This window comes from Homo sapiens, chromosome 11 (assembly GCF_000001405.40).
Source record: "Homo sapiens chromosome 11, GRCh38.p14 Primary Assembly".
In the NCBI taxonomy this organism is placed as follows: domain Eukaryota; kingdom Metazoa; phylum Chordata; class Mammalia; order Primates; family Hominidae; genus Homo; species Homo sapiens.
In genome coordinates, this window is record NC_000011.10 from 5,317,034 (window position 1) to 5,559,048 (window position 242,015).

General features: G+C 39.5%; 11 protein-coding genes and 9 pseudogenes across 16 annotated transcripts, besides 4 other annotated features; 8 read left to right on the forward strand and 12 right to left on the reverse strand.

Annotated features, from left to right (window-relative positions):
• Positions 1–6,325: 6,325 nt before the first annotated feature.
• Positions 6,326–7,264, reverse strand: OR51B2 (olfactory receptor family 51 subfamily B member 2). Its single transcript, NM_033180.5, has one exon. The coding sequence runs from the start codon at positions 7,262–7,264 to the stop codon at positions 6,326–6,328; it is 939 nt and encodes a 312-aa protein (NP_149420.4).
• OR51B8P (olfactory receptor family 51 subfamily B member 8 pseudogene) lies at positions 13,555–14,312 on the reverse strand (annotated as a pseudogene).
• OR51B5 (olfactory receptor family 51 subfamily B member 5) lies at positions 23,285–188,619 on the reverse strand. Of its 3 annotated transcripts, none has more exons than NR_038321.2 (5): positions 188,536–188,619; positions 29,843–29,877; positions 29,229–29,320; positions 28,740–28,866; positions 23,285–24,329 (listed from the first exon to the last, which is right to left on the reverse strand). NR_038321.2 is itself a non-coding variant. In NM_001005567.3 (5 exons), the coding sequence occupies exon 5, from the start codon at positions 26,489–26,491 to the stop codon at positions 25,553–25,555; it is 939 nt and encodes a 312-aa protein (NP_001005567.2). In that variant the 5' UTR covers positions 26,492–26,596; positions 28,740–28,866; positions 29,229–29,320; positions 29,843–29,877; positions 188,536–188,619; the 3' UTR covers positions 25,481–25,552. The 3 variants fall into 3 exon arrangements, 2 of the variants coding, with proteins under 2 accessions (NP_001005567.2, NP_001382181.1); NM_001005567.3 differs by lacking the exon at positions 23,285–24,329 and adding an exon at positions 25,481–26,596; NM_001395252.1 differs by lacking the exons at positions 23,285–24,329; positions 28,740–28,866; positions 29,229–29,320; positions 29,843–29,877; positions 188,536–188,619 and adding an exon at positions 25,553–26,491.
• OR51B6 (olfactory receptor family 51 subfamily B member 6) lies at positions 34,475–35,413 on the forward strand. The gene has a single exon (NM_001004750.1). The coding sequence runs from the start codon at positions 34,475–34,477 to the stop codon at positions 35,411–35,413; it is 939 nt and encodes a 312-aa protein (NP_001004750.1).
• On the forward strand, positions 37,659–38,588 carry LOC100418885 (amphiphysin pseudogene; annotated as a pseudogene).
• TMEM258P1 (TMEM258 pseudogene 1) lies at positions 45,542–45,933 on the forward strand (annotated as a pseudogene).
• Positions 59,147–60,346: a DNaseI hypersensitive site, noted in NCBI's record as "HS-107; observed in MEL cells carrying human chromosome 11; the nucleotide coordinates are approximate for this feature". NCBI's record gives the evidence for it as "EXISTENCE:in vivo cleavage assay evidence [ECO:0001075][PMID:12861010]".
• Positions 63,507–63,987: a DNaseI hypersensitive site, noted in NCBI's record as "HS-111; the nucleotide coordinates are approximate for this feature". NCBI's record gives the evidence for it as "COORDINATES:sequence alignment evidence [ECO:0000200][PMID:19958188, PMID:17654503]" and "EXISTENCE:in vivo cleavage assay evidence [ECO:0001075][PMID:12861010]".
• Positions 66,779–76,230, forward strand: OR51M1 (olfactory receptor family 51 subfamily M member 1). Its single transcript, NM_001004756.3, has 3 exons — positions 66,779–66,884; positions 68,320–68,425; positions 72,351–76,230. Exon 3 carries the CDS (start codon positions 72,366–72,368, stop codon positions 73,344–73,346), a length of 981 nt encoding a protein of 326 aa, NP_001004756.2. The 5' UTR covers positions 66,779–66,884; positions 68,320–68,425; positions 72,351–72,365; the 3' UTR covers positions 73,347–76,230.
• Positions 85,564–86,514, forward strand: OR51J1 (olfactory receptor family 51 subfamily J member 1; annotated as a pseudogene).
• Positions 105,078–106,173, forward strand: OR51Q1 (olfactory receptor family 51 subfamily Q member 1). Its single transcript, NM_001004757.2, has one exon. It carries the CDS (start codon positions 105,168–105,170, stop codon positions 106,119–106,121), a length of 954 nt encoding a protein of 317 aa, NP_001004757.1. The 5' UTR covers positions 105,078–105,167; the 3' UTR covers positions 106,122–106,173.
• On the reverse strand, positions 113,623–114,569 carry OR51K1P (olfactory receptor family 51 subfamily K member 1 pseudogene; annotated as a pseudogene).
• On the reverse strand, positions 123,537–124,481 carry OR51I1 (olfactory receptor family 51 subfamily I member 1). Its single transcript, NM_001005288.3, has one exon. It carries the CDS (start codon positions 124,479–124,481, stop codon positions 123,537–123,539), a length of 945 nt encoding a protein of 314 aa, NP_001005288.1.
• Positions 132,290–139,485, forward strand: OR51I2 (olfactory receptor family 51 subfamily I member 2). Its single transcript, NM_001004754.3, has 2 exons — positions 132,290–132,331; positions 136,226–139,485. The coding sequence occupies exon 2, from the start codon at positions 136,456–136,458 to the stop codon at positions 137,392–137,394; it is 939 nt and encodes a 312-aa protein (NP_001004754.1). The 5' UTR covers positions 132,290–132,331; positions 136,226–136,455; the 3' UTR covers positions 137,395–139,485.
• Positions 135,399–135,972: an enhancer, noted in NCBI's record as "NANOG hESC enhancer chr11:5473662-5474235 (GRCh37/hg19 assembly coordinates)". NCBI's record gives its function as "activates a minimal SCP1, AML or CMV promoter by ChIP-STARR-seq in naive H9 embryonic stem cells {active_cell/tissue: H9 hESC(naive)}" and the evidence as "EXISTENCE:reporter gene assay evidence [ECO:0000049][PMID:30033119]".
• OR51A10P (olfactory receptor family 51 subfamily A member 10 pseudogene) lies at positions 151,471–152,326 on the reverse strand (annotated as a pseudogene).
• Positions 171,652–172,716, forward strand: OR52D1 (olfactory receptor family 52 subfamily D member 1). The gene has a single exon (NM_001005163.2). The coding sequence runs from the start codon at positions 171,674–171,676 to the stop codon at positions 172,628–172,630; it is 957 nt and encodes a 318-aa protein (NP_001005163.1). The 5' UTR covers positions 171,652–171,673; the 3' UTR covers positions 172,631–172,716.
• A 1,647-nt stretch (positions 188,620–190,266) lies between the features above and the next one.
• On the reverse strand, positions 190,267–192,924 carry UBQLN3 (ubiquilin 3). Of its 3 annotated transcripts, XM_011520145.3 has the most exons (3): positions 192,841–192,924; positions 191,586–192,561; positions 190,267–191,126 (listed from the first exon to the last, which is right to left on the reverse strand). In XM_011520145.3, the coding sequence occupies exons 2-3, from the start codon at positions 192,523–192,525 to the stop codon at positions 190,558–190,560; spliced, it is 1,509 nt and encodes a 502-aa protein (XP_011518447.1). In that variant the 5' UTR covers positions 192,526–192,561; positions 192,841–192,924; the 3' UTR covers positions 190,267–190,557. The 3 variants fall into 3 exon arrangements, with proteins under 3 accessions (XP_011518447.1, NP_059509.1, NP_001334025.1); NM_017481.4 differs by having other exon boundaries at positions 190,267–192,561; NM_001347096.2 differs by having other exon boundaries at positions 190,267–192,594.
• A 4,435-nt stretch (positions 192,925–197,359) lies between these two features.
• UBQLNL (ubiquilin like) lies at positions 197,360–199,666 on the reverse strand. Its single transcript, NM_145053.5, has one exon. The coding sequence runs from the start codon at positions 199,406–199,408 to the stop codon at positions 197,981–197,983; it is 1,428 nt and encodes a 475-aa protein (NP_659490.4). The 5' UTR covers positions 199,409–199,666; the 3' UTR covers positions 197,360–197,980.
• A 1,610-nt stretch (positions 199,667–201,276) lies between these two features.
• OLFM5P (olfactomedin family member 5, pseudogene) lies at positions 201,277–204,752 on the reverse strand (annotated as a pseudogene). Its single transcript, NR_133006.1, has 3 exons — positions 204,588–204,752; positions 203,719–203,878; positions 201,277–202,113 (listed from the first exon to the last, which is right to left on the reverse strand). The product of NR_133006.1 is annotated as an olfactomedin family member 5, pseudogene (transcript).
• On the reverse strand, positions 210,190–211,093 carry OR52V1P (olfactory receptor family 52 subfamily V member 1 pseudogene; annotated as a pseudogene).
• OR52H1 (olfactory receptor family 52 subfamily H member 1) lies at positions 227,528–231,507 on the reverse strand. Its single transcript, NM_001005289.5, has 2 exons — positions 231,419–231,507; positions 227,528–228,502 (listed from the first exon to the last, which is right to left on the reverse strand). Exon 2 carries the CDS (start codon positions 228,470–228,472, stop codon positions 227,528–227,530), a length of 945 nt encoding a protein of 314 aa, NP_001005289.2. The 5' UTR covers positions 228,473–228,502; positions 231,419–231,507.
• OR52H2P (olfactory receptor family 52 subfamily H member 2 pseudogene) lies at positions 234,632–235,563 on the reverse strand (annotated as a pseudogene).
• Positions 239,426–239,990: an enhancer, noted in NCBI's record as "OCT4-NANOG hESC enhancer chr11:5577689-5578253 (GRCh37/hg19 assembly coordinates)". NCBI's record gives its function as "activates a minimal SCP1, AML or CMV promoter by ChIP-STARR-seq in primed H9 embryonic stem cells {active_cell/tissue: H9 hESC(primed)}" and the evidence as "EXISTENCE:reporter gene assay evidence [ECO:0000049][PMID:30033119]".

The window sequence follows — 242,015 nt, forward strand, 5'->3', positions numbered from 1 at the left end:
AATGGATCTATTAATAGCCAAGTAAATGAAGGGCCTATTATATTTTGTCTTAAAATAACTTTGTTTATATAAAAATCACTGCCCATTTCATACCAGGTTCAGGATAGACTTGTTTTTATTTATTTGTTTTTTCTTTTAAATTTTCAACATTTACTTTAGATACAGTGGGTACTTGTGCAGGTTTTTTACATGGATATATTGCATGCAGTGGTGAGCATACTATCCAATAGATTTTTTAACCCTCTCCCGCATCTCTCCCTGCCCCTTGTAGTAGTTTCAAGTGGCTATTGTTCCCATGTTTATATCCACGTGTACTCAATGTTTAGCTTCCACTTATAAATGAGAATATATGGTATTTGCTTTTGTGTTCTTGCGTTAATTTGCTTAGGATTATAGCCTCCAGCTCCACCCATGTTGCTGAAAAGGACATGATTTCATTTGTTCTTATTGCCACATAGTGGTGGTGTATATGTACCACAGTTTCTTTATCCCGTCCGCCTTTGATAGACACCTAGGCCAGTTATTTGTATTTGCTATTCTAAACAGCATTACAGTGAACATGCAAGTGCATGTGTCTAGTTGGTCTAATGCTCTGTTTTCCTATGGATATATACCCAGTAGCGGGATTGCTGTGTCAAATTGTAGCTCTGCTTAAAGTTCTTTGAAGACTCTCCAAACTGTTTTCTGCAGTGGTTGAACTAATTTACATCCCCATCATCATTGTATAAGTGTTCCCTTTTCTCCATAGCCTCATGAGAATCTGTTTTTTGGCTTTTTAAAAATAGCTATTCTGACTGGTATGAGATAGTATCTCTTGTGGTTTTGATTTGCATTTCTCTCATTAGTGATGATGATCATTTTTGTATATATTTGTTGGCTGCCTGTATGTCTTCTCTTGAGAAGAGTCTGTTCGTGGATTTTGCCCATTTTTAAATGGAATTGTTTGCTTTTTGCTTGCTGATATGTTCGAATTCCTTATAGATTCTGAATATTAGACCTTTTCCAGATGCACAGTTTGTGAATAGTTTCTCCTATCCTGTAGATTGTCAGTTTACTCTGTTGATAGTTTCTTCTGCTGCACAGAAGCTCTTTTTATTATTATTATTATACTTTAAGTTCTAGGGTACATGTGCGCAACGTGCAGGTTTGTTACATATGTATACATGTGCCATGTTGGTGTGCTGCACCCATTAACTCATCATTTACATTAGGTATATCTCCTAATGCTATCCCTCTCCACCCCCCACCCCCACCCCACAACAGGCCCTGGTGTGTGATGTTCCCCTTCCTCTGTCCAAGTGTTCTCATTGTTCAATTCCCACCTATAAGTGAGAACATGTGGTATTTGGTTTTTTGTCCTTGTGATAGTTTGCTGAGAATGATGGTTTCCAGCTTCATCCATGTCCCTACAAAGGACATGAACTCATCATTTTTTATGGCTGCATAGTATTCCATGGTGTATATGTGCCACATTTTCTTAATCCATTCTATCATTGTTGGACATTTGGGTTGGTTCCAAGTCTTTGTTATTGTGAATAGTGAAGCTCTTTAGTTTAATTAGGTTCCACTTGTGAATTTTTCTTTGCATTGCAATTGCTTTTGGGGGCTTAGCCAAAAATGCACTGCCAGTGCAGGTAAGATTTGAGATCTTACATTTAAGTTTTGAATTCATTTTCAGTTGATTTCTCTAAATGGTGTAAGGTAAGGGTCTAGTTTCATTCTTCTGCATATGGCTAGCCACGTATTCCAGCACAGTTTATTGGATAGGTAGTCCTTTTCCCGCTGCTTGTTTTTGTCAGTGTTGTTGAAGATCAGATGGTTGTAACTATGTAGCTTTATTTTTGAGTTTTCTATTGTGTTTCCTTAGTCAATGTGTCTATTTTTGTAACAATATCATGCTGTTTGGGGTACTGTGGCCTTATAATGTAGTTTCTTTCCTTTCTTCCCTCTCTTTCTTTCTTTTCTTTCTTTTTTTATTTTTTCAGAGTTTCACTCTGTCACCCAGGCTGGAGTGCAGTGGTGCGATCTTGGCTCACTGCACCGTCTGCCTCCAGAGTTCAAGCAATTCTCCTGCCTCAGCCTTCCGAGTAGCTGGGATTACAGCCCCCACCACCACAGCCGGCTAATTTTGTATTTTTAGTAGAGACAGTGTTTCACCATGTTGACCAGGCTGGTCTTGAACTCCTGACCTCAGGTGATACACCCACCTCAGCCCCCTAAAGTGCTAGAGTTACAGGCGTGAGCCACCGTGCCTGGCCTGTAGTTTCAAGTCAGGTGGTGTGGTGCTTCCAATTTTGTTCTTTCTGCTTAAGATTGCTTTGCCTGTTCAGGCTCTTTTTGGTTCCATATGAATTTTAAACTAGTTTTTCTAATACTGTGAAGAATGACATTGGTAATTGGATAGAAATTGCAATGAATGTCTAAATTGCTTTGAGCAGTATGGCCATTTAAATTCATATTGATTCTTCCAATCCATGAGCCTGGAAAGCTTTTATTTATTTATTTGTGTTGTTTCTGATTTCTTTCAGCAGTGTTTTGTAGTTCTCCTTGTAGAGATCTTTCACCTCCCACAAACCATATGATCATCTCAATAGACTGAGAAAAACCTTTCAATAAAATTCAACATCCCTTCATGATAAAAACCTCCAACAGACTAGGCATCAAAGGAACATACCTCAAAAGAATAAAAGCCACGTATGAAAAACCCATAACCAAAACCATACTGAATGGGCAAAAGCTGGAACTATTCTCCTCGAAAACTGCAACAAGACAAGGATTCCCATTCTCACCACTCCTAGTGAACATAAAATTGGAAGTCCTAACCAGGGCAATCAGGCGAGAGAAAGAAAGAAATGGCATCAAAATAGGACAATAAGCCAAACTATCTCTCTTTGCTGATGATATGACTCTATACTTAGAAAATCCTACAGATTCTTCCAAAAGGCTGCTAGAACTGATAAACAATTTTAGCAAGGTTTCAGGATACAAAATCACATACAAAAATCAGTAGCATTTCCATACACCAATAAGGCCCAGGCTGAGAGTCAAATCGAGAACACAATCCCATTAAGAACAGCCACAAAGAAAATGAAATACCTAGGACTTGTTCTTTTTATTGAAATTTAAAACCCAAGCAGGCACTAGAAAGAAAATATTTACCATGAATTCATACAACACTATCATTACTACGTGAATATTAGTGTGCTATGAGAGACACATCAAATAAATTTCTGGGATCAGGGAACATTTTCCAGAAGAAATGCTACTTAAGCTGAGAATTAAATGCTACTATATTAGTAGTGTAGTAGTATTTGGTGGGGTAGTGCAATCATTGCGTACAGGTGAAAAGAACAAACACAAAACGAAACAAGTAAACAAATTAAAGTTTGTAAAATGTACATTGGTAATGGGGCAAGATTAAATACTATAAATTCAAATAAAAATAATTTTATTCAAAATATACATTAAGGAAGTATAATATCTCTTGAACAACAATACATGAAAAAAAGCTTGAGAGAAAATGAATCTGTAGTAGTAGCAGGTTCTGATCACAATATATCTTGCAAATCATGTAAAACATTTTGACATTACCATAAGGGAATGAATATAAAACAAGAGGTATGATGAGTACTTATAATCAAGTAGTTATTGTTTAAAGTTACTATGGCTACAGTATGAGAAACATGTTGGAAAAGGGGGAGAACAGGTAAAAGAAGTATCAGGATATGACAATACACGTGTCAAATTGTGTTGGTGTGGTTTTGACTAGTTGTTATCAGTAGCATTAGAAAGGCTTGAATAGAAGAGAGATTCTATGACTTAGAATAGAACTGAGTGATTGAAGGTAGTAGATTAAAGAGAAAGAAGCGTAAGTAATGCCACCTGAATTTCTGAGTTTTGCTGAATGGAGAGTAGTTCCATTGACTTCCATAGTTATCACAAGAAGATAATGACTTTATTCACTAATCAACAGTTATTTATTGATTGGTCATTGTACATTAATGAGTGTTTTACATGCTGACTTTGTAGAAAAGATGAAGAGAATCAGTTTCAATGAAGTGCTTTGCACAAAGGATACCCTGGAGAAAATTACTCATATCATTTTCTTTTCTAACAGTTTCATTAACATATAGGTAAAGACAGGATATCATAATTGACATAGTACAGTGTCATTAATAGGTTAATCAGGTCATGTGGTAAAGTGGGAAGGCTGAATAAGGATATTATTTTGTTTTTAGAGAATTTAAAGGAAGCTGTCCTCCTTATTAAAAATATGACAGAAGAGTGATAGCTGGTTTGGTTTAATGAAGTATTGGCTTGTGCCCTCAGAAGGGACTGTGTATCTTTTATCATGAAAGTTGATATTTCAGAGCACTAATAACTTAGTTTCCTTCTATGTAAAAGATGAAAAGTCTCAATGAAATAAAATGCTAGTGGATTCAGATCACCCTCTTAGAATCAATTTGAAAAATATTTTCTTTAAACAACCATGAAGGCACCAAGAACAGAGAATTCAACGTCTAAACCAGTTTAAGGACAACGTCATTAATAATAAACATATTTCCCAATAATTTGGGCTTCTTTCATCTTGGAAACAACACTGCTTATCCAAAGTAAGCACCTCCTTATACCTATTCAGTGAGGCTGCAATATTGCCATATCCTCAACCCACCATATACACAAAAGGCATGCCAGTGATGCTGCTCCATCATGGTTTGAAACTTCCTTATTTCTCACACATGTGGCAGGTAATTAAACTATGGCTTGAAGTCCTGGCCTTGGCCAGTTAAACTAAGAGTCCTTCCATCAAATGTATCACTGTAAAACAGATAGCCTATCCTCAAAATTTAGATATCAGATGGGGATATAATATCGCAGTAACTTGTGATTACCACAGCAACTTGTGATGTCCCACAGCTTCTGTTCTACAAAGATGGGAAACAAAGGCAGGCTTTCCTCAGCTACAAGAGGTTCTGCATCAAGATAGCAAATCAAGATGGGAATTATCCGAAATGAGATTTTTCCATTAAGATGCCTAGATGTATTATAGACCTCATGGTCACATATAAGGAACAGAGAAAGTCTTTGGTAGATAACTGACTTTTAGGATTTGAGTTTATATTCAGCATCAATAACTTGAACATTATACTCTGAGATAGGTTTTCCCCTTTTGAAATTTGTGGATGAAAATCCTGTTTCACAATTAAATCAGTCTAAAAGAAGCTTTTAGTACACAGTCACACAAAAACTCCTCCCACCACAATTTTTTAGTCATTGGATGAATTGAAATCCATTTCTCTCAACATTGTTGGTCTTCCTAATATAGAGAGTTTACAGTAGATGTCAGAGAAAGTATTTATGGCAAAAGAATCACCATTTCTAATTTTTCCCTCTGAACATATATAAAGTATATATAACTTGTGAAGTAATGATGTCTCATATTTTTCATTCTAGAATGGCTATATTTTCTATTTTTGAATAGAGCCTTGACCCTTCCTATTATTAGGCCAAGGGAAAAGTATGTTAAAATCATCTGAAGAGCAAACATACTCTTAAAAACTCACTTTTTACTTTTTTACGAGCTGACAAGAAGCTTGTCTAGGTTTTTCCTTCTAAGATTTTTTTGGGCAAAAGAATATTTATAGAAGAATGAGGTAAAGAAATACACTTTTATAAAATCCAGACATCCTGCAAGGAATGTATTGAAAATTAAAAAGCTCTTATTGAAATACTCTGTAAGTGACTTACGACTGTATTTAGAAAATATTAAATGCAAATCATGGCCCTAGAGAGTACCCTAACTCAGGGTAGAGGACAGTTAAAAGATAACCAACACTTACTTATTTAAAAGTAAATTTAAAATGTTAGTTTCTTATCACTATATTTGCCATGAGAATAATGAAAATTTTAAATAAGAATTTATTTCTAGAGAATGATGATCAACTTTTTTTTTTACACTTGTGTGCATTAGCCTATGCAAACACATAAACATGTATGCACAAATGTGCACACTGAGGCAAAAGTTTTTCATAGAGATTATATGTTCTGCCTTTTCCTCAAATTTCACTGAGGTGGCTAATTTCAGGTGCATTTGAAAGAAGAATTTAAATATAGACTTTTTCAGTTCCATATGGTCTATTCAGTGTTCTGTCACCAGACTTCTCCTAAGATATGCCCCCAACCCTATGGTAAAGTACTTAAGTCCTTGTGAGTGACAACATTGTCTTCCAGTATACCCTTGCTCTTTGCTAAGAAAGAACTCCAGGCTTTCATTTTTCATTCTGGCTTCATTTTTATGTCTGTGTCTGATTCTCCAGATCCGAGTTTAACTACTAAACCTATGTTTAGATAAAAGGCGGATAATGCCATATTGTATTTGCTTGGTTTTGATGCTGTAGATGACAGGGTTCATTAAAGGAGGAAAGAGGAAGTAGATGTAACTCATGATAATGTGGACAACCTCTGGCACATTCTTCCCAAATCTGTAAATGAATGTCAAACCCATCACTGTAACATAGAAGATAAGAACACAACTAATGTGGGAGATACAGGTATTGAGGGCTTTGGCTCTCTCTTCACCAGAAGCAATGCCTATGACAGTATTAAGAATTAGAATATAGGAGAAGAGGATGATCAGACAGTCTAGGAAGATTGTTAAAGAGATCAAAATTACAGGGTAAAGTCTATTGAAAGTTATGTCAGCACAAGCCAGTCTCATGATTTCTTGGTGGAGGCAGAAAGCACGTGTGATAACATGAGATTTGCAATATGAAAATGAAAAAAGACGCAAAATTACAGGCAGGATGGATACAAAACCCCTTAGAAACACTCCCACTCCTAACGCTATGACTCTAGTATTGGTGAGAATGGAAGCATATCTCAAAGGATTGCGGATGGCAATGAAACAATCATATGCCATTGCCAGGAGGGAACCTGATTCCACAACAGAAAGGGAGTGAATAAAGTAAGCCTGTAGGAAGCAGCCCACACTGCTAATCTCCCTGTGATTCACCCATAGGATGCCCATTACAGTAGGCATCGTGGTCAATGTCACCATGAGGTCTGTGCCTGCCAGCATGGTGAGGAAGTAGTACATGGGCTCATGAAGACTGTGGTCATGCTTGATGAGGTAGAGGAGCATGCCATTGCCCAGAAGGATGCACACATAAACAGCAAAGAAGGGGATGGAGATCCAGTGATGAGCTGCCTCCAGCCCTGGAAAGCCAGTCAGCAAAAAAGGGGCTGCAGTAATATTGGGCCACATAGTGTATCCACCGGTAAAGATCAGATTTCTTGAAACCTTGAAACCAGGAGCCTCCAATCTTCCTGCTTGGAGATGATTAACTGGTGTGATAAATTTGACTCTGCAACTATTTTCCTGAAGAAGAATAGCATGTACAGACTATGGTTTTTTCCCTAATTAGAAAAAATACTGAGTTAATGGTTCGATTTTTCTCAAATTCAAAAATTTTTCATTAATTTTAAATATATTATCCGCAACTATTTTGAGGGTACTTATAAATATTTGCAACAACAGTGATAACAAAAACACATAACATAAATATACATAAATGGATAATAATCTGGCTTAGTTGTCTTCTTGCTGTGATTACTGACCATTTGGAAATGATTGTTGTAATTTTACATTTCACGATTATGATGAAGACAGTTTTTTCAGTTAATGCAGTTTTTCTCATTTTTTTTGGAAATTGAATGTCAGTGTTTTATGCACTATAGCGTGCATCACCATCACTACCAATGAACGGCTTTGTCACTCTAACAGTTACTTGAGCTTGGCCACCAGAGTTGTGGATCACAGACTAGACGCAGCTAACAAGCAGCGGGCTTGTTAGGCATGCAGCCTCAGATTCTGCCCCTTCCAACATTCTGAATCAAATTCGCTTTTTTCAGGTCCTCAGGTGATTCCAGTGCAAAACAATGTCTGGGCATCACTGCTATAAGCATTTCATACCTAATCCATCTTTCGAGATAGAAACCTTTTAATGCTTCCATCCAGTTGATTTTCTCATTTTCTCCAAATATCTTCATACAATTATCTTTTTTATGTTTCTTTCACCATTTACTGGCTTTCTTTCTGCCACTTGCCCTTTCCAACATTATTTCCCATAATTAAATACTTAGCTGGTTTTCTGTCCTTCTTACCTCTCTCTGCTTTTCCATCAACTCCAAACTCCTGAGGAACTGTTGCAGTTCTGTAACAGGTAAAATTATAATGTTTCCACAGCCTAAGGATGCCAGCCATCACTACTGTTTCTGTTTTCTTGGTTGCCACGATCCAAGAGGGGTATGGGAGAAAGAAGAAGCTTATTACCAGCTCTGCTGCAGTCTTATTTAACGAGAAATTCAGAATCCTGGAGGCAAGTCTTTAGCACCTAGCAGTTTTCTTCATAAAATGGCCTCAGTATCAAAAATAAATCAGAATCAGAAGAAATCACAAAGCATTTCATATTGTATAAGGAAATGTTCTGATGCTACCTCTGTATCAGCTCCTGTGAGTCAGGATTACTAACTTACTGAGATTGAAATCACCAACACTAGGGAATCCCTAAAATTAAATCACATTGAATTCATATAGAAGACTGAATTATAATTATTACACAAATGTTGTTCTACCTTCGAAAGATCCTTCATGCTTAAAAACACAGATTGAGGAATAAGAGGATGTACGGAATGAGGTATAGGAGGAAGAGAATGGCAGATTAGAGAAAGGACAAATTGGTGACACATATTCTGAAGGGTAAACATAGAAGAAAGTCACATTAAAATTTTTTTTAATTAAAGTTTTAAAAAATTTTAAAAATAAAAAATTTTTAAAAAGAAAGCCATAAAATCTGGGATTCCTTTAAAAAAAATTGTGTAAGGATCAAACTAGATTTCCAGAGCACAAGTACTTTTTAAAATGTTTGTGAGCTTTTCCTTAAAAAACAATAACGTCTTTAGAGAAATTGGCCATAAAACACTTGAAACCAAAAAAGAAAGTTTTTTATTATATTTATGAGCAGAAAAAAATGTTTACAGTCATATCTCCCTCCATCTCTAAGCTTGGGTCATTAAAAGTAAGACAGGGAAGGTTATGGTACCTCAAAGAAAATGAAAGGTAAATCATGTCTGAGATTTTGGGAATAAAAAGAAACACAAAAGAAGCCTGCCCAACACTGGGAAGCCGTTGATATTTACCCAGAGGCAGGCGTGTGGGGATTCTAGGAGAGCTAGATACTGTCATCAAACTGAGGCCCACTATAAGCAGTGTCACCAGAGATGAAGCCATACTGTATGCATGCTCCCAAGGCTGCACTATGTGGCAAAATTCCATTCAGATGGCTTAGCTATTAACAAGTGTTAAGAAAATTATACTAGAAGCACAAGAACTAGTTTTTCTGGATAAAGGTGGAGCAGCTATGGCTGTGAAATTGATAGGCAGCTCTCAACTCAGAACATAAATGTTTAGTGATTTCCTAAGGATCTGGGGTCCTGACTTGATGTGTGATGATTTTTCCTTGAACTGATATATCATATATGAAGATATAAGCAACCTGTAGGAGCTCCATTCACCAATACCATCTGGGACAAGTTGGAAAATGACTATTTTGAGTCAGCACAGAATTGGTGAGCACATGCCACACAACTGCACTGTGTTTAGTTCTAAATAACCATGTAATAAGCACAGTCTGCTCTTAAGAAGCTCTCAATATGGCCTATGAGTTTATAATAGTGCTTAATATTCTCCCTTCAATTTTATGCAGAATATTGCCCTTGAATGTCTCAACAGGATCCATAATGCTGAAAACTTGAGAAAAATCATAGATCTAAGCCCTGCTTCATTCTAGCTTCATTCTAGATGTTCTATTGACCTGAATTTCACATGATGATATATTTCTAGATGAATAAGATTCCTATACTTGTAGCAACACTCTCACCAAGATGCATAAATACATACAGGTCCATGGAAAAAAGTTGTCATGCTCACTTTGAGAACATAATTTGAATGTTACCAGATACAAGGGAGTAAAGGAGACAGAGGGAACTTTGTAGTATGAAGAAGGAACAGACAGGAAAGATCTGTTAGCCTCAAGAAAATGTAGTAAATAGTGAATCTATTATACAGTCTACATAAACAAGTGAAAGAGGAAAAAATATGATTCCTCCTTTCCCTCATCTTCTCATTTCCTACTCTGCCCTCCTTCTGAGTTGGATGGAAGATGTGTCCCCGCACCTTCCTAAGGAGATGGGCCCTGTCTCTAGAATTTTTCTAGTGAGTCCCACTGACTACTCATGCCATCTCTTAGAGCAGTTCTTCAAACAAACACACAGACACACATGCATGTGTGTGTTTCAAGGGGTGTTGTTTGGATCTTATAAATTAAATTGTTATATGTTAAAATGGTGACTTTTCTTTCTATAAATTTCAGGATCTTAGCAGAGTGCAGAAGCTCAGCCTGTTTAGGTTCAGAACTCCGTGCTCTCACGCATTGTCTTTAATCTTCAAAAAAGTGAGTCCTCCATTTGGCCCCAGTCCTGAGGGCCTGACAGTTGGGACTACCCAACTCTCAGATTTCTATTGTCCACAAGTTAAATTCCTCCTGCCTTCTCCAACCCAGTCCAATATATTATCATCTGCCATCAATATGATTTCATTTTCAATCCAATTTGCTTTCTTAGATCTTAATTTGGCTGCCCTTTTCTAAGCCTTTCAACTCGATTCAGAATTTTTTGTCTACTCTTCAGAGAAAAACTATCAACAAAAAATCCTCTGAACAGGAAAGTTATCAATAAAAAATAAACGTAAAATAAGCCCTTTCTGGATAAACAAAAACTGAGTTGATTTCAACTAAGTTGAAACCAAATGACCAAAGATGATCATTTGAATCTACATAAAATGACAAAAGCACCAGTAAAGATAGTCATGTCATTATAGAAGACATTATGCATACATATTCCTTTCTGCTTCTTATTTTCAAAAATGAATGTATTACAATAAAAAATAGAATTGCATTGCTGGAACTATTACAAATATAAATGTAATATATTTACCAATAACTGAACAAAGGAGGTGAGTGATAACAAAGCTGTTTTGGAATGAAGAAATATTCTCTGAAAAAAAAGCTATAAACATCTACATAGAAAAATGAGTAAGAATGCACAATGACACATGCAGTTCTGAGCATTAACAATTATACTTATGCCAATCCAAGGGTCCCAGATTAGAAAACCTAAATCTATCACAGTTCCTTAAATACTCTTTCAAAAAAGAAAAAAAAAAATCTGTGCTGTAGGATATCCCACCTCAGCTGTGATCTTTACCTCTAGGCAGACCTCTGGAAAACCTTCTTATATGCTTTCCTTGAGTGCATCTCACATCAGAAGAGAGAGGAATCATTCCATATTCAAGTTCCTGGCACTCACCCACTCACAGTATTGTGGCTAAAATAGGAACCTATTCCTGTCCTCTTTGAGGACTCAGTTCAGATCATTCACTCACAGACCTCTCATGAGGCCTCATTTTAAAGCTTATGCATGTGGAAATCACCTCCCCTGAGTTTCATCTTTCTAGCATCTCAGGAGACCCCTTGATCTCCCTTCCCTCTCTTCTCTGTTCGGGAGGAACAGGGCCCCACAACTGATGTCCTCGGGATTTTCAGGTGTTTCCTGAAGAATGGGGTGAGGAAAATTTGAAATTCAAAAACCAGCTGATGTAAGATAGGGATACCAGGGCTTGGTTATGTGACCCAAGGAGGCTCAGCATCATAACTTAGTTTATTTGAAAGGGTTAGGGGATATCGGTTGTCTTCAGGGATCATATGTACCTCTACGGGTCCTAGAGCTTATGAATTCCAATTGCGTTTTTGTCTTTCCTGTTACTTTGGTAAAATTTGTTCTTATCTACTGGAACTTCAATGGATCTGTTAATAGTCATGCAGATTCATGACATTCAGCTTTTTTTTTTTTTTTTTTTTTTTTTTTTAGATAGAGTCTCACTCTGTCGCCAGGCTGGAGTGCAGTAGCACAATCTCAGCTCACTGCAAACTCCACCTCCCAGGTTCAAGTGATTCTCCTGCCACAGCCTCCTGAGAAGCTGGGACTACAGTAGCGCGTCACCACACCCAGCTAATTTTTGTATTTTTAGTAGACACGGGGTTTCACCATATTGGCCAGGATGGTCTCGATCTCTTGACCTCGTGATCCACCCTCCTTGGCCTCCCAAAGTGCTGGGATTGCAGGTGTGAGTCACTGCGCCCGGCTGACATTCAGCTTTTTATCTTAAAATTATATTACTTGTAGCTCATTGCCCTTTTTTTTTTTTTTTGCCAGATACACAATGAGGAGCATAGTCTTTATTCACAGAATGTAAATAGTGTGTAATATAAAGAAAATAGTTACCACAAATTTTCATAGCACTATCATTACTGCATAGATGGTAGCATGCTAAAGGGAGCCCACAGAAAGCATCTTTGGGGCAGGGGAAAATTTCTCAAAAGAAATATTATTTAAGCTAATAATTGAAAAACAAGGAAGGTAACAAATATAGTGTTTGTATAAGTGGGGTACAGTTTATAAAGGAAGAAAAAATACACAGGCTATGGGGAAAGAGAAAATATGACAAACTCAAATCAAGAGAATTCTAGCAGAGCCAGAATAACAAAACATGTGAGAAAATTGAACACAAAGAGAATCTGTGGTAGCCTGTTGGTTTTTGTTAATCCAAAATAATGTATTTTTATTATTATTATTATTATACTTTAAGTTTTAGGGTACATGTGCACAATGTGCAGGTTTGTTACATATGTATACATGTGCCATGTTGGTGTGCTGCACCCATTAACTTGTCACTTAGCATTAGGTATATCTCCTAATGCTCTCTCTCCCCCTTCCCCCCACCTCACAACAGTCCCCGGAGTGTGTTGTTCCCCTTCCTGTGTCCATGTGTTCTCATTGTTCAATTCCCACCTATGAGTGAGAACATGCAGTGCTTGGTTTTTTGTCCTTGCGATAGTTTGCTGAGAATGATGGTTTCCAGTTTCATCCATGTCCCTACAAATGACATGAACTCTTCATTTTTTATGGCTGCATAGTATTCCATGGTGTATATGTGCCACATTTTCTTAATTCAGTCTATCATTGTTGGACATTTGGGTTGGTTCCAAGTCTTTGCTATTGTGAATAGTGCCACAGTAAACATACGTGTGCATGTGTCTTTATAGCAGCATGATTTATAATCCGTTGGGTATATACCCAGTAATGGGATGGCTGGGTCAAATGGTATTTCTAGTTCTAGATCCCTGAGGAATCGCCACACTGACTTCCACAATGGTTGAACTAGTTTACAGTCCCACCAAGAGTGTAAAAGTGTTCCTATTTCTCCACATCCTCTCCAGCACCTGTTGTTCCCTGACTTTTTAATGATTGCCATTCTAACTGGTGTGAGATGGTATCTCTTTGTGGTTTTGATTTGCATTGTGACGTGTTAGTTTTAAAGTATGTGTGAAATAATTTTTATTCTTAACATTTTTTTGATGAAGCACAGTGTCTGAAAGGGTGGTAGCCCAATCAAGTGACATTAAAAACCAGAACACAGCTAATGTGAGAAATACAAGTATTTAGGGCCTTAGTCTGCTCCTTGTCTGAGGCAATTCCCATGACCTTCTTAAGGATCAGAATGTAAGAGATAAGGATAAGCACAAAGTCCAAGAAACCAGTTGATGAGACCAGGACTATAGGATAAAGTCTATTAAAGGTGATGTCTGCACAGGCCAGTTTGATCACATCTGGTGCAGGCAGAAAGCATGGGAGAGGACATGGGATTGACAGTAGGGGAATCCAGAGAGGGTGATGATTATGGGCACAATTAGCATAACAAATCCCCTCATTTGAACCCCCAGATCTATCTTCACCACCTTAGCATTGGTGAGAATGGAGGTGTATCTCAGGGGATTATGGATGCCAATAAAACAGTCATGGGCCATGATGAGCAACACTCTGGACTCCACGATAGAGAGGGAGTGGATTAGATAGGCCTGGAGGAAGCAGGCTCCATGGCTCATTTTCCTGTGATCTAGCCAGAGAACACCAAGGACAGTGGACATTGTTGTCAAAGTTACACCAAGGTCTATGGCTGCCAGTATAGTCAGAGAGTAGTACACGGGCTCATGAAGAGTGCAGTCTTCTCTGATAAAGAGGAGGAGGCTGCCATTGCCAAGGACTGTAGAGACATAGATGATAAAGAAGGAGATAGAACTCCAAGGATGAAATCTCTCCAGACCTGGAAAGCCAGTGAGGAGAAAAGGGGCAGCAGTAATGGTGGGTGACATGGTGGATACCTGAGGAGAAACAAACAAACAAAACAGCTCTCTAGACCAGCACTATGTGGTGGAAATATAATTAGAGCTAAATATGTGATGTTAAATGTTCTGGTAGTCACATTAAAAGGAGTAAAAAGAAAAGTGGTAAAATTAATATTAGTATGTCTTATTTAAGCTACTATATCAAAAATATTATCATTTTAATAGATAATCAGCATAAAAATCATATATGAGATAGTTCCCACGATTTTTTTTTGGTACAAATTCTTCAAAATCGAGTGTTTACACTTACAGAAAATTCTGACTCAAGCTAACCAGATGCTACTGTTTTGGACAGCACAGCTCTAGACTATACGACTTCATCCTCAGTTTCGACTCCAGCTGCTTTCTACCACCCTTTCAGACATTGTGCTTCATCAAAAAAATGTTAAGAATAAAAATTATTTCACACATACTTTAAAACTAACACATATATTGGAAAAGAAAGTCTCCTCTCTCACTAGCTATTTTTTAAATGGTGTGATAGGCATAATTTTAAAAACCTTTCTACCACAAGATTTCCTATCCTAATTTCTAGGACTGTGAATATGATACAATATCATGCTTGGGGTTATACAGATGTAATTAAAGTTGCTGATCTATTGACTTTGAGTTAATTGAAAAGGAAATTACTCAGGGGAACCTAGTCTAATTCCATGAGCCCCTAAAAGCAGAGTTTTCACCAAGTAGTAGGAGAATAGGAAGCCAGACATATTCAAAATTTGAGAAAGGTTCATGGGTCAGTTGCTGGTTTGAAATATAAGGAGGTCACAAAAGAAGGAATGCAAGAAGCCCCTAGGTACAGAACGGGCATCCTAGCTAACAGCCTGCAAACAAACAAACAAAAAACAAAAACAAAAACAAACAGGGACTTCAGAGTTCAGCAGTAGGAAACTGAACTCTGACAGCCGGGTGCAATGGCTCATTCAAGCCTGTAATCCCAGCACTTTGGGAGGCCAAGGCGGGCGGATCACCTGAGGTCAGGAGTTCCAGACCAGCCTGGCCAACATGGTGAAATTCCATCCCTACCAAAAAATATAAAAATTAGCCAGGTGTGGTTGCAGTTGCCTGTAGTTCCAGCTACTTGGGAAACTGAGGCAGGAGAATTGCTTGAACCCGGGAGGCACAGGTTGCAGGGAGCAAGAGATTGTGCCACTGCACTCCAGGCTGGGTGACAGAGCGAGACTCCATCTCAAAAAAAAAAAAAAAAAAAAGAAAAAAAAAGAAACTGAGCTCTGACTACAATCTGAATGAACGTGGAAGCGAATTCTTCCCCAGAGCCTTTGGATAAGAGCCCAGCCCTCCCGATATTTTGAATTTGACCTTATGATACCCTAAGCAGAGAACTCAGTTAAGCCTATGAGAGTGCAGACCTATAGAAATGTGATATAATAAACTAATAATGTTTGAAGCAGCTCAAGTTGCAGTAATTTATGTATAACAATAGAAAACTAATGCAAAGTATTACTATTATCCATATTTTATTAAGAGTTTATAGAGTTCTATAATAAACTAATATTTACAGGGTTTATGTAAATTATTGTATCATTTATCTATTATCACAGAATTGTCACATCACAAAGCCCTGTATAGCATCAGTGGCTGACAACATTAAACATTTATTTTTCACTCTAATGCATGGTTCAACTTATTTAGGCTGGGCTTGGCTGGGCAGCACTGATCATTTCTGCACCATCTGCTCAGGTACATAGGGTGCAGCTGTACGTCATCCCTATCCTATTGTTTTCCTGTGTCGTTCTTCCTATATCCATCACCCTTTTGTTGTATCTATTTCTATATTGTCTCTTATTTTGCCCTCTCTAACTAAACCCCAGATGTCTCTTTTGCATCACCCAGACTTTAGCATAAAACTTAGCACAAAATTTTTACTGTTTACATTCTTTTACTAGTCTCTCAGACCTAGTGGCTCTAACTCATTGTAGTAAAAAACACGGTTCTACTCCCACTCCAACACTAACATTGCTTACTTTACTAAGTGTTGTATTAACACACCAATGGCCCTGGAAGCAATGACAGAGTTTGACATATTGATTGTAAGGTTATTTATAAAATTTTAATTACTTTATGATTAACACATTGATCACTAACTGACTGGTATGCTGATTGTTAAACTGACTTAGGTAAGAACAGTGACTTCAAAATATTACTAATATACTAATTGGCTAATATATAAGCTGAAAATGTGGGAGCTACAAAGTAGAGGAGGAAGAAGGCAGAAAGGGAACATAGGTGGATGTAAGATAGAGAAAACTGAGCCTAGAGAACTGCATCAAGAGGAGGAGGAGAGGTAGTATAGAGACCTACAGGTGTCATGGTGACCCCACCCTGCACATTCACTCCCAGAGTCAGTCTCTTTCCTCTCCTGCCTCTTCCAAAGAAAATTTCTATTGTAGGAAAAGTGTTCTTAATAGCGCTGAGCTAACAAGAACTTCTAGATATCAACTCAGAACTCTTAATTATTCATGTAAGCACCCATCACATAAAACTACTGTTTTTATTTCAGAGTTAACATTTGCTAGGAAGTTGAACTTTTATGTTGGAGGTTGATACACCCGGCAGAATCTGTAGATACAGATATCTTGCCTCTTTTCTCTATTTACCCTCTTGCAACAACTATGTGGTGGAAGAGAATCCAAGAAGATTAGTCTTTATTTTCCTCTCAATTACCTTCATTCCATTCTCCCATAGTCACTAGAGCCTGACCTGGGGTATCAGAAATTAAGGGGAGAGGTAATTGCTGAGTCCTGGTGTAGAAATTGGTTTAAATGGTATCTCTGAAGACTGCTAACAGGGTTAATTTGTGAGGTTATTTGTATTCAAAATTGTTCCCCAGTATCTGTCTTGATGCTGGATAATTAGGCTACTGGGATATTTTTTTTCAAGCCTCCTTTGGAGAAGGAAGTGGGCTCCAGAACTGTGTTCTTAAAGCCCCATATTTTCTTTGCAAAAAGAAAACAGAATTGTAGCTTCATCCAGCACATGGAAGTCATGCTATCTAACTACCTTTGCCTTGTATGATTCCCCACCTCAAAAAGAAGATACCGTGAAGCCTACTTTTGTTATTCCTTAACCCTGTAGCCAATAAGCTCACTCAACTTAGACAAAGCTTAATAATCCCTCACACTTAATCTTTTCTTGGTTTCAAATAAGATTGTTTGTTATATATACTCACAAATGAGTGCTGCTGATAAGTTCTTTCAAACAGTAAGCTTGTTTTCTGTCTCTTGGTAAGTCTTGCCCAAGAATCAGAGTTACTGCTTCTGGAGCAATATAAATCAAGTTTAAAAAATTTTATTTAAGTGTCCTGTAGTAATGTTAAAAAGGGGACATGGTGGAGGTATTCTTTAATCCCTGGCTTTGTCTGACAATTTGTACTTGAATACAATCATCTCATAGTCTGTCAGAGAAATAAGGATCTGAGAATTTCTATTGTCTCATCAGTCTTAAATCCTAAATTTATCCTGGAACTTAGCCCAACTATGAGATTTTAAAATGAGTATGGGTGCAATGTGGTGAACCATGAGGGTCACATTTTGGTGCCTGACATTTCACATCAGTTAAGTTCCTCCTGAACTGCATTCTGCTCATAGGTCTTCCTAAATGTAAGCAGAATAGTAGTAGGAAATCATGATTAAAAGTCAGTCTCTGGAAATGGCTTAAGTCTGAAAATTTGTGTGTCCTCTTTGTACTAAGTTAAAATTTAGGTCTGGATTGATTTAGGGGAGCCATGCTTTGAACTTAAAATGAGGTGAGGTAGTAAGACCCTGAGATAACTGATTTAATTTCAGGCTGCCCTCCCATTTCATTAGTAGGTATATTGACCCTCTCACTGGCAGTACACGAATCTTCTGCCCCATAAATATGACTCTATTCCTGGAAACATCACTTATCTTAGAACAGATATAAAGTAATTTCCTGCAGACTGCCCCAGAGTTGGGATAAAATCTCATGTGAAGTGACACTGTTGGTGGAGGATAAGCCTCCAGAGAATGGGAACAACTATTATCAGCCAACACTCAAAGTCACCAAGCTTAGGGGCACTGGGAGGAAGTAGGCAGGGCACCCAAAATATCTTCTATTTCCTTAAATAGCCATTGATGTGTCTCTCATTCATGTATTTTCTAAGACCTTGTTCATTCTTTTCATATTTCCTGCTGTATTGCCTGTGAAGTAAAGTATCATGTCACAGCAGCATAATCTCAGATTGGGAAGGACCTCCATCTCCTGTAATAAAAGCCTTCTTTGATGCAGTGTTTCCTGACAAGGGTCATCCGCTGAGTGCCTGTCTCTTTCTAAATCACATAACACAATATTTATTAGAATATCTGTGCTGAAAATACTCAGGCAGCCACATTATTAGAAATTACCTAACTTTTTAAAATGAAAATATTTTTCTGGTCTTCCTATTCCTTGGCTCTTGGTCTGAGCTCTGGCATCACAGTCTATATCTAACTGCTGCCTTATATTACATATGGCATATAGGAAGGCAACATTCAAGTATAATAAGCTTATATCGCTAACGATTCAGGAAGGTCTCTATCCTAGGATTTTTGCTGTTTGTTGAGTAAGTCTGTGCTGACAATACCAGCTTCTTTTTTTTTTTTTTCTGTGTAGTTTGATTCTATTATCTGTCAGCCTTCTGGATTCCACAATTATCTCCGAAGATTCCATCCTTTAACTCATCCTCTACAGGCTCTGATGGTTAATTTTATATGCCAATTTGACTGGGCCATGGGGTGCCCAAATATTTGTCAAACATTATTCTAGATGTTTTTGTGAGGGTGTTTTTAGGCAAGATTAACATTTAAATCGGTAGACCAAGTAGAGCAGATGGTCCTTCCTATTGCAGGCGGCTTCCTCCAATCAGTTGAAAACCTGAATAGAACAAAAAGTCTGACCCTTCCCCAAATCAGAGAGAATTATTCCTTATTGATGGCCTTCAAACTGGAATCTAGACCTTTTTTTCTGCCTTTAGATTGAACTGAAACATCAAAACTTCCTGGGTCTGAAGCCTGATGGCTTTTGGGTTGCAAGTACACCATCAATCCTCCTGTTTCCCAGGCCTTCAGACTTGGACTGGGACTAAACTACCAGGCTCTCTTGAGTTTTCAACTTGATGACTCACTCTGCATATCTTGGGACTTGCCTTCCTCCATAATCACATCTGCTATTTCCTTATATTAGGTTGGTGCAACAGTAATTGCAGTTTTTGCCATTATTTTTTTTTAATGCAGTGAATTACATTTATTAATTTCCATATTTTTATGTACATTCAATTTTTTTAATTTTTAAGTTCTGAGGTACATGTGCAGGATGTGCAGGTTTATTACATACGTAAATGTGTGCAATGGTGGTTTGCTGTACCTATCAACCCATCACCTAGGTGTTAAGCCCAGCATGCATTAGCTATTTTTTCTAATGCTCCCCTTCACCACACCCCATGCCCTGACAGGCTCCAGTGTGTGTTCTTCCCCTCACTGTTTCCATGTGTTCTCATTCTCATTGTTCAGCTCCCACTTCTAAGTGAGAACATGTGGTGTTTGGTTTTCTGTTCCTGCATTAGTTTACTGAAGATAATGGCTTTCGGCTCCATCCATGTCCCAGCAAAGGGCATGATCTCATCCCTTTTTATGGTTAGATAGTATTTCATGGTTTATATGTACCACATTTTTTAAATTGTCTATCATTGATGGCCATTTGGGTTGATTCTATGTCTTTGCTATTGTGAATAGTGCTACAATGAACATACATGTGCATGTATCTTAGTAATAGAATGATTTATACTCCTTTAGGTATATACCCAGTAATGGGATTGTGAGGTCAAATGGTATTTCTGGTTCTAAATCTTTGAGGAATTGCCACACTGTCTTCCACAATGGTTGAATTAGTTTACAGTCCCACCAACAGTGTAAAAGTGTTCCTATTTCTCTGCAACCTTGCTAGCATCTGTTGTTTCTTGACTTTAAAAACCACCATTCTGACTGGTGTCAGATGGTATTTCATTGTGGTTTTGATTTGCATTTCTCTAATGATCAGTGACATTGAGACTTTTTTCGTATGTTTCTTAGCCACATAAATGTCTTCTTTTGAGAAGTGTCTGTTCATGTCCTTTGCCCACTTTTTAATGGGGTTGTTTGTGTGTTTCTTTTGTAAATATGTCTAAGTTCCTCATAGATTCTGGATATTAGACCTTTGTCAGATGGGTAGATTGCAGAAATTTTCTCCCATTCTGTAGGTTGCCTGTTCGCTCTGATGATAGTTTATTTTGCTGTTTAGAAGCTCTGTATTTAATTGTATTTTTCTTTATTTTGAGATGAAGTCTCACTCTTTCACCCATGCTAGAGTGCAGTGGTGCGATCTCAGCTCACTGCAACCTCTGCCTCCTGGGTTCAAGCAATTCTCCTGCCTCAGCCTCCTGAGTAGCTGAGATTACAGGTACGCACCACCATACCCAGCACATTTTTTGTATTTTTAGTAGAGATGGAGTTTCACCATGTTGGCCAGGCTGCTCTTATACTCCCCACCTCAAGTGATCCACCCACCTTGGCCTCCCAAAGTGCTGGGATTACAGGCGTGAGCCACCATGCCCGATCTCTTTAGTTTAATTAGATCTCATTTGACAGTGTTTGCTTTTGTTGCAATTGTTTTTGACATTTTCATCATGAAATCTTTGCCTGTGTCTATGTCCGGAATGGTATTGCCTAGGTTTTCTTCTAAAGTTTTTATAGTTTTGGGTTTTACACTTAAGTCTTTAATGCATCTTGAGTTAATTTATGTATAAGATGTAAGGAAGGGGTCCAGTTTCAATTTTCTGCATATGGCTAGCCAGTTCTCCCAGCACAATTTATAAAATAGGGAATCCCTTCCCCATTACTTGTTTTTACCAGGTTTGTTGAAGATCAGATTGTTTCAGATGCGCGGTCTTACTTCTGAGTTCTCCATTCTGTTCCATTAGTCAGTGTGTCTGTTTGGTATCAGTACCATGCTGTTTCAGTTAGTTACTGTCACCTTGTAGTATAATTTGAAGTTGGGTAAATCCTGTTGATTCTATTTTTCTGGAGAACCATGACTAACATAGGGCCATCTATTTTTGAGGCACTTTGTGACTAATCACTGTCATCTGTCAGTTTGGTGGCATGTACTTGAAATCTAGGGACATAAACTCCTAAATTTCCCATAAAATAAATTTTGTCTATGAGTTTATTAATAACAATGACTGTGTCTAAGGATTTAGGCTATAAAATCAAAAACAGATTTACATTCTTTAATTGGACATGGAGACCTCTGGGTCCTTAATCATTTCTAATCATCCTTGCTGCCCAATTTAATACTCATATAATCTAGTAAGTATCTTTAAATATATCACCTTTCATTTACCCTATAAAAATCTGCATCTCTGGTGAAGGAACCCAGCAATTATTTGTTAATGAGAGGAATAAAGTTCATCTTCCCCTTATCTAGTATAAATTCATTTTATATGGGAGGAAAAGTGATCTGTAAACTCATTAGACCATACATATTTTTTCAGTGTGTCTCTAAGATTCTTCCACGTCTTCTTAATCATTTCTAAGATTGGCTTAGTCTACAGAAATGCACACTTAGCCTTTCATTTCCTGACTCAAATTAAATATTCTTATGGTATGTTATCCCTTCAAGCCCATACTACACAAGTATATTATTATTTGAAAAAGAAAGGATGGTATTTGGCAAGGGCTTTTTTTAATGTATATTCTTTTACACCTTAGATTTCCCATAACTACATGGTACTTATTTATCTTAATAGGCACCATGAAATTTATTCCTCATGAGGTCCTTCTCTATATAAGTTATATTCTTCTTTCAGTCTTGAATGATGAAAAGCTGAATTACAGGCTTCACCTGCTGTAAGAAGGTGGTTCACCAGTTTGTTAGTCCACTGGACCACTCTGAATTCTACTCTTCTTATGAATACAAATTCATGTGCAGTGTTTCCTAGGAGATAGTGTTATAAATAGGCTTCTTTTCCTAACTAACTTTTATTTTAGGTTCAGGAGTACAAGAGCAGGTCTGTTACATATTTAAACTTGTGTCACGAGGGTTTGTTGTACAGATTATGTCATCACTCACTCAGGTATTAAGCCTAGTACCCTTTTGTTACTTTTCCTGATCCTCTCCCTCCTTTCACCCTCCATCCTCCAATAGGCCCCAGTGTGTGATGTTCCCCTCCATGTGTCCATGTGTTCTCATCATTTAGCTCCCACTCATAAGTGAGAACACGTGGTATTTGGTTTTCTGTTCCTGTATTAATTTGCTAAGGCTTCTAATAGTACATAGCATTTTACCACAGGAAGACTTGTAGGAGATCACAGAAAGTTCTAAATTTTATGATAATACTAACATACTGTGTTTATGTTGATTGTTACAATGGGTTTTGAATAGAAAAACATGTCTGAGTGGATTTCCACCATGTAGCCTTCTGTATAACTAAGTTTGAGATAATTATTTAGTCTTCCCCCCACCTCCGATGTCCTGTGTCTGTATTCATCCTACAGCATCTTCTCAGTGAATTTAGTTTCACACTTACTTTCAAGTCAGAAATGAACTTCTTAAACAAGGGAAATAACTTCATAAATCATTCACCAAATGGTCAACTTTCCTGCCATTTTTAGGTTCCATTTCCTGTATTTTAGAAAAAGAGGCAGCTCTTCTACCTAACAGTATTTTCCAGTTTTAAATATTAGTTAGAGAAGATTCACATATCTATAACTGAGATGATATAATTATTAATAGCCTTTGGTTATAAGTGAAACTCAACTGAAACTAGGCTGAACAAAACAAATTACAAGAAGAGGAGTTTATTAGGCTGTGGAATCAAAAAAAAGATTCAAACTGTCCTCCTTGTCACTGAGTCTCAGGAAAACATGGAATCAGAGATTTGAAGATTCTTTTTATTTATTATCATTTCTTTATCTATAATTTACTCTAAATATTTATTATAGTTTGAAGTCACTTGCCTGATGAAAAACATTGTCATTAACAATTCTAAGCATTGCATTTTAGTAATTCTACAACAAAAGCATTACTCTTTTTTTTTTTGCAATGTCATATTGAAAAATTCTTTTTAAAAAAGTTCTTCTACTGCGGTTAGGAGTTTGGAGATACAATGCAAAATATCAGTTTTCATAGGGAACAATATTTTTGGAGTAGAAGGAGGAGAAATTTTCAGAAAAAGAAAGTAGGTACTACAAGCATGACGGAATACAAGGCAAAAAGTAGAAGCCACTAAGGATAGTCTACTGTAGTGGAGTACCATTCACACTGGCCTTATAGTTAGAAGATATAAATTTGAATCATGACTATACCAATTAAAAATGTTATGCCCTTGGAGGGAATATTTAACTTTTTTATATTAAATTTCCCCATCAAGAAAACAGTGATAATATCTACCCCACAATATTTTTATGAATAAAATAAGTTGTGGATGTAGTAGAGCATAATTAAGGGACACATGTTTGGTTTTATGAATGATTGAAAACAGGACAAAAACCTACCATCACATATATGCACTCACACTCACAATTTAGTATTCAGACTGTGTTGCTCAGGTGACATGGCGTGACAAGGATAAAAAACATGATAAAGCTGATTTTTTTATATGTTCAGTTCTTTCACAATTACATCTCTTAATGAAACAGAATATAAATAAGGATTGCAGTTTTTCTTAAGTTGGACTCTCTATGAGCAATACCTGAGATAGGGATTCAAATGTGTGCAATTTATTAATGAATGCTCTCAGGAGACAGGGAGCAAGTAAAAGCAGTGTGGACAGGGGAAGGAGGTAAGCAAGTGCATACTGAAGCTGGAGCTTAGCTTCAGAAGGCAAGAGGGTCAGTATTTGCCTATGGCCTGCTACCTAAGGAGCAGGGGCCATTTTCTTCATAAGACATTTCCTGCTGAGTTGAGAACAACAACCTGCAGAAAGCAGAAACATGAACAATGAGCAGCCAACATTCACAGGTGCACAATTCTGTAAAATGATCGGGGTAAAACACCAAAGACATAAACAATATCTTCTATATAGTCCCCTCTCTTGTCTCACTGAAGTATTATTTTTGCTCTGATTAAAGTATAATTAAGACATAACCTCCCTCTTTTTAGGATATTTTAAATTGAGTTATGGGTCCCTTCCTAACTCATCAGACAATTTTAATCAAATGAGAATGACATTGTTGTATTCTTTGGGAAATTTACACTTATTACATGGAATCAGAATGTATGTACAGAAAGCAATCATTCTTCAAAAAAATGCAGAAACCTATTTTTTTTTGTTCCTTCAGACCTTTTTCATAGCAAAAGGAGGGTGAAGGAACTGTCTCTTCCACTAATTTGGACTAGTCAGCCAGCGTAGATATCTGAGGATGGCCTCAACATTGGAGCTAGCAACTAGGGTAGTAGAATAAGAATGAGAGCAAGATAGAAGGAGGTACTGACTGTGTCTACGTCCTCTCATTTATCCGTGATTCCTCTTCTCACATTTTTTTGTTACAAGTTTGTCAGAAGGTACTGCCTTGGGGAATAAATATGAGTTTATGGTTTTTGAGACAAATTCATTATAATTTGATGGAGGGAGGAGGAACCAACTAGACTGTTGAGATGATAAGTAATTAGGTCACTGATCAAAGAAGATTATATTCTTTTTTGCAGGAAAATTCCTGGACTTCAGTGACCAAATTTATAGGTTCCCATTGTTTGTATGGACACCTGCAGAGAAATTCATAAGAGTTGGAAATTAGATTTGACATAGTAAACCAAACTCTATTCCATTTCACTCGAACCAACTAATAATTTTATATTTTTATGATTCTGTTCCTATCTGCTAACTTTATACCATGAAATAAACATATGTTAGTTACATTATAGACATACCAATAGATGCCTAAGGTATTGTTATCACAATAATTTAGTGGAAAGCTTAGAGAAATATTCCGTTTACAGGAATGCAACAAAAATTTGTACAAACTACATTTAGCTAAAGAGTTGGGCTTAAAGAGATACCTTAGGGAAACTTGAAGCTGTATTTTAACACCTATTTTACCAAGTCATATGAGCATGCATGCTAGATATGAGACTTCTTTGCTCTCCTGCTAAATATTAGAGTTTTTACATTCTGTGAGAGTGACTGTGATGATTGGAGATCAGGTTCCAATTCTATGGGTAGTAAAAAGGTGAAGAATGGCATTCTGAATCTGCTTGGTCTTGACACTATATGTTATAGGATTCATTAGTGGAGGGAACAGAAAATAGGCATAGCTCATAATGAGGTGAACAATATGTGGAACCTGCTTTCCAAAACGATGAATCAGAGACAATCCAATCACTGTGACATAAAAAACCAGGACACAGCAGATATGGGAGACACAGGTAATGAGAGCCTTGGCCCTCTCCTCTCTGGAGGCAATGCTCAGGACAGTCTTGAGTATCAACACATAGGAGATGAAGATAATCAGATAATCCAGCACAAATATAAAGACTACAAGCACAGCTGGGTACAGTCGGTTGAAGGTGGTATCAGCACAGGCGAGTTTAATGACATCCTGGTGAAGGCAGAATGCATGTGAAAGAACATGGGAGTGACAATACAGAAAAAAATAGAGGGGCCTGATTGGGGGAACAACGGATACAAATCCCCTCATCAGAACTCCCAGCCCAATCTTCACTACTCGAGTATTAGTAAGTACAGAGGTATATCTAAGAGGGTTGCAGATGGCAATAAAACGGTCATAGGCCATGGCAAGCAGAATGCCAGACTCGAGAAAGGAAAGTGAGTGTATAAAGTAGGCCTGGGAAAAGCAGGCCGCACTTCCAATCTCCCTGTGATCCAGCCAGAGGACTCCCAGCACCGTGGGCATTGTGGTCAGGGCCAGCCCCAGGTCTGTGGCAGCCAGCATGGCCAGAAAGAAGTACATGGGCTCATGAAGATTGTGATCTTCCTTAATGAGAAGAAGGAGGGTGCCATTGCCAAAAAGGATGGATATATACATGAACAAGAAAAATACGGAAATCCAGTGATGAGCTTCCTCCAAGCCTGGAAAACCAGTCAATAGGAAGGGATGGGAGCTGCCGCTGGACGACATCCTGGGTTTATATAGAAGAAATGTCTTTCTGTTTCTGTTATTACCACAGTGCACAGTTCTACCTTCAAGGTATCACTTCGACTATATCATTCTCAGAATTTTTTCCTAAAGATAATAATGACATCAATATAAGTGATTGTTTCTCAAAATACATTCTCAGGGTTACTCATACTATTTGTATTCTTAACTGCACATTCCAGGATCTATCTCCTACCTACGTAATCAAATTCTTGGAGTTTCAACTGTTTATATGCATTTAAGCATTCTCTTCAGAAAAAAAATTATGTAAACTACAACTTCTAAACTGTTACCCTTAACTATGCAGATTTTAAAGAATTCGTATTCTATGGGGCATTCAAGGGGATTTCCAGAAAGCTAACACTAATTTTTTTCTGGTCTACCACCTAAACCTGTAATTGCCTTCACAGTAGTGATCCCTAATCCACATTTTCCTGCATGTAAAGACTTACCTGAATTATCAGCTAAAGTCTCAACAGCCTAAGAAAGAAAAGTGTGGGAAGAGAAACTCTGCCACTACCACTGTAGCTAAGGAGCAGTCAGATTGAGAAAGAGACACTTGGCCTCCAGATTTCATGGACTAGTGATGGGGAACAGACATTCACGATTAGTGTGAATTACCCTCTTGTAGAATCCTTCAGTACTACTCACTACTTGTGACAATAGCTCAGTCTAATTATAAGTTAGACTTTGGGGCTGGAATAAATGATTAGGCCAGCCAAAGACATCACTTATAATAGTGTATCTCCTTCAGTTTAAACATCTTACTGTTTCTTATTTACAAGTAGTGTCTTTTTCTTTTTAAATTATTTTTCTATAGGCCTACTGAAGTAATTCCCTAGAATCTGACCTCTCTCATTTCAAGTTCTCCATTTATATTTAAACATCCATCTTCCTGGTTTCCTTCCCTTTATCCCCAGCCATAGGCTTCTGAATCTGTTCTCCCCAATACTGAGTGAGAGCTATTTCCCTGCTTAAACGTGGTGCTGTCTTTTACTGAAGAGAAGAGATTAGTCCTTTGAGAAGGTTTTAATATTCCTTCTGCCACTAGACTAGGGGCTTCTTGCATATAGACATGGTGTTTATTTGCTTTGCTCAACACCTTGCAAAGTATCTAACATGTGACTGATAAACATTTCTTAGTTCACCTAATATTTGTGAACACGCATCATGTGACAGCCATGATATTTAAAGCTCTCTGGAATTAAATGGTAATAAGACAAAGTCCCTAATCTTATAAACCATAAATTAAGTTGAAAAATAAATAAGACAATTTTAAACAAATATAAATGCAAGTTTAACATAAAACAGTACTACTTGATGTAGATTAATTGGATGGTATTGTATACAAGATAGTATAGCAGTTTGAGGGGCCTAGAACTGCACCTATGAGGAGGTCCCATTTGAACTGAGACCTCAATACAAAAGAAAACCTGACCGTATACAGACCTAGAGGAAAACTGTTCCAGAGGGAAAATCAGCATGACTGGCATTTGATAAGAAAACAGGAGAGGGACAATAGATGATGTCAAAGAAGCAGGTAGTAATCAAGTGTCATAGGGCCTTACAGACCACCACGGAATTTTTGTTTTGTTTTGTTTTCTTCTTACTATAAATGTAGTAAAGACATTAGGACACTTTGAAAATCACAATGGAAAATAGTGTGGTGATATATTCTGATTTGTATTTTTAAATTACTCACTTAGACTGCTATGTGAAGAAGACTAAGCAAGAGACAAGAAAAGAGATGAGTTAGAAAGCTATTTTAAAAATCCATATGAAGAGTCATGGTGACCTTGACTAGGAGAGAAGCAGGGGAAATGAAAAAAAGAGAAAAATAGAAAAACTTAAACAGAGACAGATGCATTTTTGAAGTAGTGCCAAGATTTGCTGATATATTAAAAATGGGAGTGAGGGAAAAATCAAATGAGGTTTCCCCTAGATTTCTGTTTGAACAAATGAAAGAATGGTGAAGCCATTTACTCAAAATGGAAGTCTGAGGGGGATACATATTCACTTGTGAGGAAATCAAGAGTCATTAGTAAATATAGCTGAATTAGAGCAAATGCATCCCTTGCTTTTTTTTCTTGTCACATGCCAGAACAACTTCTTGAAGTTGTTTTTATCCTAAGTTAAAAAGATGGTCGTATCCAAATATACCCCTTCAGAGTTACTTTGTCAGTGTAAGGCACTACCCTAAAGATGCCACCAAAGGAAACGATCCTCTTACCTTCCACCCATAGAGATGAGATCTAACTGTAATAGTTTCAGTGAAGAGATGCCAGACAACTGGGCGTGAGGCAACAACTCAGCACTTTGAAAGAATCATTTTTCAGCATCCATATTCTGTCCTAGGACTGAGAGACATAAACCAGAATTCAGTGCCTACTGAACATACAATGAGTGATGTATATTCTTCAGTTACTAGACGCAAAGATAATCCAGCTTAGCTCCTCCCCTTCTGTGTTCTATGTACTTCATTTCTCTGTCAACACTCTTACTTCTCTGACGTTTCAGCAATAATCTCCTTTAACCTAATCTTTCACTGTATCTCAACTTTGTGAAAAATTCCTTCTTATCAGAGAATATGCAGCACAAGTGATGAATCACTACAGGGAAAGCTAACCAAACTGTAAGGCAATGATTGTATTTTGCCAATAATAACCTGCAACTTAAAGTTTCCTCCTTCTCCATTCCCAAGAATTCCATGCAGACATACCTGGTAATGCAGCTATAATAGTGATCTATGGAATCACTCTACTTTGTTTTGTGAAAATTCTTGTGTCCTCAGCTAGTCGTGGCTCTTGGTTTCTGAGAAGAAAGACAATGAGAGAAGAGATAAAAGCTGAGGAAAAAAAATATAGGGAAGGAAAGAGATCATAAAGACTGAGGATAGAAGCAAGAAGATTCTATAATGGAACACCTAGAAAATCAGATAAACTTCTAACATTTACAGCCATAATTTTTCTCTGCTTTGTTTAAAAAGTAAAATGTAGTAGAATAAGAGGTGCCTTCCTGTTCATCTTTTAGAAAGGAAAGAAGACATATGAGAGGGTCAATCATATTCACATCACTGAGTACAGAAGGTCTTAGGTAGTTGGTTGGTAGCACTTGGAATTGCTTTTGAAGTTCTATCAACTTCAGACTGAAATCTGTGCACACATCCAAAGCTGTGGACTATTGAGATCCTTCACTTCTTCTCCGTATCTTTCTCTGGAGAGCTTATAGAGGAGTCTCCTAGTACACTCTTTATATATCTAGGAGTATTTCACCATACTCCCAGGTACCATAACTTGTTTGATGGTGAGGAAGAGCAGGGTTCTTGTGTCTTACCTAAAGACTTAGATCATGTTGTTCCTTCTCAACATCTGTGAAGAGAAGCAGTCACTGTGGTTATTAATAAAGATAGCACCTTCCCAGATGTCTCCCTTTTATAGCCAACTTGGATCTTAAGAAATATTTACTCTGTATTAACTCCTCCTTAGAGGGAGCTGGAACACTTAATTAGTCCCCCCAAGCTTTTAAATAATCTTTCTTTTTTCAAATAAGTTACTGGCTGAATCAAGCCACTGGTAGGACCTTTATGTGTGGGGAATCAGACAGCCTGTCTTCATAGCCCCAGCAGACTCTGGTATCACCTCTGGGAGGTAATTTATTCCCTACATTTACTTCAACAGTCAAATCTTTCCCAGTTTATCTCAAGAGAAAGCCTATATATCTTCTTGGCCTATGTAACCTGAATTTCTACTATATTTCCTGCTTGGTTTAGATCAGAGAAAGCTTGAAAGCAGAGAGCTAGATAGACTAGAGTCAATATAATAAAATTCAGGCAGCCTTCTCTAGTACCCAACGTGAACGCACATTCTGCAGTTATCACTAACTATTCCCTTCTTGAGTTTAGCCTACCAGAAGTTTTCTCTTTTCCAGGGGATGCAGCAGGCATACTCATCACATGGTGCTTCAGCCAAGCACACCACATCACTTTGTGATGGCAATTATTATATGCGTTTTACAGTAAGGACTATGAAATGCAATGAGATAAAATAATTCCAAAGTAGCACAGCAAGAGCCAAAGCCACAATGTAGACAAAATATTCAACCTCCAACAGAGGAAAACCTCCAGTAAAAGCCAGGACAGAGACAGAGATCTTGAGTTGTGCTGTTCAAAGCCCAATACCCACAAGGCTGAGGGCACAAATAATAGAGAAAAAGATGGAAGGAAGGAGGTAGGGAGAGAGGGAAGAGAGGAGGGAGCAGAAGAGGGAGGGAGGGAAGAACAATAATTATCTAAATCAGGAATGGTCTCTGGGGAGGAGCTTCTAAAATAAATGTTCCTACCAGCCAGGCTCATGTGCAGATTCTGAAAAGATGATGCCCAAATCTTTCATACGGCTAAAGATGTGAGATACATGACTATGGAACTGAAGAATGGAAGGGAACAAAGTTTCAGGTCAGTGAGGGTATTTAATGAATCTCCTCTGTAAGATCTCATTGCAGGAACCAAGGCAAAAAAAAAACAGAGAGATCGAAGCTGATTTCTTAGCAAGAGAAAAGTAATAGTGTTGTCTGCTAAGAGTAGATATATGTAGTAGGCATGGGTCCTAAAGACTCCCTGACATCTCTAAAACTTGGTTTCTTTGAGAGTTACCTCTTCAAATATAAAAAAGTGAAGGATAGATTCTGGAACACATAAGGCAAACAATTCTACGAACAAACCAGAGCATGGGTGTTGACTCAGGCATGAATTATGGGGTTGTAGTAATTTCTCTCCACCTGACTGATTCTTTAATCTCTCTGGCTTCCATTCTAACCCTGAGAGTCCCCCTGCCCCCAACCCCATGTCTTTTACCTTAGAAGTCCAGATAAGTGCCAAATATAGAATCAACTCTTCCAAATTCTTGAGGAGGTATACCTCTGTAATCATCAGAGGTTCAAATACTTTCTAGAAAAAAAGTCACTATCTGACCATATGACTAATAAACCAATTCAAAATTAAGCTTGGACGGAGCTTGGGTTATGTGTGCCTCTGGATCAGGGGTACAGATTCACATAGCCTGTGTGACTTTAGCACCTGGAAAGGTTTATATTGTGTAACAGGCATCCACTACTCTTCCATCTTCTTTTGCCTGCTTTCTTCTAGCCGCCCTGGCAGCTGATTAGATAGTACCCACCCAGACGGAGGGTGGGTGGGTCTGCCTCTCCCAGTCTACTGACTCAAATGTTAATCTCCTTTGGCAACACCCTTACAGCACACCCAGGAACAATACTTTGCATCCTTCAATCCAATCAAGTTTGCACTCAATATTAACCATCACAGAAAGGATAATAGCCAAAGGTAAGGGGGTAAAAAAAGGATGGAGATACTAAGTGCTTGAGACAGAAAAGAGTGTCAGGAAAAGTGAAGGAAAAAAGCCAAAGGGAAGGTGAGAGAATATATGAAAGTTAACATCTGAATGGGCTCCTGCTGAGGTGTCTGCATAGAGCCATCAGTTTATGCGGCAGAGTTTGAGACTTTGAGAATTAGTTTCTCATTAATAAAAACTCAAGTCTATTCTATGACAGAGACCCTGGAAGAGGGTGAATGGCTGCAGGGATGAGGCAAAGGTTTTAGATTTTTATCCCCTCTGAAACTCACAGATCATCTCATATACCACAAAAGCAACTGAGTGAATCAAGTGAAAGCACTCAGTTTTCAATATGAAAACAGACAAGACAAACAGCTATTTTAAGGATTCTTCCCAAAAAATGAGGTGTATATAATGCCCCAGTCCAATACTTGACACACGGTAGAAATTCAACAATTATTTGTTCCATACATTTGTTTCTCAGCTTTATTTTCCCTATCTGGTATTCCTACTCCTGTTTTTTTTTAATTTATCAATTATATGTTTATTTAGTAGTAATATAACACAATTAACTAGATTAATGTTCTGTATTATCTTTTCCCTCCCAGCTTTATTTAGGTATATTTAAAATTTGCTAAGAAAGCAGACCTCACATATTTTTACTACCAAAAAAATTAAAGTTATTATGTGAGGTGATAGATATATTAATTAGTTTGATTATGGTAATCATTTAACAATGAATACCTATAATAAAACAATAAGTTATATACCTATGTACAATTTTTATTTGCCATACTGCTTCTTTAATCCTGCATAAGCTGAGTATTGTCTGAACCTCTCACTGGCAGGCAGATTGAGCAATAATACCTCCTTTTCTCACTTTTTGAGGACAGAGTTGCTTTCCCCTCTACTTCCCTCAGTCCCAATGCCCCAGGCTCAACGTTACTTTTAGCTATGTCAGAAGTTCCCACATTGGCTCATCAATCTTTTCTCCTTTCCCTTTCCCACCCAGACATATCACATTTTATCTGCTGATTAGAGAAACTATAGTTTAATATCTTTATTTAAAGTCAAACACAGGCTCCTAAAAACCCCATCATCATCTTATATCTGTTCCCAAGGCTTCCACAGAAAAAAAGGAAATCATTTGACACACCTCTGGGTGAATAATCCTGACATGTACTCACTAGAGAAAGAGAAAGGAGGTACTTCTCTGAAACAATAACAAAAACACAAAAATAAAAAAATTATCCACTCTTTACAAAACATTTCCCCTTACTTTGTGTCAAGAGAATGACTGAGAAGACAGAAATCACTAGTAGTCTTTACAGGTTATGTAACCAAATCTCAAGATTAAATTACTTTCCCAAGATCATTATTGTTAGAAAGAGCAGAGCTGAAACTTCAACAAATTCTTCTGAAAATGAAAGTCCAGTAATCTTGGATGCATTCTTTTCATGGACAGAAAGAGGTCTTGTAAATCGTGCATAAATTTACATCAATATGCTCTTTCAATAGTATATGAGATGTATAGTCCAAACCAACCATAAGAGAAGGTGGGCCTATTTTCTCTGGCTCATGCCACCAACACACAATTTATGTATTCTCAGAGGTTGGCTGCCTGCACCAGCTGAAATCTTAGAATTCTAATGAGTCACAGAGCCTTCTCACTTTTGTCAAATCCCATCAGATTCCATAGTTTTAAAAAAAAAATTCTCCTTGATCTTGCCTAAATTACCAATTTTTATTTTTGCATCACCAAGTAGGTGATATGCAACAGTAGTTTGGTGCTATTATCAATTAGTGCCTTCAAAAGCTTATCATCAAATCCACATTTTACTGTTTATTCTTCAATTTATATTATGAAAATTTGAATTCTTTGAAGCAGTGTATCAATAACTAGGGTTATAAAGCTGGGCAACTTAGAGTTCTATGTGCTTTGGAAACACACACAGGTAAGTCACTCTTACGTCATTTTCTAACTACCCAAAAGTCTCTGGAGCTTCATCAATTGAATTTTCCCTCCAGGAATATTGAAGAAAAGTCAATCTCTGAAATTTACTATTTTATTGTATTTGCTCATATATTTCTTACTTGTGTATTTGTTTTTCCATATAATCTTTATATCTGCTTTTCCAATAGTGCTTAGAACCATTTTTCTACTGATCTTTTAGGTCTCACATAGCCTGGGAAACCTTTACATCCACCCTATAATACCACCAGTCAGGATGAAGAGCACCATGAAAAGTGACCTATAAGTTTCAGGCCATTACAGCACTATTCAAATATAGTGATTTCTTCTTTCATTTTGTTTTTATTTTCTGGGTTATATGATTTACAATGAATTCAACAATGTTTATTCTGCATGAATAGCTGTATCCCCAACGTAGTATCCAATAATCTTACATAGAGTAAACCCTAAATAATATCTTCTTTATACATTCTATTTTCCCATACCTAGGATCTCCCAGGAATGACTAAATTATCATCCTTGCTGTCACTGAAAGTCAGGACTGGTGAACATCTTATGAACAGGTAGAATTCTCAAGGAGCAACTTTTATACAACTGATTACTATTGCTTTACCTGGAGTAAATATTTGCCTCTTTGCAAAGCTGGCAATGGGGCTCAATAAGTCTGCTTCCACCTTCCAGCTTACTGGCTTCCCAGGCATGGAGAAGGCACATCACTGGATATTCATCCCATTATTGGCAGCCTACATCTCCATACTTCTTGGCAATGGCACTCTTCTCTTTCTCATCAGGAATGATCATAACCTCCATGAGCCCATGTACTATTTCTTAGCTATGTTGGCAGCTACAGACCTCGGAGTGACATTGACCACAATGCCCACAGTGCTAGGTGTTCTGTGGTTAGATCACAGGGAGATTGGCCATGGAGCCTGCTTCTCTCAGGCCTATTTTATCCATACTCTTTCTGTCATGGAGTCAGGTGTCTTGCTTGCCATGGCTTATGACTGTTTCATTACCATCCGCAGCCCCTTAAGATATACCTCTATCCTGACCAACACCCAGGTAATGAAGATTGGTGTGCGGGTATTGACAAGGGCTGGTCTGTCCATTATGCCAATAGTTGTTCGCCTACACTGGTTTCCCTACTGTCGATCCCATGTACTCTCCCATGCTTTCTGTCTACACCAAGATGTCATCAAGCTAGCCTGTGCTGACATCACCTTCAACCGTCTCTATCCAGTTGTAGTTTTATTTGCAATGGTCTTGTTGGACTTTCTCATCATCTTTTTCTCCTACATTTTGATTCTCAAGACTGTCATGGGCATTGGTTCTGGAGGAGAAAGGGCCAAGGCCCTCAACACATGTGTCTCTCATATCTGCTGCATCCTGGTCTTCTATGTCACTGTAGTTTGTCTGACATTTATTCATAGGTTTGGAAAGCATGTTCCTCATGTCGTTCACATCACAATGAGCTACATCCACTTCCTTTTCCCACCTTTTATGAACCCATTTATCTATAGCATTAAAACTAAGCAGATTCAGAGTGGCATACTTCGTTTATTCTCTCTGCCTCACTCTAGAGCATGACATTGTTTCACTGGTCTCTGAGGAATAATTCAGGGGACCTGGACAGGATGACAATGTTGCCAGCATAAGTAACTAGGGAAAGTCATTTCAATGAGAACTAATCAATCCCTGAGCATTTCAGTGGAAATCAGTCAATCCCTCTGCTACTTAGAACATTATTTTACCCTGCCTGTCTATTGCTGATTTGTATAAGATATATGTACAACACTAAGTACATATCTCAGTGCTCAACTGATATTGTTTTCTCAGGTAATTTAACTCACATTGTTTGATTAGCTTATGGCTGGCACCATACACATACATACATACTTACACACATACATATACACACACAGATACATACCCATACACTATTATATATATTTAATATATATAATACACACTATTATATATACTTAATATATAATAGTGTGTGTATGTATCTGTGTGTGTTTATATATATTATATAAATAATATATATATATGAACCAATTATATATATAATTCTTGGGTCTATGATTTGGGTCACCGGCATTTCAGTCAATGCCCATTGCTCTCCATATGGCTTGCATATATTAGTCCTGTTATACATAGGAATAAGGCATTTTTGGCTTCAGACATACATCCAGTTCTCTTGCATATATGGAGCTGGCTGCTGTTTCTAGAAAATTGCACGTGAAGAAATGAGACTTTCTTCAATGAGAGTAAGCCATTTCCCTCAATTACTTTCTTCAATGAGGGTAAACCATTTCCCTCAATTCAAAATGATGAGTCTAGGGAAAGTATCTCTATGAGAAATGTGTTCAGTTAAAACTTTGGTTAACATTTATCAAATAATATTGATAATAATTTGAAAACAGAGATATAATTTCTAATTCAGATGACCATTGTCTTGATAGTTAATTCCAGTTACTACTGAACAGAGAGATGCATTTTCATAAAGTGGTATGAGAGGTCTGGTTTAGGGGAACATCAGAGATAAGACTAGATAGGGGTGTCTGGCATGTGCAAAATAGCAGAGTTGAAAAACAAACAGTTGGTCATATGTGGAGAGTGGGGAGGAAGGGAGAGGATGGAGGCAATGCTCATAACTAGAAGATAAAATGGCCTTTTCTGGCTCCAAATACTTTTGATTCTTTTCAGAGTCTAGGCATGAGAAGAGGGGGTTTGTGGTCCTATGGCCAGGTGAAGAGCCAGTATCCATGACTCAAATGATAAGTTTTAAATTAATTTTAAAAGAAAGATATTCTTTTGACCAAAATACAGGGTATGATGTGCTTGGACTACACAAGGGGCCACCCAGTGACCAGTCAGCTGGATGCCCCTCATCTCTGGCCTCTGTCATACTGACACTCAGTGATCTATGGCTGCCCACCTACTCTTCATCACAGAAAGGTGGGGATTTTTTAGGATTCTTGGGATGTATAAATAACACAGAGAAAACAAAAATAAAATAATACCTTCACAATAGTTTCCAGGCTAGTAAATGATCTTTATCTGATTAGACCAAAAGATTTTGTTTGTTTTACTCAACTTGGCTGTGTGTGAAATTTGCCTTTCTCTTTTGTAGCTTCTTGACTGTGTGCTCGAGGATGGTAAATATAACATAGTTCTTATTCCCTACTGTATTACAGAACTTCTCACATAGACCATTTTTAACAAAATATAATTTTTCATTAAAATGAATAAATAAAATTTAAAGTGACCCATGTCTTTCTGTGTGTCTGCTAGTTCTTCTGTCTGTTACTGCTCTCTGTATTGTCTTCCAAGATATGGGCAATGTATACTTAATCCTGTTCTTTCTTCCCTTGGGCTTTTGGGAATGAATTCAGGGGGATCTAAGCCACATCAAAGAAAATCTTTCTTGACTCACCCTCTAGGTCCAGTGATCCTGAAACCTGCCATAGCAGGCTAGTATAAAGATAACTAGGATAACAATACATTTTATAAATTCTGTAAATGGACACATTTGACTGACAACCCTGAGTTTCTCTCCTCCCTTTCTGTTCTTCCTTATACTGAAGAGATGTGATGAAGAGACAAGATAAAAAGTCCAAGAGAGGTGAAAGACTGGGACTTGCAGTTCTCTTTGTGGAGTCCCGTGAAACAGAGCAGAGCTCTGGGCTCCCGATGGTCCCTGAACAACATATCAACAGTAGGGTCGAAGACCTCACCCCTCCTCATGATCCTCCCCACTTCCTCCCGCCCCTCCACGCCACCAGCCACACTGAGCGCTCAGCTCCTCCCAGGTCCTGGACCTGCAGCCCTGGCCAACATCAAGAGGGCATCTTTGCCAAGAATGCCTGGAAGAGACTCAGCCACTCACAGGAAAACGTCCTCCAGAAGCCAGGGAAAGCTGCTGAGACAAAAGACAAACAGTTTGAAGAATATGTCCAGAACTTCAAGCCACAAGAAGCAGAGGGTACCAGACCTGAGAGAACTCTGAGGATGTTTAGAAGCAATCAAAGGCATTCAAGAGACCTTGACGAAGCTGAGTCACTGTGTGAAGTCTGTGCGCTGGATTGGTCTGGGCAGGAAGGTGTGAAAATGGTTGGTGAGAAAGGTGATGTGCTCTGGGAGGATATCCACAAAAAACTCATGGATGCATCCTTGCTAACACTGGAAAACTACCTGGACCAATTTCCTGACTTGAAGAATCACATCACCAAGTGCAGCAGGAAGCTTACGGACTATGACAGTGCCTGCCCACCTCCATCGGGCTCAACAGAGCTTCAGGAGGAAGGATAGGAGCCTCTGTCTAAGGCAGAAGTAGAATTTCAGAAAGCATAGAGAAAGTTTGAAGAGTTTAATGGTGACTTACAAGAAAAGTTACCATTATTATAGTCAAGACGAATTGGATTTTATATTAATACTTTCAAAAACATCTCCAGCCTTGAAGCTAAGTTTCATAAGGAAACTGTGGTGCTTTGGTACAAACAGTATGAAGTGATGATGAAACTGGGTGACCAGTATGCTGACAAGGCCTTCAACATTCAAAGAGCAACACCCACTGATTTGGGTCCTCTCCACATTGCAAAGATGTCCTCATGGCCTAGGGAGCTTTCATTCCACCCCAGCCCAACAACTAGTTCAAGTGAAACACTAGCACCTGCTTCTCCTATGCCAGCATGACCTGAGTCACTCTTGCAGTCCTGTATCTGTCTAAAGTCACTTGACAAAGGAACTGCAGCAGGAAAAATATCATCTTCACAGACTGTCCTAAAGTAAGATAGGTGATGTGTACTGTATCCACAAATCATCTGTAAAAGTTATGTTTTCAGTGGTGTGTCATTTCAAATAAACCTTGGGAAATTTCTAACAATTACCTTTAAAAATTAAAAAAAAAAAAAAGAGTAGGGTCAAGGGGTATAGGGTAGCAAAATTTTCTTAAAGGATCAATGTAATGCCCTGCTCTGATTCCTGTAGTGACATAGGCGTCAATATACAGACAAGGTCCTGGAAGTTCTTTTAAAAATCTGCTGCAAGCTGAGGGTCCTGTTAGAAGGAAAACTAACAAACAGAAAGGACATCCACACCAAAAACCCATCTGTACGTCACCATCATCAAAGACCAAAGGTAGATAAAACCACAAAGATGGGGAAAAACAGAGCAGAAAAACTGGAAACTCTAAAAATCAGAGTGCCTCTCCTCCTCCAAAGGAATGCAGCTCCTCACCAGCAACGGTACAAAGCTGGACAGAGAATGACTTTGACAAGTTGAGAGAAGAAGGCTTCAGACGATCAAACTACTCCGAGCTAAAGGAGGAAGCTCGAACCCATGGCAAAAAAGTTAAAAACCTTGAAAATAAATTAGACTAATGGCTAACTAGAATAACCAATACAGAGAAGTCCTTAAAGGACCTGATGGAGCTGAAAACCAAGGCATGAGAACTACATGATGAATGCACAAGACTCAGTAGCTGATTCGATCAACTGGAAGAAAGGGTATCAGTGATGGAAGATCAAATGAATGAAATGAAGCAAGAAGAGAAGTTTAGAGAAAAAAGAATAAAAAGAAATGAACAAAGCCTCCAAGAAATATGGGACTATGTGAAAAGACCAAATCTATATCTGATTGGTGTACCTGAAAGTGACGGGCAGAATGGAACCAAGTTGGAAAACACTCTGCAGGATATTATCCAGGAGAACTTCCCCAATCTAGCAAGGCAGGTCAACATTCAAATTCAGGAAATACAGAGAACGCCACAAAGATACTCCTTGAGAAGAGCAACTACAAGGCACATAATTGTCAGATTCACCAAAGTTGAAATGAAGGGAAAAATGTTAAGGGTAGCCAGAGAGAAAGGTCGGGTTACCCACAAAGGGAAGCCCATCAGAATAACAGCAGATCTCTCAGCAGAAACTCTACAAGCCAGAAGAGAGTGGGGGCCAATATTCAACATCCTTAAAGGAAAGAATTTTCAACACAGAATTTCATATCCAGCCAAACTAAGCTTCATAAGTGAAGGAGAAATAAAATACTTTACAGACAAGCAAATGCTGAGAGATTTTGTCATCACCAGGCCTGACCTAAAAGAGCTCCTGAAGGAAGCACTAAATATGGAAAGGCACAACCGGTACCAGCCACTGCAAAAACATGCCAAATTGTAAAGACCATTGAGGCTAGGAAGAAACTGCATCAACTAATGAGCAAAATAACCAGCTAACATCATAATGACAGGATCAAATTCACACATAACAATATTAACCTTAATGTAAATGGGCTAAATGCTCCAGTAAAAAGACACAGACGGGCAAATTAGATAAAGAGTCAAGACCCATCAGTGTGCTGTATTCAGGAAACCCATCTCATGTGCACACACACACATAGGCTCAAAATAAAGGGATGGAGGAAGATCTACCAAGAAAATGGAAAACAAAAAAAGGCAGGGGTTGCAATCCTCATCTCTGATAAAACAGGCTTTAAACCAACAAAGATCAAAAGAGACAAAGAAGGCCATTACATAATGGTAAAGGGATCAATTCAACAAGAAGAGCTAACTATCCTAAACATATATGCACCCAATACAGGAACACCCAGGTTCATAAAGCAAGTCCTTAGAGACCTACAAAGAGACTTAGACTCTCACACAATAACAATGGGAGACTTTAACACCCCACTGTCAACATTAGACAGATCAACATTAGACAGATCAACGAGACAGAAAGTTAACAAGGATATCCAGGAATTGAACTCAGCTCTGCACCAAGCGGACCTAATAGACATCTACAGAACTCTCCACCCCAAATCAACAGAATATACATTCTTTTCAGCACCACACCACACCTATTCCAAAATTGACCACATAGTTGGAAGTAAAGCACTCCTCAGCAAATGTAAAAGAACAGAAATTATAACAAACTGTCTCTCAGACCACAGTGCAATCAAACTAGAACTCAGGATTAAGAAACTCACTCAAAACCGCTCAACTACATGGAAACCGAACAAATTGCTCCTGAATGACTACTGGGTTCATAACAAAATGAAGGCAGAAATAAAAATGTTCTTTGGAACCAAAGAGAACAAAGACACAACATACCAGAATCTCTGGGACACATTCAAAGCAGTGTGTAGAGGGAAATTTATAGCACTAAACGCCCAGAAGAGAAAGCAGGAAAGATCTAAAATTGACACCCTAACATCACAATTAAAAGAACTAGAGAAGCAAGAGCAAACACATTCAAATGCTAGCAGAAGGCAAGAAATAACTAAAATCAGAGCAGAACTGAAGGAAATAGAGACACAAAAAAACCCTTCAAAAAATCAATGAATCCAGAAGCTGGTTTTTCAAAAAGATCAACAAAATTGATAGACTGCTAGCAAGACTAATAAAGAAGAAAAGAGAGAAGAATCAAATAGATGCAATAAAAAATGATAAAGGGTATATCACCACCGATCCCACAGAAATACAAACCACCATCAGAGAATACTATAAACACCTCTACACAAATAAACTAGAAAATCTAGAAGAAATGGATAAATTCCTTGACACATACACCCTCCCAAGACTAAACCAGGAAGAAGTTGAATCTCTGAATAGACCAATAACAGGATCTGAAATTGAGGCAATAATTAATAGCTTACCAACCAAAAACAGTCCAGGACCAGATGGAGTCACAGCCAAATTCTACCAGAGGTACAAGGAGGAGCTGGTACCATTCCCTCTGAAACTATTCGAATCAATAGTAAAAGAGGGAATCCTCCCTAACTCATTTTATGAGGCCAGCATCATCCTGATACCAAAGCCGGGCAGAGACACAACAAAAAAAGAGAATTTTAGACCAATATCCCTGATGGACATCGATGCAAAAAACCTCAATAAAATACTGGCAAAGCAAATCCAGCAGCACATCCAAAAGCTTATCCACCATGATCAAGTGGGCTTCATCCCTGGGATGCAAGGCTGGTTCAACATATGCAAATCAATAAATGTAATCCAGCATATAAACAGAACCAAAGACAAAAACCACATGATTATCTCAATAGATGCAGAAAAGGCCTTTGACAAAATTCAACAACCCTTCATGCTAAAAACTCTCAATAAATTAGGTATTGATGGGACGTATCTCAAAATAATAAGAGCCATCTATGACAAACCCACAGCCAATATCATACTGAATGGACAAAAACTGGAAGCATTCCCTTTGAAAACTGGCACAAGACAGGGATGCCCTCTCTCACTACTCCTATTCAACATAGTGTTGGAATTTCTGGCCAGGGCAATTAGGCAGGAGAAGGAAAAAAAGGTATTCAATTAGGAAAAGAGGAAGTCAAATTGTCCCTGTTTGCAGATGACACGATTGTATATCTAGAAAACCCCACTGTCTCAGCCCAAAATGTCCTTAAACTGATAGGCAACTTCAGCAAAGTCTCAGGATACAAAATCAATGTGCAAAAATCACAAGCATTCTTATACACCAATAACAGACAAACAGAGAGCCAAATCATGAGGGAACTCCCATTCACAATTGCTTCAAAGAGAATAAAATACCTAGGAATCCAACTTACAAGAGAGGTGAAGGACCTCTTCAAGGAGAACTACAAACCACTGCTGAATGAAATAAAAGAAGATACAAACAAATGGAAGAACATTCCATGCTCATGGGTAGGAAGAATCAATATCATGAAAATGGCCATACAGCCCAAGGTAATTTATAGATTCAATGCCATCCCCATCAAGCTACCAATGACTTTCTTCACAGAATTGGAAAAAACTACTTTAAAGTTCATATGGAACCAAAAAAGAGCCCACATTGACATGCCAATCCTAAGCCAAAAGAACAAAGCTGGAGGCATCACGCTACCTGACTTCAAACTATACTACAAGGCTACAGTAACCAAAACAGCATGGTACTGGTACCAAAACAGAGATATAGACCAATGGAACAGAACAGAGGCCTCAGAAATAATGCCGCATGTCTACAACCATCTGATCTTTGACAAACCTGACAAAAAAAACAAATGGGGAAAGGATTCCCTATTTAATAAATGGTGCTGGGAAAACTGGCTAACCATACGCAGAAAGCTGAAACTGGATCCCTTTCTTACACCTTATACAAAAATTAATTCAAGATGGATTACAGACTTAAATGTTAGACTGAAAACCATAAAAACTCTGGAAGAAAACCTAGGCAATACCATTCAGGACATAGGCATGGGCAAGGACTTCATGTCTAAAACACCAAAAGCAATGGCAACAAAAGCCAAAATGGACAAATGGGATCTAATTAAACTAAAGAGCTTCTGCACAGCAAAAGAAACTACCATCAGAGTGAACAGGCAACATACAGAATGGGAGAAAATTTTTGCAATCTACTCATCCGACAAAGGGCTAATATCCAGAATCTATGATGAACTCAAACAAATTTACAAGAAAAAAACAACCCCATCAAAAAGTGGGCAAAGGATATGAACAGACACTTCTCAAAAGAAGACATTTATGCAGTCAACAGACACATGAAAAAATGCTCATCATCACTGGCCATCAGAGAAATACAAATCAAAACCACAGTGAGATACCATCTCACACCAGTTAGAATGGCGATCATTAAAAAGTCAGGAAACAACAGGTGCTGGAGAGGATGTGAAGAAGTAGGAACACTTTTACACTGTTGGTGAGACTGTAAACTAGTTCAACCATTGTGGAAGTCAGTGTGGCGATTCCTCAGGGATCTAGAACTAGAAATACCATTTGACCCAGCCATCCCATTACTGGGTACATACTCAAAGGATTATAAATCATGCTGCTATAAAGACACATGCACATGTATGTTTATTGTGGCACTATTCACAATAGCAAAGACTTGGAACCAACCCAAATGTCCAACAATGATAGACTGGATTAAGAAAACGTGGCACATATACACCATGGAATACTATGCAGCCATAAAAAATGAAGAGTTCATGTCCTTTGTAGGGACATGGATGAAGCTGGAAACCATCATTCTCAGCAAACTATCGCAAGGACAAAAACCAAACACTGCATGTTCTCACTCATAGGTGGGAATTGAACAATGAGAACACATGGACACAGGAAGGGGAACATCACACACCAGGGCCTGCAGTGGGGTGGGGGTCGGGGGGAGGGATAGCATTAGGAGATATACCTAATGCTAAGTGACGAGTTAATGGGTGCAGCACACCAACATGGCACATGTATACATATGTAACAAACCTGCACGTTGTGCAAATGTACCCTAAAACTTAAAGTATAATAATAAAAGAAAGAAAGAAAGAAATCTGCTGCAAAAAGGCCATCCTCCCTACATTTTCTTTTCTACCCCTATGTGATGCTTAAAATAAATCTTATTTCTGGAGATGTGGCTAATTCCCTAACCTAGATGCAGGAAGAAACCTTAGCGACTCCTGTTCCAAAGTTCTAAATCCCTCAGGCTGGGAGAATAAAGAAGGAGGGAGGAGAGAGGAGTGGGCCGTAGGGAGGAGTTTCTGAAACTAATTTTCTTTGCAGCTTGGCTTCTGAGTATAGTCTAAAAAGTTGGTGTTGGATCCAATATCTTGACCAGGCTTAGGGGTTCATAGTCACATCTGTGGCAACAATGAACAGACTTATGAACAGGTCGGTAAAGAACTCCAGTGTGTCTTGGCCTAGAGGCTCCGCATAGGAATGAGCAGTAGACGGTTGGCTTATCAGAGATTGCAGAGAGGGAAATGCAGTAATGTATCAGTCAAGATGTGATGGGGTATAAGAATCTATCATCCCAAAGACTCCCTAAAATCTTTAGAACTTGGCTTCTGAATAATCTCTTTTGCAAATTCCTAGAAGAGGGAAAATCCTAGATCTCCTTTTTCATTCCCTAGCAGAGTGATCTAGTTAGGAAAAAATCAAGTTGAAAATCCACGGGAATACAGAATGATATCTCTGGTGTAGTTCCAGACTCTGGTTTGGATTATCTATTTCCTTTGTTGCTCTCTTCGGGCTGCATAAACCAGCTTCCTCTTTGCCTCTATGTGTTCTACCAAGTACTTACTCCCAAAAAAGATGAAGTTAGAGTGAGGATAGGGGACACTGTAATGACAAGGGTATAGACTAACAGAAAGAAAAACTTACCAAATAGATTAGTGTCAGATTGAGTAAAGCAAACTTTGACATGAGGCACAATGCTTTAAATTGCTGCATATTCCCAGAAATGAGCCTAGTATCCATCAGAAAATGTATGCAAATCCTTATAAACCAAAGTCAGAGAGAGCTTGTTGGTTCACTTCATTCCATGCTGAGCTATCAGCACTGCAGATTTTGAAGATCTCAACCACACCCAGATAGAGAGTGATAGTGGATCCCGTGTTTCTGTCGGGGGATGGGAGTAGATAAGGAAAAGTGTTTACTATTTTTACCAGCAGGGGAAACTACCCAGATGAAAATGGTGCTGGATGCTTTGGGCAAAAAGCCATTCAGAGCCATAATCAACTACGAAGATGGTCAGGAATTTAGTGTATTTGTAGATCAGATGATCAGTCTATGGCTTTGGAAAATTGTGAACATTAGTTGTTGAGCCTTATAATGAGAATGTGATGATTAAATCAGGTCTACTGGATACTATGAATCAGAATAGATAACATTGTTAGATATAATTACCTAGTCAGAGAGCAGAGATGAAGTCAGGAAAGCAAAAGATAAGAAATAACAGAAGTCTTCTGGTGGCAGAGTGGTGGCTTAGCCTGCTGGGGCAAAATGGAGCTCAAGGCCATGAGCAGATACAACAGCCCGGTCAACCCAGCTGTCTTCCCCCATCTGATTGTAGAGCTTTTGGCCATCGACATGTTCTTCACCACCTGGTTCTTTGTTTACGAGGTCACCTCTACCAAGTACACTTGTGATATCTATAAAGAGTATCTCCTTGGTGGCCTCACTCTTCATGGGCTTTGAAGTCCTCTTCCTGATGCTCTGGGTTGGCATCTACATGTGAGTGCCCAAGAGTAACAACCAGGTGGCTTCACTGAATCCCTGCTTTTGTAAATTAAGTTTTCTTTCTATTGCTGGAAGTGTCCCGCCTGTTGCTTATAATAAATGCAGATGTATGGCATTAAAAAAAAAAAAGAAATAATAGAAGTTAGGCAGGGATTGGGGCATGAAGGTTGAAAACAAGGAAAAGGAGCCCAAGGAAATGCAAGTGTTGTAAAATGTGCTAAGTAGATGTCTGAGTGGCATTCCTCCATGAGAGAAAGCTTAAGGGAAGAAAGAGACCCTGAGTGTCTTCAAAACTCAAAGTTTTACGAACAGAATGATTAGTCTGGAGAAATCATTTTTCATCAATACAGGATCTCAAGTGTTTCCCCACAACGAACCCAACCCCTCACACACACACACACACACACACACACACACACACACACACACACACACCGGTGAGTGGACAGACATCGTTTTTCAAGTCATGATGCAGCAGTATTGGAATTACAGTTTTTTTTGGTTTTTGTTTTTTTTTACTTCAAGCTATGGTGTTGAGTACATGATCCTAATCACCAATTAATTGTTCCTTTAAGCCCTTAACCTCTTGACACACATACACACACACTCTCTCTCTCACACAAAAGCGCCACACACACAATCATAAACACACATCACCACCACTCAGCTCCATGAGGTACACTCACTACTTTTATTAAACCAAGCACAGATACCAAGTTTTTGAGTGTGAATGCAGAAAGAAGATATATTGAGGTAGATTTTTCTCATAGATACTACTAAGATTATATTGTCTGGAATCTTATGTGACACAGAAAAAGAACAACTCTGCCATTTGGCCATTTGCTTGTGTTTGGACTTGTGAAGGTCTTTCCATCATTCTGTTATTGGAAAGCGGGAAAGTAGCATTTTCATGAGGATTCTATTAAAAACTAGGGACCATATGCAATACATCCAGACTATATTTAGTGTACAATAGAAAGCAATTACCATAGCAATTATGTTCCCTAGCTGTCTTCTCTCTTTGCAAACCCCAGCCCCCACTCAGCATGACATGGCAGGTATAAAAATAGGCAACTCAGACCCATTTCTGTAAAGGAGGAGAAGCTTGTGTTAGGAATGGAAGAATGCCTGGGCTGGAGAACAGGGCTTCACAACAGTGTAGTGATAGATTCACCCACATATTATGTGATGTGGACCTCTGAGCCAGGTACTATCTCATTCTCCATGGTTGCAATAAGGTCGATTATAGATTCAATAAAGGAAGAGGTATCTCAACACTAAAGAAAGAGTAAAATTTTCAGGGTTCAACAAGCGACCACCTAAGGGCAAAATATTTTCCTAAATTTTGACAAACTTTAAGTTCAAAAAGCTCATCTAGCTATGACAAAGTTTGACATAGTTAGATGAGCTTTTGATCTGTGCACTTTCCCTCGACCTTGACCACCAATCTTGACTTCACAAAACCATTGGAATTTGGGGTGATATGGAGGCAAGCCAAATGCAGAAACAGGAGGTCATGGTAAGGCTATGATGCAGTTTAGGAGCTATGTGATGTGTCATTTCTGTGACAGGATATGAGAGCTGCACATCTTTCTGTTTAGAAATTCCTGCCATATTTGTAATTCTCAATGGTCAGTCTCCTTGCTGGACTATAAATTCAACTACATGCCAGCTTTAAGCACAGTGCTTTGAAGAGAGTAGGAGCTTAAAAAATATTCTGTATTAAATGAAAAAATAAACTAAGCGTGAGAGGTATTTATGTGTCTCTCTCTTCCTCTTCTCACTCCATCCTCATGTGCATCTCTGAATATCTCTGATTTTGTGCACTCTAAGGCAGCCCTCTAAGCTGTTTGCCCATCCAGCATATGACAGAAGACTCTTCAAAGTGAATGATCAAAGTCCCTTGTTTACAGGGTCCCCCCACCCTCTTCCTTCCTGAGCATGTGTTCTGGATATGCTGAAGCCAACCTCACAGGACTTTGTTACCTTTCCTAAGTTTCTATTGGTGAATTTCCATTTAATATAGTTTTATTAAATGATTTTAGTAAATAATTTTTAATCATTGTAGCTTCTATGGTGGATACACAAGGAGAAGCAGAGAGAGAGGGAAAAAAATGAAGTAACAGAAGGCTACAAGGGGATTTCTCAAGTAACTGCTTCTTCTTGTCATTCTTGTCACAGCAATGAATCTTGGGCAAATAAGGGACACTCAATAAAACCAAATGTGTCAATAATCATGCTTGTAATAACCTTGAATTCAAGTGGTAGCTTATCACAACTGCTAAATAACTTTTCTTCTTTGTCTGGTGAGTTCTGTAGACATTTAGAGTGTAGGGCTGGCAACTGTGTTTAAAATAAGTTGTCTATTATATCAGGACTCCATGGAAACATCTAGTGAACCAGAAGGGCTGGTGGTGAGAACAGTGTTATTAGAATACCACTGGTGTTTGCCAGCTGTGGAAAACATGGGTATAGAGCATACACTGATGCCAAAGGCAAACCAATGCATGGCTGGTCCCGGCATGGCAACAAGTAACCAAATATGGGATGAGAGACAAGATCAAGCATACTGTAGAAATCGCTGTGGAGAGATGCATTTAGATGAAAAGGTAACCCAATTCTGGTCTGCCAGTCAGCAACCATTTTCCTGTCTATGCACAGGATAGGATATGGCTGTACTACCTCGAAGTTTTTTCACAAAGCATATTGATACACAAAAACATTATCGAGATGCACATGACATCGGTTTGCCATGACAGGGCTCTTGGTGTGAATCTGACTACTGTCTTAACACACCTCCAAATGTGTTGAGGCCCTAATGAGAAACATCCCTGATTTTATTCAACCCAAACTGATACATTTAAATTGTCCTGTAATTATTTAAAAAATAGATATAAGCTTTTGAGGGCAGATATTATAATCCAGGCATCACCTCCATTACCCACATTGTCTAGCACATTATAGATGCTTAGTATGTGCTGGCTTGATGACAGGATGAAGTTTAAGTTGCTAACCATTCTTAGAGGAACTCTGCTTACCTCTTGGGTTCTGAAGGGTCTGACTGACCAGAGAGGCATGAAGGGGGCAGGCTCAGCATGATCACCAGCACTGAGAACCACACAAACTGAAGAACTGCTAGGTGCTGGCTAGTGGGAGACTTAAGACCAACCAACCACCCTATGGAGCAGCCAGGTAATCAGCATGTTTGGGGGCTGTTAATGGAAGAGTTGCTGAGGGGTATGCTTACTTGTCCAGTTGTGTGTGACTTAGAGGTGAACCCAGTGGGCAAAATAAGAAACAGTATGTGAAGAGGATAGAGCAAGCCTTAAGTAGGAAGTTAAGGATGAGGGAAACAGGAAGGAAAATCAGTAGGAAAGTATAGAAGACAAAGGAGAAAGGGCCAGAGAAACAGAAGGAAGAATCTGAAAAGGAGCTCAAGGGAAGGTTCCTCTGTGGGTAGCCTGTTAAAGAAAAGGCTACATTACAGACTCATGCCTGTAATCCCAGCACTTTGGGTGGCTGAGGCAGGAGGATCACCTGAGGGCAAGAGTTCGAGACCAGCCTGACCAACATGGTGAAACCCTGTCTCTAATAAAAATACAAAAAAATTAGCAGGGCCTGGTGGCAGATGCCTGTAATTGCAGCTACACAGGAGGCTGAGGTAGGAGAATCGCTTGAACCTGGGAGGCGGAGGTTGCAGTGAGCCGAGATCGCGCCATTGCACTCCAGCAGCCTGGAAGGCAAAAGCAAGATGAGAAAGAAATAGAGAAAGAGAGAGAGGTAGGGAGGGAGGAAGGAAGGGAAGGAAAGGAAGGAAGAGAAGAAGAAGAAGAAGGAGAAGGAGAAGAAAAAGTAGAGGAGGAGGAAAGGAAAGGAAAGAAGGAAGGAAGGAAATCAGGGTATTCACTTGAGATTCAAAGTCTTTAGAATAAAAATTAAAATTTGGGAAAATAAGTTTGTATTGATGACTAATTCCAATCCCAAGCACGGGTCTCTGTGCAATGCAGGACTGGGAAGGTTTAGGCAGGGGTGCTATCTGATTCATGAGACAACAGGCACAAAGTTTTAGTCCCTGCCTGGACTTGGTGTCATCTCTTGAGCACATGCCTAATGGTCTCCTAACATTCCCCTCCCAAAGTTTGAAAATGCTTCCACCTCCCGCTGCAGTCCATGAACCAGGATAAAATTCTCTAGCAGCAGAGACCAAAGACATTCTCTCAAGTCTCAGGAATGTGGTTCTGAAGGAAGAGAAGCTCTGCCACACATACACATGCCACCTTGCAAAGCCACTTAGTGACACAGAGTTTTAGTTATTTCATTGTGAACTGGAATAAAATCATTTTGAAAGGAGATTTTTGAAGTTAAAAGCATTGCCAGAAAGGAGTCACAATCCAGACCCTAAGAGAGGGTTCTTGGATTTCGTGCCCAAGAAAGAATTTGGGGCAAATCCATACAGAAAAGTGAAAGCAAGTTAATTAAGAAAGTAAAGGAGTAAAATAATGGCTACCCTATAGGCAGAACAGTCCTGAGGACTGCTGGTTGCCCATTTTTATGGTTATTTATTGATGATATGCTAAACAAGGGGTGGATTATTCATGCCTCCCCTTTTCAGACCGCTTAGCGTAACTTCCTGATGTTGCCATGGCATTTCTAAACAGTCATAGTGCTGGTGGGAGAGTAGCAGTGAGGACTACCAGAGGTCACTCTCATCACAATCTTGGTTTGGTGGGTTTCAGCCAGCTTCTTTACTGCAAACTGTTTTTTCAGCAAGGTCTTTATGACCTGTATCTTGTGCCAACCTCTTATCTCATCCTGTGACTGAGAATGCCTAACTTTCTGGGAATACAGCCCAGTAGGTCTCAGCCTTATTGTACCCAGCTCCTATTTAAGATGGAGTTGCTCTGGTTCAAATGCCTCTGACAAAAGGAACAAAAATGTTGTTTCTGGTATGCTAGCACCCAGAATAGAGGCACTTGCACAATATATGCATTCAAAAATGTATTTTTTTTCACTTGTGCTTTCTGCCTATATCTATTTTTATGTCCTCATGCTTAAATCTTGACCAAGGCTATGCATTTTCCTATCCTTACTCAGCAGTTTGTGAGGAATCAGACATTCTTCAAAGTTTCACTTCTACCAGAGTAGAGCTACTTCTCTTCTAATTATATCTTACACCCCACAACTAACCCAAGCTTCACTTGGTTCTTTGCTCCTATGGAGACCCAGGCTCACTCAGAACTCTCTTTCTTTGTTTTTTCCTCTGCCATTCAGATTTGTTGCATCTTCAACCAATAACTTAACTATGAACCAGCATGAAAAATCCTGTTAAGTGTTCTGTAGGCTTCTTGAAACCTATTGTTTCATGCTTCTTCATACAGTCTTATGCAGTAGTTTTGGGAATTAAACAGTTTGGTTTACAATCCCACCTTCCACTTATTGGCTGCGTACCCTATAGCAAAGCAATTTATCTTTCTGTGTTTTGGTCCACTCATCTTTAAGTGGGGATACCAATAGTACCCACATGGTTGAATTATTTTAATGATTAAATACATTAATATGTCTAACGTGTTCAATAGTGCCTGGTCCATTGTAAGTATTATAGAAATCATTGCTATTATTACTATAATCATCATTGAAAATTTTGTGAAAATGAGACAATTTGACCTTTGGGCTGAGAAGATACTCTGTCTAGCTCTGACAAAGAAAATAAAAACCTTTAAAAAGCTCTCTCACAATCGTAATACTTGAAGTTACACAAGATATTCTAACATAAAGACTTTGTGTTTTATTCTCACATGCATCCTGTGAGAAAGCAGAGCATAGTAGAGGTTTCAGTTTTATCTGTCAAGAGCAAAATTTGAGGTTTCTAAACATTGAGTTACTCAAAATATTATGCTTTAAAACTGAAGGAAGCAAAACCTCAGCATAGGCCTTCTGAAAGCTTACGATGGCTTTTCTTTTTTTCCCCCAGGGCAAAGTGTTCTTAGGAGCAAGATGTTGGAATTTACACCATTCTTATGTGGATTAAGAGAGGTTTCCTTCTGAGGATGTTGGAAGCCTCTGTTCAGGAACTTTTTCTTTCCGGATCATGCTTACAGATCTGATTACACCCAAGAAGCCTAAATTGTGTGTCAGCCAACTAGATGTGGACAAGATAGTTTTTAGCCTCCTTCTGGGACTAGATATTCATTCACCAAGATGAGTGCCTTTGAAGCAGAATCTGTGATAGGGTGGTTGGGCCACCTAGAGACATATGGCCATGACTAGAATCTAAGGTTAGACATACAGAAAGGATGAAGTCTTTAAAAATAGGCATTCATTCATTTATTCATCCATTCACACATATAACCTGAGTCCCTACTGATTTTCTAGTACTGTACTGAATGAGGCCAACATGATAGAAGAAGATATGTATGCCCATGTGTGTGGGGTAGTAGAAACAAAGTCACGGCTTAACAAATATTAATTAAAGTTATTATTACTAGTTAGTGGAATACTATTAACAATAATATTTTAGCAGCCACTATTTGCAAAATATAACACTTTTAGGAGAATTACATCTATTATACCTCAGTAAAACTCTATGAAACAGACTTTTTATATATTTTTTCTGGATAAAAAATAAAATCTGATAATTTGAGACATTTAAAAAAGTATACAACTAGTAAGTAGTTGTATTTTTAAAATTTTCCATTCACTATCCTAAATATGTCTATGATATAATTTAAAAAATTATATATACTCCATGTATATTAAATATAAAGTAAAGACCTTTTATCCTTACCTTTCTATCCTCCCTGGAGATAATTTCCCTTTATAATCTGCCATACATTTCTCTGCAACTTTTCTACACATTTATATATACATATATGAACATACTCAAATAAATAGTCCTATTGGCTGGTAGCAAGGGCTATGTGTAGCACTGTTATTTCCATGATGCCACACTAAAATCAGTGCTGCTTGTCTGCATTTTTGTGTTACAGTGAATGTAGACTAAAATCCAAAATAAGTCAACAGTTGTTAAAAGTGATGACCTCATTGGTTTTGCTATCAACATAGAAAGAAAGGGAAGACATTTTCTCAGGATTTTTACTCAAGGAAAGGCAGTGGGGAAAGAGGCTTTGGTATTCTGTGTCAATCTGTATCAACAAGATCTTCAAACCTCCCTCTGCATGGCCCCAGGAGAGTCAGTGTTCCACAAACCTCTCCTGCCATCTTATGGTTTGTACAGCATGTGCAAGCTGCTTCTATAGAAATGCATATAGAAAATACAGGTATATAAATGCTAGAGGCTACCAAGTTGTAATTTAAAAATAATGCTCATAATCATCAATGTATTTATTATTATCATTAACAGTCACAGTCTTTTATAGTAAATCCTAAAGTTGAAGGTTTGAATGTTTAATGCTATGAAATATTAAATAAGTGACGATAGTATCTTTTATGCTGACTGTCCAGGATTGGAAATGCTACAGCAAAGTGAGATAGGCATTTTATGTATATCATCTGCAAAGACTAAACTAAAATAGCTGGGTTGTCAGGTCAGAGCAATTTACAGGGAAAATTAAATTCAAATCTTCAGAGGATCATTTGTTGGTATGTCTCTGTCCAATTTGAGGGCAATAATTTAATGCCAGAAAATATCTATTCTTTATCTCACTCTCTTTCTTTCATTCTTACTTTCTGTCTTTCTCCCTTTCTCACTCTTTCTGTGTTTAGAAATGAATAATAGAATAACTAAATACATTTATTTAACAAGCGGTCATTGTTTAGTTGTTTGTTTATCTAATGAGAGGCTTCTCTATTTTAGCAACTACTGGGTACAAAAATACATTGGTGCATATATTCTCTGTTCCTATGAAGCTTGTATTTTAACGGAAAGGAAATAATAAAAAAGTGACAAAAATAATTACAACCTCATATAGCTGCTATGAAAGAAAGAAAAAATTTGATGCAATAGAGAATAACAAAATTTATGTAAGCTAGTGTGACAAATGCGGGTTCTGAGAGGAGGTAATATTTCAGCTGTGACCTGAGAGTTGTAGAGGCAAAAGAAGTATTGCCATAGTGGTATTGGTCCTGGAGCTCTGGTTCAATGAGCAGACAGAAGGAAGAGAACCATATGATCATACTTCAGGAAAAAGACTTACACATGATTGGGGCTACCCAAAGGGACTGGTTTTTCCAAGAGCAGATAATTTGAGTGATAAAAATAGTGATTTTGAACCCTTCCTTCTGCTAGCCCTAGCTATGGACCACCATGGATATTGAAGTAAGGGCTTTGTTTTGGAATTACTCTCCACACATTCTGAGGATATACAAGGGCACTGAAATATTCTAGAAAGTCCATAGCACATTCTGATGTTTATACTCTAAGCCACACAGCACCTTTCCCCGGATCTAGGGTCTTTCACATTAGGTTAATTTTTTTAAAACTCAAACACAGAAGTTCAAAAAAATTGAACATATAATTCTCATTCTCTGTGGCTCATAAACATTTAATAGAGACATTGATGAAACTGTAAAACCCTGAGTTGTAGGCCGGAGATATAAAATTTCAACATAAAGAATGAACAAAATGACCAGAGGCAGAGGTACCCTGAGAGACAGTGATAGCTGTATCTAAAGAGTACTGATATTAAAAATAGAGAAAAACATATATCTCATTATATCCAAAGGGTTACATAAGTTTTAAGAGTGGAAATAACATGAAGGACCCTAAACAATTAGGAAACAGAAATTTGACTTGCTTCAGATAAAAGCTTTTAAAATATTTTATCTGAAACAAGTAAGCTTGTTCAAAAAATATAGGATATATGTGTACATAGTGAGATGATTACTTCAATCAAGCAAATTAACCTATCCATCAATACAACACCTTCCATAGATACCTTTTGCTTTTTCTTTGTGTAAGGGCATCTAACATCTACTGTCATAACAAATGTTTAGTTTACAGTACAGTATTAAGTCTTCATGCCATACACTAGATCTCTAAACTTATTTATCCTATACAGCTGCAAGTTTATAACCTTTGACCTACTTCTCCCTATTTTCTCTTTCTTTCTTCCCCTTTTTACACTGTTTCTATGCATTTGACCTTATTTTTCTTTTGAGATTCCACATATAAGTAATATCATGCCTTTATTTGTTTCTGTGTCTGGTTTATTTCACTTAGCAAAATGTACTCTAGGTTTATACATTCCCCCCATCTCCTTTTTTAAGGCTGAATAATATTGTGATATCATACATACATATGACATATATCACAATATCATATACAGACCTGTCACAATGTCTTTATCTGTTCATCTATATATAGATACCACTTAGATTGTTTCCATGTCTTGGCTATTGTGAATAATGCTGCAATTAACATGAGAGTGCAGATAGCTCTAGAAAATGCGGATTTTATTTATTTTGGATACATATACAGCAGAGAAATTTCTTCATCATACAATAACTCTATTTTTAGTTGTTTGAGAAACTTCCATACGTTTTCTATAATGGCTATGTTAACTTACATTCCCACCAGCTATGCACAAGAGTTCTCCTTTCTCCACAGCCTCTCCAACCCCTATCTCTTGTCTTTTTTGATAATAGCCATCTCAACAGGTGTGAGTGATACTTGTGGTTTTGATTTGCATTTTCCTGATGATTGGTGATGTAGTGCACCTTTTCATATGCCTGCTGACCATTTGCATGTCTTCAGAGAAATGTATATTCAGATCCTTTGCCCATTTTTACTTAGGTTACTATTATATTTTTTCATATTTAGTTGATTGAGTTCCTTATATATTTTGGGTATTAGACTTGTATCAGATATATGATCTGTAAATATTTTCTCCCAAACTGTTCCTTTTGATGATTGTTTTCTTTGCTGTGCAGAAAATATTTAGTTTGATGTTGCTCCACTTGTTTATTTTTGCTTTTGTTACCTGAGCTCTGGCACATTTTACAGAAAACAATTTGAAAATTTGTATGAAACCACAGAACACCCCCAAATGGCCAAAACAATCTTGAGAAAGAAAAACCAACTTGATGGCAGCACACGTTCTGATTTCAAATTATATTACAAAGCTATAGTAACCAAAAAAGTATGGTACTATCACATAAATAGACACATAGACCAAATTGAACAGAATAAAGAGCCCAGAAATAAATTTACGTATATACAGTCCAGTAATTCTCAACAAGGCCACCAACACAATAGGGGAAGGATAGTCTCCTCAACAAATAGTGTTGGGAAAACTGGATATCCAAATGCAAAAGAATAAAATTGGACCTTTACCTTAAGCCATAAGTCAACTCAAAATAGATTAAAGACATAAATGTAAGACCTGAAATCACAAAACTCCTGGAAGAACATGTATAGAGATAGCTGCTTGATATCAGTCTCGGCAATTTTTTAGATATTGTCTTGATTTGAAGAAAATTTTCACTGGAAGTCTATATTGATCGATTTTTTCTTTCACAAATAAAGTTCCAGTTTTTGAGCCAAGATGGCCAAATAGGAACAGCTCTGGTCTACAGCTCCCAGCGTGAACAACACAGAAGACGGGTGATTTCTGCATTTCCATCTGAGGTATGGGGTTCATCTCGCTAGGGAGTGCCAGACAGTGGGCACAGGTCAGTGGGTGCAGCACACCATGCACCAGCCGAAGCAGGGTGAGGCATTGCCTCACTTGGGAAGCACAAGGGGTCATGGAGTTCCCTTTCCTGGTCAAGGAAAGGGGTGACATACGGCACCTGGAAAATTGGGCCACTCCCACCCGAATACTGTGCTTTTCTGACAGGCTTAGGAAATGGCGCACCAGGAGATTATATCCTGCACATGGCTCCGAGGGTCCTACGCCCACGGAGTCTCCCTGATTGCTAGCACAGCAGTCTGAGATCAAACTGCAAGGTGGCAGCGAGGCTGGGGGAGGGGCAGCCGCCATTGCCCAGGCTTGCTTAGGTAAACAAAGCAGCCAGGAAGCTCAAACTGGGTGGACCCCACCACAGCTCAAGGAGGCCTGCCTGCCTCTGTAGGCTCCACCTTTGGGGGCAGGGCACAGACAAACAAAAAGACAGCAGTAACCTCTGCAGACTTAAATGTCCCTGTCTGACAGCTTTGAGGAGAGCAGTGGTTCTCCCAGCACACAGCTGGAGATCTGAGAACGGGCAGACTGCCTCCTCAAGTGGGTCCCTGACCCCTGACCCCCGAGCAGCCTAACTGGGAGGCACCCCCAAGTAAGGGCAGACTGACACCTCACACGGCCAGGTACTCCTCTGAGACAAAACTTCCAGAGGAACGATCAGACAGCAGCATTCGCGGATCACGAAAATCTGCGGTTCTGCAGACACCGCTGCTGATACCCAGGCAAACAGGGTCTGGAGTGGACCTCTAGCAAACTCCAACAGACCTGCAGCTGAGGGTCCTGTCTGTTAGAAGGAAAACTAACAAACAGAAAGGACATCCACACCAAAAACCCATCGGTACATCACTATCATCAAAGACCAAAAGTAGATACAACCACAAAGTTGGGGAAAAAACAGAGCAGAAAAACTGGAAACTCTAAAAAGCAGAGCACCTTTCCTCCTCCAAAGGAAAGCAGTTCCTCACCAGCAACGGAACAAAGCTGGATGGAGAATGACTTTGACGAGCTGAGAGAAGAAGACTTCAGACGATGAAACTACTCCGAGCTACAGGAGGAAATTCAAACCAAAGGCAAAGAAGATAAAAACTTTGAAAAAAAATTTAGATGAATGTATAACTAGAATAACCAATACAGAGAAGTGCTTAAAGGAGCTGATGGAGCTGAAAGCCAAGGCTCGAGAATGACGTGAAGAATGGAGAAGCCTCAGGAGCTGATGCGATCAACTGGAAGAAAGGGTATCAGTGATGGAAGATGAAATAAATGAAATGAAGCGAGAAGGGAAGTTTAGAGAAAAAAGAATAAAAAGAAATGAACAAAGCCTCCAAGAAATATGGGACTATGTGAAAAGATCAAATCTAGGTCTGATTGGTGTACCTGAAAGTGACGGGGAGAATCGAACCAAGTTGGAAAACACTCTGCAGGATATTATCCAGGAGAACTTCCCCAATCTAGCAAGGCAGGCCAACATTCAGATTCAGGAAATACAGAGAACGCCACAAACATACTCCTCGAGAAGAGCAACTCCAAGACACATAATTGTCAGATTCACCAAAGTTGAAATGAAGGAAAAAATGTTAAGGGCAGCCAGAGAGAAAGGTCGGGTTACCCACAAAGGGAAGCCCATCAGACTAACAGCAGCTCTCTTGGCAGAAACTCTACAAGCCAGAAGAGAGTGGGGGCCAATATTCAACATCCTTAAAGGAAAGAATTTTCAACACAGAATTTAATATCCAGCCAAACTAAGCTTCATAAGTGAAGGAGAAATAAAATACTTTACAGACAAGCAAATGCTGAGAGATTTTGTCATCACCAGGCCTGACCTAAAAGAGCTCCTGAAGGAAGCACTAAACATGGAAAGGCACAACCGGTACCAGCCACTGCAAAATCAGGCCAAAATGTGAAGACCATCAAGACTAGGAAGAAACTGCATCAACTAACGAGCAAAATAACCAGCTATCATAATGACAGGATCAAATTCACACATACAATATTAACTTTAAATGTAAATGGACTAAGTGCTCCAATTGAAAGACACAGACTGGCAAATTGGATAAAGAGTGTATTCAGGAAACCCATCTCATGTGCACACACACACATAGGCTCAAAATAAAAGGATGGAGGAAGATCTACCAAGCAAATGGAAAACAAAAAAAGGCAGGGGTTGCAATCCTAGTCTCTGATAAAACAGGCTTTAAACCAACAAAGATCAAAAGAGACAAAGAAGGCCATTACATAATGGTAAAGGGATCAATTCAACAAGAAGAGCTAACTATCCTAAATATATATGCACCCAATACAGGAGCACCCAGATTCATAAAGCAAGTCCTTAGAGACCTACAAAGAGACTTAGACTCCCACACTTTAATAATGGGAGACTTTAATACCCCACTGTCAACATTAGACAGATCAACGAGACAGAAAGTTAACAAGGATATCCAGGAATTGAACACAGCTCTGCACCAAGCAGACCTAATAGACATCTACAGAACTCTCCACCCCAAATCAACAGAATATACATTTTTTTTCAGCACCACACAACACCTATTCCAAAATTGACCACATACTTGGAAGTAAAGCTCTCCTCAGCAAATATAAAAGAACAGAAATTATAACAAACTGTCTCTCAGACCACAGTGCAATCAAACTAGAACTCAGGATTAAGAAACTCACTCAAAACCACTCAACTACATGGAAACTGAACAACCTGCTCCTGAATGACTACTGGGTACATAACGAAATGAAGGCAGAAATAAAGATGTTCTTTGAAACCAATGAGAACAAAGACACAACATACCAGAATCTCTGGGACACATTCGAATCAGTGTGTAGGGGGAAATTTATAGCACTAAACGCCCACAAGAGAAAGCAAGAAAGATCCAAAATTGACACCCTAACATCACAATTAAAAGAACTAGATAAGCAAGAGCAAACACATTCAAAAGCTAGCAGAAGTCAAGAAATAACTAAAATCAGAGCAGAACTGAAGGAAACAGAGACACAAAAAACCCTTCAAAAAATTAATGAATCTGGGAGCTGGTTTTTTGAAAGGATCAACAAAACTGATAGACCGCTAGCAAGACTAATAAGAAAAGAGAGAAGAATCAAATAGACACAATAAAAAAATGATAAAGGGGATATCACCACCGATCCCACAGAAATACAAACTGCCATCAGAGAATACTACAAACACCTCTACGCAAATAAACTAGAAAATCTAGAAGAAATGGATAAATTCCTGGACACATACACTATCCCAAGACTAAACCAGGAAGAAGTTGAATCTCTGAATAGACCAATAACAGGATCTGAAATTGTGGCAATAATCAATAGCTTACCAACCAAAAAGAGTCCAGGACCAGATGGATTCACAGCCAAATTCTAACAGAGGTACAAGGAGGAATTGGTACCATTCCTTCTGAAACTATTCCAATCAACAGAAAAAGAAGGAATCCTCCCTAACTCATTTTATGAGGCCAGCATCATCCTAATACCAAAGCCAGAAAGAGACACAACCAAAAAAGAGAATTTTAGATGAATATCCCTGATGAACATCGATGCAAAAATCCTCAATAAAATACTGGCAAACCGAATCCAGCAGCACATCAAAAAGCTTATCCACGATGATCAAGTGGACTTCATCCCTGGGATGCAAGGCTGGTTCAATATATGCAAATCAATAAATGTAATCCAGCATATAAACAGAACCAAAGACAAAAACCACATGATTATCTCAATAGATGCAGAAAAGGCCTTTGACAAAATTCAACAACCCTTCATGCTAAAAACTTTCAATAAATTAGGTATTGATGGGACATATCTCAAAATAATAAGAGCTATCTATGACAAACCCACAGCCAATATCATACTGAATGGGCAAAAACTGGAAGCATTCCCTTTGTAAACTGGCACAAGACAGGGATGCCCTCTCTCACTACTCCTATTCAACATAGTGTTGGAAGTTCTGGCCAGGGCAATTAGGCAGAAGACAGGAAAAAAGGGTATTCAATTAAGAAAAGAGGAAGTCAAATTGTCCCTGTTTGCAGACGACATGATTGTATATCTAGAAAACCCCCTTGTCTCAGCCCAAAATCTCCTTAAGCTGATAAGCAACTTCAGCAAAGCCTCAGGATACAAAACCAATGTGCAAAAATCACAAGCATTCTTATACACCAATAACAGACAAACAGAGAGCCAAATCATGAGGGAACTCCCATTCACAATTGCTTCAAAGAGAATAAAATACCTAGGAATCCAACTTACAAGGGATGTGAAGGACCTCTTCAAGGAGAACTACAAACCACTGCTCAATGAAATAAAAGAAGATACAAACAAATGGAAGAACATTCCATGCTTATGGGTAGGAAGAATCAATATCATCAAAATGGCCATAATGCCCAAGGTAATTTATAGATTCAATGCCATCCCCATCAAGCTACCAATGATTTTCTTCACAGAATTGGAAAAACGACTTTAAAGTTCATATGGAACCAAAAAAGAGCCTGCATTGCCAAGTCAATCCTAAGCCAAAAGAACAAAGCTGGAGGCATCAGGCTACCTCACTTCAAACTATACTACAAGGCTACAGTAACCAAAACAGCATGTTACTGGTACCAAAACACAGATATAGATCAATGGAACAGAACAGAGCCCTCAGAAATAACGACGCATATCTACAACTATCTGATCTTTGAAAAACCTGAGAAAAACAAGAAATGGGGAAAGGATTCCCTATTTAATAAATGGTGCTGGGAGAACTGGCTAGCCATATGTAGAATGCTGAAACTGGATCCCTTCCTTACACCTTATACAAAAATTAATTCAAGATGGATTAAAGACTTAAACATTAGACCTAAAACCATAAAAACCCTAGAAGAAAACGCAGGCATTACCATTCAGGACATAGGCATGGGCAAGGACTTCATGTCTAAAACACCAAAAGCGATGGCAACAAAAGCCAAAATTCACTAATGGGATCTAATGAAACTAAAGAGCTTCTGCACAGCTAAAGAAACTACCATCAGAGTGAACAGGCAACCTACACAATGGGAGAAAATTTTCACAACCTACTCATCTGACAAAGGGCTAATATCCAGAATCTATAATGAACTCAAACAAATTTACAAGAAAAAAACAAACAGCCCCATCAACAAGTGGGCAAAGGATATGAACAGACACTTCTCAAAAGAAAACATTTATGCAACCAAAAGACACATGAAAAAATGCTCATCATCACTGGCCATCAGAGAAATGCAAATCAAAACCACAATGAGATACCATCTCATACCAGTTAGAATGGCAATCATTAAAAAGTCAGGAAACAACAGGTGCTGGAGAGGATGTGGAGAAATAGGAACACTTTTACACTCTTGGTGGGACTGTAAACTAGTTCAACCATTGTGGAAGTCAGTGTGGCGATTCCTCAGGGATCTAGAACTAGAAATACCATTTGACCCAGCCATCCCATTACTGGGTATATACCCAAAGGAATATAAATCATGCTGCTATAAAGACACATGCACACGTATGTTTATTGCGGTACTATTCACAATAGCAAAGACTTGGAACCAACCCAAATGTCCAACAATGATAGACTGGATTAAGAAAATGTGGCACATATACACCATGGAATACTATGCAGCCATAAAAATGATGAGTTCATGTCCTTTGTAGGGACATGGATGAAATTGGAAATCATCATTCTCAGTAAACTATCGCAAGGACAAAAAACCAAACACCACATATTCTCACTCATAGATGGGAACTGAACAATGAGAACACATGGACACAGGAAGGGGAACATCACACTCTGGGGACTGTTGTGGGGTGGGGGTGCAGGGAGGGATGGCATTAGGAGATATACCTAATGCTAAATTACGAGTTAATGGGTGCAGCACACCAACATGGCACATGTATACATATGTAACTAACCGGCACATTATGCACATGTACCCTAAATCTTAAAGTATAATAATAATAATAAATAAAATAAATAAAAAAATAAAAAATAAAGTTCCAGTTTATTTTTTCAGGTTTCCGTTGTTTCCTCTAATAATTTTCTTGTATGCAATGTGTCTTTTTCTATGTCTGCTTTTAAGATTGGCATACATTTGTTGTTTATGCCATTTGTAAGATATGCATTTAGTTGTGTTTTATTTTTTAATTGACATTGCTCAAGGTTAGCTAAAGATATGAATTAATAGATTTTATGTCCAGATGTTGAAACATTCAGTCAATAATTCCTCAAAAAACGTTTAATCCATTTTTTGTTTCCTTTTAGAATTCTAATTTCACATATGGTGGACAGCTTGATACTTTCCCATGAGTCTGGCTTTCTGGGTTTCTCTCCCTGGCGTCCTCTCTCATCATGTGATCTCCTTGCATGCACTTGCTCTTTGTCTGCTTTCTGCCATGTTTGGAACCAGCATGAGACCTTTATCAGATGCAACCGCCCGATCTTGGACTTTTAAGTCACCAGAATCATGAACCAAACAAAACTTTAAAAAAAAAAAATAAGCTACCCAGACTCAGGTACTCTGTTATAGCAAATCAAAATATGCAAAATACACTAAAACTTTAGCCCAACTTGGAGTGGGGAGAAGAGATGGTTTCCCAAAAGGGGTCTCTCTGAAAAGTTTTCACAATGAAAATGAAAATCGGTTCCCTTTCATAATGACTGAAGAGAGGTAGGATGTTACGAAAGAAGGCGTTTCTGAAAGAGTTGCTGTGGGAAGATGTGGAGACTTCTCTGTAAACCTTCCAGACTCTCTGTGCACACACAGATGCAGGTGTCCAGGGAGGCAGGGGGATGGACAAAATGAATTGCAACATGAAAATTTCTTAGGGGCTGTGGACCAGTCCAGAAGACCCTTTTGGCAATCCTAACTTCTGTGGGTCTCTCCAGTCTGAAAGACCCGCATCGATCTCACACCACAAAATGGAGTTCTTCTGGGAAGGACTTGTTCTAACAGGCCTGAGAGTGAGGTGACCTTGTGGCCATTTTCTGTGACAGAGACACCTAAAAAGAGTCTGTTGTGAGTCTGGAGACATTGAGAACCCTGTGAGTAAGGATTTTATTTAGGTCTGTTTCTGGTCAGAGTGGGGATTTAAGGCTTGGTCAATATGATTAAGACTAAAGGCCACACACATAGATTTGTGTGAGATTACCATCTGTAAAAATCTGAAAAAGCTAAGAAAACCTATCTCTCTCCATCAATTTTAGTTTTTATGTGTTTGTAAGATGTAGATATGTCTATTTTGTGCATGAGAGAGAGGAAGATCATCCTCAAAGGAAGAATGAACTGGTTGGCAGCTTTCAGCTGTGTAGTGGGTATTGAGGACACGGGAAGGTGGTGCTGGAAGAAAAGCCACATTTTCTTGTGCCCTGGGGATAGTAGGGCCTTGGTGCTGGTCAGAATTTAAGCCTATCCTTGGGCTGAATGCTCCCCCTGGTGGCTACATTGGAAAACCACAGCATGTGTACAGACCTTGGGGATTCAGTTCTCCTGAAGGAATCTCCTACTTCACCAAGCCTGGCTCAGTGGGCTGGCTAGGTATCAATTCTGGATAGAGGTTCCTTAAATAAAACTTATACTGGCCCCTTGAAAGCCAGGCTTTCCACCCCACCATACCCCCACCCCACCTCTCTCTCTCTGTCGCTCGCTCGCTGTTTCTCTCTCTCTCTCTCACACACACACAAACAATATTACATGCAATGAAAACCATTTGCACATTAACAAATAGGTACACTGTTACAGTGACACTTTTCACTTTTAGTAATGGATTTAGATTCTTTAATAATGAATTCTAATACCTTAAAGGTTAAGGCCTGAATGCCTCACACTAATGTGTTGATACTTCACCTTCCCCAACCATCATGCACCCACATTCACTTCACCTAATATTCGCATGATTACCCACAGTGATAGAGATAGGTCCGAGGACTTGCTCCTTCATTGTCCCCATCATCCTCCTCTTGGCCTCCAGGCTTCAGAAACTACCTCTGCCTTCCTAGCCTGGGCTAGTGACCCTATTTTGGAAACTTCGTTGAACAATCTAACATCTTTACTCAATGTGAGCTTCATAAAGGCAAGACCATGACATGTTAATCTGTCTATCTTCAAGTTCTTGATCAGAGTTTCTCACAGGACGCACTTAATGCACGTCAATGAAAATTGATGAGAATGTTTAATGTAATTTCAGTCACACTTCAAAGAGGACTATTTTGTGATATGATAAAACAAATCTAAAGGTCATTTAGAGCAATAAAGAATCAAAAATGCTGAGTTCTTTCATTTGGTTTTCAAATAAATCTATTGCTTGGAAACTGGTCCTTCAATTATATAATTCAGAGAAATAGAATATAAAGCTATTATACAGATGTTAGTTTAAAAAAGTAAGCAAATATTAGAGATCTCTAAATGGTAGGTTATCCACTAAACAGTATTGTTTATCTACGTAAAAAGCTGTCAATTACATATCTGCATCCAGCTCCATACACCAAAATAACATCTGTTTCCAGTGCAGACTTTAAATCCTTCCTGCATATTGTTAACAATGTACTCTGGAAAATATGATTGTTATCTCCTGCCTTTTTAAACCCAACCATCAAAATGTGTACCATGTTTGACATGTCATATAAACTCATTCAGGGTCTTGCCCCTGCCTACCTCTACTGTTTTATTCCAAGGTATTAACTCTCTTAAATGTTATATTTGATCACCGGAAAATCTTATAGTTCTCAAAACACATAAACAACTTTTCCTCACCTCCATGCCCTTGCTTACACTACCCCTCCTTTTTGGAAATACCTTTCTATAAAGCCCTATCTGTGGTTGATTCTTAATTAGTCTTCATAGCTCAGGTTGGGGCCTTCCCTGGCCCTCACCTGTGGGCCAGGTGCTACCCACAAATATTAATATAATTGCCATGTCCATCTCTTACATTGCGCTAAGATAGTTGTTTTCCTATCTTATGTGTGATAGATGCCCCTGAATAATAGCAATATTTGCTGTTGCTGGTAATAATAGCAGCATTGTTGCTGTTATACTGTCCTTGGCTAGGATCCCAGTGAAATAGGCTAAAATCATGTTCTTAATAAATGCAGGATTTTCTGAAATTTTTCTGGTAGTGGTGCCCTCTCCTACAAGCCTAAATGAAGATGCTCAGCTCCTTCCTATTGTACCGAAGCCAGAACCTTCCTCATAACTACAATTTAATAAGACATCCTGCTCTCTGCATCTTGTCCTATCACCCTGACTCTCCTACACTCTGGCCCTAACAACCAGTTACTTACCCGGTGTAAGGTGGTGCCACTTCTGTCTGGGTGTGGTCTGATCACAATGGCATGTCATAAACTTCATGGGTCTCTGTCCTGGTTTTAGATCTGTATGCCCCGTTTTGGAGCTCATCCCCACACAACTCTAATCAACCATGCCCTATTTAAAGGATGTAATACCTTGCTTCATGCCAGTCTCCAAGAGTGTGTGTGTGTTTGTGGTGGAGAGGTTGTGTGTGAGTTTTGAAAGAAAAGAGAAATGTACACATGACCTGATCACATTAACTCAGGTTCTGTAGCATAGTCTGGGGAAGAAGTACAAGACTATTTTTTTTTTTCTAAATGTTGATGGCATTTGCTACCAGAAAAGAAGGAAAAAAGTTTTGTAAAGGCTACTTGTTGTAGGGCTCATTGAAGGAAAGTCCAGTGCATTCAAAGATGAAGTAGAGAGCTTTGGGAAAGCCTGAGACACTGACCTGGACATTTGTTTGGGGTAGGATTGAATATGCAAGATTGACTTCTAGGTCCAAAGATATAGAGGCTGGCAGAGATGGAGGGCAATTTAATTATCTGCAGTAAATGGAAATATAAAAATAGACAGGAAAATGAGTGCAGGAGTGAGAGAATCTTGAAGTAGTGGTGATTGTGGTGCTTCAAGGCAGATGTGCAATTTAAAAGCCACTGTGAACATCACATGGATAATCCTCTTCATATACTACATCCGACCTCTCTGGAAAACGACGGGTCCATTACTAGTGGATAACAGAAGACAGTAAATAAAATGATAAGTGATATGAATTGACTTCTTTATGAAATTAAAAATAAACAGATAAGGCAGTAGTACTTTTGTTGCAGCAGATGTCTGTGTAGCCAAAACCTGGGGACTGAATGCTAAAAAGTTAGGGCTCTTCAGCTTCAGGAGACAGGGGTGGAGATAAAGAAAGTTTCCTGCCCATAGGATTCCCAGCCCTGGGGACCCTTTGTTTACCATTAAGTTCTCCCAGCTGGAGCCATGGTCTTTAGGAGGATAAATCCTTCTGTGACAGCCACAGCCTTGTGCCTCTCAGTGACCCTTGTGTCATCCTTATCTATACTCTTCTTTCTTCCTTTGGAACCTACTCATTGGCTTCACATTTTTGTTATTACCTGCTGGTGAGTCTCACTACTGTCTTGTGCCGGGGTTTCAGGAGTGGGTAATTAGGGGGACATGGGAGAGAGGAGGGAGAAAATGAGGGAAAATGGGAATGCATAGGTATCACAAAAGCAGTGAGCCCAAAAAGACATGGTCTCAGTTACAATTAAGGCTTTTCCCCCAAATGTTTGAATGTCCTTAGCCAAATGGATTCCCCACATTCCCTGCACTAAGCCTAATGGGATTTTTTTTTCTTTGTTTTCTTTTGTTGTTGTTTCTTTGTTTGTTGTTTTTAGAAATGAGGTCTAGCTCTGTTACCCAGGCTACAGTGCAGTGGTGTAATCATAGCTCACTGTAAACTCAAACCGGATTCAAGCAATCCTCCCACCTTATTCTTCCAAGTTGCCAGGATTATAAGTGTGAACCACCATATACAGCAGTCTGGGCCTTAGATTTTTCACTTGGAAAATGAAGTCTTAGAAACCAGGGTTCTCACAGAATCTCTTCTGATATTCTCAGAGTCTATGCACAGAACCAGAGCCAGAGAAAGAACAGAAAACAGGACCTTCTCTTGCTGGAAAAGAGGCGAGCTCATCTGCAGTATTCTGTTAGGAAGGCCAGGAGGCAGGGCTGCCTCACTCCCCTGATGAGTGCCTGCATGGCCAGGCCAGCCCCTCCCTGGATCATGTCTAGAAGTCAGGATGGCAGAAGCCCTCTGGTCTCTATACTCTTTCCTGCCGAGCCATCTGGTATACACACCCTCTCCTTACTCTCATCAGAAAAACAGTCATTCACTTATTCAACAAATTATTAAATGCATTTTATATGCTGGTCCAGTTAACATAGAAAAGACCCCATCCTCAATCTGCTTATTTTAATCCAAACAACACCTTGTAACTTCCCCAGTATCCAGGATATGGCCTTCGCCTTCCAAAATCCTCCTCTATCCTACTAAAAACAGGCATGTTTACAGATGAGTTTGACCACTGTGGAAATGTTCTCTAGGGGTTCAAAAATGAATAATCTGGTTCAAGTCCTTGTGTTTAGGTGCAGCGTCTTTTGCATATTCTCCTATTTACAAGAAACAGTATCCTCCACCAATGTAGTTCATTAAAAAATAACTAATATTAAATTCAAACAAAAGAATATTTAGACACAGGTGAGGTAGAGAGCCAATTACTCATTGTATACTGAAAATCTCTTTTCAGGAATTTTCTCCTGTGATCTAAGATGAATCTACTCTGCCTTGAATATTTTAATTATGTTGTAATTAGATGTAACTGACTGCTCTGAGTGGACTCCTCCATTGCTTAGTAGACATGAAAAAATGACTGTTGCTCTCCTATCATGGATAATTATCTCTCTTGCTAGGAGAAATCCCCTAAAGCTTTCTTCCCAAGAGGAAGTATACTTTCCAAGAGAAATAATCCCAGCCCTGTCATTGTCTCTGTATAGACATCTTGTTTCTACCAGATCCTTCTCCCTGTCCATCTCATCACTCTGAAGTTGGTGAACACAGAGCTGACAACAGAACCCCAGGCACAAAGAATCAGGATAAGAGGTGAGTACTTTATTTATTCACCCATTTAGTTTTTCATGCAAAAAAATATATATATAGTGGTACCTACCACATCTTAGACACTGTCAGGCTCCAGGGGCCTTTAGAGAATTCCAGTCTAATCAACTTAAAAAATGAATTATTAGGTTGGTGAAAAATTAATGGCAGTTTTTGCCAATATAAATTTATGTTCTAAACATGTATAATAAAGAATACGTATAAATACTACCTATAATATATATGTTGTACAAAGTATATATATGTGTACAAATATCTAATATTTTTGTATATTTGTTTACATATATAAATATACAGACACATATATGTATACCCTATACTTATATATAAAAAATCTATAAAGTATATAAAGAATATATAATGTATATACTAAAATGTATATTCTATAAAGTATTTATGAGTAAATCTATACACTTATATGTTATTTAAACTTATACATATGTGTACTTATATGGATGTATAAGTATGTTCTATATATATATCAATAAGTATATATAAATATAAAAATATAAAGAATGTGTGTGTGTATTTACACCTTAATAGTACATTACAGGTACTACGTGAGAACAGAGAAAGATGTACCTAATGCTACAGAAGGAAGTCAGGAGAGATTTGACAGAAGAAGTGATATTTGTACTAAGTCTTAAAGGATCCGCAAGTGTTTACTGGTTGGAAAAACAGGGGTGGTTTTTGCCAAGAAAGCAATAAATATAGAAGAATAAAAACAAGAAAAGTATGTGTAGGGAATTGAAGAAAAAAATGATATGGGTGTGTTGACTGGGAAAAGATGGGTTTGGAAAGGTGCCAAAACAAGAAGGACCGGGCTAAAGATGGTGTTACAGGGTGTTTGAGGCTACCAGGGCCATGCATAGAGAGACAAAGGTTCATATCTTATCCTGATTTTCGCTCACTACCAGGCCTTGGGATGATTGTTTACCTTTTTGTAGTTTTCTCCTTGTGAAGTAGTAATAAAATGTTTCATAGTTACATGAAATATTCATGATTATGTCAAGCTTTTCACAGCATCTAAATCATGTATGGCCTCAATAAATTGGACTATCACCACAGATCTTTTACAAGTTTGAACTTTATTCTAATGATAGGAGCTACTGAAGTACTGAAAACAGTGCAGTGATTCATAGAGTTAGTACTTTCTGCATAATCTCGGTGGCTGCAGTAGAGGATGGACCAAGGGAAGGAGGAGCCTGGCTTTGCATGTTGAATGACAGGTCAGGCAAGCAGGTGTGGAAAAGCTAAGAACAAGGACATTGGCTACAGAGATGAAGATGAATAGATTACAGGGATAGATTAAAAGAACTTAGTTAAAAATTAGATACAGAAAGAGGGAGAGGGTTGAGTAGAGCATCAGCTCAAAAATGTTGTCTTGAATGGCAGGAAATGGTGAATAATATTATAAAAAATGCATAAATATGAGAAGAATCAGGTGTGAAAAGATGGATGCTGGGCTCAATATTAGACGTGTTGAGTTTCATCAGTATCCTTTTGGAAACACCTAGTGAGAAGGCAGAAACTCAGGCCTGATATGTAACGGAGTTATCTGGACTAGAGATTAATGTCTAAGAGCCACCACTGTATAAGTAATAATAATAATAGATAATATAATGAATGAGAAGTTAAGGTGTTCAAGGACAGTAAACTGAATAACATAAATATTTGAGCAATGGAAATAAGAGAGTGCATAGAAGCTATCACAAAAATCAGAAGAGAACCAGCAGATCTTGGCATTAAGAATTTCTAGAGAGAGCTCTAAAAAGGAAGGCATGGCCAGAGCACACAACTATTGCACAAAAAAATCAATAAAAGCAGGTATGATTAAGACTCTCCATTGCATTTGGCCCCTAGAAGTCACTGGTGAATTTAAGGAGCATTGCTTTAGCTAAGTGGGTTTTAAAAAAAACATTATAGGGTGGTTGGTTGAGTAGTAAACTGAGAAGTAAAGAAATGGAAAAGATAAATGTGGACTATTTTTTACCCCTTGCCAAAGTGATGTAAGCCTTATATCCATGCAGCACCTCTGCTCTCAACTCGAAGCTCACAAGTATAATAAAATTCAAAGTAGCTTGCGTGACCTGCAAGATCATACATGACGTAGCATTTAGCTGCTACTTCAAGTGGATTTGCCACCATTCCCCACCTTGCTTCCTCCATTGAATATACATTGGCCTTCTTTTGTCTTTTAAACTTGTCAAGCTGCTCTCTGCTTCAGGAACTTTCACTTGTTCTTCCTCCTTCCTTGAATGTTTTTCCCTAAGATAGCCACACACTTGCCCTCTGATTTTGATTTCTTCTCTAAAATTACCTACTCAGAGAGGTCTTCTCTGACTACCCTATATAAAATGCATCACTCTTACCTTCCTCCTTTGCTCCCTACTTCTTTATTGCATTACATTACCTTGCATTGCAGTATGTATGTATGTGTTTATTTTTGTCTCTGTTCTGTTTCTGTTCATTGTATTTTCAGTACCTAGGTGTAAAAGTAATTGCAGTTCTTGCCATTGAAAGTAATGGTAAAAACCACAATTACTTTTGCACCAACCTAATAGAATTATGTCTGCCATGTAATACAATTTCAATATGTATTTATTGAATCAATTAATGAATAATTATTGAAATAATTGAATATTGAAATAATTATTGAAATAAGATTAATGGTAATGATACATATTTAATAATTTATTCAAATAATATTTAAAGGATTCCAATGATATGGTGGCTAAAAAAGTCAATCCCTAGAGCTAATATTAAAATTAAAAAAGAGACAGTCATGGTTTATGTCCACAAGGAATTCACATTATAGAAGCAATACAGAAATTGACAATGCTGCAGGGAAAATATCATGGTAATTAGTGCATAGTGAACTACAGGAACACATAGGAGAGGGTATTCAAACTAAACTTGGGGAATTTAAGAAGGCCTTCTGAAGGACATCATATCTAAGCTAAGGTGGGTTATATTAGTAGAAGTTAACTAGACAAAGATTAAGGGAAAGCTATTTCAGGAAAAAATGTTTTTATTCCAGGAAGAATGAAAATACAAATGTTTACCTATGAGCAAGCATACTAGATAAACTGGAAGAATTGTTTAGTGTCATTAACACCGTGAATATACAGAGGAAATTAGGATAGATAAGAAAATAGGATATACACGGAGAGAAAATAAGGTAGGGTCTTGAATGTCATTTTAAACCTTTTTTACTTCATTAAAAACTTGTTTATGTATACGTCTCTCTTGCTATATAGTAGTCAACTGAATACAGTAGTACAAAAGATGAGTCACTGGAATAGTCCTGAAAGAGTGATCTGAATTAGAATAGCATCAATGAAGGTGACGGTGAGTAAACAGACTTGAGGTATTCAGTAAACAGAAACCCTAGGACTTGGTGATTGGTTGATTAGATACTATGGAGAGATGTGATATGGAGAAGTCTAACATAAAACATGACATTTGACTTGAGCCACTGAGATAATGAAAAGTACAGATGTTGCTAGAGTCTGGAAATCAAAAGAGAGAAAGACAAGTTCTGGAATTATATATTTGTTATTTATCAATATATGGATGGTAAATGAAATCATGGTAGTGGATGACATTAAGAAGAAATAATAGAATATGGCCAGGAAATTGCCAAGGATGGGAAGAACTATACTTAAGGGTTGAGCAATAAAGGCACACCAGCAAAGAGGCAGAGAGGAACTGAAATAATTGAAATACAGAGGAAAACTGGTGAGGGCGAGGTTATCAAAGAAAGTTCAATAAAGTAGTGAGATTGGCAGAATTCATAAGGGTGGAGTAGATAATACTAAAGGTGATGATGACCATGGTACTGCTTGTGATGTTGTGAATGTTAGTGAAGCTGAAGAATTAATAACCAGAAATATCCATTTATTTTCAGCTCAATCCCCGAGGAATGTCAGTCCAATATTCGCTCAGTCCTCAATTCATGCTGCTATCCAACATTACTCAGTTTAGCCCCATATTCTATCTCACCAGCTTTCCTGGATTGGAAGGCATCAAACACTGGATTTTCATCCCCTTTTTCTTTATGTACATGGTTGCCATCTCAGGCAATTGTTTCATTCTGATCATTATTAAGACCAACCCTCGTCTGCACACACCCATGTACTATCTACTATCCTTGCTGGCCCTCACTGACCTGGGGCTGTGTGTGTCCACGTTGCCCACCACTATGGGGATCTTCTGGTTTAACTCCCATAGTATCTACTTTGGAGCGTGTCAAATCCAGATGTTCTGCATCCACTCTTTTTCCTTCATGGAGTCCTCAGTGCTCCTCATGATGTCCTTTGACCGCCTTGTGGCCATCTGCCACCCTCTGAGGTATTCGGTCATTATCACTGGCCAGCAAGTGGTCAGAGCAGGCCTAATTGTCATCTTCCGGGGACCTGTGGCCACTATCCCTATTGTCCTCCTCCTGAAGGCTTTTCCCTACTGTGGATCTGTGGTCCTCTCCCACTCATTTTGCCTGCACCAGGAAGTGATACAGCTGGCCTGCACAGATATCACCTTCAATAATCTGTATGGACTGATGGTGGTAGTTTTCACTGTGATGCTGGACCTGGTGCTCATCGCACTGTCCTATGGACTCATCCTGCACACAGTAGCAGGCCTGGCCTCCCAAGAGGAGCAGCGCCGTGCCTTTCAGACATGCACCGCTCCTCTCTGTGCTGTGCTAGTATTCTTTGTGCCCATGATGGGGCTGTCCCTGGTGCACCGTTTTGGGAAGCATGCCCCACCTGCTATTCATCTTCTTATGGCCAATGTCTACCTTTTTGTGCCTCCCATGCTTAACCCAATCATATACAGCATTAAGACCAAGGAGATCCACCGTGCCATTATCAAGTTCCTAGGTCTTAAAAAGGCCAGTAAATGAGTCCTGGGGCTAAAACTCCCCCTAGAGGCCTATAAGAAGGCCCCAAATTGGACTGAAAATTTGGAGTATTGAGTATATAGCATGCTCTTAAAGATTTTTTGCCCCTGTCCTAAATAAAATATGGGCAAATTTATGTCTGGAGTTGTGGCTTTAAAAAACTGAACTTCTCTTGCTTAGATTTTAATGGCTCCTCCTACAGCTGAGAACTGGCATTTTTGGTAGCATCAAAGCTATCCAGAAGGCAACTTTATTGAAGGTCATCATCAATGTAACTAAAACTAAAATGAAACTAAATAAAAACTAAAAAGAACAATAAATACCAGAGCACCCAGAGGAGAGCCTGGCAGAGACCAGGTAAATGCCATTTGCTCTAACTCACCTCCGGAAATACACCTCCTTCCATGGTTCCTTGGGACTGCTTCCATCTTATCTACCTGGCCAAGTTTCTTCTCATCTTTTTCTATCCTGGTCAGCAGTAACTTTCAGACCCCCAAGTCACATCAGAAACCTCAGAACTCCTGCATTCTTCCTCAACACCTGTTTCAAGCAACACCCCCCCAAATTTCTAAGGTTGTGCTCTCTCCTGACCATATTCCTCTAGAAGAAGAGACTTTGATCCTATCCTTGACTCCTCTCATCTCTGATTTTACCTTACAACCTCAAGTCTGACATTAAGCTACAGTCAGTATTTACTTGTAGGTGTTTTAGTTGTGTGATATTGAACAATGACATGTAACGTGAGAAAGCTTCAGCCAAGGAAACTCACACAAACATATTGAAGTCACAATCCCATTGCTCAGGAGGAAATAAACTTTACATTGGCTGATCAGCCTGTCCCTACGAGTGACTAAATGCAATCCTTGCAGGGGTCTCAGCTTTGAAATTGCTTCCTCAAGGACATTTTCACAGATAGCTCCTCCCTTTCCAATGGTAAAGCACCAAATGCTCCATCGGTTTCCTTCCACAGTGCCCTGCATTTCCCGTTGTAACATTTGTCACACAGTAATGTCCTGTTTATGAAGGTGTGTGCATGTGTCCATTAGAATGACTAAATCAAGATCCCTGGAGGAATTAGGCATGTCTTGCTCGCCAGTAAATGTATATAAATACAATGCCTAGCACATGCCATATACTCAATAAATATTAAATGTATGCGTGGACATATAGATACATAAAGAGGGATCCAGAGCTAACAGAAGTTCTCTTCTTGTCTCGAGGAACTCCTCCTCTTCACATTCAGAAGCCCAAGAAGACACCTTTCTGCTGGCATCCATCAAGGTGGTATATCTTCATTGTCCCAGTTCTACTTTACTCAGGCCCTCTGGATCCTCCCACCCATTCTCCTACAGGTTAAAATTACCATGAGGCCAGGCACGGTGGCTTATGCTATAATCCCAGCACTTTGGGAGACCAAGGTGGGAGGATTGCTGAAGGCCAGGAGTTTGAGACCAACTTCAGGCAAGAAGATTACTTGAGTCCAGGAGTTTGAGACCAGCCTGAACAATACAGCAAGACCCTATCTCTACAAAAAAAATTAAAATTAGCCATGTGTGGCGGTGCACGTCTGTAGTCTCAGCTACCTGGGAGGCTGAGGTGGGAAGAATGCTTGAGCCCAGGAGGTTGAGGCTGCAGTGAGCCATAATCACACTACTGCCTGGGTGACCAAGTGAGACCCCGATTCAAAAATAAAAAGGAAAACAAACAAAATTACAAAGCGAAATTTAAAAAAGAACCAAACTCTAAAAATATGTATGTATGTTTGTGCGGTTTCTTGTGTATGTTTGTGTGGTATCTCATGTTTGTATGTGTGGGTGTTATCAGACTCTCAGGCTTGGGAGCCCCTCTGGAACCCAGCAGTTTCTGCAGCCTTACAGGCTGGCACTCCTTAAACATAGGTTCCATTCTAAACTTTAATTTACATCCACATAGTAGGCCACATTACTCAATAGCAGTTCCGAGACTTAGAATATTCTTCTCCATGTTGAGAGGAAATTCCTATTCTATAGATCTCATTTGGTAGAATGGGGTACAAAAAATTTAGGATTTGGATTTAGATTAGCACTGAAGTCCCATTTTGCCTCTTATTAACAAATAGACCACTGACATCTAAATTTCATTTTCAAATTAGGAAATACGTACAGGTAATAACATATTTGAAAACTTCTACCTTACTCAAATTTAAAATGCAAATTAACATATCTTAATTTGTTACTAAACGAATATTGAAGAATAGAGTTAACAATCAATATCTGGCTGGGCGCGGTGGCTCACGCCTGTAATCCCAGCACTCTGGGAGGCCGAGGCGGGTGGATCACGAGGTCAGGAGATCGAGACCATCCTGGCTAACACGGTGGAACCCAGTCTCTACTAAAAATACAAAAAGTTAGCCGGGCATGGTGGTGGGCACCTGTAGTCCCAGCTACTCAGGAGGCTGGGGCAGCAGAATGGCGTGAACCCAGGAGGTGGAGCTTGCAGTGAGCCGAGATCGTGCCACTGCACTCCAGCCTGGGCAACAGAGCAAGACTCCTTCTCAAAAACAAAAAAAAAGAAAAATAAATAAATATCTGTGCTGTTAAGTATGTGGTAAAAGAGGTATTTTCACATACCAGAATGAAAACATAATTTAATTTGCCTTTTATAAAAAACAAAATACATCAAAAGACTTGAAAATATTCATGCTCTGTGTCTCAGAAATGCCACTTCTAAAAATCTGTCCTAAATAAATGATAAATTAAAAATTTAGGATGTAAGCTGTTTGTGGCAAAATTTTTTTCCTGTTTGCTCACAGTTCTAAATCCATCTCCTAGGTCAGTGATCAATAAATATGTGTTGAACTATTTAATAAGTGAATATTATAATTTGTGTTATTGTTCATAATTTTAAGAATGTAAGCATACAAAATGTCTAGAATAAAAATATTACATAAATCAAAGCATATTCATTTGATACACTATTATTAAAATGACATTTAAATGCTTAGGAAACTGTTGGCAAAATATTAAATAAAAATAAGCAAAATTAGGTACAGAACAATCACTATGTAAAAGGCTATAAATATTTGTATCAAAAGAAAAACAGCTGTTATATATAATCTTATTTTCTATATAGATTTCTCTATCTTTGCCGTATACAAATTTTCTGAAGAAGACATTTCGGTTTTATAATCTAAAAAGAGCATTTTACAATGACTATAAAAAGTTATATACGATTATGCTGAAGATGACAATGAAGATGATAATTATGATCATGATAAATGCTAATGTTTATTAAGCATTTAACTCACGGTAGAGAGGGCTGAGTACTTTTTATTTTCATTATTTTACATTATTTCATTTAATTTTCTCACCAAACCTGTGAAGTAGGGAGGTATTATTATTTTCAATGTTTTAAAATTAGGAAACTGAGGCTCACAGAGGAAAGCAACTTTCCTTAGTTAAATCATTAATGTAAGTCAGAACTGAAATTCAATATCAAGCGCATCTGATTTTCTTAAACCATTATGCTGGACTCCTCTCCAAACAGGACCACTCGTTTCAGGGCCATGTTTTCCATGTTATACTGAAGGAAGTCCCATCATTGGCTTCTCCCTAACTTTTTGTTCCCTTTCCTAGAATATGTTATCTATTTTTCCATTTAGTATCAGGAAAAGATAGCAACAGAAAACAGTAACATAAAATTATTGTATTAAATACTTTTTAATAGACTTGATTTTAAGAGTTATAGATTCACAGAAAAACTCAGTAGAAGGTACTGAGTACCTTCTATTTTGCATATCATGGTTTTTTAAGCACATATTATAACCTAGGTATTATTCTAAGGGCATAATACACTATAAGTCACTTTATCTTGACAATAACCTTATGAGATGGATACTACTAGATTACCCATTTTACAGATAAGTACACTGAGGCTCAGAGACAAAATATCTTGCCCAATATTATACCAAGTTTGACAGTTCTGACTGTGGTGCTTGTAGTTTTAACTATGCTCCACTGATTCAACAACAACAACAAACCAAAAAAAACATAAAATCAGCCAAAGCTGTACATATTCCTGCTAATGACAGTATCTGCTTTAAATCATCTGGCCCATTCCTCAGCACAAGCCTATATTCCTGCAGGCAAAAATCTTTACAACTATCCCGTTATTTAATATCCACAAGCCTCTCTAAGCCTTTGAAATTGATACTGTATTTGTAAAACACAGATGGCTCATGTAATTGAAGTTCACAGAATTTTATGTTTTGCTTTGTGACAACTCTGAGCCTTTGTACATGTTTTCCCCTCTATCTAAAATGTTACCTATTTTGAATGATAGTGCAGACATTAGTAAGGAAAGCTTGCTAAATATTTGTATCACCTGGGAAGCCTGTTTTTGCTTCATCAGGGGACGTTAGTTTTTTTCACATCAACCTCCTGCAGAAGACAATGCTTTCTGAAAGACAGAGTTTGTGTCTTATTAATGCTTGCATTCAAATATCTGACCCAAAGCTTGTGATCTTTACATACTTGCTCAGTGAATGACAGTGAATAACTACCTGGTTGTAAAGACTGTCTCAAGGGGACTTTTGTCTGGGAAAAGAAAAGAAAGACAAAAAAGAGGATTGAGAAGCACCCAATAAATTTTCTTATGAAGTTGGCAGCTGGGGAGAGAAGACAGTCAAGGATCCTCTGGCTCACTGAAATACCTCCTAGAGGTACTCATGGTTCACTAAATTTCCATTTAAGATAACTGGGCATCTCAAATGCTTTGGTCTAGGAGGATGCTAATCCCTCTTTGACATTCATCAAGTCTGCGTCCATCTAGGGAGATTCCTTTGAGGGCCAAAGACCCAAGGAAGAGAGACAGCTTTATAAGTGCCAGTGCAGCCCACGTAGAACAGCATCCTGAGTCAAATGGAAGATGCTGGCATGGAGTGGAAGGGCTGCATGAGAAAGAAGCTACAGAGAAGAAAGGACCAGTAAGTTGCTGAAGGTCCTTTGTTTTGTGGATAAAGGAAGTCATTGGAGTGACCTCTCTAATATCCCTTATCTAGCATGACTATATGCAGGGTTATGGAATAGGGCAGCTTCCAGGAAGATGGCCAATCTGTTGTTAGGGCTGCTGTTCTATCATATCTCCCGTGATGTTTTTGATGGGGAAGACAGATCTGGACTTGTTACTGGGCTATGCCTTGTAGAGAATGATACAGGGTTGTGGCAGGCAAGGAAACATAATCTCAGCAATTGCTCCAATTGATGAAGCTTCTAACATTTCAGAGTGCTTTCCTCCACAGCCCCATTAAACCTAATCATTTCTCTCGAAAAGAGGCAGGGCCCATGTGGAAATCTTTCAACATAGTAAAAAAGCTAAGGTTTAGAAAGATTCAGTAACTTTGCCAAAGCCATATGGAAGGATTGTCCAAAAACCTGTGCAAGAGCTCATGGCTTCCCACTCCAAATACCTTACGCTTCATTGTTGTCAGATTATTTTTCAATCTTTTCTTAGAGCTCACTGCAACATTGCTCACTGGAATGCTGGAAAGTACAACTAATAAAATGTGTCTATTGAGTATTTGCTTCTAACTGTACTCCATTTAAAATTGCATATGAATGGCTCTCTAATCTATGGAGTAGGTAGAATTGTCTCAATTTTTCAGATGAAGAAACTAAGATTAATCAGATACTTTGCACAATCATAGAGTGAAGAGCTATTGAAGTTATGATTGTAATACAGATCTGGTCCCAGAGACACTGCTCTTAACCACACTGCACTGCCTAATGAAAATGTGCCTAGGCTGCAAGACAGGGATGCCCTCTCTCACCACTCCTATTCAACATAGTGTTGGAAGTTCTGGCCCGGGCAATCGGGCAGGAGAAGGAAATAAAAGGCATTCAATTATGTAAAGAGAAAGTCAAATTGTCCCTGTTTGCAGATGACGTGATTGCATATCTAGAAAACCCCATTGTCTCAGCCCAAAATCCCCTTAAGCTGATAAGCAACTTCAGCAAAGTCTCAGGATACAAAATCAATGTGCAAAAATCACAAGCATTCTTATACACCAATAACAGACAAACAGTGAGTGAACTCCCATTCACAATTGCTTCAGAGAGAATATAATACCTAGGAATCCAACTTACAAGGGATGTGAAGGACCTCTTCAAGGAGAACTACAAACCACTGCTCAAGGAAATAAGATACAAACAAATGGAAGAACATTCCATGCTCATGGATAGGAAGAAACAATATCGTGAAAATGGCCATACTGCCCAAGGTAATTTATAGATTCAATGCCATCCCCATCAAGCTACCAATGACTTTCTTCACAGAATTGGAAAAAACTACTTTAAAGTTCATATGGAACCAAAAAAGAGCCCGCATCGCCAAGTCAATCCTAAGCCAAAAGAACAAAGCTGGAGGCATCACACTACCTGATTTCAAACTATACTACAAGGCTACAGTAACCAAAACAGCATAGTACTGGTACCAAAACAGAGATATAGACCAATGGAACAAAACAGAGCCCTCAGAAATAATGCTGTCTATCTACAACTATCTGATCTTTGACAAACCTGAGAAAAACAAGAAATGGGGAAAGGATTCCCTGTTTAATAAATGGTGCTGGGAAAACTGGCTAGCCAAATGTAGGAAGCTGAAACTGGATCCCTTCCTTACACCTTATACAAAAATTAACTCAAGATGGATTAAAGACTTAAATGTTAGACCTAAAACCATAAAAACTCTAGAAGAAAACCTAAGCAATACCATTCAGGACATAGGCATGGGCATGGACTTCATGTCTAAAACACCAAAAGCAATGGCAACAAAAGCCAAAATTCACTAATGGGATCTAATTAAACTAAAGATCTTCTGCACAGCAAAAGAAACTACCATCAGAGTGAACAGGCAACCTACACAATGGGAGAAAATTTTTGCAATCTACTCATCTGACAAAGGGCTAATATCCAGAATCTACAATGAACTCAAACAAATTTACAAGAGAAAAAAAACCCCATCAAAAAGTGGGCAAAGGATATGAACAGACACTTCTCAAAAGAAGACATTTATGCAGCCAAAAGACACATGAAAAAATGCTCATCATCACTGGCCATCAGAGAAATGCAAATCAAAACCACAATGAGATACCATCTCACACCAGTTAGAATGGCAATCATTAAAAAGTCAGGAAACAACAGGTGCTGGAGAGGATGTGGAGAAATAGGAACACTTTTACACTGTTGGTGGGACTGTAAACTAGTTCAAACATTGTGGAAGTCAGTGTGGTGATTCCTCAGGGATCTAGAACTAGAAATACCATTTGACCCAGCCATCCCATTACTGGGTATACACCCAAAGGATTATAAATCATGCTGCTATAAAGACACATGCACACGTATGTTTATTGCGGCACTATTCACAATAGCAAAGACTTGGAACCAACCCAAATGTCCAACAATGATAGACTGGATTAAGAAAATGTGGCACATATACACCATGGAATACTATGCAGCCATAAAAAATGATGAGTTCATGTCCTTTGTAGGGACATGGATGAAGCTGGAAACCATCATTCTCAGCAAACTATCACAAGGACAAAAAGCCAAACACCACATGTTCTCACTCATAGGTGGGAACTGAACAATGAGAACACATGGACACAGGAAGGGGAACATCACACACCGGGGCCTGTTGTGGGGTGGGAGGAGGGGGCAGGGATAGCATTAGGAGATATACCTAATGTTAAATGGTGAGTTAATGGGTGCAGCACACCAACATGGCACATGTATACATATGTAACTAACCTGCACCTTGTGCACATGTACCCTAAAACTTAAAAGTATAACAAAAAATAAGTTAGAAAAAAGAAATTTACATATATTAGTTATTTAAATATGCTGGATAAATACTATTACACTCATTTCACAAAGATACTGACTCTATATCTTTGCTTGTTTCCCTTAGGTTCTCTGGATATTGAGAGAGGCTAATGTAATTACCTGGGTAATTGCTCCTCAGGGAACCTAACTTTCTCCCCATTACTCTACTCCTAGAGACTCTGATCAGCTTTTTCAAAAAATGGGCAGCATTCCAGCCCCAGGACTAAGAAGATATGAATGCCACAGTGGCAGGGACTTGCTGAAGTGAGCTTCCCCATCCCACCTGAGGCTCAGAGGCCAGTTTCACTTGTGGTGAGTGCACAAGCCCATGATCCCTGATATGGCTTGGCTCTGTGTCTCCACCCAAATTTCATATTGAATTGTAATCCCCATAATCCCTATATGTCGGGGGAGGGACCAGGTGGGAGATTATTGGATCATGGGAGCAGTTTCCCCCATGCAGTTCTCGTGATACTGAGTGAGTTTTCATGAGATCTGATGGTTTTATAAGGCAGTTTTCCCTCTTCTTGCTCACTCTCTCTTGCCTGCCACCAAGTAAGATGTGCCTGCTTCTCCTTCTGCCATAATTGTAAGTTTCCTGAGGCCTCCCCAGCTATGTGGAAATGTGAGTCAATTAAACCTCCTTTGTTAATAAATTACCCAGTCTCAGGTAGTATCTTTAGAGCAGTGTGAGAATGAACTAATACAATCCCCAAGCCCTGCCTTCTGAAGCAGCATTCAGGACTCCCAACCCCATGTCACAGTGTGAAGCCCTTAGCATTTTTCCTAAGACAGTAGTCACCTCCCTAGCTTCTTGAACCTGTCTGGCAGAAGGAGAGGAATCACATCCTAAATTGGTGGCAGATGGAAAACAAAACAAAAACACCAGAGCACATCATGAATTCTTGAAATAGTTTTGCCATCATATTATCTTGGGTTACTCACAAAATGCTTATGTCTGGTTTATATGCTCATCTATTAAGTGGGAAATTCTTGTCTCCTTGTTTACCTCACAGATGTGGTCTGAGTATCAGTGAGCCAATAACAAGGAAAGACAATTATTAATAAAAAGTTGGAAATAAGCTGACTGTGATTGACTCCTGAGAATTCCTGAAAGAGATATAGAGTGGAGAGAATATTAACATTCACTGGTTGCTAAAGGCTCACATTAAATATTTAGAGCCAGTCCCTGAGGTAAGTATTAACATCTTTATCTTTAAAAACAAAGATACTAATGTGCACAAAGGTAAAGTACGTAAAGTTATACCGAACATAAGATTCACCTCCAATTCTGTCCAGCTCCAGGGGTACAGTCATCACTGTCCCACATTCTACTTTTTTTCTGATTTGTTGTGTCCTATTATACTGGGCTATAGACTACATGATCCCTTTTGTAACCTTTCAAGCTAAAATGCTCTTGTCAAACAAATCCTAAACTCAGGAGAATGATTGTGTTTTAAGATCTCTTTCAAGGAGATCTGACCCTTATCTGGCGGTAGAGACTCTGGAGATGGAAACTGAGAAGGATGCAAAAAAAAAAAAATGCAAGAAAGAAAAAAAAAGGAAGAAAACAAAAGAGACCACAGACAGGCAGAGAAGGCAGAGGAGGAGAGACTCTAGTTTCAAGTATCAGTCAAGATTTGTTTCTTCCAATATCCGGTTATTTGAGGTGTGGCAGGCAAGATACAGGGTGCAGTGGGATCAAGGATTCAGTAAGGCAGCACACGGGAAGAACAGCTGCTCAATCCAGAGGCAGATCAATATTTGGTCTATTTAAAGAACTAAGAAGGCTATGTTGAGCTTTTGGAGGTGAGGAAGGAACATAAGGGCATAAGAATGCAGAAGAGAAATGTTTCTCATTTTCAGCCATAAGATGTTCTGATGTGTGATCATTTGTTAAGGTCAATAATTTGCCCCTGAATTTCCCTGCCCTACATTTTAACATAGCCCACAGCACAGAGCTTTTCCTAAGCTGATAATCTACTATGTTACGTTGTATCAGAGCATGGTAAGTGTCCAAGGATCTTGTATTTAGTCTATTTAGTCAGGCAATTAATTTTTTTCTTTCCATATTTTCATGATAGCAAAAATATGAAAAAATAAATTATTTTAATATCCTATTACATCTACAGTTTTTATTTTCTCCATATTTTATTTTAGTTTTTGTCAAAGTGCCATATTATATGCCCACTGCCACTGCCATGATAATTTCCCCTCTTTTTTTTTTCCTGCACTACATTGCATGCAACTTAGCCTGGAAATTTTCTACTAATTCTTAGGTCTTAGCTGAAATGCCACTTTCCAAGGAAAGCTTTTCCTGACTTTTAAGAATAAATTGGGTTTTTCCCTTTAGGACCCTCTCAAAGTATCTTGAACATTTCCTTTGTAGTACTTAATATAATTGCAACCAGCTTGGAGATAAGACTTCAGCATAGGTGACGACTGTATTTGAATATCTGTGGAAGAAGATTTGTTCTCTGTGAGCTGTGGTTGAAAGTTGCAGAGATTTTCTGAGTAGGTCTAGGACTCTGTGTTGCCTTGGTCCTGCAAGGTCCTTGACATAGAGGTGTGCTCACTGGTTATAGATCTGCAGAGCAAAGAAGAACTTCATAATAACCATTACGGAATAGTGAGGTCCCTGTTGATGCGTAAGTTCAGCAGTGGCTGAATGGAAAGTTCATACAAGAATCAGATTTTCAGCACATGCGGGAAGCATGTTTGTTCGTGTGTGAATAGGTAAGCAGGTGTGTCTGTGTGTGTTTGTGTGCATTTGGGTGAATGAGTTGAAAACAATCTTCAGAGGTCCTTCCTACCATGCTAGTCTAGGATTCTAATGTTATAACTGCTGACCTAGACAATGCTTATCTCAAAACACACCCAATCCAGGCAGGTGGTTTTCTCTTTCCCTCTATTGCCTTCCTCTCCTCCCCAGGAAAAGAACATCCTTGAAAATCTGTTTAGATTTCCACTGTTGTTGCCGTAGTGTATTCAGCAGTGTGTCTGAGCTAGAAAGAAAAAGTCCCAATGGATAAGGTAAGTTTCTTTGAGAACTGTTGAGTCAACAGATTGTGGATGTGATCGTTGACAGAATATTTTCATGAACCTTAAAGTCTGCACACACATCCACGAACGTAGGTTCCTTCTCCTTCCTGAATCTTCCATGCCTTTGCACATAATCTTTCTAGTTGACTCCTAGAATTTTCAAAACATGGGACAGCTAGCCCAGTGTGGGTCCAAATTCTATGCTTTTCTAGTTTAATTCTCTGCCACTTGCTCCAGGCTCTGGCCACTGCCACTATCTCAGCCTTGCTTAATTATTCATACAATTATATTCATTCTTCAGGTAATTTTTAGCTCTTTTTATATACCATGCTATAGACCTTGTCTTTGTATATTTACCAATAAAATATTTTCACCTATTCCTGATATTATTCCATATCTTATTTTGGGATTGCTTACATTTCTCTGTCTCCCCAGCAGCTTTTTAGGGCCAGACATCTCCACACCAACTCAAGGCAGTCATTTCTCTCTAAGTTGATCCAAGGTGCACTACACCTTAAATGCATAATCTTTCTTTTCTTTCTTTTTCTATCATTCCTTCCTTCCCTCTTTTTCTTCTGCTTTTTCTTTTTCCTTCCTTCCTTTTCTCTCTCTTCCTTCCTTCCTTTTCTTTCTCTCTCTCTCTTCTTTCCTTTTCTTTTATTATTCTTTCCTCTCTTCTTTCCTTCCTTCTTTCCTCCTTCCCTCCCTCCCGCTTGCTGTTCTCTTTTTCTTTCTTTTCTTTTCTCTTCCTTTTTCTTTTGTCTCATGCTGTTACCCAGGCATAAGTGTAGGCGTGCAATCCTGGCTCACTGCAACCTTTGCCTTCTGGGCCCAAGTGATCTTCCCACCTCAGCCTCTCAAGTAGCTGGGACTACAGGCACACTCCAACAAGCCTGGCTAATTTTTGTATTTTTTTTAGTAGAGACAGAGTTTCGCCATGTTGCCTAAGCTGGTCTCAAATTCCTGGGCTCAAGCGATCTGCCTACATCAGCCTCCCAAAGTGCTGGAATTACAGGCATGAGCCACTGCACCTGATCAGACACATAATTTTCTTTCTGCCTATAATGTAATATAATTTTCTAGAACATAATTTTCTATCTGCCTATGACAGAAGCTGTAGCACTCTCCATACTGGAAATTTCTTGATGGTGGTCATTTGTCAGTTTTTAGAAATAAGAAGTTTGGCCACATAAATCTGTGAGTTTGCTTTTTTCTTCCCTTCCCTCAGTGCCCAGTTGTCTTTCTTCATAATGATGTCATCTCACTAGTTTGTTTCTAATTTTCAAGGTGGCACTGATCCCTGAGGATGATATGTCAACATGAAAATTTCTAATAACTCTTTGGGGTTTTTACCTACGACTTTCATTTTGGTTGGCATCCCAGGGCTGGAGTCAGAGCACCTCTGGATATCCGTCCCCTTCTCCCTGATATACATCATCATTTTCCTTGGGAATGGCATCATTCTTCACGTCATCAGAACAGATATTGCCCTACATCAACCCATGTACCTCTTCCTTGCCATGTTGGCACTGGCCGAGGTTCGTGTCTCTGCATCCACCCTGCCTACAGTGTTAGGCATATTCCTTTTTGGAAATACTGAAATTAGTCTTGAAGCTTGTCTTTTTCCAGATGTTCTCCATCCATTCTTTATCCATGATGGAGCCAGCTGTGCTGCTGGCCATGTCTTTGGACCGCTTTATAGCCATCTACAGCCCACTGAGCTACACAGCTATCCTGACACTGCCCAGGGTCTTTGGCACAGGAGCTATTATCGTACTGAAAAGCATTATGCTCATGGCTCCGTTGCCCATTCTCTTATGGCGTCTGCCCTTCTGTGGCCACAATGCCCTCTCACATTCCTATTGTCTGCACCCCAATCTTATCTATCTTGTGGGAACATTTCTGTTAACAATATCTATGGGATTTTCATTGTTACCTCTACTTTTGGGCTGGATTCGTTGCTGATTGTGATCTCCTATGGGCTCATACTCCACACTGTATTGGGTATTGCCACTGGAGAAGGGAGGAAGAAGGCACTCAACACATGTGGCTCACACGTCTGTGCTGTGCTTGCTTACTATGTGCCTATGATTGGCTTGTCTATAGTGCACCGCCTTGGACATCGTGTGTCCCCTCTGCTGCAAGCCATGATGGCCAATGCCTACCTCTTCTTCCCACCTGTTGTCAATCCTATTGTCTACAGCATTAAGACCAAGGAGATCCATGGTGCCATTGTCCGAATGCTATTAGAGAAAAGACGCAGAGTGTAGCCAAAAACCATAGTAGGAAGAAATGTTTTTGTTTGTTTGCTTGCTCTCTATAATAACAGGTGGCCCTAGATTGCATGTTATGCGATTGATATCACCTTAAAACATGGCGTCTAACAGGAAGTTCTCTATAGTCTGTCCATGAACTGAGGTGAGGGTGCAGGTAGAGGTGAATTATGTGTGACAGAACAGTACACAAAAGTGAGGCTTTTTTAAAACATGTGGTATGAGGTTTTCTTCATTACCTTGCATACCTGGAGCAGGAATGCAGAAAAGATTGTAACACAGCACTCCTAATGAGGAAAAGGCACCTGGGAGTTAGAAGGTGTAATGGGAAATCTATTGAGCCCTCTGTGCTAGGAAGAGAGGAAGTGAAATGTATTACATTGTCTTCAGTTATTGCTCTCTGAATTCAATAGGAGAGAAACATACCAGCTAGTTCAAAGGAGGCTTCCACTACAGGCTATGATGTGGCATTCACCCAACCTCACCAAGGCCCCAACTTGGAAGTCTTGAAGACTACAAATCTTGTTTATTATGCAAAATTCTGGGATTCTCCCATCCAGGTTGTGAGAGGTGAAGCCAGCTGGGCTTCTGGGTCGGGGGCGGGGGGAGGGGATGGGGCGGGGAGGGCGGGGGGCGGAACTTGAAGAACTTTTCTGTCTAGCTAAGGATTGTAAATGCACCAATCAGTTCTCTGTGTCTAGCTAAAGGTTTGTAAACACACCAATCAGCACTCTGTGTCTAGCTAATCGGGTGGGGACTTGGAGAACTTTTCTGTCTAGCTAAAGGGTTGTAAATGCACCAATCAGCGCTGTGTGTCTAGCTAAAGATTAGTAAATACACCAATCAGAACTCTGTAAAAACGCACCAACTAGTGCTCTGTGTCTAGCTAACGGTTTGTAAACACACCATTCAGCACTCTGTAAAATCCCACCGATCAGCACTCTGTAAAATGGACCAATCAGCACTCTGTAAAATGGACCAATCAGTGCTCTGTAAAATGGACCAAGAAACAGGATGTGGGCGGGGCCAAATAAGGGAATAAAAGCTGGCTGCCCAAGCCAGCAGCGGCAACCACCTGGGGTCCCCTTGCACGCTGTGGAAGCTTTGTTCTTTTGCTCTTCACAATAAATCTTGTGGCTGCTCACTCTTTGGGTCTGCACTACCTTTATGAACTATAACACTCACTGCGAAGGTCTGCAGCTTCACTCCTGAAGTCAGCGAGACCACGAATCCACCAGGGAGGAATGAACACCTGCAGATGCACCATCTTTAAGAGCTGTAACACTCAATGCAAAGGTCTGCGGCTTTACTCCTGAAGTCAGCAAGACCAGGAACCCACCAGAAGGAAGAAACTCTAGACACATCTGAACATCTGAAGGAACAAACTCTGGACGCACCATCTTTAAGAACTGTAACAATCACCTTGAGGGTCCTCGGCTTCATTCTTGAATTCACCAAGACCAAGAACCCACCGTTGCAGAAACTCTTAAAGAGGCAAGCATCCTCTTTGTAGACATTCATATTTTCTACCTTGTTGGATGCTCTTTTGCAGGCATTTAAAATGATGTAAAGCGTTTATACTTACATTTTCAGGGAAAGAAATTAAGATTTTTAACATAAAATATATACTAAGAACTTTATTATTTTCATCACTTCCTATAGCAACTCTAAGAAATAGGATTAATGTAATTATTACTTTTCAGATGAAAAACTGATGTTTACATACAGTAAACATCTTGCTCAAATCTATGCATCTAAGACCTAGCATTGGAATGTACCTGGGTAAGACTTCAGAGTCTGAGCTCTTAATGCCTAAATTATGTCAACTAAGCAAGAAATAAAGCCTTTGATCTCATTAGTAGTCAGTCAAGTAGAATTTATTGAGCATACTCAATGAGTCAGGTATACTTCTAGACCCTAGAGATAAAGCAGTGACAAAAGATACAAGGTTTCTTCCACTCAAAGAACTTAGAAAGAACTTTTTTTTTTTTCTACATTCTCTATCTCTGCTGTACATTTCACTTTCTGGAATGTTGTTTAGAAAAAACTTTTAAATTGGCCTTATAATGCTTCTTATACAAATAACGACACACCTATAAAGCTTCTGAATATAAATTTAAACATTTTAAATAGTTTGCTTGCATTCTGCATTGTAAAGATGTCAATAATTGACAAAGAGTGCTTTTACAAGAAGTCTTAATTTCTTGCACAGTTAATGGTGTGAGTCTGCCTCCAGGTTTCCATGTATCCTGTTTCTAGAGATTCTGACCTGGGGATCTGCAGTTGTCTATAACCATACCCTAAATTAATAGCCCGCTGATAGGTGACACAACTCCATAGAGGACAATGCCTCCAAATTATCAATGGAAACCAAGCAAGTAAATCCACAAGAAGAATCATTTCATCAATGGCCAGATAAATAAGACAGTGATTATTTCCTGAGATGAGAAGAGAAGAAACATCTGAGTAACATTAGAGTATCTGTAAAAAGATGTCCCACAACTAGGGAGGTACAGGAAAAGACGTTAGGACCAGATTGTTAAATGGCTTAACATAAAATGAGAATCTTAGGAAGTCATTTCCATTTTCTTTCTGAGATTGCATAGTGAATTCTCAGCCTTCTTAAATATTATTGCTATATTTAGTAAATGTATGGCCATTGGAAATACTGAAGTTCTGTAAAGATAACTTCTCCTTAGATGTTTCTCAGATTATAGCCAATTTACTGAATATCTTCGGCTTCATTCTAGAATGGATTTCTTTATATGTAATGCTCCTCCCAATTCTATTTTTTCCAATCTTTATCCTGAAGTCCAGTCTCAGAGACAACATCAGGTTCAGGAAGAATCCTAGAAAATCACACAGTGAAAAGAATCTTGGAATCTCTTGGTGTCTATGAAATTGTGTAATAAGCAGAATCTGATGGCTCCCTGGGATTTTCTACCTTTATATTCTATGCTAACTTAAAATTTATACCTTTGGAACTACGTTTTATGTTCTCAACAAGACAAAGTTATAAGTCGTTATATTCAGCTAAGCATGGAGCTAAATTAAAAATTAGGACACTAAATAAACACTTTCACATTTATCCAGTGAATATGAGTTTGTTTCAAGCCAATTCTCCTGCCAAGAACAATTAGAAAAGATATAGAAATAGTTTTAAATGACTTGAGAGAGCATTCAAGGCAATGAGGATGTAAAGATCAAGATTCCAAAGAGAAGGGAAGCCTAGAGAAGTGAGCCTGATATTTATTGAGATTTTTTCCCTTAAGGAATGTATCAATTTAAAAGTAATAGATGAGTAAATAAGAAGAGCTTACAGCAAACTCAGAGGGTTGGAGTACAAGGAGACAACTGTCAGAGCTACAAAAATAAGTACTCAAATGCATAATGACAGTGAAAATTTGTACTACACCTTTTCTAGTAAATAACACAACTAGCCCAAAACCACAAAATTAATGATTTAAAAGATTTGAAAAACATCATTAAAAATACTGATCTTATTAATAATTAAAAAGCAAGAAAATAACAATTATGTACTACCCATTTTTTAAGTGCATGGAGAATGCCTACCAAAACTGACAGTACTGTGGGGCATATTTCTTGATCTGTATTGAGGGTACAGGATATATTCATTTTGTGATAATTTTTGAGCTATATACTTAGAAGATGGACACTTTTATCTATGAATATTCTATGCCAATTAAAAAGCATATAATAATAATCACCTGCCTGTGTGGTGATGAGTGAATCTCTACACATTGACTTTTACTAAGTCTTTTGCATTGAGTTCCACATGGTATCATCCCCTCTTCCTGAGTTTCAGCTGCCTTAAATACATGAAACTTTCTGACTTCGCAGAATTGCATGGTTTCTTGTTCACTTCTTCCTCTGTAATCAGTTGGGCTCTATATCTCTTTGCTCTGCAAAATCAGTTGTCACACACATCCATGTGCTTCCCATTTTCATTTTTTGAAGATTTCTCACCCGCTTTTGATTTCTCACACATTATGCTATTCACCATGAGTTAATAGTTGTATTAATACCTGAATAAATACATGTGTTCAATTTATCTGCTTTACATATTTTGATTTACACATTTTTCTCCTTTTCTGTCTTCCATCAGTTTTTTTTTTTTTATTATTTCCCCTGTTTATTCTGGAGTTATAAACTGTACTTCTATTCTCATGGGTACACTTTTAATATCTGTACTTTATAAATTTCAATGTTATTCAAAATATCCTTCATTCTCTTCAAATAAGCAAATAATTTATTTTTAATTACCATATATTTCCTCTCTGCCATTTTTCCTATCAATAATGATTAATTTTGTATCCACATTTTAATAAAATGTTATTGACAAAGGTTAAACATTCACATGCTTGAAATTTCAAAAGATTTGAGAGAATATATTTTGAAAATATTCACTTTCAGTCTATATTTCAATAATTCTGGCTTCCCTCCCCAAAAACATATTTTCACAGGGCTTATGATACCTTTTTCAATTTTTCACTGACCGTCCCTGAAGCTACATCTTACATCACTCTTTTTCTCTCTGAACTACAGCAATATCAAATATCTTTCATTTGCTGCAGTTCCAAATTAGCTTTCACTGTTTACAGCAAGCTGCTTCATCCATCTATAATGATTATTACTCTTCCTTGCTCACTCCAGTCCCTTCCTCATCCTTTAATTTTATCCCAATAATTGCTTTCTAAGTGATATCTTATTTTATCCCATGTATTAGGAAAAACCTCCTAGCTTAACACTGTCAAAATTCTTTCCTTCCTTCCCTTCCTCCCTTCCTCCCTTCCTCCCTCCCTCCCTCCCTTTCTCCCTTCTTTCCTTCCTTCCTTTTCTTCCTTTGCTGTTTTCCTGCAATGGCCTTGGATATAATTTGGAAAAAATACAGCAGTCACAGCAACTGTTCTAATTCCTTATGTTCTCAATCTATTTATTAAAACAAGAGAAGTCATTCATGACATCCAATTGGTGGTCTGGTGCTATTAGCTAGAGACTGGTCTGGCACTCACAGCTAAAGTTTGGTGTTCTTTTGTTAAATATAAACCATTCAGAATGTCAATAACATACAAGACCAGCCTGTGATCACAATGTATCCAGAAAAAAAAGACCATTTTATAATCCAAACATAAACAATGTCCAAGCCTCAAAACACCAAGCACTCCCCCTCAGTTAATGAGAGTGACTCCAGATTTATTATCAACTCAGCCTTAATCTCACTTTCTGTAGACAAGATTTATGAAGTTATCAAAGGAAAATTTCCCCTACTTCCTGAAAGCATTTAATTCATAGAAAAGCATCAAATCCTTAAGCCTTCCTCAAAATCACCAAAAACAAGCCCATAACCTATAATAATATTTTTGTAACACCCTCCTAATTCCAAATGTTGTGCATTCTTCATCACTAAAAGTAATAAACCCAACTTGTTGATCTATAGGTATGTTCTTGGTGGTACTAACCTTTTTTAAAAGGGATGCCCTGACTTCTAAGCAGGATGTTGTAGTCTATGGAAGACCAATATTCCTGCTGAAAATAACTAGAAAAGTCATATTTTAAAATCACTGTGTGTGTCTGTGTGTGTTCAAAGGCATTAGGAAGCTAGGAAGCTAGGAAGCAAGGGCAACAACAGGTTGCCCTCTCAGATTCTGGAGAGTGGAGAACCTTGGAGAGGTAAACTGACATCTAGAGCCATTTTCTTTCCCTGGAGGCATATGTCAATTCTCTGCAAGAGGAAAAGGATGAGGATATGGGCTTTGCCCAGACAGAGGGAAAAAGACACACCAGCAGAACAGAAAAGAACTTTGAATTAACTAAAGTAAATCCAATTAGTATTTTTCAAAAAGTAAAGGAAAATGGGAAAAAGCTGATGAAATAATGGAAAAATTCACCAAAGAATCGGAAAATATTAAAAAATAATTCAATGCAAATTCTAGAACTAAAAAAAAATCTATCAAAATAAATGCATTTAAAAGAATATTAAAGGCAACAGAAAGCTCTTCCAAGAAAAGAAAAACAAGTCAATAGAAATAGCCAAATGAAAGCACAAAAATTGAAAATATAAAGCACAAAAATTGAAAATATAAAGACGTGAAATACATGTAGGACATATTTTAAAAATGTAACATTCATGGAAACTTAAACAATAGAGGAAAAGGAGGTACAGAAGCACTATTTCAAGAGATAATGGTTGAGAATTCCCCTAAACTGGTAAAACGCATCAATCCATATATCCAAGAAGGTCCACATAGTTTATGAAAGCCCTGAATAAGCATATCATATTTAAATTAACAGAAACCAGTAACAAAGAGAAATACACTGAAGTCAGTCAGAGGAAAATGTCTCATCTTTAAATGATCAAAAATAGTACAAACAGCTGGCTTCTCAGTAGAAATGTAAGACACTGAAAGATAATAGATTTATATATGTAAAATAACCACCAACATCCCATTCTATACACAGTGAAAATATTCTTTTAAAATGAAAAAGTAAAGAAGTTTTCAGATAAGCAAATACTGAGAGTATTTGTTAGCAGCAAACCTGCGTTATATCAAATAAGTTCTTTAGTCAAAAGGAAAATGAACCCAGAGACAAGCACAGAAATATGGAGTGAAATTAAAAGCATCGGAAAAGGTAAATATGTAGAAGAAAGCAAACACTGACTGAAAAAAACAATAATACTCATGTTGTATTGGGGTTTAAACATTCTTTGAACTATAATTGTGGCAGGAATCATGCAAAAAGAAAGAGATATCATTTGAGTTTTTAAAGTTCTGAGCTTCTATCTAGCATTACTGGGAAAATTGAAAAATGGTAATTTATAGTAGACGATAAGATGTCAAGATGCAATTTGTTATCTACGAGATAATCACTAAAAGAATAGTAAAATACGGTCATGTTTCACATAATGACTTTTCAATCAACAACGGACTGCATATAGGACAGTGGTTCCATAGATTATAATGAAAGTGAAAAATCCTATCACTTGTTATTTACTATACTTTACTTTTATTGTTATTTGAGAGAGTATTTCTTCTACTTAGAAAAAAAAAGTTAACTGTAAAAAAGACTCAGGTAGGTCCTTCAGGAGGTATTCAAGAATAAGGCATCATTATCCTAGGAGATGACAGCTTCATGTATGTTATTGTCCAAAAGATCCTCCAGTGGAACAATGTGTGGAAGTGGAAAACAATATACTGATGATCTTGATCCCGTGTAGGTCTAGGCTAATGTGTGTGTCCATGTCTTAATTTTTAACAAAAATGTTTAAAAAGTAAAAACAAATACATAAATTTTAAAAATAAAAAATGTGTAAAATAAGGATGTAAAGAAAAAAATATTTCTGTACCACTGTACAATGCATTCATGGATTTAGCTGTATTACAAAACAGTCAAAAAGTTAAAGTATATAAAGTAGAAAAGATACAGTAAGCTAAGGTTAATTTATTATTGAAGAAAGAAAACTATTTTTTATAAATTCAGCATAGCCTAAATGTCCAGTGTTTATAAAGTCCATAATAGCAAACAGTAATGTCCTAGGACTTTTCATCCACTCACCACTCACTCACTGATTCACTCAGAGCAACTTTCAGTCCTGCAAACTCTATTCATGGTACATGCCCTATTCAGGTGTATCATTGTTTATCTGTTGTAGCATTTTTTACTATACCTTTTCTATGTTTAGATATGTTTAGATACAAAAATATCACTGTGTTACAATTGCTTACAGTATTCAGTAGAGCAACATGTACATGTTTGTAGCCTAGGAGCAATAGGCTACATCATATAGCCTAAATGTGTAGTAAGCTGTACCATCTAGGCTTGTGTGAGTACAGTATGATGTTGGCACAACTACAATATTGACTAACAACACATATCTCAGGACATACCCCTGTTGCTAAGTGACACATGACTGTATTTCTAATAATACATTAATGAATGGAAAATGAAATAAGTCCCCATTCATGGGAATTCAGAATGATTAAAAGGAACATAATTGTGGTAGACCAAATAATGTCTCCACCCCTGTAAGAAAAGTCCACATCCTAATCCCTGGAACTTCTGAATATGTTGGTTTACATGGAAAAGGGCAGTTAAGGCTGCAGATGGAATTAAGGTTGCTGATCAGCAAACCTTAAAATAAGGTGAAAGTCCTGCATAATCAAGTGAGCCCAACATAATCACTAGTGTCCTTTGAAGGGAAATGTCCTAAGAGGCAGAAGTGTACCAGAGAAAAGGCAATGTCAGAAGGACTCAGCCTGAAGTTGCTGGCTTTGTAGAGAGAGAAATTGACTAAAAATCCAGGAATGTGGTTGGCCTCTACAAGCTGGAAAAGGCAAGAAAATGGGTTTTCCCTAAAGCCTTGAGAAAGCAAGGTGGTCCAGCCAATCTCTTGATTTTAGCCCAGTGAGATCTATTTCAGATTTCTGAACTACGGACTCTAAGATTAAAAAACAAAAAATGTTGTTTTAAGCTATCACTTTTGAGGTAATTTGCTCTGGTCACCACAGAAAACTAATATAACAGCACAGACCTTTCTCTCCTCCTCCTCAAATTCAAGCTTCTCTGCTCAAGGGACATTACACTCTGTGGATCTTTACAGATATGGTAGTCCTTCTGATATGCAAATCATTTGCCAGAATATGACTATATCTTCTTGAGTAAATCCTAGATGCCTGGTCTTTTCAGGGCTCCAGGAAGCATTAACAGTGAAAGCATTAAAAAGCATCGAACCGGGAGGAGCCAAGATGGCTGAATAGGAACAGGTCCAGTCTACAGCTCCCAGCGTGAGCGATGCAGAAGACGGGTGATTTCTGCATTTCCATCTGAGGTATCAGGTTCATCTCACTAGGGAGTGCCAGACAGTGGGCGCAGGTCAGTGGGTGCAGCGTACTGTGCGCCAGCCGAAGCAGGGCGAGGCATTGCCTCACTCGGGAAGCGCAAGGGGTCAGGGAGTTCCCTTTCCTAGTCAAAGAAAGGAGTGACAGATGGCACCTGGAAAATCGGGTCACTGCCACCCGAATACTGCGCTTTTCCAACGGGCTTAAAAAACTGCCCACCAGGAGATTATATCCTGCACATGGCTCAGAGGGTCCTACGCCGACGGAGTCTCGCTGATTCCTAGCACAGCAGTCTGCGATCAAACTGCAAGGCGGCAGCCAGGCTGGGGGAGGGGCACCCGCCATTGCCCAGGCTTGCTTAGGTAAACAAAGCAGCCGGGAAGCTCCAACTGGGTGGAGCCCACCACAGCTCAAGGAGGCCTGCCTGCCTCTGTAGGCTCCACCTCTGGGGGCAGGGCACAGACAAACAAGAAAACAGCAGTAACCTCTGCAGACTTAAATGTCCCTGTCTGACAGCCTTGAAAAGAGCAGTGGTTCTCCCAGCATGCAGCTGGAGATCTGAGGATGGGCAGACTGCCTCCTCAAGTGGATCCCTGACCCCAGAGCAGCCTTACTGGGAGGCACCCCCCAGTAGGGCAGACTGACACCTCACACGGCCTGATACTCCTCTGAGACAAAACTTCCAGAGGAACGATCAGACAGCAGCATTCGCGGTTCACGAAAAACCACTGTTCTGCAGACACTGCTGCTGATACCCAGGCAAACAGGGCCTGGCATGGACCTCAAGCAAACTCCAACAGACCTGCAGCTGAGGGTCCTGTCTGTTAGAAGGAAAACTAACAAACAGAAAGGACATCCACACCAAAAACCCATCTGTACATCACCATCATCAAAGACCAAAAGTAGATAAAACCACAAAGATGGGGAAAAAACAGAGCAGAAAAACTGGAAACTCTAAAAAGCAGAGCACCTCTCCTCCTCCAAAGGAATGCAGTTCTTCACCAGCAATGCAACAAAGCTGGACAGAGAATGACTTTGATGACTTGAGAGAAAAAGGCTTCAGACAATCAAACTACGAGCTACAGGAGGAAATTCAAACCAAAGGCAAAGAAGTTAAAAACTTTGAAAAAAATTTAGATGAATGTATAACTAGAATAACCAATACAGAGAAGTGCTTAAAGGAGCTGATGGAGCTGAAAGCCAAGGCTCGAGAACGATGTGAAGAATGCAGAAGTCTCAGGAGCCAATGCAATCAACTGGAAGAAAGGGTATCAGTGATGGAAGATGAAATGAATGAAATGAAGCAAGAAGAGAAGTTTAGAGAAAAAAGAATAAAAAGAAACGAGCAAAGCCTCCAAGAAATATGGGACTATGTGAAAAGACCAAATCTACATCTGATTGGTGTACCTGAAAGTGACGGGGAGAATGCAACCAAGTTGGAAAACACTCTGCAGGATATTATCCAGGAGAACTTCCCCAATCTAGCAGGGCAGGCAAACATTCAGATTCAGGAAATACAGAGAACGCCACAAAGATACTCCTCGAGAAGAGCAACTCCAAGACACACAATTGTCAGATTCTCCAAAGTTGAAATGAAGGAAAAAATGTTAAGGGCAGCCAGAGAGAAAGGTCGGGTTACCCTCAAAGGGAAGCCCATCAAACTAACAGCAGCTCTCTTGGCAGAAACTCTACAAGCCAGAAGAGAGTGGGGGCCAATATTCAACATTCTTAAGAAAAGAATTTTCAACCCAGAATTTCATATCCAGCCAAACTAAGCTTCATAAGTGAAGGAGAAATAAAATACTTTACAGACAAGCAAATGCTGAGAGATTTTGTCACCACCAGGTCTGCCCTAGAAGAGCTCCTGAAGGAAGCACTAAACATGGAAAGGAACAACCGGTACCAGCCACTGCAAAATCATGCCAAAATGTAAAGACCATTCAGACTAGGAAGAAACTGCATCAACTAATGAGCAAAATAACCAGCTAACATCATAATGACAGGATCAAATTCACACATAACAATATTAACTTTAAAAGTAAATGGACTAAATGCTCCAATTAAAAGACACAGACTGGCAAATTGGATAAAGAGTCAAGACCCATCAGTGTGTTGTATTCAGGAAACCCATCTCACATGCAGAGACACACATAGGCTCAAAATAAAAGGATGGAGGAAGATCTACCAAGCAAATGGAAAACAAAAAAAGGCAGGGGTTGCAATCCTAGTCTCTGATAAAACAGACTTTAAACCAACAAAGATCAAAAGAGACAAGGCCAATACATAATGGTAAAGGGATCAATTCAACAAGAAGAGCTATCCTAAATATATATGCACCCAATACAGGAGCACCCAGATTCATAAACCAAGTCCTTAGTGACCTACAAAGAGATTTAGACTCCCACACTTTAATAATGGGAGACTTTAACACCCCACTGTCAACATTAGATAGATCAACGAGACAGAAAGTCAACAAGGATACACAGGAACTGAACTCAGCTCTGCACCAAGCGGACCTAATAAACATCTACAGAACTCTCCACCCCAAATCAACAGAATATACATTTTTTTCAGCACCACACCACACCTATTCCAAAATTGACCACATAGTTGGCAGTAAAGCTCTCCTCAGCAAATGTAAAAGAACAGAAATTATAACAAACTATCTCTCAGACCACAGTGCAATCAAACTAGAACTCAGCATTAAGAAACTCACTCAAAACCACTCAACTACATGGAAACTGAACAACCTGCTCCTGAATGACTACTGGGTACAAAACGAAATGAAGGCAGAAATAAAGATTTTCTTTGAAACCAACGAGAACAAAGACACAACATACCAGAATCTCTGGGACACATTCAAAGCAGTGTGTAGAGGGAAATTTATAGCACTAAATGCCCACAAGAGAAAGCAGGAAAGATCCAAAATTGACACCCTAACATCACAATTAAAAGAACTAGAAAAGCAAGAGCAAACATATTCAAAAGCTAGCAGAAGGCAAGAAATAACTAAAATCAGAGCAGAACTAAAGGAAATAGAGACACAAAAAACCCTTCAAAAAATTAATGAATCCAGGAGCTGGTTTCTTGAAAGGATCAACAAAATTCATAGACAGCTAGCAAGACTAATAAAGAAAAAAAGAGAGAAGAATCAAATAGATGCAATGAAAAATGATAAAGGGGATATCACCACCGATCCCACAGAAATACAAACCACCATCAGAGAATACTACAAGCACCTCTATGCAAATAAACTAGAAAATCTAGAAGAAATGGATAAATTCCTCGACACATACACTCTGCCAAGACTAAACCAGGAAGAAGTTGAATCTCTGAATACACCAATAACAGGAGCTGAAATTGTGGCAATAATCAATAGATTACCAACTGAAAAGAGTCCAGAACCAGATGGATTCACAGCTGAATTCTACCAGAGGTACAAGGAGGAACTGGTACCATTCCTTCTGAAACTATTCCAATCAACAGAAAAAGAGGGAATCCTCCCTAACTCATTTTATGAGGCCAGCATCATCCTGATACCAAAGCCGGGCAGAGACACAACCAAAAAAGAGAATTTTAGACCAATATCCTTGATGAACATTGATGCAAAAATCCTCAATAAAATACTGGCAAAACGAATCCAGCAGCACATCAAAAAGCTTATCCACCATGATCAAGTGGGCTTCATCCCTGGGATGCAAGGCTGGTTCAATATATGCAAATCAATAAATGTAGTCCAGCATATAAACAGAACCAAAGACAAAAACCACATGATTATCTCAATAGATGCAGAAAAGGCCTTTGACAAAATTCAACAACCCTTCATGCTAAAAACTCTCAATAAATTCGGTATTGATGGGACGTATCTCAAAATAATAAGAGCTATCTATGACAAACCCACAGCCAATATCATACTGAATGGGCAAAAACTGGAAGCATTCCCTTTGAAAACTGGCACAAGACAAGGATGCCCTCTCTCACCACCCCTATTCAACATAGTGTTGGAAGTTCTGGCCAGGGCAATTAGGCAGGAAAAGGAAATAAAGAGTATTCAATTAGGAAAAGAGGAAGTCAAATTGTCCCTGTTTGCAGATGACATGATTGTATATCTAGAAAACCCCATTGTCTCAGCCCAAAATCTCCTTAAGCTGATAAGCAACTTCAGCAAAATCTCAGGATAGAAAATCAATGTACAAAAATCACAAGCATTCTTATACACCAATAATAGACAAACAGAGAGCCAAATCATGAGTGAACTCCCATTCACAATTGCTTCAAAGAGAATAAAATACCTAGGAATCCACCTTACAAGGGATGTGAAGGACCTCTTCAAGGAGAACTACAAACCACTGCTCAATGAAATAAAAGAGGATAAAAACAAATGGAAGAACATTCCATGCTCATGGGTAGGAAGAATCAATATTGTGACAATGGCCATACTGCCCAAGGTAATTTACAGATTCAATGCCATCCCCATCAAGCTAACAATGTCTTTCTTCACAGAATTGGAAAAAACTACTTTAAAGTTCATATGGAACCAAAAAAGAGCCCGCATCGCCAAGTCAATCCTAAGCCAAAAGAACAAAGCTGGAGGCATCACACTACCTGACTTCAAACTATACTACAAGGCTACAGTAAACAAAACAGCATGGTACTGGTACCAAAACAGAGATATAGATCAATGGAACAGAACAGAGCCCTCAGAAATAACACCGCATATCTGCAACTATCTGATCTTTGACAAACCTGACAAAAACAAGCAATGGGAAAGGATTCCCTATTTAATAAATGGTGCTGGGAAAACTGGCTAGCCATATGTAGAAAGCTGAAACTGGATCCCTTCCTTACACCTTATACAAAAATTAATTCAAGATGGATTAAAGACTTAAACGTTAGACCTAAAACCATAAAAACCCTAGAAGAAAACCTAGGCATTACCATTCAGGACATAGGCAAGGGCAAGGACTTCAGGTCTAAAACACCAAAAGCAATGGCAATAAAAGCCAAAATTGACAAATGGGATCTAATTAAACTAAAGATCTTCTGCGCAGCAAAAGAAACTACCATCAGAGTGAACAGGCAACCCACAAAATGGGAGAAAATTTTCACAACCTACTCATCTGACAAAGGGCTAATATCCAGAATCTACAATGAACTCAAACAAATTTACAAGAAAAAAAAAACCCCATCCAAAAGTGGGCGAAGGACATGAACAGACACTTCTCAAAAGAAGACATTTATGCAGCCAAAAAACACATGAAAAAATGTTCACCATCACTGGCCATCAGAGGAATGCAAATCAAAACCACAATGAGATATCATCTCACACCAGTTAGAATGGCAATCATTAAAAAGTCAGGAAACAACAGGTGCTGGAGAGGATGTGGAGAAATAGGAACACTTTTACACTGTTGGTTGGATTGTAAACTAGTTCAACCATTGTGGCGATTCCTCAGGGATCTAGAACTAGAAATACCATTTGACCCAGCCATCCCATTACTGGGTATATACCCAAAGGACTATAAATCATGCTGCTATAAAGACACATGCACACGTATGTTTATTGCGGCACTACTCACAATAGCAAACTTGGAACCAACCCAAATGTCCAATAATGATAGACTAAGAAAATGTGGCACATATACACCATGGAATACTATGCAGCCATAAAAAATGATGAGTTCATGTCCTTTGTAGGGACATGGATGAAGTTGGAAATCCTCATTCTCAGTAAACTATTGCAAGAACAAAAAACCAAACACCGCATATTCTCACTCATAGGTGGGAATTAAACAATGAGAACACATGGACACAGGAAGGGGAACATCACACTCTGGGGACTGTTGTGGGGTGCGGGGAGGGGGTAGGGATAGCATTGGGAGATATACCTAATGCTAGATGACGAGTTAGTGGGTGCAGCGCACCAGCATGTCACATGTATACATATGTAACTAACCTGCACATTGTGCACATGTACCCTAAAACTTAAAGTATAATAATAATAAAAACAAAACAAAACAAAACAAAAAGAAAAACAAAACAAACAAACAAAAAAAGCACCGAACCAATCCAAATGTCCATCAGTGATCGACTGGATTAAGAAAATGTGGCACATATACACCATGGAATACTACGCCGCCATGAAAAGGATGAGTTCATGTCTCTTGCAGGGACATGCATGAAGCTGGAAACCATCATTCTCAGCAAAATATCGCAAGGACAGAAAACCAAACACCACATGTTCTCATTCATAATTGGTAGTTGAACAATGAGAATACATGGACACAGCGAGGGGAGCATCACACACCCGAGCCTATCGGGGGATGGGGGGTTAGGGGAGGGATAGCATTAGGAGAAATACCTAATGTAGGTGACGGGTTGATAGATGCAGCAAACCATCATGGCACGTGTATACCTATGTAACAAAGCTGCACATTCTGCACATGTACCCCAGAACTTGAAGTATTATAAAAAAAAAAAAAGCATCATCTGGTCTCACTAGAAGTTCCTGAGACACCACAGTATACTTTGGTGAGTGTTTCTTGATATCGGTAATAGGGCAGTTTCTGATTATTTCTTGAGGCATGTGCTCATTTTTTGAGTCATGTGCAGGTATATGAATTCTATATCCTAGTATGACATCTGAGGACTTACTTTTGATATATCTTCACTCTCCTTCAAATTGTCTAAAATATTCCCCTTTATCTTTGAAATGATGTAAGATTTCTTATCTTCTCTATGTTTGCCATAATGAGACTTTTGGGGGCACACTTGTGTGTCACAGACATCCCAAAATCATGATGACAAGCTAATGCTTTACTCATAGTGCCCAATTTATATCTATATCCAGGAATGAAAATGTCTTTAGCATCTCAGGTAATAAGGAGTTATCAGGCACACCTAGAGAAAAGAAGTGCTTTTAAGAACATAGTGGTAATGTACTTTGGCTTTGGAATTCAACAGAACTACAGTTGGTCCTCCGTATTTGTGGGTTCCACATTCATGGATTCAACCAATCTTGGGTCAAAAGTATTGGAAAAAAAACTTCCATCTACACTGAACATGCACAGATTATTTTCCCCTGTCATTATTCCCTAAACAATATAGAATATCAATTATTTACACAGCATTTATATTGTATCAGTCATGATGAGTGATTTCAAAATTATTTAAGCATAAAGGAGTATGTGCATAGGCTACATGCAAACACTACCATTTTAGGTATGGAACATGAACATCTACAGATGTTGCTATCCAGGAGAGCTCCTGGAAACAACCTCTCACATCGAGAAACGATGATACTTCAAATACTTTTCCTGTCTCTTTTTCAAAATCTGAAACCTTGGCAAGGGACATAACCTCTTTAAATCCCAGTTTATATACAATGGGCATGATAATAGCTCCTTTTTCCAAGGGTCATTATTAGCACTAACTGAAATTATTTTTATAGCAACTACCATAGTTCCAGCACAGGTAAGCACATTTCTATTGTAATATGATTACAATAGAATGTAAGCACATATATAAAGATTATAATTAGAGCTTATGTTTCTATTTACATTTCAATGTGCTTAATAGAAACATAAGCTCTAATTATAATCTTTTGAAAACAAATGTTGCATATTTATTTTAGTTATGATAGGTGATAGATATATAGGCCTTTTAATATTTGAACCATTTATCTCTTTCTACTCTTTTGTTATTACATAAAAGTCTATTTTCATTAAAAGGTTTTATCCTTATTTAAAATTATTTTATCATTTACTACCAGAAGTAAATTTACTGAATTAAAGTGGCATCTATGATCGAATCATTTTCCAGAAATTAACATACAAATTACACTTAAGAAAGTATGAATGTTTCTACACTGCCATTTCCTTATTTGCATAGCATGTTGTCATAAAAATTTCTCTGTTATTTTGAAAGTTTAAAACACCAATTATACGATTTAACTTTCCATTATTGCATTTTTGGATGCAGTTGAACATTGTTTTATGCTTCTTTGTAGTTGTATTTCTTTTACTGTTAACTTTGTCATATAGTTTTTCTTAATCTATTGTATTTTTCTTGATAAATATTGATATATTTAATTTTTGATATTTAAGATAGTAATCTCTTCCATATTTTTATAAATATTTTTGAAATGTTTAAATTTTACCATTTTTTGCTACAGAGAAAATTTCACTTTTAAAGATTATATCTACTTGTCTTTCTCTGTGATTCTTGTCTATTGCTGCTATTTACAAAGTCTTCACAAAGGAAAGATTTAAATGCTTATATTATTTTCTCTATTTTATTTTTTGTCACTGATTTTCATTTAGTTACTTAATTCATTTTGAAATTAGTTTTGTGGGAATTGAGAGATGAACCACCAAATAGCTAACTATTGAATAATTTTTTTTCTAATTCAGTTTTGATTTCTGTCTTCATTTCCTTATTTCTTGTACATATATATAAACATTTCTTTTTTCTTAGTGTTTCCAGAGGCTCAGGTTAAGATGAATGCCCCTTGAAATTGATGCACAATATTTCTTTCAACTACAGCTCTCTTGCCCCTGTAAACTCTATCCCAGCTTCGGAGTACTTATAGAAGGAAGTCTTTTAGAACTAATTTTTGAGAGATTGTACAGTTCAAGCTTAAGCATGCAGTTTCAAATCACATTCAACAAGCTAATGAAACTGTGATTCAATATGGCTTTCTAACTTATTGCTCTGTGAGGACACCAGGGGCAGCAAAGGCTGTCACCACCAGAGTTGATTTACTGGGCTCCCTGTGGGACCCAGGTCCCAAGATGCGATGCCTCCGTGTAATCCTGAAGCGACCTGCCACACCTTCCACCCTCCAGACTAGAGATCTGCAAGGGGCTTATACCGCACCTGCTCTCTGAGCTAAGCTGAGAAAACAGAAGCCACAGATGGTGACGAGGGTACCTCCAAGGCAGGAGAAACCACAGGTAAGACTCCTCTGTGAATCATCAGGAAAAAGAAAAGGGCACATGACTTGTTAGAACATAAGAATTAATACGAGTTATCCACTTAAAGCAGTGCCTAAATGTAGATAGTACTCAATAAATGTGATTGTCTTCACCTGGGCTGTTAAACAGACTTCTGACTATTTCCTCTCTTTCTCTTCTTTCCTATGTTTCCTCCCTTATTTCCAGTTATTTTTTATGTCATAGAAATAAAATCAATATCAGAAGACATTAGCTAATGAGAATAGGACAGAGTAGAAATAGACTGCAGTACAGTAATAAAACCTTAATGAATGAAAAAATTAGGAGATGAAGAAAAAGTAGCAATAGGTTTAGAACTAGTGAAATAGGTGAGAATGCTGCTACAAAAGTCAAAGGAGATATTTGGAAAAAGACACTGGATTTATATCAAAAAAAGATAAAGATTGAATATTAAGCATCACATTTATACAATAGAGTTCATTTTTAGCCTTTGTGAGAACAGTATTGATAGTGAGATTTGTATGAAAGGCTGATTTAAATGTGCTGAAAACTGAATGGGAGTGGGAAAATGGGGGCAGGAAAAATTAGAGTTACCCATGAATTAATATATATTCCGTCATCAAGGGAAGATTAGCTGTGTGGGAGCAGTCTGCAGAATTGGGCTAAGGAAAGGATATCATATATCACAATGTTCTTAAATCTTGCTTTAGTTACCCTCAACAACTCTGAACATTTATTTGTGTAGAATTTGGATTAAATGGGGCAAAGAGATATTATTTCTAATGTTTCTTTTTCTCCCTGAGTGAAGATCCTGAATCTGAAGACACATTCATCAGTCATGTCCCAGGTGACTAACACCACACAAGAAGGCATCTACTTCATCCTCACGGACATCCCTGGATTTGAGGCCTCCCACATCTGGATCTCCATCCCCGTCTGCTGTCTCTACACCATCTCCATCATGGGCAATACCACCATCCTCACTGTCATTCGCACAGAGCCATCTGTCCACCAGCGCATGTATCTGTTTCTCTCCATGCTGGCCCTGACGGACCTGGGTCTCACCCTCACCACCCTACCCACAGTCATGCAGCTTCTCTGGTTCAACGTTCGTAGAATCAGCTCTGAGGCCTGTTTTGCTCAGTTTTTCTTCCTTCATGGATTCTCCTTTATGGAGTCTTCTGTCCTCCTGGCTATGTCCGTTGACTGCTATGTGGCCATCTGCTGTCCCCTCCATTATGCCTCCATCCTCACCAATGAAGTCATTGGTAGAACTGGGTTAGCCATCATTTGCTGCTGTGTTCTGGCGGTTCTTCCCTCCCTTTTCTTACTCAAGCGACTGCCTTTCTGCCACTCCCACCTTCTCTCTCGCTCCTATTGCCTCCACCAGGATATGATCCGCCTGGTCTGTGCTGACATCAGGCTCAACAGCTGGTATGGATTTGCTCTTGCCTTGCTCATTATTATCGTGGATCCTCTGCTCATTGTGATCTCCTATACACTTATTCTGAAAAATATCTTGGGCACAGCCACCTGGGCTGAGCGACTCCGTGCCCTCAATAACTGCCTGTCCCACATTCTAGCTGTCCTGGTCCTCTACATTCCCATGGTTGGTGTATCTATGACTCATCGCTTTGCCAAGCATGCCTCTCCACTGGTCCATGTTATCATGGCCAATATCTACCTGCTGGCACCCCCGGTGATGAACCCCATCATTTACAGTGTAAAGAACAAGCAGATCCAATGGGGAATGTTAAATTTCCTTTCCCTCAAAAATATGCATTCAAGATGAGGGAATGCATTTCTTAAATTACTGACAAGTATGAGTCATAGGCTTAAGGGGGGAATATATTCAGAATTAGGAAACTATAAAATAAAACTTCATCATAATATTAAGGCAGTATGACAAGTCCCTGGCTTTTAGCATGGAATTTTTGGCTGAGGTGAGCTAGCAGCAGTGATTCTATGCAAAAGAGATATGGATCTGAGTTGATAAAATTCTAGCACATCTTAGCAGCTATCCCAACGGGAGGATTTTAATGGATTGAGTAAAGTTCTCTCGAAGCTTGTCTTTCTTTCTGGATATTTTTCTCTCCTACGGGCTTGTTTAAACTTAAACTCCCAGAAGTTTAAAGGAAATCCTGTTGTTGCCCCTATCACCTATTCTCTTAGGCAGTTCCATTTAGGCATTTAGGTAAACATTAGATCTTCTGTTCTGGGTCACTCTCACGGGTGATTGGACTTTCCTTTGCAAAGGAATGATAACATTTTGAGGGACAATAGACACATCAAGTTTTTCTGCCATTCAGATTTACCTAATTAACACCAGCACTTACCTAATCTGAATTAGGTAAATTCAGATTTACCTAACACCCAAGTAATTTAATTTACCTAATAAACACTCAGCAAGCAAAATAAACATATGCAAGAAGTCTAAAATTAGTGTAAGGTTTTAAGACTTTTCACAGTTCCTACCTTGCTAGAGTTTTTCAGTATTCAGAATTCAAACTTCTTTCTTGTGGGAAGAAAAACTCATTTTTTTTCCGGACCAGAGCAGACTTTTTTCATACTTTTATGTTCTTAATGTAGCTCTGCTTCTTACAGGCAGATTTCCTTGGGCATCATGAATTTTTCACGAGCAAATATTCTAGTACAGTGATATGACCTTAAGGATCATAAAAAATATTTTGTGGAAACAAGATAAACTTTCCCAGCAATATCGGTTTGAAGGGACAACTATAAATTTGATCACAGCTTCTGATTGCTGGATTCATGGTGCAGGTGGTCAATATTGGGATCCACTTAGATTTGAATCAACATAGGCAGTGGGAGCACAGTGGAAGGTAGTGTTACAGAACTTTCTCCTTAGTTCCGCTAAAACTGAGCTCTTGTCACACAACCAGGAAGGATTAGGCTCGTAGACACATAGAAGGGTGAGGAAAATGAAAGTTATTCGGGGAAAAGAGAAAAGGGAAAACAAAACAAACAAACAAAAAACAAACAAACAAACAAAAAAACACCTTTCAGCAAGATGAAAGAGTCCTGCTACCAGGCTTCCCGACTCACAGATTGAATCCCAGGTCACCACACAGGAAGAGGAGAGGCCAGGATCTTCCCCTCTGCAAATGGCATGAAGTTCCTGAGGCCGCCCTCCATCCTCCCAGTACACAGGTAGGCATTATTCAGAAAGAATCAGTCAGGAAAAGGCAGGCTTCATCCAGGACCAACAGTCTGGTTTTTCAGCCTTCAGGCTGTTATTTAGGGTTGAAGGCAGGGTTTCACTGGGGACCCCTGGCTGCCTCCTGTCTCTGTAAGTAGCATTAGAAGTGAAAGGCAGGGCCTGGCGGGGTGGCTCACGCCTGTAATCCCAGCACTTTGGGAGGCCGAGACGGGTGGATCACGACGTCAGCAGATGGAGACCATCCTGGCTAACACGGTGAAACCCCATCTCTACTAAAAAATAGAAAAAATTAGCCGGGCGTGGTGGCGGGCGCCTATAGTCCCAGCTACTCAGGAGGCTGAGGCAGGAGAATGGCGGGAACCCGGGAGGCGGAGCTTGCAGTGAGCCGAGATCCCGCCACTGCACTCCAGCCTGGGCGACAGAGTGAGACTCCGCCTCAAAAAAAAAAAAAAAAGAAGTGAAAGGCAGAAAGCAAATACCAAAGGAATCTCTTTCTCTTCCTACATCCTTTCCTCATGTTTTATTTTTTCTCTGCTAGAGCCTAAAAGTTAGCATTTTTTAATAGAAACATGGGTCTGCTGGCGTAAATTGCAAAATGGAAGATGTGCATTCTCACAATAGAATTTAAGTCCAGAAAATCCAAATGCTGAAAAAAGTCAAGAACATGGATAGAAATATGGGTCAAAAGAAAATTTTTGTCAATGTACAGGCTTGTTAATGCTCCAGAACAGCATGTGGAGCAAATAAATTTTGGGATTATGTTGGTTTTTCAAAAGAGGAGCACAGGCTACCATAAATAATGTCTTGATGAGCGATATCTATCGATGCAATTTTGTGGTCAGAGATGAACTAACAAGTCAAAACTTAACTAGAAATCAGATGAAGATTAAATCAAGTAGTCTGCTTCATTATTTGTTGTTCTCCCTTTTCTGTTTCCTTTCTTGAGATAAACTGTTTATTGTCTTCTTCCTTTGCATGTGTGTGTGGCGAGGGGAGGAGGGCTTTATGACTTTAAAACATCATGATATGTTTAGATTTTGAAATAGATTTCATTTTTGTAAATTTTTTTAATTGGGAAATGTGTCTGCAAAATTATTGGGTACCTAAAACGCAAATAACTATACTGGTCATATTTTGTTATAGAAATGTGTTTATTATAAAATATAGAGTATGATTCTAAGAATGTAATATTCTTTGTATCTTATTGACCCTCTGTAAATTATTTTAAGTTAGCTATTTAAGAGGACATAAGATTGGATATTAATTTTTTGAGATGTTAAATGGATCCATTAGTTCAAATAGAAGCTAGCCTAGCCTGCTACTATAGAAGAAGGGACAAATTTTCAACCAAACACCTAAGAATCATTTTGCAATAATTAGCGTAAAAAGAAAAGAGACAGAAAATTTGAAGTTGCCAAGGTGTCCTTCAGTAAACAAATGGATGATCAAATTGCAATACATCCACACAATGCAATATTATTTGGCAATTAAAGAGGAATGAACTATCAAGCTGCACGAAGATGCGAATGAATCCAAAATGCATATTGCTAAGTGAAAGAAGCCTGTCTTAAAAGGCTAACAAAATACATGATTGTATTTAAATAGAATCCTGGAAAAGGCAAAACTATAGTGAGTATGTCAATCAATGGTAGTCAAGGTTTTGGGGAAAGTGAAGTGTTGAATAGGTGAAGCTCGAGGATTTTATTTTTTAGGGTGGTGGAATCATTCTATCATATTGTTATGGTGCACACATAACACTATGCACTTACCAAAATCTATGGAATTTACAGCATTACAGGATGAAGTTTAATGGAAACAAAATTTAAAAATTATTTAAGACATTATAGGATTACAGGATGAAATGCACAATGTGACCAGAAAAATCTAACTCTCTTATAGTTATTAAATATATGAAACAACCACACTGAAATAATTCCGGGGAAGGGGGGAGTTGCTGACCTAAGTAACTTTGGAAATAGGTGAAATCTGTTAGACTAAAGGCAAAAAGAAGTATAGTATGTACTCTACCCTACTTAATGAATCAGTTTCTCATGGCGGTGTGGATTAACACCGCCCTAATACATGTGTTAGGGCACAAAAAAGCCCCTACAGTATAGTTTTTTGGCATGTTGAGTGCTTTAAATTAAACAAAACTGAAAGTCCTTATAAATAAGCCTCAAAACCAAGGTCTCTCTCTGTCTCCCTGTTTTTCTCATCCCCTTTCTTATCTGAAGTTCCCTCATCTGATTACAGAAAGTACCTCCAGAAAAAAATGCAATTATCTTAAAACTCCTTTTCTAGGACTCTTACCAAATAACCAGGAAAGATTAACCACAGGAGAAAAGAGACTAAAGTCAGTTGTCATCACATCCAGATAAACTTTCCATCTATTCTTCTGAAGACAGCTTTGAGAGATTACCTGGGAGACATTATCTGCACGATGAGACAACATTTGTTCACAGTGAAGTTCCACTACTCACCTTCCCATCACCTCCCCCAAAGCACAGAGGAACTTTGTCCTAGTCCATTGTTCTTTTGAGTTATTCATTTCCCCTGGAAATTATTTACTACCCCTCACAATTGCTTACATTTCCCCTTCTCCTTCTCCCCTATGAAGATGGTATATACCGACCGTCCAACCTTTCTTTTGAGTTTCATATTTTATGTGGCTCCCACGCATATGCACATTAATAAATTCATATGCCTTTTATCCTATTAATCTGTCTGTTGTCAGTCATTCCAGTGAATCTTCACAGAGAATGAAAGTGAGGCGTTCTCCCTGCCCCTACACATGTGTGCTGAAATTGAACAGTTAGGTAAGTGAAGTGAATGACAGATGGCGTGAGCCAGGTTTTTCAGAGTTAGAGTAGAAGGTTACAGACACAAGGGGAAAAGCCTTGAATGAACCATGAATTAGAGTTGAAGACATCAGTGTGATGTCAGTTTAGCCTAATATAGATGCAGATAAACACAGAAATATTTATAGATTTTGTATATGCACAGTTTAGTATGCTGACATATTTTTTTTGCTCTGTAAGCTAGGAGCACCTAGAAGTGACGACAATCCAGTAGGAACAAACACATGAATTAACATAAAACTGAATATCTTTGGAAATAATTTTAACTTATCTGACAAATAAAACCAGCATAGAAAATACTGAAGCTCAAAATTTAGATTTTTGATGAGAAAAATAAACCTAAAACTTCTGGTAATTAAAATGTTTTTCTACCATTATATTTCATACGGGAATGATATTAGAAAATAAAAACAACTTCAACTATTTTTAAACATCAAATTTAAATTATGTACATTTTTATTGCAAAGAATTATGATATGGTGAATATTAAAATAGTTTTAAATATAAATATACAGTGCATGGTCAAAACTTTTTGATGGAGGTAAAATAAAATTTTCAGTTAGAGGAAAAAGGTACTGATGTAAAATATCTGACTGTTAAAGAACATGTTCATGTATTCTTAAATTCATGATGTCAGGTATCAAAACATTATGTGTTTAGATTTTCTTGGATATTTAAAGATGTGATACAACAATTTACTTTAAACTAAGTATATTTATAATACTCTATATATATCCCAAAAGACATGCTCAACAAGTAAATTTATCATAAAAAAATTAAATATCAATCTGAATATTCTTGAGAAGATATAGGCGTACCTTGGAGATAATATGGGTACAGTTCCAGACTGCCACAATAAAGTGAATATTGCAAAAAAAAGAGTCATACTTAAAATTTCCCAGTGCACATAAAAGTTATGTTTACACTATAATATAGTCTGTTAAATGTTCAGTAGCATGATATCTAAAAATGTACATACATTAAAAATACTTTATTGTTTAAAAATGCTAACAAAATGAGCATATGCTGCTGAAAAGATGGCGCAGATAGACTTGCTCAACATAGGGTTATTACAAACCTTCAATTTGTAAAAAATGCGACATCTATGAGGCACAATAAAGTGAAGCATGTAAAATGATCCATGCTTATATATAGATATGTTTTAGCTTTTTATATTAGAAAGTACATAAACAAAAATTGGATGACTACTGTTGTAAATATGAAACCACCTTTGCAAAGATTATGACAGTGAGAGAAATCTAACATGATTGACACCATCTTGCTTCTAGCCTCACAGCCTGGCTGTCTTCACTCATTTCTGGGCATAGGCCAAGCTAACCATAAGAGAATTTAGTTTATAGTTTAACTTAGAAACAAGGACCATCATAGTCCCTCCCCCAAACTAATCACCTCCTTGTTCAGAGGCTGAAACTACCTTTGTAAGGCTAATGAAAGACTACAGGATTAGAAATAAGAGAGGGGCCTGAATTCTGCTAAAATGTAGGTATAGTTTTTACTGTCCCTTACTGCTTCAAAGTGATGTGGCCAGAGGTCACAAGATTTGTGACTGCTCCAATTGGTCCTATAGTTAACATTGCTACTGTAGAACTTAAGATTGGTGTTTTGAGATGTTTTTCAGACTGACCCCATCCAGACTTGTAACTCATGACTCAGCTGGTCCTCTGCACCCACCACACACAGAGCCAGACTCAGCACATGACTACCATTTTCCACATTCTTATTATTGTATCCCCAGCCAATCAATAGCAGCACCTATTCCCTAGTCCCCTGCCCACCAAACTACCCTTGAAAAACCCCAGCCTTTGAGAGTTTGGGGAGACTGGTTTGAGTAATAACTCCATCTCCTGTGTGGCTAGTGTCAATAAATTCTTCACCGCAATACCAGGGTCTCAGTCTGTGCAGTGGGCTGGAAGAACCAATCAGTGACTACAAACACACTAAGTATTTCAAAAAAGTCACAGACAACCTTACAAAGACAACCCTTGTAAGCTGGATGAGTCAAGGAGAATAATATGTGGTGAGGACAATATTTTCATTGTAATTGGAGGCCCCAAAGTGAGTGCGAATGATCAGTGACACTAATCACTGATCAATCAGCACAGTTCCATAAATTCACTTTATACAAAGGCCTGTGTGTTTAGGAGATGAGAAGATGGTCGTTCCCACTTGACCAAGGTTTGCAGGAAGCCTAGGCAAACATGGGCAGATGCAGAGGGGAGGGGACCCACTAGACCCATGATTATGGGGCTGAGGAAGGGGCAGGATGGGGAACAGATAAGAATAAAAGCACCACATGCACGGTAAAGCCACAGAAGCATGAAAGGAAGGGAGGAAATAGAAAAAGGGTATAGCCAGGAACAGTGATATCAGACTTATTTGCCAATAAGTGTTTATCTAAAATTGAGCCTGGGATTCTACTAAAGAAGAATTTGCTGCTTTTGCTGAGATTCTTAGAATCTGTAGCCTGGGCATTGTGACATTGTTCATATTTTATTTCATGCTTCAGTTGAGGTCTTTTGGTCAGCTGTTCATTCTCAGAGTGTCGGTACATAAATTCTGGGTGTGAGACCACTGGACAGCAAGTTTTAGGAAGAGTCTCTTTTCTTACATAACAAGAAGTTGCTTCATAGGTAAATGTAAACAAAAATAAACAATTTATTGTTTGATCAAGAACATTTTTGAGAGTAAAAGAAGGTAACATTAATAATAATGCTAAGGAAAACAGATGTAAACCATGAATATCTGGAGAAAACCAGAGAGCATGCTCACCTTACTCAAAGACATGTTCCTAGGATAATATTTTTTTAATTGGAAGATATGGTTAGGTAATCCCTACCTAACCCATAAAAATAGAATTTTGCTTTATTTAAATTTAAATTTCATTAAGTCTCAAGTTTTTACTGTTAACTTACTATTTGTCAGGCTTTTTTGCTAGGAGTTTTGAGAAAATGAGGAAAAGGAAAATCCATTACTTCTGCCCCAAAGTCACCATATCTGGTTAGAAGAGAAAGTCATGTACATGTGCACACACAGAGACACACATACACAAATAAAATGTGAGATGGAAAGGGTTAGGAATAACTCTTGCATTTCAGATTCAAGCCTGTTGCAATACTTTGAATTCCTTGTTCCTATTCCTCCTCAAAATGCCTAATGTAGAGCTTTGCCCATAGCAGAAACATTATCGGAATTTATGAATTTAATGACAGTTCCTGACTCCTTGCAGTGATTCAGAGCAATTCCCTCTTGCAGGAAAACAAGGTGAGAATTCCCTGTCTTATTGTCTGGGTCTTAACACTATAGATGATGGGATTAAGTACAGGTGGCACCAAAAGGCAGATGCTAGACATAAGTGTGTGGACAATGGGAGAAGCATGTTTGGCAGCACGATGCATCACAGACACCCCAATCATGGGCACATAATATATAAGCACTGCACAAATATGTGACACACATGTGTTGAGAGCCTTCCACCGTCCCTCTCCAGAAGCAATGCCCATCACTGTATAAAGAATCAAGACATAAGAGACCACGATAAGCAATGAGTCCAGCCCGAAATTTGCGAGAACAATGGCTAAGCCCAGGATGCTGTTGAGTTTAGTATCTGCACAAGGCAGCTGGATCAGATCTGAGTGGAGGCAGTAGGAGTGTGAGAGGACATTAGTGTGGCAATAGGGCAGTTGCCTCAAAAGGATTGGAAGTGGGGCCATGAGTGCCACACTCTTCAGTGTAATGCCCAGACCCATGCAGATAATACGGGGCAGGGTCAGGATGGCTGTATAGCGCAGGAGGTTGTAGATGGCTACAAAGCGGTCATAGCTCATGGCTAGTAGGACCCCTGACTCCATGCAGGAGAAGGTGTGAATGAAGAACATCTGGGCCAGGCAGCCATCAAAGTCAACTCTGTGGGCATCAAACCAAAGAATGCCTGTAACAGTAGCAGTGTAGACACAGAGACGCCCACCTCAGTGACAGCCAACATGGAGAGAAATAAGTACATGGGCTCATGTAGGGCAGAGTCTTCCTGCACTGCTGCCATAATTAGGATGTTTCCCACAATGGCCACAATGTACATGGTGAAGAAAGGGATGGAGAGCCAACCATGTTGGGCCTCCAGTCCTGGGATGCCAGTCAGGAAGACAGATAGGAGGTCAAGACTTTCATTGCTTTCAGCTCCCATGCCACCAACAGCAGAGATCAGTCTTCGCCTGCCATTTGAAAAAAACTGAAGTTAGTCCCCAACCGTTGGATCTTCTGCCTTAGCGGCCAACCTGAAAAGTTGAAGAAAGGAGATGGGGCAGGAAGCAAGAAAGTTGGAGTCATCTACGTCATTCTGAATAAAAGTATAACAGACATCCTCTTCTCTCCTCCTGTTCTCCTGAGTTCCAGAATCCTAAATGTTACTTGGAAAAGAGATATTTCAGACTGCTCCATCTTTTTAAGTTTTTAAAAAAGTTTTAAATACTTTTTATGGATGCATAATATTTGTACATATTTATGGGATACAAGTGACATTGTGTCACATGCATAAAATGTATAATCGTCAAGTCGAAGTACTTAGGATATTCATCACCTTGAGTGCTTATTACTTCTATGTGTTGGGAACATGTCAAATTCCTCTCTTTTAGCTACTTTGAAAAATATGCATTGTTGTTAACTCTAGTTACCCTACTCTGCTATCAAACATTAGAACTAATTCCTTCTATCTAACTATGTGTTTATAGCTATTAACCAGCCTCTCCTATCCTTAACACACATGCCTTTCCACCCTCTGGTGATTATCATTCTACACTCTACCTACATGATATCAACTTTTTTAGCTCCCACATTTGAGCAGGAACATGCAATATTTCAGACTGCTCAATCTTGTGAAAGACAGCATAGCTTAAAAATTAAGAGCAGAAACTTTGGAATAAATAAATCAGACCTGAGCCAAAATCCATACTCAGCCAGTTACTAGATGTGTGATGTGTTCAACTTATTTATACTCTGATCCAAAATTTTATTTTGTTTTTGTTTGGCTTGGTTTGAGTTTTAACTTGTGACATGAATGTAATAATACTATTCTTTCTGGTTGTAAGAAAAAATGAGAAAATTAATGTCACATATTCAGTATTTTGAACTAAAGTCTTTCAGAATCCATTTGCAGAGCTTCAAATTACTGAACATGTGACATTAATTTTCTCAGTATCTCTACCTGTAAACTGGGGATTAAAATACACTTGCTTTTTAGATTTTTTGTAGGATAAGCAAGATATTACATGGGATATTGAGTAAGATATTTTATTCTTAGAGAGACACTAGGACCCAGAGAGAAAAATTGAATAACAGGCCACAGCTTAAAAGTCAGTTTCTGCAGAGCCTAGATTACAGTTTAGATTCATGATCTTCTCTTGTAGTAAGGTTACCAATTTCACTATGGAGATGAGAGTAAACTGTGGTCTGATCTAGGTTGGAGTCATCAGAAAGAACTGAGTTTTAGCTTTGACAACGTGAACCTTAGAAGGGAAGAACCCCTAGTAAAGATCATCTCCATGTATCCCCATTCCACCTCAGAGAGGGAAAAATGTTTTGAATGAAAGTGAGACTATGGTTTTAAAAAGCTGAAAAAGGGAGAAATAGGAATATGGACAATGAAGGATATAAACATTTCAGGTGAAAATTATGCTAATACACAAGTTACCTCTGAGTTAGAAACAAACAGAGTTTAGGAAAACTATCAAAGATGTAGTGGCTTCTAAAAGACCATATTTAACCAAGAATATATGCAAAGATGAAAACAAAGACACAGAGATACAAGACTCCTTCAGTGGCCATGAGATCAGAGAGAAATAGCTAATCCCAGTCAGAAGGTTGAAATAATATATAATGTAATATAATACAATGTAACATAGTTAATGTAATATAACAAATTAAATTTATAAAATCAATTTTTAAAGACAATAACAGTGAAGTAGGAAGGGGTGCTCATGACTGGTATAAAAACTGAATTACTTCCAATCACCAGTTCACACATTCACTCAACAGATTTGATGTATGAGTCAGTGATCCTGCACCAATTCTTTATCCTCTGGTTACCCAGTGTTGATGTGAAATTGTTCATACATCTGAAAAGTTTAATAAAAATGCCCTGCTGGAATAAATGTATGGTCAGGAGAATGTACTGTCAAGGGAATACAAAGAGCTATGACCTCCAGGAGTCATACCAGCCTGGGCAACATAGCAAGGCCCCATCTGTACTAAAAATTAAAAATTAAAAAATTAGCTGGGCATGGTGGCACATGCCTGTAGTCCAGTTACTTGGGAAGCTGAAGCAGAAGAATCACTTGAGTCCAGGAGTTCCAGGCTGCAATGAGCTATGATTGCACCACTGTACTTCAGCCTAGGCAACAGAATGAGATCTTACATCTAAAAATGAAAAAAAAAAGAACTATGACTATGGAGACAAGAGCAATGTAATTATGAGAATGATCCTAGGTCCTGCATTCTCTTACTCTCTACACTCTTCATGCACCAGCTCTGCTGAACTCTGTCCTCTCTCAAAATTAATGACTTTCCTGACATGTGAAATGTGTTTCCTTGTGCCTCTTACCAATTTATTTATCTTGAGTCTACCTTATTGATCAGCGGTTCTCAACCTTTGCTATGCATCAGAATCACCTGAAGAACTTAAAAATCCCAGTGCTCAGGTAACACCCCATACCGATTAAAGTAGAATCTCAGGGTGTAGTACCTAATTATCAATGTTTTAAAGCTCCTCAGATGAACCCAATGTTGAGAACCACTCCAGATTCATTTTGTAACATTCCAGCCCCTTTACAGTGACAGCATTTTAGACTAAAATGAAATTTGCAAGCTCTCCCTGTCTCCCTCCATGACTTTCAGATAACTTTCCTACTCCACTCTGGACCTACAAGTTAAACATTTATTTGTGTTTCATCATCCACTAGACCACTCAGCATCCTGAAGCTCCTCTGAATTGACTTGGATTTGCTTATAACACTCCAGGGTGGTGCCCACAGATGTAGCCTAGGTTTTGGGGCTAGTGCACCTCTCTAGAGGGTCACTTAAGGGACAGAAGGGCTTGGCAGGACTCTTTTGAATCTGTCTAATTATCTCTCCTGAAGATCCTGACCTGCCTCACCTGAAGATGCTGGTCCCTGGTAAAGCATCATCTTCAGCAGGAAGTAAGAATCAAGACTTCGAAGGACCATGAAAAGAGGAACATGCAGGACAGTGAAAAGATTGGCAACGTCAAGGAGACCATAGCTCAAAAGATTAACTCAATCTGTGGATGGAAAATGACAACCAGAGGGGCAATTTCTTCACTCCTAAGATGCCTTATTTCAATCTCATAACAGCCATATCAAGTGACTTGCCTGAAACCCGTAAGTGGCTGATCTGGGACTAGAATCTAGTTCTTCCAATTATAAGTCCCATGGTCTTCCCTATAAAGGCCAGCAGCCAACCTTCTGAAGCAAAAGACATCTAAATGAGAAAAATGGGAAGATGCTGGAGAAGTCGGTTATCTTTATTTTTCCAGGCAGAGAAAAAGACTGAATGGCAGATAGATTTTTTTTCTAGCCTCCTACGCAAACTGGAGGTCAGGTGGTGGGGAACAGGGGTTAAGTCACCTTTGAAAAATAGCCCCATCTCAAAAGGCTATATATTCAGTGATAAACTTAATAGGCTCTCTAGAATCTGAATCAAGAGTCCAATCTTGTACCCACTGAGAGAATGTCCATCTTTATACAATTGTCACCCATGCTCAGCATCAGCATTCCCAGTGATGGGGAGTTTATCGCATCCCTAAACCACTATCCTGGACAGATCTCATGGATATGAAGTGCTTTCTCACATTGGTCTTAAACGTGCTTTCTCTACATTATAGATAATGTTGCAGACTCAGAGACATAATAATCTTCATCAAGTATTAACTGAATATTGCTCATGGAATATGTTATTTTCTTGCAGAACACTTATGTTAATTTGTAAACATGTATGTACTTGTGTAATTATCTAATGTCTGTATCCCTACCAGACCATAAATTCTAAGAAGAATGGATGATATTGACTGTTTTTGTTTGTCTGTTATCACTAGATAACCCATACTAGCACAGGGTCAAATACCTAACAGATGCTTAATAAATATTTTAACTGGATGAATAAATAACTGAATAAATAGTATCTGAGGTTTCCATGGTGATATCCTGTAATCTTTCCTTCTTCTCTTAACCTGTCCTAAATCCCTTTAGCTATTTCTCCAAGTGTCTGACTTTTAATTTCTGCACCACAAAAGTCCTCCTGTCAGAGTGACCAATCAATAGTCCAGTGTAATATGAATCAGCAGTGTGATATATAGCTTAAAACAAATCTGTAGTTTTTTCTAACACTATTTAGCAGAAACAATAACTTTCTTATCTGTAACTTTGTAATACTTTGTACAGACTTTTTCTATTTTATTAAAATTACATTTATACCTCCTTCCTGTCAGATTTTGAGCTCTTTTAGGATCAGACTTGTGCCTGGTTCATCCTGTCCTTCTCAACACACGACATGATTCTGACACAAAGATATGCTAAAAAAATCATTAATGAATAAAAGATGAATATACTACTTAGGCTGTAACTGAAGTACCTTCAGTTTTTGGTTCTCTATTCTAAATAGGAGTTAAACTGACTGCATCACACGCAAAAAGTAAAGGGAATTAAGTCACATTAAGGACACTGAAGGAATGAGTGATGCTTCATTTTGACCAGAGGAGACTGCAGTAGAGACGGGTTGGGATCAGTATGACAGGTGCTGAGCCATAGGTGGAGATCACAGGGTGACAGTCTGGGGTTCATGTAAGAAACACTTTTCTAAAATCACAATGAAATAATAAGCTTCTGGGCAGTGAAGGTGTTCAAGCAAAGACTGGATAACTCTTCATGAAAGTTCTGGAAGGAGAATGTCAGCATCTGCTGAATCGAGGTTAATGGTCTTTCAGCTCTCTTTCTGCTCACAGGCCTGAGATTCCAGACTCGCAAGGTGTCTCCTATTCAGTGACAGAATCTCATGTCTGTGGATCTGTGTGGGACAGAACAGAGGCAAGTTCTCAACCCCTGCTGTGTGATCACCCATGTGTCTTTCACTGCTAAAGCAGTCTCTGGCAGCTTTATCTGAAAGTGGCTGGCAGACCATGAGGGTATTTGAATGAATATTGTTCTTTCTATAGAAAACCTATGTAAAAGTGAGGTTTGAGGATTTTTAAATTGTGCACAACTATGCAAACATACACAGGCATTGATAGAGATTCACTCAAAGATACAGAGGCATGATGAGAGAATCTGAGAGAAACATACAGAAGCACAAGCAGAATTGTAGCTAGAAACACACTTATTGTATACATACCTCAAAGACACAGACTGATCAAAGTGTCTTGATCACCTTGAGGGAGCTTTGTGAAGTGTGAGTTGGACTGAGAGGCAGAGGACCAGAACTCACAATGGCTCTAGAATGGACCTCAGGTGGGCACCAGCCAAGAGAGGAGGCTGCCTTTATGCCTCTGCGGAATTGTTCCCAGATGCCAGAGCCCCTGGGGTCCTGCTTTGCCTGAGTGTGATGCTGTGCTGGTATTGGGGAAAGGAGGAGGGTTAGATCTTACCTTGGGAATAAAAAGATAAGAAAAAGCAAACAAGAAACTACTTCACCTGGAGATACTGCCCTCTCTCCACTGATAAAATGAAATTTCAACTCCTTCCTTATAATGATGAAGTTGGAGACAAATTCTCCAAACTTCATAGCAACACCCCCCACAGTTATCCAGTCTCAAAAGTGCAACTCTGTGCTCAGAACCCACAGTCTAGATCCCTGAATTCTGAGCTTAAAACTCAGATCTCAGGCAAAACCTAAAGCTTAGATTCCAACGGGAAAATTCCAGAGCTCACATCTCAGAGACTGGAGCTTGAAGGCCAGAGACAACCCCAGGATTTAAGCCAGAGAGGATATGACCTGACTGCCTCAATCCACTTAGTCCTACACTTCCCTCCTGAACTCCCACTCCCATGGTCTGCCAAGTTACTACAAGTTAAGGGTCTCCTCCAAAAGAAACATTCCAGGATACTGAAGGACCATGGGTTCAAAATCATACAGACCTAATTTTAAGTCCTGGCCTTGCCACCTGATTTTAGAAGATTAACATTCCTTTAGTTTTGAACCTGATTTATAAAAAAGGATAGCACCTAACTACAAGGGATTGAGATTCAAATGAGAAGAAGGAAGTCATAGGTTTGTTTCTTTTTATTGAATTTATCACACATGCTAGTTATCGTTAAGTTCTCTTGCGGGTTTTGATTTCAGGTCTCCCAAACAGATTCTTTTTCCCAACACCTGAACTTCCCATTAAATAATCCATTTTACTTCTTGTTCATCTCAGTTTTAGAGTGAGGGTGTATTGAGAGAAGGAACAGCAGGAAGGCTCTCTCCCTTTTCTATCAAGTGGTGCGATGGTTCAGGGAGGGAAATAGAAGATGTAATGTTCTCTTCCCCATGTGGAGCACTGAAATATCAAAGGAACAGAGGAACAGTGGCAGAAGAACACCTTCTACTTTTCATTATTGTTATAGGATTGGTTGGATCAAAAATTATGCGTTGGGAACCAGGAGATGAAATTCAGGAGTAATCATGAATCATGACCTTGTAAGTTAGGTCACAGAATCATGGACAAAGAAGGAAACAAATGATGCCTCATATTGGGCATAAATCTCTGGCAAGGAGAGGCAGGGCTTTGAGAAGTCATGATGTAAAATGACTCTAGCTATGTTATTAGAGGCAGCATGAAGGGGAACAAACCTGGAGATACTGCCCTCTCTCTCCACTGAGAAAATGAAATTTCAACTCCTTCCTTATAATGAAGAAGTTGGAGACAAATTCTCCAAACTTCATAGCAACACCCCCCCCCAGTTATCCAGTCTCAAAAGTGCAACTCTGTGCTCAGAACCCAGAGTCTAGATCTCTGAATTCCGAGCTTAAAACTCAGATCTGGATCTAAACATCAGACTGGATCCAGTTTTTTCATTCATTTAAATAGTTGTTTGGTTATTCCCTTAATTCACATGTACTGGTGTGACCAACTCTGTGCTGAGTGCAGAGTTTTAGCTTGGACTGCCATTATCTATTGCTCTTTTTTAGATATTTAAAATGTCTTTTTCCAAACTCAGTTTCTGCCTCCATTAAATGAGGGCATAAGTCAAGAAAAACTCTAAATATTTGTTCACTCTGATAATGGTAATACTAAACAAAACATCCATGCAAATCTCAAGACGAGGGCTTATTGTATTAAACGTCATTTGTGGGGAAATTTTGAAGCTTTCCTCCCCACAACAAAGCTTAAATAGAGAAATAAATATATCCTGTGGAGTGGAAGTTAAACTTTTAACAATGGAGCAAAGCAGAGATAGACGCAATCTGCAGGTAAACGCTTGGTAAACAAAAATACAACCAGATTAAACATATCCCATCTAAAGAGGGAAGAAGTTAATAGACTGCAGAAAAGAAAAAGAGTTAATAGATTTGCAGAAAAGTCTCCGAAGACTTCCTGATCAGGAGACTTGTGTACAGTGAAGTTCCATTGACAAATTTCTCTTGCCTAACCATCTCAGTATGACAATCAACTGTTCTTTCTCTCTCTCTCGTCCTCTCTCTCTCTCTCTCTCTTCCAGTTCTATTTGCCTGAATGGGAGCCCTAAAGTTGGAGTTTGCCTGAATTTTCAATGTCAAGTAGTTTGGCATGACAGGAGGTAGGAATTGAGGGAAAAGAAGGAAAGCACAATATGGGATTATGACTGTGGGGTGGCTGGAAATTGTGTATCAAATTCTCCTCTGAAGCTATTTCTGTCTTCCACCTGCACTGTCTCATGGAGATATTAAGGTTATAAATCTACTCTACTTCCCTTCACCAACAATACCATATGCTTAATTGTGATACACTGAGTTTCCCACTTTAAAAGTCATTCACAAGTTTACTTCAGCAATCTCTCAAGACCTTGTGCCCCAGTGTCCCAGTTGGAAACTCCCCGTTTGTCTAAACAGTTATCTGTAACCAATATTCTAGGTTAAAAGTTCTCAACCTTTAATAGATATGGAAATAACTTGCAGAATGTATTAAAACACAAACTTCTTGGTCTCACTCCTGATAGTTTTTTGTTCAGATGTCTAAAGAAAGTCCTCAGAATTTGCATCTCTAACAAGTTTCGATGCAAAGCTGATGATATTGATCTGGAAATCATATATCGAGAACCACTTTTCCAAACTCTTGTTAATCATGAGTTTTGTTACTCTTGTTGCACAGCAGATGGGCATCAATCTAATACCTGAGTGCTGTCAGAAAAGAGAAACATTGTCCTTCTCAAGGTATAATCACCCAAGGTTCTTATCAAAAGCAGTTCTCATTCAGTAGGACTTATGTGGGGCCTAAGAATCTGTTTCTCTATAAAGCTACCAGAAATGTCAATGATATTGTTTAGTAGACCATACTTGGAATAGTACTGTTCTAAACGTTTCTGCCTAAGTGTTTCTTCTCAGGCAATTATCTCTGCCAAAATCAGTACCCTTCTTTCTTCCTGCCATCCTGAATCAAGAATTCTAACTTCTCTCATCCTTCACAAGCTACTTCATAACCACTCAACATAGCCTGTTTTTATTACCACAAACAAAGTAGATCTTCTCTCTTGCATTAAATACAAAGCCTCCATATATTTTGTCTCTCTTTAATATTTATTATCTCCTTCACTCTGGGCAGGAGCAGAATTATTTTTGATAAATTCTGTTTGCCCTGCTGAACTTCATTATTCCCGTATATGTCAAACAAGAATTTTTCAGGATACCGATGGCTCTTTTTTATATTTTCTCTTCACATGTCTATCTGGTTACTTGACAATATTTCATACTCACCATTATAACATGCCTAGTAGCAACTAGCACAATAATTTTCACATAAGTATTGAATAAATATGTATGCCATTTTATAGTCAAATATTATTTTATTAGTGATACATTCACTACTATCAAGATCCTGGGTCCTCTTCATCCTTACTTTAGCATTCCTTAAGTTGTTAACATGTCCCAATCCTTCCTCCAAAGGAGCTTTTGGGGCCTTCAGCCTTCCTCAGGCCTGGGATTTATGGAAGAACTTGAGAATCCCTTTGCGGATCTCCTTGGTTTTCACACTGTAGATGATAGGGTTGAGCATGGGTGGTACAAACAGGTAGACATTGGACATCATGACATGAACAACAGGTGGAGCACTTTTCCAGAAGCGGTGAATCATGGAGACAGCAATTATGGGCACATAAAAGGCCAGCACTGCACAGATGTGTGACATGCAGGTGTTGAGTGCCTTGAGCCGCTGTTCCTGGGATATGATGACCAGCATGGCTCTCAGGATCAATGCGTAGGAAAGCAGGATGAAAGTTGAGTCCATACCATAGGTAAAAATGATCACCAAGAGCCCATAAATGTTGTTAACATGGATGTCTCCACATGCTACTTTCATGAGATCTGGATGGAGACAGTAGGAGTGATGCAAAACATTGCCTTTGCAGAAGGGCAGTCGTTTCACCACAAAAGGGAAAGGGAAGAGAGTGGTGAAACTCTTGGTAAGGATGCCCAGACCCATAGCCAATATACGGTTGTGAGTGAGCACAGTGACATAGCGTAATGGATAACAAATAGCCACAAAGCGATCCAAGCTCATGGCCAGCAGTATGCCTGACTCCATGAAGGAGAAAGTGTGGATGAAGAACATCTGGACCAGGCAAGCATTAAACGCAACATGGTTGTAGTTGAAGCAGAAAGTAGAAATCACAGTGGGAAGTGTAGAAAAGGACACTCCCAGATCATTGAGAGCGAGCATAGAGAGGAAGTAGTACATGGGCTGATGCAGAGCAGGCTCCCAAAACACCAGAGTGAGAATGCTGAGGTTACCTACAATGGAGATCATGTAGAGGATGCAGAAAATCAGGGCAACCCAGGTGAGGCCTGTTTGTATCCCAGGAATGCCTGTCAGCTGGAGTGTTGCTGGCTGGAAGGGGGTGCCATTGAGACCCAGCATGGTGGGAGAATATAGATAGGGAATGGACCCAAGAGGGTGTGTTGGGAAACTTCTTCACTTTCTTTCAGATATCCTGTCTCCAACAAAAGGTCATAGATTGAAAATGATTGCCTGTATTCCTGCCTTCCCAGTAAGACACTCATCTCTTTAAGGAAGCAACCGGGTTCTAATCGTTTGTGTACCACCAGGGCCCTGCTCACTATCTAGGCCATAGTAGAAACTCTGTGGTTTGATGATCAAATGAGTGCCCATAACATAGCAAGGCATAATAGGAGACAACATTAACAATTGCTTCTGGTAGACCAGAAAGAGGAAATGCATCCTAGGCTTTGGAAAGTCTTTGGTAGATAGCATAGATGGAACATCTACTACTATAAATTTACAGATTCAATAACCTGTAGCTCAGACTTCACCCCAGCCTCCCAATCCCAATGGCTGCCCCTGAACTTGTCATAGCCAAAAACTTTTCTATCCCTGAAATCCTAAATTTACTGTTTTCATATCCTTACTCTAGGCTTCTACCTTCCAACCTTCTCATGCCCGTGCACTTGCTCTTGAGTCTCCATGATTCCCCCATTTTCCTCTGGTCTATGAACTCTTCTTCCTCACTTTTCTCCTGAACTACTCACCCACACTAAAACTGGTATTTTCATCTCCTCTTTATCTCTCTTTCACCTTCATATAGTAAACTGCAACCTTTAATAAATTCTACAATCAAACCAGGTATGCAGCTGGATAAAACCAAAGAAGAAAGTATTTTATGGGAATAAAAAAAGAGAAAATTATTACTTAACCATTACCAAAATTTTAAACTTATACACACCTTTATTCATTCTTAACCTCTATTTTCTGAGAAAGAGATTTCTCTCCTTCTCCAAGGACAGGCTCTCCACCTTCAGGATTTCATTTCTTGTCACTCCTTCAGAGCCTTTTTCACTAATCCAGTGGATATTCATTCTCTCCCTTTCTGCCTCTTTTCCTTCAGACAATAAGTATGTGCAAGACTATTCCATCATAAAGATGCGATAACATTCTTCTCTACCCACCACTCTATGACCCTTTCCCAATTCTTAACCAAATTTCTTGAAAAATTGTCTCTCCAGGTACCTGAAAATAGAAGCTTGTATTTTATCATTATTATTTTTTAGTTATTTGCCTGCTTCTCCAGCTTGTTTCTGAGATCTTCGATGTCGGGATTCAATCTTACTTACATTACCTTCTATCACTGCTCAATTCATTATATCGTGGCTTCCACACTCCCCTCCTCTGAGTTGAAACAAATTTCTCTATGGTCACCTAGTGACCTCTTTGTCTCTGAATCTAATGAAAACATTCTCTCTCCTAATTCACTTGATCTTCTTGCTACAGTTAACACTGTCTTTAACTCACCTGTTTAGAACCACCTTCTCCATTCAAGGGTACTATTTGTCCACAATTGTATTTCTTCCTTGGCTTCTCCTTCTCTGCCTTCTTTACTGAATTATCTTTTCTGTCTTTTTTTTAAGCAGCCTCAGCCTAACTTCAGGCAAAATAAACAATAGTCAGAATGATGCAAACTGAGAAGTCACACCATAAGAGACTTCATCTCAACCTTTATTTAAAATAGCTCTTCTACTATATTTTCATGGTATTTGATATCTCAAAATTAAACCTCCATTCTGGAATTTCAGCATAATGTCTCTTTTATTATTTTTCTCATTTTAGAGTTCCCATTTTATTCCTACCACTCCTCATAAACAGAGTGAAATTAGATGGTGACAAGGTGCTGGATCATATCGAGATATCAGTCATAATCCCAAATATATATAGGTAGTGAGAAGAGATTCATCTATTCCTTTGGTTTCTCTCTCCTCCCAATGAAAAGGCAAAGCATCCATTTAATGAGTAGTGTTTTCTCCTTATGGGCTACTCTCCTTGCTAAACCTCTCTTCCCCTAAACCCACATTTAAAGTCCATGTCTCTAAGAGGTCTTTTTAGATCTAGCCTGTTCAGATCTGTTTTTTTTTTTTCTTTACCTTTGCTGCAAGATTTTCTCTGAGTCATGAAGAAATAAAAAGACTCTTCTAAGAATTCATCCACAAGATAGGTTTACCCCCGTCTGTAACCACTGGCATGCAAATTGAGGTAGTCTAGAAAGTAATATTTTATCTATTTTCCAGATTTTCATCAGTCTACAAAGCAACTTTGAAAACTTTTCCTCCATGGAGAAAATTCCCCACCACCACCCCCAAAACATTTTTTCTTTGCTTTGTCCACAGGAGTGTCCATGAAAACTTCCTAAATGTGACCTATCTTGGAAGGAAGGTCAAGAAGGTGGAGAGACACAAGCAATGCACAGAATATCATGAGCACACACACACACACAGTCACTCAAAGGTACCAGAAAAATATACATTTTTACACTCTTATACTTACACACCCGGTATTTATAGGCACTATCTCATACCCACACATACACACAAACTATCAAACACTCCCCTACTCACACAAAATACTATCATGCAACAACTTAGGAAGACTCATTGGTATTATGCAATATATTTCAAATATTCTCTTATTTTTAAGCTCTCCTGAATAAATGTTTATACACACACAGTGTCACAAATGCATCAGCATTAACAAAACCACAATAATATCTCCACCAATTATTTTCCCATATACATACATATATGCTGACATACACAATACTGAAAATCCAGCTAAGATTGACAACTACATTGTTAAATGACTTCAGTCATTTGGTTCTGTAACTTTTCTCCAGCTGTACACACAAAAGTCAGGTATCAAAGGCAAACATTCAAATCGTAGGCTTTTAAATAAGAAGTATAAAATATCCTTGAGACAAAAATCTATAAATGATGCAGCAGTACCTTAACTCAGTGATATGTGGTTTGGTATTATGGTTTTGATTTAGATGGAAACCTGGCATCAGGTGTCTGTGATCCTGGAGTTTGGAAGGGGTCAGATTTGGCTCACATTTAGAAGGGGAGATATAAGGGTTAAAGGCTGCCTGGAATTTTGGCAAAAGTGTTAAAATTTAGAATAAAATCTAGATAAAGAGGTCAGGTGGGCAGTGTGAAGCAGGGAGCACTCACTGGATGGAAGATGCTTTCCTTGTAGCTGGATATACTATGCTGTGGGTACAGCTGGCAGTGGCATCAGCTCATTCTCCTAAGACTTATAAATTTATGAGCCCTCCAGAACACCAAGTCTTGCTTGTGTGTGGTGGGAGGAGGGACCATGGAAATAACTGGGAAGGTGGTATCAGTGAAGAGTGAGTTGGGCCATAAGAGAATTGCTCCCAGGAGAATATCTTTCTTGGCACAATTATCCCTGATGTAATCATCCATATCTATTAGTGTGTTAATCCTTCTTTGATCAGGGAATGTAAACACACTGCATACATGTATGCACAGAAACATAAATAGCCATAGCTCTCCTGAGACCTTCACAGATACCCCCTTAGACCTATTTAACTATTTATTTACTAACATTCACATTGCCTCATTCAAATTTACATACATACAAACAGATAAATACAAATATACTCAGGCAATTGCCCAGTGCTCTAGTCACTAATTGTATGTATTGTCACATCAAACACACACTATAATCTATGTATTCGTACATTGATTATATAGACCAATTTAAATTATAGACAAAACTTAGAAAAAGACTATGAAATAGAGACTTAAAGAAATGATCAAATATGTTTTAAATACATTTCCCTGCTTAAATAGCTAAAAATATATATTGCAGATACATATTCACATTCTCATTAACAAGTCAATAAAATATCCAACAAATTCAGATCTCCATATTTATTCAGATTCATATGTGGAATTTAAGTGTGTTATGTATTTTTTGTACAAATGCATGCTAGCATCCATGTAACAAATTCCTTATGCAAGCACTCCTTTTACTCCATTACTATATGGAACCTAAAAATTATAATCAGTTTATTCCACCAACCAAACAGATAAAAACAGATTTTTGAGCAACATTTTAGTCTAGATATTATTATCAGCACTTATAGTATACAGACCAATAAAGACGCAGCACCTACCCTTGCAAAGAACATAAATATTTAAAAACTAATCCACCTAACAGGCTAAATGTACCTCCAAGCCCTATCTAGAAATATGTTATAAACATATTTCACAACAAAGCCAATGCATTTATCAAAACTTATCTAGTGTGCATGTAAGACTTGTGCAGTATATGTCTGAAAGAAATCAAAGAACTATACAATGTATTGAACTACAAATAATAATATAACTGCTGAACTATTTATGGAGAAGTGTGTTGTTGTTACAACTTACTTTGAAATGCATCCAAAAGGTGAGCTGTATTGATAAACTAGTAGAAAGATGGATACATCAGAAGATAAATAAGAAATCAAATGCAGCCATAAAAAATGCTGAGTTCATGTCCTTTGTAGGGACATGGATGAAGCTGGAAACCATCATTCTCAGCAAACTATCCCAAGGACAAAAAACCAAACACCGCATGTTCTCACTCATAGGTGGGAATTGAACAATGAGAACATTTGGACACAAGAAGGGGAACATCAGCCACTGGGGCTTGTTGTGGGGTGGGGGAGAGTGGAGGGATAGCATTAGGAGATACACCTAATGTAAATGATGAGTTAATGGGTGCAGCACACCAACATGGCACATGTATACATATGTAACAAACCTGCACTTTGTGCACATGTACCCTAGAACTTAAAGTATAATAAAAATACATACATAAAAAAAGAAAGTAGAATAACTCTCATGAGGTAACCCAAAAAAAAAAGAAATCAAGGATAATAAAATATTCATGGTAGAATTTAGGTCATAAGTATACTGGTATTCACTGTGAAATTCTTTCAAGTTTTCTGTGTTTGAAATTTTTCATAATAAAATGTTGGGAAATTTTTAATGAAAAAAGGATGAAGCAAGACATAGTCTATTATGCCATGTTCAAAACACCAGTGAAAATTCAAACTAATACAAGTGATATCAATGTCCTTTAAACTAACCCCAAGCATCTTTTATATCAACTCAGTATTTAGCATGTTATGGGATAAATTTTACGTATTTGACATAATTGATATTTTTATATGACTAAAGAAAAGAATCAAATTTTTCAGTTGAAGCTATTTTGCCAAAGATTAACTACTTATGTTCAACAAATAAACATTCCCTGCCATGCCTATATCCCATTCTAGGGACATCTATTTCTTCCCCCACAGGACTCTCTGTCCAGTGGATGCCACAGAAACATGCAGAGCCAACTATAATAGAGTGTGATCACTGCCTTCATGGCAGAACTGAACAGTGTTGTGAAGAAAAGAGGCATTGATCCTACTTCAGTGCGTAAGGTTTTAGGGATATGGGGATATAAATCGTGTTTGATAGTGTACCTGCCAGAAGTAGTTCCCAGAGAAATCTGGGCATCTGGCTTTAAGGGAGAAGATCATTTTGTACAACAGAATCTCTACTCCCTAGAACTCTAAAACATCAATTACTTTCATCTTTCATGGACTACAACAAGTTGATGCTTTGCATGGTGCTGACCATGAAAATGAAAGCCCCTAGGAGATCATGTATCTCACAATGATAATAATACAATAAGAATGAGGCTAACAAAATGTGCTTCTGTTCTGTACCAAGGCTAAGCCTGTTTACCCTCAAGTCCACTCCTGACTCTTTTGTGACTCTTTATATCACACCTATCCAATCATTACTTGAAGAATATGATGGATACAGCTGGTTGGGAAGCATTGACAGATGCAAGGTATCTCTCACTCCACTCCCCTGCCTCAGACAGAGTCTCTAGTGTGAGCTGCATCTCTTCTATGGTTCCAGCTTCCACTGGTTGGGCTCACTTTGGCTGTAGTTCTAGTAACCCCACCTTTGGCTTTCCAGTCTATAGGTGGTAGTAGCTTCCTGCTGTTACAAATCTCTGGACTATGTTACTATCTGCTGGTCAGTTCCTCATTTCTTTTGAAATCTGTATAAATAATTTCCAGGATTAAATATATTCAGTTTTTTTGTACTTATTATTATGTTATCACCGCTCAGTCTCAATCCCATATCTTCTATACCATTTTTTGTGATATTGGGATTGAGCCTCTGCAAACTGCATTCCTCCTTTGCCAACCAGCTCCCAAGATCTACAAATATGGGGCATTAGGAAGCTGGGGCAGGAAGAAGGAACTTGTACCCTACTTCCTTTCTGTGGCTCTTTCCCCAGTGGCACTTCTTCACCCAAGTACTAGTGGTTCAATTCCAGTGGCCTTGGTTGGTTATATTTTGAAGCTTTCCAACACTTCTAGAACCAGCCTTACCATGCCCTCTTAAAGACCTCAGAATTAGCCAGATAAGTCTCCCCTCAACCCCCATCTCAGAAGAGTAAGTCCTAGTCATAGGGAACCTCTCTTCTGAATTCTTGAGACCCCAGAATCACCTAAACAGTGACCACTCCTCAAAGTCTGAGTTTCAGCTTTGCAGCACTCCTGTTTCAAATTTGTAAGGTTTAATTATGCCAAATTCCTACCTTTGTTCCTCTAGTCCTAGGCTTAGAAGCTATGTCCTCAAGTTGCTGCCTACAATGATACCTTCATATTCCCTTTTTGTCTTGTGTGTTCGCCAATATTTGGTTAACAATTCATTAATTTTTCTCAATTAAAAGAGCTGGTGTGTTTCTTATATTCTGACCAGACCATAACTGAACCCTAATTTTTGTTCCTAGGTTAGATTGTGACTGATCCATGTGAAGCCAACAGAGTCACTTAATATGATCCACACCCAGTAGATGTTAATCTAAATGAATAAATTAACACTGATAAACGTACCTTTCTGCTCTGATAGCAACATTTAAGGAGAGACTATTGTTGCATTGAGGTAGGGCATTTGTTGTAAAAGCCTGACCATTTCTTGAATGGGGTACAAGCTAGAGAGAGATGGCACGGTGTTGTCTTATGTCCTATCCAAAAGACTGCAAGATTCCACAAGAGCAATCTAGGTTGTGGAAGGAGTTATAAGCAACCACACAGAATAATGATATATTAGCTTAAACCAAGTGGAGAACAAGTAAAAAATGAGAAGAAGCTTCTAAGAATAACCTATGAAAGTAACTGTAAGAAAGAGTCAGCTTTATACATTTAAGAGACCCAGTTAACATGACAACAACTAACTGCAGCACCAATTAATTGTGAACTTTCCATTCCCCCATCTGTCTGTTTCTGGGAGGAGAAGCCAAAAACCAGAGTTAGCACATGAAGGATGAAAGAAGAAGAAAGGATGTAGCTCTGAATGCTGGAAAGTTTGACTATTATTCTAGATTAAACCTTCTAGTTATTCACCAGAAGATATTTTATTATCTGAATGTGACCAGAAAATTTAAAGAACAGAGTTTTCATCCAGGAATAACAAAGAAGAACCAGCCCCACTCAATATATTTAAAGAGACAAGAAGAGTAAAAATAGTCACTTTCTGATTGCACCTCAATTGATGGGCTTGGTCATCATCACATAAAGCCAGAATCTCTTAGGAGGTAATGAGCTCCTCTCTTACAGCGATTGCCTGTCTATCACTAGAAGATGTTTTGAGTGGAGCAGAGAATTGGTCTGACAGATTGCTAAGTTCTTTTTCAGCTAAAAGAGCACAGGCTTTATTCTCAGTAGTTATTATGGACCTCAGGAGACTAAAACCTCCCTGAAGAATTTTCAGACACAAAGTCAGCATCACTGCCCTCTACCGCAGGGCCTGTCATGAGACATAAAAGTGGCAAGGATGAATTCACTTCAGCAGAGACAGGGAAGAACTTGTTCTGTGGGTGTCTCATCAGTCTCTCTTCTGGTGAGTTCTGAAACTCTATAGGAATAAGCCAGCTGATTCTCCTGAAGCCTGCTCCATGAAAGCATTAGACTGGGCAAGGGGTATGGTGAGGGGAAGTGGAAGAGACTGGTGGAGGGTATCTGATAGAAGCATCTTAGTAGAATGAGCAAAGGAGCAGGAAAGATCTCTGGACTTGGGGTTCTTGTTCTGGCACTGCCATGTACTGATTGTATAACCCCAAGCGATTCATTGAGTCCTTACTTGCCATAATCAATTTCTCTGTGACTCCAAGTTTCAAAGGTCAAAGTTTCTGTGGCTCATTAACATTGCTGCAAATTCAGAGAGGGAAGCAGGACTCAGGATACAGGAACGGTTCGGGAATCTAGAAGGGAAGTGGTCACAACCTATCCCATGACAAACAGCTGAAGCACATGTGGTTTAATTTTGCTCTTCCCTTATGAATTCAGTGATAACAAAATACGTAAAAATCTCCAGGATATTAAAAGGAGAAATCAGCTAAACTGTAGATGAACAATGAATAGCTGATAATTTTCATTCTTTATTATCCATGATACAGATTGAAAACTGTGGTCTTTAGACAGCCTTTCTGTACATTCCTCCAGCCTCTACCTTCTTTCTGCCCCCATAACAGCACCATAGCAAACTCTCACAGGCATTCTTTGCTTGATTAAAAAGTAAAATTAAGTAAAAGAACATCAAAGCCATAAAGGATCTCAGAGAATGTCCTTAAAAATAAGACATACACCAGGCGTGGTGGCTCATACCTGTAATCCCAGCACTTTGGGAGGCTGAGGTGGTCAGATCACCTGAGGTCAGGTGTTCGAGACCAGCCTGGCCAATATGGTGAAACCCTGTCTCTATTAAAAATACAAAAATTAGCCAGGCGTGGTGGCAGGCGCCTGTAATTCCAGCTACTGGGGAGGCTGGGGCACAAGAATCACCTGAACCTGGGAGACAGAGGTTGCAGTGAGCCAAGATTGCACCACTGCACTCCACCCTGGATGATGGAGCAAGACTCAGTCTCAAATAAATAAATGAATTAATTAATTAATGAATAAAAATAAGACATAGGTCTAAAAAAAGAAATAGATATTTCTACGCTTATATAGCCAGTACCTTCCAGAGCCAGGGTCAGGACTCCTGACACCCTCGGGGTCCTTTCTTCTAAACCACCTGGTTCCTATATGGTTTCAGAAATCTCAAGGTTCTAGTTCCAGGAATAGGAGAATTTGTGTTCAGCCTTGGAGACAGGTACTTTTGTGTAATTTTTTCTTATGTATCTGCCTTTAACCACTCACTTTGTTTAGGGGTACCTGTGAAATCTTTGTTCAGAAATGCATTCCTCTATTTTCCTTTTAAACTTACTCTCCAATGCCTTAATGATACTTCGAAGACCTTGGTAAGAGAGAAGAGAGTCACTGTTCAACTCCCGCTTATGAGTGAGAGCATGCGGTGTTTGGTTTTCTGTTCCTGTGTTAATTTGCTGAGGATGATGGCTTCCAGCCTCATCCATGTCCCTGCAAAGGACATGACCTGCATGCTCTGCACATGTATCCCAGAACTTAAAGTAAAAAAAAAAGAAAAAGAGAGAAGAGAGTCTTAAAAGTCTTTAAATTAATGTTTTATCACCTGGTCTCCATAAACTGTGAGGAAAGCTCATCTCACTGGCTCTCAGTGTCCATATCTGTTAAGTATTAAACGAGAAAATAAATGTAAAGTTCCTTGCAGAGCAGCTGACATATCACATGCGTTCAATAAGTATTCATTTTCTTTCTCAGTATTACTTTATTCCTATCTGTCCAGACAACCCACAAAATTAGCAATCCCCAAGGTAAGGGAAGGGATATAATTCTGGAACAGTCAGGCAGTCTTTCTTCTACAAATACTAAAGCATAAGTCCCCAGACCCAGAATGGCTTTGGCCTTGCCCTGAACAAAATCCTGCTTTCAGCCTGTTTTCTTCTCCCTTCTCTTTCTGTTACTTTTACATTGGCTTGGTTCTCTTCTATGTACTGTGATTACTTTCTACAAGACTTTATATGAAGAATGAGAGTGTAGTCAAATGGGAGAAATAAGAGACAAACATCAGTTCTGGATCCCAAGTAATCAGAGTTCTTGAAGAGACACAAGCATATGCAGACTGAGCTCTAAGACCAGAAGGGACATATTCAGTACAACACGGAGGGACAGCCACTGCCTTGCTGGAAACCATAGTACCTGTGAGTTATGTATTGCTGGGGATATTTTAAAAATGCTTCCTGGGGTGACAATGCTTCATTGCACCCCATTCCACAACCTCTGTTACTTTTAGATACCTCATATGTTCCTGGGTCCCCTTTCTCCTTCATTCCCATCAGAAAGAACTCTGAGAGCATGGTCCGGTCTTGCTTTGTTAGAGGTTGGAGAGGAAAGAGAAAGGAAAAACAGCGGTATGTAATTCTGGGGTCCTTCTCTAAAATGAGGGTGACCTATTAGCTTGAAATGTCTGCTTAGTGAAAAGCCTTCTAGCCTTCTGTATCCTCATCCACGATGAGGCAATGAACACAAAAGTGTGTCAAAAACAGAATAAACAATACAATCACTGTGACAGAGAAATGGCTGTAAGAAATAATATGTGAATGCCAGCATAAGAAAAATGGTAAATAAATACAAGCCATTAAGGGTTTAAAAAGTGCCTGTGTGGGTTAGTAGATTAATATCAGTGGGCAGTCCCCAAGCATGTAGATAGAAGTGTTGTGTGAGTATACAAATCTATGTGTCTATGAGTGTGTATACATGTATAAATCCTGCATATATGTCAGTGCAGACTGAGAGTATGAGGACAAGATCTACATGTTAAATGGTATAAAGATCAAGAGGGGCCGGGCACGGTGGCTCACGCCTGTAATCCCAGCACTTTGGGAGGCCAAGGCAGGCGGATCACGAGGTCAGGAGATCGAGATCATCCTGGCTAACACGGTGAAACCCCGTCTCTACTAAAACTACAAAAAAAATTAGCCGGGCATGGTGGCGGGAGCCTGTAGTCCCAACTACTCGGGAGGCTGAGGCAGAAGAATGGCGTGAACCCGGGAGGTGGAGTTGCAGTGAGCCGAGATTGCACCACTGCACTCCAGCCTGGGCAAAAGAGAGAGACTCTGTCTCAAAAAAAAAAAAAAAAAAAAAAAAAAAAAAAAAAAAAAAATCAACAGGGACTGTTTGAATATATTTGCACAACAAGAGCGACTTTACGAGATATGGAGATATGGAGAGAGTATGTGAATGAGCGTCTTCTTAGACTATGAATGAGCTTTCTTACTACCTGTTGTGAAGGTACATTAATGTGTCCTTGTGACTAATGGGTATTTTGAGAGTACATCTAACCATGTGATGGTATGTAAGTTTGTATTTGGAACAATGCTCTCCCACACCGAATGCTAGTGTACCTATAGAATATTTAGGGACAAATACATAATTTTTCCAGAAACAGATACAGCCTTGTGCCTTTGCACAAAAATATGTTATTTCTGTTGTTGCTTTTTTGCAGTAATTCTGCCAATGAAAAGCTCATGACTGCCTCTGGAGGCAGTCAATTACCTCCACAGCCCACTGTCCTTTTCCCTCTCCATCCAAGCACACAACATGATACAAAACTTGCTCTGGGAAAGTCTCTCATTAATTTGTGATACATATGAATTAAGCAACATTTTCAAGAAAATATTTAAATATTTCCAAGTGCTACTGATAACACAAACTCCTGACTTTCTTCTCTTGTGGCTATGAATTGTAGTTAGCATATTTCTATTGAATCATGCCTCCAAAATATATGCAAGTTGTAGAAATGTAGTTTAAACATTTTCCTTTTAACTAATTTCTATTATTGAAGTATTTGTCAATGTCTTCCTTGTTCATAAAATAGAGGGAAATATTAGCTCAGCCTGCAGGCTGATCATCATAAAATATGAAGAAAAGGAGTTTGCCTGCATCATCTCAAAAGCAGTGATTTCATGAATGCGTCAGTTTCCATTTATGTCAACATCATCGCTTTGTCTCTTATCTCCTGATTTCTTGTCCTCCAGCAAGTGCAACTGTTAGAATTCTCCAAGTCAGAAGATCTGACTCTGAAAAGTACCCTAAGTTTGTTTTGCTATGGGGTTGTTCAATGTCACTCACCCTGCATTCTTCCTCCTGACTGGTATCCCTGGTCTGGAGAGCTCTCACTCCTGGCTGTCAGGGCCCCTCTGCGTGATGTATGCTGTGGCCCTTGGGGGAAATACAGTGATCCTGCAGGCTGTGCGAGTGGAGCCCAGCCTCCATGAGCCCATGTACTACTTCCTGTCCATGTTGTCCTTCAGTGATGTGGCCATATCCATGGCCACACTGCCCACTGTACTCCGAACCTTCTGCCTCAATGCCCGCAACATCACTTTTGATGCCTGTCTAATTCAGATGTTTCTTATTCACTTCTTCTCCATGATGGAATCAGGTATTCTGCTGGCCATGAGTTTTGACCGCTATGTGGCCATTTGTGACCCCTTGCGCTATGCAACTGTGCTCACCACTGAAGTCATTGCTGCAATGGGTTTAGGTGCAGCTGCTCGAAGCTTCATCACCCTTTTCCCTCTTCCCTTTCTTATTAAGAGGCTGCCTATCTGCAGATCCAATGTTCTTTCTCACTCCTACTGCCTGCACCCAGACATGATGAGGCTTGCCTGTGCTGATATCAGTATCAACAGCATCTATGGACTCTTTGTTCTTGTATCCACCTTTGGCATGGACCTGTTTTTTATCTTCCTCTCCTATGTGCTCATTCTGCGTTCTGTCATGGCCACTGCTTCCCGTGAGGAACGCCTCAAAGCTCTCAACACATGTGTGTCACATATCCTGGCTGTACTTGCATTTTATGTGCCAATGATTGGGGTCTCCACAGTGCACCGCTTTGGGAAGCATGTCCCATGCTACATACATGTCCTCATGTCAAATGTGTACCTATTTGTGCCTCCTGTGCTCAACCCTCTCATTTATAGCGCCAAGACAAAGGAAATCCGCCGAGCCATTTTCCGCATGTTTCACCACATCAAAATATGACTTTCACACTTGGCTTTAGAATCTGTTATTTTGGCCATAGGCTCTCATCAGTAGCATCGTCATCATCATCATCAAAGTATAAGATAGATTGTGTGCTGCGGGAAAAGTAGGCCAGGAGATGGTGATGCAAAACTTATAACACAAAACAAGGAGTTCCAAATGAATAGTACATTCACTAAATACCAACAGTATTCTTAGAAAGATAAATATTGGGGGCAATTGAGTAATTAGACAAGTTTTACAGAGGAAGACTAATTTAAGCTAGGAATTATTTTCTATAATAATGAATATTACTAATATAATAATTAACAAACTTAGTCCTAAAATGTATCAAGTACTATTATAAATTATTTGTGTGTATTAATTCACTTAATATTCATACAAATCCTCTAAGACACAGAGAATTAAGTTAATTCTTCAGCCTAACACAGATAATATGTGGTCCAGTTGACATTCAACACTAATCTCTCTCTAGTGTCAGTGCAGCACCCAACCGGTATAAATATGGCCTGACGGTCAAATTGGCATCATTTAACATTACCATTGCTGCCTTTGCTTTCCCCACCACTGTCATTCTCAAACACTCATACATTGCTTTAACTTCACAAAGTGAAATCAGCTTAACTATTAGAACTCACCATAAAATGTATGAACAAATGTGATCCAGGTAAACTGATAGATATTGCCATTTAGGAAAATCTCCAGATTCTTCTTTACTTCTTTTATCTGCCCACCACTCAATCCTTACCAACAGAAAACAATGTTCAATATCTGAAATATCTGACTCATAGAATTTTGGGGGAAAGGGGGAATTGTGGTAGGGGCACAATTTCTATTTCTCTTTCCTTCTTGAGATTTTAACTGTCTTCCACAAAATGACATGTTAAGAGATGTTAGAAATTAAGTCAGTCTAGGATTTCCAGTTGCAAAAAAAAAAAGCCTAGGATAGACAGACTAGAGCACTTATGGTTTAGATACCAGAAAATAATTCTTTCAGACCTTCTCATACGCTTCCCTTGATACCAGAGGTAGGATATAGTAAGAAATTCCTTGGTGCTAATTTTGGTGCTGTCATACTAAGTTTAGATCTACTTGTAGATCAAAAGAGAGCGAGGGATTGGGGGAGAAAGAAGGGGGGAGAGAGAGAGAGAAAGAGAAAGAGAGAAAGAGAAAAAGAGAAAGAGAAAGAGAGAAAGAGAGAGAGAGAGATGCACTAGGTAGTCTAACTTAACTCACCATGGAAACTCATCCAGAAACCACGTAGTAGCAAAGCATATTGTTATCTAGAGGTTTTTTCTCTTTGTATTGAGGAAATACCAACAAGAGAGAGAGTCAGAAAGAGGGAGCTATTTTAAAAATGAGATAATGTAAGTACTTGGGATTCAGATTTTTTTCAAAAATGTCTACAGGTACAATAAGACACCAATAATATATGTGTCCTGGCCCACTAAATAGATTGCTTTTAGAAGAATGTTTGGATAGCATAACTTAGTATGATTTCCAATGGAAAATTATTAGAATATTTAGTGGTTTAAAGTATGGTCTTCAGTCAATTTAAATAATAACTTTTCTGATTCATATTAGAAGCTCCTATTTCAACATGAAATAATAATTTTAATGCTTTGATATTTTAGTTTCAAATATATACAACAAATACATAAATGCAAAGGCAAGGCTTAGGGAAGCCGCCAAATGAAAGTAAACTCTCACTGATTCCTACCTCAGAAGCAGCGAGGGATACATTCTTTTGACCATAGGCCTTACTTAGAAACCCAATGGTGTAACATAGAAAGGGCAAGGAACAAGAAAATATGAGCCTCCCAAAAAGCCTCTGGCTCCTTTGTACCTTAATTTCACCTTCCTTTTTTCAGCATTAATTAAAAGAGCTACTGATTTTCAGGTTCTAATGGAAAATGCACATTTATATTTTTCCCTCCCTCATGAGACAGATGCCATAAGAAAAATGTAGGGCCACTCCTGCAGCTCTAATCCTAAAAAGGTCTAAGCTAAGCCCTGTTTTTGTTTTTTTGACCTTGGGTTAAAAACTCTTTAACTTCTTTTTATTTAACATAATCTTTTTTGAACTCAACATTTTCCGCTATTGAAACAGCAAAAATACTTGAATTTTGGTCTAAAATAAAGGTAAAAATCAAACTTTGTTTTTGAATTCTTTGGTTACTTTTTCTTTGCTCAACTTTTAATTTCAGGCAGTACATGTGCAGGTTTGTTACATGAGTAAATTGCATGTCACCGGGGTTTGGTGGACAAATTATTTCATCACCCAGGTAGTGAGCATATGACATTTCCTGCCCAAATCTCAGGTTGAAATATAATCCCCATTGCTGAAGGTGGGGCTTGGTGGGAGGTGACTGGATCATGGGGACAGATTTCTCATGCATAGTTTAGAACCATCTTCTTGATGTTGTTCTCATGATAGTGAGTGAGTTCTCATGAAGTCTGGTTGTTTAAAAATGTATGGCACTGCCTACTTCTCTATTAGTCCTCCTCTGGACATCAGATGTGCCTGCTCCATCTTCACCTTCCACAGTGATTTTAAGTTTCCTGAGGCCTTCCCAGAAGCCGAGCCTATGCCAGCATCATGCTTCCCGTAAGCCTGCAGAACCATTATTTCTTTACAGCAATGTGAAAATGAATTAATACAGCATAGTACCCCAAAGGTAGTTTTTTGAACCCCATACTCTTCCCACAATGCCCCTTCAAGTAGGCCTGAGTGTCTGCTGTTCCTATCTTTGTGTCCATGTGTATTCAAAGTTTTACTCCCCCTTATATGTGAAAAGAGGTGGTTTTGGTTTTCTGTTCATGCATTAATTCACCTAGGATAATGGCCTCAAGCCGCATCCATGTAGCTGCAAAGGACATGATTTTGTTCTTTTTATGGCTACATAGTATTCCATGGTATATATGTACCACATTTTCTTTAACCAGTCCACTGCTGAAGGGCACCTTGATTTCATGTCTTTGCTATTGTGAATACTGCTGCAATGAACATACAAGCGTATGTGTCTTTTTGGTAGAATGATTTATACTCCTTTGGGTATATAGTAATAGGATTTTGGGGTCAATGGGTAGCTCTAAGTTATGTGAGAAATATCCAAACTTCTTTCCACAGTGGCTGAACTAATTTACATTCCCACCAACAGAGTATAAGTGTTCCATTTTCTCTGCAACCTCACCAGCATCTGTAATTTTTTTACTTTTTAGTAATAGTCATTTCTCACTGGTATGAGATGATATCTCATTGAGGTTTTCATTTGCATTTCTCTAATGATTAATAATGCTGAGCATTCCTTTATATGCTTGTTGGCCACGTATATGTCTTCTTTTGAGAAGGATATCTTTATGTCCTTTGCCCATTTTTAATGGAGTTATGTGTTTTACATGTTGATTTAAACTGTTTATAGATTCTGGATATTAGACATTTGTCAGGTCCATAGTTTGGAAGTATTCACTCCCATTCTGTATGTTGTCTATTCAGTCTATTGATAGCTTCTTTTGCTGTGCCAAAGGTCTTTAGTTTAATGAGTTCCTACTTGTATATTTTTGTTTTGTTGCAACGGCTTTTGGAGATTTCATCATGAAATATTTCCCAAGGCCTTTGTCCAGAATGGTATTTCCTAGGTTTTATTCTAGGATTTTTATAGTTTTAGTTATAATATTATGCTTAAGTTTTTAATTTATTTTGAATTGATTTTTGTGTATGATGAAAGGAAGAGGTCCAGTTTCAATCTACTGGGTATGGTTAGCCAGTTAGCCCAGCACTGTGTATTGAATAAGGAGTCTTTTGCCCACTCCTTGTTATTGTTGACTTTGTCAAAGATCAGATGGTTGTAGGTGTGTGGCTTTGTTTCTGGTTTCTCTAACCTGTTCCATTTGTCTATTTGTACCAGTAAAATGCTGCTTTGCTTACAGTAGCCTTATAGTATAGTTTGAAATCAGGTGATGTGATGCCTCTGGTTTTGTTATTTTTGTTTAGGAACGCTTTGGCTCTTTGCATTCTTTTTTGTTTGTTTTATATGAATTTTAGAATAGTTTCCCTAATTCTGAGAAGATGTTGGTAGTTTGATAGGAATAATGTTGAATCTCTGAATTGCTTTGGGCAGTGTGGTTATTTTAACAAAATTGATTCTTCCTATCCACGGGCATGAAATGTTTTCCCATTTGTTTGTGTCCTCTCTGATTTCTTTCAACAGTGCTTTGTAATTCTCATTGTAGAGATCATTCACCTGCACCGTTAACTGTAATCCTAGGTATTTTATTCTTTTTGTAACTATTTTGATTGGGACTGACTTCTTGATGTGGCTCTCAACTTGGATGTTATTGATATGTAGAAATGCTACTGATTTTTGTATATCAATTTGTCTTAAATTTTCGCTGAAATTGTTTATCAGATCTAGGAGCCTATAGGCAAAGACTATGGGATTTTCTAGGTATAGAAACATGTCATTTGAAAATAGGGATAGTTTAACTTCCTCTCTGCCCATTTGGATGCCTTTTATTTCTTTCTCTTGCTTGACGCTCTGGCTAGGACTTCCAATACTATGCAGAGTAAGAGTGGTAAAAGTGGACAGCCTTGCTTTGTTTCAGTTCTCAAAAGGAATGCTTCTAGCTTTTGCCCATTTAGTATGATGTTGGCTGTTAGTTTCTCATAGACAGTTCTTATTATTTTGAGGTATAATCCTTCAATACCTAGTTTATTGAGTGTTTTTAGTATAAAAGGATGCTGAATTATGTCAAAAGCCTTTTCTGTCTCTATTGAGATGGTTACATGGTCTTTGCTTTTAGTTCTGTTAAAGAGATGAATCACATTTATTGATCTGTGTAGGTTGAACCAGCCTTGCATCCCAGGAACATAAAGCGAACTTGCTTATAGGGGATTAGCTCTTTGATGTGCTGCTGGATTAAGTTTGCTAGCATTTTGTTGAGGATTTTTTTCATCTATTTTTATCAGGAATATTGGCCTGCTAGTTTCATCAGGAATATATTGTATCTCTGCCAGGTTTTGTTATCAGGATGACACTGGCCTCATAGAATGACTTTTGTCAGATGTATGCTTTGCAGATATTTTCTTCTGTGCTAAACAAATCTACAAGAAAATAAAAACCATTAAAAAGTGGGCAAAAGACATGAACAGACACTTCTCAAAAGAAGATATACAGGTGGCCAAGAAGCATGTGAAATAAAAGCCCAGTATCACTGATCTTTAGGGAAATGCAAGTCAAAACCACAATGGGATGCCATCTCCCATCAGTCTAAATGGCTAGTATTAAAAAGTCAAAAAAGAACAGATGCTGGCGAGGTTGTGGAGAAAAGGGAATGCTTATGCACTGTTGGTGGGAGTGTAAATTAGTTCAACCATTGTGGAAAGCAGTGTGGTGATTCCTCAAAGAGCTAAAAACAGGACAACCATTCAACCCATTAATCCTACTACTGGGTATATACCCAAAGGTATATAAATTGTTCTACCATAAAAACACATGTGTATGTTCACTGCAGCACTATTCCCAATAGCAAAGACATGGAATCAACCCAAATGCCCATCAATGGTATACTGGATAATGAAAATATCAAACATATACACCATGGAATTCTACACAGCAATAAAAAATAAAGCCATAAAAAATAAGATCATGAGATCATGTCCTTTTCAGAAACATGAATGGAGCTAAAGGCCATTATTCTTAGCAAACTAATGCAGAAACAGAAAACCACATGTTCTCACCTATAAGTGGGAGCTAAATGATGAAAACACATGGACACAGAGAAGGGAACAACAGATACTGGGGCCTACTGGAGGGTGAAGGATGTGAAGAGGGAGAGGATCAAAAAGAATTAACTATTGGGTACTAGGCATAGTACCTTGGTGACAAAATAATTTGTAGAATAAATTCCCATGACTCAAGTTTACCTATATAACAAACCTGCACATGTACCCTTGAACGTAAAAGTTTTGAAAAAAGAAATTCTTCTACTGAATTTTTTATTTCTAGAAGTTCAGTTTGGTTTGTTCTTAAAATGGCTGTGTCATCTTTCAACTCGAGTCATTTTACTGCTTTCCTTGAACTGTGTTTCAACCTTCTTCAGTATCTCATTGAGCTTCCTTGCCATCAGATTCTGAATTCTTTATCTGTCATTTTAGCCATTTCAATCAGGTTAAGAACCATTGCTGGGGGAGCTGGTTCAGTCACTGGTAGGTAAGACGACACTCTGGCCTTTAGAGTTACCAGAATTCTTTCCCTGGTTCTTTCTCTGCGTTGGCTGATGTTCCCTTAATCTTTGAAGTTGCTATCCTTTCAACAGGGCTTTTGCTTTCATATTCTTTGATGCCTTTGATGATTTAAATGTGATATAAGTTTGGTTTAGTTGATTGCCTTTGTTGGTAGATGCTTTCAAAGGGCCAAGGTTCAGCTCAGCACTCTTGGCCTACATGCTGTAACCCTGGGGGTCTGGGACCAAGCCTCTGGCTTTGTTTTCTGGCCTTTCGAGGTCAAGCACCTGTTGCACTGGAGGGGCCAAGGTGCTCCCAGCTCACTGGCAACAACACTCTGACAGGGGCTGCCAGCAAAAGAGCTGTGGCCAGGCAGTAGTTGAGGGGGAGATTGCCCTACGGCATGGTGGCATGGGGGCACGTGTGTGCTGGCTGCAGCTGGGGGGCTGCGTGTGAGGGTGCACAAGCGGATCACCCACTGATGGGGTGGCAAGTGAGGGCCCTGGTGAGTGCATGCCAATGGGATGACTGGGGTCCCCAGTGCTCATGTGCACTGCTCGGGCGATGGTGGGTCTTCCTATTCATGTTGAGAGGCTGCAGGCCAGGGGGTGGAGGCGAGGCGCGCCGGCGGGGAAGGCTGCAGGCAGGTGCACACCTGCAAGGATCTATCTGCAAAAGTGTTCCGAGGGCGGGGGTTGCTAGCAAAAGAGCTATGGCAGCAGCCACTGGCAAGCATTTTGGCAGGACAGCTGAGACTGCACTGCAAGCTGGTAAGGCCAGGTGGAGACCCTGGGAGAGGCTGGCAGACTGGGGCTCATTCAGATCAGACTTGCCCTGTCCCGTGGGCAAGAGAGCTCTGCTCTCTCCAGGTCTCCCTGCTAACTAAGGCTAAAGTCACCTACAGGAGTGTGGCAAGCTTTGGGGTAATGGGCATCCATGGCCATACTCCACTGCAGCCTTTCCCATGCCAAACCCCTTGGGCCTTGCACAGACTGGAGTTCTGTCTCTGTCAACTCTCTGGGCAGTTCTCCCTGCCAATTAAAATGCCCATGGGGATTGTGGGTTCTCCTGCAGGTAGGATCCTGAAGGTCTGTGGCAAGAGTGGGTCACTACATGCCTATGTTTCTCATCCCGTCCCTACCAGCACTCAGGGCCAGAAAGGAGTCCTGGTGCTCGACTACCCCATACAGGCTTTCCAGCTTCTGCCTGTTTCAGCATCCTCCTGTATCCACTCTGGATGCCTTCTTTCCGAAGATCTGTTCAGTGTGTGTTGGTCTCTTGATGATCTGGTCTCTTCATGGGAGAAGCTCCTCCTGGCTGTGGCTAGTTAACCATCATGGCTCTCTCCCCAATCAAAGAAAATTTGTACTTCTATTTTTTAGGCTCGTTAGGCCTTCCTCTAACAACACAAGAAAATCAAATACTGAACATAGGTTTAAGGTGTGTGGAAAAAATATGTGAATAATAAAGTAATGCTTTTGTCTTGCCCTGTCATGGGTATGTTTCTCGTCCTCCAGGGCCAGTGCTGGGTAGGTTGGTGAGGAGAGAGGGAGGAGACACTCAGAATAATTATAGTAGGATGAAATTCTTGCTCTCTCTGTTTCATGGGCAAGACCAACAGAAGGGTTAAGAGAACTAGAATCTAATGCAGAATGAAAAAAATACAAATCCATGTTGCTCAGAGTTTTATGGAATTAATTTCTGTGTGAACTCAGGGAAGAGGGGAAAGGCGAAAGGAGAACTTGGTAGAAGAGTGTATGTCCCTAGGATGGCTGACCATCAGCCTCATTTTCTGATTACCACAAAGAGGTCCTGACCTACCTCAATTAAGCCACCTACAGACCTGATGGGCTCTACTATGGCAAGAACTTCTTTGCTCTTGTGGTTATAGTTCAGTTGGATGAGAAGTTCTCTTCACCCAGATAGTGTTTTAAAAAACGACAAATGGCAGCAGAGGCACAGAGTTTATCCTCTGAGTTGAGTAATGTGCAGCAAGGGCACTTCCTCATCAGGAGGATATCCAATATTCCATTATCAACTGGACACTTTTCTACCTGGGCTGATGCACTACTTTGGACTCAGGACCCTCTGTTGTTTAATTTCATTCTCAGATAAGAAGTAATCTACTTGTAGGTGCTTGTACATTTGAACACAGGCAACCAGATGCCCTCCAGACAACTGAGGAGAGCATTTGCTCGTAAATGCTTTCAGGATTCCTAGAAACAGCATACAGTGTATGAAGTCATCAGTTACTTTGTGAATTCTCATCTTCCTAACATCAAAAAACTAATCAAGAATCTGTTCCAAAAAATTACCCTCTGCAGGGAATAGGAGGACTATTAAGCAAATAGTAACTCGACACTTATGTCAGAAATCAAGATTTGGTCTCATTGTTTTGTCGTATTAGGGGTAGGTGGGTGTGGTTTCATTCATATGTATAAAGGATTTTTCTTTGTTTCCATTATGCATGGAAGACTTCTCCGCCAAAAATATGTATGAAATAGAATAAATTATCCATTGAATAGGCAATTAATTAGTTCATTTGATTTGTACATGTACAATTCAGGCGTCAGTTGACAATAAATATTTGCACAAATAAATAGTTGCACAAGCCTCCAGTACTCTTCAAGTGTAAAGTATAATTGCCAGCCAAACTTTCTACAGATTTCTGGAGGCATGTGTAACTTATCCAAGGCATTGGTGTGTGATAGGCTTTATTAAAGGTATGGATGACATACTGATCTCAACTAATAGAAATGCAAACAGCAGTACTGGCTATCGGACCACCTTGATATATCATTTACTGCCAGCCATGTTAATCAAGATACTCTCCCTAAAGTGTTTCTCAACCTTCATTCTTCCTAGCAGAGATATTTCGTCACTATCTTTTACTCAATCCCAGTTTTAAAACACTGAAGATATTTTGGGGAGTGGATATAATTCTGGTGGTTATGTATTTTTCCTCCCAGCTTTGTTTAGGTTTTTGTTTGTTTGTTTATAAGGAATATAACAGCTCATTCATTTATTTTGTTCACAAGACAATATTTATTGAAACCTACTATTTGCCAATCCCAGTGTTACATTTGAAGGACTCAGTGACCCTGGGATTTAGTCATTAGGTTTTATGGGAGAAACCTGTCTAAAGAGATACAGGAGGGATATGTCAACATATCCTGAGATTTGTTTGCTAACCAAATATTCCTTTTAAAATGCTTTTAAATTCCTTCTCACAAAGCCTCACCATGATTTGAATGGCTGCACTGTGAGGGCAGTGTGTTACTGGTGGACGTGTTAATGTTCATGTCAACTGTATGAGGACAGAACAACAGCTTAGAACCAACCACAGTGCTATGTATTTAAGGCAAATACCCCAGAACTACAAGCTGGGGAAATTGCTTTTTTATGATGGAAAACAGACAATAAGCAACTATGACTGGCAGTCAGTTTTTAATTAGTCTTAATAGCTAAACCTAATGTCTCTGACTGGGACAAATTATTCAGTGAATTTTAAACAGAGTAGAACTTAATCATTTGCCAAGTGGGTTTTTCTATATTTGAAAAAGCAAATATATTGTGAACACAAAATGCATTGGGTGATTTTAACACAAAAATCTGAGAATTAGAAAGTTAAGGTTGATAATTTTTTAATTATACTTTAAGTTTTAGGGTACATGTGCACGTTGTGCAGGTTAGTTACATATGTATACATGTGCCATGCTGGTGCGCTGCACCCACTAACTCGTCATCTAGCGTTAGGTATATCTCCCAATGCTATCCCTCCCCCCCACCCACCCCACCATAGTCCCCAGAGTGTGATATTCCCCTTCCTGTGTCCATGTGATCTCATTGTTCAGTTCCCACCTATGAGTGAGAATATGTGGTGTTTGGTTTTTTGTTCTTGCGATAGTTTACTGAGAATGATGATTTCCAATTTCATCCATGTCCCTACAAAGGACATGAACTCATCATTTTTTATGGCTGCATAGTATTCCATGGTGTATATGTGCCACATTTTCTTAATTCAGTCTATCATTGTTGGACATTTGGGTTGGTTCCAAGTCTTTGCTATTGTGAATAATGCCACAATAAACATACGTGTGCATGTGTCTTTACAGCAGCAAGATTTATATTCCTTTGGGTATATACCCAGTAATGGGATGGCTGGGTCAAATGGTATTTCTAGTTCTAGATCCCTGAGGAATCACCACACTGACTTCCACAATGGTTGAACTAGTTTACAGTCCCACCAACAGTGTAAAAGTGTTCCTATTGGCTGGGCGCGGTGGCTCACGCCTGTAATCCCAGCACTTTGGGAGGCCGAGGCGGGCGGATCGCGAGGTCAGGAGATCGAGACCATCCCGGCTAAAACGGTGAAACCCCGTCTCTACTAAAAATACAGAAAATTGTCCGGGCGTAGTGGCGGGCGCCTGTAGTCCCAGCTACTTGGGAGGCTGAGGCAGGAGAATGGCGTGAACCCGGGAGGCGGAGCTTGCAGTGAGCCGAGATCCCGCCACTGCACTCCAGCCTGGGCGACAGAGCGAGACTCCGTCTCAAAAAAAAAAAAAAAAAAAAAAAAAGTGTTCCTATTTCTCCACATCCTCTCCAGCACCTGTTGTTTCCTGACTTTTTAATGATTGCCATTCTAACTGGTGTGAGATGATATCTCATTGTGGTTTTGATTTGCATTTCTCTGATGGCCAGTGATGGTGAGCATTTTTTCATGTGTTTTTTGGCTGCATAAATGTCTTCTTTTGAGAAGTGTCAAGCTACCAATGACTTTCTTCACAGAATTGGAAAAAACTACTTTAAAGTTCATATGGAACCAAAAAAGAGCCCCCATCACCAAGGCAATCCTAAGCCAAAAGAACAAAGCTGGAGGCATCACACTACCTGACTTCAAACTATACTACAAGGCTACAGTAACCAAAACAGCATGGTACTGGTACCAAAACAGAGATATAGATCAATGGAACAGAACAGAGCCCTCAGAAATAACGACGCATATCTACAACTATCTGATCTTTGACAAACCTGAGAAAAACAAGCAATGGAGAAAGGATTCCCTATTTAATAAATGGTGCTGGGAAAACTGGCTAGCCATATGTAGAAAGCTGAAACTGGATCCCTTCCTTACACCTTATACAAAAATCAATTCAAGATGGATTAAAGACTTAAACGTTAGACCTAAAACCATAAAAACCCTAGAAGAAAACCTAGGCATCACCATTCAGGACACAGGCATGGGCAAGGACTTCATGTCCAAAACACCAAAAGCAATGGCAACAAAAGACAAAATTGAGAAATGGGATCTCATTAAACTAAAGAGCTTCTGCACAGCAAAAGAAACTATCATCAGAGTGAACAGGCAACCTACAAAATGGGAGAAAATTTTTGCAACCTACTCATCTGACAAAGGGCTAATATCCAGAATCTACAATGAACTCAAACAAATTTACAAAAACAAACAACCCCATCAAAAAGTGGGCGAAGGTTGATAATTTATCATTTACGTAGACGACAATACACTGTAAAATATTTATATTACCAGTTTGAACAAATATATTTTATTTCATAAAGATGAGGCTTTTTTCATAAGTCTGTTAATTAGGGAATTAGGCAATACTCATTAGACAATAGTAAAACTATATCTATATTTACATATATGTGATGATATAAATGATAGGAATACTTTTTAGTGTTGCAGAAGTACTCGCTCTTCCCATTCATATGCCTTATTATGAGAATTCCCAATTTTACTGTGGAAATGAAAGGACGCATTTTTTAAAAGCCTAAAAAATATTGAAGTCAGTAATGTGGTTTCTGATATTTAGATGCAGACACTGAAATGTTAGCATTAATAAAAAAAAGACTTGAAACAAAAAGGAGGGAGATTGCTATCATCAGCATGGCCCTGAGCGCCATGGATTCATCTTTGTCATTGATGTCTTTTATTTTTGCTCATAACTGTGTATAGAATTAGCACATATCTCTTTTTTGTCTCTCTATATAAGTAAGTATAGCTTTCTGGGATGACTTGTGGGATCCTCTGAAGGGAGAGGCAATGGCAGAGTAGCTTTTATAGCTTTGCAGCTCTAGGGGTCCCTCTGTTGCTGTTCAAATGGCTCAAAGTAGCACTTTCTTTGAGGCCACTTCTGTGTGTCAGAGCGAAGTCTGGTCCAGGAGGACATTCTGCTTCCTTCTGTTCCAGCCCCAGAACGCCACAGGTTTTGGGAAGCTGTATTTAGCTGTTGCATCACTTTCTTGTGTCTGCTTTCTCTAAGCCCTTTCCTCTACGATCAGAGCCTTCTTTCTCTCTTATGCAAGTGGATCTTTATTTGCTTAATGTACTTTCCTTTGGGCTGAGGCTATATCCTTTTGGAAGAGCTCATTTGCTGGACATTTTTGAGATTTTCAAATGCTGAGGACCACCACAGCACTTCTTTATCCTCTTATGTTTATGAGCACTTAGAGCCTGCAAGTATTGTTCCCAGTTTCACCAGTCAATCTCAAAACCATATGCCCAGATTTTTGCTTAGTATACAGTCCTCTCCAATTGGGGGCAAGATTTTTCTGTCATGTGATTTTGCCAAAGATGTCATCTGTAAGTTTTAATTTTGTTTTGCTTTTCTCTCCTCGTTGCTTAATGAGACGTTCAGGGGGTGTTTGGGAGAAATTCAAGTCTATACTGCAACTATGTTTAGTAAATGATCATGTTATTTGATCCCTATGGCTTTATTTTAAAAAAGTTATTCCATGATCCTATGAGGAAAAAAAATTATTAGCTATTGCTTTTTAAAAAGTAATTTTCTTCTTACATGTCTTCATTCCCTAATCATCCATTGGAGTTGAGTTATGCCATGGCCTGTCCACTAACTGTTTACTCTCCAGTTAAAGTCCACATATCATTCTTTTTAAATCTGTTAAGTGTGCACCTGCCTGTGTGGCCTGGGTTGTGTCTTCTTGGCATGGTTTTTCAGAGGATTTCTTTCTTTGTGGCTTTCTCTGTGAATTTGCTGACAGCCTTCAGCTATCCCTCTTCTGCTCAGGCATGTGCTTAAGCTTGTTGTCTGGGTTGCTCACTGCAGGACACGAGCCCATATTTCAGCCAACTATGCTGCCAAGCAACCACTGCCACTGAAGTGGACTTGCCAGCCCATCAATCAACAACCTCTGTTAGGCTTCGATTTGGAGTGTTGATTAGCTGCCTCTAGTCATTCAATCCTCTCTGTAGTCATGCCCAATGATGACAGCATGTGACTTTTCTATAAAACATTTTTCTTTGTACTAAACTTCTGAATTCCATGTGTTGTATGGTTTCTATTTTTGTTCCATTTTACAGAACTCTGGATTATTCTTATTTATTTCAGAAGTGTAAACATGGTCACAGCTATTACATATCTTTAGTTTTTGAGTTTAAAGATATTCAGAATGATTAAATATTCTGGGTTGATATGATCTCAGGTAACATAATCTACATTATAACATTATATAACGAATGTATGCATTAGTTTTTGTCTGTTTCTGAGAATTACTTGAAAGCATAGATGTTATTAGTACATTGGGACAAAAAGGATTCAGTTCAAGACTCTCTTTCTTGTTGGGTCTGAGAGAAGTCACTTGTGGCAACCTGTGACAGTTAATTACAACATAGGGCAGCCTGATGTTTTGCGTTACAAGTTGTAGCCTGGCTAACCCATATAACTTCTGGCAGGTACACAATTATAGGTGTACGTCTGGAGGGAGATTGAAAGGCTCCGAAGGACTAACCTGGTACACCCAAACATCAGCAACAACAAAGAAACTCTAAGCCTTTCCAGGACAGTTTTCCTTGATCAGAACTTAGCTCCCAATAACATCTTGTGTAGTCTCCTGCGAATCTCCTTAGTCTTGATGGAATAGATAATTGGGTAGAGCATTGGAGGTACAAAGAGACATGAACTTGTGCACATATTCAGGAGCATGCCTCCCAAATCGATGAACCATGGACACACTAACCATAGGCACATAGAAGATCAGCACTGCATAGATATGTGACACACATGTGTTGAGTGTCTTAAGCCTCTCACCCCTGGAGGCAATGGCCAGCACAGAATGTAGAATGAGCACATAGGAGAGGAGGATGAGCAGTGAATCTACACCAAAGGCAGAGATGACAATGAACAGGCCATACATGCTGTTGATGGTAGTGTCTCCACAGGGCAGCCGAATCAGGTCTGCATGCAGACAGTAGGAATGGGCCAGTACCACACTGGCCTTACAGAAAGGCAGTCTCTTCAGGAGGAAGGGAAGTGGGAATACCATGCAGAAGCTGCGGATGACAATGGATATGCCATTGTGGGCCACACGGACATCAGTGAGCACTGTGGCATAGCGCAGCGGGTTACAGATGGCCACATAGTGGTCAAAACTCATGGCCAGTAGGATGCCAAACTCTGTCCAGGAGGAAAAGTGGATGAAGAACGTCTGGGCCAGGCAGGCATCAAAAGTTGTCTCTGGGGCATGAAAACACACAGCAGCCAGTACAGTGGGCAATGTAGAAAAGGACACACCCAGGTCATTAACAGAAAAAAGAGACAGGAAGTAGTACATTGGCTGGTGCAAGCTCTGCTCTTCCTTTATGATAAAGAGGATGAGGATGTTGCCCAGGAAGGAAATAGCACAAAGCAGCAGCAGAAGGGCAGCCAGCCAGTGCTCCAGACCCTTCATCTCAGGGAAGCCTGTTAGAGTGAAGCTGGTAGTACTTGAGATGTTAGTCCCAAAGCCCCCCATCAGGGTTTCTGAGTGACTTTTAGGCAAACGCAACCTGGGTGAATTGAGGTGAGATGGTGGGAGAAGTGAAGACTAGGAGTGGTTGATATCTAAAACTAGGAGAGACAATGATGCTTAGATTCCAGTGCCAAAGATTTGGAAAGTTCAAAAAAAACCAGATTACATTTCAGACCTTCTATAGCCTGGCAGCACCCTTAGATCTGTCATGAGCTCCAGGTTCTTCCCCATAGAAACCTTTGACTAATTTTTAGATATTATCCTTTATTTTTCTTGTGTCTATATAGTTTTTTACATTGGTTGACGTCTTTCTCTAATGGTGAAAAATGATTTCCCCTTTCTCTCTACTGGGTCATAGCCATCAGTTTCTTCCATAAGTGAGGTGCACCATGTCCTCCATGAAGTCTTTCCTTAATATTCCCACCCACTGATTGATTCTGTCTTGTGCAAGTGATGACATCTTTTGTGTATATTCTAAGCTGTCTCTCCTCTCTTGCCTATACTCAAGCATTATTTCAGTTCTCTGCCTTTTCCTTGTGGCTTGAACCCCTCACTTATTCACCAAGGGTCCAGAATGTCACATTCCTCCACACCTGACTCTCTTGGTTTTGCCTTTCTATATTTTAACATGGATTTTGTTTTAATCTCTGTTTAGACCACAGATTCTCAAATTGTGCTGTATGCTAGATTATTTTAAGAAGCATTAAAATATTCCTTTCCTCAGAAGAAACCTATACCAATTAAATTTGACACTGTGCAAGTAGAACTCACAAATCAGCATGTGTTTAAACTCATAGGCAATTCCCGTGTGCAGCCAAGTGTGAGTATCAGGAATTTAGGTCACTCCTATCAGCATTCAAATATGTCCCACCCATTATCACTTCTTCCCCCCGAGGATCAATTTTGGGAGTTACTATCGTAGAAAACAAACAATCACAAACTTCAGCAAACCTCTTAATTGCCCCCTCATTTCTTCTGAGTAATCACCCATTTTCCACTCACTTTCACAACTAATACCTTGGAAATTATTGTCTACCCATAATGTCCTCCATGTCTCTGCTCTGTGCCTCAATTATCCCAAATATATGTCTGCTGCCCAGGCTTCTCTTCTCAATATGTATTCACGCAGCCAATTTCCAACTGGACTTCCAAATGTAAGAGTTCATTGTCATCTTAAACATAATGTGCAAAATTGAACTTTATGTCAATTATCATGTTTTATCCTCTTCAAAGTTATCATCTCATCACCAGTCACCATCTATTCACGTGGTCATGCCAGAAAACCCTGGAAGTCATTCTTAATATTTCTCACCCTCTCCTATTTACAAGTCTATTAATCCATCGTAAACGCTGGTTTCCTCTCTCCATCTCACTTCCAACTGTCACTCATCCCTCAACATCTTCAACCAAAATATCTGCAGAACCTTCCTGAGGATCACCCAGCTTAGTATCATGCCTCTGTCTAATTCATTCGACACAAAGCAACCAAATTATTTGTTTTTAATATAAAGTGATGTTACTCTTTTACTAGAAACCTATCAATGGCTTCACTTACCTTATGAAATAAGAAATAAAAATTCAAGTCCTTACCATGGATCATAGAAGCTGCAAGACCACATAAGAACTTGTCGTCTTCCAATAATTCTGATCATTCATTTCATTTCTTCTCATAATTTTGGCTGCTGTACATACTCACACATATTCTTCTTTGTGACTTTTCTTATCACAGCTTAAATTTTAGTGCATTTATTATGTACTTGTTTAGTTATTTGATTAGTATCTTTGTTTCCCCAAAAATTTATAACTCCCTGTAACTGTCTGTGTTTCTTCTCATTTTATTCTCAATGCTTAGGCAAGTGACAGGGCATAGAGAGCCCTAGACTAGGACTCAGAGATTACCAGTTCTAGTTTTAATGGTTAAAATATTGATCAAATAGGCCAGGTACAGTGGCTCATACCTGTAATCCCAGCACTTTGGGAGGCCGAGGCAGGTGGATCACGAGGTCAGGAGTTTGAGACCAGCCTGGACAACATGGTGAAACCCCGTCTCTACTAAAAATATAAAAACTACCCAGGCGTGGTCACACATGACTGTAATCCCAGTTACTCGGGAGTCTGAGGCAGTAGAATCCCTTGAACTCGGGAAGTGGAGGTTGCAGTGAGCTGAGATCGCACCATTGCACTCCAGCCTGGGTGACAGAGCAAGACTCTGTCTCAAAAAAAAAAAAAAAATTGATCAAATAAAACATTTTATTAACAGGAAGAATGTATTAACATAAGAGCTACATGTTTTTACTGTAAAATTGTTTAGGTAAGTAAAAATAGCTCCCCTAGCATCTAATAACTGAGTTTTTATTTCACTTTTGCTACATACAAGCTGTGAATTTACTTAGCTTCCTCACGTCTTATTTTCACATCTCTAGAATAGAAAGAGTAATGCAAAGTAAACATTGAAGGTGCTTATTCAGACTCCCGGCACAAGATGTACTGAATAAATGGCAACTAGGAAAGTTGTGATAAAGAGGGACATTGAGGGGCTGAAAGTTCCGGATCCCATCTCCAAACTGTCTTCCCACATTCAGTTTCCCAATCAAAGGTTCCCTTCTTTTGTTTCACCATTTTATCCACCATCTATGAGAATATTGGCATATGAGTTAATCGCACTGAGGCATTCACACCAAACAAAGGCTTCAGAAGATGCACCTCTGAGCCAGAGCTGTACACGCTCAGAACCACACAGTGAAGCTCCAAGCACGAAGCCAGCATAGTGGCAGTTCAGGCACCAACTAGATGGGGGATGTGCATGTGGGGAGAGAAATGGAGTGTAGGAAAATAAAAATTACCTTAAATCACAGACTGTCTCTCCTTCAAATCCCTGTACCCTAATCACTAAAGGATTTCGAAGCTATGAAGGAGGTGCCTGAGGGCCTCTGTGGGGGAAGAGATGAGGTCCCCACTTACCTCCTCAGGGTAGCTCTGGTGGGTGGGAGGAGAGAGGCTGGTGAAGTGTCCACTGAAGGGAGAAATACCAAGTACTGCACACACTGCACACAGCCCCACTGCCAGCCTCCACCCACTCCCTGCTCTGAGCTCTATAAAGCTGCGTCTTCAGAGTCCCCTGGTTCTGCTAAGTCCAAGGGCTCCAAGAGGTAGCTGGGCAGCAGGGATTCTAAAAAATCTTGAGTGAAGGACTCCTCTGTGCTCTGCCATTTCTCCCACTTAGAAGTTTCAAAGGAATTGAGAATGAAGACTGGCTTGTCCTGAAGTGATCAACATTTTCAGCTCCTCATTTTGTAGGAGAGCTGACGCCCAGGAAGAATCCATTCAGTAAGCCAATAACAGAGCTGAACTGAATCCTAGACCACTGATTCTCACTGATTCTCAGATTAGGGTTCTTTCCAGTAAGCATACCACAACTTAAATGCATTTCAAGAAGTCAAAGGGCACAACGGAGAGGAGCCTAATTATTTAGAGTCATCAAATAAGGTGACCATCCTTGTTTGCCCCATCCTGTACTGGTTTTAACACTGAAAGTCCCGCATTAGGAGAAACTCCTCAGTTTTGGCAAGCTGATAACAACTTGCCACCCTACTGCCAGACCTGGATTCAAAACAAGCTCCTTCCCTGTCTAAATGAATGTCATTAAGAAAATTAGTTGATATGTTCATGTTTCAAATTCCTTATTTGTAAAATGATACACAAATTCCTACACATCTTGGCATATTTGAAACAGTATCACATTGTAAACACTTATTAAACAAGAACTATCATAAAGACTTGCCAATTTTTTATATGCCAGAAAAAAAATCTTGAATAAGGGGTGCAAATGCCTGTTGACTCTGGAGTTTTGGAGGAGTCTGAGGGGTGTTTGACTTTTAAGAAACTAATGTAAGGGTCTTAAATTTTGTAAAAGGATGTCGGGGCCATCTTGTATCACATTCAACCTTTCATAATGAAGAAATGAAGGCTTTAAGGGGTAAGAAGCTTGCTGATATGCACAGACAAATTATTTAAAGAGTTAGAAATTGTACAGAGTTCAAACAGTGTTAGATAATTATAATTATCCTGATGCAGACCCAAATTATCTGCATTTATCTTGGCTGAAGAGTTAATGTGAGAACAATATTTATTTACTAAGTATCTGTGATTCTGCTAGGTTTTTTGACACAGTTAGCTCATTTAGTTATCAGTGAAAACCTTATGAATACATTTTATCATACTTGAAAGCAATATGGAATTATTTAATGGAAAAATAAGCATACACATTTAGAGCATCAGAAGAGTATTCAAATTCTTTATAAATATATGTGTGTAATATTTGATGCCTTAAAACACATCAAAGACTTCCTCATGAAAAACTAGAACTTCATTGGAAATTTTACAACTGTTTTAAATTATAGGACAAAAAATTTAATTGTTTTAAATTACAAAATGAGTGTGTGTGTGTGTGTGTGTGTGTGTAAATGTGTGCATGAGAATGGGGAGAGAGTGTGCACGGGAAAGTACCTGTAGTTACTAGGAAATGAGAAAAATAAGTCTGCCTTCTTAGAATTCATCAGTAATTCCATCACAAGACATCAGAAGAGGGACATAAAAAGACACCCTTATAGGAAACAATGATTCCCAAACATTTGAGATTTGACTGATTTAACCTAATTACAAATATAAGCCATGGAAAATAATTACTATTTATTGATGACCAAGCACATACCATAAACTTACAACAATCTTCATATGCATTATTTAATATTCAAAGCACCTATGAGTATTTTTATTCACCTTTTGTAGATGAAATATCTGAAATTCAAAGAGATTACACAACTTGCCATATCATAAAATTATTGGTTGAGAAAAGATTTCATTTCAATCCAGGATTAAAATTCATGATTATAAACAGATGTACTCCCCCCAACACACACACATAAAATCACCACTTACAGGAGGAGATAAAGGCGAACAACACAAGAGACTTGAAGGACAACAATAATCAAGCAGGTCTATAGAGAAGACCCTACTAGCCTGCTAAGTACCATGATTTAATGAACTGTTTTTTAACAAATTAATAATTTAACCAATTAATAAATTGTTTTTGGAGATTGATATTTATCTATCCAAACTTAAGACACGAAATTTTTGAATTTTGTAGTTAAGCCTTTTCCTCTTGTTTGTTGTTTACCCAGAAATATAATCATGATATGTTTCTCCCCAGGTAGTGTTTACTATTCAAGTTGACAAGATAATTTGTGCCAATGCAATAATTCTATTTCTCATTGGAAATTAATAACATCACACATACATTTCAATGTGTTGGTTAGTGTAAACTCATCTTTGAGAGAAAAAACCACGCTGAAGGAGGTGCTCAGGTATGACAGTGAACAGGATAAGCATTTTCTCAAATCTCACAGTGATCAGGACAACAGGCTAAACAAATAATTACATGCATTAATTTGCTTTAGAGAGTAAGTTTGGGGTGGTAGGAATAGGAACCACTTTAATGGAGAAGAACTAAAATAATCTGGAAAATTAGTTTAATTGAGACCAGAAAGATAAACTAGAAATGGCCAGATAAAAGGAGGAGTAAGCTCAATAAATAGGTGTTTGACTTATGAACTCTACTTGCAAAAATATTATATCCTTTTGGATCCAAATCCTGAATATTTTTCTGCTTTACTGACGTCTTACCAGTCCTACAGTCACTCTCTAGACCCAAATATCAACATTTCAATAACATCTTAATGGACTTCCCCACATTATTCAGCCCTCTTCTAATTCATTCTCCATATTACATCAATATTAAGTCAACTTTCATCATGCTATTTTCATGATGATAAAATCCGAACACTCATATTGCCTGTAAAACACTGTGTAATATGATCTTCATTTTCAACTTTACATTGAATATATTCAATCATTGTTCTCTTGTTCTGTTCCAACCAAAATGACCTCCTTTCAGTTCCTCGAAGATGCAAGGATCACTCCAACCTCAAGGCCTTAACAAATGCTGTTTCACATGTCCTGGAAGCTTTTCCCCATGCACTTTCCCTTCACTGGGCTAGTTATTTATCCACCAACTCTTGGTGGATATTAAATATTATTTAAATATTACTGCCTTATGGATCCCCCTAACCCCTTAGCCTGAATGAGGATCTACTAATACTTACATAACATTCTCTAGTGATCTTGTCTAACATCTTGCAGAGTTATGATTAAATGATCTAACATAAATGGAAAAGTATGCATTTATTGCCTTTCTTCTATGTTATTATGTAAATTCCATGAAACATGACCATCTCTCCTATTCTTTAATATATTCAAGGCACCCAGCATGATGTTTAGCAAATATTAGGCATACAACTAATATTTTTGCCATAACCAAAACCATCAGCATAACAGCATCAGCATTCCTTCCACAAGCTTTTGCAAAATTGGATGACACACATGGTAGGGTACATGTGACTAGCATACACCTATTCAACCTATGTTTCTTTGCCATTGTATCTAGATCCATAGCAGCCTCACAGTACCATCTTGTAGCATGGACCACACTGGAGGCTTGATTCTTTTTAGATGAAACTGAATTCCAGTCCAAACCCTCTCTTCATGCCTCACATAAAATCCTCATAAAGTGATTTACTCACTTTTCTACCTTAATTAATCCAAGTCCATGCGCAGTAGAGAAATCTTTAGCTCTATAGGCTGTGTTAGAGAATCCTTTTCTTGGATACCACAGACAGTAATCATGACATCTCAGTGGATTATAACTATTTCCCCCCAGTAATAACATTCATGTATACTTATTGAGAGCTTTATGTGTTGACTAATTCTATAAACTCGTTTAAATTTGAAAACATTATGAAACAGATTCATATTTTGCATATCAAAATGGAGCCACTGTGAGTTAAATAACTTATCTATAGTCACAAATCACACAAGTGACAACACCAGCATTTGAACCTAGGTACTCTTAGCTGTTATGCTGTATGGCCACAAGGGGGCACTCAGAGGGTAAATGCCTGTTTGTATCATACTCCAAGGATTCCCTTCCATGCTGAAGGGGTCTGACATGTTTAGGTGCCCAAAAAATAGTCACTGGATGAAAGAATGAGCCTCCTTTGTGACTTGGTATCTCTTAGGTCTCCAGCCTAAACTGAGACCATCAGTATTTCATGTATTTACACTGAACAAGCCGATAAGAGGAAGGACAAGAACTGTAAGACTTTTCACAGTGATGTCACCAACCCAAAATAATACCAGTCTTGGATTTGGGATTCAGACTATGTGAGTTTCATCTTCTGTTCTTTGACTTACTAGTTGTGTTATCCTAGACAAGTTACTTAATCTGTTCTTTACACTTCAGTGTCTTCAGCTGTAAAACAAGAATAATATTTTACCTATATCATTAGCTTGCTGATATGTTACAGAGTTAGATAGCTAACTAGCTAGGTAAAGTAAAATATCCTCTGAAGTTTACCTAGCACATTAACAGGCCATCGAAAAACAGGAAGATATTGGTCAAAAGGTACAAAGTTTCCGTTATACAAGATGAATAAGTCCTAAAGATCTACTGTACAAAATAATGCCTATAGTTAACAATACTGTTTTGTATATTTTAAAATGTGCCGAGAGGGTAGATCTTAAGTGTTTTCATCATCATAAATAAATAGAGTGGGAAGGAACTTTTAGAGGTGATGTATATGTTTATGATATGGATTGTAGTGATGGTTTCATGGCTGTATACTTATATCCAAACTCATCAACTGAATTTCGTGAGCGCCAGGGGAGATGAGTCTCTTGGGGGCCCCATGAGTAGTGATGGTGGGCCCTTTGCAGCCAATAACCACATCTGGAGAAAATGGCTCTGACAGGAAAGAGAAACACTTATCCCTTGAGATGAGCACAGAGGTGCACTTGGAGAGCACCTCAGTGGGGAACCAGTGGGCACCACAATCCTACCGGTCACCTTGAGGCTCACCTCCTTGAAGCTCCCAGGTTCATTCCTGGGAGCATTCCTGCCTGCATTCATCTCAAAATCTATCCTCTTTCTGTCTCAGTTTATTACAAACCTAATTTATATGTATTGGGGGAGGAGCCAAGATGGCCAAATAGGAACAGCTCCGGTCTACAGCTCCCAGCATGAGCAACGCAGAAGACGGGTGATTTCTGCATTTCCATCTGAGGTACCGGGTTCATATCACTAGGGAGTGCCAGACAGTCGGCGCAGGTCAGTGGGTGCGCGCACCGTGCGCGAGCCGAAGCAGGGTGAGGCATTGCCTCACTTGGGAAGCACAAGGGGTCAGGGAGTTCCCTTTCCGAGTCAAAGAAAGGGGTGACGGACGCACCTGGAAAATCGGGTCACTCCCACCTGAATATTGCGCTTTTCGGACTGGCTTAAAAAACGGCGCACCATGAGATTATATCCCGCACCTGGCTCGGAGGGTCCTACGCCCACGGAGTCTCCCTGATTGCTAGCACAGCAGTCTGGGATCAAACTGCAAGGCAGCAGGGAGGCTGGGGAGGGGCGCCCGCCATTGCCCAGGCTTGCTTAGGTAAACAAAGCAGCCGGGAAGCTCCAACTGGGTGGAGCCCACCACAGCTCAAGGAGGCCTGCCTGCCTCTGTAGGCTCCACCTCTGGGGGCAGGGCACAGACAAACAAAAAGACAGCAGTAACCTCTGCAGACTTCAATGTCCCTGTCTGACAGCTTTGAAGAGAGCAGTGGTTCTCCCAGCAAGCAGCTGGAGATCTGAGAACGGGTAGACTGCCTCCTCAAGTGGGTCCCTGACCCCTGAACCCCGAGCAGCCTAACTGGGAGGCACCCCCCAGCAGGGGCATACTGACACCTCACACGGCAGGGTATTCCAACAGACTTGCAGCTGAGGGTCCTGTCTGTTAGAAGGAAAACTAACAAACAGAAAGGACATCCACACCAAAAACCCATCTGTACATCACCATCATCAAAGACCAAAAGTAGATAAAACCACAAAGATGGGGAAAAAACAGAACAGAAAAACTGGAAACTCTAAAAAGCAGAGCACCTCTCCTCCTCCAAAGGAATGCAGTTCCTCACCAGCAACGGAACAAAGCTGGATGGAGAATGACTTTGACGAGCTGAGAGAAGAAGGCTTCAGACGATCAAATTACTCTGAGCTACGGGAGGACATTCAAACCAAAGGCAAAGAAGTGGAAAACTTTGAAAAAAATTTAGAAGAATGTATAACTAGAATAACCAATACAGAGAAGTGCTTAAAGGAGCTGATGGAGCTGAAAACCAAGGCTCAAGAACTACGTGAAGAATGCAGAAGCCTCAGGAGCCGATGCGATCAACTGGAAGAAAGGGTATGAGCAATGGAAGATGAAATGAATGAAATGAAGCGTGAAGGGAAGTTTAGAGAAAAAAGAATAAAAAGAAATGAGCAAAGCCTCCAAGAAATATGGGACTATGTGAAAAGACCAAATCTACGTCTGATTGGTGGACCTGAAAGTGATGAGGAGAATGGAACCAAGTTGGAAAACACTCTGCAGGATATTATCCGGGAGAACTTCCCCAATCTAGCAAGGCAGGTCAACGTTCAGATTCAGGAAATACAGAGAACACCATAAAGATACTCCTCGAGAAGAGCAACTCCAAGACACATAATTATCAGATTCACCAAAGTTGAAATGAAGGAAAAAATGTTAAGGGCAGCCAGAGAGAAAGGTCGGGTTACCCTCAAAGGGAAGCCCATCAGACTAACAGCGGATCTCTCGGCAGAAACCCTACAAGCCAGAAGAGAGTGGGGGCCAATATTCAACATTCTTAAAGAAAAGAATTTTCAACCCAGAATTTCATATCCAGCCAAACTAAGCTTCATAAGTGAAGGAGAAATAAAATACTTTACAGACAAGCAAATGCTGAGAGATTTTGTCACCACCAGGTCTGCCCTAAAAGAGCTCCTGAAGGAAGCACTAAACATGGAAAGGAACAACCGGTACCAGCTGCTGCAAAATCATGCCAAAATGTAAAGACCATTCAGACTAGGAAGAAACTGCATCAACTAACGAGCAAAATCACCAGCTAACATCATAATGACAGGATCAAATTCACACATAACAATATTAACTTTAAATGTAAATGGACTAAATGCTCCAATTAAAAGACACAGACTGGCAAATTGGATAAAGAGTCAAGACCCATCAGTGTGCTGTATTCAGGAAATCCATCTCATGTGCAGAGACACACGTAGGCTCAAAATAAAAGGATGGAGGAAGATCTACCAAGCAAATGGAAAACAAAAAAAGGCAGGGGTTGCAATCCTAGTCTCTGATAAAATAGACTTTAAACCAACAAAGATCAAAAGAGACAAAGAAGGCCATTACATAATGGTAAAGGGATCAATTCAACAAGAAGAGCTAACTATCCTAAATATATATGCACCCAATACAGGAGCACCCAGATTCATAAAGCAAGTCCTGAGTGACCTACAAAGAGACTTAGACTCCCACACATTAATAATGGGAGACTTTAACACCCCACTGTCAACATTAGACAGATCAACGAGACAGAAAGTCAACAAGGATACCCAGGAATTGAACTCAGCTCTGCACCAAGCAGACCTAATAGACATCTACAGAACTCTCCACCCCAAATCAACAGAATATACATTTTTTTCAGCACCACACCTATTCCAAAATTGACCACGTACTTGGAAGTAAAGCTCTCCTCATCAAATGTAAAAGAACAGAGATTATAACAAACTATCTCTCAGACCACAGTGCAATCAAACTAGAACTCAGGATTAAGAATCTCACTCAAAACCACTCAACTACATGGAAACTGAACAACCTGCTCCTGAATGACTACTGGATACATAACGAAATGAAGGCAGAAATAAAGATGTTCTTTGAAACCAACGAGAACAAAGACACAACATACCAGAATCTCTGGGACGCATTCAAAGCAGTGTGTAGAGGGAAACTTATAGCACTAAAGGCCCACAAGAGAAAGCAGGAAAGATCCAAAATTGACACCCTAACATCACAATTAAAAGAACTAGAAAAGCAAGAGCAAACACATTCAAAAGCTAGCAGAAGGCAAGAAATAACTAAAATCAGAGCAGAACTGAAGGAAATAGAGACACAAAAAACCCTTCAAAAAATCAATGAATCCAGGAGCTGGTTTTTTGAAAGGATCAATAAAATTGATAGACCGCTAGCAAGACTAATAAAGAAAAAAAGACAGAAGAATCAAATAGATGCAATAAAAAATGATAAAGGGGATATCACCACCGATCCCACAGAAATACAAACTACCATCAGAGAATACTACAAACACCTCTATGGAAATAAACTAGAAAATCTAGAAGAAGTGGATAAATTCCTTGACACATACACTCTCCCAAGACTAAACCAGGAAGAAGTTGAATCTCTGAATAGACCAATAACAGGAGCTGAAATTGTGGCAATAATCAATAGCTTACCAACCTAAAAGAGTCCAGGACCAGATGGATTAACAGCCAAATTCTAACAGAGGTACAAGGAGGAACTGGTACCATTCCTTCTGAAACTATTCCAATCAATAGAAAAAGAGGGAATCCTCCCTAACTCATTTTATGAGGCCAGCATCATTCTGATACCAAAGCCAGGCAGAGACACAACCAAAAAAGAGAATTTTAGACCAATATCCTTGATGAACATTGATGCAAAAATCCTCCATAAAATACTGGCAAAACGAATCCAGCAGCACATCAAAAAGCTTATCCACCATGATCAAGTGGGCTTCATCCCTGGGATGCAAGGCTGGTTCAATATACGCAAATCAATAAATGTAATCCAGCATATAAACAGAGCCAAAGACAAAAACCACATGATTATCTCAATAGATGCAGAAAAAGCCTTTGACAAAATTCAACAACCCTTCATGCTAAAACCTCTCAATAAATTAGGTATTGATGGGACGTATTTCAAAATAATAAGAGCTATCTATGACAAACCCACAGCCAATATCATACTGAATGGGCAAAAACTGGAAGCATTCCCTTTGAAAACTGGCACAAGACAGGGATGCCCTCTCTCACCACTCCTATTCAACATAGTGTTGGAAGTTCTGGCCAGGGCAATTAGGCAGGAGAAGGAAATAAAGGGTATTCAAGCAGGAAAAGAGGAAGTCAAATTGTCCCTGTTTGCAGATGACATGAATGTGTATCTAGAAAACCCCACTGTCTCAGCCCAAAATCTCCTTAAGCTGATAAGCAACTTCAGCAAAGTCTCAGGATACAAAATCAATGTACAAAAATCACAAGCATTCTTATACACCAACAACAGACAGAGAGCCAAATCATGAGTGAACTCCCATTCACAATTGCTTCAAAGAGAATAAAATACCTAGGAATCCAACTTACAAGGGATGTGAAGGACCTCTTCAAGGAGAACTACAAACCACTGCTCAAGGAAATAAAAGAGGATACAAACAAATGAAAGAACATTCCATGCTCACGGGTAGGAAGAATCAATATCATGAAAATGGCCATACTGCCCAAGGTAATTTACAGATTCAATGCCATTCCCATCAAGCTACCAATGACTTTCTTCACAGAATTGGAAAAAACTACTTTAAAGTTCATATGGAACCAAAAAAGAGCCTGCATCACCAAGGCAATCCTAAGCCAAAAGAACAAAGCTGGAGGCATCACACTACCTGACTTCAAACTATACTACAAGGCTACAATAACCAAAACAGCATGGTACTGGTACCAAAACAGAGATATAGATCAATGGAACAGAACAGAGCCCTCAGAAATAATGCCGCATATCTACAACTATCTGATCTTTGACAAACCTGACAAAAACAAGCAATGGGGAAAGGATTCCCTATTTAATAAATGGTGCTGGGAAAACTGGCTAGCCATATGTAGAAAGCTGAAACTGGATCCCTTCCTTACACCTTATACAAAAATCAATTCAAGATGGATTAAAGACTTAAACGTTAGACCTAAAACCATAAAAACCCTAGAAGAAAACCTAGGCATTACCATTCAGGACATAGGCATGGGCAAGGACTTCATGTCCAAAACACCAAAAGCAATGGCAACAAAAGACAAAATTGACAAATGGGATCTAATTAAACTAAAGAGCTTCTGCACAGCAAAAGAAACTACCATCAGAGTGAACAGACAACCTACAAAATGGGAGAAAATTTTCACAACCTACTCATCTGACAAAGGGCTAATATCCAGAATCTACAATGAACTCAAACAAATTTACAGGAAAAAAACAAACAACCCCATCAAAAAGTGGGCGAAGGACATGAACAGACACTTCTCAAAAGAAGACATTTATGCAGCCAAAAAACACATGAAAAAATGCTCATCATCACTGGCCATCAGAGAAATGCAAATCAAAACCACAATGAGATACCATCTCACACCAGTTAGAATGGCAATCATTAAAAAGTCAGGAAACAACAGGTGCTGGAGAGGATGTGGAGAAATAGGAACACTTTTACACTGTTGGTGGGACTGTAAACTAGTTCAACCATTGTGGAAGTCAGTGTGGCGATTCCTCAGGGATCTAGAACTAGAAATACCATTTGACCCAGCCATCCCATTACTGGGTATATACCCAAAGGACTATAAATCATGCTGCTATAAAGACACATGCACACGTATGTTTATTGCGGCATTATGCACAATAGCAAAGACTTGGAACCAACCCAAATGTCCATCAATGATAGACTGGATTAAGAAAATGTGGCACATATACACCATGGAATACTATGCAGCCATAAAAAATGATGAGTTCATGTCCTTTGTAGAGACATGGATGAAATTGGAAATCATCATTCTCAGTAAACTATTGCAAGAACAAAAAACCAAACACCGCATATTCTCACTCATAGGTGGGAACTGAACAATGAGATCACATGGACACAGGAAGGGGAATATCACACTCTGGGGACTGTGATGGGGTGGGGGGAGGGGGGAGGGATAGCATTGGGAGATATACCTAACGCTAGATGACGAGTTAGTGGGTGCAGCGCACCAGCATGGCACATGTATACATGTGTAACTAACCTGCACAACGTGCACATGTACCCTAAAACTTAAAGTATAATTAAAAAAAAAAGAAAAGAAAAGAAAAGAAAGAGTAGAAAGTACAGCTAAAAAAAAAAAGAAGAGAAAAGGAAGACAAGGAAAGAAGTGAAAAAGAGATCAGAATAGAGGAAAAGACAGGCTAGCTGTTTAATTTCAAATTCCCTTGAAAACTCACTGGAAAATTTCCCTTGCTCATTTTTTTCTCAATTATCAACTGCTTCTTATCTTTCCCTCAATAGATGGACCACAGATCAAATCCTTAGGGGATGCCACCTGGGTTTTCCCACCTGCACATCACAGAAAGTCAATAAATAACCCCGTTTACCAATCCCCTTGACTAGAGGAGGCAGAAATACAGAGCTGAACTGAAGACATTAGCCCAGAAAACTGAGAAAGGACAAGACATTTCAACACGAATTACACATTCAGACCCTCCACTCTCTCATACCATACTCCCTTGAACCTGCAGAGAAACACAGCCTTCACTTCCCTAAACAAAACTTTGCATCCAGACACACACCTCCTGCCAAAGCCACTGCACCACCACACTCTTTCTCCCACACAGTTTCACCCTCATACACACACCTTTACACCGAGGTCCAACTTCTGCATGCTCCACCTGCAAACTCATGTCTCTTGTGCAGGTAAGTTCTTGAAATCAGATTCCTCAGCAATATGTTCAGTCAATGAACTCACAGCTAAGTTACTGACATCTAGGTGTAAGATGGGGACCCAGACACAGGATCCTGCAACAAGTTAGGAAGGGTGCCTGTATTGTGAACCTAAATGATACTCAAGTTCAATATCGTTTTCCCACTGTTTTCTAAAGGGAAATAAATGGGACCTGCTCCTGCCTCAATCTTTCTGGTCCACACATCCTTAGATAATCACAGAGTAGCAGTTACCTTACAACAGTTATTTTAAAGCTTTCTTAGAGGGCAAGAATAGGCCAGAAAGAAAGGAGAAAAGAAGATGGTAGTGATTCCAGCTCTCTAGACTCTGTCGTCCAAGCTTGTTTCCCCTATTAACACAGGTCAGTGCCAATGCTGAGCCCAAAACCATCTAGTGTCATCACTAAAAAATATCAGTGCAATGCATTATGATAATATCTAATTTTATATAGTACTCCACAAAGACATGTGTTCACTTGATCTTCCCAATACTTCTGTCAGAAGTAGAGGAGGACTTGTCTTCTTCGGTTTACCAATGGGAGAGGTTAAATGACCTGCCCAAGGACACAAAGCCAGGAAGTAGCAAACCTGGGCCTTGGCCCTTGTCTTTGAACAACAAACCCGACGGTATTACCACAGTACCAACTTGCCTCTGGCTAAATAAACAAACATTACATATGTATTATTTCAAAATATTATTATGGGCAATGTGAGAATAAACCTGCCTTTTAAAAAAGTTTTTATGCTCCAATACATGTTATACAGTATCAATATTCTTCATAGCTTTATAGGTTTTGGTTGATTTTAGCACTTTCAGATTTGACAAACTGGCATTATACAGATTGGCTACTCTTTCTCTGGCAATGAAAAGTACATCATCTACATAACCTGCAAAGAATATGGTACCCTAACTATGATTTCAAAAGAATAAGTCAGAAGCAGATTTCCCATCATAGCACCCCTCCACCAAAGGTGATGGAAGGTAGATCTCTGCTGTTCTCCCCTTCACTCTTAGCCCAGCAAAAGAAAAAGGATAAAAGAATACACAGTACACAAATCCTGCAAAATTTTACCAAAGCACATATGACATAAAAATAACCTTCCTCTCACGTTTTCTAAGTGCATCAAAAAGAAGGTTAACAGTAATAATATCAAGAATTGAGGCAACGTTCAGAAGTTATAATAGTGAGAGCTCTAGAAATAGATGTATCTTTCCCACAAAAAATGTGTTAATTGTTTCTCCAGCTATTCAGCCTTGCATCCCTGGTGCCGTCAGCATAAGCACCTGATGGACTCTGCTTGGGCTGAGCAATGAATTTGAGCCTGAACTTGCAGATCACCAGCAATGTGATTTCTCCCTTAAGGATCCCCCTCCAACTCAGAGTGAAAGTCAAAGTCCCTTCTGTGGCCTAAGGATCTAGCCTATCTTGCCTATGCTCCTTGCACCCCCACTTCTAGTCCTCCAGCACAAAAGCCTCTTTGCTGCTTCCAAACCCATCAGGCAGGCCTATGTCTCAAAGCCTTTGCACTTGCTGTCCCCCTGTCTGAAATGTTCTTCCTTCTGAGATCTGCATGGCTAGCTCTTTTGACTCAAGGCTTTGCTCAAATACTACCTTCCCAGCAAAGATTTCCCTGGATGTCTGTTACAGGCTGAATTGTGTTGGTCTCCACACCCCCAAATTCATATGTCAAGGTCTTAATTAACCCTCAGCATCTCAGAATGTGACTGTATTTAATGATAAGATCTTTAAAGATGTGATAGTTTTTTTAAAAAATGTGGTCACTAGGATGTGCCCTAATCCGATATGGCTGTTGACCTTTTAACAAGGGGAGATGAGGGCACAGGCAGAGAGGGAAGACCAACTGAAGACACAAAGGGGGGTCATCTACAAGGCAAGGAGAAAGGACTCACAAAGAACCAAACCTGCCAACATCGCGATATCAGACTTCCAGCCTCCACAACTGTGAGAGAATATGTTTCTGTTATTAAACCTCTCAGTCTGTGGTGCTTTGTGGTGACAGCCCTAGCAAACTAATACAATGCCCTAATTAGAATTTACCCCACTCCCACTACCTCTTTTTCTTTCTGTTTTATTTTTTCAAAGTCCTTATCATTATCTAACATATATTTTACTTCTGCATTTTGTTTGCTATTTATCTGCCTTTGCTAAAATCTAAGCTCTTTCACGGCAGGGATTTTTGTCTGATTGTTCATTGCTGTTACCCCAGTTCCACACAGTGACTGGTCCATGGTATGTGCCGCTAAATACTGTTGGGTTACTGGAGACCTGAGGAGGAGGAGAGGGAAGAAATGTGGGGGCATGTGACACGAAAATGTAAGACTCTGCTTTGGGAGAGCTTCTCTGGAAACTTCTTGACTCACTTCTGAGATTGAGCAGCCACAAGCAGCTCTTTAGCTTCTAAGTTTGCCTAAGACATCTACAGAGCACACAATGGGCATCCCCGCCCCTGCATTCATCATTGTTTCCAGTCTCTCCTCTGCATTTTAAACCAAAGCAGAGGGTAGGAAGGCAGATGAGCTAAGTGTCTGGGCTAGATAGGAACCTCTAGCACAGCCCTGCACTGGCTGATGCCCATGACTTTTTGTTTGCTCTGTATCTTTTGTCTCATAACTTCCTAAACACCATCGGTCATCAGTTATCTTTACTGCAGTAAAATCGTGTTTCTTTGTATTACAGTCCTAGGTGCTCTGTTATGGTAGGAATCAATAAGATGCCTCCTGTTCTTACAAAAAAAAAAATCTCAATGCAAATAAAGGGGACTTCCTAATTCCACCTCTTTGGAGCTAAGATAATGAGTAAAGATACTTCAGCACTAGGAATTGATATTAGACAAAAAAGATATTAGCCTCATTTGAAAGAGATAGGAATTCAAGTATTGGACTTATTAATGGACAGTAGGGTGAGGCAAAAACGCCAAACTCTGAATCAAGGGACATGAGACCTAATCATAGTTCTGCAAATAAAATGCCTCGTGATCTAAATTATATCAGTTCACTTCTCTGGGATTGGTCTTTTCATTGGTTAGGGATGTAAATGATAACTGTACTCTCTTTTATCGAGAGTATATGTTGTTAAAATATAAATATCTTATTTTTTTAGGAAAAAATAGGGGAATTATTCTGGGTATACAAATGTTTAATTCCATGAATAGTCATCTTTTGTCAACCACAAAATTTTGTGAAGTTAGGTCAGATGGTGTCATTCCCAATTTAAAGATAAAAACTAAGCCACAAAAAGGCTTTGGAATTTTTTTCAATGCCACATAGTGAGCAGACAGAAAATCAGAGAATGACTACATTCATTGCCCTTTCTAAATTGAGACTGTCCAGATAAGTAAGAGATTTGTTCAAAGTCACAAATCAATAATGTTACAGAATCGGGGCTAAAATTCAGATTTCCTGGCATTTCTACTCAGAATTCTTTTAGGGATACATGTTACTGAGACAATGTGTATAATACTAGCTATCCCTCTACAGCAAGAACAGAATCCCCTTCCAGTCCCTTTATGGGTGGTAAATCCAGAATACCTCACTTTTTATATCTGTCTCTAATAGCACTTGCCATTCTGATCTGACCTCACAGCCAGCCATTATAGTGGTGGATTGGAGGACTATACGCTGGCTTTGTCATGGTTGAGTGCAGTATCCTCAACAAGCATATCTGATTTACCTCACACTTCCTTCTGGTATACCCATGTGAATGCTCAAATTGCTGTATATATTCAATCATGATATGAAAGCATATTCAGGTTGCCTAGCCTCTTCATAGGCACTTCAGATGATATATATATACAAAAGTGATTTGGTGTATATTTGGCACATAACAAATGCAGAAAAAAAGTTAATGCATCATTATATCATTAATTTAAAACATCAATGCCATGTTACTAAGAATGATCAGAATTTAGTCTTTATTGAAGTTGTCAAAATGTCTAGGTACAAATACAGTCATGGGCAGTGTAGAGGTTACGGTTGCATAAAGACATAGTTCTAACCCAGCAGAATTTTGTAAGATAGTGGAAGTAGGAAAAATACAAAATTAGAGATTACCAAGACCAGTTTAGAAAGGGAAGGCCTCTGGGAAGCAGGGAAACTTGTATTAAAACTTAATAGAGAGGAGGAAAATAAAGGAATGAGACTCCCTAGGTAAGAGAAAAGGCATGAATGAGAGGTAAGAAATATCCCATGATGTGGATGGACTAGAGGTCAATAAATGATGTGCAGGATATGGAGGGAGATAAGTCTGGAAAGGTCAGTTTGAGAAGACTAATAAATACTTAGCTTGGTGCTTTGGATATAGAACTCAAAACATCATTGTTCAATATAGAAATTAGCAGAAGGTTTTAAAATGAATTATATGTGGTAGTCATTTCAGATGTTTGTACAAGTGAAAAACAAATTTTTTTAGTCTAAAAAAGATTATTTCACAGAAAGATCTTTGTTTTACATAAATCAACCAAATATCTGATGTTACAGGGCAAGCATAACAATACTATTCAGAAAGAGCCCTTCATTTGCCAGGAAGAATGTCAGATTCCAACCTCAGTGATAACCATCTTCCAGACACCTTCTTCTTAACAGGGATCCCAGGGCTGGAGGCTGCCCACTTCTGGATTGCCATCCCTTTCTGTGCCATGTATCTTGTAGCACTGGTTGGAAATGCTGCCCTCATCCTGGTCATTGCCATGGACAATGCTCTTCATGCACCTATGTACCTCTTCCTCTGCCTTCTCTCACTCACAGACCTGGCTCTCAGTTCTACCACTGTGCCCAAGATGCTGGCCATTTTGTGGCTCCATGCTGGTGAGATTTCCTTTGGTGGATGCCTGGCCCAGATGTTTTGTGTCCATTCTATCTATGCTCTGGAGTCCTCAATTCTACTTGCCATGGCCTTTGATAGGTATGTGGCTATCTGTAACCCATTAAGGTACACAACCATTCTCAACCATGCTGTCATAGGCAGAATTGGCTTTGTTGGGCTATTCCGTAGTGTGGCTATTGTCTCCCCCTTCATCTTCTTGCTGAGGCGACTCCCCTACTGTGGTCACCGTGTCATGACACACACATACTGTGAGCATATGGGCATTGCCCGACTGGCCTGTGCCAACATCACTGTCAATATTGTCTATGGGCTAACTGTGGCTCTGCTGGCCATGGGACTGGATTCCATTCTCATTGCCATTTCCTATGGCTTTATCCTCCATGCAGTCTTTCATCTTCCATCTCATGATGCCCAGCACAAAGCTCTGAGTACCTGTGGCTCCCACATTGGCATCATCCTGGTTTTCTACATCCCTGCCTTCTTCTCCTTCCTCACCCACCGCTTTGGTCACCACGAAGTCCCCAAGCATGTGCACATCTTTCTGGCTAATCTCTATGTGCTGGTGCCTCCTGTACTCAATCCTATTCTCTATGGAGCTAGAACCAAGGAGATTCGGAGTCGACTTCTAAAACTGCTTCACCTGGGGAAGACTTCAATATGAATGCTGAGCAGAAGTTGGAGATTTAAAAAAAAGTGTAGGATGGCTGTCTAGATACATTTACATGGACACACAGTGATGATGTGAAAGGAATGGTATGACATGGCAGGAAGCTCTGGAAGGAAGAGGAATAGCCAGATGAATCAGAGCTATCAATTATCACACTGAACATACTATTTTCCTGAGGCTCCTTGGGGAACTCTGAATACCCCAGAAAGGTGATAATATTCTCACACTTGTCTTAAAAGTGTCTGTGACTTACTAAGGAGAAAGTCAATTCCTGGTCTTCAGAGGCATCTGGATTTAAGAGTAGGAATATTCTCCTGTGACTCCAAGTGAAAAACAAAGAAAAGGTTTGGAATGAATTTGAGTCTGAATTCCACCACTTTGAATATTGACGTATTGGTTAAAAGCACAAAGTATAAAGTCAGAGTGCCTGCGTTTGAATCCTGGCTCCTCTACTTGTGACCTTGAGCATGTTTGAAATGTTTCTGTGCCTCAGTTTGGCCAACTGTTAAATGGGGATAAAAATAACATCTAACTTTGAATGTTGTAGTGAGAAATAAATAAGTTAGAAAAATTAAGACAGTGACTAACATGTACTCAATAAATGAATATAAAATGAGGAAGTTATGTAACCTCTCTAAACGTTACTAGTAAAGACACTTATATAAAACTTTTTTTACATTACCTCACATCACAGGGTTATTGTGATAACAATTCTATAATATTTTTAAAGTGCTAGAGATATGACTGGTACTTAATACAACTGTATATTCTTTCACTCCTCCCACACTCATCCATTTTGAGGTCTCTTTCCTTTTAGTTATAAGGTTATCCCTTATTAAGAATTCAGGGGAGCCAGCCCCAAATCCAAGTTCCTTTTTTAATAATAATGCTTTAGTAATCTCAGTTCTGAAATAAATAAGTCCAGCCATCTCCTTCCAACTGTTCAAAGAGATGATTGTTGTTATTTGCATTATAAATTAAAAGCCTGTCATTCAGGGAGACTAATAGCCTAAGGTTATGGCATTTATTGACAATATCTCATACACTGTCCAGTATTTTATTATGGGAAGATTATGAGATCTGTGTGCAGATGACCATGGACTTCCTTATCTACTAGCTGCAAGAATTAGGGCATCCCACTTTACTGCCCTCAGCATTAGTGAAGTGTTTATTATAATCTCAGGAACAAAGCAAGCATTCAATTCTGACTGCTGGCAGTTGGTAGTATTCAGCTAATAATTTTTAAATTTATAAAGGTATGCTAGATTTTATAGCTGCATGGCTTAATCTGCAGTGTTCATTTATTTGCTTTTGAATTGATAACCATTTTAATACTTCATCAGACTAGGCATTTCATCTGTGCCTTGCACATAATTAATAAGCACTCAAAATATTATGGGAAAAGTGTTAGAGATTATACTGGTATGTATCATAGTCTTAGTTGATTTAATGAATAAATACTGTCTTCATTATGCTAATGTGTAGGGTAATGAAAATATATGTCTACACAGTGTCTGGCACACAGTAGGTACTCAGTAATTTGATTCTTGTTTATTCATATTACACTGAGGCTGTTCAGATACAGTCACATCCACAAGAATCATGACGAAGAGTATTTTTACCTAGAAAAGCAATTACAAGAAAAAGTATCACAAGTTCATGGGTAAGACAACAGGGTAAGTGTCAGCTGTGGCCATGGAGAGCTCCTAGTTCAGTTGTGGAGGTAAATTCATGCACAAGGAGCTGTCACAGGTCAGGGACAGTCATGTCTTGGCCCAGAGAAGCTCAGAGGAGAATGATCAGAGGGGTGGAACAGATTGGAAGAGGAGGAGGTACCAGGCAATGGTGCAGGAAGGAGACAGCAAAGAGGATTACTGAAAGAGCTTGAGGAAGCTGGGGGTGATTACATTTCGAGGGGGCCTCAAAAGCCAGGCCCAGATAAGAAGACACGGGCAGCCCTTACAAATAAGTCAGGCTCCACTGAAATAGTGATGGATCAATCTCAATCAATTGTTACTGAAGTTTGAAGTAAAGCAATGCAAATGACTAACACAGAAAGGCAGAATTTCCCAAAGTGAAACTTCCCTGATTACCAATCCCAGTGTACAGCATCATCTTTCCCTAAAAAGGCATGAAATATGGTTTTACCTATGCACTAAAAAGAAATTCAGCTTTTGAGTATAGATAGATGTCACCAGCCCTAGAGCATGTGCAAATCATTTAGACTGCTGCATGAACCTGATCCTGCTAGAGCCTTAAACAGTCCTTCTCCTGGACCACTTTGAGAAATGAGTTCACAGTTTGGCACATAAATCAGTGCAACTGCCAAATTGCAAAGAAGACTTAACCTCAGAATCTTGACCTATTAGGTAAATTTGTTCCTTTATCCCCAAGTCTAGCTGTTTCAATTTGTGCTGAGGGAGACTCTCTTAATTCAATTTTAAGTAATTCAGCACTGGTAAGGCCCTGAAGAACTACCCTGCCAAGTTCTCCCCAATTCCATAGCACATCTCCAGAACCAGAATTCACCTCACCCCACCAAGTCTGTCTCTCTCACAAAATAAACACACACACACACTCACTCACACACATTTTCTTGTATATGTAGAATTCAAAAAAACAAAAAATAAATTCTTCCCTCTGAGCTCTGAAGAAACTCACCCTGTTTTCTCTTTCTTCCATCTCACTCCATGTTATTTGACTTTATTGTGATGTGCTAACAATGGTTCTCAGCAGCAGAGAGACACTCAATTTGCTCTTATTATAAATATATTAATAGATAATTTCTTCATTGTGATTTAGATTATTCTCTTAATTTTTCTCTCTGAGACTCTAAATTCCCAAAGAGTTGGAACTTAATTGGTCCCTTTCTCTGTGTAAAGGCAAGACAAGACACACTTTCTGTTCACCTGTTCCAAGGGAATTGATTGATTCTGACTACAGAGCAGCATAGAGCCAAGATTACCAACTCTGGAATCCAAGAGCTCTGGTTCCTACATCTTTGTTAATCAGGCGGGAGTACAGTGGCACAATCTCGACTTACTGCAACCTCTGCCTCCCAGGTTCAAGCCATTCTCCTGCCTCAGCTTCCTGAGTAACTGGGATTACAGGTGCATCCCACTACATGGCTAATTTTTGTATTTTTGGTAGAGACAGAGTTTCACCATGTTGACCAGGCTGATCTCGAACTCCTGACCTCAAGTGATCCACCCACCTCAGCCTCCCAAAGTGCTGAGATTACAGGCATGAGCCACCACACCCAGCCAGACTCTCTTTGTTATTTGCTTTAAACAGCAACAGAAACAAAATTAATGTCTTTATCTGGAAACATGTTTAACATCAGTCTGATCCACCGTTGAAAAATCCTACCGTTTGAGTTTGATAAAGGAATATGGCTGAATGGAAAAGACATTGATCCTAAGAGCTAGCTTAGGAAATATTGATTTCAGTCACCTATCTTCCACTAAATTGCTGTACACTGGCCATGGCCCAGCCAAGGCCTCGAGTCCTTGTTCATATAGGAACAGAATGAAGATATGTATAATTAGTCCACCCCATCTCACTGGGGTCTGAAGGCAGCTTGCACTTCTGAGACCTCAAGCTTGAGAAATCGATCTACCTGATTCTAAAGAGACATCATCATGTTCCCCATATCAAGGTTGAGAAATCGATCTGCCTTTTTCTAAAAAGTCATCATCATGTTCCCCTCTCAAGTTTGAGAAATCTATCTATACCATTCTAAAAAGACATTATTTTCCCCAAGAACTTATAAAGTTTCTCTCAGATAAATAAAGAATTATCTCAACTCCGAGAATCAGAGCTGAGACATGAGAAATCATAAGAAGGTAACAGTTTGAGTCTAGGTCGGTTAAACTTAACAACTATTAGATTTAAGGTATTAATATACCTGACAAGGAAACTTGTCACTTAGGAGAAAATATATTTCAACTGTAAAAGCAGAAAATAGTAAGTCTCCAAAGAACTGTGTTGACCACTCCAGGCCAGAGGAGCCCTAGGGTAAAGTCATATCTCTGCAGCAATTATTTTTATGGTGGTGGATGCATCAGACTATCTTAGGTTTAAACCATTAATTGCTACCATATACTTAACTTTTCTGATTCTAGAATTTTCAATGACTAAAAAATTAGGATTTGGCTGCCTAGAATGACACCTCCAGAAGATGATGTTAGACATAAGTGACATGAACATTTAGATCCCTCTGCAATTACCTTGTTTATCATATATTCATATATATTTTTACATTGTAATTTGTTTTAACCAGTATATCTAGGATACAACCAATATTAAGACTTGATACTTTGTAATTTCTGAGTTTGAAAGAACTTCCCAGCCAGCGGATACTTCACAGACTGAGCCTCATAGCTGGCTGTCAGCCAGCCAGACTCAGCATAACTTCTACCATACAAGTATTGCTAGCAAAACCAATTCATCTGAAAATTCCCATTGGGTCATCCCCAGTGGAATCAGATATCCAAATTAAAGTTTCTGGCTTTGTTTTAGCAAATGCATTAATGTGTGGCAAGAAATAACATTATTCCAGGTAACAATTATTCAGAACCACGTTTGCATGTCTCATGGTTCCAGGCATTATTTTCCCCCTCATAGACTTTGAGGTGAACCATTTCTTTGTCTCTTCCTCTGTGGACTTTATTGTCAGTACCTGAATGTCTCCTTCCCAAGCATCACATGACGGCCTTTCCCAGTCCACTTACATACTTGTCTCTCTTAAGGCAGGAGCTCCGTCCACATTACCCACTGAGTTCTTCATTCAGCACAGGAACCATACTTTATCTTTCTGGAGGAGCTGACATCTTCTGAATATTTTACGTCGTGTATATATTCCTTTTAGAGTTATAAAATAAAGTAACAATAATCAACTTGCCAATAAACTATTTAAGGAATATAAAAAAGGATTCTGGACTTTCTGGAGTGAAACAAGCCTGGTTTAAATCCCGCTGCCATCACTTCATAACCTTCAACAAGTCATTTTCCCTTTTTAAGACTGTGTTTCATCATGTATGAAATGATATTTTCTCAAAGATTTATTTTGAAGATTAAGGAGTTTATTCCTATAAAGTATAGGCCAAAATGCTTGGCACAGAGCAGATGTTTATTAAATATTATTATTTCAATACAAAAAATCTTTGGTACATCTTGTGGTCAGGTTGGTAACTGGATTGAGAAACAGAGAACAGATAGGTCTGTCAGGGCTGACCAAAGGTTCAGGGACATTTTTAACAGCAGGTGATATGGACAACTCCAAACATACCACTGGAGAAAGTATGGTATCCAGAAAAACCTTCTGTCAGAAGGGACATTAGCAACATAATGAAGTAGAAGTTTCCAGCTGCTATCCCCCTAGAGAAACACCAATTTTGCCAACTACCCATAAACAAGAATACCTTTGTGGGAGCCCTGGAGTCCAGATGAGAGGTTCTAGCACTACAGTGGAGAAAAATATTCAAGAGTGGATGCACTGAACGAGTTCATCACCACTAGACCAGCCATACAAGAAATGCTGAAAACAGTTCTTCAAGTTGAAATGACAGGACTATAATTAGCAACATAAAAATGTATGAAAGCATGAAACTCACTGGTAAAGGTAAGTATAAAGTCAACATCAGAATAATGGTGTAATGGTAATGTGTAACTCACTTTTAATCTTAGTATAAAAGTTAAAAAAACAAATTTTAAAAATATCTATATGATAATTTGCTAAGGGATACACAGTGTATTAAGTTATAAATTGTGACATTAGTAACACAAAATGTGTAGGTGAGGAGAAGTAAGTAAATGTAGAGTTTTTGTATGCAATTTAACTTAGGTTATCAGCTTAAAATAGACTCATGTTTTATGCAAGCTTTATGGTAATTACAAACTAAAAATCTGTAGTAGATACACAGAAGACAAAAATAAAGAGATCAATGCATATCACTACAAAAGAAATCATCAAATCAAAAAGGAAAACAAGAAGAGAGGAAGAACCAGGAGCTACAACACAGTCAGAAAACAATTAACAAAATAATGATAGTAAGTCCTTGCCTATCAATAATCACTTTAAATTAAATAGATTACATTCTCCAATCAAAACATATAGAGTGACTGAATGGATAAAACAAGATCCAACTATATACCGCCTGCAAAAGACTCACTTTAGCTTTAAGGACACGCATAGGCTGAAAGTGAAGAGATAGAAAAGTTATTCTCCATAAAATTTGTAAGCAAAATACAGCGTAGCAGGGTGGCATATTGCAATTTTTTTTAACTTCATATGTTCCTGATACCTTAACCTCTCCATGAACAGACTCTGAGCAACCCACCCCTCACCAAGTTACCAGGTACACCGGTGTGATAAGTCTGGTTCCTGCCACAAGTTCCTCTTCTTGCCTTCCCTGATTGTGACCTAGTGATATTCAAATGTACCAGTAAAATCCCCTCATGCTTCTTGCTTGTGTAGTCCACGTTGACTCTCAATGGAGGTACCTGCCCATGGGTTCACATTCTCTCTTGGCTCTCCTGCTTGATGGAGCCTGTTCCCTAGGAGTTCTTCTCATAGGGCCCCTTGCATGGCATGCCTCTGGTTCCCTCTAGAAACTGTGATTATAAATTTTTATCTCTTATGCATTTCTGAGTGTGATTTCCATGCCTTGTTGTAATGATTTGAATTGGCAACAAAAATGCGATCATTCCAAACTCCAGTGAAATGTCCCTCAGAGATGCCCTTTCACCGCTCATGGTTTAATTGCCTAACTACATAGGGCTCTACTGTTTTGGAGGCCTTTCTACTCCGATGACATTCTTGTGTACTGCCTTGCATGGCTTTGTATTACCTCTTCTGAATACTGCCAAGAATCCCCTTCCTAAAGTCTAGATCCTGTCCCAATCCCGATAACACACTCCAGGATACTGCATTCCAACTTGATCCCAGCAAGAGGGGGAGCCTCTTTTGAATTGGCCATGTGACTTGGCTGTTTTTCAGTGCACCTTTGAGTGATTATAATTTGAGGAATATCCCCTGACACTAGAAGTGGAGTTTCCCCCATCATAGGGTCATGGGTGTATATATTGCTGAATGCTAGCTGGAAAGCTGAGGGAGCCAGTAGGCTGCAGTAGACGTACGTGATGCTGCCTGCTCTCAATAGCACTTGGGAGAAGAAGATAATTCACTCTCCTCCCTCCAAGAGTCAAATGGTCCTCCTCCCGAGGATAGTCCTAGACAGCACTTCATTAGAGTCAATGCTGCTGGGACCAGTGGCACCTTCTCTGCTGCATCCTTGTAGCCATTGCTCATTGGTCTCCAACCCCATGGGCTATCACAGATCCCATCCACAGAAGATGGTGAATCAATGTTTAAAAAAAAAAAAAAAAAAAAAAAGAGAGAGGAAAGGAAAGAGAGGAGAAGGAATTCTTTGATCTTGTTTCTCCTAAGACACTTGAAGATGTTTCTCAGCTCATTGTAAATTACACTTCACCTGGTAAATGCGTTGAGTACTTTTAAGTGCTGGTACATATTGACATGTTAATAATCTCTTCCTTAAAGCCTGACCAACATGGTAAAAGCCCGTCTCTACTAAAAATACAAAAATTAGTGCAGGCCTGTAATCCCAGCTACTCCAGAGGCTGAGGCAGGAGAATCGCTTGCACCTGGGAGGCAGAGGTTGCAGTGAGCTGAGATCGCTCCATTGCACTCCAGCCTGGGCAACAGAGCAAGACTCCGTCTCAAAATAAATAAATTGTCAAACAATAAATAATTTAAAAGACAAAATTGAGTCCACTATTGGTGATGTAGACCCCCAGGCTCTCTAAGGTTGATTGGGACACTCTAGAGAGGGTATCCATCAGAACACTTGGGACTACCAGGATCTCCTCAGGTAAGCATTCAAAGAAAACAGAGATTAAAAATAAAAAACAAGTTGAGGGGTAGAAGGACTGAGTATCCTGTGGTTAAGGTTGCTGCCTAGAGACACTGGGTCCCTTCCTTTTTCTCTTGTCAGTCAAAGACAGAACATAAAGACAACTACAGGTGGCTAAACTCCTATTTTAACAATCTCTCACCACGTTTGCCTCCACCTTCAAAAGAACTCAATACACCTTTTGCCAGCTACCCATGGAGTTTCTCAGCAGCTTTGCCATCACACACAGTCTTAGCAGAGAGGCTCTTAACTATACACACCTTTCTCCAGGAGCATAGGTATGACATCACATTCATAGTATCCTCTTCCAAGGAAATGCATTTGACACGTTTATTAATGGCATGAAACAACTAATGACTGGTTACCTACTGGACTCTCCAGGAAATAGGGGCTCTTACAAACTCTTAGCATGTGGTCTTCCACTCCCACCTGCCCATTATGTTTTGGGTTTTAAAAACTAACCTTCACAACCTTGGCACAGCTAGTGAGGCCTCCCTAAGACAGTATGGAACCAAACTTGAGCCCTATAGGATATTCCACCAGCAGAAGAGGTAGCTTCCCCTGTTCTCAGTTCCTTGCCAAATGCCATGGTGCTGGAGGAGGTCACCCTTCCCTAAACCCCTTAGCTATCTTTGGCGATCCTTGGGATTAGCTGAGTGAACAGCAGTGGTAGTTCCTGGACTATGCCAATGGCACTGCTAACCATGACAGGTGATAGAGCTTAGTGGAATGTTGCTGCTTTCCATCCATTAGCCAGGATGTCCCTAACAAAGGACAGGACCCAAGAAACATCACACTTAATCTTAATCTTAAGGCAGTCACCTTAACACTGGATGCCCTGGCCAACAAATGGTCCTGTCTTCATATGTATTATAAATTATTGGGCCATTACCTACAAATTGTCTTCTTCAAGGTAAAAAAAAATCAACATATTAGAATCTCTTGCTCACGAATATACCCAAAATGTAAGTCAAAACGATATTAGTTTCAGTATGTCTCCTTATATACCAAGGTCACAATACAAGGCCTTGCCAAAACCCTCATTCCCTTCAGAGTTACAGACATTACTAATTGTAACCAAGATACACCCTTTACTTCTTAAGATACACCATGCATGCTGGGTCCTTGGGAAAGGCATTCAATAGAACTTTCGTGTTCCTGACAGGTCCCAGGTAACAGATTTAATAGACAAACATGATGACCTCCTGAAAAATCTCCTCTTTAAATTCCAGTCTGACCAATAAGCCTCTAAATGAGTTTCTGTTTTGCCACAGGCCTTATCCTATCTTTATAAATTTTCAATCTTACCCCCATTCAATAAGGGCTGGAGGCCAGATGAAGGGCATGTACTCTCCTGGGATGCATTAATCATAGATTGTCCCACAGGTCAGGGAGCTATTATTCCGACATGGGACACATTTGAACATAAAACTTTCCAAGAAAGTACAAGGCTGCAAAGGCAGGGACTGAACTTCTAGAATGAAGTTCAAGTTGACAGGGAAATTAGGGGATGACAGGGCACAAAGTTCAACTGCTTGACCTTCTGACCTAGGTTTTCTTAAATGATGTCTATGAAAAATTGGCCCCAGTGCCTCCCTATCCTGTTTTAATGTGGAGATATGATAGTACAGCCATTCAAAATAGCATTTAAATTGTTAAGCTCAAGCCTTTGGTTACTCTTTGACCTATTTCTGTGAATAATTCTATCTCTGTGAATTTATGAAAACAGGATTTATAAATTTGGATCAGCTCTGGGCCCCACTCTTGTTTCTGTCTGCACAGTAGACCTGGATGATACCATTCATGGCTTTCAGCAACACCCACAGATACTTAGGAACAGCAACTCTACATCACTGGGTTAGACAAATAATCCAGTATTTTTTATATTCCTCTGAATATGCCCAGAACTTAAACTTGTCATCTCCACTTGAAGTCTAACAGGGACCTCAACTAGCAGGGTCAAAACAGTATTTTTTATATTCCTCTGAAAAGCGTCTTCCTCCAGTTATTCTCCTTCTTAAAGGCCACTATCCTCTTAACTGCACAAGTCAAAAAGCCTTCTGTCCCATGTTAATTCCATCAGCAAGCCCTTTCTACCAAGCCTTAAAAATATGTCCTGAATCTATCACCCTATCAGTACTGTTATGACACAAGTCTAAACAATCTCTTCCCTGGACTTCTGCAGATCCAAGTACTAGCTTGTCAGCTTCCACTCTTGCCCTCACCACCCACTGCCAACTTAACAGCCAAGGGAAATGAGTTCATTTCACTATCTTAATTAAATTCCCATCTGTGACTAGGACTCCCGTGGTCCTGATAATACAGTAATGAGAACATGGAATATGTAATCTACTCTGCAAAGAATTGCCTTTTATTTTGGCAAATAGGCTCTAGAGTGCTGATGTGATCCCTGCCTAGCCTAGGGGTATAAGAGACAGTGAGCTCACAATCCCGGCCCTTTGACCTGCTAGACCATTTTGCAAAGGACACAGTGACCAAATTATGTGCACCTTTGTGAGAATTATGGAAGCAATGGGGATCTACGCCCACCTACTCTTCTGTGTATTTAATTTCACATAACTTTTGCCCTGCTTCTTTGCTCTTGCAGTAGTAAACCCAACTGAAAGCTACTTGAAACCGTTCTAAATCACCATGCTCACTAATATCTATCTCAGACCATAGTGCCCTATGTGATCTGAAGTATATAAGTAAAAGGATTAACAAAACTCCTCTGTTGCATGAGAATCTGATTTTCAGTTAAACTTACTGGCTCTGTTTCCCTGAAAAACAGACAACTGTAAAATACCAATTATATTGCTAGTGTGAAAACTGTCGGTACCAAAATGGAGTCATTCATGTCAAAATCAAACTAAATGGAGCCAGAAGATCCATTTAGTTTGGGACCTTCATAAAAGGAGGGTCCTCATGTATATTTGCCTGATAACAAGAACTGTCATAAGAGACTCTGCCAAAACCACACCTTGCAATTAAGCCGCTTCGACGAGGACATCTTTCCAGTAATAGTCCTAATTGCGGCCTTGCAAGTAGCTTTACTAAACCACAACCCTGTAGTCATGTCACTTCTATGAAGACCCACTCCTAACTATGGTCAGTGCACATGTCACCAACTGTGGGAAGCCCCTATGACCAATGAACTTTTGTTTCAAAACGACCTTCATATACTTCTCCTTTTTGCCTTTAAAAGTTTCCCTTGCCTCCACCTCCCTGAATATGCCTATGATCTGTCATAGCATGCATATCCCAGGTTATAGTCCTGTTTATTCCTGAACAAAGTAATTTATTTGGGAAGCTTGTCTCTCTGCCATTATTTTAGGTTGACACTAGGCAGCATTGCCTGTGATAGAAATGACCCTTGATTGGCAAACTTGTCTGAATGGGAAGAAGTTATAATGAATCATAAATACCTGTTGGAGATTCCATAGTTTGGGCAGCCCTGAGTTTGGGGAAATTATAATAAGGCATTTCTTGCAGAGTCTAGAACATAGGTGTATGGAGGGCTGAAAAGCCTGTTAGCTACTATGGGGCACCAGGACTTAACCTGCAGCCTCTCTCTGACTTGCCTGATACAGATTTTGACTCCTTACACCTGGGAGAAAATGACTTCTGGGTGGCTATACTAACCTATGCCTGGGCTACAATAAGAACTCCCACCAAAAGAGGAATGCCTGATTCTGCCCTACTGGTGATTTTTGCTTTGTTTCCTGTGTCCTTCGAGTAGATTCGGGCTAAATGTGGCTTACGATAGTCTTAAAAGTTTATTTAAATAAATCAAATAAAATCCTGATGGGAGTAGCAAAAGTTACCTTCTTATTATACTCAGGATAAAATCCAAGTTCCTTGACTAGCTCTAAAGCCTCCCATAGTTGCACTCCTGCCTGTTTCCTTGACTTCCTCTTGCTGATAATTTTCCTCTTGTCTAAGAAGCTTGACCACACTGGCTTCTCTTCTCCTTCTAGAACACACCAAGCGCCCAACTTACCCTTAAAGCTGCCACAGTAGCTGTTTCCTAAGACTTTATAACAAGATTGTCCCTTTTAATTATTCAGATCACGTTCTCACTAATTCACTATCCTATCACTATATTTTGATTATATGCACAGAATTTACCATTGTGTGATATTTTCTTCTTTGCTTATTAATTTCTCCCTGTTTATTATTATACTTTAAGTTCTAGGGTACATGTGCACAACGTGCAGGTTTGTTACATAGGTATACATGTTCCATGTTGGTTTGCTGCACCCATGAACTGGTCATTTACATTAGGTATTTCTTCTACTGCTATCCCTCCCCCAGCGCCCCCAACCCCCGACAGGCCCGGTGTGTGATGTTCCCCGCCCTGTGTCCATGTGTTCTCATTGTTCAACTCCCACCTGTGAGTGAATTTCTCCCTTTCTTTAATCTTGCACATTTAATCTCATCAGAAAGCTTTGTAAATTCTATCTCCAAAATATGTTCTCATTTGTCCACTTCTTGTCATACACACGTCAGGAACCCTATTCTAAGCCAGTACCATCTCTCACTTGAATGACTACAGGGGTCTTCAGATTGGCTCTGCTTCTCCGCTTGTCACTCTCTCATTCATTCTCTGTGTAAGTTGAGAATCAATGTCTCTACATGGGTGACAAAGCCTTCCTGACCTTGCACTCACCTGTCTTTCCCACATCACCTTGAAGCACTCTCCCTCTCATTCTCTGTACTCCAGACCCACTGGCCTTGTTTAAATTTTTCCATGAATGTATCGAGCTCCAGTCAAAATCAGGATTCTCTTTTATCCTTTCTCCTTTGCATGAGACATTTTTCCCCTAGCTCTTTGAATGTCTGGCTTCCTTTCACCTTTCAAATCTCTGTATAAATACTTCCTCCACAGAGATTCTATCATTCTAAAAATACATCCCTCCTCCTGCCATATGCACTAGCAATTTCCTGCATGAAATTTGTTGTAATTATAAACCAATAATCATTTGTGTAATAGAAGTGAGAGAAGAATGTGGTCTCTAGAAAGACCGGTTCAAATTCCAACTCCAGCTCAACCATTCCTTCACATGCTACCTAATCTTGGACTAGACACTTTACCTTCTTATGCCTTAGTTTACTTACCTGTAAAAATAGGTGTAATTATAGAGCCTACCTTACAGGGTTTCTGTAAGAAATAAATGAATATATGCAAAGGCTATAGAACAGTGCCTAGTTTTCCGTGAGATCTCTTTAAGAGTTAACTGAAATATGTCATTGCCACTATATTTTAAACTCCTTAGGGTAGGAAACATATCTAATCTTGTTCGCCATTGTATTCCTAGCACCAAACATCATTTCTTACATACAATATGTGCAGGAAATATTTATTGAACTGTGAGTGTCAAAGGGTAATAACTTGGAAAAATTCATGATATATTACCAAGTTAAAAAGGTAGGTTATGAAACTATGCACAGTACAATCATAGTTGTATTAAAATATATAAAAGTACAAACATCATAGTATTGGTAGTGCTATCTGTGTAGTGAATTTTTCTATATTCTTATTTTACCTATCTTATGTACAACTTACATACATACAAATTATTAGAAGAGTAGAGGCTTTGCAACTATTTATCAAAGATGCATACACTCGATTGCATGAGCATCTATTAACAAAGATCTGAAGTAATAACACAGCAACTGGTAATAGCACAGTTTCATCACAGTCTAATTCACCCAGAAAATATAATGAAAAAAACTGTCATTCAAAATAACAATCAAAAAATGTCACGTGTAAATAAACCCAAATGCGTAAAGCTTATTTGAAGAAACTACACTTTTTTTTACAAAGAAATAAAGTTTAAATAGAAATATTCCCTATTTTAAAAGGAAAGACTGCCTATTGCAAATTCCTCAACATGTTCCAATTTATAATAAAAAGCCAATCAAAATCTCATTTGGCCTTTTCTGAAATTTGACATCTGCTATAAAGTGTACTTGGAAAAATAGACAAAATTAGCCAATGGTATCTTGCAATGTCAGGCATTATTCTTTTTGTCATTAAATATTTCAAAGTTAAAATAATTGAGGAAGTGTAGTATTAGATAAAATAAAAAGCAAAGAAACAAAAACATCTATGCATATGTAGGCTATGGTAATGACGACATTTCAGTCTAGTGTAGATACTCGCAGGACTCGGGGGTAAAAATTTCAATATCACAAATTCTGCCCTGCTCTACTTTTTGAGGGGTAAGGATTAAAGCATAAATTAAATTAACTTGATTTATTGCAGTGATTAAGAGTATGGGCTCTGGAATTAGACTGTCTAATCCTGGCTGTAATATGAAGTGCTTTATAGCTTTAAGTGATGTACTTCCCCTCTTCATTTGCCTCAGCTGCCCTCATCCATAAACTAGGGATACTACTAATATCTGCGCTAAAGGACTATTGTGTGGAATCCGATGGTAAAAGCTTGGAACAGAGCCTGACATATAGTAAAGCCTCAATAAGTGTTAGCTAAAATTAATATTAAATAAATACAAGTAATGAAGCCCTAAAACATATAGAAAAAAAATATGGGCATGTGTTTATGATGAAGATATTAGTTTTGTTTTTTTAAAGAAAAAAAAGAAATAACACTGATGCTTAAAAGCACTTTTTATGGTTTGGATAACTTTCTCCTTAACTGCCGTCTACTTTCCTAGCTAATTGTTATCCACATCAGCTCTCAGTATTGCAGACTTTAACACGGCTTGTTTTTCTGCTTTCTAGCAAATCTCTTGGTCTGAAGAAAGAGTACAATTTCTTTGGAAAGGGCCATGCAGTAGGCCCAGCATGACCAAAACTCTGTGACTCTATCTTCTCTTCGCCACCTGTGTAACCCCCTTGTCATGTCCTTCCACAACTCAGATTTGATCTTGGGCCATGGCTGATAGAGTGTAAGAACAGGGACAGCAGATGGGAAGTCCTAGGAGGCCTGCTCTTTCAGCAACATCAGCCTGCAGGGACCTCCTCCCCCTAAAATTCTCATAGCCTTTATTTTCCCAAGCACAAGCTTTGGTCCTGTGACATCTTTAATTTGATTTGTATCTATCCAGTGTCCCCAGTCACTTCCTCATTTGTTTTCTAACTTAGTCACTCATTGTTTAACACTCCTTCAATCACTGATTGCACACTTTCCACGTACCAGGCCCTACCTTAGCTGCTAGGTAGAAGACAGTGACCCTCCCTGCCCCAGAAGCCTCCTCCTCCTGGATTCACCACCTTGGAGCCAGGCATGAGGCTGATGAGTTTACTCTTTAATGAAGCTAGAGCAAGGATTCCAAGCACCCAGTCAATTGTGAAGAGCTCTAAGAGGTTATGGCAAGAGAATTATCCACTAAATGAACACTCTTCTCCCTAGCTAAGACTTTTAGACCCAATTCACCTGGTGTCTTCCCTGATGAGCAGGGCTTAACTTCAAAGGAGCCTCAGGTTTTCTTTGGCCCAGATGAAAGGCAGATAAAAACAGTAACATTTCTTCCCATTAGGTGTTTTTTTGTTTTGTTTTGTTTTTGCTTTTTTCCTCAGACCCACCTGGCCTTCCAATTAACAGGACTTCACTTCATATGACCCTCAGGTTTTCTTTGGCTCAAATGGAAGGCAGATAAATGCAGTAACATTGCTATTAGGTTTTTTGTTTTTTTCCTCAGACCTATCTGGACTTCCAAGGATGGAAATTTGGGGTTCAATGTATATCTTCCCCAGTCAGAGGCAGACCCAGAGAACTCACCTCATGAACGGAAGAAAATGGAGAGGCAAGACTTTCCTCTTCATTTCCCCTAGCACCACCATAAACAATAGGTTTTTCTTTAATCTGGACAAAAACTATCCCCTAATGGGGAGTGGAGTGAGGGGAAACTGAAGCTGTATTTGTCCGTTTTCACGCTGCTAATGAAGATATACCCGAGACTGGGCAATTTATAAAAGAAAGAGGTTTACCGGACTTACAGTTCCACATAGCTGGGGAGGCCTCACAACCATGGCCAGGAGAAGCAAGTCACATCCTACTGGAATGGCAGCAGGCAAAAAGAGAGCTTGTGTAGAGCAACTCCGGTTTTTAAAACCATCAGATCTCGTGAGACCCATTCACTGTCACGAGAACAGCATGGGAAAGACCCACCCCCATGATTCAATCATCTCACACCAGGTCCCTCCCACAACAGGTGGGAATTATGGGAGCTACAAGATGAGATTTGGGTGGGGCCACAGAGCCAAATCATATCAGGAACCTTGTGCTCCACCTAAACATTGAAACCTAAATCGCTAGAATAAATGTTTTCCCAAAGGCTGCTTTTATCTCCTTTAAACCGTGTGCTAGCAGCTCTAAGTTACACAGGCTGATCAAAATATCCTGAGCTCCAAGTAGAGGTTCCCTCTCTCCCAGTACTGAGTCTCTGACATCTAAACACACACCACAGCCACTTTTAGGTATCCCCCATCAAGACCTCTTTACTTCCTTGATAGGAAAATACTGTGAATGTTTCTTAGGTTTACACTTCCATTTTGCGATGAAACTCTGATTTAACAGACTGTGTTTTGTATGTATGCTTGTACATATGTACATAGAATATACCCATGTGAAGACATATTTAAGTGGATGTGTATTGTGTGTTTGTGCGTTTCTCTACAGTGGGTTTACCTGACACATTTGTGTGCATATGGACTGGAAAGCATTATTTACTGGCTTGATTTATGAATTGCAACACTTTTACCCTAGAAGTACATGGTTAATGGAAGGCATCCTTGAATGCAAACAAGGATCTAGTCTGAGATCCCAAGGGCATCTTCTATGTGTTATGCACCTCCTACCTCAGTGCCTTTGTACATAATAGCTCTTCTGCAGGAAAGCTCTTCCCTCCGCCTTGAAAGCTTTACCTACTTAATTCTTACCACTTTTTGGATTCTAGTTTGCAGTACACACTCACAGAAGCCTTTCCTTTCTCCCCAGACTAGATCAAGACCCTGTTCATGCTATTTCACAGCTCCTCATCTTTTTCTTTACACCATTTCTCATAGTTTGTAATTATATATAATGTGAATTATATAGTCACAATTTGCACAATTCTTGCTATAAGATCATAAATTCATTGAGGCAGGGCAGTGAGTAAAACTCTTTTGCTCATATTGAATTCCTAATAGCTAGCAAAATGCTATACACAAAGTATGTCTTCAGTTTTGAGCTTGAAGTTGCAAAAAATTAACTCTCTGGATCTGGCTACAAGGGACTGTATAAAGTCGGTAAGATTCAGGAATCTGAGAAGTCACCCTGACTCCTTTGCTGCTCTATCTCTATCTGCTTAGAGATCAGCATCAAATCCTGGAAGTGCAAGCTGCTTGGGGGATAGTCTTCAGGGGAGATAAAAATAAGAAACTATAACCACTTTTCAGTCAGGCTAGTGGTAGGGAGCTCGGAAAACCAGAGCACCTGGTAGCAGCTACTACAGGACACAAAATCTGAAGAAACGCTGAAAGAACACTGGGAAAGTTGCAGGCCTCGACCTTCAAAAGGTTGCAGCAACATTTCCTCCTCTGTTCTTCATACCTGTGAGTCTTCTAACTTCAGACCTTTTAGTTTCCCTCCAAGTCCTTCCATCCATGTAGAGACAGCCCTTATCACTACTTCTTCTCCCATATCCATCCTTTTTCTCATAGCCCACATGAATGAGACTCAGGCAAGAGTTCACATTGGAAATTGGGTGTAATTGCATCTCAAGATAGGCATAAGCAGAGCTTAGACTGGGGCCCCCCAGTGGTATAGTGGTACAAGTGGTTGACTCACACACAGCACCTCCACTATGTTTTGGCCATTAGTCTTCCTCGTTGACTCTGGAACAACATTGCCTCCACAGCAAAGGACTTCATAGTAAATTTGGTTTATAATGCAGCTGTATTCAAAAATGGGAGAGCTAGGGAACTAGGATATGGGAAAAAGGCACAGAGGAAAACGTATGGTTTGAATGAATAAGGCTCCTACGACTGTCTCAGCTTCTCCACAGCAGCATCCACGTCGCCCCCCGTAGCAATGAGGGCCTGAAGATTGGCTTCACGATTCAGAAAGCCCATGGACCGCAGTTGCTCCAGCTGCACCTGAAAGTGAGCCTCAGGCTGCAGCTGCTGGGGATTTGTACTAACTAAATCTTGCAGCATATGGAGAAAGGGAGGGGAAAGGAAGCCCAGCTCTGCAGAGTCCAGTGCTGGGAACACCTCAGGAGGTGGATTTGGGAGAGGATCCTCAGACATAAGGGGATCTTCTCTAGACTCTATACCTCCTGCCACACTACCCGTCCCTGCTAGGCAAGGCATGAACCAGAGTAGGAGGCGAGGTGCTTCAGTAGCTAGGACCTGTAGACCCTGCTCAATCTGCCGCAGGGCTTGCAGGGCACGGGGGTTTGCCATGGCTGCCTGAAGGTGCATCAGCAGTGGCAGCTGTGGTTGTATCTCATCCTGTAACTGTGGAGCTGGATTCATGCCATCTGGCCTCAGAGATCTTGGATAAGCCGGGGATGGCAGCCAGGGAGGCTCAGGGATTCCAGGAATGGCTGCCGTGGGGGAAAAAGATAAGGGAGCAAATGGAACCCTGTTGGCAGAATCTCCCAGCCCCGAGACAAGATCAGGCAAGTTTGTGCTATGTCCAGTAGAGCTTTTCCCTGCACCATCTTGGTCTCCACCTTGTCCAGTACTGTTCTCTGTGGGGTATCTCAGGAAAGCTGGGCAGGAGGACCTTCCCTTGATTGCTACTGACTCCTCGGGGAGAGGCTGGCCTGACCCAGGCTCCTGAGATGAGGGTGACGATGGGGGAACTCTGTTTACTGATGGTGGTGGTTCCTGGCTTTGGCTGAGGGCAGATGCAGTCCCCTGTAGATAAGTTCCTAGGGACTGGGGGTTCTCGTGTAATTGCTGGAGATAGTCATAGAGCCTTATAATACCCAGAAAGTTTGGAAACCTATTTCTAATGTCAGGTGCATCCTGATCCCCATCCTGCCTTCCTTGCCTGCTACCTGAGCCTCCATGTGTGGAAGTCCAGGGGTTGGGGAGAGGGTCACAATTCTCCATCCTTGAAGGTTGGCTGGTGGTGGTGGTGGCATTATCAGTAGTGGCAGTGGCAAAGGGATTGCCGCCAAACTGCTCCTGGACTGCGTTAAGCATTGGGTCCATAATATCTGTGTACATAGTGCAAAGCACATTGTAGCCACCAGGAATGCTCTCCAAGTTACTGAGCACCCGGTCCTGGCTACGTATCATCTCCTGCATCATGGCAGGGTTACGTAAAAACTCCAGTGTCTGCCGCATAATTTCCGGGTTGTTAAGAATATGCCCAATCTCAGGGTTGTGCTGGATCAGCTGCTGCATATGGGGGTTGTCAAGAACCAGCTGGCGTACTAGGCCTGTGTTGGACAGCAGACCCGGGATGAAGGGGTCATCAATGAGCTGAGTCACAAACTCAGGCACAGACACATGCTGCCGCATCAGGGAGCTTGGCTGGTCAGGGAAGCCACGATAGGCCAAGCCCAGCCTACTGAGGCCTGTGAGGAGACCTAAGCTAAAGGCAGGGGGCCCATCTGCTGGGTAAATGGAGCTTGGCTGAGGGAGTGATCCAGGACTTGGGCCCTGGGTAGGGACAGAGGCAGCTGGGCACTCATTGCCCATGGCACGGTGCTGCCTCTTGATGACCAGGTGGACAGTGAGGCCATCTCGCACTCCACACTGTGCCAGTGAGTCAGGATCCTTGAGGATTTTGCCAGCAAAGATTAGAACAAGCTGATCGGGGTGGGCCTTAAAGCGCTGAGATATCTCTTCCTTCAGCTGCTGGATAGTGCATGTGTCTGTAACTGAGAAATCCTCCTTGTCTTTGGGCGTCTTCACTGTCACCTTGATGAGGTGGGGATCCTGGACTGGTGCTGGGCTGCCCTGTGGCAGGGCTTCTCCACCTTTGGCCATGGTGGCAGCAGGAGGCCCAGATCTGTGGGGACACAGCTAGGGGCATGGGGATTGGAGACCAAGATCATCCTTTCAGGCAATGGCAAAAGTAGGAAGGGTGAGTATGAAAAGGGTCTTGAATATCAGGATAGGGAAATCTGCAGGGTCTACATGAAAGGGGCCATGAGGTTTCTGGGGCAGGATGCTTTAGGAAGATTGCGGGATTGAGATATGTTGGAATCAGGGGAGGGAAATGCAGGGCCCTGGGAAAGAGGTCTGTAGTTGATGAATACAGGGACAAAGGTAGAAGGAAGGGCCCAGCTGGGGTGTACATACCAGTCAGCTGTGGTCCCGTCCTTCTCTTTATGCAGGGCTCCAAACCTCCCTCATCTTGCTACACAGCCACCCCTGAGGCCTTCTGGGCCAGAACCCGCACTATCAGGTCCCTTCTGTGACCTCAGTGCTGACGTCACAGCCTCACACAGAGAAGATTCTTGAGACTTCTCTAAGGAGCTCGGGATCCCTGGGAACTCTTGCTCTCCCATCTTTTACCACTTCTACTTCCTCCACCTCAAGTGCCTTCCTGTGGAGACTTCTGTGGAGGCTCAGACTGGGATTGGAATGTTATAAAACATCTCTCAGTCCTCTCTGTCTCCATTCAGACCCACATTCAGCTACTTCCTGGTCCAGGGTCTTCTTCCTGGTATCCTATGTCCCAGTTTTCTGTCTTATTCAACATTAACCATGAATTCTTTACGTATTTTCAAAGTATTGATTCGCTGATGGATAGGATTTGGGGTATAAGGGAGGAGTCAAGCATGAGATAACTTTTTTTTTACTTTAAAAGAAATTGTTATCCCCAAAGGAACTCAAAGGATTGAATATTTACTAAGACAAAGATTGGGAATAAGCACTTTGTCTAAATTAGCAGGTTGTTAAACAGTTTTACATACATTTGAGATGTCTATTTTACATACAAATGGAGATGTAGTATTGTAGTTTAATATTATAAGTCCAGAGTTTATTAGCATTCAAAGGGTACTTAACATCATGGACTGGTTTAGATTAGCTAGTTAGTGCATACAGGCAAAATGATAGAGATTTTAAAATCTGAGTTTTGTGGCTGTATAACATTTAGAAATCTGGAAGATCAGAAGAATTTGGCAAAGGAAACGGAGAAAAAATAAAAGAGTAAGGTAGAAAAAAAGAGAGAGAAAAGAGAAAGGCCAAAGGAAGAAGAGTTTCAAAAAGGAGAGAGTAACCAATCATGTGAAATGATGCTGCTAGGTCAGGAGGATGAGGATTGAGAATTGGCCACTGGATTTGAAAAAATAAAGAATTGGAGACCATGATGAGACTAGCTTTGGAAGGATAGTAGAGGCAGGAAGCCTAATCAGAGTGTGTTTAAAAGCAAATGGTTTGGGAAAAAGTAGATCCAGTTAGGGCATTTTAAATGCAAGAAAGGGGATGACGGCTATGTGGGGATGTGGGGTTAAAGGCTTTTTAGATTTTTTTCTTAAGAATAGTGTAATGATGTTTATATTCTGATAGAAACAATCCAGTGAGTAGAAAAAATTGATGCATGAGAAAGGGAAAACTATTAAGTTCTTGAATAGATAAGTTAGAGAGATTGGGAGCAAGTGCCTATGTGGAGAGCTTGATTTAGGAATATGAAGTTTATTCATGATAGCAGAATGAATGGGAGGCAGAGTGTATTGGGACAGTTGTAAGCTAGTTGGTTGATTTCATGGTAGACACAGGTAGAAGTCCCTTCTGATTATTACTGTCTTTCTTGTTGAAATAAGCACAACTTTAAGATTTAGAATAAGAAATGGATATTGAAGATCTGAGAAGAGAAAACAAGATATGAATTGATCATCTGAAAGAATAAGTGTTAGGTTTTGAAAGGAAGGCAAGGCTTAAAGAAAGACACACACACAGCAAATGCAGGGTTTATGTCTAGCATAAAACCTAGAGAAGTGTGGGACCAGCCTAATGCCAGAGCCCACCACTGCTTACAGGCTGGGGTAATTTATAGGTATGGGAGGGAGGGGTCTGGGCAGTATGGCTTGCTGCCTGGCAGGATATTGATAAGATGTGCTCATGATGAGGCAGTTTGGTCCTTGTTTCTGTAGGATGTCATCGTGGTGTTCAATGGACCTTTGCGCAGCAAGATATGATAGGGATGTTGCTTTAGTTGGACCTTTGTCTGCCTTGTGGTCAGGTGGTTAGGCAGGATGTTTCTCACAGCCTGAACCCCCGTGAAATGTTTCACTTTGACCAAGGTCTGCAAAATAGTGGGAAGTTTACAAAATGGTGCAGTTTGGACTAACAATAAGGTAGTGAATTAACTAGGATAGTGGATTTCCAGGTATGATCTCCAAACTGACAGCATTAGCATCACCTGGAAACTTATTAGAAATTAGAGATTTTAACCCAACGGTAGACCTACTGAATCTAACACCCTTGGAATGTCGGGCAGAAATCTGTGTTTTAACACGCCCTCCAGGTGATCCTGGTGCAGATTCTGGTGAGAATCACTGGACTGGGAAAATGCAGTTAGAATTACTAAGACGGTAATTAAATCTTTTGGTAATAAGTTTAAATGAAACTAGTCAGCACAGCTGTATGCCGTTTTTTGCCTAAACAGAGACTAGGTGAAGAGTTGAGTATCACCATGATAAGTTAACTAGGCAAGTATTATGCCACAATTATTATCTTCATGCATCATGAAATAATCTTGGAGCCAGAAAACTGGGCTGAGAAGCAGCAAGATGGTGCAAGAGTGACATCTATCCACTTCCAAGTCCAAGGGAAACACAGATGTAGCCACTGCTGGAGAAGCAGTGTCTTCACTAGACATTCAGATCTCCATTATAGCAAAAAGGTGTAGTCATCCTTAGGAAGAAGGTTGTAGATATGTGGGCTTTTCTATTGCTAAATTATGACTTCTAAATGGTAGGATGAAGAGGCTGGAAAACTGGTGACGAGTAGAAAAATGAGTCAAGTGAGGAATTTTCAGAGCATATTGTGATGAAAATAAAAAAGATGACCTGGATAGCCTGAGCTTTTTATGCAAGCTGTAGCAAAGAGGGTATGAAGCTTAATCATATTAAATGGGGAGGTAAAAAATCCATTTTCACTGTAATTTATTTATTGAGACTTATCTTTTTGGTAGGTGTAGACATGAAGTAGGGGTCTTTGGCAGTGAGCTTTCTAGAAACACTTGGAAGTTTGTAGGCCCGCCCTTCACTCTTACCGATGGCCATGTTGGGGCTCAGAAGGGGTGGTCTGTTGAGCACACAAATCTCTGTGGATGGGTCCCCTTTAGAGTCCAGAATCTACTCCTCAACACCTCCCCTGCTCCCACCCTACTGCAAGAAACTACTGTTTCTCAACTGCTCTATCATAAAAGCCTCCTAACTGGTTTCCCTGCTTCCCTGGTTTTCCTCTACCACAGTCCATTCTCCACTCTGAAGCCAGACTGATAAATTGAATTATTTGATTTATTTGCTCAAAACTCACCAGTGACTATTACATTCACAGTAAAATCCAAAGTTTTCACCAGACCTATAAAACTTTTCACAATCTCTCTGACTTCCTCCCCATTCCCCGCTCCTTTTTGTCCATTTCAGCTACATCACCTCCTTGTTATTCTTAAAACATAGCAGGAATACTGCTACCTTGGGCCTTTTACTTTCAGACAGCCCCTGGATCTTCCTTCTCCCAGTGAATTGCATGTTCAGTTCTCGTAGTTACTTCTGACTTCTGCTCAAATGTCACCTTTTCAGAGAGGCCTTCCCTCATCACCCTATGTAGAATATCTTATTCTGATTCATTTTTCTTCACAGCACTTACCACTTAACATAACTTGTATCTCCACAAAAGAAAGTAAAGTCAATAAATAAAGGATCTTTGTTTTTTTCACTGCTATTTTTTTCAATGCCTAAAACAACATTGAATTATTATGGTAAAAGTGTTTTAAATTATTTAATCATGGAATCATTAAAACACAAATAATTGCATATCCTGCCATGGTGGGATACTCTAGGTGAGGCAGAAAGAGAAAAAGGTGGGGCATTGGCAACCATGGAAAATGTAAACTACAAACATAAGATAGATATACTGAAGGAGGTGATATTCTTGGAAGGTGCTGTGCCCCATGGAGGGCTGGATTTGTGGTGACTGGGATATACAGTGGAGATGGCAGCAGCTGCATCTCTGTGTGCTAAAGAGACAGTAGAGACAGCCCATCACCATCTTATAATGGTGGCAAAATCAACGAGCAGGAGGTTCCAATGATGATAACTATTCATCCGGACTTGGTTAATATGTGAATTCACCCTACTCTGGCCCTCATATTATTCCTGTTCCACTTTCAAACTTGAACAATTTGGGTTTGAGAAATTCAGGCAGTCTTTATGACTAAATATCTGGGCCTATCTATGTAAAATGTTTCCCTTTCTGTTTGAGCATGTTATGATTGTTTTCCCTACATATGGGTCTATTTATGTGTCTCTAGGTATTTGCATCTGTGTTTGCACATGGCTGTGTGTACTCATATGTGGACTCTATATGCCTGTATATGTGAATTTTTTACTATGTGAGCTTGTGTACATACACACACCTGTCCAAGGTGACATGCTCAAAATAATCAGTTTCATATACCATGCTCAAGTTTCATATACCATGCTCAAAATGCTCATGTTTTAGAGATAAAAACATTATTTTTATCTCTATATTAATATATGCATGTGGTTTGTGTGTTAATGTACATATAGTAGGTGAGACAAAAATCTCACACAGCTAGTTTTTTCTTTTTTTTTTTGCAAAAGAAGTAAAGCCAAACCTCAGATCGCAGCAAGTGAGTGTAGCCATTTTATTGACAGATGTTTCAGCCACGACCAATGATCTATTATTCAGTACAAGACACATTGGTTGATAACTCTTATTCCAGGACTTCTCCTGGCTGGAAGCATCAGGAAAGGTGCAAAAGGCAAATGAGATGGTCAGGTGGGTCAGCAGGCAGGTAGCAAGCAAACAAGTAGGCATGGTGGTTAGAATCTCTGGGATCTCTTGAGCTTGCGGATAGCAGCATTGGTGTCCCCTTCAGTAGCAATGAGTGCCTGTAGATTGGCATGGTGGTTCCCAAATCCCATGGCCTGGAGAGAATCCATCTGTTTGCTAAAACAAATCTCAGGAGCTTGCAGAGGGTGGGAAGGGTCCCCATCCGGGGATTGTAGCCTCTGCAGGACTGTTCCAGGCTTGTGGCAGCACTCAGGTCCCTTGGGCTCAGCTGTATCTGAAACATTCCAGGAACAGGGCACTGTGTCAGGATAGCTGCAGCTGGGGGCAGGAAGCCAACCCAGGCCCCATAGGTAGGGTGCAACCCAAGGCAGAAGAACAGGAGCCTCTGTGGCCAGCAGCTGGAGGGCCTGCTCAATCTGCAATATTGCTTGGAATGCTTTAGGGTTGCCTAAGCACTAAGCAGATCAGAAATCTGTGTCTGCTGCAGGAATGTGGGCAGCTGCTGCCTCCACTGTTCACTCAGCTGGGGCATACTTGTGAACAACATAATCTGAGCTGCCAGGTAGGGGTTGTTCATAAGCAACTGCATCATGCCTCCTGTGATCTGGGAGCTGCTCTGCTCATCTGACAGCTGGAGATCACCCTTTAATGTCTGTCTGGAGCTACTTAGAGAAACAGTGGCATCCTTGTATTCTTCTTGAAGCTGCTGGGTAAGCTCTATGCTAGGTAAGGCTGGTATCCAAGCTGGCTGCCGAGTGGCACAGATATGGCTCTGGCCCTTGGTGGAAATCATAGCAGTGTTGGCTTTGGAAGTGTGGTTGACCTTGTTAAGGGTGTCATTGGCTGAGGTGTTTGAAGAGAAACCACCAGAGCTATTATAGATGACTCGGGTTGCAGGATGCTGTGTGAGCTGGTCTTGTTGTTCCTGTGATGGTGGTGGAGGTGGGGGTGAAGACTGGACTTGTTCTAGCACTTGTCCTGCCAGGAGAGCTGTGAAAGGGTTTCCTCCAAAAGGATCTTGCATGCTGTTCAGCATTTGATCATTGATATCAGCATAGTTCTGACCCAGGGCATTATTCCCACCTGGCATTGTCTCTAAGCCCAGATATGGCTGTGGGTTCAGTGGATACTCAAGGTTTTGTGAAGGTTGTTGGATCTGCATTATCTCTTGGATCATAGCAAGGTTCCTGGCCAGCTCCAGAGTCTGCAATAGGATCTCAGAATTATCAAGAAGAAGGCGGGAAACTTCTGGGTTCTGCTGCATCAATTGTTGCGTGTCTAGATGTTCTGAAATGAACTGCCACATGAACTCCATGTTGGACAGAAGCCGCTGGATGCTAGGATTCTCCAGCATCTGTGCTTTGCACTCTGGGTGGCTCACTTCCAAGTTTTGGGTATGCACTTTGGGTGCATCAGACCCCACAAAGTGGGCCAGTTCCACTGGAGCTTGATTCATACCAGTTGGTTGGTGCACTCTGCTGCTGTTTCCTTTGGTGTTTCTGTCCCGGTGGCAGGGATCATTCGTTGGCAGGTCCCGGAAGGAATGGGCTAGAGATCTGGAGCCCTGCTTGGACTTGATGACCAAGTAGATGGTGTGGCCATCCATGATGCCCCTCTGGCTCAGTGTGTCATGGTCTTTGAGAAGGCAACCCATGAAGACCAGCACTAGTTGGTCCATCTGGCATTGGAAGTGAGCCAATAGCATCTCCTTGAACTGCCTTACCGAGATGTCATCAGCTACCATAAAGTCTTTCTGGTTGCCTGCAGTCTTCACTATCACTCGAGTGGCACTTGAAGAGATATTTTTGTCTGCCAGCAGACCTGATGGACATCCACTCTGGGACATCCTGGATGTTCGAGAGATGGCATGCCACATGGGCTTTAGTGGGTGGGCAGATGGGGAGCAGGTGGAAGCTGGGGCAGAAAGGGTGAGGGCAGACAAATGTTTCTGCTGGCCTTTGTCTCAGGTATTGTGCTCTCAGGCCACAGGATAGTTTCCTTGTTGCCCTAAAAGGGATGAGTGACCAGACTGGGGCCAGATATTTTGTGATGTTGTGCCCTCACCCCAGTTCTCCAGATGTGGCCCAGCTGAGGCCTGGCATAGCTACTGATTCATAATTCACCCATGGTGGACAAAGTGGTGATGACTTCTCCTAGGGCTACCCCTCCTCCTACCCCACCCACCAGGGGCATGAATCCTCAGAAAAGGGATATTGTGATGTCAACTCTATCCTCGCAGTCACCCTGGGCCAGCTGGGGAAGGAGGACATATTTAGGGGTCCAGGGCTCTACAATAAAATAAAATAATTTTCCAGAAAACAGGGACAAAGTTCTCTGGATGGAACTAGTAAGAAAACAAAAAAGTAAATAAAAACCATATTTTTAAATGTGGGATGTGTGTTTCCGTGTGATACTGTGTGTATGTTCCTTATAGGGATGTTAGACTTGTATGAAAAGTTGGGTCTACTGAAGCCATAGATAAAGCCACATTCCTATAAGAATGCAGTCTCTCCCATAGGAAGGAGCGCATTAATTTTTTTAATGATCTGGAAATTTGGGTCTTATATAGAGTCTAGATTTTGGGATTCTATATTTAATTGTGCTCCCATGTGGTGGGGAAAATTTTCCTCTGTCCTAGGAAGCAGGAGTAGGGCTAACCAGGAAGGCTCTTCATAGGCACATGCCAAACTAAATGTGAATTAGCTCTTTTTTATAATATGCCTTTTATTCACATATCACTTGGTCTCTTCTACATGTCAATATAACAGAAGTTTTAGAATGATTTGTTTCAATGTCCTAACCCACTCTTGTGTGCCCACCTTTATGTCAAAGCATTAAGGGGGAATGTCGTCTGTAAATCAAGAGGTGGGAGAGGAGGTGGTTAGTAGTAAAATTCTTAAGGGGACAAATACAGGCAACTAAAAAGCTGGATTCTTGGTCCCATGTAAATTTGGAGAATTGTGTTTGGTTTTTATTTAGATGCAGATGGAAATAATTATTTATATGAGTGAGAGTGTACATGTCTTATCGAATGTATATATGAAATTGTATGCATATTCTGTGTTACTAGGAAGCCTTCAGGGTCTGGATTTTATATATTCCATCCACCTGCCTGGAGAGGGAGGAGCACCACACAGATAGCTAAGGAACAAGCAAAAAGCTCGAGCCCATATGTTCCCAGTGTGTTGAAGACAAGCAAAGGGATGATAGGCCGTTGGCCAGGAGACCTTCTGCTATCAAACCAATGATTCTTTATTGAGAATATCTAGACCCCCAGCACCATCCATGTCAGATCCTCATCATGCTATAAGGCCAGTTGCTAACTTACTACAGCAAGACTCAGGCCTATTCTCTTGCAATTGCACTCAAAAGTGAGATCGATCCAGGACAATGAAAAATTGATTACCAGACCAAGATCTTGCCCCTTTTCTCCCCAGGGACCTCACAGGAAGGTGGAGATAAGAAAGGGAACTTTCATATCCTACTCTAATGACCAGCTGCCCTGCAGCTTCTGCACTGGAATCAGGTGTTCCCAACCTGAGATTGACAATTCTAGATCACAGAACTCTTGAGTTCCGGGAGCTGGATTTATGAAAAAAGGAATATGAGATGCCAAAGCATCAGAAAGAGAGGGTACCATTTTCTTAGCTAATATTTTACTTTTTCCCTATCAAATCCACCTAGACCATTATTAAAGGGAACCTTAATGTACTGATTGAGATATTAATTACATAAAGAACTCACTAGATATAATCAGTCTTCCAATCATTAGGACCAATGGCCACTTTGGGATGTGGTCCTCCTGGAGGTAAGGAAGAGGGCACACTTCTACCAATGCTCTGCCTAGCCCTGGGGTCTCAGGGTCTGGAAGCCTCGTTAGGTTTGACAGGTTTTGGTGGAGCATGAGCCCCAGAGGGCCTCCTGGTGGGTGGTCTTGGTAGCCTGGTCTTCATTGTCAGGAAGGTGAGGTCATAATTTATCAGGTAACCATCACTGAAGACATACGGCTTGTGGTCTGAGGGGCAGTAGTTGATGCCCTGCAGCTTTTCCAGCATCTTGTCCAACAGGATGCTGAGGCGGCGCTCCTGCCCGGTGGTGGTGTCAAAAGCATAGAAGATCTCCTCTTGGTGGGTGTTCAGTGAGTGTAAGGCATAGAGCACCCCACAGGCCATGAAGGCCCCTGACAGGGCTGGCTTGTACTGGCTGGTACGCCAGGTTTTCTCCACTTCTAGGGTGCTAGCGTTGAGACGACTCACAACCAGGTTGCCCTTGCTCTCCTCAGTGGCATAGAGAACCCACAGCCCCTTCTCATCACCAGCAAAATCTAAGTCCTTCCAGGGCACACCAGCATAGGAAAAGCGGTTGTTATAGGTGGCACCAGGCAGCAGACGCCACAGCACCAGTGTGTTGGAGGAAAGGTCCATTTTGGCCATGTCACTTGTGCCACAGTAGTTAAAGTACATAAAGTTCTTGTACACAACGTTTCCACTGCCATCACCATAGCCCATCTTCCTCTCTTCATAGTTTTTCAGCAGTGCGAGGTCATTATAGGATTTGCACAGCCGATAGTAGTCAAAGTACCTAGGCCAAGTCCCTGCATTCAGAATTATTGGGTGACAGCCATAACTAAGGTAACAAAGAGCTACAAAAATAGGCAGATCAGTTTGCTAATTAAGAGCAGGGGCTTTGCTATCAAACAATTGACTTTAGTTCATCTTTCACTTACTCAACCATGACAAACTAAACAATTATTTTTAAAAGTAACAGTAATAATAAAACACCAATAGCTACAGTGCCTATTAGACACTATATATGCACAATCTTATTTAATTATAATAACAGCACTGTAAGGTAGGTTTTATCCTTACAGATGAAGAGACTAAGTCTTAGAAAGGTTGAGTCATTTGCTCGAGGTCACACAGCTTATAAGTAAAAACTGTAAACAAAAGTAACAAGCTACTTTATTGACTGTTAGGACTGTCCAAAATAAAGCAAAGAAAACAATTAGTACAGCATTTGTTTCAATAAGCAATAAAAAATGGTAGCTATTATTTTTTCTTCCTTATGGAGATTCTTCTGTATCTACTCTGCACTGCCTTCCACCTGTCCTCAAGATGCAAGGGTCCTGTAACAGGACATATTTCTGGAGCTGGATTCAGGGAGATTTGTTCTCATGAGGTCACATTGGAAAGTTCCTTAAATTATCTCTGAGTTATGAGTAATCTTATCTCTTAACATTGTTCTGTAAGTCCTGATTACCTATAGATTTTGAGAGGGTTCCAAGGCGTGTAAATGTATTTTATAGGCTACAAAGTATAGCACATATGAGTTATATGCTACAAATTGTGGCCTATACAATACATTTTAGATAAGCATAGAATTTTGGGAATATTATTTTCAGTAATACTAATTTTCAGTAACACTGATCTTTCTGAGTTGAGCTTCAACTGGAGCTCTTCAATGACTGGTTCAACCTAGATTCATGTCTCTCTCTCGCAACAGGTCTATATCACATTTTCACACACACTGGCTTTTAACATTCTGTGTGTTGGGCCTACCTCCCTAGCAAGGTTGACAATGTATTGAAGGTCTTATTCGTCTATTTATTGACTCTTTTAGCCATTCTTTCATCTAATAAATACATATCATCACCTATGTTTTACATACTTTTCTATGTAATCTTATGTGATCTTCTCAAATATGTATAATTATCCTCATTTTACATATGGCTAAGAAAGGTTCTGAGATGTTAATTCATTTTCCCAAGGTCACTTAGCTTAAATGGCAGTATAGAGTTTCAAACACAGATTGGCTTAATTCCAAGTCTCAAGCTTGGCCAGAGACATGCTCTGAACTTCTAAGCAGGAAGTTAGAATTTTGAGGCCCAGGTGTAGAAGAGTTTGTTCTTTACATAGAATCAGAGTAGAAGTAGAACCATCTTTGAGTTACTATGGGATTAAAATTTGTAGGCAGTGGATTTGTGAAGGAAACTCAGGGCAGTCTGGGTCACGCTTGTCTCATGAGAAGAGCGTTAGGAGGTGACCTGTCAGGCCTAGGCTAGGTTTGCTTTGGGGCATACTTAAAATAGAAGAAACCAGCGTGGGGCTGTAAAGAACCCTGTTTGGGTATGGGTAGGGGACATTTGGAATTAATCCGATTGCAGAACAGAAGTCACTCAGGGCTCACCTGCCATCTGTACGTAGAGGAGCAACCCAGTAAAGGGAAGAGGCTGGATTGGGTGCTGAGTCTCGGCCCCAGGGACCTGCCTTATATGAGAAGCCTCTCCGAGTGAGCTGCACCACAAGGGATTTGCTAACTTCCTGGAGGCCTCCATGGGCACAAGAAGCTAGGGGAAAAAGCAGGCAATATATAAGCCAAGTTTAAAGCACACAACCCACAGGTAGCTGAGTGTGAAAGTATAATAACCATGTGTGGGTTTGAGTGTGTATCCATGCACCTGAGTGCATATACAAGCATATCAGCAGGTTGATTTTGCATAAACATAGGTTATTTTGTATGTATGATTATGGGGTGTTCATATGTCTGTGTATATGTATGCTCATGTATGAGAATATATCAATCTTGGTCTGCATTTTTCAGTGATGCACAAAACAAAAAAAATGAAAGATTTATTCTCTATCAAGATTTGTACTTGGGCTGGGCGTGGTGGCTCACACCTGTAATCCCAGCTCCTTGGGAGGCCAAGGTGGGCAGATCACATGAGGTCAGGAGTTCAAGACCAGCCTGGCCAACATCGCAAAACTCTGTCTCTACTAAAAATAAAAAAACTTAGCAGGGCATGGTGGTGTGCACCTGTAATCCCAGCTACCTGGGAGCCTGAGGTGGGAGAATCACTTGAACCCAGGAAGCAGAGGTTGCAGTGAGCTGAGATTGCACCATTGCATTCCAGCCTGGGTGACAGAGCAAGACTCCATCTCAAAAAAAAAAAGAAAAAGATTTGTAATTCCTTCCCCTCAGTTTACCATAGCCAACATGCACTCCCAACCTGGTCTCTGGAGAGATAAGACCTTGAGAAATTCAGTCTGTGCACTCACCGGGGGGAGGGGTGGTCCAGGGTGTCCAAAGGCCTATTCTTTCTCCTTTTCTCTCTCACATTCACTTAGTTGACTCTCAAGGACATCCACCTCCTGCTGGAGAGCACCAAAGCTGCACTGGTCAGAGTCAGCCAAAAGTTTGAGTGTGAGACTGGCGTTAGTCACCTATGGAAATGAGACGCCCGAGAAGTGGGTTGCAGAGTGTTCTTAAAAACTGAACTCTGGCTGTCATATTCCTCAACTCAGAGTTTTCTTCCCCAGAAAGAAGTAATGTTGGAAATTGTCCAATACATGAGGTTAGAGAAGACAGGAGGCTGTGACAGGGAGGGAGATCATATATATATATATATATATATTTTTTTTTTTTTTTTTTTTTTTTTTGAGACAGAGTCTTGCTCTGTTGCCCAGGCCGGAGTGCAGTGGCATGATCTCAGCTCACTTCAACCTCCATCTCCTGGGTTCAAGCAATTCTCTTGCCTCAGCCTCCCAAGTAGCTGGGATTACAGGTGCCCACCACCACACTTGGCTAATTTTTGTATTTTTAGTAGAGACGGAGTTTCACCATGTTAGCCAGGCTGGTCTCGAACTCCTGATCCCAGGTGACCCACCTGCCTCAGCCTCCCAAAGTGCTGGAATTACAGGTGTGAGCCACCGCACTCAGCCTAGGGAGGAGTATTCTTTAATCCATCCACATACCTGGCTCTGAAGTTGGTGGAGGAGGTCCCCAGCCACACTAACACCTCCCATGGCTTTAAGTTGAGTCACCAACTCCTGTGCTCCCTCCAGCTCCAGGCACAGCAGGTTGAAGCCTGGGTTCTCATAGGGAGAAGCAAGGGCACTGGGATTCCAGGACTTCAGCATGTGACTCATTTCCAGAACCTCATTGTCTTTATCTTCAATGGCGCGTGCACACTCACTGACATCAGCATGCAGGGGATGAACAGGAAGTTGCTCCAAATGTCAACACCTGTGGCTTCTCCCATTCAGTTGCATCCTCCCAGGCCAAAATTGCCCTGTTTGCATCTTCCAGTGGAACCATACCCATTAATTCATCCATTACTATGGGAGGCACCCCCTACACAAGCCTCTCTATAGTCTGTTACTATCACTGGAGATCCCAAGGATAGTACAGAATTACCCCTTCATTCTAAAGATTCATCTCAAAGATGAGGGCTGTGCCACTTCCTTCAAACATTTTCTACTTCCAGGACTCATCTCCATGCTGTGTCCAGTAGAGACTATGCTTGAATAACTCCTAGCCCCAGCTCCAGCCCACAGATCAAGCACTCACTCTAGACAGCTTCTGCTCATACTTGCAAATGAGCTCCTGAGCTGTACTTTGTAGCTGTTCCAGCTGCTCCAGGGGGATGGGGTTGTTGGGTAGGTGAACCATACAATGGCATGTGCCTCCTTCATCCACAGAGCTTGACACACTTCTCACCAGCTGCAAACCATGGCCACAGGCACAGTAAACATAATGAAGCATGTTGGAGCACCCTGGACTGTTCGCAAACATGAAGCAAGAGAAGAGGCTGAGCCTACTTTGGAGTGCCAGAGAAGCATTGCCTCTGCCCAGGGGTTTCTTCTTGACTGTCTGTTAGGGCATCCCTCTGTTAGGGGATTGAGTTATGTTTCTCTTGATTTCCCAGAATTGAAGCTGCGGGTCCCTTCCAGAACCTACTGATGGGGCCTACCTCACCCTACCTCATGCACTGGCTGGATCTGGCTGCAGTTCACATTACTGGAAGCTGATTTTTCTTCAAGGCCCTGTGGGAGAGAGCAAAGCTGGTCTACAGAGATGTGTTAGGGGATAGGCTTAGGAAGCCTCAGTTGTCTACAGTATCCCCACTCTAGAGATCTGGCAGATTCCTACAACTTTACCTTGTATTGAAGACAGCAGGGACAGAGAGTTGCAACTCATCAAAGGAACATTAGCAGTAACAATACCATAATGCACCAGTATGGTTGGATATTTAGCATTCACAAGACATAACAGAGGGTGAATTGTAATCCACATTTTATAGTTGAAAAACATGAGGGTCTGAGAGTCTAAAAATATTTTGCTAAGTTACATGACTAATAAGTGACAATGCTTCGAGCTTCCCCCAGGTCCCATCTTTGTTCTAGATCCTATGCTCTGGCAACTAAGGAAGTAGCAGAGATCCAAGTTATGTTGGGGTAGACATGCAGCACAGGACAAAAGGGTAAGGCTGGGAGGCAACTCCCTTGCCTCAGCTAGATAGAGAGAGAGGGAAAGTTTCTAGAGAGATGCATAATTTGATCTCTTCTCCCCTGTCATATGCCTATCATATTACTTCCATACTCAGAGCCCAAACCCACTGATCCCATAGCCATATTTCCTGAGTTCTAATCCTGACTCTGGGACATTGGGCAAATTACTTAATTTCTCTGTGCCCCATCGTCTTAATATGTATAATGGGGGAAAATGTGGTGTTTATCTTATTGTTTTAAGAATTATAGATAGAGTTATAGAGATGATAGATGATAGATAGATAGACAGATAGATAGATAGATAGATAGATAGATAGATAGATAGATAGATAGAATATTTGTAAAGTACTTAGAGCAGTGCCTGGCCTGCCTCTGTTAAGAGTCTTTATATTAGTTATATTTCTCTAAATCCATCTCTTAGTCCGATTTTGGAGCTGGATAAACCAGCACTAGATTCAATCAAGACTCCTTCCCAATTTTTTTATTGTGCATGCAACACCCACTAAGGTTTCCTTACAAAATCTTTTTGAATAAAAATGTCTGTGGCCCCTGTCCTTCTCTGAGATGTCTCACTCATAGCTTTTCTGGCTTTGGCATCATAGCTTAATCTGGTTATGCCTTCAGCTTGCAACTCCAGCCCAATAGTTTACTTTTGAAGGATAATAAAATAAAGATTGCATAGCCTTTTATAGCCACCATGAGCTCCTACACCCTGAGCACAGGAAGAAGGTGGCAGATTATTGCAGAAAACAGTGCCTCATAACTGAGCAGGGAATACAGCCCAGAGTTCCTTCCTCTATTGCCTTCACCTTTGTCTTTCCTCGCTCCCCCTGTACCCATACATACAAGCAAAGGGAAAATCAGAACATGCAGGCTATCCCATCTTTCTTTTCTTCCTCCCTGTTTCTGTCTACCCTCACTCTCTCCCAAAACCTGGAGGTTCTTGAACAGAATCAGAGTGGTGAAGGAAGCCAGCCCAAAGCACAAAACAATCTCCACCTGCTGCTGTGATCCCTCCAACCTCTGCCTGTACCCGAGACTCTTCCTGGGAGCACCAGGGGCAGCAGCTGTAGAGTGGTCAGAAGAGCTGCAACAGGTGGCATCTTGCATCAACTACAAGAGCGCAGTAAGTACTTGGGGCTCCCCTGGGCTTTTATTTCTGTGTAAGTAAATAGTCTCAGTAGGAGGGATATACATTTTGACATTTGAAAGGGCCGAGAGGATGAAGGGGGTGTGGAGAGGGTATGGAAAGGTGGAGAAGAGGGTTGAGACAGACTGGTGCCTCTAAACATGGTGGTAGTGAGTTTATTATGATAAACAGGGTCTTCCGCATCCATCCCTAGGCTTAGATCTTCCGCATCCATCCCTAGGCTTAGATCTTCCTCCACCCTGCTGGGCCCCCTTGTCTAAACAGATTAAGGTAAACCTGAAACATCCTGCAGGGGCCCTGGGATGGGTCCCTTTCAGGAGTGATTATGGTGTTTCCCTCAACTTTGACAAAGGGAAGGCTCAAGAAGGAAATGCAATTCTATCTGTTCAATCTCAAGAACAGAAGCATTTACTTAACAGGGTGCACTTGGATGAGGGCCAAAGTGTATATCTGGGGGGATCACTTCAGCGACACTGTACTGGACTCCTCTGTTATATATCTTCCTTCACCCCGAGGAGTTTGCCTCCTGCACTATGCCAGGTACTGTAAACTATTACATCCATTCCACTATTTAAATGCTTCCCCCAGTTCCTCTGGTCTTAATGCCAGCTGCCTCTACTGCCTGTCCGTCAAGAAAGCTCCCTCCCAATATTTCCTAACCTGCCACATGATGCTGTGGAGCCTCAAGTCTTCTGGCCTCTGAACTGCCGTTATCCCTATAGAAAAGGAAGAGTGTAGTTCCTGAGCCTGGAGAAGGAGTCGCAAAGCTCAGTGCTCTTAGTGCCAGCCACCCAAAAGTATTCTCTTTTCTTCTGCTATCTCTCTTGAGTATTTCTCAGACAGTGGGGATTCTCACATTTGCCCAAGTGCCTAGGAGAATGTCAGATTTCCTATGAAGAGTGTGTTGCCCCATTTTTCCATTGAGGAATTTTGTCTCTGTAGCTCTACTACCTCTATCCTTTATTGTTTCTTTATCTTTCACAGACCCTTAACTTTAGATTATAGGCTGCTTAGTATAAAGATCCTCTGCTTACTCATCTCATCCTTTAGAATCCTTGCCCTGGCATATACCTAGTAGAGAAAGGTATATGAAACTGCGACTTCCCTTCTGGGAAAAGATTTGAGAAGTTTTGTGGATGTACAACTCCAGGAAGACATGCCCAGAGCTTTGTTGGACAATCCTTGCTGAGAGGTCATATCCTTTTCTTACTTTACAGATTCTCACCCTCTTACTCCATGCTCAAGGCCAGAGATCCATTCTTCATTAGCTTCTCTAGCCTGGCCTTGCCTTAGCCATTGGGTCCAGAGGAGCACAGAAGTTAGGATGATAAGAGAGGAATAGGTTGGGAAACCTAAGCTGCATGAAGCAAGAAACCTGTCTGGGATCAATATCCAGATGAGTGACAGTAGAACTAAGGCATCTTATGGAAGAAGGAATGTAGGAAAGGAAAAACGAAAGAGCATGAAGATAGAGCATGAAGCATAACAACTGCTGCTGGAGTTGTCGTCCCCATATTTTGCCGTCTACAAATAGCCATTAGCACAAGTTGAAAAACACAAGAGTAGCCTTAGTATCTGATTAACGTAGGGAAAGAGCTTAGGGAGGAAGCCACAGTATTGTGCACTCTCTTCCCATCCAAAGCCAACAGGTCTTCCAAGCTCTAGGTATTATCACCAAGGTCAGAAACCATGTCCATTTCCAGAGCTGTGCTCTATTTTATTCACATCATGCCATTTCCCCAGCTCCTCCTGACTTCATCCCCTTAGCAAATAGAGTTCCTGCTTAGTGTCAGACATTGTACAAGGGACCCAACTCAGAGACATGTTTCATTCATCTTGTTTTGGCTGGATAAACTGATGGAGAAAAGATAAGATCCTAGTCCTCAGGACGTGTCCTAGACCTCCTAGACTGTCACAGTCTAGGACCAACCACTTCTATACGTGTGTAATCCCTCTATGGGGATCAATACAGACTTAGAAACATCAGGCATAGAGTGGGCACTGTAGAGCTGGGCAGAGAGAGGTCAGTTCAGTATATTCTGCCTACATAATGGGTGATAAAATAGGGCTGGAGTGAGCATAGGGCCACCTGACGGCAGACAATGGAGATGCTTTAGTCAGAGCTCTACCCAGATGGGTCCTGCAGCATCACTTGGTCATCTGGGCAGGCACGCTGAAGAAAATAGGGATCACATTTATTCCTGTGGGGAGGCCCTCTCAGGGCCAACCTTCTTCACTGCTCCTGCCCAGAAAAGTTGAAGCAAGTTCCTGAGCCTCTGAGCTCTGCTGAGTCTGCACTCCATAGACCACAGGATTGAAAGCTGGGAACACCACTGCGTAGAGGTTAGCCAGTAGGATGTGAATATGGTTGGGCACTGTGTGACACCCAAAACAGTGAGCAAGGAAGGAGAAGAGGGCAGGTGTGTAGAAGAGACCAATGATGCTAGCATAGGTCCCGCAGTTACCCAGAGCCTTGTGGCAGGCAACATGGGATGGCAGACGGCAGACAGCACGGAAAATGAGGGCATAGGAAGCACCTATGAGCCCTAGGTCCAGGGCTGGGGAGAGCAGTGTGGTGGCCAGTCCATACCTGATGATGGGGCACGTATCTCCACATGCCAGGCAAGCCACACCCATGTGTTCGCAGTAGGTGTGGGGCAGGGCCCACTGTCCACAGTAAGGCAGTTTCTTGAACAGGATCACAGGGTGTACATGACACAGACATCACGGGTCATGGTAGTCAGAGCCACTAGACCTACCACAAACTGGGCCAGCAACGCCCCATAGCGCAAAGGCTGGCAGTCTACGGCCGTGGACAGCAGCACTGAGGACTCAGCAATGTGGCAATGATTGACACATGGGCAACAAAGAGTTGAGCCAAGCAGCCTCCAAATGATATCTCACTAGACAAGCCCCAAAGTACAGCCAGAGCTTTGGGCACTGTGGATGTGGCCAGAACAAAATCAGCAGCTGCCAGAAGCCACAGCAGCTGGTACATGGGTGCCCAGAGTGCCTTGTCAGTGACCACCAGCCCCACTAGAAGGGCATTCCCTACCAAAGCTGCCATGTAGAGCAGGCACACAAGCACAGAGAGCCAGGCATGCAGAGCCTCCAGTCCCGGCATCCCCAGCAGGACAAAGGACCCAGACCCAGAGATCAGCAAGTTCTGACTGAAAGCTGGCAGTGCAGGATCCAGCCCCATCTCCTGCCTCCATCTGGCTGTGTCCCTGCAGGATACAAATGGGGCCTGTGAGAGGCAACCAGCAATTGTACAGAGATTTTAGATGAGTGAGGGTGATGCTAGGGCTTAGGATGCTAGAGCATTTGCCAAATGCCCTCTCTGTGGGAGGCACTTTTCTGAGGATTCAGCATATAGTGAACTATGAATTCCCTAACAGTCTAGTTTGTTTGCTAACATTGCCATATGACAGATCAAAGAATTTTGTTCCTGAGAGGTTAATAAACTTACTCTAGGTCACACAGCTGGTAAACAAAAGAGCTAGGATTTGAATCTAAATTCATCTGACTAAAGGCCATACTCTTCTAACAGCCCTCTCCTCTGGATATAATGTCCCTTCATCAGCCCAGGCACAAGGAGACATTGGGGTATGTTTTTACTAATCACTTGTGCCAGAGGAAGTAATTCGTGTTCTCTACACCAAATCCTTCCAACTACAGTACAGCCTCTGTGTTCCCTCCACCCTAGGAAATATGTAAGCCAGGAGGAAGGAAACATATTAATAGAATGGCTATTTTCTACTCCATTCACTGACAGATGCTCAAAGCTCCTGTTTCATGATCCATTTCCAGAAGCCACTTTTTAAGCTCAGACCCCAAACTCTCCAAAACATTTCATTCCTCCCAGTCTGTCTAGTACATTTTTCCATCTGCTCATGGCTTCTGACACCTCTTTCTCCAGCTCTGGTCCACAAGAGCTCTAGGCATCTGGTTGATGGAACTTAATTTGTTCTATAACCAGTATGATTATCCATCCCTTGACTCAACTTTGTGGTTCTTCTTTCCTCCACCCTTTTTCCATGAGAAGATACGTTGGGTTCCCCACACTGGGGCCTTTTAGAGGGTGAAGGGTGGGAGGAGGGAGGGATCAGGAAAAATAACTAATGGGTACTAGGCTTAATAGCTGGGTGATGAAATGATCTGCACAACAAAACCCATGACACAAGTTTACCTATGTAACAAACTTACACTTGCACCCCTGAATTTTAAAAGTTAAAAAAAGAAGAAAAATATATGTTGGGTTCTATGGAACTCAGTCTGAGAAAATCCGAGGCCACTAAGGACGTAGAGGAGCATCAGGGCGGGGCTGCAGTGCAAGGGACTGGGATTAGATACCATGGTGACAGTGCAACTGATGGTCCAGTGAAAGTGGTAACGGGAGGAGGCAAGGGAACACTTTGCTTACCTGGATTTAAGTGGACAAATAACAGCCTGAAAGAAAGCTCTAAGCTAAGGTGGGCTTTCCATGCTCCACCTGAGGACCAGAGTTGTCTCCCTGAACCTGGTGAGAGATAGAACCTGATATCCTAACCTGTCCTGGAGACTGAGGAACCCGGCAGGTGAGCAGAAACTAGAATGTCTGGCCCTGCGTGAGATCTCAAGCTTCCCATGCAGCCCCCTCGGCAGCACTGCCTCCTGGAGCTTCTCTCACATCCCCACACCCTGACTCCTGCAGGGCAGAGACAGGCAATAAAGCAGACCAGGCCAGGTGCAGTGGCTCACACCTGTAATCCCAGCACTTTGGGAGGCCGAGGTGGGCGGATCGTAAGGTCAGGAGTTCGAGACCAGCCTGACCAACGTGGTGAAACCCCGTCTCTACTAAAATTACACACACAAGAAATTAGTCGGGTGGGGTGGCACATGCCTGTAATCCCAGCTACTCAGGAGGCTGAGGCAGGAGAATCGCTTGAACCCGGAAGGCAGAGGTTGCAGTGAGCCAAGATCGCACCACTGCACTCCAACCTGGGTGACAGAGCAAGACTCCATCTCAAAAAAGAAAAAAAAAAAAAAAAAGCAAACCAGACTTTCTCACATGGGAGTCATATTGCCTTAGGAGCCAGAACTTCCTTCTGAAGGATGAGGCTTTGTCAAGTTGCAGAGCTTGACCCTACCCCCCTCAAAATGGGGCCCTAATGGCTTCTCTGGACCCTGGGAACATCCTGCCAGGGCCCAACTTACCACAAGGCAGGCCTAGTCTTTACAATGCAAGAAGGGTGTCAACTGTCTCAGGATCTGGGAACGTCTCTCCCAAAACCACAGGGCATGCACAACACGTACCTTAAGAAGACACTTAAGAAACACAAGAAATTCTTGTACTCAAGTTGTGGGCTTTACTAGCACACTACCTCTTGAACAAGTTTCAGGGACAACTCCCCCAGATCATCCATGTCCACAACAAATATTTCTCTTTCCATTTCCTCCCATAAGCTACATAAAGGGTAGGAAGAGGAAGCTGAGGATCCCTTTGCACCCGGACTCTCCCACCTCAGCCTCTGCCCTGTATCTTGTTCTTAGCAGGAATAACTGCACCCTTCTCATCTGCCACCTGCGTGTTCTGCTCTCTCGTCTTCCCAGCCCCTGGCCCCATATCCTAGCCACATCAGCTCAGCTTCTTCTGCAAGTTGAGAGTTTAGCAAAGGACATGCAGAGGGAGAAGTAAAGTGGCATCTCTATTCTGCCTGAGTTTCCATGCACTGGCCTGGCTCTGGGCTGGATGTGGCTCAGAGTTCTGGAGCATCTTATTGGGGGTGATGCTACTGCAGAGACATTACACTATCTTGTGCTTCTTTCTAGGATCAGGAAACCCATGTGTAAAAAGGAAAATGTTACATAGATCTGGGGTTAGGAACCAGATTTTCTGAATGCTAGTCCGAGATTGTTTCTTCTCCCGCATTCTTAGCGTTGTTCCTCTCTTGATGCAGCAGGATAATTTAGGAATCAGAGAGACCGAGGGGTTGAGGAGGATACTTATTATTTATTATTTAGGTGCACCAGCCCAGTCAGATTAACATCCAAAAAGACTGAGTCCCGAACAAAGAGTCTGGTTACCTTTTAAGCATTTTTTGGGGCAGGGGGAGATCTGTGCAGGGGGAAGCATATTATAGAAGCAAAAAACAAAAATAGTTATTCAGTTGAGACATGCATTACATCATTTGTTACTTTTCAAGGAAAAACATGTCTTACGACTTGAGTTTATCTGCCTAGTGTCCTTGCAGCTGCACAGCTAGAGAAACAGGGTCTTCACAATGCCTGGGAAAGGGAGAGATAAGGCTCACTAGCCACAGAAAAACAGGCAGTTACTTTTTAAGGGACTTCAGCTCTTTCTCTTCCTCAGGGGGAATTGGGTTTTCTTACATACAACTGGGTTTTTGCTTACACATTCTTTAATTTCTTTTAATTCCTGTTTCATTGACAGTAGTTTTCTTCTTGCTGGAAGGAGCTGCCTGTGCCACTCACCCAGATTCTAAAGCTCCATTTCTTTCTGGGTTTCCATTCCTACTCTAAGGGTGTGCTTGTCCTGACTTTATTCATACACGCATGCTCCTAGGGGCCTCAGTGGTGCAGAGACCTGCACAAACCACCTTCAGACTGAGACTGTTACCATAGGATTCCAGGGTAGAGCTCCCCCATAGGGTTCCAGGCTAGAGCTCACACTGAGGTCACCACCTCCCTCATCTTTGTTCTGTTGATCCTTCTCAGGGTGACCCTGGCTCCTAGGGCCCATTCTGCTAAGAGGGGTTCACATACTACAATTTGTCTAAGAGGCTTGAGGGACAAGGCATCCCCTCCAGGTTAGAGAAGAACATCAAGATACATATTAAGTGCAGATGGATGCTCTAGAGAAAAAAAAAGGGCCATAGTATCAGTTCAAGAAATGAATTTGAACACCCTATGTTCAGTGTAGGTGGTGCTGTGTGATATGGGATGGATAAATTAACAACTTAGAACCATCGTTTAATCAGAATACATGGTCGTTACCCTGATTTTGGAAGATAGAGGTGAAAGGGAAACAGCAAAATGCTACATTTTTTCCTATTCCTGTTTATTCCCACTTCAGCACAGGCGTAAAATCCAGGGCAGACTCTAAAGTCAGATCATCTAGGTTCAAATCCTAGATCTGCCACATATAAACTGTGCGACTTTGGACAAAATTCTCAACTTCTTTGTGCCTCAATCTCCTTATCTCTAAATTTGGTATAAAAACAAATGCATCTGCTTTATATGGAACATTGTAAGGATTAAATAAAATGACATATGTAAAACAATTACATAGGACACAACAGTGCCTGTAACACAGTAAATGTCCAGCACATTAAATGTTATCATTATTATCATTAGCAGTGTTCTATCACTCCTTGAATTCGTCCCTTTAAAGCCTCCTTCCACTGCATTCTTAATTCTCAGTTTCATAATCTGATAGTCTCTTTTTTTTTTTTTTTTTTTTTCTGAGACAGAGTCTTGCTCTGTTGCCCAGGCTGAAGTGCAGTGGCGCAATCTTGGCTCACTGCAACCTCTGCTTCCCAGGTTCGAGCAATTCTCCTACCTCAGCCTCCCAAGTAGCTGGGATTACAGATGCCCGTCACAGGCCCAGCTAATTTTTGTGTTTTTAATAGAGGTGGGGTTTCATCACATTGACCACGCTGGTCTCGAACTCCTGACCTCAAGTGATCCCTCCGCCTCGGCCTCCCAAAGTGCTAGGGTTACAGGCATGAGCCCCTGCACTCGGCCTTAGTCTTTTAATATATCTTAATTTTTTTAAGATGATTTGGGAACTGAATTAGAATATTTGGAAGCAGAATAGTCCCAACTTCAAAAAAATGGTTGAAAGGCAAGATGAAAGATTCAGTTTGATCAAAAAAAGAACTTTCTTTGCCAATAGAGCCACAGGAATTAGTCTGGTTAAAAGACTACTTCTAAATGAAATGGGAAATATGGTGTCATTGTTCCCAAGCCCCAGCTTTCTACATCACTCTGACCTGGGATGAGGGAGAGGTGACACCTCAGCCCCAGTTCTCAAGCTTAATTTCTGCACTCGTCCTCAACTACATGCTCTCTTTTGCACTCCAAAGTTGCTCTCTGAAAAAAAGTCTGAGAAACTCATTTTCATCAGTTCAGAGAGGTTTCCTGGGACATTTCCTGGGGTTTTGGCACGTTTAACCTTCAGTGTTTGGCTCAATGTGGAACAAATCCAGTGGGGTTAGCTGAAGAGACTTTGCAGAAGCCCCAAACTGTGTTTAGGGTGTAACTGGTCTTGGCTGAGGAATTCCTGTTGCTGCTGGGACAGGGGCTTCTCACCTCTCTGCTGTTGGAGGTGAGATTAAAAACGAGGAATGAGCATCCCGTCTCCATCCATCCAATCCTGCTTCAGTCCCTACTGCCTCAACATCGCCATTCAGCTAATAGAGCACCTGGGAACTAAGGCACTCCAAGATGCTCCTTTGGAAAGGCTGAGAGAAGGCAAATATGGGTGAGAAGAATTTATGGGTCTCTTCTGTGAGCACTTCAGAGGGGATGGACTCTGAGCCCCAGGCAGATTGATGATCTGCTAGTCTCAGCTGTGAACTGTTAATGAGGAATTAGCAGACAGTTGAAGTTACATCTCTATGGATTTTTCTGGACTCCAGATTTACATGCCTGGCATTCTCAGGACCTGGGGAAAAGTGGAGACCGATCAGCGAGGTCTTTGCAGAACCACTGGATGGGGCAGCAGCAAACTCAAATATACAAGTGCTTTGTTGTAAACAAATGACAAACCAAGTCACCATCCGGAAATTGACAGCTGTCATTCTTTAATATTGTTTCTGCCTCTTAGCTGTATAAAGAGGCAAAGCAGCTTGGTGGAAAGAGTGTAGACTTTTGAATAATGCTGCGCTACTGTGTTTTTTACAGGGACAAAACTCAGTGCAGAAGAGCCCTCTTGAGCACTCTCCTTAACTCTTCTACACTGAGTTTTTTCCCTGTACAATGAAGATTAGGCTATCTTCCCCAAAAAGCGGCTGTAAAGATTAGTGTAACATTCATAAAGCACCTATTGGGGTCCCTTGAGCTCAGTAGAATTGACACAACATTATACAAGGTAAGTGACTTAGAGTCAGTTAGAAGACACACTCTGCCTATCTGAGATGCCTGCTGGAGCCACACAGAGAAACTGTTTCTCCCTTATACACATTACTGTTTTCACAATACCTTCCCTTCCTCAAAAAAATGCACACTCTCCCATTTAGGGCAATATAGTAGAATGTAGTAATGGCACCTCTTTCACAATCACCCATGGTTTATGTTTGTTTTTAGTCCTTAGTTTGAATGAACTTCTTTGTATACAATCACAGAACAAATTCACAACTTATGAAAAGCAACAACAAACATATTATTATAAAGTCGTGGTCATGTGTTTTGATATTCCAGAATAGTACATTAACCCCCTCTCATATTGAGCTTTTCCAAGTGGTAATTATGGTGTGGCCCAATAAACAACAACCAGCCCACTGTTCAAATGTCATGACTTAGTTCTGGCCTTCCTCAGTGAGGAATCCAGCATTCACTCCCTCTTGTTACTGGTAGCCTCTACCCAGAACAGGTTGCCCATTTTCCAACAACATAACTTTGCATATTTAGAAACTAGTTAATGATAAGGAAGTCCAACTCACAGAACAAATAAAGCTCACAAAGTGTTTTTCATTGCAACTTGATGAATACACAGACATTGCTAACGTGATAATTATTTTTTAAATGTGTGATTAGAACATGACAGTGATGTGAAGGAAGAATTATTTTTTCGACTTTCTTGATGACAAACCTAACTCTTAACCTTACATAAAATTGTGAAAAATACAATATCAACAAACACAGTTTAGGGTTTAAGTTTGGTGTAAAAGCATGTTCTGGTGGAATAGTAACAGACAGGTAAATATTACTTAGCAAAAGTGAAAGAGCTAGTTTGCAAAATTAAAGAACTTACACAGAATGTAAATCAAAAGGTTTTCAAGGGAAAAAAAAGACAATTAAACTGAATAATATATTTAGTGCTGTAATAAGAATGGGATTATAACTAGCTTAATGTGGTAAATACTAGATTATTCTCTTTATTGTGTGGTAACATGGAAACTGATCAGAAACAAGGAGTTGCCGCCTGATGAGGAGCAATAGCTATGAAGGTGAACGTTTCTATTGAGATGTTTGCCCTGTGGGATGAACTTTTAGTGTTTCTGCAGAATCAGAAACCTGTTTGGTTCTGCCAGATTTTCTTACCTGGCTATCTTTGTTATTTTCAATATTCTTAATATGTCATGTAACATGTTCTTTCACAGTAAGTAAGTTTTAGAGGCACATATTGAAGTTAGAAGTTTGGAAGAACAGAATTTGTATAGAACAATTAACATATTTTTATAATAAAAATTTTCAATAAAATAATCGATGAGCTTATATTACATATCTGTAAAAAGTTATCACTATACCCCTTGCTAATTTAACAGAATGTTTGAATTTTATTTCCTATCCAAAAAAATCCACACATAGGAAGTTCATGAATTCAGAATCTAATTTTTCACTGAAGAAAAAAAAATGAGTTTGGCCAGGCATGGTGGCTCATGCCTGTAATCCCAGCACTTTGGGAGGCTGAGGTGGGTGGATCACTTGAGGTCAGGAGTTCGAGACCAGCCTGGCCAACATAGTGAAACCCTGTCTCTACTAAAAATAGAAAAGTTAACCAGGTGTGGTGGTGTGCGCCTGTAATCCCAGGTACTCAGGGGAATGAGACAGCCAATCGCTTGAACCCGGGAGGGGGAGGTTGCAGTGAGCTGAGATTATGCCACTGCACTCCAGCCTGGGCGACAGAGCGAGACTCCATCTCAAAAAAATAAATAAATAAGAGAAAAGAAAAGAAAAAAGAAAAGAAAAAATGAATTAAATTTAACTATAAATGTATAGGATAAATTGTTGAAACTGGCCACTAATTAAGCATTGAAGAAAAATTTTAAAAATATAGCCTGCTTGGCTAATTTTTTAAAAAATATAAAAATAATTGTCTTGAAAATGACAAAATGTCTCTAAAATCATTTCTTTTATTCCTATTAACAGACCTTTGGGAGACAAGTTATCCTACTACAAACATTAGAAAAGCAAAAGCTAACACAAACACACACAAAAATAGTTTAATTATAAATTATAAATTATTGCCTGCAAGTAGCATTGTCATCAGTACAACCTGAATTAGATAAATTAACAAGCAGGATGCAAGTTCACTTGACATAATTTTAAAGGTTGACATAAACTGTATTCTTCCACCTGTGTGTCTAGACTTTTAAGATAAGGCTTTCACTATTTTACTTAAAACTTTTTTGTTTAACTATAATTGCAGAATGACAAAATCTCATGTGTCTAATATAAAATCTAAGTCCTCTACATTAATCGCCCATATGCACACTTTCAAAGAACAATGTATGCAATTTTGGGGAATACTTTAATTATTTTCTATGTTTTCTTATACTGGTTATACTTATTGAAAGCTTTCTATGTCTTTCAAATATAATAGTAAAAGCAAGGCTTGAATTTTTTTGCAACTCTGTAGTGATTAATTATGATAAGCATTTTTTCATATGTTTGCTGGACACTCATATATCTTCTTTTTGGAAATGCCTGTTCATATCTTTTGCCCATTTTTAATGGAGTGTTTTGAGTTTATGCTTGTTCAATTGTTTAAGTTTCTTATACAACCTGGATGTTAGACTTTGGTCAGATGCATTGTTTCAAATATTTTCTCCCAGGCTGTTTGTTTGCACTATTGACAGTTTCTTTTACTGTGAATAATCTATTTGGCATAATTAGGTCCTATTTGTCAATTCTGGGTTTTGTTGCAATTGTTTTTGAGGACTTAGTCATAAATTCTTTCCCAAGGCCCATGTCCAGATGGTGTTTTCTATGTACTCTTTTAGGATTCTTATAGTTTGAGGTCTTACATTTAACTTTTAAATTCATCTTGACTTAATTTTTGTATATAGTAAAATGTAGGGTTCCAGTTTCATTCTTCTGCATATGGCTAGCCAGTTATCCCAGCACCACTTATTAAATAGGGTGTCTTTTTCCTGTTACTTATTTTTGTCAACTTGTTGAAGATCAGATGACTGTAGATATGTGGCACTATTTCTGGTTTCTCTATTCTGTTCCATTGGTCTATGTGTCTGTTTTTATACCAATACAATGCTGGTTTTGTTACTGTAGCCTTATAGTATAGTTTGAAGTAAAATAATGTGATGTCTCCAGATTTGTTCTTTCTCCTTAGGATTGATTTGACTATTCAGGCTTTTTTTTAGTGCCACATGAATTTCAGAAGAGTTTTTTCTAATTCTGTGAAAAATTAAATTAGTAATTTGATAGAAATATCATCAATTCTGTATTTTGCTTTGGTCAGTATGACCATTTTAACAATATTGATTCTTTCAATCCATGAGCATGGAATGTTTTTCGATTTGTTTGTATCGTCTGTGCTTTCTTTCAGCACTGTTTGTAGTTCTTCTTTTTTTTTTTTTTTTTTTTTGAGACAGAGTCTCACTCTGTCACCCAGGCTGGAGCGCAGTGGCATGATCGCTGCTCACTGCAAGCTCCACCTCCCGGGTTCACGCAATTCTCCTGCCTCAGCCTCCCGAGTAGCTGGTACTACAGGCGCCCACCACCACGCCTGGCTAATTTCGTTTTTGTATTTTTAGTAGAGACGGGGTTTCACCATCTCTGCAGCCAGGATGGTCTCGATCTCCTGACCTGGTGATCCACCCGCCTCAGCCTCACAAAGTGCTGGGATTACAGGCGTGAGCCACCACGCCCAGCCTTGTAGTTGTTCTTTTAAAGATCTTTCAACTCCTTCATTGGTTGTATTTCTAGGTGTGTGTGTGTGTGTGTGTGTGTGTGTGTGTGTGCACGTGTGGCTAATATAAATGGGATTGTGTTCTTGCTTTGGCTGTCAGCTTGGACATTATCAGTATGTAGAAATGCTACTGATTTTTGCACATTAATTTTGTATTCTGAAACTTTAAGATGTTATTTATCAGTTCCAGGATCCTTTTGGTGTAGTCTTTGGGGTTTTCTAGATTAAAAAAAAAAACACATATCATCAAGGAGAGATAGTTTGACTTTTTTTTTTTCTCTTTGGATGCCTTTATTTTTTTCTCTTGCCTAATTGCTCTGGCTAAGACTTCCAGTACTATGTTGAATAGAAGCGGTCAGAGTAGCATTCTTCTTCTTGCTCTAGATCCCCAGGAAAATGCTTCCAGCTTTTTTCTGTTCAGTATGATGTTGGCTGTGGGTTTGTCTTAGATGGCTCTGTCATTTTGAGGTATATTCCTTCAATGCCTAGTTTCTCAAGGGTTTTTATCATGGAGAAATGTTGGATTTTGTCGAAAGCTATTTCTGCATCTATTGAGATGACTATACAATTTTTGGTTTTAATTCTGTTTATGTCATATGTTTAGGCATATGATTGATTTGCATATGCTGAAGCAACCTTGCATCCCAGGAATTAAGTGTACTTGATCATGGTGAATGAAATTCTTGATGTAGTACTGGTTTTCACTTGCTAATATTTTGTTGAGGATTTTTGCATCTATGTTAATCAGGGATATAGGCCCACAGTTTTTTGTTGTTGTTGTATCTTTGCCAGGTTTTGGTATCAAGGAAATGTGGCTTCATAGAATTAGTCAGAAAGGTGTATCTTCTTGATTTTTTGGAATAGTTCCAGTTGAATAAATATCAGCTCTCCATTGTATGTCTGGTAGAATTTGGCTATAAATCCATCTGGCCTAGGGCTTTTCTTGGTCGGTAGGGTGTTTTTTAATCACTGATTCAATTTTGCAACTTGACATTGGTTGGTTCAGTGTTTCAACTACTTCCTGATTCAATCTTGAGAGATGGTGTGTTTCCAGGAAACTTATCCATTTCCTCTAGATTTTCTAGTTTGTGTGTGTGGAGGTGTTCATAAGAGTCTCTGAGGAACTTTTGTATTTCTATGGGATTGGTTATAACGCCACTTTTGTTTCTGGTTATGTTTATTTGAATCTCTCTTTTTTTCTTTTTAAATCTAGCTAACAGTCTATTAATCTTGTTTATCCTCCAAATAACCAAATTTTGATTTTGTTGATTCTTTGTAAGCCTCACATTATTCTTCTGAACACAGAAGTTACCTCTATTGTCATTGATATATAACATAAAGCATATGGTCAGGAGATCAAGACCATCCTGGCTAACATGGTGAAACCCCGTCTTTACTAAAAATACAAAAAAATTAGCTGGGCATGGTGGCGGGCACCTGTAGTCCCAGCTACTTGGGAGGCTGAGGCAGGAGAATGGTGTTAACCTGGGAGGCGGAGGTTGCAGTGAGCTGAGATCGCGCCACTGCACTCCAGCCTGGACAACAAAGCGAGACTCCGTCTTAAAAAAAAAAAAAAAAAAAGCATATATTCAATATTTGGCCTAGATACAAGTTGCAGGTATCTGGGTTAACATAAGGGCAAATGGGACTGAGGGGTGAGTAGGACTAAAATCCCAGGGGCTACTGAAATGGAATAATAAATATCTAAAGAATGGTTAGATGTGGAAAGTCTAGAAGAGAAGATGTTAGGAACTTGTTCATTGATTCTTACAATTTGTAGAATACCATACTAGATTCTGTGGGTGAGAAGATAAAGTAAGTCACAATTCCCCTACGGATGGAGTCTCCAGTGTAAGAAATTGGGAATTTGCACAAAGGGAAGATATATAGGATAAGATCATTTGTGTGTTGTAAAGTTACCTACTGATTTTTAGATAATTACTATGTTTTAGTCCAAACCAGAACTTGTAATTTCATTCATGGTCTAAGAATGGGATGGAAAACTTGCAACCTTCCTGACCAGAAAGAATAATTGTCACCTAGGGTGGTAAATGTGAACTTGTGGGAAGCAAAACTGAGCCTAACCTGTTTTCTACTCCTATAAACCATAAAAATGTGGGAGGATTTTAAATGACAAACTGATAAGCTCAGGTTTAAACACAATGGGTCTGAGGTGAGAATGACAGCACTAATTAGTAAAGACACTAACATATTATTGTGAAGTATGTTCTTATACCTAGCTTGTTAAGGGTTTTTTTTTTATTGTGAAGGGATGCTAAATTTTATCAAATGCTTTTTCTACATCTATTGTTCTGTCCTTAATTCTGTTTATGTAATGAATCACCTTTATCATTTTGTGTATGTTGAAACATCATTGCACCCCAGGAATAGAACCCACTTGGTCACGATGTTTTGTTTTTGATGTGCTGTTGGATTCATTTTGCTAGTATTTGCGTGAGGATTTTTGTGTCTATGTTCATTAGAGATACTTACCTCAAAATAATAAAGGGCACATATGAGAAACCCATAGCCAACCACATACCGAACAGAGAAAATTTTAAAGCATTCCCTCTAAGAACTGGAACAAGACAAGGATGCCAATTTTTACTACTCCTATTCAACATAGTACTGGAAGTCATAGGCAGAAAAATCAGGCAGGAGAAAGAAATAAAAGCCATCCAAATCAGAAAGGAAGAAGTCAAATTATCTCTTTATGCTAACAACACGATTTTATATATAGAAAACCCCAAAATTCTGTCAAAAAACTCTAGATTTAATAAATGAATTCAGTAAAGTTTCAAGATACAAACCAACATACAATAATCAGTAGCATTTCTATATACCAATAACAATAAAGCAGAGAATCAAATCAAGAAGGCAATCTCACTTACACTAACTACCAAAAAACATGCCTAGGAATACATTTAACCAAGGAGGTTAAATATCTCTACAAGAGGAACTACAAAGCACTGATGAAAGAAATTGTAGATGACACAAACAAATGAAAAAATAACCCATGCTCATGGATCAGAAGAATTAATATTATTAGAATTTATGGATACACTAAAAGCCCGTACTTCACCACTATGCAATATGTCCATGTAATAAAAGTGCACTTGTACCTTTTGAATTTATACAAACAAAAAAATACTAACGTAGCAGCTAATATTAAAATAGCATTTTGCAATCTGCAAAGCACATTTATCTACATTTCTTAATCCTAGTCATCCTATGAGCTGAGAAAGATCACATATAAAAACTAAAGTATAGCATAACAAGCAAAAAGTTTATATAGTCATAGAAATAAATGAATCCTCCTGGGGAAGAGGGTAGAAAAATAACAGCAGATGATTGAGCCAGAGATAGAGGGTGGAAGGAGGAATAGGAGACTATATAGACATCAGTTTCTTTTTCACTGGGGTTTCTTGGGCTATTTGTCTTTCATGAGAGCCATTCATGTGTATTAGTGAATAATCATGGGTTTCAACACCTACCAGGATGAAAGGAGTGTGTACTTTTAAATTATCTCAACTCTGTATCAATTTATTATTCCTTCCATAAACTTAAAAAATATTATATCTTGGTCAATCCGTGTTCTCAGCAACATGGTAATAACCAGAAGAGAATAACAGAATACTAGAAAATCTTCTGGTATCTGTGGGCACTTTTGTAAATTGGCACAGAGAGCAGAACTCTCATACAGTCAGATGTGGCTTAATTTTAAGTAACTAGAGTTCACATTGAAGTAGATGGTACAATGGTGGTTACCAGACTGGGGAGTGGACAGGAAAAGGGAAGATATTAGTCAGTGTTCAAATTTTCAGTTAGACTAGAGGAATATGTTCTAGTGATCTATTGTACCCTATGGTGGCTATAGTTAATAATAATGTATTGAATACTTCAAAATTTCTAAAAGAATAGATGTTAAATGTTCTTACCATAAAGAAATAAGTATATAAGGTGATGAATAACTTAATTAGCCTGATTTAATCATTCCACAATGTATACATGTATAATCACGTCACATGTGACCCCATAATATATACAATTTATGTTTGTCAATTAAAAATTTAAAAATAACTGAAATGTAAATTAATTAAAACTTTAAAAAAGAACTAGAGATTATAAAAACCATAAAAGTAGGCTCTGATCTTCCCAGATTTTTTTCCCTTCCTTTGGAGTCTATTTTCATAAGCATGAGGCCGTGTTTAATGAGAATATCACTGAACTGGGAGTTAGCAGATTGTATTCTAGCTCCATATTAATAACTTCCTTGCTGTGTGCCTTGGAAAAGTTATTTATACTTTTTGATCTTCAGTTTCCTCTTCTGAGAATGAGATTTGGATAGTTTCAGTTCCACAGGATCTGGCCCTACCCCTCCCCATCCCTCATGCCCTATCCCCTCCCTGGATCCACTCTGCTGCAGCCGCTCTGGCCTTGTTTCTATCCTCAATTCATGTCAAGCTCTTTTCAGCCCGAGAGTATTTTCATTTGCTGTCCTCTCTGCCATTGTCCTCCAGGCCAGTTTTAGTCCATCATCTTATTCAACTTTATTTTTTTCATTTATTATATTAATATTTTTAAGCAATGAACTAATTTCTTTGTTTTATTGCTTATCACTCTCCCAAGAATATAAAATCCATGGAAGCAAGGCAGAGACGCCTCATAATCCCAAATGCTTAGAACACTATCTAAAATACAGAAGGTCCTCAATAAATAGTTTCCAAATGAATGGATGATTTTCTTTTTTATAATTTTACTTTTGCTTTTAAGTTCTAGGATGCATGTGCAGGTTTGTTACGTAGGTAAACTTGTGTCATGGGGGTTTGTTGTACAGATTATTTCATCATCCAGATATTAAGCCTAGTACCCATTAGTTATTTTTCCTAATCCTCTCCCTTCTCTCATCCTCTACCCTCTGATAGGCCCCAGTATGTGTTGTTCCCCTCTATGTGTCCATGTGTTCTCATTATTTAGTTCCTACTTATAAGTAAGAACATACAGTATTTGGTTTTCTGTTCCTGTGTTAGTTTGCTAAGGATAATGGCCTCCAGCTCCATCCATGTTCCTGCAAAGGACATGATCTCATTGTTTTTTATGGCTGCATAGTGTTCCATGGTGTATATGTACCACGTTTTTTTATCCAGTGTAACATTGATGGGCATTTGGGTTGATTCCATGTCTTTGCTATTGTAAATATTGATGCAATGAACATATGCATGCATGTGTCTTTATAATAGAACCATTTATATTCCTTTGTATATACCCAGTAATGGGATTGTTGGGTCAAATGATATTTCTGTCTTTAGGTCTTTGAGAAATTGCCACACTGTCTTCTACAATGGTTGAACTAATTTACACTCCCACTCTCAGTGTATAAGTGTTCCTTTTTCTCCATAACCTCACCAGCACCTGTTTTTCTTTTCACATTTTAATAACAGCCAAAGAATGGATGATTTTCAAAACAGGATTTATTGGAGAAACTTTATTGTTCAAGTAGAATCTTACCTAAGTGCTTGATACACAAGCAAAACTAGATAATATCAGATCTGCTGTGATTGTGGAAAAATAAGACAAGAAACTTCCTTCACATAAGCCTTGAGATGCACCTTAAAGCAACCTCTCAGAGTCCAGCTCTTTAGGATTACCTCGGAAACCACTGGGATAGATCAACTCTACATTTAATAACAGTTTATGATTATGCTTCTAATTTCCTTCTTTGATCTCAACATATAGTATTTTCTCAGTTCCAATGCTTACAAAATTTGGATGCGTTTTTCCATGGATGTGTTACTTTATTGTAGTTTTCCCACCCTCATTCCCTCTCCTCACTGTAAAAATGTGTCTTGCAATCAAGGAACTGCAGTATATAGAACAGTGTTCCACAGATCCTCTAACTAGTATGGTTACATTATTACTTTAGTTTCTAAATGTACAGAAGTCTAATCTGTGTACTGTGAGAAGTCCAGCTCTTGACTCAAATCTCCAACTATTTTGAGGGGTTATGTTCTCCCAGTACTACCACTGCAGCTCACTTTCTCAATGCATCTTGGGGCCTAGAAGCAACTCTCCTCTCCCAGCACCAAAGCCAGCAACCCTACCATTCATTGATCAATATGCTAATTCACTCATTCCCTTCATAGCACTGCTGATATAACATTATTTTAGCAGGCTTGTACTGAAGGCTCTTCAATTTTTCATATTGTGTGTGCATAGGGAGGAAACATTTAAAGGGAATTACAGTGAAACATAAAAGGAAGATAATTAGAATCAAATGTTATCATTAATGTCCTAAATATCCATCTGGTAATCCTCTCACTGAGAAATTTCTCACTGATCTTTTTACTTTTATTCCCTCTTCCTCAGTGTTTCTGTTTTACTTAACAAACTCACTTATAATAGCTGCAAATCTCAATTTCCAAATTTTTATCTCTTTTTCAATTTAGAGTAATTTTGCTCTGTGTTTTCATCTCCTTCTTCCTGATCATATTCTGTACAGCCCCCTATTTCACAAGCAAAGAGGTCATCAAGGATTTTTTTTATACATATGACCATCATTGTCATACAGATCATGCCACATTCTTGGCACATGAAAGCAGTTTCAGGTAGTTCTTGCTTTAAAGAGCATTTGCCATTTCACTCTTTCTACATTTCTGTACACTATAAACTTATCCTAGTAAAACATCATCCTGTACCCTTAGAAAACAAAAGTATAACCTTATCTCTGATCTGCTTGGTCTTCACTCCGTAAACCATGGGGTTGAGTGCAGGTGGGATAACAATGTAGAGATTGGCAAACATGATGTGGAAGGTGCGAGAGACATTGTGTCCAAAGCGATGGGCGAGGATGGAGAAAAAGGCAGGTGTATAAAACATGAGGATGACACAGACATGAGAACCACAAGTGCCGAGGGCTTTCTGGCAGGCATCTTGGGAGGGAAGGCCAAAGACAGCACAGAGGATGTGTGCGTAGGAAACAGCAATGAGAATCACATCTGAGATGACCGTCATGATGGGAACACAAAAGCCATACCAGAAGTTGATGGAGATATCAGCACAGGCGAGCTGGGCAACACCTATATGCTCACAGTATGTGTGGGGTATGATGCGTGTCCTGCAGAAAGGCAGGCATGTCAGCAAGAATACATCTGGCAGGATGATGCAGAAGCTTCGAAAGGAGATGCCCATAGCACTCTTGATGATGGTCTTGGGAGTCAAGATGGTGGTATATCTCAAGGGAGAACAGATAGCTACATAGTGATCAAATGCCATGGCCATCAGAATGGCTGAATCCAGGACAAAGTTATAGTGAAGGAAGAACATTTGTGTAAGGCATCCTGGGAATGTGATTTCGCGAGCCCCTAGCCAAAAGATACTGAGTGCTTTAGGCACACCAGCTGTGGACAAGATGAGGTCAGTCATGGCCAGCATGGAGAGAAAGAAGAACATGGGTTCATGAAGACTATGCTCCACCACAATGAGGTAGAGAAGGATGCAGTTTCCCACAACAGCTACAATGTAGATGATACAGAAGGGAATTCCAATCCACACATGGAATTGCTCCAGGCCTGGGATCCCTACCAGAATGAAGGGTCCTGGATTGTAACTGCTCAGGTTGAAAATGATCATGGCAGAGGCAGATGGCATAAATCTCAGCCCCTAAAGACAGAGGGTGATTAAGGATAGAGAAACTTGAGTAACTCTCAAACTTTCAACTAATTATAATTATTGCCTCCTGAAGATAAAGTGACCATATAATTTGTCATCCAAAATAGAACCTGTCTGAAATGAACAAAGGTTAAAATTAGTAATAATGGTAGCAACATGCAAAAACCAAGATTGTTCCAGATACAAATAGATACATTATTAAACTACCTGAAGAGAATCTTTTCTTTCTTCTGACCTCCCCCAGTAGTTTGCACAGCTTCTACAGGAAGCCTTCCAGACTGGTTACACTCTTCCTTATACACTGTTCTCCCATACAAGTTAACAAAGTACAGAATACACTTTTTCATGGTGGATTATAGCTCATATGACCTTATGGACATCATTGTTTAGGATCTGCTTGCTCTGTCATTGTGAATTATCTGTCTCTGCCCCCAAGACAACTGTTTGCTTCTCTTAAAGCTACCTGATGACTGTGGCTCTTACATTTGTAAGATCAGCACCCCTTTATTGCCATCTAAAAACCTAATTCAGTTCAGCAAACACCAGATGAGTTCCTACACTATGCTGGATAACATGTGTAAGTCAGATTTAAACTAAAAAATTCCCTTATAGCTGAGGTTCACTAGCCTTTCTCCTCAAAAAAAAAAAAAAATTCAATAGTTTTCCAACACTTTATATACTACGTAAGTGAATAATATTCTAATACTGTGGACTTAGTGACACTATCAGTCAAGGTTTCTGTCCAAAAGAAGGACTGCTTTTTTGTGAACATACATCTATTAGAGAGACACATCGACCCAAGACACATACTCTCTCAAACACAGACCCTTAATACTTACATTCTCAGGCATATCCAGACCTACACTTACATTCTGTCATATATTTTGCCACCATATATTTACCCATACATAATCTTACACAATTACAAGCCCCCTGTCCTCCCATCTTCCCCCGACACATGTGCTGACAATATAAACAAAATGTTTCACAATTAGATTTTGTCACTGTCACAGGCTTTGTAAATTCCTAAAACCTCTCCACTGGTCCTATACCTTCTTCCCCAGTAATGCCTCTATAACAACTCACAGCACTCCCAACTTGTCTGAGGTCATCCTTTATTCATACATATGTGAGGAAAGGTTTTCTCAAGTTTTTGTATTTCCATGAACTCAAATACAACAGATGTTCATGAAGTCATCCAAAAGCATTCACAAACACACACGGGTGCACAGACGGTTAACTCTCTCATTTAACAATCAGACAAATCCACAATGTGGAAAAATCTACAACAATCTGTTTTCTTTTTTCAAGTCAATGCCATTAAAGGGGGAAGGGGAATATTAGATAAGGAAAATCCATTTCCAGATTAAAGTACATTTAAGAGAAAAACAAATAAATGCAGTGTGGTTATTTATTTATTTATTTTATTGAGACAGAGTCTCACTCTGTCACCCAGGCTGGAGTGCTGTGGCACGATCTCGGCTCACTGCAACCTCCGCCTCCCCGGTTCAAGCGATTCTCCTGCCTCAGCTTCCCGAGTTGCTGGGATTACAGGCGCCCGCCACCACCCCCAGCTAATTTTTGTATTTTCAGTAGAGACGGGCTTTCACCATGTTGGCCAGGCTGGTCTCGAACTCCTGACCTTAGGTGATCCACCCACCTCAGCCTCCCAAAGTGCTGGGATTACAGGCGTGAGCCACCACGCTCGGCCTGCAGTGTAGTTCTTGATTGAATTCTGTTTAAACAAACCAGGTATTGAATTCAATTAATGAATAGTTAGGGAAACTTAAATATGGACTAGGTATTGAGTGATATAAAGGAACTAGTGTTAATTTTATCAGCAATAATTATGGTATTATGGTAGATACACATACATACTCTCAGGCATCCACAGTATGTTAGCAAAATATTGGCACAGAGCATGTACTCTGGAGCCTCAGAAAGCTAGGTTTCACAATTTAATCCTGGTTCCACAATTTACTAGCTATGTGAATCTGGGCAAGCTATTTAAACTACATGATATTTGGGTTCCTATGTTTTTAAAAGAAATTAATATTTCTAATTTTTATAATTATTATTAGGACAAAATGATACACATTGAAAAAAGAATTTTTTTTTTGAGACAGAGTCTTGCACTGTTGCCCAGGATGGAGTGCAGTGGCACAATCTTGGCTCACTGCAACCTCCACCTCCATGGTTCAAGTGATTCTCCTGTCTCAGACTCCCGAGTAGCTGGGATTACAGGTGCCCGCCACTATGCCTGGCTAATTTCTTTGTATTTTTAGTAGAGACGGGTTTCACTATGTTGGCCAGGCTGGTCTTGAACTCCTGACCTTGTGATCCACCTGCCTCAGCCTCCCAAAGTGCTGGGATTATAGGCGTGAGCCACCACGCCCAGCCGAAAAATATTCTTTAATATAGTACCTGAAACATAGTAAGCATGTAACAAGTTTTACTTCTTTATATTAGGTTATATTTTATATCATTAGTATTATCATTAACAACCAGACCATGCAGTGGAAAAGAGAACAGAAATTGCAAGATGGATAAAAATTAACAGGAGCACCCCTGGGCATACACACATACCAGCACACTTAATTCTACATTTTAAGTTAGAGTTATGGACTCTTGTCACATGTCTGAAACAGAAATTTCCTAACACTGCTAACTGTGGTCATACTTAACGCAGCTGTGTAATTGTCCATCTGTTCTGATCTTTTGATGCTTAACTCAGTGGAGCATATACACAAGTACTGGAGATCAGGACCTCAGTTTATAAATGGGAGTTGCTCAGGAAAGAAAATTATAGTGCCCAGCCCATGGTCCCTAAGAAATAGAGCCCTGGCTTTTCACTCACTTTCTCTAAGTCTTGTCCCAATCAAACCCCTTCAAACAGCCAATACTCACCAAATCTTGGGGATCAGGCCAAAGGGAAAGAAGAAAGAGTGTGTTGACAAAATCTACAAGACAGCAGACACACCAACCAAAAAAAAACATGAGTGGAAGGAAAAGGAAGGACGTTAGAGAGGTTGATTCCCTGTCCATTTATTTTCTCTGATCACTCACTGCTCCTTGTGGGGAAAAGGTAGGTAGTTAGGGGATTAGAGACTCTGACATGCCCTCTTCTCACCCTCAAGGGAAGAAGATGAAAAAGATTCTATTAACCTTGTTCATGCCTTTGAGTTAACACTGCCTTAGAGTGCTTTATTTATTTATTTATTTGTAAGCTGATGTGTATGTGGGTGGAAAGCTGTGTGTATGTGCCTATCATATCACCCAGGTTTCAAGTTCATGCCCTCACTTACCAGATAAAGGACTTTGGATGAGTTACTTAATTTCCATTAAAAGGTGGTCATATTAGTACCTGTCTCTCAAGATTTTATAAGGATTGACAAATTAATAGGATACTGCTAGTGAAAATGCTTAACATATCGGCAAACTTATGGTGTAAAGGAATAACCTAGGGCACCTGTTAAGATGAAAATTATATGGCCCACATGAAATAATTCTAATATTATCTTTTAAAAATTCCAGTGGCTTTAGGGGTACAAGTGTTTTTTGATTACATGGGTGAATTGTATAAGGTTGAAGTCTGGGTTTCTAGCGTACCTGTCACCCATATTGCGTAGATTGTACTCAATAGGTGATGTTTCATCCCTCACCCCTCTCCTAGCTTCTCCTCTTCTGGGTCTCCAATGTCCATTATACTACTATGTGTGCCCTTGCATACCTATAGCTTATCTCCCACTTATAATTTTTAAAACATTAAACTTCATTAAACATTTTTATTGGTAAAAACAATATGAGCAAATAAAATATATTCTTATGGAGAAACTGTTAGGTCTACCAGCTGGTACTGTCAGGAATTTCTGCAAGTCCAGATATCAATTTTTACCTAAGAGGCTTTTACCCAACAATTCTGAAAGCCAAGTCAGTTTTTGTCAATGTTTGTCAAACGTTTGCTAAATATTGTTGAATGTGTTAATTAATAAAGATTGCCAGGAGTCCACTCAGTACTCTGAATGTTCTAGAATATCTGGAATAAACCAGAACTAATGAGATTAGTATTGTATTGGCTCCCAACAGAATTTTTACCTTTCGCTGAATAAAAATTGAGGTTGCTTCACCTCTCTATACTAGGATAAGGGACTGAAGAGTCACATGAACTTGTGTATTCTGTAAGAATGTGATTAATTGCATCACTTACTGCCTATTCTTTAAGAGCTTTCTAAAGATATTTCTCCATTCTTCATATAAGAAGTAGTTTTGCTTCTCTAACAATTAACTGTCTGTAACTTATAGCCATCATGAATTATGTAGCTAATCATGTTTAACTCTCACATAGACTGTTAGAAAGCTTACAGCTCAATTTCTGACCCACATATAATAAGAGAACAAAAATTCATAGCAGGTGGAAAGTGTATTTTCGGCCTATTTTTTGTCTTAATTTTTAAAAATCTTTCTACTTTTCTTTTTGCCTTTTCTATTTATACTTTGTAATATGCCACATAACAATGTTTCTGAACAATTGTCCCATAAGATTACAATACCATATTTTAGAGTACCTTGTCTATGTTTAGACATGTTTAGATGCACAAATACCATTATATTATACTTCCCTACAATATTCGGTATAGTAACATGATGTACAGTTTTGTAGCCTAGGAGCTATAGAATATAATAGAGAGCCAAGGCTGTATCACACAGGTTTGTGTAAGTACACTCTATGATATTTGCACAATAATAAAATCATCTAACAACACATTTATGAGACTCTATCCTCATTGTTAAGTGGGACCTGACTATATTTTTATTTATGGTATGCAAAATACATCAAGTAATTTTGGAAACAATGCATGTAGCTATTGTCACATGTTAAGAGATAGACTATAAATTCAAACACAATTCTCCGAGTCCAAAGGACATTCTTTTCTATTAAAACTATATGTTGAGAGCCATTGTAGAAATAAAAATTCAATGACATGTGAAAAGGGTAGTAGCACGGGGATGGGAAAGTAGTCTCAAGGTAAAGAGACCATGAACAACTCTGATATTTTGAGTCAAGTGAAAGCAGTGAGGGTTTGAACTACTGGGGTAGGGGAGGAGGGTGCCTGCACTCAGCCGGGGAATCCAAGAGGTTATTTAGAAAAAAACCACAGGTTTTGAGGACGTATCAGATTTGAAAGGGAAATAAGACATTGATTATCATTGCTGCCTGGCAGACACCTAAAAATAAGTATTACTGACCAAGTGACTGAATGACTCACTATGACCAAGTTATGCATACTGGATTTGAAGAGACAATGAATCATACAGAGGTACATTTTTGGCTTGTGACTACATCTCTATGGAGATACAAACATGAAAAAAATTGAGACCACCAATGCTTCCAATTGGTCAAGTCTTAAACCCACTTCTTAGTCTGTACGTGCTTTACCATTTTACTAGCCATAGGAATTTGCCTTCCTCCTTTTATTCCTTGTGGAAAACTCCACCCACCCACAACTCATTTGGCTTTCTCAAGGTTGAGTTAAACATTGAGTTTTATCATTGCCTTATCCCTTTGCTTAATATAAACACCTGCACTCTTAAATTAATAATTTTATGATTATTTGCCATTTATTTATTTGATAAATGTTGCCTATGTCCCTAGTGTGTGCTAGGTATTATACTTGATGTTGTTTAGAAATTAATAGGAGTGAACAAAGTAAAAACCCAGAACCCTGCAGAGTCATCAAAGAGGTAATTTTCCTGCCTTGCTATGATGTATAAATAAACTACCATGATAAATAAATCTGAAAAACCATTCAGATTTGCCAATCATTACATTGTCTTCATTAAAAGTTTTATAATCACTTTAGAGCAATCATAAGGAATTACAAAAGTTCTTGTTTCTAGAAGTCAAAAAATATTTATTATTTCCTAGACTCAGAACTTACTTTGCTATAACTGAAATGATTGAGTAGACTTCTGCCTCAAATCACAAAGAAAGCAAAACTCAAGTTTTCGTTAATAAATTTTAGTCTGTCCTTTCTCTTGGGTGTCTGAACACAGGTTCAGTCTTTGACCTAACACACACTAGGAACTTGTCCCTACCTCCAAGAGCTCAGGCACCTATCACTGGGACCCCTTGGGAAAGAGCAAAAGGATTCTGTTCTGGATTTGCTTGGTCTTTATTCTGTAGACAATAGAGTTGAGAGCAGGTGGAATGATTACATAAAGGTTGGCAAACATAATATGAAAGGTATGAGGGACATTATGCCCAAAGCAATGGGCAAGAATGGAGAAGAATGCTGGTATATAGAATATGAGGATAACACAGACATGGGAACCACAGGAGCAAAGGGCCTTCTGACGGGCATCTTGGGAGGGGAGGCAAAAGACAGCACAGAGGATGAGGGTGTAGGAGACAGCAATGAGGATCACGTCTGTCATCACCGTCATGATGGGAACACAAAATCCACACCAGATATTGATGGAGATATCAGCACAGGCAAGCTGGGCAACACCTATGTGCTCACAGTATGTGTGAGAAATGATATGTGTCCTGCAGAAGGGTAAACGATTCACAAGGAAAACACATGGGACAAAAACACAGAAACTTCGGAAACATATTCCCACAGCAATTTTGACAATGGTTTTGGGAGTCAGAATAGTAGTGTATCTCAAGGGTGAGCAAATGGCCATATAGCGGTCAAATGCCATGGCCAGCAGTATAGCTGAGTCCAACACAAAGCTATAGTGCAGAAAGAATAATTGGGTGAGACAGCCAGGGAAACTGTTTGGGGACCAAACCAGAAGATGCTAAGTGTTTTGGGGACACATGTGGTGGACAATATGAGATCAGTAATGGCCAGCATGGAAAGGAAAAAGAACATGGGTGCATGAAGACTGTGCTCTACCACAATGAGGTAGAGAAGGATACTATTGGCCACGACAGCCATGAGATAGATTAAGCAGAATGGGATGCTGATCCAGACGTGGTACTGCTCAAGTCCAGGGATACCCAAAAGGATGAACAGGCCTGTACCATGGTCACTCATGTTGTACATGGCCTTTAAGATCAATAGCTTCTGTGTCCTAAAAACAAATTGCTTATAATGAACATGAGGAAATTGTATGGTAATTCTTCCTCCACTGCTTCCTAGGGGCTGGTCCGCCTCTTTCCTATATTCCAAGAAAAAACCTCTCATTGATATTAACAGCAATGTTCATCACTTGAAGAAAGACTCTCAGACCCAATACTTCTGATACTAATCATCCAGTTACTCTAGAATCTTCTTCAAACTGCATAAACTGCTGTTCCCATTTTAATGACTGAGTTCTCCCTGGGTCAATGTAAGTTGCTGCTATATAAATATGAGTATAGAGAAAAGTAGTCTAACTACATGCAGGGATAGAAAGAAACTGAAAAATACTGGGTCACAGTTGGGAAAATGAGATAATTAACAATTACTGACTCCTAGTACATGCCAGTTTCTTGAAAAATATTATCTTATTTAGAAAAACCTTCTGAGATACGTATTTTTATCCACCTCATTTTTTTTTTTTTTTACAGAAACTGAAACTGAGACATAATCTTACCTAACATCTCACCTTTAGTAACTAGCAGAGCCAAGGTCATTAGATTCCACAGCCACTACTCTTTCATGTTGCTGTTACACCAGGTAACTGCTTCAACTCACTGTGAGATGCCAAGAATTCAGAAGAGGCGTGGACGTGTAGCAAAGGATGTAAAGAAACGGATCACTGGAACTGTAATTTGTCCCAACACTGACCCTACCCCAATTTCAACGACTGTTCTGATATCTCAGACACTACATAGAGAGACTTAAGGCTTGTAGACCAGAATGTTCTCTGAGATTGTGATGTTTGATGCCTCCTATATGAATGAAATGAGAAAGGGTATGAGGCTCAATCTCAGTCCACCCTTAGGAATTAATGAGGAAATCTTGTTTAAGAATCAGAGAAAATTGGTTTGTGTGCTTTTTACAAATACAGAGAGGACCTCTAGTGGAAGAAAAATACAATTTATATATTCTAAATCCTAGGTCAAGCTAAAAGCAAATAAACTTTATAACAGAAGCTAATATTTTTTGAAAACCTTTAATATACTACATGAGACCACTTTTGTAATTTTCTTAACAATTCTATGAGACAGGTAATAATATTATCCACATTTTAAGGATGCAGAGAAAAGTGATTTGTCAAAAGTCACACAAGAAGGAAATGGTAGTGCTGGGAATCAGACCCACGAGTCTTTTCCTAGACTCCTCTATATATAACCAAAATTATCTACAGAGTCTGTATGGCAAATAACATGTATAATATCTGCATAGCAAAAGATACAAAATTAACCAATATATAGAAAACTAAAAATATAAAACAAGTTAACAACATAAAACCAAATACATCATTTATGCTTATAAATGTAGATTGCTGGAATTCCTCTATCAAAAAGCACAAAGATAAATAAAGTTTAAAAATTCAATTATATGTCACTTATATGAGTAAGATCTAAAACAAAATGATGCATAAAGGATAAACAAGTGTGAATAAACAAGGATAAAAAGGATAGACAAGTGTGTTTCTGACAAATTTAAATGTGATGGAAGCAAGTCTAGCAAAATGGAAAGCATAAAAAGTAAAATTTAACTTAGAAAGCATTAAACAGGACAAAAGGTAGTTTGCACAGTTAAAAGGAACAAATGTTTATTAATACTACAAATAATTTGCCAGGCCCAGGAAACCAGACATGATGCTAAACCTTAGGTATTCAGAAACACATATCAGTCTATTCTTAAGAGAACATTACCTGCTAAAGTCAACAGATTTGTAAAAGAAAATTTCAATGCAGAATGAAAGTCATAGGGAATTCAAAGATGCCTGTGGAAACTGAGTGGAGAGGTATTATCAAAACCTGTAGCATCAGAGAAGATCTTGAGAAATAGGTGAAACAATGTGAGTCTTGAGGATGATGCAGATTACTCAAGAAGACAGAGAAAAAACATTTCAGGCAGAGAAAGCAACACATACAAAGGCTTAGAGGCATGAAGTTATGATATATTTTGGTAAATTTACATCATCTAGGTATATTTAGCGGAGTGCTGGGAAATGGGTAGCAGCCAATCAGTCAATAAAGATGTAAGCATGTAATAGGTACTGGAAAGATAGTGTGTATAAAACAGATGCAATGCCTCTCGTGGTGGAGATAATTTATTGAGGAAGACAGACACTATTCAAATAAGCAGTAGGTTATATGTATAAGAATAATTATTACCTGCGATGTATGTTATGGAAATATATAGGTTATCATGAGAATCAATAACAAAGACGATTGGACCTGCAGGAGATAGGAAAGGATTCTTGGAGGAAGATATTGTAAAATGAGGTTGATTTTAACAAAAATATAATAAAATAAATAATACTGAATTCTACCTGTAAGTCAATTGAATTTAGCCCTTCCTCCCTCCCAGAGAGGTAGGTCCCCCTTATTGTTTCCATATTACAGACAAGAAAAAAGATGATACACAGAAAGTATATCCAAATTTGTTCAGCTGTTAAGTGGAAAAGCCAAATTTCTAACAGGTAGTTTGACCTCAGATCTTTTCTTCGACTCCACTTTACACTATATTATTTTCAGTAGGCTAAAACAGAAAGGAAAGCATTTAGAAAGAAAAGTGTGTGTAAAGTCCTTCAGGTAAGAAGGAGCTAGATGTGGAAATAAGCTCCTTGAAAGCAGCAGGTACTTGGTGGTGGTGGTGGTGGTGGTTGTTATGTGTGTTTTAATATATGTGGCTCATATGCTAAAAATGAAAAGAAAAAGAGAAAGAGAAAGAAAGAAAGAGAGAGAGAGAAAGAAAGAAAGAGAAAGGGAGAGAGAGAGAAGGGAGAGAGAAGAAGGAAGGAAGGAAGGAAGGAAGGAAGGAAGGAAGGAAGTCTAATGAAAACATCAAAATTATGAAAAATAGCAAACATTTTTAGCAGGCACCTAGCCTCTTCAAGAGACATTCATCTGGAAAGGTGGCATTCATCTGGATGCATTGGTTATGCCATAAACCCTAAGTATAACCAGCATAAAAGGATGCACCCTGTCCCAGTTTGCTATTCTTATATTTATGCATTTGTCCAACCACCATTTGTTGAGGCAGTCTACAGGACAGTATAGACGGTTACGAGGAAAGAGCTGGAGGCCAGACACTCCTGGCTGCCATACACCAACTCCATCAGTTCTCTTTAGATGAAATTGGGAAATTTATTTAACCACTCCAAGATTCTGTTTCCTCATGTGTGTATGAAGATCTAAGCTACCTCACAGGGTTTGAGGATTGATTGCAATGTTATAAGCAATGCACTTTGTACATTGTTTAGTACATTACATAGTGATCTTTTTTTAAGTTTTAATTTAATTTTGTATTTTATTCTACTGTGTAACAAGCACTGTGGATGCAGATATGACTAAGACTTTTTTTTTTAACTGTCCTCAAGGAGATCACGGATTAGTAGGGAAATACACACAGAAGGAGGCAATTCCACTGCAGAGTGACAAATAATATGTAACCTCAAAAAGCACAAGGATCTGTGTGGGCACAGAGAAGATACTATGCAATTAGGAAAGAGGGCAGGATGGTCAAGAATCTTATATTGGAGCTGTGTTTTGAAGGAAAAAGAGAAATTCTCAAGGCAAATGACAGGAATAGGGATACGCTAGGCAGAGAAGACATTATTTCAAATGTGAAGGATTAAGTGAGAATATTGTGAGATTTGGGGAATTGTATGCACCCCGATATGGACAGCACCCTAGATATGCTGAGACTGAGAGAAAAGAAGAGGAAGGTCAGATGAGTTTGGAGAAGTAAACAAGAACTTGTACTTTCTGATTCAGAACTTGAATCTTATCCTGAAGACTAAGGGAGGGAGGGGGCTGATAGAGGATTTTACTTGGGAGTGTGACAGAATGAAATTGACATATTGAAAACTGCATTCTGGCTGCTGTGTAGACTTGCTGTTGGAATGAAGTAAGATGCAATTGAAATGAAGTTTTAGAAACAGAATGAGTTTGAGAATTTCCCTGTAGTCCAGGGAGAAATGATGATACATGCTAAAAGGGATGAATTAAATAATGCTTCCTCCAGGGCTGGAATTGGGGGAAATGCCTAGAGTGCAACATTTAAGGAACAAAGGACTCACTCTCAGGGTTTTAAGTGCTTCCTTTAATGTTGCATCCTAGGCACCTCTATGGGGCTCACTGCTCAGTACACAGACACTCAAGGTGTTATTGCCAGTTAAACAGAAAAGAAGTTTACTGTTTTCTTCTTTGCTCACTTGTCCCTGTGTGCTGTTTAGCTGGAGACAGGGGCAGGAAACAAGTCCCAGAGGTCACTCCACTGGGACTTTCTTAGGAGCCATAAATGCTCTCAGGCTCATCGTGTCTGCAGCGCAGTGGGAGTCTCCCATCTGTGGTTGAAGGAATGGATGGAAGTGTGTGAGCTAGATTGCACAGATAGCAAGCAGAACATTTCTGGTGAACTTGGACACACAGACACGTGGAAGTTACTGTAACCACCTAGATTGCAAGAAACCTTTCCTTTGTGGGCTAGCCAAGTGGGCAGGAGTAAAGTAAGTAATTTTATTTCAGAGTGTAATTTTTGGCTACCTTTACCCAGGATTTCAAGTCTCTGAATCTGAATTTCCCCACAGGTCCCCTGCAACATTTCTCCAACTTTCAGCCTTCTTGTGCCCTTTCCCAGGAATAATGCCCACCTCTGTACCTTGCTCTCTGAATCTTCCCCAGTGACATTTTGCAGCTATAATTATCTAATTCACCGAACCATGCATGATGAAAATGCCAGCATCCAGGGGCTCCTGAATGACACAGGCTTTTAATAGGGTCTATTCAAGAGGGGCTCTAGTCTTCTAACTCGAGGTAGGACTCCAGATCAGAGATGCTCCCAAGTAAGTGGTCTGGGGAATCAGTGCTCTTGATAGAGAAGACAGGGACCCTATGGGTACTTCTCAAATCTTATCCTCTGTGGGTAGCTAGATGTTGATCTAGACTTCTTGGTTGCTTTGTCTATGAAGTCTGAGCTCACACACATAACTTCTTCCATTTTAAAAGCTTGAGACATCACATCAGAGATATTATTTGCCAAGTTGATCTTCGTGAATAGGAAAAATGCCTTGGCTCTTTAAGAAATATTAGGGAAATGTTTTAATACGGAATAAAGGACAATCACATATTGCTGTGCACACATTTCTATTCTTTGGTAAACGTAACTCCGTAATTGCTGCTATGCCAATTTATGGCACCAACCAATATTTCAAGTGATAGTAATCAATAGCAGACTGCCCAGCTTATTTTTAAAAATCAAAGGACAACTCCAGGTGATTCATGAGCCTGGAACTGGTCCAACAGAAAAAACCAGATTCTTAGTTATTCATTAGAAGATACTGAGTAAACTCCTCTAGAAGTTGGGGATATTAATTAAAGTGGTTCTAATGAAAGTCTAAAATTTTCATCACTCCCTTTAATAACAAAATGAATTCCATCAAATTACTGTCATATATTTGGTAATAGTAAAATAGTAAAATAATAAATTTCTATTAGAAAAATAGAAACTATCAGATAGTAAAAAAAAAGTAATATCACCTGTTAGTTTACTACCCAGATATAACAATAGCTAATATTTCCATGTTTTCTCTACCAGACATCCTATCTATGCATGTATGTGTATATACATTATTGCCATTGTTCAACACATACAGGTGATACTGTGGAAAAGTGTTTAGCTTATTTTTTAATTTAGCAATAAATGGTAAATATTAGATGATATTTATTTTACATAAAAATAAACTACCTTTGTATATAAGTCAATCTCTCCTGATACAGGATAATCTGTTAATGAGAAAATTAGTTTTCTTTTTTTCTAACTTCTATTTTACGTTCAAGGATACAAGTGCAGGTTTGTTACAGAGGTAAACTTGTGTCATGTGGGTTTGTTGTACAGATTATTTCCTCAACCAGATATTAAGCCTAGTACCGATTAGCTATTATTTTTCCCTCTCTCCACCCTCTGGTAGACCCAGTGTGTGTTGTTCCTCTCTATGTTCTTATCGTTTACCTCCCAATTATAAGTGAGAATATGTAATAACAGTATTTGGAGTTTTGTTCCTGTGTTAGTTTGCTAAGGATAATAGCCTCCAGTTCTATCCATGTCCCTGCAAAACATGATCTCATTCTTTATTATGGCTGCATAGCATTCCATGGTGTATATTTTCTTTATCCAGTCTATTATTGAAGGACATTTAGGTTGATTTCATGGCTTTGCTATTGTGAATAGTGATGCAATAAACATACACATGCATGTGTCCCTATAATAGAACAATTTTTATTCCTTTGATATATACCCAGTGATGGCATTGCTGAGTCAAATGGTATTTCTGTCTTTTTAGGCCTTTGAGGAATCGCCACTGACTGAACTAATTTACACTCCCACCAACAGGG

What these genes read in the sequence shown, in the direction of transcription:
- OR51B5 (NM_001005567.3), bottom strand. Translation starts at nt 26,491, where the DNA reads ATGTCGTCCAGCGGCAGCTCCCATCCCTTCCTATTGACTGGTTTTCCA.
- OR52D1 (NM_001005163.2), top strand. Translation starts at nt 171,674, where the DNA reads ATGTCAGATTCCAACCTCAGTGATAACCATCTTCCAGACACCTTCTTC.
- OR51M1 (NM_001004756.3), top strand. Translation starts at nt 72,366, where the DNA reads ATGTCAGTCCAATATTCGCTCAGTCCTCAATTCATGCTGCTATCCAAC.
- UBQLNL (NM_145053.5), bottom strand. Translation starts at nt 199,408, where the DNA reads ATGTGGCATGCCATCTCTCGAACATCCAGGATGTCCCAGAGTGGATGT.
- OR51B6 (NM_001004750.1), top strand. Translation starts at nt 34,475, where the DNA reads ATGGGGCTCAATAAGTCTGCTTCCACCTTCCAGCTTACTGGCTTCCCA.
- UBQLN3 (NM_017481.4), bottom strand. Translation starts at nt 192,525, where the DNA reads ATGGCCAAAGGTGGAGAAGCCCTGCCACAGGGCAGCCCAGCACCAGTC.
- OR52H1 (NM_001005289.5), bottom strand. Translation starts at nt 228,472, where the DNA reads ATGATCATTTTCAACCTGAGCAGTTACAATCCAGGACCCTTCATTCTG.
- OR51I2 (NM_001004754.3), top strand. Translation starts at nt 136,456, where the DNA reads ATGGGGTTGTTCAATGTCACTCACCCTGCATTCTTCCTCCTGACTGGT.
- OR51I1 (NM_001005288.3), bottom strand. Translation starts at nt 124,481, where the DNA reads ATGCTGGGTCTCAATGGCACCCCCTTCCAGCCAGCAACACTCCAGCTG.
- OR51B2 (NM_033180.5), bottom strand. Translation starts at nt 7,264, where the DNA reads ATGTGGCCCAATATTACTGCAGCCCCTTTTTTGCTGACTGGCTTTCCA.
- OR51Q1 (NM_001004757.2), top strand. Translation starts at nt 105,168, where the DNA reads ATGTCCCAGGTGACTAACACCACACAAGAAGGCATCTACTTCATCCTC.